Here is a 217,334-nt window from a genome sequence, read left to right as displayed (position 1 = left end):
GATCCTGTTGCCCCTCTGAGGCTCACTGAAAGAAAGCGGTTGGCAGCATGAACCTTCCTAGACTAAAGTCTACTTCCTCAGATGCTTTTGGAAGCAGACATGAGTCCTGCTGCCAACGTCTTTCTCCCAGCGAGTCTCAAAGGGGCAACAGGATCTCACCACACGCCTGCCTGCTTCCTTGCTGCCCCTTCCTTCCCTCAGCCTCTCATTCCGCCATTTTTATTGAGCCTCCTCCCCTTTCCCTCAGAGGCGCTTTGGCCGCCATTTTGTCTCCCCCAAGCAGCCCTTTTATACTGCCCCGCCCCTTCTCCACTCCCATTGGCCACAAGGGCTGTCATTCACATGGTGACAGCCAATCAGGGAAAAAGGCGGGAAGAGAGCCTGCTCTTATTTCTCTCACAGCTGCTTCTAGTTCTAGTCCCTCTTCTTTCAGGTGGAAATAAAAGGCGGGAAGAGGCATGTGCCAGAGTTTAACTCAGAAAAGCCGCCTTTTGTCCAAAGTGTGAAGTAAATAAATACATACATAAATAATGGTGACCAAAGCACATCTTTCTCTCAGTAAACAGCCATCCAGCCTGACCCCAATTCTGCAAAGCCTTATCAAAGATGGCTGCCAGCTGCAAATAATATTCCCAAACCAATAGTCCCTCTGTTGTTGTTGTTTTTTTTTTTTGGGGGGGGGGGAGGAAAGCCATAATGCTCCCAAAAGCGGTCTTTGGTGGATTTTGTTATGTTTGACATCTTTCTGTTTCTCTTTTGCTCCTTCGTTTCCGTTTGGTTCATGGTGCTTTCTCTTTCTCTGTATCGTTTATTTCTCTTTGGTTTGTTTCTCTTTCTATCTTTCCACTCATTTATTATTATTATTACACACATTGCCTCTCTTTCCCTGCCTCTTTCCCATGTTTCCCAGTTTCTGGATGCAATCTCTGTAATGGGGCACCTCTCAAACCCAGGACCCTCTCGAATCCCTCTTTATTTTTTCTCTCTCATCCCCCATAGGGATCCAAAATGCTCCAAAATGGAGTCTCTGTCGCTCGCTGCTGGGAAAGTGGCCCTCCTCTCCGTGGCCAAAATGGCCGCCGTGGCCCTTCCTTCTCCCTGAGGGCATTAAAAGATGGCAGGCCTCATGCCGCTTCTCTGTGGCTTCTTGCAGTGGTTGGGATATATGTAAGAGTGACAGAGTAGGAAAATTAGTATTTTTATCCATTTAACCACCAAAAAAAGCACAAAAGAGACACAAAAACTGGTTACATATTCTTGTTGTGTGCCTCCAAGTCATTGTGGCATCCCTTAGGCGAACCTTTCATAGGGTTTTCTTCATAGATTTCTATTGCCATCCTCTGAGGCTGAGAGAGTGTGACTTGGCCAAGGTTAACCAATGGGTTTTTGTACTCAAAAGGAGAACCGAAACCTGCTCTCCAGAGTCGTGCCGTATCTTGCGGTTCCTCTAACTTGAATCCACTTTTCTGTTTATTTTCTTCATTTCAACAATGACTTAATCAAAATTATAATACATTTGTTCTTATATTGCAAAACAAATATCCGTATATTGTTGCCACACAGACATTTTCAACCTAAATTGAATAGCATGGCACCTTGGTACGAGGTGATTAAGGACCGCCGCCTTTTCACATTTCTACAATAAACTTTGCATTTATTGCCTCATATTTAGTTCTCTTTTAGCTAAACAATTTCCCAACCATGGTTGCATTCAAGAGGACCCTGGGATCTGCAGAGAAGGCCAAAAGACCTTGCAAAGCAACAAATCCTGGGATTATGATAAATGGGATGAGCTAAAACACTTAAAGTGGGGTCGAACTGCATTATTTCCACAGTGTAGATGCACTCTAGGAGACCAGGCGAAAAGCCTTAGAGTTGCTCCTCTGCTTAAAGTTTCACCCCCTAAAGGCACAGCTGCGACAGCTGGTTTGAGTATTTGGCAACCCAGCACATGCCTGGATGGGAGTTCGTGAATGCTGCATCATGTGCTCAACAAGGATTCAAGGGTGCCATCTTCTGGGCATGGAGAGAGTACCAAGCAAGGCTGTCAAAATCCATGCTGGGCATGGTCCATAGAGCAGCCACTGGGTTGATCTGCAGTGTGATGCAGCAGCTAAAAAGGCCAATGCAATTCTAGCCTGCATCAATGGAGCTATAGTGTCTAGATCAAGGGAAGTCATAGCACCACTCTATTCCGCTTTGGTCAGGCCTCCTCAAAAGACGCTGAGCAACTCGAGAGTGTGTCCAAAGGAGGGTGACCAAAATGGCGAAGAGTCCGAACCCTGTGCTTTATGAGGAGAGTTTTAGGGAGACGCAGGGTCTGTTTAGCCTGGAAAAGAGAAGGTTCAGAGGTGACATGATAGCCATGATTAAATATTTGAAGGGGTGTCATATTGAGGAGGGAGCAAGCTTCTTTTCTGCTGCTCCAGAGAATAGGACCCGATGGAGCAACGGATGCAAAGTACAAGAAAAGAAGTTCCAATTAAACATTGGGAAGAGCTTCCTGAGAGAAAGAGCTGTTCGACAGTGGAGTCTCCTTCTCTGCAGGCCTTTAAACAGAGGCTGAGTGTCCATCTGTCCCAGAGAAAGAGAGGGCTTGGGTTGGGAGTTCCTGCATGGTAGGATATTGGACTGGATGGCCCTTGGGATCTCTATATATTCGGTGATTAAGGGCAGCTAACAACAACAACTCCTTTTGCCAAGGCAGCCCTGCCATTCCCCTCTAGGCTTCAATGAAGAAGCCTTTTCCTTTTCCGTGGGATGCCTAGCAAAGCATACCCCACAATGATGGCACCCTGCCGCCTGGAGCGTGGCCCATTTGGGGTCGGCCTCTCTTTGCTGGCAGAGCGACAGGGCCATTGTGCCTCCGTGACAAAAAGGCGCACCCTCTCACAACCCTCCCTCCACCTCCTCTTTGTGCCTTTTCTTTGTGCCATCTGTTTTTCTCTCTGTGTGTGTATGTTTGAATGGCCCACCTTCCGTATCCAGCAAATAAATACAGGACAGATGGGGGGGAAATTATATATATATATATTCCTTTCCACTTGACTCATCCTTGTTTTGTGGCAGGGAACACGCCTCCGCCCCGATCCTCTTGGCACAAATGCTCCCTCCTTGATCATTTGGCAGCAAAATATATAGCCTCGGGGGCTCACACAGCCCTGAGATGGCTCTATATAACTCCCTGGGATGCCTTTTTGTTGGGTGGATTGCCCCTTTTCCAGTGGATCCCATCTCAGTGGGGCAGCAAATCCACGCCAGGCTTTAGTTAGTTTTATAGGAGCTCTTCCAAGGTGCTAAAACCATTGAAGCACTGGGTTCAGTAATTTAAAACCAGGAGTGGATTTATTTCCCCACTGACATGGAAGCCACCAAAAACTCGGGATGCCGGCCATGAAAACCTTTGACTTCACATTATCATCATCATGACCGTAAAGAACACCTTTAAAAATCCTGTAGGACCTCAAAGAATCTATCTGTCTGTCCATCCATCCATCCATCTATCTATCCATTCATCAATCTATGCATCTATCAATGTTGTGTGGCTTCAAGTCGTTTCCGACTTACGGCAGCCCTATAGTGAACTCATAATGGGGGTTTGTGAGGCCGAGAGTATGTGACTGAGAGTTTCCACAGCCAAGCAGGGATTTGAACCCAGGTCTCTGAATGCCCTAATCCAAAACTGAAACTCCTATACTGTTAGTCCGGAGAGGGTTTGCCATTGCTTCCGCTGAGAGACTTAGCCAAGGGCACCCAGGAGGCTTTCATGGCTGAGTGGGAATTTGAACCCAGGTCTCTGAGAATCCTTGTCCAATGCTCAGTCCATGAGTATCTACAGACCTTTAAGAGTTGAACTCTCTATGGCCCACCTTTGCCATCTGTGCCATCCTGCCATGCATCTCCCGTGGGTGCACAACACGCCATCTGTGTTGCCCCCAAAACTCTGACAAAGCCTGACGCAGGCCTATTGTTTTCTCGAACCCGCTTCTCCCAAAGGCTGGTGTGTGTGTGTTGCGGTTTTGTGGGACTGCTTTTGATGTCATTTCATGCTGCGCTGCACACAGGTTGCTATATAATCTTGCTTATTTTTGCCCCTTAATCTAGGGTTTGTACATTAGCAGTAAGCAAACACGGCACTCTCGCACTCACTCCCCGGCAGCCTCTGGCCAACGCAAACAAAGTCTGTTTGGCCAGTGCATCGGTGGTAGCATATATATGTGTATGTGTGGTTGTGTTTGTAAAAGGGTCTCCCTGCCTTTCTGCCCTTCCACCGAAGACAGAAAATAGGACACAAGAGAGGCTGCCATTTTGTTGGCTTCGATGCAAAGTTTTCCTTTCTTAACTGGATTCAGATATCGCCATCCTCTGAGGCTGAGAGAGTGTGACTTGGTCAAGGTGCTCTAAAAATAAAGAGAAAAAATAAGCATATATAATAATAATAATAATAATAATAATAATAATAATTTGTATCCCACTTCTCCAAAGGATCGAAGCGTCTTACACTAGAAATAGCCATAAAATACAATAACCGCATGTTTCCTTCTAACTCAAACTTTTCAGAGGTGCGGCGGCCAAAGTAGTATTCAAGGTTTGGCAACGATTGTCCGACAAATTCAAAGAAGCCGAGACCTTTTCCTCCTTTGGGATCTGCCCATTTCTGTGCCATCCCTTGCCGCATGGGGTTAAATCCCCTTACAAGGCCTTTGGGTACCCACCCACTAAGGAGGCAGAGCCATACCAGGCTATAAATGCAGCTGCCTGGTGCCCAGAGGAGGAGAGAATGCGAAGGAGGAAGGTTGGGCACCTGGTAGACTGTGCCAATAAAGGTGGGGCTGAGTGGCAAGGGCATGGGCATGGAAAGCTAGCCACATCGCAAGGAATCCCACCTGCCATGGCTGCCATCCAACCTGGCATATCTGGCCCTTTCCTGAAACCCCAGATTGTCCCGAGGCAGGACTCTTCTGAGTCCGATTCAGATTCAGACAGCCCGGTTTTTGTTGGTGTCTTGCCCGACGCCAAGTACCCGACCTCTTCCCAAGTGATCCACAGCGGGCACTTCATGGTGTCGTCTCCGCACTGCGACGCTGTGCCCCGTCGGCGTCACCACCAGGTCTACCCAAAGGACCCCCCGAGCATCGACCCCACCTTGACGCGCCTCTTTGAGTGCATGAGTTTGGCCTACAGGTGAGTCTTCTTTTGGGGGTGACCTGCGTGGTTGGCAGGGAGAGGGACAGAGGCAGGATAATGCCAGGGTTAAGATCCCAAGAAATAACGTGGCAATCTTAAAAGGAATTTTCTTAAAAGGACTTGGATGGCACTATGTATCTTCAATTCCAGCATTCTTAACCAAGCATAATTCTCCACTGTCTTCTTTCCCTTTCTGTTGGATTGTGTTGTTTCTTCTCTGTCTGCAGTTTCCTTGCATCTTCCCAAATGCCAACCAAGGGAAAGGTTGAGATGATGCCAAAGGATTCTGCCAGGGATATGCTTCGGACCTCCTGGGCTGCATCCGCACTGCAGTAATAATCCAGTTTGACACCGCTTTAACTGCCATGGCTCAATGTTGTGGAATTTGAAGGTTTGTAGTTGTGGCACCAGAGCTCTCTGACAGAGGAGGCTAAATAAAACTACATTTCTAGAATTCAATAGCATTGAACAATGGCAGATTAAAGCAGTGTCAGACTGGGTTATTAGTGCCATGTGGATGCAGCCAGCTTGAATCGAAAACATCTGGAAGGCCAAGAGTTCCCTTCTTGTCCAGCAGCCTAAAATTGAACGGGCAGAAGATCAGTAGGGGCACATTTTGGGCAACCAAAGGGCTTAGGGTTTCTCAGGATTGCGTGGATGGGACCTCAATGAAGCCCTGTGCAAATGCGCTTCAGGTTTGTCAGGAATGTTTAGAAACGTGGCTGCAAAAAAGGATACAAATAAGAATATGCCAAACATACACACACACAGTCACACACACAACAAAACAACGCAAAAACCCACTAATAGTGTGCTTTTTATTCCACGCTGGACAGACCTGATGAAGCCCAAGAATGGGGGCATAGAAAAAGAGAGCACAGAATGGGAAGGGGTCCCTGAAGGGCATCTAGTCGAAACCTTTGCAAAGGCAAGAATCCAGAGTTGGTGTGTTTGTTACAATTTGTCGGACCTCTGTTTAAAAACCTCCAAATCCGCCACCTTCCAAGCAAGTTGGTTCAGGGGTGTTGCTTTTTGGGGAGGCTGGGAATGAGAGCACTGCTCCTTCGAGTAAGGATCCTGCTGCCTCCCCATGAAATTTCCCTCCGATCTGCAATCTCCCAGCGTTGCAGTAACTTCAGCGGAGGATTTAGAAATGCAATTTTAGGCCTCCAAAGAAAAGAACCAGGGCAAAGGGACCCGGGGAATGCAAACACAGCAAAGTCAAATGAATGTTCTGTTTCCTTGATTTATTTCAATGTATATCTCAACTTTCTCCATGAGACCCATGGTGTTTTCAGTGCTGTGGATAAGTTTGTTGTTGTTGGCATTAGAATTACTTAAGGATGGGATGAGCTAAAGAGATGGTAGGATCTCTTTCTCTTGGCACCCAGGTCCTTGGGTAACCTTGGCCCATGGGGCAGTTGGCGAGATGCCCGGGAGCAGATGCTTCCCTGGACAAGTTGGCGCACCCCACGGTTGGCATTGGGGCAGGCAGTGTTTGCTCTGTGGATGGGCCTCAAAGAGACCCAATTCGTCCAAAGACAGCCCCTTGGGGTGGATGTTGGGTCCTTGCTCCATCTTCCATATCACCTCTTAACCTTCTCTTCCCCAGGCTAAACATCCCCAGTGTCCTAAGATGCCTGGCATGATGGTTTCCAGACATGGTTTATCACACAGGGATGACAAGAGCACTCATAAGCATGTGCAGAGCACCCTTAGCTTGACCAAGGAATGAGACGCAGCGCATCCTTCCCACTTTGCAGAAATGCGTCAGATTTCTGGATGTTGGAAACACTCCACTTATCCTATGTCCATCTTTTATGATCTCTTCTGGGCAGTTTATTTATTGAAACCATTTTGAGGCTGCATCCACACTGCAGAAATAATCCAGTTTGGCGCCACTTTGACTGCCAGGGCTCAATGCTATGGACGGCTGGGGAAATTGTAGTTTATGGTGGCACCAGAGCTCTCACAAAACTCCCGATTCCAGAATTCGCTAGCATTGAGCCCTGGCAGTTAAAGTGGTGTCAAACTGGATTATTTCTGAAGTATGGAAAGGTTTTGGAGCCAGGTGCCCAGGCTGTAGTGGAGGGAGAATAAATCACCAAGTGGAAAGTCTATTTCCGTCTCCACCTGGCCTACTTTGCAATGGCTGTGGTTGTTGTTCTGAGGACAGCCATCGCTTTGCTTGCTGCAGATCCTTGGAGGGAATAGAATAGACAAAGGTGATAAATCAAAGCAGATGACTGTGATAATATATATAGCAATGCAGTGAATAATAAAACCATAATCTCAAATGCTTCCTGGCTGCGACCCTGACTTTTGCACCGGGGACTTTAGAACCTGGTCCTGATCCAGCGTCGTATAGTGGTTTGAGCATTGGAATATGAATCTGGAGATCAAGCTTATTTTCTGCTGCTCCAGAGACTAGGACCCGGAGCAATGGATGCAAGCTACAGGAAAAGAGATTCCACCTCAACATTAGGAGGAATTTCCTGACAGTAAGGGCTGTTCAACAGTGGAACACACTTCCTCGGAGTGTAGTGGAGTCTCCCTCCTTGGAGGTCTTCAAACGGAGGCTGGATGGCCATCTGTCGGTGATGCTTTGATCTGGATTTCCTGCATGGCAGGGGGTTGGACTGGATGGCCCTTGCGGTCTCTTCCAACTCTATGATTCTATGATTCTATGATTCTATGACCAAGATTCGAATCCTGGCTCGGCCATGTAAACTCAATGGGTGACCTTAGGCAAGTCACACTCTCTCAGCCGCAGAGGATGGCAACAGCAAACCCCCTCTGAACAAACCTTGCCAAGAAATCACCAGGACAGGTTTTCCCTTAGAGTCACCCTGGATATGTTATCTCTCACCAAAGGTCTTTTGATCAGTGACAGTCTATATGCTAGAGCTCCACAAATCTTTCTTTTCATTAAAATTAAACATAGAGGGGCCCCCATTGTGCAGTTTCCTCCAGCGCACATGATGCTCCGCCGTTGCCTGGCTGCTGTCTCTTTTGGGATCTTTCCATCCCAGCTGGCCTTTGCTTGTTTTCCCATCCGGAAAGACGACGAGGCACAGCTCTGAGTGCGGGTCCCTCTCACGCTTGGCACACAGATGAAGGGAAATGCGCCCACAAATGTGCGATTAGGCCACATTGCGCGGCAGCAAAGCAAACAGCCCTCCAAGGCTCTCTGGGAACGGGGGGCAATGAGGACGGAGGAGGAGGGTAAAAACACACATAACAGGCTGTTACTGTTTTTCTGGTTTCTTTGGTCAACATTGGCTTATGTTTGGTTTGAAAGAAAAACGAAATGCGCCGGGGAACTCCTTTTATTCAAGTCAGGGAAATGCAAAGCCATCCTAATAAACATGGAAGGAGTCCTGCCTGTTGGGGGGGATCTAGATCCAAATTCTCACATCTGTCATCTAGGCTCACAGAACATAATCCCAGAATCCTAGAGATGGAAGGGTACCCAAGGGCCATCCAATCCAACCCCATTGTGCCATGCAGGAACTCACAGTCGCAGAGCCAACCTCCGTTTAAGCATGGTAACGAAAAAAGTTGGCACCTTGGCTCGCTTATCTCTTCTCTCATATCCTTTGGTTTGATGTTTCAGCGGGAAACTGGTATCCCCCAAATGGAAGAATTTCAAGGGACTCCGTCTGCTTTGCCGGGACAAGATCCGCCTGAACAATGCTATCTGGAGAGCCTGGTACATCCAATGTGAGTCTTGGGGCTGGGAGGATGGTGGGGCTGGATATCCCCCCCCAAAAAAATCACGGAGATCAAATGCAGGAATACAAGTGTGTGTGTGTGTTTGTGTCTTTTTCATTGCAACCGGATCCCATGGGGACTTACCTTGCCTTGTGGACTTTGAATTGCAACTTGGCAGATTGGAGTGTCCCCCCCCCCCCGCCTCCATCCTCAGTTCAAAAACAAAACAAGTCTGCAAAAGTTCACTTTCTGCAATACAGAAAGTTGATTTCACAATCTGGATTTCAACATTTTCTTTTTGAGGGGGGGAGAGAGTGGCGCTTCCACAGGGAGCCAAGAGTGAGGCTTTCACAAAATTTAATCCCAGGTATTCCCCCCCCCCCCAAGATTGGGGGGGAATGTTGCCCTTCTTTTTGGTACTGGAGTTCCCAGCATCCTGCCACCAGCCAGGCCACAGGGATTGGGAAACCTGATTGTTGTTCTTCTCTGCTACAGACGTGGAACGCAGGAGGAGCCCCGTGTGTGGATTTGTCACTCCCTTGGATGGCTCTGAGGCTGATGCCCACCGGAAACCTGAAGTGAGTGTTGTGGGGAACATTTTTTCACATGCGACTGGAAGCCTGATATGGCCCTGGGTTGTGTGCTCTACACAGTCATACACCACAATGCACATAGGTTGGCTTCTGCCATGTGGAGTTGCTTCCTGGCATTAGGTGGAGAGCTTCACGGCGTTGGTCAACCAAAGGTCCCTTGGCCAACTAAAGGTCCCTTGGTTAACCGAAGGTCCCTTGGTCAACTGAAGGTCCCTTGGCCAACCAAAGGTCCGTTGGTCAATCGAAGGTCCCTTGGTCAACTGAAGGTCCCTTAGCCAACCAAAGATCCATTAGCCAGTCCAATGTCCCTTGGCCAACCAAGGTCCCTTGGTCAACTGAAGGTCCCTTGGCCAACCAAAGATCCATTAGCCAATCCAGTGTCCCTTGGCCAACCAAAGGTCCCTTGGTCAAACAAAGGTCCTTTGGCCAACCAAAGGTCCCTTGGTCAACTAAAGGTTTCTTGGCCAACCAAAGATCCATTAGCCACCCAATGTCTCTTGGCCAACCAAAGCTTTCTTGACCAGCCAAAGATTCCATGGTCAACCAAAGGTTCTTTGACCAACCAAAAGTCCCTTGGCCAACCAAAGGTCTTTGGCTTTCCAAAGCAAAGAGGTGGGGTGGGGAGGAGAAGGACAAGGGAACACTGAAATATCTGCCCAACACCCATTTACACACACACACACACACACACACACACACACACACAGAAAACACAGACATTTTTACACTCACTATCTGGCCCCTTATTAAACCAGCCTTCTAATAATGCTGATGGGAACATGTGGTCTTCCTTGTCAGGCTGTTGTGCTGGAAGGCAACTACTGGAAGCGACGGATCGAGGTGGTAATGAAGGAGTATCACAAGTGGCGGATCTACTACAAGAAGAGGGTCAGTGTCCTCTCCACCCACGATTTCCTTTGAGCTTGAGACGTGGAGTCCCGCAAGAGAACCGGCCATAGTTTTTCCTGGGGATGGTTGCCAGCGATAGGTCCCAGTTTTCTGTGTCTGTGTGGGACTATGGCCATTGTAATCGTAAATGTCATGTCTAAAGGGAGTGTGTGACAAAAAGAATCCCAAATGAGTCTCCAAATTTAGTGAAGGGCAGCATCTCCACCTAGTGACAGATGTTGTCCTTGCACCAGCGCCTGCTTTCCTTTTTCCTTTTGCAATCCCCCCCTTTTTGTACAACACCTCACACACTTTTTGGCTTTGGCACTTCTGTATGGGAGGGTTGCTTTAATGGGGCAGCTCTGTTGTTATCCTGCTCCCAGAGATAATAGGCTCCTATGTAGCTTTAGGTAAGCAGCCATTGTCTCTCGGCCTCAGTCAACCCATCTGCAGCCTGGGTGTTATTTCTTTTTAAAGGAAGGTTGTAAATGATTGAAATAAGGTAGGCTCAAAGTGGGGCCGAGAAAGAACCGAAGTGTGCTTCTCATTCAGGTTTCCAGCTACTCTGTTTCACTTACTCTCTTCCAAGGTTTATTTTGGGTCCCAGCCATGGGGAGGATGTGAAACAGTACCAGGGGATGGGGAAGGGTCTGGTTCGGCATGCCCACCTTGAGTGCCCACCCAGATTTGATCCCTGCCAGTGTGGCCTTCATGTTATGTTTCTCTTGCAGCTCCGCAGGTTCAGCCGAGAAGGGGAAGGACCTAGCCCCAAACCGGTGAGTGAGGAACAGGGGATCTGAAGGGCACAGGAGGGCAGGACTGGGTGTCAGGCCTCCTTGGTGGTGACCCCTTTCTTGATGACTCTCAATCAGGGTGATGAGGCGTGGAAACCAACCAACAGTTGGTGCGACCAGCTCTTTTCCAACGTAGTCCCAATGCTGTTGAGGGACAAAGTGGCAGAGGAGGACGCAGAAGGAAGGCCACTCTTTGATCTGGACAGTTTCCTCTCTGACATCTCTGACACCCTCTTCACCATGACCCAGCCTGGATGCCCACCTCAACTGTTGCCCGACGAAGGTACCCTGGGAGACTCTCTTGGATCACACCATTGCTGGGATTTGGCTCATTGGGTTTGTCTTCAGGTTGTAGCAAAGGAGACAAGTGTGCATTCAGCATAATGGGTGAGAAAGAGAATTGTTTGAGCAAACCCACCCTGACTTTTCACTTGGCTTTCCTTTCCCTTTGCAGCCTATATCGGCAATGCGGACATGATCCAGCCGGACCTGGCCCCGCTGCAGCCAAACCTGGATGACTTCATGGAGATCTCTGGTAGGATCAGGCTTGTTCGGAGGTGGTGGGAATGCGTGGAAGGTGTGGGGATTGGCATGGTAGCCATCTTGGTCATGATGGAGCTAAGGAAAGAGGGAGGCAAGGAGAGTGAAAATGTGTACCGTGTGTGTTCAAGTCACCCACCAACTTATGGTGCCCCCATGGATTTTATAGGGTTTTCTTACACAAGGTGGTTTTGCCAGTCTCTTCCACTGAAATGGAGCCTCCAGCACCTGGTATTTATCTATGTTCTCCTACCCAAGGGCTAACCAGGGCTGACTCTGCTTAGCTTCCAGGATCAGATGGGATCTGGTGCCTTTAGAGTATTTAGACCATTTAAATCATTATATGTGTGTGTCATGAAAAGGAGGCAATGCAATGGAGGAGATGAACCAGGACACCGGGCATCTTTTAATTCAAAGTGCAAAAGCCCTTCAAGACGGGTGGAACGCTTTGCCGTTTCCCCACATTGGACAGGTTGGTCCTAAGCGCTCTAAAACAAGTCACAGACAATTGCACAGTGTGTTTTCGGGTCGCGTTGTGTATTGTATGGCACTGTGGAAAGATCGGAACGGGTTACAGCTTGGAAAATACAGCAACATGTTACCGGAAATTTAGCAACTGGGGAAGAGGGACAGATAGGAGAGGTATGTGTGTGTGTGACAGAGAGAGAGTGAGAGAGAGAATAATAGTTAGGATAAGAATAAGTGTTGCATCCAAAGCTTGGAAAAGGTTTTTCCTCCAGTGTTTGTTGTTGTTAAGTCAACTTTGGTCCAATCTTCACTGCAGAATCAATGCAACTTGACACCACTTTAACTGCCATGGCTATGCTATGGAATCCTGGGATGTGTGCTTTGTTGTGGCACCAATGTTCTCTGACAGGCACCAATGTTCTCTGACAGAGCAGGCTAAATGTTCCACCAAACTACAAATCCCAGGATTCCATAGGATGGAGGCACAGTAGTTAAAGCGGCATCAAAACTGCATTACTTCTGCAGTGCAGATTAGAGCTTTGACATATGGCTGCCCTCTGAATCAGAGCCCATAAAGACACCCCCCCCCCCCCCGTTATCACTTTAATCACTTTAACTATTCACTTTAACTACCATTGCTTCATGCTATGAGATCCTGGGATTTGCAATTGAGGGACAAGTTTAGAATCCGCAGCCTAGTCCAACTGCAAATCCCAGGATGCCATGGCAAACCCCATAACATTTCACAGATGAAAACTGGAATTCTTCCAGCAAAGTTGGCCCAAGTGAATGAAAATAAACCCACAAGCTAGGAGAGGCTGGAGTAGTTTGCTTTTGCCTGAGCGTTCAGGGAAGGGCAAGGGTCCCTCCCTCCTTTTCTCCCTGCTGACTTTCACTCAGTTTGCAGCAAAAGGTGGAGGACGGAGGAGGAAAGCAGGAGGCCGAGAAAGAAACCAGGGCATTTCAAAAGCAGCTGACAAAGTAGGATGGCAGAGGAATAATCAGAATTTGTCCTTGCCAAATTGGGGCAGTTGGAGGGTAGGCTGTAGGATGTGGTTTGAAAGCAGAAAAGTCGAAGTGATTGTGGCCCCACAATTGAAGGAGGATGTGGATAAACTGGAACGTGTCCAGAGGAAGGCGGCCAAAATGGCGAAAGGTCTGGAAACCACCAAGCCCTGCGAGGAGCGATTTAAGGAGCTGGATATGTTTGGCCTGGAGAAGAGAAGGTTAAGAGGGGACATGATAAGCCATGTTTAAAATAGTTGAAGGGAAGTCATAGTGAGGATAGACCAAACTTGTGTTCTGTAGCTCCACAGACTAGGACTTGGAGCGATACGTTCACAAATCAGGAAAAGACATTGTACCTGAACATTAGGAAAAAAAGAAAAAAGGCTGCCTCTGAGCATGCGATAAGTGCATTTCCCTCTTCCCCCAAGTCACCCCAACCTGCTCCAATGTGGACTTCAGACGTTCTCCAGCCTTCTCTCTTTCTCTGTCTGAACGCAAAGATTTGCTCCTGTACAATAATATCTCGAACCCTCCATGTATATTGGCCAACCGAAATGCACAGTGCAAGCTTTCAAAGCTCCACTGCCTTCATGTTCCCGAAGGCTGGATGGAGATGGTGGTGATTGGGAGGCTTTTGGCTGCAGGTGAACCAGCCTCCCAGGGTTGGACATGGCCTCCTGGTCATTCCCTTCCAGATCTGTGAGTTGGTTCTTTGCTCCTTGAAAGCCAATGATGGGTCAGCCCCACGGAGACGATGTTGCAACAGGGTTGGGGGTAAGGTCACCACCACCACCACCACACCTCCATCCCTGGCCCTCTCTGCCTGTTGTCAGTCAACGGACGGAGGCTGCTTCGTGAATGAGGAACCAGCTACCACCTCCCACCCACCCACCCTCAGTCTGCCCTGCAAGGCTGGAGGAGAGAAGAGAGACGTCCTTCTCCAGATGGAGAAGCAGGTCCTGATGGCAGGACCAAGGCAGAACCTGGGGTTGGCGACCGACCACGGATGGCCCTATGCTGCAGGTAGGAAGGTGGCGAGGGGACCATGGGCAAAAGGAGGCTCATCTCTTAGGGCAGAGGTTGTTGACCTGTTGGTCACGACCCCAGTTGAATGACCCTTTCATAAGGGTTGCCTAAGACCATCGGAAAATGCATATTTCCAATGGTCTTAGGAACCGAGACACCACAATTTTATGGTTGGCGGTCACCACAATGTGAGGAACTGTATTAAAGGGTCACAGAATTAGGAAGGTTGAGAACCATGGTCCTAGTGCTTGGGCAGCTCCCCAGTAAGAAAGATGAAATAATAATATCATTATCACCATTATCACCATTTTCATTTTGTCGTTGTTGTTGTTGTGTGCCTTCACATTGTTTCCAGCTTACGATACCCTAAGGAGAACCTATTGTTGGGTTTTCTTGGCAAATTGGCTAACCACCACAACAACAATATTATTATTTTTTCAGAGGGGGTTTGCCATTGCCATCCTCTGGGGATGAGAGAGTGTGACTCGCCCAAGGTTACCTATTGGGTTTCCATGACTGAGCAGGGAATCAAACTCAACCGCTAAACCACACTGGTTTAACAACAACAACAACAACAACAACAACAACAACAACAACAACAGTAATATCAGAGCTTCCGAGAAAAGAAAAGAATGGCGTTTCCAGTCTGTTCCAAAGAGATAGGATCACAATAGAGCAATTTTTATAAGCGGTGCCGCTTGGAACATGGCACATTAGCTGAAGATACCTCACAGGTTCCTCTCAGAGTCCTGGACAGAGTTCAAATCCTTGATAGTCTGAAGCTCCAGTCAGGATGTTGTTGATGATGATGATGATGACGATGATGATGACGACGATATTACAGGTTGAGTCTCCCTTATCCAAAATTCTTGGGACCAGAGGCAAGCCCCAGCCAACTTGCTCTATTCTCTATTCTGTGCTGGAACAACAAACAAAATAAACCCTGACTCTTAAACAATATACCCCATCTTGGTTTGGATTTGGATTTTCTTTTTGATTTTGGAATATCTGTATTTGCATATATATATATATATATATATATATATACACACACACACATATACACACACACACACACATACACATAACGAACATATGATCCAAGTAGATACACAAAAATAATTTCTGCTTCATCTGCACCTGATATACATAGCCTAGAGGTCCTTTTATGCAGCATTTCAAATAATTCTGCGCATGGAACAAAGTTTGTGTACGTCGAACCGTCCGAAAGCAAAGGTGTCACTATCTCAGTCACCTATAAAAATGGTGTTGGTTTTTGGAGGTTTCCGGATTTAGGAATCCCAGATAAGAGAGACTCCACCTGTGTCATCTTTAATAATAATATTGTCTACATCTCAAAACTATGGATTCGAGTTGTCTTACAAGTGAAAGCAGCCTTAATGTAGCTGATGCATGCAACTGTTTAATGTTAAATGTCCGTGAAGATGTTAATAATGTTTTTTTAATTAAAAGTGATTAAGATAAAATAAGAAGGGGGAAAGATGCCTGTGCATATCTGCACATGTCCAGGGGTGCTCTCTCTTGTAAAGGGCCAAGTCCTGCCTTCCTCTGAATCCCACAGTTTAGTAATGAAGATAAGGAAATATGCCAAAGAAGAAGGAGAGCTGGTGTCGGTGTCTATGGCTCTCGGTTTGGGTGAATTTGGGTCCAGAATAGCGTTACTCAAAGGTGACCTTTTTGTTGGTGGCCTGCTGCTGCACTCCTGTCCTCCGCTGCTGTTGCGTGGGTATGGGACTCCTCAGTGGAGTTGGTATAGAAATGAGATTCCCAGATGCCCTAAAGGCACCACATCCCTTCCGACCTTGGAAGCTAAGCAGGGTCAGCCTTGCTTAGCGCTTGGATGGGAGACTGAACTGAATCCGAGGCACTGGAGGCTCTATTTCAGAGGAAGGAACTAGCAAAACCACCTCTGAGGACTCCTTGCCTATGAAATTCATGCGGTCGCAATAAGTTGACAGGTGACTTGGATACGTGTACACACATGCGCACACATATGGCACCAGGTCCCATCTGATCTTGGAAGCTAAGCAAGGTCTGCCCTGGTTAGTGACTGCATGGGAGACTGCCAAAGAATCGTGGGTGCTGGAGGCTATATATCAAAACCACCTCGGAGTCTTCCTTGCCTAAGAAAGCCCTATGCAATTCATGGCGGTTGCCATAAGTTGACAGGTGATTTGGATGAATGTACCCAATGGCTCCATCCTATGGAGATTTGCAGTTTGGTGTAGCACCAGAGCTCTCTCTGACACCAAACTCCAAATGCTGGCATTCCAGAGCACTGAACCATGGCAGTTAAAGCGGTGTTGGACCACATTAATTCTGCAGCGTAGGTGCAGCCTCCCAAGTGCCCTCCAAACTTTCCTGGGCTTCTGGAGCTTCTGAATGCCCAGCAGTGGTTGCAGGTTCAACAGCCACATGCTGGCATGCAGCTTTCTGCATACTGGTGTTCAGTTCCTGGTGTGTGTGTGTATTGGTCCCTCTTGATATTTGGAGTTAAAATACAGACGTGTGTCCTGTCCACCCGCCCCAAGCAAAAAGATCTTGGGCAATTGCTGGCAAGGTTTGGCTGATGCAAGAGCTTTAGCGCATGACCTGAATGGAAACTGGGAAAGGCAGCCACTGGCCCCATTTGAAAAAACATTTATATCCTCTAGTGTCTGGTGCAATCTAGACTTGGATGCTGGGGGCCAGGATAGAAATCTCTGCCCTGCACCGAGAAATAGGGAGCGTTTCTCATTTTCATTCAATTTGGGCTGGATTTCTTGGTCGAATCGGATGACCGATGGTGCAGTTAAAGCAGCACATTAAGCAGTTGTTGGGGTGCACCAAGGGCCCCACCATTTTAATCCGGGATTGTGATCATGAGCATCATCTTTTTTATATCCTGCCCTTTCCCTGCGATTTGGACTCGACAACTTGTTGTTGTGCCTTCGAGTCATTCCTGACTTGTGCAAACCCTAAGGGGACCCCATTGTAGGGTTTTCTTCTTCTGAGGCTGAAAGAACGTGACTTGCCCAAGATCATCCAGTGGGTTTCCATGGCCAAGCAAGGGTTTGAACCCTTATAGCCATGTTTAAATATCTGAAGGGAGGTCATATTGAGGAGGGAGCAAGCTTGTTTTCTGCTGCTCCAGAGATGAAGAGCTGGAGCAATGGAATCAAGCTCCAGGGAAAGAGATTCCACCTAAAGCTTAGGAAGAACTTCTTATGGGGGTTGGACTGGATAGCCCTTGGGGTCCCTTCCATGATATTGCAAAGCTGGTTTTCCCCGCCTTCCTTCTTTCCGCACCATTAAAGCTATTATACACATACACATATACACACCAGACACACAGCGAGATGCAAATGAGCAAATGGAGTTTTGCAATGTCAAGGAGAAGTTGCAGCATCAGGAAAATGAGGACCTTTCTATAGACTTTTTTTTGGGGGGGGTGTTCAGTGGGGGAGGAAGCGGCGTGGGTTTGTTTGCATGTAAAAAGGCCTCGCCGTGGTCTATTTGTGTAAGTGCCAGCGGTGGAGGAGGGCTGGGGTTGTGTTTGATGGGTTGCCAAAAGGGGGAAGTGGCAAAGAGAGAGAGAGAGTTGTGTGTCTATGTAGAGCTTTGCGTTGCAGAAGAGAAACAATACAACAAGGGGATTATTTTTGGTGGGGTCAAAGATCCGGCTGCGTCTTGAGGGTGTTGTCGAATTTCTCTGCCAAGGCAGCCAAGAAGGAAGGGATCTGATGGTTGCAGGCATGGAGAGGGTCATCTCCAAATCAGTCTCTTATCTCTGTGCCAAATGCATGGCTGCATCCACACTGCCAAAATGATGCACTTCCACCCCACTTTAACTGCCCTGAATATGTGGATGCATAGGTTTGCCATCGTTCTCTTCTCTAAAACCAGAACAGGATGCCAAACAGTGAAGTTGACGGCTTTCATGGCTGGCATCCATAGTTTTTTGTGGGTTTGGGGGCTATGCGGCCATGTTCTAGAAGAGTTTATTCCTGACGTTTCGCCAGCATCTGTGGCTGGCATCTTCAGAGGATGCTGGCATGGGAGAGAGTGGGGTACATTCTCTGAAATGTCAGGAATAAACTCTTCTAGAACATGCCACATAGCCCGAAAAAACCCAAAAAGTAAGGATTGGGGTGGTTTGTCAAACACAAAACAAAACAAAAAGCTGCCTATAAAAAGCCCATCACATTTTGCCATACAGTCAACCCTAGCCCTATCCATGGATTCAACCAGCCAGGGCTTACCAACCAGGGACATTTTTCAAATCCTTCAATCCAGGATTTTCCTGGTTTTCGGGGACAAATGGTAAGCCTATGGATGCAGAACCTGGGGCTATGAAGGGCCATGCCTAACCTAAAGTTAATGACTAACGTTCATGTTAAATGAAATTACAAGGTTGTAAGGTCCTATCAAAGCCTTGAGAACAGATCCCTCTGAACGTATGGCCGCTGCCTCTCTTGTCGCGGAAACTTCTCCGGCAGTGAGGCTGCGGTTTTCAAAATTTCCATTGAAGACTCAGGGAAGAAAACAAGCTTGCAATGAGTGTGCGTGCCCTATCCGAAAGTGCCAGAGCAGCACTTTGTGCCGCCTGAGCCCGCGGAAGCGAGGGAAGGGTTGCACAGTGAGGGCAGGAAGGGAGAGGAACCCATGGCCGGGTCACGGGGCTTGGCTTCGGGAAGGCCATGGGATGTGGTTAGCCACAGGCCGCACGCAAGGCAAGCGCAAGGGAGGGCAAGGAGTGGGACCCCAAAGGGAAGAAACCATACCAAGGGCTTGGCTCAGCCCCATCCCGCAGCCCATGCGGGCCTCTGGATTTGTGGCGAGGCATAAGTTCAGATGTTCGGTGCTCATAAAACATCATCAATGTTTGGAAATATAGCGGGGCCTTGGTATCCGTTGCGGTTTGGTTCCAGAACCCCCTGTGGATCCCAAATCCATGGATGCTCAAGTCCCATTGGCATAGTAAAAGGGTGTCCCATATATATAATGGCGAAATAAAGGTTTGCTTTTTGGAATGTATATATGTTTGGAATATATCCAAGCTGGGGACACTTGAATCCGTGGATCAAGAATCTGTGGATATGGAGGGCCAGCTGTAGCGCTTTCCTTTTTGAGCCATGGCTTTCAAACCCATCCTGTTCAATATCTGTGAGACTGCTACCTTTTAACATCCACATTAAAATTAATTATAATCATCATCAAGCCGCATTATTTCAAAAGTGCAGATCGGACCTAGGTCAACACATTATGGTGGTTGGCGGTTTGATGTTAGTTCAATGAGTCTTAATCCAATGAGTCTGCTCAGCTTGTGACTCGAAAATGGATTTAGGCAGCCATGCCAGTGGGACGATGAGTCTGCTCCGGGGGTTTAGTCCAGCCCTTAAAGTAAGGGACCTTGGAGAGCTCCTTTAAAGTTCAGACTTAAACCCAGAGCGGGTTCACTGCCAATACCAGGGGCCACACTTTGGCACCTTGGTTTCTTTATTTGAAGAGTTTGGTCCAGCAATGCCACTACCCTGCCCTGTCTGACCTCTCTTCTTCCCTTTATAGATTTCTTCTCCAGTCCTCGTCCGATGCCTGCTCAGACCCCCCTTGCCTACCAGGACCAAAACTGCTTTGGACCCATCCCAGAGCCATTCTGCCTTGGCAGCAATAGCGGAGGCAGCACTGGCACTGCCAACCTCCTTCCCGCCACTAGTCCTGCTGACACTTTGCTCCCGCCATGCCCTGCCAGCTCTCCTCGCCTGTCCAGCCCTCGTCCCCAGGTGTGTATCCATTCAGATGGCCACCTGCTTTTCCCATCCCAGGTGTGTGTGTGTGGGGGGGGGGATGTGTTTGTGCATGCCTGAATCAGGTCTGCATTCCAGTCTGAACTTCGCACATCGCATTGGAATTTAATTTTAGTACTGTTTAATACTCTGTATAGGTATTTTGATGACACCTATTTGTCAGTTTGATTTATACGATGTTGCAGTGGTTTTTGTAATTCCATCTGGATCACCTTTGGAACCAGGATCTCCAGACTCTTTATCCAATGCTCCAACCACTACGCCATGCTGGCTCTTAGGAACCTTCCTTCTCTCCATGGACTCAAGAGCATAAACATCTTTCCTCCCTGGAAGTTTCTACTCCTCAGTGATGTAGGGACGAATCTGCATCATCAGGGGCTGTCTGACCTGTTTTTCCTTTTCTCTCTTCCAGCCTGGAGGGAGCTGCTCAGCTCAGCTTGGCTCATCGGGGCTCTTCCTCAGCCCAGACCTCCAACCGGCCCCTCTGCCCTCGGCGTTGCCCAACAGCCTGGCACCAGGTCTCAAGCTCAAGCCCCCGCTGGCCTACAGCTTGCCCAGCAAGTGGCCATACCTGGATGCCTATACCTCTTACTGCTCTGCCAGCACCCCACTGCCTACCTCCCCTCCACTTTTAGGGCAGGAGCCTGTGTGCCCCCTTCCCTCTGCGCCCCATTCAAAGCTGCACTACCCACCCTCTGCCCTCTTCTCCCGCTCACCTCCTTCCAACCCCTGCTTCCCCCAAAACACACCAGTCTATGAGCTGCCTTCTGGGTACCACCATCCTCCTTTCAGTGCCACCCACTTATACCCAGGGATGCCAAGTGGACCACTTTTGGGGATGGCCAGAGGGCAACCACAGCAGCCTAGCAGAGGCGATGAGAGGTCCAAGATGAAGGGGACAAGTGCCAAGGCCAAGAGATCCGTCAGACCTCCGGCGGGCTCTCCGGCCATTGCTATGCCCAACCCATGCCTAACACAACTGCTGACCACAGGTAGGAAGCCAAAGAAACATTTGTTCAGACTGGAAACCCCAGGATTCCTTAAGAAGGGGCCATGAAAGTGGGATTAAACGGCTATCACTTGTGCAGTGCAGACACACTCTGGGTCTCTGCCTGGAAGCAGGCCCCAAAGCTTTGTAAATCTGCTGATTTCTCACACTTTTCTCTTTTCTAGCAGCTAAGCCAGAGCCCAACCTAGAAGCTCTGCCCACTCCTCCTCCCAGCCAAACCTTGCTCTCAGCGGCACCTGAATCTCTGGTAAGAAATCAGCGATAGAAGGAGAGGGGAGGTTAAACAGTCTTGTTGCAGGACATTCGACAGGTACCTGGGTCACGAAACTGGAGATGCTACGGTGGTAACGTCATGTTTTTCACCTCTCCTTTTTTTGCAGCAAAACATGTTTTGTGACGAACCCGTTGGCTACTTGCCCCAGATGAGCCAGCCAAGTCCTCGACTCTCCCCCACTGCCAGCCCTTCTCCATCGATCCCTGCTATCGCCCCCTCAACTGGCGCCTTGCTGGTCCCGAAGACGGAGCGCCTCTCCCCAACCCCGGTCTGTGGTGAGCATCCCTATCATGACTTACGTTAAGCTGTTGCTGCATTGTCTGGGCACTTGGTGCATGCTGAGAGACCATGAGTAACAACCACGTCTTCTTCATCCCCCTACATCCAGCCACTTCCCGGAGGAGGTCACGACAGGGATCTCCGATCTCCATGGAGGGGCTGGTTTTACCTCCTCAATACTCAAGTGCCCGGAGCAGGACTGAGCCTAACAAGGTAAGGATGGAAAAGAGAGAAGGGTATATTAGTAGGAAGCAGCACATGAGCCAATGTGGTGTAGTGGTTTGTGTGTTGGACTAGGAGACCAGGGTTTGAATCCCGGCTTGGCAATGGAAACCCATTTGACTTGATGGCACACAAGAACAGTGGTTAGAGTACTGGATGAGACTGGAAGGAACTGGGTTCTAATCCTCACATAGACGCTAAGCCCTCTTGGGTCGGTTTCAGCCTGCCTTGTCCTACAGGGGTTTATGCATGTTGCAATTGGAAATAGAAGAGATTGGGCACCTCCAGGTCTGAAATAATCGTTCCTCTTCCATAGACCGAGAGCCGCCGCATCACTCACATCTCCGCTGAGCAGAAGCGCCGGTTCAACATCAAGCTGGGTTTTGACACACTGCACAGTTTGGTGAGCACTCTCAGTGCCCAGCCCAGCCTCAAGGTGAGTAGGGCAGGTGAAAGCAATGGCTCCTCTTCACCTTGGAGAGAAGGGACCCACGGAGTGCCACAGGGTTCTGTCTTTCCATTGGCAAGCCTGCAATGGGATATTCTCATACCTGTAAAGCCACTTTAGGAGCCCCTTTGAAACAGGGAGCTAAAGATTAAATGTTGAATAACGCACTTTCTTGATATCTGCAGGTTAGCAAAGCCACCACGCTGCAGAAGACGGCTGAATACATCTGCAAGCTGCAGCAAGAGCGAGCGGCCTTGCAGGACGAGGCGCAGCGCCTGCGGGATCAGATCGAGGAACTGAACGCCGCCATCAAGTAGGGGAGCCTGAACTTTAGCAAAGTGTCCTTCTTCTGCGGTTCTCCAAGCAGTCTCAACCTCTCTCCCTTTTTCTTCTCCCTCCCACCCTAGTCTGTGCCAACAGCAGTTGCCCGCCACAGGGGTGCCCATCACCCGCCAGCGCTTTGACCAGATGCGGGACATGTTTGACGAATATGTCCGTTCCTGCACCTTGCAGAACTGGAAGTTCTGGGTTGTATCCTTTGTCAGTGGTGGTGATCCTGTCTGTTCTTGGAAGTAGGGTCAACCCTGGTTAGTACTTGGATGGGAGACTTCCAATGAATCCCAGGTGCTGTAGGCTACAATTCAGAGGAAGGAAGTGGCCAAAAGCACCTCTGAGGATTCCTGGCCTAAGCAAACCATAGGAAATTCATGGAGTGATTCTATGATTCTGTGGGTCACCATAAATTGACAGGTTACTTGAACTCATATATACATGCACACATGGCTAAAAGACCCTAAAAGCACCCAATGCTGTCTGATCTTAGAAGCTAAACATAGTCAGCCCTGGTTTGTACTTGGATGGAAGACTACCAAGGAAGGCCAGGTGCTGTAGGCTCTATTTCAGAGGAAGGAACTGGGGAAACCATATCTGAGGATTCCTTAAGAAATCCCTCTGAAATTCATGGGGTCACCATAAGTAACAGGAGAGTTGAAGGTACACACATACACTTCTCTTGTCTACCTTGGAGCGGTAAGCTAGTGAATCCACCTTGGGCTCTAAAGGAACTCTCCAAGGTGCCAATCCCTGTTCCTAAACCACTTCAGCCCCTTTGAAAGCTATCCTTGGAGAAGCGTCCTTGTCCCAATGCCACCACTGCAGCCCCGATCTCAAAACTTACCTAGTTTGGGCTCACAGTTGCCCAGTATTTGCAAGACTTTGGCATTGAGCTGAGCAGAGGGGGTCTGATACACAGGCGGTGCATGACGTTTTTTTCCTTAGCGTCTCTTCCTTTGCTAGTTCAGCATCATCATGCGCCCGCTCTTTGAGTCCTTCAATGGGATGGTGTCCACCACCAGCATCGAGAGCCTGAGTCAGACGTCCCTGGCCTGGCTGGATCAATATTGCTCACTCCCGGCTCTGCGACCCAGTGAGTACCTCTTCTCCTTGACTACTATATAGTGGATTCGCTTTGGCTTTATCCGTCCCCCCCAAAAAAAACAGCACAGAGATCCTGGGAAGACCAGCAAAGCTTGGAAAAGCGACCTCTACATTTGGTTGGACTACAGTTCCCAGAATCCACCAGCCAATGGGAAGATTTGCAGTCCCAAACAAAGAGCTGGCTGGGGAATGTATGGAGGCTAGAGTCCAATGTGTCTTTGGTGAGGTGGTTAGGCAAGACTGGAGGAGCGGGCACTGTGTGCGAAACGTAGGACCAAGTTAAGCCAGAGACGTTTCAACGCTAAACAATGTGGCAGCCAGTGGCAAGGAGTGCTAGGCATTGCAGTCCAGTAAAACCTGGAAGGCTGCCACCTGTGCTTTGAAAGCTTCCGTGTTTCAGTTTGTCCATGTCCATTTCTGAGTAAAGTTTCAAAACCTGGTGCCAGCCAGCGCTACCTTCTGCTCCGGCTCCCTTTTCCTTAACACTTTCCTGGGGTTGCATCTGCACTGCAAAATTAATGCACTTTGACACTGCTTTAACGGCCATGGGTGGGTTTTGTGGTTTAGTGAAAGAGCTAGCGTTTTGTCAGAGAGCCCCAGTGCCACAACAATCTACACTTGTCCCTCCATATTCACTAGGGTTAGGGGCACAAAAAAAGAGGTGTCGAACGGCATTAATGCTTCGGTGCAGATGCGACTAAGATGTTTCTTTACAAATGTCCCCCTCTCTTTTTTTGTCTCTGCAGCCGTCCTGAGTTCCCTCCGCCAGCTCAGCGTCTCCACGTCCATCTTGACCAACCCGGCGGGCATCCCAGAACAGGCTGCCCAAGCAGTCATGGGCACGGCCCCCCAAAATGGCTCTTCCTAGCGAAAAAGGAAGCCCACCTGGCGGGGCAGAAGTGTGCATTGCTTCTCGAAGAGTAATGATGGATTACGCCAAACACCACGGAAGGGGATTCAGAGTTGCCTTTTGGAGAGGCTTCCTCATCTATGCTTTCTCCTGACTAAGCAGCGGGTCTTTTGCACAGCGAACAGATCTTCATTGTACTTTCAAGGCATCGCCATATATATAATGCATTTCAGTTCGCGAAAAGAGACTATCTCAGGGAAGACCTAGCATGCTCTCTTCATCTTGACTCAAACCTGCTGGGCCAAAATAATCGCAGCCGCCAGAATCGGCCGAGGCAACCTCTTTCCTCTTTGCCTCTTCCCCAATAGCCACTGTATATTATTATATTATCCTTTGTATAAGTTATATTATTCTTTGTATTCGGCTGAGGGTCCGGACTGCGGTCCTGTCTCCCTTTGGCCCCAGCTTGCAGCTCAGCTTGGTTTTGGAGGAGGTTTTTGCAAGAGACAGAAAGGAGCCCATTGCGTGTTGCTTCTCCTCCTTTGCTTTTGTTGTACCTTTTAGGTCAGTCATTACATAGCGGTAAAACCGCAAAGTGCAGGCACTCTTTGTGTAGTAGAACGGCCATTAAAAGCGCTGCAGAAAGGCTGGCCTCGGTCCCTGGCGTGGTCTGTCTGCCAGTCTGGACTCATGGCCGGTCCTTCTGGCTTTTCATAACTCTTCCGGTCAAGAATGGTAACCGCTGAAATCCAGGAAAGAGTGGTCACTTGACTGGATCAACCAAAATGCACAAATATATATATAACTATATAACTATAGAGAGATAGATAGAATGTATATTATAAATAATAATAATAATAATAATAATAATAATAATAATAATATGTTTTATTTATAGACCGCTATTCCGCGATGATCATAGCGGTGTACAGTAAAATCATAATACAATACAAAATACAGTTAAAGGAGGGAGAAGTCTCGTCCTTCACGCAGTCCCTGATGTTGCTGGGTCTGCCTGATGGCTCCCTCTGAGGCCGAGATGACAGTTGAGGAGGGAGGGGCCTCTTCCTTCAGGCAGTCCCTGATGTTGCTGGGTCTGCCTGATGGCTCCCTCTGAGGCCGAGATGACAGTTGAGGAGGGAGGGGCCTCTTCCTTCAGGCAGTCCCTGATGTTGCTGGTCTGCCTGATGGCTCCCTCTGAGGCCGAGATGACAGTTGAGGAGGGAGGGGCCTCTTCCTTCAGGCAGTCCCTGATGTTGCTGGGTCTGCCTGATGGCTCCCTCTGAGGCCGAGATGACAGTTGAGGAGGGAGGGGCCTCTTCCTTCAGGCAGTCCAAGATGTTGCTGGGTCTGCCTGATGGCTCCCTCTGAGGCCGAGATGACAGTTGAGGAGGGAGGGGCCTCTTCCTTCAGACAGTCCCTGATGTTGCTGGGTCCGCCTGATGGCTCCCTCTGAGGCCGAGATGACAGTTGAGGAGGGAGGGGCCTCTTCCTTCAGGCAGTCCCTGATGTTGCTGGGTCCGCCTGATGGCTCCCTCTGAGGCCGAGATGACAGTTGAGGAGGGAGGGGCCTCTTCCTTCAGGCAGTCCCTGATGTTGCTGGGTCCGCCTGATGGCTCCCTCTGAGGCCGAGATGACAGTTGAGGAGGGAGGGGCCTCTTCCTTCAGGCAGTCCCTGATGTTGCTGGGTCCGCCTGATGGCTCCCTCTGAGGCCGAGATGACAGTTGAGGAGGGGGGGGCCTCTTCCTTCAGGCAGTCCCTGATGTTGCTGGGTCCGCCTGATGGCTCCCTCTGAGGCCGAGATGACAGTTGAGGAGGGAGGGGCCTCTTCCTTCAGGCAGTCCCTGATGTTGCTGGGTCCGCCTGATGGCTCCCTCTGAGGCCGAGATGACAGTTGAGGAGGCAGGGGCCTCTTCCTTCAGGCAGTCCCTGATGTTGCTGGGTCCGCCTGATGGCTCCCTCTGAGGCCGAGATGACAGTTGAGGAGGCAGGGGCCTCTTCCTTCAGGCAGTCCCTGATGTTGCTGGGTCCGCCTGATGGCTCCCTCTGAGGCCGAGATGACAGTTGAGGAGGCAGGGGCCTCTTCCTTCAGGCAGTCCCTGATGTTGCTGGGTCCGCCTGATGGCTCCCTCTGAGGCCGAGATGACAGTTGAGGAGGCAGGGGCCTCTTCCTTCAGGCAGTCCCTGATGTTGCTGGGTCTGCCTGATGGCTCCCTCTGAGGCCGAGATGACAGTTGAGGAGGCAGGGGCCTCTTCCTTCAGGCAGTCCCTGATGTTGCTGGGTCTGCCTGATGGCTCCCTCTGAGGCCGAGATGACAGTTGAGGAGGCAGGGGCCTCTTCCTTCAGGCAGTCCCTGATGTTGCTGGGTCTGCCTGATGGCTCCCTCTGAGGCCGAGATGACAGTTGAGGAGGCAGGGGCCTCTTCCTTCAGGCAGTCCCTGATGTTGCTGGGTCTGCCTGATGGCTCCCTCTGAGGCCGAGATGACAGTTGAGGAGGCAGGGGCCTCTTCCTTCAGGCAGTCCCTGATGTTGCTGGGTCTGCCTGATGGCTCCCTCTGAGGCCGAGATGACAGTTGAGGAGGCAGGGGCCTCTTCCTTCAGGCAGTCCCCGATGTTGCTGGGTCCGCCTGATGGCTCCCTCTGAGGCCGAGATGACAGTTGAGGAGGCAGGGGCCTCTTCCTTCAGGCAGTCCCCGATGTTGCTGGGTCCGCCTGATGGCTCCCTCTGAGGCCGAGATGACAGTTGAGGAGGCAGGGGCCTCTTCCTTCAGGCAGTCCCCGATGTTGCTGGGTCCGCCTGATGGCTCCCTCTGAGGCCGAGATGACAGTTGAGGAGGCAGGGGCCTCTTCCTTCAGGCAGTCCCCGATGTTGCTGGGTCCGCCTGATGGCTCCCTCTGAGGCCGAGATGACAGTTGAGGAGGCAGGGGCCTCTTCCTTCAGGCAGTCCCCGATGTTGCTGGGTCCGCCTGATGGCTCCCTCTGAGGCCGAGATGACAGTTGAGGAGGCAGGGGCCTCTTCCTTCAGGCAGTCCCCGATGTTGCTGGGTCCGCCTGATGGCTCCCTCTGAGGCCGAGATGACAGTTGAGGAGGCAGGGGCCTCTTCCTTCAGGCAGTCCCCGATGTTGCTGGGTCCGCCTGATGGCTCCCTCTGAGGCCGAGATGACAGTTGAGGAGGCAGGGGCCTCTTCCTTCAGGCAGTCCCTGATGTTGCTGGGTCCGCCTGATGGCTCCCTCTGAGGCCGAGATGACAGTTGAGGAGGCAGGGGCCTCTTCCTTCAGGCAGTCCCTGATGTTGCTGGGTCCGCCTGATGGCTCCCTCTGAGGCCGAGATGACAGTTGAGGAGGCAGGGGCCTCTTCCTTCAGGCAGTCCCTGATGTTGCTGGGTCCGCCTGATGGCTCCCTCTGAGGCCGAGATGACAGTTGAGGAGGCAGGGGCCTCTTCCTTCAGGCAGTCCCTGATGTTGCTGGGTCTGCCTGATGGCTCCCTCTGAGGCCGAGATGACAGTTGAGGAGGCAGGGGCCTCTTCCTTCAGGCAGTCCCTGATGTTGCTGGGTCTGCCTGATGGCTCCCTCTGAGGCCGAGATGACAGTTGAGGAGGCAGGGGCCTCTTCCTTCAGGCAGTCCCTGATGTTGCTGGGTCTGCCTGATGGCTCCCTCTGAGGCCGAGATGACAGTTGAGGAGGCAGGGGCCTCTTCCTTCAGGCAGTCCCCGATGTTGCTGGGTCTGCCTGATGGCTCCCTCTGAGGCCGAGATGACAGTTGAGGAGGCAGGGGCCTCTTCCTTCAGGCAGTCCCCGATGTTGCTGGGTCCGCCTGATGGCTCCCTCTGAGGCCGAGATGACAGTTGAGGAGGCAGGGGCCTCTTCCTTCAGGCAGTCCCCGATGTTGCTGGGTCCGCCTGATGGCTCCCTCTGAGGCCGAGATGACAGTTGAGGAGGCAGGGGCCTCTTCCTTCAGGCAGTCCCCGATGTTGCTGGGTCCGCCTGATGGCTCCCTCTGAGGCCGAGATGACAGTTGAGGAGGCAGGGGCCTCTTCCTTCAGGCAGTCCCCGATGTTGCTGGGTCCGCCTGATGGCTCCCTCTGAGGCCGAGATGACAGTTGAGGAGGCAGGGGCCTCTTCCTTCAGGCAGTCCCCGATGTTGCTGGGTCCGCCTGATGGCTCCCTCTGAGGCCGAGATGACAGTTGAGGAGGCAGGGGCCTCTTCCTTCAGGCAGTCCCCGATGTTGCTGGGTCCGCCTGATGGCTCCCTCTGAGGCCGAGATGACAGTTGAGGAGGCAGGGGCCTCTTCCTTCAGGCAGTCCCCGATGTTGCTGGGTCCGCCTGATGGCTCCCTCTGAGGCCGAGATGACAGTTGAGGAGGCAGGGGCCTCTTCCTTCAGGCAGTCCCCGATGTTGCTGGGTCCGCCTGATGGCTCCCTCTGAGGCCGAGATGACAGTTGAGGAGGCAGGGGCCTCTTCCTTCAGGCAGTCCCCGATGTTGCTGGGTCCGCCTGATGGCTCCCTCTGAGGCCGAGATGACAGTTGAGGAGGCAGGGGCCTCTTCCTTCAGGCAGTCCAAGATGTTGCTGGGTCCGCCTGATGGCTCCCTCTGAGGCCGAGATGACAGTTGAGGAGGGAGGGGCCTCTTCCTTCAGGCAGTCCCTGATGTTGCTGGTCTGCCTGATGGCTCCCTCTGAGGCCGAGATGACAGTTGAGGAGGGAGGGGCCTCTTCCTTCAGGCAGTCCCTGATGTTGCTGGTCTGCCTGATGGCTCCCTCTGAGGCCGAGATGACAGTTGAGGAGGGAGGGGCCTCTTCCTTCAGGCAGTCCAAGATGTTGCTGGGTCTGCCTGATGGCTCCCTCTGAGGCCGAGATGACAGTTGAGGAGGGAGGGGCCTCTTCCTTCAGGCAGTCCCTGATGTTGCTGGGTCTGCCTGATGGCTCCCTCTGAGGCCGAGATGACAGTTGAGGAGGGAGGGGCCTCTTCCTTCAGGCAGTCCAAGATGTTGCTGGGTCTGCCTGATGGCTCCCTCTGAGGCCGAGATGACAGTTGAGGAGGGAGGGGCCTCTTCCTTCAGACAGTCCCTGAAGTTGTATATAATATTTGTGTGTATGTATATGTGTGTGTGTGTGTGTGTGTGTGTGTATATAATGTATATGTGTATATATATATACAGTGGTACCTCGGGATACGAATTACCCAGGTTACGAAATTTTCAGGATACGAAAAAAATTAATTTAAAAAAACTGTTTCGGGTTAAGAAAGTTTTTTCGGGATACGAAAAAACTTTTGGTGCTTTTCGGCGCGATTTCGCACCAAAAAGCGGCTTTTCCCCATTAGCGCCTATGGGGATTCGGCTTGCGAAAGCCTTTCGGATTACGAAATTGACAGCGGAACGAATCAATTTCGTAACCCGAGGCACCACTGTATATATATTATATAAACATCCAAAATCCAGAAGAGTGGTAACTTTATTGGATATACATACATACATACATATATAAATACACACACACACACACACACATATATAATTATATATATATATATATATATATATATATATAATGTGTGTGTATATATATTCTATATTTATATATATAATGTTTATATATATATATATATATTTAAACATTCTATATATAAATATAGAATATATATATATATGTATATATACACATATATACATGTGTGTGTGTGTGTATATATACACACAGTCTTTTTTCTCTGTCAGACAGTTCTTGCATGGAATCATGGGGTTTGTAGTTCTCTCTTTTTAAAAATTCACCAACAACGTCATGGAAGACCCGCCCCTTCACCGTCCACTTTTCTTATTGGTCGAGCTGCCCGTCCATCTTCGCCATGCTCCTCTTCCCCCGCTCACCTCCTCCCCTCCCTCCATCTTCGAGGCGGCGTTTCCCCATTGGCCGCCGGGTCGACGCCGGCTTGTGACGTCATGCCCGCTGCTCCGCCTCGCCTCTCTCTGTGACGCCCCTTGCCGGCTTAGAGGTAAAACCTCTTCCTCTTTCCATTGGCTGAGTTCTACGTCTCTCTAAAGGTGAACCAATAGCGACTCTGATCTCGCCCCTTCCCAACCAGGAAGCGCTTTCCCATTGGTCGTTTCGAGTAAGGGCATAAAGCGGCCGGCCGGCTCCTCCAGGGCGAAACAAAATGGCGGCGGTCAGGAGCCTTGAGGCCCAAGAAGTGGGACTTTGAGGGGTTCTCTATGGCTTTGGCTGGGGCCTTGGGGAGGCCTCCGCTTTCCTATGGGGCCAGAGCGGCCTTGAGAGCCTTGGGCCTCCCTTTAGGCCTGCCTTTGGGCACCAGAGGCCTCTCAGGAGCCAACCAAGGAGGCCCTGGCGGGAGTGGAGGAGCCTGGGGCCGGCCTGCTTCCCCAAGGGGCCTCTATGAGATCCTGGGGGTGACCCCCACAGCCACCCAGGCCCAGATCAAGACGGCCTACTACAAGCAGTCCTTCCTCTATCACCCGGACCGCAACGCCGGCAGCGAGGAGGCGGCCAGGCAGTTCACCCGCGTCAATGAAGCCTACCTGGTCCTGGGCAGCGTCAGCCTGCGCAAGAAGTACGACCGCGGCCTCCTCAGCCGGGAGGACCTCCGCACGGCCGGCAAGCCCTCGGGGAAAGAACGGGGGGCCGGCGACGGCGTCGTAACCCCGCCGCTGAGGAGGACCCAGACCTTCAGCGCCGGCCGGGTGCCTGACAAGCCCGTCTTCGACTTCGACGCGTTCTACCGGGCGCACTACGGGGAGCAGCTGGAGCGGGAGCAGTTCCTGCGGGAGAGGCGGCGGGAGCACCAGCGGCGCAAGGAGGAGGCGCAGAAGAAGTGGCAGCTGCAGAGCTTGAGCGAGTTGGGGCTCGCCTTCCTCTTCGCTGCCGCCATGGTCCTCCTCTTCAACCTCAAGTGAGAGAGGAAGAAGGAGAAGGCAGTAACAGCACCAGATGTTTGGGGGTCGCCGTCCTCTTCGTCGCCGCTATCGCCCTCCTCTTCAACCTCAAGTGAGAGAGGAAGAAGGAGAAAGCGATGGCGGTGCCAGATGTTTGGGGGTCGCCGTCGTCTTCGTTGCCGCCATGGCTGAACCTCAAGTTTGCCGTCACCATGGCCCTCCTCTTGAACCTCAAGTGAGAGGAGAAGAGAAGACGGCATTGCCAGAGGTTTGGGGGTTGCCTTCCTTGTCGCTGCCATGGCCCTCCTCTTGAACCTCAAGTGAGAAAAGAAGAGAAGATGGCATTGCCAGAGGTTTGGGGGTTGTCTTCTTGGCCCTCCTCTTGAACCTCAAGTGAGGAATAAAGAGGAGACGCCTTTACTAGAGGTCTTGCGAGAGTAGAAGCCTTGGACCAGGAACACTCTCTCTCATTCACCTCCACCAGAACCTCTCTCAAAATGGCTGGTGTTCCAAACAGGGGCATATGGGATGGTCTTCATTTACCCCACAGGTATCATCTGCGCTTATCAATCCCCCACAGGACATGATTCACAGTTTATGAACTATTCAGAGGGTTGGCTCCAGTTGAAAGTATCTGGATGTCAGTTCCGATTAAAAGAAAACAAAGCAGAATTCACTTTGCCTTAGTTACCTACCCCAGTCTTGTCATTTGGCCTTGGATTTGGGTTGCCTCATGGGTTTGAGTGGGTTCCTACACCTCATTGCACTTTAATGGAAGCGAGCGAGATTTGTCACCTTTTGGACCAAGAGCGGTGCTTTGGTCAGCCGAGTGCCATACCTAAATCTTGGAAAGCCTCCCTTCCTCGATTTGTGTCTCTTTCTAGGCTGAGAGTGGGGAGGTGGTGATTTCAGGGGTGCTGGTGGGAAACAGTGGCGATCCAGATGATTTTGACCTACAGCTCCCAGCAGCCCTAGCTAGCATAGTTCATGGTGGCGAGGAATGATAGGAGCTGCAGTCCAAAATGACATATTCTCCGAATGCTAATGATGCCTTTCTAGGCAGCTGAAGAGAAGTGACTTCTTGGCTGCTGAGTTTTGGGGGGCAATGTCCAGGAATGCTGCTGCAGGAGTTGCCCTCTCCTCAGACTTCTTTTATTGGGTAAATGACTGCTGATTTTGCCCACACTGATCTTGGGAATGTAATCAAGTGAGTGTGACACTTTAATCTGTATGTGTACAAAGGATTTGAAGAAATTATTTTAATTTATAAAGACACAGGGAATGAGGTTAGACCTGTCTCCTCGTCCTTCGGTGTGGTGATCCTTGGACTCTTAATGGTGTTTACATTGTCATTGGGGACAAGTTCATTTAGAGATAGGGATGGGTTTTTTTCTGACAAAGATAAAAGTCCTCATTTGTGTTAATCTGTAAGGCCCCTCTTTTTTTTACAACACACACTTGTCGCATTTAATCTTACTTTGCTATGACTGCATCCTAAGGCATCTTGGGGTTCGTAATTTCATAAACTGTCTACCGGAGAGCGGTGGTGGCTCACCAAACTACAAATCCAGAGATTTCATAGACAGTCCTGTAGCCACAGTTAAAAAGAGGTGTCAAAGTGCTTTAATTGTGTTGTTTGAATGCCCGAGGCCACTTTCTGCTAGATGCAGAGCCTAATGCCAATCTCATTCTTCTTCCTCTGGCTTTCAGTCCCACCAAGCACACTGTGAACAGATCACTCACACTCTTTTCTCTCCTGTCTTTCACGTCCCTTCTCTGATTCTATCTAGTTTGGGCTTTTCCCCTTCCCTCCCTCCTTCCCTTTATTTCAGTTCACACATTCAGCCTAAAAGCAAGCTAGGAACTTGCACTTGGTGGTCCAGGACACAAACCTGGCATGTTTCTTTCTGCTCAAGCGCTGAGTCTACATCAAGGGTGGGCAGTGAAATGACAGACATCTTTATCTGAAGATACATCACATAAAAGATGGAGTGAACTTGTTTTCTGCTGCTCTGGAGTCTGGAACACAAACCAATGGGTTCAAATTATGAAGAAAAGCAATTCCACCTAAACGTTAGGAACACAGAATCATAAAATAGAATAATAGAATCACAGAGTTGGAATAGAACTCAAGGGCCATTGAGTGGTGACCCTACAGGAGTTATTTAGAAGGCAAAGAGAGGCCAGGGTTGTTTGTTGTTGTTGTGTGCCTTCAAGTAATTTCTGGCTTATGGCAACCCTAAGATGACCCTACCACGGGTTTCTTGGCAAGAGTTAATCAATTTGCTTTTGCCCTCCTCCGAGGCTCAGAGAATATGACTTGCCCAAGCTCACCCAGTGGGTTTCCATGGCGAAGTGGGGATTTGAACCCATGTCCTAGTCCATCGCTAGAACCATTACACCACACTGGCTCTACTGTAGGTGTGAGGCCAGGGTAAGAAAGGGACAAATGTGGGCAAGGGCGACCTCACATACACAATTTGATTTCCACCCAATTAGACTTTGTTAACAAAGGGCTTCCTCTAACTCAGTGGTTCTCAACCTGTGGGTCACAACCCCTTTGGGGTCCCCGAAGACCATCGGAAAACACATATTTCCAATGGTCTTAGGAACCGAGACCATTGGTTGGGGGGCACCGCAACATGAGGAACTGTATTAAAGGGTCGCGGCATTAGGAAGGTTGAGAACCACTGCCCTAACTGGTGAGTCTGTAGGAAGAACTAGAAGGATAGGGAAGAAAGAGACGTGGCTCCTTCCTTCCATCCATCCTTCCTTCCTTCCCATGATTCTTTGAAAAGCTGAAGTCAGAAAAGGGAGAAGGGGGAGAGAAAACGCCCCAAGCTGTGGTTGGTCCAGCGTAGGAACTCCTCCTGTGTTGAAATCTTCCTTTGTTTTCAGGCTCTTCTTGGCTGCTGTTGCCGAATCCCGACGGCAGAGGGACGCCTTGCCCTGTTCTACAGGCAGCTGATGAAATCACCAGTTGGATTTGCAGTCAGGAAGGACACACAGAACGGGGTTGTTTGTTCCAGTACGCTCTTGGCCTACCTGCATTCAGGACAAGAGCCGGGGAACGCCCACTAGCGGTAGGAAAACAAGTGTCTGCTTAGGCGATGGCTGGCACAGAACCACCAGCTGGAAAATGGCAGGGCAGGGCAGAGACTGACAACTCTGGTGGGTTTAGCGCAGGCAGTTTTCTGCTCTGGAACCTTACAAGGACCACGCGGACTGCCAAAATAAATAAAAAGCATGGCAATTAGTCTCAAAGGCACCACTGGATTTCTTTATCTTAGCAGATAAACAGACAAATGCAGGTATTTCCTTGAATACTTTGAACGTTCCTTGCACACCTTGGAGTTTGGCTCACTTATCTGAACCACCTGCAGATAGATGTGGAGAACACCTTGCTTTCAGGCATGACCAGGCATCCATTTTTGGGTCCTCTACTCCCCATCCTTTGATTCCAAACACTCCTTTCTGGAAGCCATAGTTTCTCTGTGTGTGCCTTCAAGTCACTTGTCGACTTATGATGACCTCTTCAATTTTTCAGAGGGTTTTCTTAGGCCAGAAATCCTCAAAGATGGTTTGGCCAGTTCCTTCCTCTGAAACGTTAGCCTACACAGCATTAGTTGTGGCCTCCCATCTCAGTACCATCCAGGAATGACCCTGCTTAGCTTCTCCGGTCAGAGGGAAACTGGTGCCTTTAAGGCAGTGGTTCTCAACCTTCCTTATGCCGCAACCCTTTAATACAGTTCCTCTTGTTGTCGTGATCCCCAAATGATGGTCTTGGTTCCTAAGACCATTAGAAATATGTTCTTAGGTGACCCCTATGAAAGGCTCGTTTGACCCCTCAAAGGGGTCCTGACCCACAGGTTGAGAACCACTGCTTTAGGGTCTTTAGTATTTGTATGTGCCTTCAGGTCTCCTGTTGATGTCTGGTGACCCCATGGATTTCATGGAGTTTTCTTAAGCCAGGAATCCCCAGAGGCCATTTTGCTCATTCCCTCCTCTGAAACGTTGCCTGCAACCCCTGAGATGTGTTGACGGTCTCCCACCTAAGTGCTACCTGGGACTGACCTTGCTTAGTGTCCCAGATCAGATGGGAACTATTGCCTCTGGTGCGGTCCTGAGGAGGGATGGGAAGGAGAGGAACACCTTCCATGCGCTTATGATTAAGTGCATGCTTTGCAATGGAGTTGTGGAGGCCAATGGCTTTGTCTGGCCATGGTGGGACAAGACGTTTGGCCAGCCCCAAAACCCAAATGCGGGGTAACCTTCCTTTGGCAGGCCTTGTGACAGGGTCCGCATCACAGGTCCATTTTTTTGCGCGTATTGCATCCTTTGCAAAAATCCCCACTGATAACCTCGCTTTGTTTTAGGTCTTGCTTTTGGACAGAGCGGCTTTGGATAGGGAAGGCCACAATGCTGGAAGAGCGGTGAGACCCTTCTCTCTCTGTCTGTGTCTCTTTCTCTCTGGCTGCCTCTTTGGTCCTCTCGCCTTTTGCAAGATGCTGAGGATGCTGCTGTTGCCAAGGCAACGGGCGGCCCATCAGCACCACGGCGCGGTGGCTGCCGCCTGGTCCTTTCCGCCAATCGCCGAGCCTGCCTGGCATCCCAGAGACAGCAGCTTCTGCCTTGTAACCAAGGGCTACCCACTGGCAAATGGGAAGTGGATCCTTCTCGCTCTCTCTCCCCCCCTACCCTTCCCGTATTCCACTCTCAACCTCAGCAGCTGTGAGGAAGGGGGGGAAGAGAGAGCGCAGAGGCCTGCTTTCCTTCCACCCCCAACCCATCAGCAATGACTGAACATCCAGTAACACACCAGCCGTCACCAACCTGTCCCTAGGCTCCCCCCCCCCTTGCTTTGCCCGCTCTGGTCCTGAAATGCACACTTGCATTGGGTTTCTGGGCTCGGAGAGAGAGGCGAGGAGGCCTCCTGGTTTTGCTTTCTGAGCCAGAGTTGCAATGCAAGAACCGCAGGAATGGACAAAAGGGTGGCTGGTGTCCAGTTTAGTGCAATGGGCCCTAGTTGCAGGACCCGCTGCAGATACCAGAATCCATTATATACAAAGGCCTGGGTACCAAAACCCATGGAGGCACAAATACCATTATATACAAAGGCCTGGATACCAAAATCCACGGAGGCTCAAGTCTCATTATATACAAAGGCTTGGGTACTAAAACCCTCAAGTCCCATTATATACAAAGGCCTGGATACCAAAATCCATGGAAACTCAAGTCCTGTTATATATGATGGCCTGGTGAAATTATTGCAACTGCTTTGCCTTCGAGTCATTTCTGAACCTAGCATGGTTTCCCCCCCCTTGGCAAGAGTTGTTTGGAAGCGGTTTGCCATTGCCATCCCTTAAAGCCGAGAGTGGCTGACTTGCCTAAGGTCACCCAGTCGTAAAGTCAAAGGCTTTCACAGCCGGCATCCATAATCTTTTGTGGGTTTTTATGTGCCCATGTTCTAGAAGAGTGTATTCCTGACGTTTCGCCAGCATCTGTGGCTGGCATCTTCAGGGAAACCAGTAGGTTTCCATCACTGAGGTAGGTTACCTACCTACCACCCAGTAGGTTTCCATTACTGAGCACGGAATCAAACTACCCTGGTTTGAAGTGGTAATCTACCCATGCCTTTGTGAGGAAGGCACATTTGGAACCCAATGCAAACCCCAGAGAGAAATCTGGTCCTTGGATGCCCTGTGTTTGCCCATCCCAGCCTTAATGCCTTTACACCCTACCAACCTCTTCTTGTCTTTCTCTGCCTGCCAGCCGCCGTTGGTCTGATTCTTGCAGAGCGTTGCCAATATTTTGTCTGGTGCTTCCCACCAAACAGCACCGGCAGCTGCGCCAAGGGAAATCGCTGCCAACAGCGCCCATTATTATCCTTGCACGGCGAGGCCTCCCTTCCGTGCGGATTCCTTCCTGCCGTCGAACAGTCTGTTCCTCTTCTCCCTCTGAGTGCTATGGGCTGCGAGTCCGAAACGTTCCTGTTGAAAGCACTGAACCTGCGCTGAATTAATATGGGAAACCATCGCCTTTAGGCGCCCCACCATCTGGCGACTTGCTCTTTCGATGCCACAGATGAAGGGCCAGTTCCATTCGTCGGATGAAGGGTCTGCACTTATGTCACTTTGTTTAGACTATGGAGGCTGGCTTGGAATTGCTGCTTGCAAAGCTAGCTGAGACTGTGAGACTGTGCAAGTGGCCCCAAACAAGCCATCATAACCCCCTCATGCTCCCTACACAGATTCCTGTTTCCGACAGCCTTGCAGTCCCTAATCCATTGGAAAAGCAGGGACTTTCTGGAGGAGGAGGTTTGCAGCTCCCATGTCAGTGGGACATTGAATCCATTCCAGGGTTTGGTTAGGTTCCAGGTTCTGCCCCAAATTGGCTTGTTCCCATGGATCTGTCTCTAGCTATTTTGTGGGTCTACATGGAAAGTTGCCCCTGATAGGTACAGAAAGTTTTCTTATGTGGACTGGCAACTCTCAGGTGGATAAATGTATAATATTCCACACCTAATTTTTCCACACTGAAGTCTCCAAAAAAAGGTATTCTGGTCCCAAATCCCCTTCACCTGCTGTGGGTTTTTGGCCAACGATGGGCATCTGCCTTCCATGTGGTCCCAGCAAATAATACCCATCTCTCCCTACAGACCAGGTGATGCCACCGCTTCAGGCTGGTGAATAACTTGGTAGGGATTTTTGCAAGCATCGCCTGGGAAATGAGCCAGCCATTGTCGCCAAAAGCCCACTTCGTGTTTGTTCAGCCAGTAACCTTAAAAATGAATGGAAGAGGCCACTTGGCGGTCTCCATTTCCAACTGGCGACCCATAGGTCCGTGGGGCAATGAATCCACCCCAGGTTTTTGAACTGCACTCAACCCTATTTGTAAATTAGGTTCCATGTTTCATTTTATGTTAGCTTTATTTCACCTAGTCTTGTTTTATTATGGTATAATGCAGGTTGCAGCCCAACACATCTGGAGGCCGGCGGGTCGAGGAAAGCATGGTTGACCCTTCAGATTGGGACCTTTTTGAGGGATGTCGTATTCCGCTTTGGTCCCACTGCAACTACCTCTATTGCGTCCGGTTCTGGGCGGCACAATTCGAAAAGGATATCAGCAAACTGGAGGGTCTCCAGAGGAAGGTGACCAAAATAGAGAAAGGTCTGGAAACCAAGAAGCCCTCTGAGGAGCAACCTACGGAGCTGGGTATGTTTAGCCTTGAGAAGAGAAGGTTAAGAGGTGATATGATAACCCTGTTTAAATATTTGAAGGTGTCTTATATTGAGGATGGAGCCTCCTTGGTTTCTGCTGCTCCAGAGGCTGGGACAAGGAGCAATGAATTCAAACTACAAGACTCAGTCCTTTGGTTTGTTCCAACTAGACTAAACCCACTGAAGGTGAATCAGGATATATGCACATTATGCGCATTGGCTCAAAGGGTCAGCTCTACTCATCCCTTCATCAGCCAAATTAATGGATTAAAGACTTCTTCATTTTAGAAACCTAGAAAAATGCAAGAAACTGAAGTGGTGTGAAATCTACTGGAGTGGCGGCAGGTGTTTCCCATGTCGCTCCAAGTTTTGACCCATGCTTTAAAGCAGCTGACCAGTGTCCGGAAGCATATTTGTTTGTCCAGCGACAGGGAGAGATCTTTTAAATCTTGCCAAAACCTGTTGCGGACATGGGAATCACCAGCCACATCTGGTTAGAAATAGTTGCCCTTCCACATTTGCGACTTCGACTTTTGCAGATTGTATTGTTTGCGGATTTGATTAATATGTTCTCTCTAGGAATCTCTAGGTCCTCCAGCGCAACTCTGCCAGAAGCTGACCATAGAGTTATGCTGGAGGAATTCCTAGAGAATCATCTCGGCATTTGTAAAGTCTTCCAGTGCAATTCTATGGTCAGCCTCTGGCAGACGTTGTCCACAGAGTTGTGTCTAGAGATTGTCTAGGCATTTGTCAGCCTGACCATGCAATTCCTTGCCTTTTCCCCTTGTCATGGGGGCCCTGAGCCCCTAACCCCAGCGAATGTGGCGATTCCACTTTAGTTGTCAAAAACTGTGCCCATTCGAACGATGCATACAGGAATAGAAGGGGAAAGGTTTGCATTGCTATCAAGGAGGGAACGCTAGAGAAAACGCCACTGAACAAGAGATTATGGAAGGTCCAAGATGCAAGATTACGATGATCCCCGATATGAAGTCGAAGGCTTTCATGGCTGGCATCCGTTGTGGGCTTTTCGGGTTATGCGGCCATGTTCTAGAAACAATTTATCCCTGATGCCGAAACCTGGTCCAGTTGCAGAACACAAACGTACTCAAGCCACGAAGCTTTGGAAAACGCCACATCCAGAAAAAACAAAATGCATTACTTAAATTTATTCCAAAGAATATTATATATAGGTCGGGTTTTTTTTTATATATATATAATATTCCACACTTAAATGTTTCCACACTGAAAGTTTTCCAAAAAAAGGATTACATGGGCAAGGAGGAAGGATAAAGAGGGGGATAAAGAAACCGTTCACAAAAAAGACAGCATGAGGCCTATCTTGAAGCTGCCGGGACCCTGGGAAAGACCCCCACCGCAACATGCGCACACCCCACACTCGCATACACACTCGGTACGTCTTTGCCATGAGTTGTGGCTTGTGCGTTTTACGAAACCGGTCAGAGGAGAGCGGTGCTGCCTCCGTCTCAAATATCTGAAGGAAGAAAACCGATGGTAGCAAATGCACATTCTGACAGCAACCTCTTGGGAAATGGAGGGCTTTGAAATTTGGGAGGGTTTTTTTTTGGGGGGGGGAAGACAAAAAAAGGGAAAGGTTGCTTCTTTGTATTCGTGGGACGGGGATGGGAAGCGTATCCGGAACGTTTGAAAAATGGTCGGGGAATGTGCTTTCTCGAGCGTCGAGAAGAAAATTTGGGACCGATAATGATCTTTGCCGTTGGAACTCTGCATTTTCAGGTTTCATGCAGAAAGCGGTGTTTTCCTGTGCAATCGGTTCTGCACGGATTCCCTGTTTCTGCGCAGGAAATTTGGCCTTCCTCGCCAAAACGACCAAGCGCCACGTTTTTGCGCGGAACTGCAAATGCTCTTCGAAAAGTGCACCGTTACGGACAATTTCCATGACAAAAATTGCTAAATTACTTCTTCCTTCCTCTGCGGACAAAAACAATACTAGAATTGCTTCCCTACTGTGATAATTTCCACCCCACAAAGAAAAATGAGATGGGCATCTCCCAAGTTTCAAACCAGATTGTTGATATTTGCATCAAGAGAGAGAGAGAAGCAAACTCAGCTTTGAGTTTGGAGAGGGGGAAAGAGTATTATTTCCAGTGGCTTCCATGTCTCCAGGACAGTGAATCTACTCCAGGCTTTAAAGGGAGGTTTAAAGCAGCGATTCCCAAACTTTGATCCTGATTTCCAACTCCCAAAGCCCTACCTAGCTTGGCCAACATTCAGGAATCCTGAGCGATGAAGTCCAAAACATCCGGAGGACCAAAGTTTGGGAACCGATGGTTTAAAGGACTCCAGATAGGTTCATTTCCTTGGACGGTTCTTGGAAATCGAGTCTAAACCTGGAACGGATTCACCGCCCCACGGGCCTGGGAGCCAGAAGACACCGCTGGTTTTTTGCCCAACTAGATAGCAGACTTTTCTTTAGCAATTATACAGGTTGAATGCCCACAGCCTCGGACCTCCAAATTCTACCCCAACAGAGCAATTTTGGAGTTAGGGAGAGTTGTGTCCTCTACCGCCATGGAAATGTTGGCTCTGCAGATCTTCCTCAGGGGTTTAGCTATCAATGGATGGAGATGGGTGCTACCCCTGGGTCAACAGATTCCACAGATGCTCTCTTGCAGCTAGGCCACATCTGGCATCCGGAGTGGACTTGCCACCCCACCGACATGGAGCCTAGCTGGAGTGGACTTGTTGCCCCATTGACAATGTCAGAGGATGGTTTTGCAGCTCTGGATCTGGGGAAGAGACCACCATGCATGCTCTCCTGTACATATTTACTGTCTGAGCAAACAGCGGTCGATGGACCTGCTTTCTGCCTTCCCTCCCCATAATGGGCTCAGTTGAGGAAACGTCATGCCCCACGGAAAAGGGGAGATGTCTCTCACGTGGTGCACTGTCTATAGCCCATGTTCTAGTCCAACAGACTCCTTTTGGAGGAGTAAAGTCAGGGGTGCAAAAGCTCCATTCATTCTCCTTGCACCCCAGAGCCTTGGAAACCTCGTGGCTTTGGATAACGAATGAGATATGATGCTCACCAGGCCTCGCCATGCATTCGGCACACAGACTTGGAAGCGCGTCCTCCTAAACGCATGAGTGGACTGGATAGCCCTTGGGGTCCCTTTCGACTCTTCTATGAATCAGAGTCCCGCTGTATTTGAGGGGGGAGTGAAAATCCCATGCAAGAGCTAGGGAACTGTTGACGTTGGAACGCAACGTTTTTTAAGATCTGGAATTTGGGGCATGACGCGAAATCTCATAATGCGTTGCGGGGGAGGCAGAAGAAGAGAGGAAGGAGGATATTTCCTGGCTTCCAGGGACTGATTCTAAGCTCGTCTCTCTTGCAACCTGTGGATATACCAGGTAAAGAGACTCACCCGTAAACATGGCGAGCCACATCTTACAGGAAAGGATGGCTAATAATAAAAATAATTATTATTATTTCTTTTCACAGGACACAATGGGTGCCTCTGTGGCTGAACCCCACTCCGCTGTTGCTTTTCACGGGCCTTCATCATGGTCAATTGGTCTAGATGGGAACTTCCAAACTGTACAGTATGTAAAACAACTGTAACGTGTGTGTTTGTTTGTTTGTTTGTGATGCATTTCTAGTTCGATTATCCCCTTGATTAAAAAATAGAATAAAAAACTGGGCTAGTGGACTCAAGCTCAAGGAAAGCTTTGAAGACCTGTCCTCCCCTTTCAACCGCACTCCCCCAACCTGGAAACCCTCCAGATGGTTTCCAAGTACAACAGTGGCCATCCCTGGCTTTGGCGATGACTGGTGGCTCCCATGTCAGTGGGGCAGTCAATCCAGGCCAGGTTGGAAGTGCCAAACCAATTTGGGAACAGGTTCCGGCACCTTGGAAAGCTCCATAAAGCCCGGATGAGCCTAGTCGCCAGCTGCCGCTAGAGCCAGCTATGGGAGGGAGCCAAATTTTCTGGGGATTGTAGTCCGAACTTTGGACTGGGAGGGCGTGAGGAAAGGGGTAGTTGTGTCCTCTCCCCCCGTGGATATACCCTGTGGAGACCGTGTCCCTGTGCTGGTACAAACTCCGTTCTGTCGCCTTTGCAGAACGTGAAGCTAAATGCTCTACCCTGTGCTTCGCCACACCAACCCCACCCCGACCCCGACCCCCCCGAAAACAGAGCCCTCCTCCCATCATGGAAGACCTTCACCCCCACCAAAAAAGACCTTCCACTTTCAACAGATACACTGAACAATAGGGAAGTTGGAGGGAAGAAAAGATCAGCCATGAGCCAAGTCCCCCTTCCCTCCGCAGGCGTCTCCTGCCCTGCTGACATGCGCCAATTCCCAACACCACGTCCCTAACACACACCCATACTCAGGCTCACATTCGCACACCCTCTCGGTCACCTTGTGCCAGAGGACAGGCCCAATTCCCATGCCAGTGGGGTAAGGGGAACTACAGACAACAGCGGGAGGTGGTCTTCTTCCTGGACCGAGAAAATCCAGGTAGGCAGCCTGTATGGTTTTCTCTCTCCAGATCAATGTAATGGGCACATGAAGAACGTCAGTTGCCCCCCAAAAGGAGGGCCTGGGGATGTGGAGTGACATAGAGAGCAAAGATGGCACTAAGTAGACTTCCCTTATTTCTAAAAATGGTGGCGAGGGATAGGTAACATCCCCCTTCCGGCTCATCCGCAGTCTCGTCCCCCTATCACTACAATAACTTGGTTTAAATAGCTGCCTCCACCTTAACCCTAGCCGGGTGGGGGAACAATGCGGCAGGAGCAGAGGGGAGTCTAAATCAGAAAAGATTTGGCGCCAAGAGACAGTTGGGAACGGGTTGGCTTTCCGCCCCCCCTTGGCGTCCTTCGTCCTGCCCGCAACTTCCAGCAAGTCTGGGGGAAGCATAGCCATCCGGCGTCTCGCACCTCGGATCCCGCCGCACGCCAGGGTCCGGTCCAAAAAAAGTCTCATCGTCGGGGCCTTCCTCTCCGACGGCTACCGATGGGGCGGCTCTTTCTTCTTCGGCTGGTGGGGCAGGTGGGCTTGCGGCAAGTGGATGTGTCCAATCAGGCTGAGCGGAGAGCTGACAAAGGGCGCCGCCGGGTGCGAGGCGGACAGGGTAGGCAGGCAGCACTTCTGGGAACCGCCAGCCGCCACGGGGATGGGGAGCATGGCCTCCGAGGGGATCAGGAACGCTGGTGCCAAGCGGAGCTGGAAGAGCTTAGGCGGGGGCCCGTTCTGCGCCGGCGCAGCCAGAGCCAAGGTGGTTGGAGCCGGGGGGGCCGGGGAAACGACGGGAGGGTCCTCGACGCCGGGGCTGGGCTTCTCCCCCGGGGTCTTTTCCTTCTCCAGCTTCAGGATCTCCTGGAGTTTCTCCAGCTGGGTGCGGCGGAGGTGGGAGAGCATGCGGGTGTGTTGGAAGGTCTCCACGAAGGATTCGATCGGAAGGTCCCAGCAGAGGAATTGCTCCATCTGTTCCTGGAGGAAGCGGAAAGGTTGGCAAGAGAAGGTGAGCGGCTGGGAATCTGACCCAAGAAGAAATTATCTGACCTCCAGATTCTCCCCATTGCTATAAGAAGGTTGTCAGAAACTTTGTAGTTTTCAAAAGCCACACTGAATAGTAGTAGCAGTAGTAGTAATAATAATAATAATAATAATAATAATAATAATGTATTTTTAGCCCGCCTCTCCCTACGGATCGGTGCCGGTTACAATAAAAGAAATAAGAATACATTGCACAATATAATATTCAATGCATAACCCAACGGAATAAACAATTATAGCGGTTTGATATCACTTTTACTGCCATGGCTCCATCCGATTCAATTCTGGGATTTGATGTTTAGTGAAAGAGTAAGCATCCTTTAGTGCGTTTCCCTAAACAGCGCCATTATAGTTGTGGCACCGGAGCTGTGTGTTGTGGCACCAGAGCTCTCCGCAAAGGCTAAACATCTCACAAAGCTACAAAGTCCAGTATCCCATAGCATTGAGCTGTGGCAGTTAAAGTGGTGCCAAAGTGCATTAATTCCGCAGTGCAGATGCAACCCTTTTTTGGAATTCTAACTTTTAAAAACAGTTTAAGTTGCTTTCAGTTCCATGCCACCCCAAGACTGTCAAGAGCAGGACAGTTTTCACTCGCCGGAGAAGGAGATCACGGAGGAAGCCTAGTTCCCAAGTCTGGGAGCAACCACCAAGAAGGCCCTCTCTTTATCGATTAAAGCTTTACTGATCCCCACCTTTTCGTATCAGTCCGACACTCACCTCGACTTTGGATTCCACGCTGTCCAGTTCAGCTTGCAGTCTGCTCATGGCATTTTCGGGAGTCCATTTGGCCATGCATGCTCCTGCGGGTAGAAACAGAAACGACGGCGTCAGATACCGTTCCCACCCCAGTTTTTGCCCTAGGAAGGGGATGCCAACATGGTACATAACCCCCTAGGTGCTGGCATGGGGCTTCCTAGGTTGCTGCCATGCCAGTGGGATGGTGACTCCGCTCCAGGCTTTAGCCCAAAGGACCTCTCCAAGGTGTTAAATGCCGTTTTGGAAAGCTCCTTCAAAGTTAGCCAAAACTTGGAGTGAGATGGGAGTCACTAGCCACCACCGAAAACCCCGGGTCGGGGGGCATGTGTGTATAAACACACACCCACACTCTCTCTTGCACACCCACAACTTTTGCTCACCCAGGCGTTGTTGTTTGTCTCGGCAGGTCTCCCTCAGCTCCCGCAGCTCCTGGTACTTGATGGCCAGGGAGGCCTTTCCGTTCTCCAGCCGGGGCTGCAGGGCCAGGTTCTGCCTGGCCAAGGTGTAGTTGGAGGCCAGGCGCATCTCCCGCTCCAGCTGCAGGTTCTGGAACTGCAACGACACACAGACAAGGTAGGTCACTTACGGTTGGGCTTTGCAACCCAACGGCGGGAAGAGGAATGCACACAGGTCTAGAGAAAGGCAAAACAAACAGAGAGCAGAGATCTCCCAAAAACCTCTTGTATCTCCACATTACAAGTGCCACCTTCTCGGGATCGAGTGAAAATTTTCACTCTGCAGCTTGACTTACTCACTCAAGATACCCATTTGCTCCCTTTGCGCAGCTCCGTAGCCCCTTGCGTCACTGTAAACTCTCCAGGGCAGGGACTTCTATGGGCTTTTCTGTTTGTAAAAGTTGTAGTTTTTGTTGCCGTGTGCCTTCCCATCTTTTCCGACTTATGGCCACCCTAAAGGCCTTATCATGGGGGGTTCTCATGGCACGTTTCTTCAAAGGGGGTATGACATTGCCATCCTCTGGGGACGAGAGAGTGTGACTTGCCCAAAGCCACCCCGCGGGTTTTCACAGCCGGGCCAAGATTCAAAACCCTGGCGGATTGGCGTTCCAGCATAACTCCACGCGGTTTAATGGTTTGGGAGTCATAAACCAGCTCTCAAACCATAATAATTTCATCTGGGCAACCTTGAATACCTCCTATCCGTAACGCCCTTAAAAATTACAACTTGCTTATGCAACAATATGCAAAAACAGTAACTTTTGGAGTCCTGGGATTTATCACCCACCATCCACTCATCTTTCCACCTTGCAGCCTACCTTGCAAGAAGGCTGTACGCTTGAGAACGTTAGGAGATGATGTTGATCATGATGATGGTGATGATGATGATGATGGCATTTATTTGTATAGCGCCATAGGCTTTGCAGGGGAGAGAAAACAACAATCCAAAACAGAAACAGAAGCCCGCCTATGGCGCACCATCTAAAACCGCAAACAAGACTTCCCATGATGGATGGGGCGAGGATACTGGGCATTGCAGTCCCTCTGCAAAGTGACTTCCCCAAGCTCTGTCTATGTTTTGGGGTGATTTCTCTGCTGAGGTTTGAGGTATTTTTTGGGGGGATTGGAGGACCCCAATAGCGGGACAGGGGTCCTCTGTTGGCAAATCTTTTCTGGGTCGAAATCCAGACTTTGGAAGGAGCTCTCCAAGGTTCGGAGTCTCCTATGTCCCCAAATAGGCTCTGTAAAAGTCGGACTGAAACCCAGAACGGATTCGACGCCAAATGCGAAAGTCACTGGCTACCGTGGAATCCCATCCCAGAGGACCCCCAAATTAGGACCCTCTCTCTCCTTTTCTATCAGCCAAGTTTATAGGAAGAGTGCGTTTTGACACTTAGTGGGTCTGTGCCACCCTTGCAACACAATAAAACAACAACGCAGCGGACCGTTCCCAGTCAAAAGGAAACGTTGCATCGTGCAACCCTCTTTGCAAACCCTCCAATATATTGCATTGTTGGGTCACTTGGGGCCTTGGGTTCGAGTCGTACCCAGAGCGGGCAAGCACTCCTAAGTATGGAAGTGGATTTTGGGGCAATTTGTAAACCCGGTACCCGAGTTCGGACCGGTTTTATTCCAAAGGACGTGGCACCAGATGCCGAACCTATTCTGTATTTTGGTGCTCGAAGGCTGCCATGGCAAGGCCTTTAAGGTTTGGGCTAGAGCCCCGAGCGGATTTGCCAACCTTGCCACCCTACACCAAAACCCAGCCTCGCGGCACTGTGGTTACTATTAAGCCCATGTGCCTTTCCAGATCCTTCCTGGGTACCCCAAAACCTGGCTCCAACCACAGCTCAGTTAACCCAGAATAACAACCGCAACCACAACAACCCAAAGGGGAAAGCGCACAGGGCAGCGCCGTCTTTCTTGTGCTCACGCACACCACGGTTGTGCAAGGAGTGTGCGCGCCGAGATAAACAGACCCCAGCCCAGAGGATGGATGACACAAGCGTGTGACGTGTGCAAAGGGGTGTGTGTGTGTGTGTTTCTGTGTGTGTGTAAGGGACAGGTTTGAGGGGTTTGGAGGAAGATATGGGGGGAAAGAAAGGGGCAGGGAAATATCAAGAGGAGAAACAGAGCTGGATGCAGAAAAATTATCTATCTATCTATCTATCTATCTATCTATCTATCTATCCATCTATCTTGGATATACACACATACACACAATTATAGATAGATAGATCATAGAATCAGATAGATAGATAGAGAGATAGATATCCAATTATGTAGGTATACATATATAGATATATAGTCTGTCTGTCTATCTATCTATCTATCTATCTATCTATCTATACAAAGCTTGCCCCCCCCCACACACACACATTTATCTGTATCTCTATTTATATTATATACATGTTTTCCAGGAGGGTGGAAAGAAAGCTTCAGCTCGGCTGAGAAAGAAATTAAAATTAACTGGATATAGTAATTAATTGGATATTTATATGCCCAGTTAATTAATTGGAGACAGACACACACACACACACACACACGGATATATAAATATATACATATATCCAATTGATTTTAATTTGTTTGCTTTCTCAGCCAAGAAGCTTACTCTCCACCCTCCTGGAATATATATATATATATATATATATGTGTGTGTGTGTGTGTGTGTGTGTGTGTGTATAATCCATTTTTATAATGTTTCTTATTGGAAAGCTTGGCCCGGCACATACACACACACACATATATATGTTTATGAGATACAGGGAGATATATTTGCAGGTGTAGGGCCAAGTTTCCAGTATGAAAAATGGTAGAAATTGCAATTTAGAGCATCTCTAAAGACAGATAATAGATAATAGATAATAGAAATAGGATAGATAACCCTAATAATCCTAATAATAATAGTGGGTGGGTGTCTTTTTTTGGGGGGGGCGGGAGGAATGGGTGGGTGCAATTTTGGATGCACCAGGAGAACAAAAACAAGACTGAGAGAGAAAGAGGGGTGTGTTAGTGTGTGTTTGTGTCTCTGTTGTGTGTGTGTGTGTGCCCAGATTGCCAACTGGTTGTGATGAGGTTGGCATGGAGGAAACAAAAGCCATCAGGAGGCCTTGCCAAGATACAGAGAGGGGGGGCACACACATGATGATGATGATGATGATGATGATGCCCCAAATCTACCCCAAGGGATGGTCACACAACACACAAAGACACACACACACAAAGCAATGGGATGGATGCTTTACAAATACAGATATATAGAGATGGCACACAAAGGAAGGTCTCTTTCAAAACAGGGGAAGTGGGCATTTTTAGGGTGCTCTTGAGTGACAGGTGGATGGGAACACCCCCCCTAGAAGGAATGAATATATACTCTGTGTGTGTGTGTGTGTGTGTGTGTGTGTGTATATATATATATATATGGAGTCATAACAATGGAATAGAGCCAGGATGCCTTGTTTCCTTGGCACCCCTTAATTCACTAAGATACCCCCTATAGCGGGTGTCTTAGTGCATTTAGGAGCTGCCAAAGAAACAATGTGTGTGTGTGTGTGTGGGTAGGTAGGTAGGTAGGTAGATAGATAGATAGATAGATAGATAGATAGATAGATAGATAGATAGATAGATAGATATTAAGGGGGTGTCTTAGTGGATTTAGGGGGTGCCAAGGAAACAATGTGTGTGTGTTTGTTTATGGGGATATCTTAGTGAATTTAGGGGGTGCCATGAAAACAATATGTGTGTGTATAAAGGGGGTGTCTTAGTGAATTTAGGGGGTGCCAAGGAAACAATATGTGTGTGTGAGATATATATATATATATATATATATATATATATATATGGGTGCTTTAGTGAATTATTCAGGGGGTGCCAAGGCAGCAAGGCACCCTGGATCCCTTGCCCCCCCTTTGGCAAGGGCACCTTTGCCAAGGGTTGGGGGGCTCTTTTGCTTTGAGGGGGGGGTAAAAGAAGGGATGGCATAATAGGGACCCACCAGCCCCCCATCTTTTGCAAAAAAGGGGGTGCTGGGCATTGTCTCCAGCAACCCAGGCCCTGGATGGATGGATGGATGGATGGATGGATGGGGGGCCCTGCCTGCCTCTCTGGGGCACCTTCCTCGCCCTCTTACATCCACCCACCAATGATGATGATGATGGATCCTGTTTTTTGGGGGGTGGAGATTGAGAGCTTGGAAGCAAGGTGGGCACCTTTGTCCCTCCTTTTTGAGGTGCTTCCTCGGGGTCCCCCACTTTAAAGGGGGTGGGCAGCAAGGCACACAATGGATGGCATTGCATTGCCTGGCATGGCATTGCACTGTGTTGCATCCATGGCATGGCATGGCATGATGTTGCCTTGCCTTGCCTCCACTGAATTGCACTGTGTTCCATTCATAGGAGCATAGGAGCCATGGCATTGTGTTGCGTTGCATTGCATTGCATTGGGTTATATTGCACTGTGTTGCATTGCATTGCATTGAACCATATTGCATTGTGTTGCATTGCATTGAAAGGAGGATTGGAGGCAGGATGCGACCCTGCTCTTCCTCCTCTTTATCCATCCTTCCACCTCTTCCTCCATCCTTCCTTCCCTCCCAGGGGCCCGATCCTCCCTCCCTGGGCCCGATCCTGAGCTCTGGGGTCCCTTACCTTCCTGCTGAGCTTGACGATCCGCACCAGCCAGGTCTCGTCCCGCATCAGGGCCCTGAGCTGGGCGGTGCTGAGGGCCCCGAAGCCCAGGTCCACGGCCGCCTGGCCGCCCCTGGGGCCCCGCTCGCGCTCCATGGCCCCGCCAGCCAGCCCTCCAGCCGACCCACCTGGATGCCAGGCAGGAAGGCAGAGGCACAGCCCTGCACCGTCCCTCCTCCGCCGCCGCCGCCACCTGCGACACACGCAGCGCCCGCCAGCGCCGGCAGAGGGCAGCAGAGAGACGCGCTTAAAGGGGACGCTGGCGGAGGAAGAGGCAGAGGAGGCTCTGCGATCTCCTGCTGCAACGAGGACGAGGAGCAAGAGGAGGAAGAGGGTTTTCAAGGCACTCCCCTCTCCCCCACTTTCCTTTTTTGCAAATAAGGCAGGCCTCGGACAAAGGAGAGAGCGGCTGCTTGGGGCTGCCCCCCTTCCAGGAGTGGCTGAGCATGCATGGGTTTCTGAGTATGAGGAGCTTCTGGACATGAGTTTCTGAGCATGAGGAGTGTCTGAGTGTGTGCAAAGGAGTTTCTGAGCATGCATGGGTTTCTGAGCATGTGCAAAGGAGTTTCTGAACACGAGGAGTGTCTGAGCATGAGCAAAGGAGTTTCTGAGCATGCATGGGTTTCTGATCATGAGGAACTTCTGAGCATGAGCAAAGAAGTTATTGAATATGAGGAGTGTCTGAGCCTGAGCAAAAGATTGTCTGAGCATGCATGAGTGTCTGAGCATGAGGAGTTTCTGAGCAAGTGCAAAGGACTTTCTGAGCAGGAGGAGTGTCTTAGTACATGCAGAGGGTCCTCCTGACCCATCTTTGCTCCAGTCCTCATGCTCAGAAACTCCTCATGCTCAGACACTTCTTTGCACATGGTGAAGGAGTTTCTGAGCATGAGGAGCTTCTGAGCATGTGCAAAGGAATTTCTGAGCATGCATGAGGAGTTTCTGAGCAAGTGCAAAGGAGTGTCTGAGCCTGAGGAGTTTCTGAGCATGTGCAGAGGGTCCTCCTCACCCATCTTTCCTCCCCATCTCTGAGGCAAGCCTATATATATATATATATATATATATATATGGTCTTAGGGTCTCCATATGTTGGAAATGAAGAAGGCACACACACACATTACACACACACACACACACACACACACACAGAGTTGACCATAGAGTTGCACTGGAGGACCTGGAGATTCCTAGAGAGGTGGGCTCAAAGGTAAAAGGAATAGTGGTTTTTTTATTTGCAGCTTTTCATGGGGGTCCTTTGCCCCAAACTCCGGCGAATGTGGAGGGACCCCTGCATTGGGGACACGCAAAGTGAGCAAGAAGCATGGTCCTAGAGTGAAGGGACCAGATGTCCTTGTGAGCAGTGTGACCATGATGTCACAGTCTCCAGGAGTGAGGTCACGGCTTGACCCTCTTGCCCAGCAAAGGCCAGAGCTCAAGAAATCCCCACGATGAAAACAACCAGGGTCAACTCTGAAAAGAAGAACCGAAACAGCAGGGACAGGAGCGCCATTTTGCGAGAGAGCTTGCAGAAGAACCTCAACCCGTCTTCTGGGCTGGAAGGAGATGTCCCGCGTCATCTCAGCTTGCGACGCTTTCCCAAGAGAGGCATCCCCTCCCCAGGAATGGCTCGCCGGCAGCTATTATCAAACCCGACGGGGGAGCAGCCCTCCGGTGCCGCCCAGTGTGCTGAGGACCACCACCGAGTTCCCCCGGGCGGCCTCCCCCCATAGAGGAAGCGACGCCACCCCCAGATTAAGCAACGTCGGTCAGAGCAGTTCCCCGCGACGGGGGAGTGAGCCTTCCCCAGGGGTCTCCAGCCAGAATGCTTCCCCTTCCCGAGGGACTCGGAGTGAGGCTCCCCGGAGAACTTCCTTGGGAACCTCTTCGCGGAGAGGGAGCGAGTTGTCCCAAAGTGGCGTGTCCCCACCAAGAGGAACCGAAGCCCCTCGAAGGACCTCCGTCCCAAGGGGTGTCCCTCTCCCACCGCCCTCGGCCCCCTCTTCACGGAGAGGGAGCGAGCTTTCTCAGACGTTTGCCGTCCGGCAGCCCAATGACCCTTTGAGGAACGCGTCTCCGCACCGAAGAACCGAGGACTTCCAAAGCCCCTTGCCGCCAAAAGGGTTGGAGTTGATCCCAGGCACCTCGTCCCGCCGAGGGAGCGAGATTTCTCAGGCCTCTTCTTTGCAGCACGGAGGAGGTGCCCTCTGCCAAGACGCGGACACAACTGATTATGGCGGTCCTGCCCGGCAAGGGAGGCCTCCGGCCCGGACCCTTTCACCGCAGGCCTTGGTGGACTTCTGGGGCGGGAGATGCTCCATCCAACCGGGACATTTTACCATGACGGCCAGCCAGATGCTCCTGTCCATGCAGCAGGGGCTGAACTCGCAACGGGAAGAGCTGCTGTGCCAGAGGCCCCGTCCCGCTCTGGAAACGGACCTGAGTTCGGGAAGGTCCCTAACGCCTCCCAGCTGCCTGATGCCAAGCGAATCCACTCAGCCACTGACGAAATATTTGGCGAGGCTCAACATGAGCCTTCGGGACGAAGCCACCCAGACACCACTGCCACGGAGAGACCCTGTGCAGGTGTACCGCGTGGCACCTCATCTGGCAAACGAGTCGGGACCGTGCGATGCCACCCAGTCACCCAAGAAACTCATCCGCAAACACGTCCCCAACCCCAAGGAGGTATGGACTCAAACTGAACCGGCCTACAGGATCTCCGTGTTCCCCAAGAGTGACCTTCCTCAGGTAGAGGTGTGGACGATGGTTCCAGAGACCAGGATGACGACGTCTCCGGTGCCCACGGCTACTGGCACATTCCCTGAACTGGACTCTAGACCGAACCGGAAGCCCATTTGCCACTCAGATTACCTGTGCTCCCTCCATCGGGAGATGGAAGCAGCCCAGAAGCGCATCCTCTCCCTAGGCTCAGAGCTGGCCCTTCGGGAACTTCATCCCGCAGAAACTGAGAGGAGAAAGAGTTCCCTTTCAACCAGGCCCCAACTGCCCCAGATAGTTCAGCCTGTTGTCCATCCGGAAAGCGAATCCGAGTATCGGTGCCAACTCCATCAAGAGTGGGAAGCGGCGGCCCAGAACCGCTTGCCCTCTCCAGAGGTCCATCAGGTCCTTCTTTCTCGGGAGACAAATGAGAGGAAGCATTCCCTCCAAATGGGACCCAGCGAAGATCCCAAACTCCTGGAGACAGAGGTCAACAGGACTCCCTGCAGCCAACCTCAAACGTCTCGCAGAAGCTCCTTACGCAAAGAAGGGGAGCAGAGGAGGACACTCCTGACGGTGCCCGAATTGAGCCACCATGCCACCCTCCGAGCTGAATCGCCCCCAAATCTCTACCATCATTTGGAAAGGCCCATTTTGTACTCTGAGAGTGAGTTGCCATATCGGTGCCTTCTCCACCAGGAGCTGGAGGCGGAACACAGGCATTTGTTCACCCCAGAGACCAAAGACGTCCCTGCCATCTCACCCACGTTACGGGAGCGTAGCCGTAGCCCTTCTTTGACACCCGCCATGAACATGGGGACTCAGACGGAGCCTTGCCGAGATGCCAAGCGGACTCCCAGGGCTACCCCAAGTCCGAAGGCCTTGCCGTACCCAGACACCGCTGTGACTCCCAAGTCTTTGCCGCCAAGAGGCTTGGCCAAGTTTGGGCCTCAGTCATCTTGGTGGCCCTTGCTTCAAGGAGATACCAGTGTTTCATCTCCAGAGGAGTCAGAGAAGTGCAGGACACTCCAGGGACAGGAGTGGATGGAGAGATATGGCAACTTCTTGGCTTCAGAGTGGACAGAGAAGAGCCAGAGCCAACCAAGTCCTGACTGGCAGGAGAGCAGCAGGGATCAACCAGCTTCAGAGTGGACAGAAAAATGCACCAGTTTGCCAGATGCGGACTGGATGGAGAGGAAAGCCGAGCGTCTCACGCCGGATTGGACCGAGAAGCGTCCCACCTTATTGTCCCCGGACTACATGGAGGACACCTTGGCCTCTCTTGTGGAATCGGAGGTAGCCTTGGATGACAAAGATTCCCTCTCAAAGAGCAACCCGTCTGCATCGCCCATGCCGCCTGAGCTTCCGTCTGGCTGCTTGGAAGGGACGAAGGAGCGCAGAGACCATGGGCCAGAATGTGAGGGTCCCAGCCACGAAGCCGAAGATCTCATCAAGCCGCAGAAGATGAAGCTGGCCCACCGGTTTACCGCTTTCTTTGTGGGTACGTTCCTAGAGTCTTAGGCTCTTCTGTTTCGTCACTTGTCCATTGCTTTCTACCATTATTATCGTGCAATGTTGCATTAATGAGAGGTACCTGTCGACATGAACGATTGTGATAGCCATAGTGGCCTATTTCTCTTGCTTCAGTTTAAAATAAAAACCCACTTTTCCTCTGTTCTCCTGGTTCGCTGGGTTGTTCCTATAGCAAGACAAGACCCAGGAGAAACAACCCTGATGGCGTTTGGCTCCCGGCATGAAAGGGGGCAAACCTCAGAGTGGCTTCCAAGTCAGAGATGCGGTGAACGAATTTTACCATAATCATAGGATCCTAGAATTGGAAGGGACCCCAAGGGTCATCAAGTCCAACCCTATTCTGCCTCCAAAGGAGGACACTCCATGACTTTCTGCGGCAGCATCTTCTACCACTGAACAGCTCTTAGGAAGTCCCTCCTAATGTTGAGGTGGAATCTCTTGTCCTATAGTTTGCGTCCATTGCTCCAGGTTCTATTCTCCGGAGTGGCAGGAAGCAAACTCGCTCCATCTTTAGCATGGCACCCCTTTTGATATTTAAACAGGATCACCTCTTGACCTTCTCTTCTCCAGTCTAAACATCCCCAGGTCCTATGTTTGCTCCTCCCAAGTGTTTTCTATGCTGCTGAACACCTTGCAAAGAGGTTCCTCAGCCCCATGGGAAGCTCCTTGGTAGCTGAGGGTAAGATGATGCACAGCTCAGTGCCTCCCAGACTCTGGCCTTCCAGGTGTTTTGGGTTTATCCAAGCTGAAGTCTAAAACAGCTGGAGGACCAGAGTTTGGGAACCACTGCTGGCTGAAGGACTTTGTTTGGAGAGCATGGTGGGTCAAGTTGTTCAATGCATCTCCTCCATTGTTTGCATGGTTCAGATGCGGACAGAGGACTCAGAAGATCCAGAGACCCAACTGCATTCCTTCAGCAAACCCATCCACCGTTGTGGTCTTTTGTCTTTTCCAGCTGTTGCATTGCAGTTTCTCATTGAGTTTTTACTCTCCATCTTTTCCCTTTTCCCAGATGTCTCCGAAAAGATGAGCGCTGACATCCTTTGGTGGCTGAAAGGTGGGTATTTTATTCTTATGATATTTATGATCTTTGCTCCTAAACCCAGCAAATGCAGAGGCCTCGCTGTGTATATGGCTTTCCCCTTTCCGTTTTATAATGAACCAAGGCCCAAATATGTATGGACTCTGCCCTAGTGTGCATCCCAATAGTAAGCGATGCTGGAATGGCATGGAAGCGATCCTGGCACTAGGCGGATCTGATTTGTATATTATCTTAAGGTTTATTTTAACCCATCTTTTCCTAATTTCTGGTGGCTGTTACTCTAACCTGACCTCTTTCTCTTTGCAATTCTTATTATGTCCCTGGCTGGATGATCCTTCTCTTTGGAAATTGGACCCCTCTCTTCTCTTCCTGGCTTCCAGACGATGAGGTAAGTCAAGGGATGCTTCTGTTACATTTTTTAATACTTGGAGTAATTCCGCGTAGTGGTTTTTAATGGTGGACTAAGAGTCGAACCGAAGGTACGTAAAAGGCCCCCCAGTGTGGTGTGTTGGCTAAAAATAAACATTATTATTATTATTATTATTATTATTATTATTAATAGGGTAATATATTTCCAAGTGTGTTGCCTATTTTGGGTAACAGAAGGGGTTGCATTTTCAAAAATGAAAAATGGCTTCAGCGGGGAGGATTTAAGTTTTGTTTCGGGTGGCGCACCTATCTATTGTGCATTAAAAGCAAAGTATGCTCATCCCTCTGTCTTTGTGGTTTTGATATTTGCAGATTTGATTATTCACGGATTTGGTTAATAAGCACTCTCTAGGAATATCTAGCTCATCCAATGCAACTCTATGGTCAGCTTTATCTAAAAGTTGCACCGAAAGACCTAGAGATTCCTAGAGAGGTGTCCTCTCAGGTAAAAACGTGACGTTTTTGTTGTTTGCGGTTTCCCCATATTCACAGGACTCATGTGCCCCTAACCCTAGCAAAGACGGAGGGACAAGCGTGCATTAAAAATGTATGGATCATTATACAGTCGGCCGTCCACGTTGGTGGCTTTGCCTTTTGCGGATCTGATGATTTGTGGTTTTGATCCATACGTTCTCTCTAGGCATCTCTAGTTCCTCCAGCGCAACTCTGCCAAAAGTTGACCATAGAGTTGTCCTAGAGAACTTAGAACATCTTAGAGAAAGCCCTTCTCTAGGCATTGCTAAGTCCTCCAGCATGATTCTGTGGCCAACCATAGATCATAGAGGTGCACTGGAGGACCTGGAGATTCCTAGAGAGGTGCTCTCTCAGGTAAAAAAGAATGGGGTTTTTCTACCTGCGGTTTTTCCACATCTGTGGGGGTCCTTCGCCCTTAACCACTGTATTTATTTGGGACAGTTTTAGTCAGATTTAAGTAACATGGATGGCTTGATCCGCTAGATGGTAGTGTTGAGTTATCAATGAGATATCAGGAAGGGCCAGATGAGGACAAGCCCAACTCAGCTTTTTCCAAGAGCTGCCAGGCGTGTTGGACTACAGATCCCAACATCCCCCAGTAAGCAGGTTGCCTGGGGATGATGGGAGCAGCACCTCTGGAAGGACCCCAAGTGGTCAACTGGGTGAGCTTGGGCAAGCCACACTCTTTCGGCCCCATGAGAGCTTCGCCTTACAGTTGCCATGATGACTTGAAGGCAGACAACAACTGTTCAGCTCCTTTTCATGCAAGAAGAGGCACTTTCTGTGGTCCCTCCAGTTCAAGAGGTCTCTGAGGAGGGACCATTGCGCTCTGTACATGCGCAGGTGTGGCAGAGAGTATTATTGATCCTCAGCACTGTGCCTCTGCTGTCTGGGAGACACTCTTAAGAGGGGTGCACTTTGCACACTCCTAGAAGCCCTCTTTCTCCACCTTCACCACTATCAGGAGGTTTCAGGATTAAGAAAGGTGCACTTTGCACGCTCCCAGAGGCCCTCTCTTTCTCCACCTTCCCTTCATTGGAGATTGCAGGCTTAGGAAGGGTGCATTTTGCACGCCTCCAAATGGGGGGTGTACTATAAAACAAATGACAGTATTTGCCCATGGGATAACCATACTCACCCATAGAGAATCAATTGGAGAATACTTGCCCATAGGGAAACATTGGAGATGTTGCCTATGTTTCCCTATGGGCAATTGATTCCTAATTTTTTCCTATGGGCAAGTCTTCCCCAATGAGTCCCTATGGGCCATTATTCCCCAATGATTCTCTATGGGCAAATAGTCCCCAATGATTCTCTATGGGCAAATAGTCCCCAATGATTCTCTATGGGCAAATAGTCCCCAATGATTCTCTATGGGCAAATAGTCCCCAATGTTTCTCTATGGACAAGTATTCCCCAATGATTCTCTGTGGGCAAGTCTTCCCCAATGATTCCCTATGGACAAGTGTTCCCCAATGATTCCCTATGGGCAGATACTCCCCTATGATTTTCTATGGGCAAGTCATTTGTTTTGGTCCCTCCCCTCGAGAGGCTCTCTCTCGCCTCCTCCATCACCATCAGGAGGTTGCAGGCTTAAGAAGGGTGCACTCTGCACTCTCCCAGAGACCCTCTCTCCACATTTTCCCCCATTGGAGATTGCAGGCTTAAGAGGGGCGCACTTTGCATGCTGCCAGGGGCCCCCTCTCTCCACTTTTGTCACCATTAAGAGGTTGCAGGTTTGGGGAGGGGTGCACTTTGCATGCTCCCAGAGGTCCTCTCTCCACCTTTCCCTCATTGGAGGTTGCAGGCTGAAGAAAGGTGCACTCTGCATGGGCTCAGGAGCTGTCTGTGGGCGCCTAGTGCTGGAGCAGTGGCGCCCTCCCTGCTGGGCTTGTGCTGCTGCTGCTGCTGCTGCAGGTCTTGGTCCCCCCTCCTCCTCCCTTTCCCCGGATCACATGCTCCTCTTGGCTTAATCCGGCGCAGGGAAGGCGAGCAGGAGGCCTCCTTCCTCCTCCTCTTGGGATGGTAAGCCTCTAGGAAGTGGACTCACTCCGCTTCCAATCCCCCCTCCATCCCATTTGCACAGATTGCAACCCCCCTGCCTTCCTCCCTTCCTCTTCTCCTTTGCAAAATTCTCCTCTTCTTCCTCCTTGGATCCGGATTGCAGAAGGGCTGGGGCTGGAGTGGAGCATTTCCAGGGTCTGGGCATGGCAGACAGGGCATACATGGTCTGGGCATGGCATAGAGGGCATACATGCCCCCTTCCAGGGTTTGGGCATGGCAGACAGGGCATACATGGCCTGGATATGACATAGAGGGCATGCATGCCCCCTTCCAGGATCTGGGCATGGCAGAGAGGGCATACATGGTTTGGGCATGGCATAGAGGGCATGCATGCCCCCTTCCAGGGTCTGGGCATGGCAGAGGGCAACCATGGTCCCCTTCCAGGGTCTTAGCATTGCGTAGAGGGCATGCATGGCCACTTCCCTGCCAAGGCTGTCCACACTGCAGAACAGATCCAATTTGAGACCGCTTTAATTGCCCCCGTCCTAGGGGAGTCTGGAAATGTTCCCTTTGGGAGACATTCGTCTGGTGCCCACTTCCCAGGTTCCCTCCCCCCCCCTCCATCTCTGAGTCAAGGCAGTTCAAAAGAGGTGCCAACCTGGATTATATCTGCAGTGCAGATGCAAAGTTTCTTTTCCAGTGTTTTAAAGTAACGGTGCTGCGTCTGCACTGCAGAATGGAGGCAGGTTGGCACCGCTTTAATTGCCATGGCTCAGTGCTATGGAGTTGGCCATTTTGTGGGATATACAGATGATGATGATGATGATGATGATGATGATGATAACAATAATCAGGACAGTGAAGCTATTCCAGCTTTTGGCTTGCTTTAAAGGCGCTGTCCAAGGTGCCGCACCCATTGAAGGCCAGAAGGCCACACAAAGTATAGTCCTGTAACACCCAAACCCCACAAAACAGAGATACCTTTCTTGGGCCTACTGAAATGTACAGTATACAGGATGCAAGCTTTTGAAGCCCAAGAAGTGGTTTGAATGTTGGACTATGTCTCTGGAGACCAAGGTTCGATTCCCAGCTCTGCTATGTAAACCCTTGGGCAAGTCACACTCTCTCGGCCTCAGAGGAGGGCAAAGGCAAACCCCCTCTGGACAAATCTTGCCATGATAGGGTTGCCTTAGGGTCGCTGTACACCAGAAAGGGCTTGAAGACACACAACAACAATAATGACAGTATTATTGCTGTTTTGTGGACATTGCATGTGATAGAAGAGTAGTTTGAAAGTGTTTAAACACAAAGTAGCTTGCCATCTCTAACCAGTTGCTCTAACGCTTTTGGGACTACGGTCCCGTCTCCGCTGGGCGTTAGGGAATTGAATGTCTGCGTCAAATGCCGATACGACTTTGGCCAATAACCCATCAAGTTTTCTAATTAAAAAGCCCCAGGATTTCGATCCCGGGACTGCCGGCGCCACTATATTCTGTGTCGAAGCCACCGCCTTGAGGCAGGTCTGTTGCGTCACTGAGATGTGTGGATGTGGCGACGCATGCCACCGACCGTCCCCTTTCCATTCCCTTTCCTTTGCGAACCCCATAGCAAAATAGTCCATTTGGTTCCTGCATCAGAGTCGAAAATGGCTTCATCCCTCTCTGAGCCGCCGGAGGAAGAGCAAAAGGTACGGTCCGAAAGCATGCGACGGATGGATTTTTGGCCTTTGCCAAAACATCTGGCAGGATTCCTTTTTCTGTTTTTGGTATTTTCAGAGCGAATGAATATTCAGGTTTCAGGTTCAGAAGGAGATCTAGAAAGGGTTGTCTTTCCTATCGCTTCTTGACTTATTGCATGAGATTGCGTGGTCTTCTGTCGGTGGCTGTGTTTGCACTGTCAAATTAATCCAGTTTGACGCCACTTTAACCGCCATGGCTCCATGCAAGGAGATTTTAGGATCTGTTGTTTGGTGAGGTCTTGCGCAGTCTCTGTCAGGCACTACAACTAGCTCCAAATTCCAGAAGCGTTTTGGATTTTGGATTTCGGAATACAGCAAACTCAGGGCAACCTTAACATTGTGGCATTCCTCTTTTCTGGCCGTGTTCCACTTTTCTTAGCATCATCCTCTTTTCAAATGCATCGTCTTGCGACGGGTCAAAGTACAAGGGCCACAGTTCGGATTTTGGGAAGGATTTTGTGCAAATGTTGACTTCTAGGGACAAAATGAGGGCTCCGTTTTGCTCTTGGGCCCATCTATCTTTCCAACAGCCGTGACTATCCTTACAACTCTTCTCCTCGTGTGCTTGATTTGATTTAGCTCTTTACTAGGAAGTTGTGACATGACAACTGTGTGAGCAATGGTTGCGCAATAGTAACTGGTGGAGCGACCGGTGTGCCATGCGCCAATGCACAATGGGGACTGAGGTGTCAGGGTATGGAGTAGGAGGTTTCGGAGAATAATGGGCACATTGGTGCTCAGGGATGCCCAGAGGTTGCTTAGTGCGTGATGTACATTGTGGCTTGAAAAGGGAAGAGTGGCAAAGAGTAAAGGAATGGAGTAAAGAGTAAAGGGAGGTGGAGGCACTTTAATAAGGAGGGCTAGAAACTTGACGAGGGTCTCGAGTTTGTTCAGAGAGAACGAAATGACAGAATCTGGGCGGACGTGGCTGCGTTTGGCCTAAAGCGTTGACCGACCCGGCACACTTCTCCAAGGGCAGAGTCACTTTGAGCATGGCTGAGCGTGGGACCATACCAATTATGTAGATGTAATGAATGGTATTGATTTGGATGGAGAGGCAAAGCCCTACTCCAGATGGTGCAGAATTGCTAGTCTGGGTGGAGGAAGGGAGAGGATCTGCCCATGTTTTGGCCTTCGTTCCCTATCTCCACAACAGCGATAGTGGCCTCGTTCCCCATAAAAAGACTAAGAACAACCACTTTGGGGGTCTGGCGTGGCGGATAGCATGCTAAGACCAGGCTCATGGTCCATGCATTTGGCCCTGGCAAAGATGGGTTATGTCTTCTCTACGCAGGGCGAATAAGTTGTGCACAATTATTGGCCTCTTCTGTATTAAAACAACTCTCATCTAAAATTCATTTCAAATTCACAATTAAAAATTCATCTGGATAAAGCAGTTGCCAGAATGAATGCGCACAGCAACGCACATCTTACACTAAAAACAACACAAATAGAGGGGGCTTGTCATAAATATTTTTGGTGGATTGAGGACATAGGCTTTTGGATCTCAGTGTGAAAACATGTGAGTTTGGGGGTCTCTGCCTTTATGGGTACTTGGTGTGATGGGACTTATGAACTGTGTTTAATGTGTCTTTCTTCTTTGTTTTCTTTGGTTTCCTTCCCCTTCTTTGACTCCATGGTTTTCCCATCGTCCCCTTCTATATTCCCTTATATTCTCCAATTGTGCGACCCACCTAACCATAACCCTAACTCTAACCCTAATCCACCTGCGTCTTGTCCCCTGACTTTTGGACTCAGGCAGCGGAGTTGGAGGGGACCTTGGCACCCCCAGAAGATTTCAGAGAGAGCCCACCTTTGGCTTGTGCCCCGAAAGAGGGTGCCCACCCCAATCATCCAGAAGAGCCCCCTGAAATGCCAAGGGAGCGCACAGTAAGGCTTGTCATATGTGGAAACGCAACACCGACCCCAGGTTTCCCTTCGACTATTCAAACCCCAAATCCCACCCCGGTTTTTGGTGTTGCATAATAAATCTGGGGGAAAGAAGAAGAAAGGGAATATCAGTAAATAATAAAACAATATGTAAATAAGATCTGGAATATTAATAGATGATAAAGGAAAAATAACCGTAATGATAACAGTCCCGTGGGCCCTTGGTATCCGCTGGGGTTTTGTTCCAGGATCACAAAATCTGTGGATGCCCAAGTCCCATTATGTCCAATGTCACAGTAAAATGGTGCCCCTTATATAAAATGGTCAAATCCAGGTTTGCTTATTGGAGCTTATATATTTTGGGGAGTATTTTCAAGCCGCGGATGCTTGAATCCGTGGATAAAAAATACCTGGATATGGATGGCCAACCGTACTATAGATTACAGGACTATAATAAAAGAACAAAACGAGATAAATATACAGTCGGACGAAGCTTAGAAATGCAAAGAGTCAAAGATACGGGGCGGATAGGTGTTGTAAAATGAGATAACAATGACAAAGATACAGGTTAATGTAAGGGTGCGGAAAAAATGTGTAGATACACACATTTTATATTTGCGTTGGAGCAATCGAGGAAGATGATAATAAACCAAGAGTAAGTAGTGAATATAAGAGTGTTGATGTATAAGGAGAAATGGACAGTATGCATTTAAAACCAATGATCCTTTGTCACATTGATCTTCTCCACTGCTTTCGATTCATGTTCCCTTTCTTCTCATGCTCCTCCAATGCGCAGATCAAGCACTTTTTGAAGGAAGATTCGGAAGAGGCAGAGCTGGTCCAGTTCCTGGGGGACTATTCTGCGGAGGACACCTTCCGCCATCTGGATCCCAAGGAGAAAGGCCAAAGTCCCGTCCGGAAGCCCCCCGAGATGTTCGCCGGTGTGACCGGGGCCAGGACCCTTGCGCAGGAGGATGCTGCCATGGAAGAGACGGAGCCCAAAGCCTTCCACCGACCCCGGCCTCTCGACCTGAAGCAACAGCAGCACATGGCCGCCCCAACGCCCCCCAGTCCTTCGCGGCCCAGAAGCCCCTGGGGCAGGCTGGATCCCTACGACTCGGATGAGGTACCACTATCCCCCATTGCCCATCTTCCGTTCCAGGGATGTCACTTGTTGTTGCATGCCTCCGAGTCATTTTACAGCAGTAGCAATAGCATGTACATTTCCGTAACCTTTCGTAGTGAACTCAGCACTCTCTAAGCGGTTTGCAATGTGTGTAAACCAATGGCCCCCAACAAAGCCGGGGGACCCATGTTACCGACCGACGAAAGGATGCAGGGCTGAGTCCACCTCAGAGCCCTTCCTGGGACCGAACTCACAACCTTGTGGCTGCAGGACCGGCATTTGACCACTGCACCGATTGCGGGGTTTCGTGGCAAGATTTTGTCGGAGGAGGTTCACCATGGCCTTCCTCTTCAGCTGAGAGAGTGTGACTTGCGTCCAAGGCTGCGCAGTGGCTCTCGCAAAACTACAATCCCTGGAGTTAGTATATATAGTATTAAGCCAGAGCAGTTAAAGTGGTGGTAACCTGTATAGACTTAACTATAACTCAACATCATGTATAAGTCGAGGGCAAGTTTTGGGGCCAAAATTATGGATTTTGATACGAACCGTGGATAAGTCGAGGGTAAAATTTAGGGGCATATAGTAAGAGATCTAAAGGATCAAGCAAAGCAAAACAATGTCAAAGAACTTATAAAATCCCAGTAGATATAACTCTTTGTGCTTACTCTCAAGACTGGATGGATGAGAGAGTAGAGGGGCTCAGTGCTTCACATATTATACTATTGCTTTACACCAGGAGTTGGTTCCTTCTGTTAAATAAGGGTTAAAATACAGTACTTACAAAGGATTTTGCAATGGATTGTGTGGCAGTTGCAAATCCCATCGCTTGTCGTGCCGACGTTTTCCCTCTTTCTTTCTTCTCTTTCCATCCAGGACGATAAGGAATACGTTGGCTTTGCCACGCTTCCTAACCAGGTCCATCGGAAATCGGTGAAGAGGGGGTTTGACTTCACCCTCATGGTCGCAGGTATCCGAAAGGCGGCAAGATGCGTTTTGGGGGGATATTTACAGCTGGGATTCGAACCTTGGTGTCCCAAAGTTGTAGCTCAGTGTTCAAACCATACTGAGTGTCATAAATATGAATGCAAAAATATGCCTATCCCTTTCTTTCCTTCTTTCAAAAGTGCTTGACTCTAAAGGCCTCCACTGTTGACTGTTTCTCTCCTCCTCTGTTGCTCTTCCCAGGAGAAGCCGGGCTGGGAAAATCGACTTTGGTGAACAGCCTCTTTCTGACGGATCTCTACAAGGACCGGAAACTCTTAAACGCAGAAGGTAAGGTGCGTTTCTGAACCATCTTCTCCCTGCGAGAATTGGTCTGTTGGTTTCCTTTTTTTTCTTGCATGTGATGACACCTGAAAAACAGTTGCACTTGCAAAAATTGCACCCGCGGAAGAATTACACTTGCAAAGCAGCCTTTTCCCCTTTTATCCTTCTCCTTTTCCTTCCCTTTCCTCTTCTTCCTTCCTTCTTTCCTTCCTTCCTTCCTTCCCCCTTTCCTTTTACTTTTCCTCCCTCCCTCCCTCCCTCCCTTCTCATTCCTTCTTCTTCCTTCCTTCCTTCCCTCCCTTTTCCTCCCTTTTCCCTATTCTCTCCTTTTCTTCCTTCCTCCCTTTCCTTTCCTTGACAAATTTTAATTGTAATGTGTTTAATTCTTTTTTTGAAGGTACGGGGATATTATATGTACAATGTATTGTATATTGGGCTGATTTTTAGATGTAAAAATCTTTGATTGTTTGGCAACAGAAAAGCGGGGTATAAATAAAGTTGTTGTTGTTGTTGTTATTATTATTGTTATTAATATTATGTCCCCTTCTACGCCCTTTTATCCCCTTCTCTCCTTTTCCTTCCTTCCTTCTTTCCCCTTCTTTCCCCTTCTCCTCCCTTCTTCCCCTTCTCTTCCTTCCTTCCTTCTTCCCATTCTCTCATCTTCCTTCCTTCCTTCCTTCCTTCCTTCCTTCCTTCCTTCCTTCCTTCCCCTTCTCTTCTTTTCCTTCCTTCTCCTTCTCCTTTCTTCCTTCCCTCCCTCCTTCCTTCCTTCTCTCCTTTTCCTTCCTTCCTTCCTTCTTTCCCTTTCTCCTCCCTTCTTCCCCTTCTTTTCCTTCCTTCTTTCCATTCTCTCATCTTCCTTCCTTCCTTCCTTCCTTCTCCTTCCATCTTCCCCTTCCTTCCTTCCTTCCTTCCTTCGTTCCTTCCTTTCTTCTTTCCTTCCTTCTCTCCTTTCATCCTTCCTTCCCTCCCTCCCTCCTTCCTTCCTTCCTTCTCCTCTCCTTTTCCTTCCTTCCTTCTTCCCCTTCTTTCCTTTTCCTTCCTTCCTTCCTTCCCTTTCTCCTCCCTTCTTCCCCTTCTTTTCTTTCCTTCCTTCCTTTCTCTCATCTTCCTTCCTTCCATCTTCCCCTTCCTTCCTTCCCTCCTTCCTTCCTTCCTTCCTTCCTTCCCCTTCTCTCCTTTTCCTTCCTTCCTTCCTTCCCTCCTCCCTTCTTCCCCTTCTCTTCTTTTCCTTCCTTCCTTCTCCTTCTCTCCTTTCTTCCTTCCTGCCTCCCTCCTTCCTTCTCATTTTCTCCTTTTCCTTCCTTCCTTCCTTCCTTCCTTCCTTCCTTCCTTCCTTCCTCTCAGAACGAATCCTGCAGACGGTGGAGATCACCAAACACGTGGTGGACATTGAGGAGAAAGGGGTGAAGCTCCGCTTGACCATTGTGGACACGCCTGGCTTTGGGGACGCCGTCAACAACACTGAATGGTAGGTATCCAATCCAGAGAGGCCTCCGCAGCCCTGGGAAGGAAGGAAGGAAGGAAGGAAGGAAGGAAGGAAGGAAGGAAGGCAGGAGGAATTAGCCTCGGCAGATTTACTGCGGAGCGACAGGTTGGAGAAACGGCGAGAAGGGAATCCCATTAAGGCCTGCGTCTCTTCTGGCTTGACCTTTGGGTGGGAGCCAGGAGCCAGGATAAAAATAATGGACAACGGCTCCATGGTTCCTGGGAGGCAGCGAAATCTCTTTTTTGCAAAGGGTTTCTTCTCGTTCCCCTTTTTCCAAATTACTTGGAGAAAGAAGAGACTGACCCACCATTGCCTTCCTCCCTTTCCTTGCATTTGTATTATTCCGCTCCTTTCTTATGCCAGCAAAAGTTGCAGAAGAAACCTCAGTCTTAGAACCCAGTAGAAAGATGTTCAGGGTCTTTGAAAAAGCCTTTTTCCCCGTCCGCAGCTGGAAGCCCGTGGCGGACTACATCGACCAGCAGTTTGAGCAATACTTCCGCGACGAGAGCGGCCTCAACCGGAAGAACATCCAGGACAACCGGGTCCATTGCTGCCTCTACTTCATCTCGCCCTTTGGACACGGGTACGAATTCAGCCAGATCTCAAGCCCTTTCCAGTTTACGGTGAACCTGTCATAGGGTTTTCATGGCGACGTAGGGGCATATAGCAAAGGATCTAAAGGGCGAAGCAAAGCAAAACAATGTCAAAGACCCTACAAAATTCCAGCTCAGTCTTATCGCTGGATTGATAAGAGAATAGGGAGGGTTGGTGCTTCCAGGACAGATTATACTCTTGCCTTTCACCAGGGGATGATTCCTCCTTTTAAATAAGAGTTACTGTATTATTTACTCATGTATAAGTCTAGCAATCTAGGTCCAAAAATGGATCCCAAGAACCTGAGTCTACTTATCCACAGGTCAATGCATCTGTATCTTAACACTTATAAGAAGGAACCATCTCGCGGTGAAAAGTAATAGTACAGTTTGTGAAGCACTGACCCTCTCTACTCTCTCATCCATTCAGCCCTAAGACTAATTATGCCTGCAGGAATGAAATTTACGAAGACGGACATTTCTATATATGTATATATATATTTTTTCCAGGTTGCGGCCGCTAGATGTGGAGTTCATGAAGGCGCTCCACCAGCGGGTGAACATTGTCCCCGTCTTGGCTAAAGCGGACACCCTCATGCCCTCGGAGGTGGATCGGATGAAAAACAAGGTGAACGTCATTGAGAAATTCATTTGAGAAAGTCAAAGCAAGCCAGATGCATGGTTCCTGGTTTCCGAGGGTTAATCTGGGGTGGGGAGAATGGGTATTGTTGGCCATAGGTGCCACCACTAAATAGGCCTTGTGCTAGAATACCGAAAGAGGGGACCTTAGGTGCGTTGATCTCTCCAGAGGACCTCAAAACCCAAATAAGACTTGAAAAGCGAAGGCCGTTTCACAAGTAGACTATTTTGCTACGTGGCCGGTTTCTGGTATGTCAACCATGGGACTCCTTTCCCCTTTTCTCTAGATCCGCGATGAGATCGAACAGTTCGGGATCCGGATCTACCAGTTCCCGGACTGCGATTCAGATGAAGACGATGACTTCAAGCTTCAGGACCAGGCCCTTAAGGTGAGCTGGGAAAAGAGGAGGAGGAATTTGGGTTTGGACGGTTTAGGATTGAGATCCCATTGAATGCTGGCTGAGCAGGACTGGGATGAGAGGGTTTTTGGAGCCGGAATGGGCTGCCATGAGACTTCGTGTGGTACCTCAAAACTGGCACCCATCACAGTTTGTTGCTCTGCGTTTTCAAGTCATTTTGGACTTATGATGACTAACCTATCAGCAGAGCAGAAGAGTGCGCCAACCAAAGCAACAGGGTTGAATCCTACTGGTAGTAAATCTCAGGCCTTGGATCTTCCTCTCTGGTCCTTTCAAGGAGAAGGAGGAATCCCAGGGTGAGAGCACTGCCTTGGAAAGAGTGTGTCTGCGTACGCACATTTGACATTTCCTACACTTGGGCATTTGCATTTGAATGGTCTGCCTTGTAGGTCTGCGTTTGATGCCCAACTGTCTCCTTCCTAATGGCTTTGCCAAAGAGTGCCACTGCCAAAGTTGGCATCTACCTCTGGTTCTCTAGATTTTTGAGACTTCAACTCCCAGAATCCCTGAACAATCAGCATCTTGACTGGGACTCCTGGGAATTGAAGTCCAAAACATCTGGCGGCCCAAAGGTTGAGCACTGCTGTCCTACAGCATCCCGACCTCCTCTCTTTTTCCATCCCTTAACCCAGCTCCCATTTATCGGCCAAGGAACCGACTCAGCGCAAGACAGCTTTCTCCTCTCCAAATGTTTGTAAATGTTCCAATATGCGCCAGATTAAGTATAGCTCACAGACACACTTCGGGGCTGGGCAGCAAGCCTAGCGGCAAACAGTGGCAGCTGGCGGCTCCTGCGTCATGTTTCTAGTTTTGGTTCACTTAAAAAGAGCCATCCAGTGTGCCAAACAGTGCACATTGCACATATATACTCCCGAATAAGAGAAGGTGCGATGAAGGCTACCATACAAAATGCCTAAGAAGACCCTTGTTCTCTTTTGCAGGAGAGCATCCCTTTTGCCGTGATCGGCAGCAACACGGTTGTGGAGGCCAAAGGCAGGCGGATCCGGGGTCGGCTCTATCCGTGGGGCGTTGTGGAAGGTTATTATTATTATTATTATTGTTATTATTGACTTGAATGCGCATGAACACATACAAAGGAGCAGTCCACGGTTCTGCAAAACTAGGTCCAGCATCTTGGAAAGCTCCATGAAAAGTAGCCAGAACTTGGAGTGGATTTGCAAAGGGTAGATTTAAATTGGAATTTTACTGTGCCCAAATGGTACTGAAATGTATGGAGGGCAAGGGTTGCCAGGATGATGGACATCAGGTCATGTCAAATCCTTGGCTCGGGAATGCAAGGGCCCTGAAGTGGTTCATGCTTTAAGCTATTATCCAACACAAAAGAATGTAATACAGGACAGTTGGAGACAGTAAAAGAAAGACATATAGATAGTGGTTTGATCGATGGGTATCACGAGGGGCAAAGAAACGTAGGTCAGACGGATGAATGACCATCCAATAAGGGTGAAGTGGTGTACCCTCATCCCTCCATATTTGTGGATTGGATGTTGGCAGATTTGATCATTCACGGATTTGATGACTATGTTCTCTCTAGGAACATCTAGGTCCTCCAATGCAACTCTGTGGTCCACTTGAATGAAAAGTTGCACTGAAAGACCTAGCAATTCCTAGAGAGAATACTCAAACCCTAGCGAATACGGACAAGTATATGTTTAAATTAATGTGTAACCAATGAAATGTGATGTGTAGTTTTCAGATTTTGAGATAGCTCCCTTCCTGGGAGTCGAACGTCCTTTGCCTTTGGTTAAAATCCCACGTTTCTCCCCTTTCCCAGTGGAAAACCCTGCGCACTGCGACTTTGTCAAGCTGCGCACCATGCTGGTGAGGACGCACATGCAGGACCTTAAGGACGTGACTCGGGAGACGCACTACGAAAACTACCGGGCGCAATGCATCCAAAGCATGACTCGGATGGTGGTCAAGGAACGCAACCGGAAGTGAGTTGGGGGAAATGCGACGGTAGGGGGGAGAGAAAGCGCAACGTGTGCATGCATGCGAAAGGTGGAATCGGGGCGGGAAGGAGGAGTTTTTGTAACCGTTTTGTCGCCTCCTCCGAACCGCAGGCATGAGGAGGGAAGGCGGATAAAGTGTTCTTAAGAGACCGTCCGGAGGTGAGGTGGCAGCGCAGAACATCCGAAAGGAAGGTTAGCACAGATCTTTTTAAAAAGAAAGAAATCCAGATATAATGAAGATTTTTATGGCCCTCGTTCCAAAGCGAGACGCTGGAGTTTTATGGTTGCTCCCCAGCAAAGTAAACCTTTTGCGACCAGAATAAATGTATGCAAAGCGGACATTAGCTGTACGTTGGCATGCCTTGGCAAAGGGATCGGGGAAGGAAGGGCACTGTGAAAGGGAGACGGTTTGGGAAATTAAAAGGAGGCGCATGCTGAGTTGTGGCTGCACTCTCTAAAAATACATGTGCAGGTCGAACACAGAGTTGGGACTGGCATTTCTGAAGCAAGATGCTCCTTGGAGGGAACAGTAGATGGATGTTTGGTTAATTTTGGCCAAACGTGCGCAATTCCATCTATCCTTGGTCTTTTAGCCATTTTGTAATTGGCGGTTAAAGCGGTATTGAACGGCACTAAGTCCGCAGTATAGATACTGCCTTTGAGTTCTCCTCTTAGGAGTTTATCACACTAGCGAAATCCCGCTGAGAAACGGGATTTAAACTAGATTTAAGGATAGGGGGATTTTGCCAGCGGGATAAACTGCTTACAGTGAGAGCATTGCACCCAATAGCAGCTGGTGGCTCTCCGTCAGCTGGGTAGCAGCGCATCTACTCTGGGTTTTAGTCCTCACTTTAAAAAGCGCTGTCCAAGGGAAATAGCGTCTGAGCACCTTGCATGGGTGGGCCAAGTTCGGGCTAAAACCCGGAGCAGAGTACCCATCCCTTCTGAAGTGGGATGCACCCACCGCCAGTGGAGAGGTGTGTGTGACATGTTTGGGAATGTCTTGGGGCACGCTTTCTCTTTTTCTCCCATACCCATACCTTGACTTTGGGTACCTGGCGTCAAATCTAAGTTCAGTGTCTCCGTTCCCTTGTTTTGCTCCGCTTGCTGATGCTGCCGCCTCCGCAAATGGTCTTTTGGGGGAGAAGGAGAGACTCCTCGTCCTTAAGGCTCTGCTGCAGCGACTGTTCAATGGAGTGAGTCCTCTTTTCCAAGCAGAGGCCGCTGGGGACCCAAGCGGCGTCCCACCTTTCCCTTCTCCCAAAGCCGCTGCGTCTTGTCAATGGCTTCTGTGCATTTACATATAAAGTGTTTTATTCCCAATAACACCGGTTGTCCTTCTTGGTCCCGTCTTCTTTTTCATTGGTGGGAGAGAGGGGTGCACATAGAGTCGGGTCTCGCATATTTTCAGACATGGGCTCCAGTGCCTTTGATGGTCGTTTGGTGATAAGGAGTTTCAATTGGCGTAGCAAAATTCAAACGCAGTAGGCGGCCATGGGCAAGTCGCACTCTCTCAGCCTCAGGGGAATAATAATAATAATAATAATAATAATAATAATAATAATAATAAATTTTATAAGGTGTATATGAAACATAAGTGAATATTGTGTTTTGACTTGGGTCCCATCTCCAAGATGATGTACATATATGGAAATACTGATATTTGTATAGTCACGTATATGAACATATGTGCAAATACAGGTATTCCAATCCCAAATACCTCTGGCCCCAAGCATTTATACAAGGGAGACTCAACCTGTAATTGGAAAGGTGCTATTGAAGGTAATAATAATATTATAATAATATAGTTTATTTATACCTCCCGCCTCTCCCACGGATCGAGGCAGAATTACAACCATAAAAGACACTTAGTATAATTTACAATCAATACAACAATAAAATACTAACACTGAATTTACCAAGAATTCCTATTAGTTCTCTAAAAATTACAACTCGTCCATTAGCCAACAATCAGAGTCAAGGAAGAGCAGTCGTCGTAACCTTTTAATATGGAATTCAGTTGATAAGCCCGCCGGAAGAGATCCGTTTTGAGTGCCTTCTTAAAGGCCTCTAAAGTAGTAATAAGACGGATCTTTTCCGGTGGGTCATTCCATAATCTTGGGGCCTTATGTGAAGTTGTCATTAGCCTGGTATTATAATATTCTAGTAAGAACTTCACTGATGTTCTGAGAGTGCGGGGCGGATTATGTAGGGAGAAGCGCTCTTGCAAGTAACTCGGTCCCGAGCCATGTAGGGCTTTAAAGGGAATAACCAACACCTTGTATGGCACCCGAAAGCTAATTGGCAGTCAGTGAAGAGATTTCAGTATTGGTGTCATATGGTCAAACCTAGAGGTTCCAGTGACCAATCTGGCTGCTGCATTTTGAACCAATTGAAGCTTCCGAATTTGGTACAAGGGTAGCCCCAAGTAGAGCGCATTGCAGAAATCTAACCGAGAGATTGCCAGTGCAAGTACTACTGCTTCAAGGTCCTTTCGGTCCAAGTAGGGACGCAGTTGGCGTATCAACCAAAGCTGATACCAGGCACTCTTGGCCATCGCATCTATTTGGGATGTCAATTGTAAGGACGGATCCAGGAGTACTCCCAAACTGCGAACCTCGTCCTTTAAGGGGAAGTGTGACCCCATCCAGGACTGGGTGACAAAACTCCATCCCTGGACTACCTATCGCGAGTACCTCCGTTTTCTCTGGATTCAGTCTGAGTTTGGTTTCCCTCATCCAGCCCATTACTGATCCAAGACAGGCATCCAGAGGAGAGATGCCATCCCTAGTCACTGCAATAGTTGGGGACATAGAGAAATAAATTTGGGTGTCATCAGCGTACTGATGACACCGCGCCCCATGTCTCCGGATGATCTCTCCCAGTGGCTTCATGTAAATGTTGAAAAGCATGGGGGACAGAATGGCACCCTGAGGGATGCCAGATGTCAGCTCTCTCTTGGAAGAGCAGCAGGAGTGAATGGAAGTGACTGTTCTTTACTAATTCCATTTATATTGAACCTTTCTACCATTATGTTGCATGCAACCCTCTCTTCAGGTGGTTGCATGGAGGATAAGGTAAAGGCGCATGATCGTGAAACACATCCTGGAAAGAAGTGGCTAGCGGGGCGCCAAAGGGAACATCTTTGCAAATGCCTTGGATTTAGTGCATCTTGTTTGCAAGATTTGCAAGTGGCAGAAAATACTGCAGAGGACAGGACTGGGGTGCAAAACGGCATTAACTGACGGAAAGCTGGGCCCCCCAATGAACTAAATGAGTTTGAGCAAGAGGCAAGGGACTATCTTGAAGCGGAGAAAACGAAACACGCAAATATAGGATGGGAGACAACGCAAAATGTTCCAAAATCAACAAAAGTGATCCCTCTCATTCAACATTTGGGAATGGGGTGGTTGGCGACTGGCCCTCAAATGGGCAATAGAGAGACGTTGCCTTCCCGAAAAACCATTCCCAGGTAGAGATGACAACTGGTGGAAGTGGTTTGCTGGTCCATGAATCGACCCAGCAACCTGACTTCTTTTGACTGTCTTTGTGGGATGCGGAAAGGCTGTGAGGGCTGTTATGGTGAGACGCCACATTTCCATGTCCGTCACTCGATGTGGTAACACCTGCACCCCATTGACTACACACCATACAGAACCCTTTATTATTGGTACTTATAAATTGTAACGCCCATATATGTCACTGAATGTAACGGCAATAGTTGTGACATAAAAAACCTAGCAAAATTAAAATTAGACCTTTAAGTTGCAATATGATGTGCACAGCCTCAATGTCTGTCCAGTACATACTGTATATACTGTACTGTACATACATGTACATACATATATATACTGTATATGACTCATGTCATGGGTTATAGGAGACCGTTCCCTGACGTTTTCCCCAGGATCTTTCGGATTGAACAATGCTGTCAGTCTATCCATTTCTTTCATTTGCAACCTTTTGCCATTTTCCAAGGGTTGGGGTGGCAGAGGTCTTCCGGGGTCCATTTTTCCCGTGGTCCTGAATTGTGGGAGATCCGACCTGGAATGATACCCCAATGTCACAAGCGCTGTAACTGAACGTATGCCTTTCATGGCAGCGGCGGTTGCAAATCTGCTTTGGGTTTTATTCCGAACCAAGAGTGGTGGAGTCTCCTCCTTTGGATGGGGATGCTTTGATTGAGAGTTCCTGCATGGCAGAATGGGGTTGGACTGGATGGCCTTTTTTGGGGTCTACTTCCAACTCTATGGTTCTAGAAGGTTTTGAATCCCATCCCTTTAAGTGGGCCTGGCACCTTGGGTCTTCTCGGTCTAAAACCCAGAGCGGATTCTCTCCAGCTCCGAGGATTCAGGAGCCGCTAGTTGCTTCTGTTCCGGCCGCTCGCTGCTCGGCCTTTGCTCTCTCAGGACGCTCCTTGAGAACATAAGACAACGGCCTGGCTGGATCGAGACCCATAGAAGAGTCAGAGCTTTTCCTCCTGCGCAAGAAATCCCATAGGAAGTCCTCCTTATGTAGGTAAGCACTCCTGGGTTGGGTTTAGATAGTTGAAAGTAGCGCAAGACGCGGCTTCCGCCAGACACGCAAAGCTTCCCTTCGCCTTGCTATCTTTTTCCTTGAGTAGACCCAATCACCTTTGTGTATTTAGAACCAAGACAGTAATCTTGCCAACAAACGACCTTAATGACTCTAAATGCAGCAATCTGGCATTTGGAGCGCATTGATACGCTATGCGTAGAGCTTGAGAAAGTCCCTTGGATTGTATCTCCCAGAATCCGCTATTCATTCTGCGCAAGTAGTTTTTTTGTGGGGTTTTGGGGGCTCTGTGGCCGTGTTTTAGAAGAGTTTATTCCTGGTGTTTCGCCGACATTTGTGGCTTTGGCACCTTCAGAGAATGCTGGCATGGAAGAGAACGGGGGATTACAACTGGGAACAATGGTGGCTTATACTGGTTGCGAGAAGCGCAAGACCGCCATTGAAAATGCAGCGGGATTAAAAACAGCCTCCGAAGTGAAAATGTGTTAAATTCTCGGTGCAATTGAAACGTCTGCCTTCTCTCTCTCTCTCTCTCTCTCTCTTTCATTTGTTTTTCTTTTTGAACATAGCAAACTGACCAGAGAAAGTGGGACAGACTTCCCCATCCCAGCCATCCCTCCGGCGCCAGACGCCGAGACGGAGAAGCTGATCCGAGAAAAGGACGAAGAGGTGAGTTTTAGGTTTTTACAAGGGGGAATTCTAATGGAACCAATGGTGGTTCCCGTATCGGCAGATCAGTTGACCGACTCCAGTTTTGGATAGCTTTAAAAGCGCAGGCCTGGGGTGGATCCAATATCCTACTGAAATGAAAGCAAAGAATGTGAGACAAAGAATCCTGGACATTGAGGCCCCAAAAGATTTAGCCACTCTTAGTAAGGCAGGCAACTTAAAATGGCTGAGCCAATATAAACAGACCTTGCAATGAGCAAACTACCTAAAAATTCAAATGCCAAAACACCCGAGGGAGGCATTTACCCGAGCTAGATTCAATGCTATGGTTAGGTATGGGAGATCTAAGTGCATCCCTTACAATGAGCGAACCTGTATCTGTGGAGTCTATGAAATCGAGGACACAGCTCACATACTATTTAAGTGCAACTTGGATCAGCTGTTCCTTTTCCTTTTCCAGTTGCGACGGATGCAGGAGATGTTGCAGAAAATCCAGCAACAGATGGAAGACGCGCACTAGCCCTCCCTTGCCTTCGTCCCGGCGTCCGTCCTTTTAACCATCCTTTTAACCGCCCTTTTCCCTCCAGAGACGCAAGATGTTTACATTTTTCACCCCAGCCATCCAGCCTCAGCGCTCCAGAACTCGGTTTTGTTCCTGAACCTTAAGCTCCCCTTAGATATTTATATTTAGAGAGAGAGATGTATTATATTCTCACATACATTTGCTGCAACCATTGCCTTACAACCAAAGCTGGCCGCGCTTAACCGAAGAAACGCGATGCTCACCCCGGCGCCAAAGATTTTGACCCGAGACCTTTGTCTTTCCCCACATCTCCAGCCACCAGAAAGCCATTGCTGTGACTTTGGGTCTGCAAAGATGGAGGATCCCTGAAAACACTTGGGGAAAATGTGGCACCAAGATGGCAGATGTGTCTGGCTGTGTTCCTGTGGCCAAGCGCAAAATGATGACGGCGACGGCACCAAGGGATCTAGAGGACCCCAATGGATCTCATCGCGGGTGTCCACCATTTTGTGTCTGGTTATGGGGAGACGCTTCGGTGATCCTGTCTTCTCCCCACAAAGCAGAGGACTTCAGAAACTTTCATGAAGGGAATACCATTATACCAACCTCTTTAGCTTCCAAATGGGCATATGCAACAGTTCCTAAAAGGATGCCAGCTTGTCTCTAACAAGATGCCAGTCGTCTGTCCATGTCCCTCCTTCTGTTTTGTTCCTTGTGCAAATACGCCTGGCTTGGGATGGGTTGGCAAGTGACCATCAAATCCGGACCTGTTGCAAATGGACATCTTCCATGAAACCTGAGCAAACCCTCTTCTGCCTTTCAAGAAGGTTCCTCATCTCATTGCATGACGGTGCACCACACTTAGGGCCCTGATCTTGCTGAAACTTATATCTCCAGCTTCATTGAGTGCGCATGCAGATGACACATAACGCATGGAAAGGATGTCCTGAAGAACATGAATCAAGCTTGTTCCCTGCTATCCCAGAGACTAGGACATGAACCAATGGATTCAAATGAGAAGAGATTCCACCTGAACATCAGGAGGGACATAGCTTTTTGTGGGTTTGGGGGGCTATGCAGCCATATTCTAGAAGAGTTTATTCCTGACGTTTCGCCAACATCTGTGGCTTTGGCATCTTCAGAGGATTTATCCTTCCTATATGCATGCTACATTTCTAGAAGGTGGCATTGCCAATACCATCCCTATGTTCTGCTCCTCTGCCTTTTGAGGCACTTTAATATGTACGTACCTGCAGGTGATGCTTTACTTTCACAGCATGGAGAGGAACATTTGCACTTGGCACAGCGTCCGCAGGTCAAACTGTTGTTAATTAATTAATTTATTATTATTATTATTATTATTATTATTATTATTTTCACAGTGGAGCAGGTGTTACCGACTGGCGTTTGGGTCTGTCGATGATTTCAATGCTTTTGAAGGGTCTAAATAATTGTATGGTAGCATCTGATAATGTGGCACCAAGTGGCGCCAGTGTGTATGTGTGTGTGTGTGTGTGTGTGTGTGTAATGATGTGATTTGCACTAGGACTTTAGAAGATAAGGGTATGAATACCTGCTGCACAGCTGTGGAAACCACTAGGAGATCTTGAGTAAGTTAGACACGCTCAGCCTTAGGAGAAAGCAGTGGCGAACCTCTTCTGAGTAAACCTCTAGGATAGGATGGCTGTTAGTCGGAGTTGGCTTGGAAGACATATAACCAAGTTGCCCCAAGAAGAGAGAGAACTAGTTCTGCTTAATGGAAAGGAAACCCTGAAATGTAGTAGATAGAGTCCATGTCAGTAGGGCAGATAATCCGTTCCAGGATTTAGGTATAGCCTTCAGGGAATCGGAAAGCTCCGTTAAATCCTGGAGCGGATTCGCCGCCTTACTGAAGTGCGCCACCAGCCGCCATTGCGGCGTATTAGAAGCGTTTCGCAAGTTTCTAGTCCTTATGATGGTAAAGGTGGGTCTGAAGAGTATAAGCTGGTAGTTCAGTGAGACTTTCCTGAATTGAATTTGATTCCCAGGGACGGCTAGGAAGGGAGTACGCTTGTCCCTCCATATTCGCTAGGGTTAGGGGCATGAGACCCCCGTGAATGCGGAAATACCACAAATAGCTAAAATGCCATGAGAGGAGACATCTCTAGGTCCTCCAATGCAACTCTGTGGTCAGTGTCCAACAGACACTGACCATAGAGTTGCACTGGAGGAGCTACAAAGGCCTAGTAGAGCATTCTCTCTAGGAATCTCTAGGTCTTTTGGTGCAACTTTTAGTTAAAGTTGACCATAGAGTTGCACTGGAGGACCTAGATATTCCTAGAGAGAACATATTAATCAAATCCATGAATAATCAAAGCCGCAAATATAGAGGGACAAGTGTACTTCAATACTCAAGACGGTGCATTTTCCTATGACCATAACTATACCTTCCATCGTGTTTTAGGGAGCAGCTGTGCAAAGTGCGAGTAGAGTCTCGGTTAGGAACCCCAAAGGAAGGCTTCAGGTTTTATTGTTTCCTCCTTGCAAATCTTTGCTATTTTCGTACCAAATAGATCTTATTTTGCACGGCGAAAAACCAAGACAATAATGTATTTCTTGCCAAGGCTGTCAAAGGAGTATATATGTTTCTACGTCGGGAGGACTCCAGTAGGAAAGAAAATATTTTTTAACCTGCCAATAAAACATTGCTAATTTCAAGGAACGCGTCTGGGTTTCCCGTTTATTGATGCTCATTCCGAAGTCGGGGATTTGAAGTCATGGCTGGCATCCATAGTTTTTTGTGGGTGATTTTTCGGGCGATGCAGCCATGTTCTAGAAGAGTTTATTCCTGATGTTTCACCCGCATCTATGGCTTTGACATCTTTAGAGAACGCTGCCATGGAAGAGAGTCTTCACCAGCCACAGATGCGGGCGAAACGTCAGGAAGAAACTCTTCTAGAACATGGCCGCATCGCCCGAAACCTGGAAAAACCGAGATGAACCAACGCCATTTGGTCGATACGAGTTGCCATTTTGGACCCAACCAACTAAACCCTTGGAAGAAACAACTCCTTACCCAAATTCTCCGCTCTCTCCCGGAGGAATTCCCCCCAAAAGATACACAAGGGAGGCATTGAACAAGGTGTAAGGACTCTTTATTATTTCCATGTGACTTCGTTTTTTACATCACAGCTTTGTTTCCGTACATTCGCCTTCCCAGACAGGGGTCCGTCTGCATCGCCGCGTCTCGCTGGTCCAAAAGTGCGTAAGAGATGCTTCACAGTCGTATTTTGTCTACTAATATTATTATTATTTCCCATTTTCTCTCCCCTTTCCCCACTATTCTTGACTATTCCCCTATAACCAGAACTGAGGACAACAGAAAGTCCCTGACCCCCATGAAAAAATAATACAAACTCTTTCTTTTTGACTATGTTACAGAAGGGAAAAAAGACAACAAACGCATGGATATCTGGGTGCAGAGGATTTGGGGGGATCCCTCAAATGAAGGGGGAGGACCCAAAGAGCCAGTAAATAATTCTGTACATTAGCTTAAAAAAACCACAATGTGCAACTTTCAAGGTGGAACAACAACGACAAATAAAAATCTAAAGTTTTGCAAACAGATGCAAAACAAGGAACTGAAGAAAACAAAAGGTGGGATTTGGAGAACTACAACCAAACCGAGACAGAGTGGTTTCCCCCCATTGCTACTGTTTTTAGACATCTCCAGCTGCGAAATCACATTTTTTGGAATGCCATATCCTTCCGTAGTTGCAAAAATAACGACGCAGACGTATGGCTTCAAGAAAAGGCCTTTTCACACCACACGCTTATGGGACTATGGACAGCATCCTGTTCAGTGTCTTGCAGGTATGTAAATGCAGCTCATGCACCCATCCATTAAGTCACTTTCTGGATGCAGAGTGCTTTTCTCTTGCATTTGTGCTTCATGCAAATCCTCCCACAAACCAGCAACCGATGGGAGGGAAAGGCAAGGCAGTCCAGACCATGAAGATCCAGCTGGTCTGGGCTCCTTGGGGAAGGAAAATTGCATGCACTCCATTTGTGAATGTACCCTCATTTCTTCCCCCTGGAGCCGAGACCAGCGCCATGGACTGCATCAGCTCCCTCCCATTCTTCCCAGTGAGAGATAGCAGAGGGAAATGGGAGGATGTAGAGTTACACAATGCAGAGGAGGCGCACTTGTAGGATCCCAGTCTATGACTCTGCTTTAACTACCAAGGCAACTTCCTATGGAGTCCTGGGATGTGCAATTTGAGGGAAGGGTACTTAGACGTCCGAACCAGTGATTTGGATGTTGGACTCTGGGAGACCAAGGTTCAAATCTTTGTTCAGCCACAGAAAGCCCCGTGATAGGTTTGCGAAGCTTAGGGTTGTCATCAGCTGGAAATGCCTTGAATGCACCCAACCACAATTTGGGACTGTCCATCAAAAGGACTTTATGATCTCTCCAAACTTTATATCCTAGGATTTCACAAGATGTAGCCACGGTAGTTAAAGTAGGGTCATAGCACAATAATTGCGTAGTGTGAAGAAAGCTCTGAATCCCATTCCGCCTTTGGAACACTGCAAGGGGAGAAAGTGGTTTGAAAAGAAAAGCATCTTGGAAAGGGGAAGCAATGGGCAGGGAAAGGGTTCTCCACTTCGACGGATCCCTCCAGATATTGCGACACCCCTCGCAAAGCAGCGGCGACGGCGGCCAGCTTGCGTTGTTCCACCCCACTACAGACCACAAAGAAGGCGAAAAGCTCAGCCGCCCACCTGCGCACGACGCACGGGGAGACACTCAGACAGAGCGACAGACACGCACACGGTTACACACACACGCACACGCACGCGCACACCAACGCACACAGAGGTGTTTTGTGCCTCGACATGGAAAAGGACAACACGGAGCCAGACAAAAGTGTGTGCAAATTCCTGTGAACCCAAGGCACCGCTTTGGAGGACGAGGGTCTATACAGGATGGGGAGGTGTCTGTTGTGTGTGTGTTTCTATGGGCGCGGGAGAGAAGAAATCCTCCCGGCAATGCTGGCTTGCGAGCAGCGGAAGCGGACGTGCTCAGCAAAGCGTGCAAAAGGCTTTTGCAAACCACAATAAGTACCAGAGAGGAGGCGGAGGCATCGAGGGGCACAGGACCAAAGGCCTGGCAGGGTTCTCATGGGAAGGAAGGGGAGAGGGGCATCTATTCACAAAGGAGTATTTACATGAGCTGGGAATGTGTTGCCTCCCCCTGACCCCTTTGCAATTCCTGTGCATGCCAGGCACAGGGCCCTCACCCCCCCCAACATCTACCCACACCCAATGGGAGCAAAGGGACCCACTCCCATGGGTGAGGGAGAATGACACCCTCCCTCACTACCATGCCCTCTTTGGAGCCAGAGACCAGCTCCGGCCGGTGAGCTACGTGCAGCTTTTTGGGAAGGGAAAGGATGCGCCTCAACTCCGTGCAGCAGAGATGCGCATGGTCCCGGTCCCGGGTCTTTGCCCAACCTCCGCAGCTTTCATTCAGACACTTCCGGGTGGACGCTCAGCCCTCCGTCTGACCGCCGGTGGGTCTCCCAGAAGGCTTGGTCCATCTGCTCCAGTTGTGGGCTGAGTGGAAGCTGCATGGCTAGGTGCATCCGAAGGGCTTCCAGCCACTGCTCCAGCCGGCTGAAGGAAGGCCTGGAATGAGAGAAAAGGAGCCTAGGATCCGAGAGTTGGAAGAGGCCCCAAGGGCCATCCAGTCCAATTCTTTTCTGCCATGCAGAAGGACACCATCAAAGCACTCCCTGGGACAGATGGCAATCCAGCCTGAGGACCAAAGAAGATGGTCCCTGTGTCTGGTGGCAATCTAGCCTGAGGACCAAAGATGGTCCCTGTGTCTAATGGCCATCCAGCCTGAGGACCAAAGGAGATGGTCCCTGTGGATGATGGCAATCCAAGGAGATGGCCCAGGTCTTGAAACCCAAGGCAGGGACCTGACACCTGGCGACCCCCCTTTGCTTACCGTTTCTCGTGATCCAAATCGCAGCACCGGACTGCGATCGGGAAGAAGCTGGGGGGACAACTGGGAGGGCAGTAGCGGTCCAGGAAACCTCGGACGTTGAGGCCAAAGTCCAGGGTGCGAGGAAGGTAGTCGGGGTCGGCGCTCACTCGCCCGATGATCTGTGCAAAGAGATGGGTGGGAGAGACCTGTCAGAAACCCACTTTAGGTTTGGCCAAGATATGACACCTTCCACATCAGGGAAGCATGGTGAATGCACTTTAGAAGAACTTTTTTTGTGCCTAAGCAAGGAGTGCAAGAATGACTTGCCTATGGAAGAGTGGGTTTCCATCGCTGAGCAGGGATTTGAAACCTGATGTCCAGCTTCCTGGTTCAAAACTCAAACCACTACACCACCCGCCTCCCTGGCATTAAATTAAACCAGGATCATCTGTTGCCATCCTCCTGCTCTAAAGCAGACGATGGCGAAAGGAGGGAAAAACCAGTCCTTCCAAATTTTTATAGCGCAGAAACCCATCAGGCAAGATGACTCCATCCAGCATCTCTCCTTTCTTCCCTGCTTTCCCCCATATTCTTTAAACTTACCTCGCAGAGGATGATGCCGAAGGAGAAGACATCCACTTTCTCATCGTAGCTCCTGCCTGAAAGAGAGGAAGAAACTCCATCATCCACATAGCAGACTGCAAATGCTATCGGTTGGTTTGCTTTTGGTTGGCAAAATGTGGTCCTGGGATGGCATGTGGCCCCCAAGAGCTGGGATTCTTGACCCTCAACCTCTCCAGATTGTCTGGAAGGGTCTTTCTCTGGCTGAAAGGAAAAATACATAGACCTTCTTCCTTAGAAGCCTAGCCTCTCAGAACATGGCCCCCATCTCACCATTGATCATCTCCGGAGCCATCCAGTAAGGGTTGCCGACCACTGTGTACCGTTTCCTACGGTCCGGTTTCTTCAAGCTCGCCAGCTGGTTCTTCTCATCCACCATGAGTCGGGCGAGGCCAAAATCTGCGACGACTACGCTTTTGTTCTGCGCAACCGAGAGAACAGATCCTCATTACTCCCACGAAGGCATCAACCTCTGACACAGAGGTGGCAGATTCCAGAATCCCCTTTTGGGAACCCCGACTGGAGTCGGCCCATTCAAACATGGTGAGCCAACATGGAGGTCGGCCCTGCTGCTTGAATGGGTCTACTCTAGTTGGGGATAACAGTAGGATGCATGTGTCACTTACAATCGAAGACATCACAGCCACCTACCTCTCGCACAAGGCAGTTGTGAGTGTTGAGATCCCTGTGGATGATGTTCATGGAGTGGAGGTAAGCCTAGAAGTGGGGCGGAAGGAAGGGAAAAGACGGTTAGGCATGATGGCGGGAATCCTATACGGTCTTTATTGATGTCTAACCACCATTGGTGGCCTAGGCTGCAAGCCAATATCCCCACAATGTAGCAGAAATATCCGACTGTGGCGATAACACTATACTGTCCCTATGGAACCGCCATGCAGAATAGCAATGTGGCAGAACATTATGTCAGTTATGGGGATCCTGTTGTGCGATGTGCTATGTACAGTTGCAATATGCAACACTGTTTATATGCACAACTTTGCTGTCGGCAGAAGCACTCTGTAATTTGCCCAGGATGCCAGCCAGAATCTGCCTTTCCTCAACCGCATTGCTATAGGAACCTTGAAAAATGGGCAACAACTAGACAATATAGTGGGCCCTCCACATTCAGTGAGGTTAGGGGCACATAACATAAATTTTAAAAATGCCTTTTTTGTTGGGGAGAACACCTTTCTAGGAATCTCTTGGTCCTCCGATGTAACTCTATGGTCAACCTCTGGAACAGTTACACCGGAGGAGCTAGAGATTCCCAGAAAGAACATTACCCAGAGCTGCAAATGCGGAGGGCCAACTGCATTTTACTATGCCCTACAGTAAGTCAGCAACCAGGTTCTAGTACCTCTTTCTTACTCCGCTTGTGCTGTGGTTTTTGGGCAGACTTACCATCCCTGACGCAATGTCTTTGGCGAAACTGACCCTCTGACTCCAAGGGTACTGGCTGTCCTGCAGGTAGAAATGCTTTCGGTGAGTAACAGAGGCTGAGAAAACCCGAAAACCCATTAGGACACGGATTAGGTTACTGGGTCAAGACTGTCCCAGGTACTGAGGTTTCAGGGACACTATCTGAGACCCTTGAAAGTAACTTCACCCTTCCTTGTAAATATGGTTTTGAAATACGATCCCTTCACACTCCGAAAAGCAACACGTTTCTTCCAAGTCCTAATGTTCTAAGTTGCGTCTCCGCGCTCACCATGTTCTTGATGATCCCCCGGAGCGTGCCGCCCTTGATGTACTCCGTGATGAAGTTCAGCCGCTTGTCCTTGTAGAGGACCCCAATGAACTTCAGCACATTGGGATGCTCCAGGCAACGCATCACTTTCACCTGGGAAAATCAAAAGCGCCACATGCGCATACAGTCAGCACAAAGGTGCACAATGGCCACAAGGGTATGCCGATATTTAGTCAGTGGCTACCCATAGCTGGCAATATACTTATCCCTCCATATTTGTGGATTTGATTAATATGTTCTCTCTAGGAATATCTAGGTCCTCCGGTGCAACTCTCTGGTCAACTTTAACTAAAGGTTGTACTGAAAGACCTAGAGATTCCTAGAGAGAATACTCTACTAGGCCTTTGTAGCTCCTCCAGTGCAGGACCTAGAGATTGCTAAAGAGGAGCAAATGGCGGAAGGATTATTAGGGAGATGACACAGTGATGGAGGGACAGTAGGGTGAAAGTTGTCAAGAGTACAGCTGAAAGAGGCCTACCTCCTTGAGGAACGTTCTTTGGGTTTCCTCATCAAAACGGATAAGCTCCTTCATGACCATCACCTCTCCTGTTTCTCGATGGGTTACCTGAAGAAGGAAGCAAAGGTGACAATTAGGACCAGAGAGATAGAGAGAGAGAGAAAGGAAAAGGAGAGATGGAGGAGATGATGAGTCGAGAAGGAAGAGATGAAGATGAAGGAGGAGGAGGAGATGAGGAGGAGGAAGAAATGGAGGAGGAAGAGATAAAGATGACAGTAAAGCAGAAGCAGCAACAATCAGAGAAACAATTGGGAATACATGAGTGTGAGATGCTGCAATGTGTTTACACAAAGATGCAGTCCAGAACAACAGCAGAGCTACGTTTGCATCCACCGGCTCTATGCCATTGCTAAACAGGGTCTTGTAATCCACCCCAAACAACTTTCCCAATCTCTTCTGGGCACCGCACAGAGATGTACATCCTTTTATCAGGCACATAACTTGCTCCATCCTCCTGCCCTCTCCATTAAGACAAATAATTTCTTAGGTCTTGGAGCAATTCCCAACTGCTGCAATGTCCATCGATAAACCAGTCAGTGAGGAATGATTGAGTAAGAGACCATCCCAGTTCTGCTGGGGTGGTGAACATCAACCAGGAGGTACCTTAATGGCTTGCCCAAAGCATCCCTTGCCCAAGACTTCGCCATGGATGAGGTCAGAAGGGCGGAAGATGCGGTGAGGGCGCGAGACGACGCGGAGCGATTCGGAGCGGCCGATGTCCTTCCGTTGGGAGGCAGGGGAACCCAATGCGCTGGAGCAAGGAGACTTGTCGATGCTGCAACTCCTCCTGGGAGAAGGAGGAAGGAGAGAAGGGAAGGAACATCAGACAAGGATAAAGACAGACATGTAGAGAGTTTGACCCAGACCCAAGGGGAAACGTAACCCTGCAATGTGGATTCGGAAGGGAGAATCTGCGAACGTCTATCTGCGTGGATTCCATATCCAAGGCCTAGCATGGAGAATGTGTTGTATTGCTGAGTTTTGTGGATAGTTGCAAAAGCTGGATAGTGAAACAAATGGCCAAGAAGAGAACCAGCTCCTTTGAAATGCATTGCTAGAGGACTACCTACAGACTACTATAGAGAGAGACCAACGCCTTAGAAAGCAAATCAAGCCTGGACTTCCCCTAGAAACCATCATGACTGAGTCTGTTGTAGTTTGGACATTTCACGAGAAGACATGAAGTCAAAGCCGGAGCTTATATGTTGAGTGGGCTTGTTTCCCTGAAGCCAGCTAATCTTCAGATTGGATACCAACATCACTAATGAACGAATAGTCCATGCATAGATCAATACAGGCCTGGTTGGATTTGGGTTGAATCCCTGCTCAGACATGGAAATCCATTGGGCGAACTTGGAGTAATCACACTCTCTCAGACTTTTGAAGAAGGCCACAGCAACAACTCATGCTCAGAAAACCCATCCAAGCTTGCCTTAAGAGTCTCGCCTTAGAGTCTCCACTGGGTTAGGCGGCGGCACCCTTTGCATCCCACTCAACCCAGCTTCAACCCAGATCCTTACATGATGGAGCGTTGTCGGATGGCGGCCGGTTCTGGGCACGGCGTCCGGCTTGGCGAGCGGAGAGGACTCCGCAGCTCCGACAGCGGGCTGTTCTCCAGCGTTTCGTGCGGATCGTGCTCAATGGTCAGCTGCAGGAGGCGGCTGGTCTCCTGGATCAGAAGGTCGATCTGTTATGGGGATGGAGAGGGCAGGTTAGATCACCCATTCATTCACATTAGGTTCCTCTTTATCTTTCCATTCCTTTGCGAGAACCAGTCTAGTTCCAATGGTTATATAAATGGTTCTGAACCATCCCAAAAGGTAACTTTTCCAAGCTCTGAACGCAACCCTATCGCAGAAGCAGCGGGTGGCTCCCAGGTCAGTGGGGTGGTGAATCCATCCCAGGTTTTCTCTCCAAAGCATTGACTTCTATCTGCTTCAAATAGGTTCAGCACCATGAAACGCTCCTTTTAGATCCCGCAGTCAACCCTGGAATGGATTTCCCCACCGCACTGGCATGGGAGCCACCGAACACCGATGCCCTATCTGGACTTTGGTATGAAAAGACCTAAGAAGCATCACCTCATCTAGGGGGACGTGTCGGATCGGGGTGCCATTGATCTCCAAGATGCGGTCGCCAATGTGGATGGAGTTCTTCAAGTCGGGACTGATGCAGTCTGGGTCCAATCTATGTGCAAGAGGACGGTGAAGGAAGAGAAGAAGGAGGTGATAAAGGTAGGGGTTTATTCCCCTTTGCAAGGGCACCCTACTCCAAGACTTTTTTGGGACCCATCATTGCATGGTCTACAGCACAGGAAAGCTTCACAGCCCCTTTAGCTGACGCGTTCCGGTATCTCCTTGCGCAAAACAACCATGCACGGATTTTGAGTAGAATACATCCTGAACCATCAGTCCAGGACTCTTCTCATCACAAGAAGACTCCATTGCCCAACCCGGTTGTACTTACTCTCGCACGCGCACGGTGTGGGGGTGCTCCGAACCACCGTGTTGGTCAATGGAGATGGAGAAGCCCCGTTTGCCGTCTGAACAAGCCGGGATGGAAACCAGGGTGACGGTGTGGGGGATCCGGGTGCCAGGAGACTCTGGGAGCAACTGGTCCATCACTGGCGTCACAACCATCTGGTAGTAGCAGCGCCCGCTGTGGCAAGGAGGAAGAATGGCACAAGTGAGGGCACTCATCACCAAATCATGGAAGGACATGTTTTTCAAGTGCGGCAAATCGCGAACATTATGTTGCCTGGGATGGATTATTGGGTCACACGGCGATGTAAAAGTTGACTTCCGCTATTGAGACCAATTGCCCAGCCCCCACTTTCTTTTTGCATGTGTGCAAAGTAGAAGTGGCTCTCAATGTCCCTCTGTGGGCCAGTGAGGTCCCCCCAAAACTGTGACAGGTGTTCATCCTAGGTTTATGGGATACGGGACACACTCAACCATCTATCAACAGTCTTGCAATGAAAGCAGCTGCTGCCAACCCTGTAGTGTTTGCCACCCGGGGCCGTTGCCTTGTTCTGCCAGCCCCAACTCCAGCCTTGCTTTTCTTCTCCAACTCACCAGTAAAGCTTGGACCGTTCCACCAGCGCATATGTATCTCCGTCGCCAATGAACACCCGGCAATTGAGACAGCTGAAACATTCGGGGTGGTACTTCTGCTCTCCAGCCACCTAGAACCGAGACAAGGAGAAAGGTTGGAGTGGCACACATGGCCCAGGATAGCGTTCCCCGCTTCCGCATTTCCTGGGGGTCTCCAGATCGCTCCTGTAATACGTAATTAATAATAATAACAATAGTAATAATAGTACCTTCGAGACTGAAAGAAAGAAGTTGGCAGCATGAGCTTTCATATACTCAATGTAAACACATCTGATGAAGTATACTTTCATCTACGAAAACACATGCCGCCAACTTCTTTCTTTCAGTGACTCAAAGGTGCTCTTTGCATACTAGTTTTAACATGGTTATGTCTTTGAATAATAATAATAGTAATATGATGTATACACACACACACACACATATATATACAAAGGTGTGAGCAAACCCATAGCAAAAGTCATTGCTAATGTTAAACTATCCATAGGTTTGCAGCCGTCGGAACAAAATAGCATCTCTCTCTCTCTCTCTCTCTCTGGCCCTGCATTTCTGGATTAAATCCTCCGCTTTGGTTTGGCCAAGAGGCACGGCGCACTAACACACATCTCCTGGCTCTGTCCACTATAATCTGCTAAATGTCTCTGTCCCAGTTTCCTTCTCATTTTCTAGTAAAGCCACCGCTTCCCGTTGGGCTCTTGGCGCAAAAAACCCGGTCTCATTAAGATCTCGGTTTTCCGCCTCCCAGGCACCGCATGCAAACGAAGCGTCGGCTAAAGTGTTGCTTTCCATTCAGAAAAGCTGCTCTATCCTCTCCTTTGGAAATATCCCCAGAGGCTGGTGTCTTCCTTGTCAATGGGGCGGTCAATCCGCTCTGGGTTTTAGTCTGAATTTTAAATTAAGTGTTGAAGAGGCAGAGCCCGTCTCAGAGATGTCGGCTTTAAAGGACTTCCCCCAAGGGAACTCTTTCCAAGAAAGGATTTGACACGTGATATGATAGCCCTGTTTAAATATTTGAAGGGATGTCATGTTGAGGAGGGAGCAAGCTTGTTTTCTGCTGCTCCAGAGAATAGGACCCAATGGAGCAATGGATGCAAAGTTCAAGAAAACTTCCTATCAGTAAGATATCATATTTGCCTCCTGTGTTTTTAGAGATGGTTAAAAGGCAACATGATAGCCCTGTTTAAACATTTGAAGGGATGTTATAGTGAGGATGGAGCTTGCTTTCTGCTGCTCCAGGGAATAGGACACAATGGAGCGATGCATGCAAAGTTCAAGAAAAGAGATCCCACCTCAACATTAGGAGGAATCTCTTAGCAGTAAGATATCATATTTGCCCTCCTGTGTTTTTAGAGATGGTTAAACGGTAACATGATAGCCCTATTTAAATATCTGAAGGGCTGTTATAGTGAGGATGGAGCTTGTTTTCTGCTGCTCCAGAGAAGAGGGCACAATGGAGCGGTGGATGCAAAGTTCAAGGAAAGAGACTCCACCTAAAAATTAGGAAGCTCCTGAGAGTAAGAGCTGCTGAACAGTGGAGTCTCCTTCTCTGGAGGTCTTTAAACAGAGGCTGGATAGCCATCTGTCAGGGATGCTTTGATTGTGAGTTCCTGCATGGCAGAATAGGGTCGGACTGGATGGCCCTTGGGGTCTCTTCCAACTCAAGGTTTCGATGTGGGTATCTCTTGGAGTTTAGTCCAAAGTATGGTCTAAAACCCTATTGCCACCAAACTCCCAGCGCAACTGGGAAATCGAACCGGCGCAGGAGGACGGTCTGCCTTACCATCACAAGTCCCTTGGTGATCTGCTCGGAGCAGCCGTGGCACATCTCCCCAAAATGTGCCCAGTAGTCCTTCTTGCAATAGAGACGCCCATCTTTCTCGTAATACTGGTGGGAGAGCGAAGCCCCACATTCGCTGCACCTGCGGGAGCAAAAGGATCAAAAACAGACTTGAATCTTTGCATGGAAGAACGGCTTCCCTCAATCCCATAACAAATTGTTTATACACGGTTGCATATTGTTTTCCCCCCGTGGTCCTGAACACCTCTCCGGATTGTAGAGTCTGGGCATTTCACCAAACCCATCCTCCACAAATGTGATCTAGAAAAACCCCAAGCCCTATGAGGAAAGTCTTCAGGAGCTGGGAACGTTTACATATTTGAAGGGGTGCCATATTGAGGATGGAGTGAGATTGTTTTCTGCTGCTCCAGAGAATAGGACCCAACGGAGCAATGGATGCAAACTATAGGAAAAGCAGACACATAGCAAGAGACGGGTACACAAAGCAACAGATTCAAATGGTAAGAAAAGCGACTCCGGCAAAACGTTCGGTACAACATCCTCACCATCAGAACAGTTTGGCAACGGAGGGCGGTGGACTCCCCATCTTTTGGACGTCTTTCGGCAGAGGTCAATGGTTATTTCGTGCATGGCAGGGGGTTGTAATAGATGGCCTTTGCAGTCCCTTACGGCTCTTGGGTTTTATGATTCTTTTATTCTTAAACAGGGGCAATCCCCGTCTAAATCCCCACTGACTATGCCTGCAATTCCCTTTTCAGAGGGAGTGGGGGGAAACCACGGGGGTCGGACGTCACATTTGCACAACTCTGGATCTTTTCCCCAAGAGGAACAAGCCGGGTCTTAGCAAACAGAGGAGAAGTGACACGGTCGATTCACTTCCCATCTGGGTCCGGCGGTGGCCTCGTGCGAAGCCACATCGCTTGTTGTCTTCCCACGCATGTCATGCTCTGGATGTGGGGCATGTGGGCCAACCTCAGTTCCCGGTAGCTCTGGGTCAACCCTAAACATTGCAATATCTAGGAGGAGAAAGTTCGAAACCAAGCTCAGGAGGACAGATCTGTCTGCCGTCCAAACGGAGCTCGGTAGCCCCATTCTGCATCCCCAACATATTCGAACCCATGTCAGTGGGGCAAGGAATCCACTCCAGGTTTTGTGTCTGTGCAGCATCAATAACATCACTTTAACCACCATGGCTCAATGTTATGACATTCTGGGAATTTTTTTTTTTGGGGGGGGGTTCTCTGAAAGATGCCAAAGCCACAGATGCGGGCGAAACGTCAGGAATAAATTCTTCTAGAACATGGCCGCACAAAAAACCATGGATGCCGGCCGTGAAAGCCTTTGACTATTTCTTATCTGCTTCTCCCCAAAGTTCAAGGCGGGATACAACATTGTTTAAAACCCATAAAACAATTTAAACACATAGATTAAAACGCATAAATATATGTCATTGGTTGTTATTGTGTGCAAGTCATTTCCAACTTATGGCGACTCTATCATACCCGGAGTCCGACGCTCAAACCACTGCGTCATGCTGGCTCCCATAAACATAAAACACATTGGCATTATCCAACATAACAGGACTTGAACATCTATGGATTTTGGCATCCACAGAACCAAACCCCATCAGAAACCAAGGCTCCGCTCTATATTTTGTTCACTTTCGTTATCATGGGTAAGAAAACCTGAGAACCAGGATGGTCCCGAAAATACAACAGTAGACCCTTAGGACTGGGAATGCCACCACAGAATATCCGCAAACCCTTCGGCGCCGGCTAAAAAAGCATCGCCGGTTATTCTCCAAACCAACCCAGTTCGCTCACTTGTTTCGCCGCATGGCAGCCGAAGCCAAAGACATCTCCAGATTTGTGGGTTTCTTTCCGGATCCAAAGAGGTCCCAATTTTTCCGCCGGGCACGCAGTCCTTTTGCAGTCCTATCGTCGCCAAAGTCTTTTTCTTGCAAGCTCTCCTCTGGTTTGCATTCTCAAGTGTCTGACTCTCTCTCTCTGCCATGGTCCTCTTTTGACAAACCAAGGACCACCAGCAAAGACATCATTTACTATGTCCTTTGCTTTGTCCTGGAGGCTCCATTTCCATTCAGGGTGTCGAATGGCATGCCCAGTGCTTCGAAAGTTTTGCAAGAGGCAAGGTAAAAATAAGGATCCCCCTGATATTGGCAATTTGACTGTTCCAACCACTGCACCGTCCTGCCTCTATGCATGGCTATTCAGAGGTATGTCCCCCTGCGTCTGATGGGATTATTCGCTCGGATGGATCCACCCGATACAACTATATGGGGGAAGACAAAAACCTGCAGGAAATATAGCTATATCTATAGATATATAGATATACAGTGTGGCGTTGGTTTGAGCATTGGATTCTGGAGTGAATGTGACTCTCCGCATAAGCATAAAAACCCAGCAAGTTGCACTCTCTCAGCCCCAGACGACGCAACAGCAAACCTTCTCTGAACACATCTTGCCAAGAAAACCCCTACGATACATTCGCCTTAGGGTCGCCATACGTCAGAGACGACTTGACAGCACACGACAACAACATACAAGCATCCCTCCATATTTGCAGATTTGATATTTGTGGATTTGATTGTTCAAATCCAATATCTCCCCCATTGTATTGGGGTTCGCTACAGGACCAGGGAAGAGGGATATTCCCGTTGTCCGCAGACCCCTCTCTTTGGATTTTCCGGCTGGCCGGCCGAAAAGCGACCCTGGGAATGTGCCAGGCCGCAGGAGGAGGGGAGCATCGCGGAGGCCTCTGTGGCGTGACTCAGCCCTGCGTCTGCTGCAGTGGCTTTTGCGCGACAGGAGGCCATCCAGGGGAAGCGAGCCTTTGCATGACAAAAAGCCTCCCGTGGCCCTTCCCGCCTTTCTCGCCACCTGCCAAGGAAATCCATTTGGAAAGCTCCCCCCGGGGGGCTAGTCCTCAGGTTCCCTTGCCCTGCGCTGCATGCGATTAGGCTGCATGCATGTATAATCTGTTTAATGCACACACATGCGCATACATGGGTAGCATTTGGGCACAGTGCCACAAAGCCCAGGCTTGGAAGAGAGACCAGGGCTAGTGAGACAAAAGGGGGCCTGGCATGCCCAAGAAGTCCTACTGTTCATAGAATCGTAGAGTTGGAAGAGATCACAAGGGCCATCCAGTCCAACCCCTTTATTCTGCCATGCAGGAACTCTCAATCAAAGCATCCCCATTGACAGATGGCCATCCTGCCTCTGTTTAAAAACCTCTGAAGAGGGAGACTCCACCACTCTCCAAGGGAGCCTCTTCCACCTTCAAACACCTCTTACTCTCAGGAAGTTCCTCCTTATGTTGAGGTGGAATCTCTTCCTGCAGCTTGCATCCATTGCTCCATTGGGTCCTATTCTCTGGAGCAGCAGAAAACAAGCTTGCTCCCTCCTCAATATGACATCCCTTCAACTATTTAAACAGGGCTATCATATCATATCATGCACAAGAAAGCCATATTGTTAGGTGATGCACAAGATAGTCATATTGTTTGGTGCATGCATAAGATATTCATATTGTTTGGTGCATGCATACAATAGTCATATTGTTTGGTGCATGCATAAGATAGTCATGTTGTCATGCATGGGCCTCTCCCATGATGCTCAGTTGCATCCGGCTCCCTCTCCCCTTTCTAAAAGGAGGTGGGGGGGAAATGCCAGAGAGGGGTGATGACATCACCAACGCCCCCCCCCTGCGGGGAAGGCCCCCTTCCCATGACATCACCTCTGCGGAACTTCCCTCTCAAAGTGGTTGGGGGGAGAAGACACGGAAAGAAAGGAACCAATAGAGTCCCTCAATCCATTAACCCTTGCAGGGCTGGCACATGGGTGGGCTGCCCCGGATGATGTGAGGCCGGCGCAAGGGATTATCCATGGATCGATTGATTTGATGCATCCGTGCCCCATTGTTTTGCAGGGATGAAAGGCAGCGAGGAGACAGAGCAGCGGGGAGGGAGGGAAAGAAGCACCCTTGTGTTAAAAAGAGACAGACGGACGCCATCGATTGTATTAGAGCATCGATCCATCCAGGGTGGGACAAATGTGGCCTTGGGGCCATATCCGGCCTGTCACAACTGGGTTGTTTTGAGGGACGGCATGACCTTTCCTGACTCCTTAAACTACTCTGTTTTTGGAGAGGAGGAAAGGGTGGCTTGGAAACCACCAGGAGCATCTGTTCGCCATTTAGGAACAGCCCGGTGCAGAAACCCAAAATCTAGCATCTCCGCATCTCCACTGAAGGTGTGTTTGGATAAACCAAGCTTTCTGTCCCGATTAGAACGGTGACGTCGAATCAATGAAAGCTTGGTCCACTTTCAGTGCCATTGATTCAACCGTCCTCCCCCAGTTGGTCTTAGGATCTCCCAGTTGGCACGGCTAATGCCAAATCCTGTACTTAAAGAAAAATGATCCAAACACCACCCACAAGTTCTGGGGGACTATCAGGTTTTTTTGGGGGGACTACCAAGTCTGCATGCTGGAGCTTCTAGTCACCATCATCCCTATGACTTGAAGGCACGCCGCAACGACCACAACGACGACATCCCAGAGAAAAGGGGCTAAGTTGGTTCTCCGACGCCCCAGAGATTTTAAGGGTCTGAAGTTAGAATCATAGGACCCCAGAGTTAGAAGAGACCCCAAGGGTCATCCAGTCCAACCCCATTCTGCCACGGAGGAACTCACAATCAAAGCATCCCTGACCTATTAGATACAGGAAGGTAGATTTCGAGAGAACATTAGAAAGAACTTGACGATAAGACTGGCTCAGGAATGAGACTTACTTGACTCCGGCTGTCAGGAAGCGGCTCCCTTTGAGCACAGCAGCCAGCATGGTTGCGCACTTGGCAACAACGGTGGCCCCGACTTGCGCTGCCTCCCAAGGGGTCCCTGAAACCAATACCCCAATGGTCCCGTTTGCCTCGAAGTGCAGAGGATGGAGGACTAGTAAGCAACGGAGGGACAACTTCAATTGCTTTGGCCTTCCTTCTCCCTCCCTACAGACTGAGCTAAGTCTGCCTCCGCCAGACAGGAAGCCGCTCCGTAATCACAATGGGACAGCACTTCCTCTGTGAACACAAACACACACAAACGCACACACACACACAATGGCGGGGCTGGTGCAATGCTCTCTGGGGATTCCCCACAGCGATATTGCTTTCTGCAAACAGCATCATAGAATCGTATGGTTGGAAGAGACCCCAAGGGCCAGCCAGTCTGACCCCATTTTGCCATGCAGGAATTCACAATCAAAGCACCCCCATTGACAGATGGCCATCCAGCCTCTGTTTAAAAACCTCCAGAGAAGAAGACTCTGAGACCACATCTTCCACTGTTATCAGCTCTTACTGTCAGGATGTTCTTCCTAATGTTGAGGTGGAATCTCTTTTAATATAACTTGCATCCAATGCTCCATTGTGTCCTATTCTCTGGAGCAGCAGAAAACAAGCTCGCTCCCTCCTCAATACGACATCCCTTCAAATATTTAAACAGGGCTATCATCATATCACCCCTTAACCTTCTCTTCTCCAGGCTAAACATCCCCAGCTCCCTAAGTCGTTCCTCAGGTTTCCGCATGGTTTCCAGACCCTTCACCATTTTAGTTGCCCTCCTTTGGACATGGTCCAGTTTCTCAATGTCCTTTTTGAACTGTGGTGCCCAAAACTGGACACAGGATTATTCCAGGTGAGGCCTGACCAAAGCAAAATAGTGGCACCGTCACTTCCCTTGATCTAGACACTATACTGCTATAGACGCAACCTAGACTCACACTGGTCTTTTTAGCTGCCGCATCGCACTGTTGACTCATGTTCGACTTGTGGTCTACTAGGTCTCCGATCCTATAGTGGTGCCTTTCATTTTTACATTCACGCAGACAGCTGTGGAGCAGGCTGGAATATGCACACTGACAGCACCAGCGACGGCACCAATGCATCACCTACATATACCTCTCTCCCAGCCCCACAGCCGTCCCCAGAGAGATCCTACCTGAAGCAGTCGGCATGCCAGTCGGCGTTCAAGGCCTGCAAGTACTGGCCGTCGTAGATGCTGTGGCTGCAGCTGGCACATATGGGCAGGTCACTCCCTGCAGGAAGAGGAAGAAGAAAAGATTAGGATGGGACAGGATCAGTAGCGCAGGGTCGCTATCCATTAGGAGAGCCTCCCTCCAAAAGAGGACCGACCATCTAAGATTGCTCTCCATTGGAAGAGCATTTCTCCTGAAGACCAACCATGCAAGGTTGCTCTCCGTTGGCAGCGTCTCTTTCCAGAAGACCAACCCTAAAAGATTGGTCTCTATTGGAAGAGCCTCTCTCAAGAGGACCAACCATCCAAGGTTGCTCTCCATTGGAGGAGCCTTTCTCCAAAAAGAGACCAACCCTGCAAGGTTGCTCTCCGTTGTCAGAGACTCTCTCCAGAAGAGAACTAAGGATGATCATAACTAAACAGCAAAGAGAGTGCCTTTAAGAACACGCAGAATTGTTTCCCTCCCATCAAACCCATCCTCAATCGATGCGTAATCCTCAGTTTTGTCTGGGTCTCTCTTATTCTGTGTTAACAATATGGGATCCCAGAAACAAAGAGCAATTGATAGCAGCTTTCCTTTGGGTTCTTCCTTCCGGCTGCCATGTCAGTGGGCTGCTGACTCCATACCAGATTTTGCATCAAATGCAATATCTAAGGAGCCAAACACTTCGGAGCGCATCTTTGGAGAACATCTTAAACGTTGTTCAGTTCAGAGTCACAACCAAAACACTAGACACTGCCAGGAACAGCCATTTTCCTCCTCGCAGGGAAAGTTGGAGGAGTCTCCCTCCACTTCCGTGGGACGGAAATGAGAACAGACGTCCACCGGAGGGTGCGGCGCATGCCCAGCCAGTCATGGGTGCCCAGAAGCTAGGATGGCCTCCTGATGGGTGACCATGGGTGTCCTCCACCCTTTTTCCAAGGGCTTCGCGCCATTCATCGATCTTCCGGTTTATATAACAACGGAGCCAGCCCTTAAAACGCATCCCTTGTTCCACTTTGGAGAGCGGAAAGGTAGGGGAAGGAATGGGCACAGCTTTGGTAACCTCTGGTTTCCATCTGACATGTTGGAAGCAAGTGCCAGGGAGCTGGTGTGGCGTAACGTTTTGCGTCTTGGTTCGATTCCCAGCTTGGTCATGAAACCCACGTGAAACCTTGAGCAAGTCACACTCTCTCAGCCTCAGGGGAAGGCAAGGGCAAAGCTCCTAATCTGGGGGAAAGTGGGCCACATGTGGCCCACTAGGTGACTAGGGCAAGGAGACGGATGCCAGGAGGAAAGTAGGACCCTGGACAGCATCCAGCACCAAGGGCCTGGAAAGACAAAAAGAGAGAGTGATAGGACACTCTGCACATGCTCAGACACCACAGACATCCCCATCTTCTCAGGCCAATGACAACTATGCATGCTGATGCGTCCCTTCGAGTCGCATCCGACTTACGGCGACTTGAAGGCAAACCTCTCATGGGGTTTCCTTGCCCAAGTTGAGTTTGCCTTGGCCATCCTCAGAGGCTGAGTGGGTGCGACTTGCTCAGGATGGCCCAGTGGGTTTCCAGGGCCAAGCATGGATTCGAACCCTGGTCTCTCAAGAGTCCAGAGCTCGAAGCACTACAACTCCTTGGCTCTTGCTCAAGGTGTTCTTGTTGTTGTTGTTGCAAGAGCCTTCAAGGCATTCCCAACTTATGGCTGCCATAAGATTTGTTCAGGGGAGACCCAATGGGTTTCATGGCTGAACAGGGCACTGGGCTTTGATGGAGAGTTCCTGCATGGCAGAATGGGTTTGGAGTGGATGGCATTGGGGTCTCTTCCAACCCTATGATGCTATGACCCCCAGTCTCCAGAGTTGTAGTCCCAACACTCAAACCACTACACCATACTGCCCCACTGCCTCACCAAACTCCAAATCCCATGATGCTGCAGGAGGAAACTACAGATCCCAGGCAGGATGGACCTTAGGCTGTTCTGCAGTTTAAATATTTAAACAGGGCTATCCTATCACCTCTAGCAAATAATAAGTAAAATAAATGTTGCACACAACAACTAAGTAAATAATAAATAAAAAACAAATATCCCATCCACCCCTTTCGTAAATAATAATTAAAATAAATGTGGCACACGCCAATTAAATTAACAATAAATAAAATAAAATAATAAATAGAAATTTATGAATTATTATGTAAATAATAAAATAAATGTGGCACACCAACTAAATTAATAGATAAAATAAAATAATAAATAAAACTTTATGAATTAATATGTAAATAATAAGTAAAATAAATGTGGCACACACAAACTAAATCAATAATAATTAAAATAAGATAAAACAATAAATAGAAATTTATGAATTATTATGTAAATAATAATTAAAATAAATGTGGCACAGATCAACTAAATTAATAATAAAAATAAAATAATTATTATGTAAATAATAATTAAAATAAACATGGCACGCACCAACTAAATTAATAATTAATAATAAAATAAAATAATAAATAAACATTTATGAATTATTATGTAAATAATAATTAAACTAAACGTTGCAAGGAAGGGATGATGCGTGTCTCTGTGCTGCACGTGTGAAAATGCAGCCAGAGGGGAGGAGGCCAGGCTTAGAGAGGGGGGTCTGGGAAAAGGGGGGGGTCAGCCTTCAAGGTCAGGGGAGAGGAGGCCTGAGGCCCAAGGCAAGGCTCTCTCTCTCTCTCTCTCTCTCTCCCTTCCTTCTTTTCATTCATTCATTCTTTCTTTCTCTCATTCATCCTTCCCTTTTGCAAACCCTCCCTCCCCATTATTGCACCCACCTTCCTCCTCTCCCATGGACTCGTCGCTCCAGGTGCAGCAGAGGAGCATCAACCGCATGCAGACGCACCCCTTGAACCCCCCCAAAAAAGTGGGGGGACCAGTAAGCCAGGGATGACCGGGGCCTCCGCAGAAAGATGCAACCGCTGGGGATGCGGAGGAGGAGGAGGATGGCCCACTCACTCTCTCTGCAAGGCAGCCCTGGGAAAGAGGGAGGGGGAGGAGGGGCGTGGCCAAGGGAGGGGTGTGGCCAAAGGGAGGGCGTGGCCAAGGGGAGGGGACAGAGAGAGGGACCCCCTCCCCTCCACTCCTCCAGCCTCCCCTCCCAAGCCTTTAGCATCCTTCCTCCTAGCAAGCTTGTTTTCTGCTGCTCCAGAGAATCCTCCTATTCTCTGCAGCAGCAGAAAACAAGCTTGCTCCATCTTCAGCATGACACTCCTTCAAACGCTTAAACATATCCTGTCACCTCTTTAACCATCTCTTTCCATCAGGATGCTCCTGCTAACGTTAAGCTGGGATCTCTTTTCCTGTAGCTTGAATCCAATCTCTGGAGCAGCAGAAAACAAGCTTGCTGCCACCACCTCCAACTCTAATCGACAAGATTAAAATGAAATACACCTGCTAAGTAAATAATAAGTAAAATGATAAATAAAATAAATACTAAAACCTATTAATATTATGTAAATAATAATTAAGATAAATGCCACACACACACACACACACCAAGTAGTAAATAATAAATAAATATTTCACACGAACTAGTAAATAAACAATAAAATAAATATTGCACCCAACAACTCTGTAAATAATAAATAAAATAAAATAAATACTATTTATACAATTAAAATAAATGTTGCTCACAGCAACCAAGTAAATAAAAATTAAAATGAATAAAATAAAATAATAATTAAAAATAATAATTATTAATTATTATTTAAATAATAATTAAAATAAATATTTAACACAAAATAGTAAATAATAAATAAAATAAATATTGCACACAGCAACTAAGTAAATAATAAATAAAATGAAATAAAATGAATACTATTTATATAATTAATAAATGTTGCTCACACCAAGTAAATAAAAGATAAAATAATGAATAAAATAAAATAATAATTAATAAATAACAATTATAAATGTATTTATTTTTATTTTATTTCATATTCATTTTATTTTATCAATTTTTATTTTTATTATTTTATGTTATTTTATGTATTTTTATTTTACATCATTTTTAATTTAATTTTTAATTTCATTTTAGGCTTATTTAATTTTATTAATTTTTATTTTATGTCATTTTAAATTTAATATTTTTTAATTTTTCTTTTTTTACTTTATTTCATTTTTATTTCAGTTTATTGTATTTTCTTAGTTTTAATTTTATGTCATTTTGTATTACATTTTGATATTTATTATATTTATTATTAATTTTATTTATTTTAATTTTATCAATTTTTATTTTTATTTTCATTTAATGAAATAAATTATAAATAAATAAAATTAAATTAAAAATAAAACAAAATAAAAAGATGCCTTCATGTTACCGACTAAAATAAAAAGATGCAATCATGTTACCAACTAAAATAAAAAGGCTGGGTTGGTATACACTTCCCATCATCCTCATCAGGCACAGCAAGCCCTTCAAGACTGGGGTTGGAGGACACTTCCCATCATCCCCATACCATGCAGAGGTTGGGGAGACCTCCCTCCAGTTCCCATCATCCATCAGGCACAGCAAGCCCTTCAAGACTGGGGTTGGAGGACACTTCCCATCATCTCCAGACCATGCAGAGGTTGGGGAGACCTCCCTCCAGTTCCCATCATCCATCAGGCACAGCAAGCCCTTCAAGATTGGGGTTGGAATACACTTCCCATCATCCCCAGACCATTCAGAGGTTGGGGAGACCTCCCTCCAGTTCCCATCATCCATCAGGCACAGCAAGCCCTTCAAGACTGGGGTTGGAGGACACTTCCCATCATCCCCATACCATGCAGAGGTTGGGGAGACCTCCCTCCAGTTCCCATCATCCATCAGGCACAGCAAGCCCTTCAAGACTGGGGTTGGAGGACACTTCCCATCATCTCCAGACCATGCAGAGGTTGGGGAGACCTCCCTCCAGTTCCCATCATCCATCAGGCACAGCAAGCCCTTCAAGATTGGGGTTGGAATACACTTCCCATCATCCCCAGACCATTCAGAGGTTGGGGAGACCTCCCTCCAGTTCCCATCATCCATCAGGCACAGCAAGCCCTTCAAGACTGGGGTTGGAGGACACTTCCCATCATCCACAGACCATGCAGAGGTTGGGGAGACCTCCCTCCAGTTCCCATCATCCATCAGGCACAGCAAGCCCTTCAAGATTGGGGTTGGAATACACTTCCCATCATCCCCAGACCATGCAGAGGTTGGGGAGACCTCCCTCCAGTTCCCATCATCCATCAGGCACAGCAAGCCCTTCAAGATTGGGGTTGGAATACACTTCCCATCATCCCCAGACCATGCAGAGGTTGGGGAGACCTCCCTCCAGTTCCCATCATCCATCAGGCACAGCAAGCCCTTCAAGACTGGGGTTGGAATACACTTCCCATCATCCCCAGACCATGCAGATGTTGCCAAATGGCTGCAAGGCTCCCATTATTCCTGGCTCTCTCTGGTGCCCTCCTGTGGCTAAAAGGACGCACTTCGGCCCTTTGACTAGGCTTTGGCGCAAACGCTATTATTCTTCTCTGCGCTGAAGCGCCCTCTGGCGGCGGAAAGGGGGCGTTGCGGGAAGGAACGCAATTTGCTATACAGCTTTTCCGATGGAGATCTCATTTACGATAGGCCTTTTGCGATCTCTCTCTCGCGCCCTCCTGTGGCTGTTATGGCACACTGCAGCCTCTTCCTTTTTTGCTGGCTCTCTCATTTGCGATCTCCTTCCTGGCGCTCTCTCTCTCTCTTTCTCGCTCTCTCTCTGACGCCCTCCTGTGGCTAAAACGAGGCTTTGTCGCAAACGCTATTATTCTTACCTGCCTTGGAGCGCCCTCTGGTGGCCGAAATGGGGCGTTGCGGGAAGGAACGCAATTTTTTTGGTGCAATCAGTTGGAGGAGGAGGAGGTGGGCGGGGCCTGGGTTAGGCAGCCAATCAGAAGACAAAGAGCGAGAGGCGGGACCTAATTTGAAATTTTGCAAAGAGAGTCTTTGCCAGTCTTGCAAAACCCAGAGGTGAGTCATTTTGCATTTCAATTTGTGTGTGTTAATATTAATAAATAAGGAACTGGACAACAAATCCCATGAAATGCAAGAACTGGGAGTGATGGGTGCTGCAGTCCCACTCCAGATTTTGTTTAATTGTTAATAAATCATATTAATTAATTAATTAGGCTTGGTTTGCATCCAAATGGGCAGGAAACAAAAATGCTCCAACTTTTCAAACGTCTCTGTTTAATTTGTTAGTAATTTGATAGGAATTTATTAATTTATTACAATTAAAATCAAATATATATATATATACATATATATATATATACATATAAAATAAAATAAATGTGTGCAAAATCATATATATATATATATATATATATATATATAAAATCATAAATAATCAATTTAATCGTACTATGTGTCTTCAGTTTTCTAGGATCTATCTCTTCAAATAGTTTTTATTCCATTATTATTATATTATTATTATTTATTTATTCCATTATTACTGTGAGTAGTTGTGTGTATTTGTGTATTTTGAGTGTTGGCGCTTCACAAAGAGAATAAAAACATTTATAACTTGTTCCAGTAACGTAAAAAATACTAAAACGCAGTACAAAAAATACAATGCACAAAAAACACACACACATATATATGTGTATGTATGTATGTATGTATATATATATATATATATATATATATATATATATATACAATGCTAAAATATACAGTGCAAGAAAAGAAAAGCCGCACATCCAAAATCCAAAACATGGAATGAAACCGCATTTACAGTCAGTACAGATAATCAATAATCGTTAATACATAAAAAGCATTAATCCGAAATTCCAAAAGTGTTAGAAATCAAAAACAAGTTTTCTATTTGCAATAATAATAATAATAATAATAAACAGCGAGAGAACAGCTTGCAAATTTACAGGGAGGCAACTCTAATAATAATAATAATTATTGTTATTATTATTATTATTATTATTATTTATTTACTTATTTATTTCTATCCTGCCTCTTCAATAAGATTGAGGCATCTTACATGTTAAAAAAACCCAATTTAACACAATAAAATAATCTCAGTATTATTAGAGACAACTGTAATAATAATAATAATTTATTATTAATAATATTTATTTATTTATTTATTTATTTATTTATTTATTTATATCCTGCCTCTTCTATAAGATCAGGTCAGCTTACATCAATAAAAAAAACCTCATGTAACACATTAAAATAATGCCAGAATTAATAATAACATGGGTTTCAGAGAAACAAGTCATGCCAGACAAATCTAATCTCTTTCTTTGATAAAAGGGAATGCTGTGGATATAGTATATCTTGATTTCAGTAAGGCCTTTGACAAGGTTTCCCATGACATTCTTGCAAACAAGCTTGTAAAATGTGGGCTAGACAAAGGAACTGTTACATGGATTTGTAATTGGTTGACTGGCCGAAGTCAAAGAGTGATCAACAATGGCTCCTTTTCATCCTGGAGAGAAGTGACCAGTGGGGTCCCACAGGGATCTGTCCTGGGCCCAGGGCTATTCAACATCTTTATCAATGACCTGGATGACAGAATTGGGAGCATACTTATCAAATTTGCAGATGACACCAAATTAGGGGGAATAGCTAATACCCCAGAGGACAGGATCAAGATTCAAAATGACCTGAATAGACTAGAAAGCTGGGCCAAAGCTAACAAAATGAAATTCAACACAGAGAAATGTAAGGTATTGCACTTAGGGCGGAAAAATAAAATGCACAGATATAGGATGGGTGACACCTGGCTGAATGAAACTACGTGTGAAAGGGATCTAGGAGTCCAAGTAGACCACAAGTTGAACATGAGTGAACAGTGTGATGCGGCAGCTAAAAAGGCCAATGCTATTTTAGGCTGCATCAATAGAAGTATAGTGTCTAGATCAAGAGAAGTAATAGTGCCACTGTATTCTGCTTTGGTCAGGCCCCACCTAGAATATTGTGTCCAGTTCTGGGCGCCACAATTCAGAAAGGACATTGAGAAACTGGAGCGTGTCCAAAGGAGGGCGACTAAAATGGTGAAGGGTCTGGAAACCATGCCCTATGAGGAACGACTCAGGGAGCTGGGGATGTTTAGCCTGGAGAAGAGAAGGTTAAGAGGTGATATGATAGCCCTGTTTAAATATTTGAAAGGATGTCATATTGAGGAGGGAGCAAGCTTGTTTTCTGCTGCTCCAGAGAACAGGACCCGGAACAATGGATGCAAGCTACAGGAAAAGAGATTCCACCTGAACATTAGGAGGAACTTCCTGAGAGTAAGGGCTGTTCGACAGTGGAATGCACTCCTTCCTCGGAGGGTGATAGAGTCTCCTTCCTTGGAGGTCTTCAAGCAGAGGCTGGATGGCCATCTGTCAGGGATGCTTTGATTTGGATTTCCTGCATGGCGGGGGGTTGGACTGGATGGCCCTAGTAGTCTCTTCCAACTCTAAGATTCTATGATTCTATGATTCTAATAATAATAATAATAATAATAATAATAATAATAATAAATTATTTACATTCTGCCTCTTCAATAAGATCGGGGCAGCTTACATCAATACAAACAAAAACAAAAATATGTAACACAATAAAATAATCCCATTATTATTAGAGGCAACTAGAAATAAATAAATAAATAATTTTATTTATTTGTTTATTCCTATCCTGCCTCTTCATTACAATCGAGGCCGCTTACATCAATTAAAAAAAACACCCCCCCCATATAACACAGTAAAATAAATCCCAGTATCCCCTCCCTCCTTAAAACAAACCCGCAATACAACAAAAACGACAATGAAATAGATATAAAACCCTGGACTAAGGAACGAGAGCAAATCTCGTCTGACGGAGCAGAAACATCTTCACCAAATTTCCCTTTTTGTCCAAAGGCATCGGAGGAATCGCAGACGACGAGGAGCAGAAAGGAGCAAAAGACATGGCGTCTCTGCTCAAGAGCCTGGAGCCGTCGGTCGGTTGGCGTCGCCACGAGATCCTTCCCGACTTGGAGGAAAGTCCCGTCCCGGATCGGTTCCGGAAGAAGCCCTCTTTGGACCTGCAGCGGTCCCTCCGAAAACGGATGCCGCTCCGCAACGTCGAGATAAACCTGGACGAAAACCCGACTTGGGAAAGCCTGGAAGCCAAGGAGAAGCGAAGAAACCTTAAGCGGACGGCCAAAAACATTTTGGGGACGGTGTCGCAGGTAAGGGACGCACGCCACGCAGACGCCTTATCTGCCCTTACAAAACCAATAATCAATAAGCCACCAGAATAGCACTGAAACCTTTGGGGAAATGTTCAATAACCAAACACTTGATGGAGACGCTGTTAGAAAGTCTGCAACCGTCATTTGGAATCGATTACGGCTTTATTTGCAGCGGTCCACTCTAATACTTATCTGCCTTTACAATAATCAATAATCAATATAATCTATTTCAGAAAATCCAGGACAGCTGCCAAGGTCCGGCTCGCTCTTTGGTGGCCTCTCTGGCCAAAATCCCATCCAGTGGCGTGCGGCGTCCGGCCAAAAACCGTGCGCCGGAGCTGCGGACCCCTTGCCGGAGAAGCATCAGGCGCGCCATTGTCTCGACCCCAGCCTCGGGCGCAAAGATGGTGTCCCCATCCGGTGAGGAGACGCGCCGGCATCAGGAAAACCTCCTTCCCCTCCGAAGATCCGCGAGGACCTCTGCCTTGAGAAGCCCATACGGTTCCCCCATTTCCATCAGCCAGAGAAAGTGAGTAGGATCCAGTCCTCCTCGCTTTGCTTTACCCTTTGCTTTAGGATGGCAGTTAAAGCGGTGTCAAACTGCTATAATTCTGCGGTGCGGATACACCCCCAACACTCAAAGCCACCCTAAAACCTTCCCTTTCATTCCCCCCATTAATAACTCCATTAATCCGTCAATACTATTAATTGTACCCCGCGTCGTCTACCTGATTCTTTTGCAGACGGTTTGACCGCGATTCGGAGCGGGTCTCCAGCGGCATCCGCCGGCTCAAGCGCCTCTCCCAAGCCTTCAACGAGATCATCCTCCAAGAGGAGAGGTGAGTTTGGACATTTCGACGGGTCGCTTTTCCGGTTCTTGGGGTCCCCAGGGTGGGTTTTTAATAGGGATCGCCAAACACCTCGGTTCTGATTTTGGGTGTCGTTCCCAAAAGGCGTTGCGGATAACGTTCCCCTTCCAAACCTTATTGCACCGTGACTCCATTTTAGCTGCCGTGGATTTGCAGTTTGGGGAGGCACTGGAGTCGAGGATCGTTTCGGTCATTTTAGGACACTTTTTATTAAAACCGCACAAAACATACATACCGATCCGCCGCCGTTGTCATCGCGCGCCTTCGTGCCGTTTCCGAACCCGGGTTGTTGTAGTCCGATGATATCTGGAAGGCGATGTGATTCTTGTCCTAGATTTAAACAGATCCGGGAGTAAAGGACCGTGAATGGACGAATTAATTAATTTATAATGGCATACAGCCGGCATAAAATAATAAAACGGTGACAAAAATGACCTTAAGTCCAGTTAGAAACGTCGATATTCCAGCATACTATATTCAAATTTTAGCAACTCTGACCTCCCTTAAACCAGAATTTTCCTTTTTATCGACCCGTTTCGACTCTCGTTTTATCGCTTTGTCTCCCAAAACGTTAATCTTCCGACCTTCTTCCTCATCTATCTACCAGCGACATGACCGTTTCGCTCATTCGTAACTGAAGATTAAAATATCGTCCAGGTAACATCCGAATGAAATATATATATTTGCTCGTTTTGATTTAATTTTAGCCGCTTGGAAATACTCCTTAACACACAAACATGTCCTGCATGGCGATAAAACAACCACACCAAACCAGACCCTTTGCTCTGCGCTTGGAAAGGAAGAGTATTCCTTTTTGGGGTTCTTTGAAAGGAAGCTTTCTTAACTTTTCTTAAGGATAAAACTATTTTGCGCACTCCGTTTCCGTTCGCTAACATGCCTGGATTAACAGGGAATTGCGCAGCATGTTTTTGCGCAGACGAAATGGGGGGGATTTTTGACAGCGAAATGGCATCCGGAAATGGAAGGATGAAGAATCCCTCGGCGCCATTATGCCTCTATCCTAGACGTCTTTATTGGTGGGGATTATGGGAATTATAGTCCCAACGCATCCGAATGTTAGGCAAAACCAACGCAATCTAGACGGATTTCTCCTCTATTAACATCCTTTCCTTCTCCGTTGCAGAGACCAGGCGATCTTGAACTACTACCAAGCCATGGCGCAAAACATGCACAACGCGCGACGCCGGTCGCGGGGACTCTCCCGGTTGAATTTACGGAGACCTGCGGCAAAAGTGCGGTGGGTTCGGACCAACCGGGATACGGATCCCTTTCGCCAGTAGCATTAACCCTATTTGTGCGTTTGTGTTTTGTTCTTCTGTCTGCACTGACATTAATGTAATAAGCTTCTCTATGATCAAAACAAAGACACTAATTTTCGCAAAGTCCTGGATTTCAACCTTTTTTTGGGGTCAGGAGGAAAAAGGCGATCCGTTCGGGAAACAACCCTTTGCTTTCTTCTCACCCGTTTTATTATTATTGATCTTTGTCGGAAACGGTTAGCAAAGCAAAGGGCGAAACCGAACGGTGCGAAGTGTCATATTTGCGCAGGTGGCAATCTGGTTTTATGTTTTATGACGGGAGGGAAAATAAAATAAAAGGTTGGATTGCTCAAGCCAGTATGGGAAAGAATAAAATCAAGACATATGGAAGGCTATGAAATGGAAACCTCTAAATATTACTGGCTCCTTTGCGGAGGCGAAGCAATCGCGCACTCCGTAACTGCTACCTAGCCGTGGCGCAAAACGTGCGTGGCACGCAACGCCGATCTCGGAGACTCTCCCCCGGTTGGATTCCCGGTGACGCATGGCAAAAAGAAATATACCAAATCGCACTGATCCGTGTTCTGTTAATTTTGTCAAACTGACAAAATTGGACCCGTAACTTGCGCATGTGAATACACATAAACATGCGTTCACGCATTCACACTCTTGGGTTGGTAGCTCCTGTGTCAGCCTTTAAAGAAGCTATCCAAAAACGCCGAACCTATTTAGGAAGGCTTTGGAGCACTTTAGTAATTCGGATTAAAACCCTGGAACTGGATCTGCCGGCCCACTGACCCGGATCCACTACTTATTTTGGGGAGTTGTAGTCTCAATGAGGGAATGTCCCCAAGATCCCGAAGCGAAAGAGGGATGGAAAAGCCCATCTCTGTCCCTTTAGGATCCGCTGCCCGAAGCCGTTGCTTCATGCCAGGGATGGCTTTGGAGCAACGCAGTTTTGGCTTTTAATGTTTATTTTTTAGAAGCAATGTGCTACTTCTGGTCCGACGGGTTCCCGAAACCAGGTGTGCACTGACCCAGTTCGAAGTCTATGGGGATGTGTCCTTAATAGACGGTTCTTTTCTTTTATTTTGGGTAGCTTTTCTGTCCCCGTTTCCTGATTTATCTCAATGACTCACCTCTTTTGTCTCAAAGGTTCCTCCTATCTAAAAGGAAGCTGGGTTATTTATTGCATTTATTGCAAAATGGGGGGGGGGGGGGGGAATAGAAATATCTAGTTCCTCTTGAGTTGTTCCTCTGCTCCCTGACCTCTGCATTCCCTGATCCAAGGCACAAAGGTCAAAGCCAGGGCCCTGTGTTCGAATCCCGAAGCTCCAAGTGACGGCGTGGATTTTGGACCGAGCGTCAATCGTCTTTCGCTGGAGGGAGAAACATGGCTTTTGGATATTTGGGGTTTAGGGTATTTTGGGGACAATTTCTGGGTGAGATTGCGTTTCGTCGGAAACTCACTGTTTGCAATTAGACTTATGCAACCAAAGCCCTTAATAATAAATCTAATGATTAAGAGTGAAATTAAAACAAGGAAAGTAGACTCAAGTTCAGAATCCTCTGCCGTTTACTTAGGACCCACAATGAATTTCTGAGCGCGTGCAGAGCGCACCATTGCTTTGCCCGCATAACGCTAATTGCACCCGACGATCTCGTGCGCCGCATCGAAATACAGTTCCCAGGATTCCATAGCATTGAGCCATGGCACTTAACTAACCCATGGCTCCACATCCCATCGTCCAGCATTGAATGACTGCAGCATGCAAACCTCTCTCTACGGAAGCTGTTCTAACACTACCTGCTTTCTCTCGGCTTCTTTGCATTTCTGTGTCATCCAGAGACCTCTTGGCAAGGCTAATAATAACTAATCCCTTCTTAAAACCCGCTTGGCGCTTTGCCCTCTCCGCTTGACATCTTCGCCAAAGGTGCCAAAATGCTTCCTCTTGCAAAAAAGTCGCCTTTGGCCTTATTGCTATCCTTCATTTTTGCAGCCCCTTGAACCGCCGCGTTATTGCATGTTGTGTAACATATATTGCTTGAGTAGAGTAAATATAGAGTAACTACTAAGACTGCGATGTTAAAAAGAGGCGAATGCAAACTCTGTTAGAAAACGATAAAGCGCCATCTAAGCCGGGATATTTGGAAAGGTCCGGAAAGGGCACCGAGAGCGAAAATAGAAACTCCGCTTCTATGTACGACTATAACGCAAAGTGACGAAGTTGACAAGTAGAGAAAATGTTAAATATATTAAATATTAAATATATTATAGCTGCGTTGACGTTTTGGATTAAAACCCAGAGCGGATCCGCTGTCCCTTCTCAATGCAAACCAATGCTTGTTGCTGCTTTTGTTCCAATTCCATAAAGAAACACATTAAAAATAGCGTAATGAGCAAATTGCAAAAAATCCCCAAAGTGTTTTTTCCCTTTCCTTGTTCTAATTCCTGGTAACTCTTAACTCAATTTATGATTAAGGGCTTTCATCACTTTATCCTTATCGCAATCGATGGCCAATAATTTATTCTCAAGCTTCCTGAAACGCCTTTATCTACACAGGCTTGACCTATGCGCCAGAAAAGGTCCAACCGTGATAAGTGTGTGATAAGATACCATACTAGAAAATTAAAGCACAGAGGGTCCAAATTCACCCTCTTTCCTTCCGAAATTTCGCGAACGGTGTTGCAAGGGAAGACTCTGGAGACCAGGGTTCGAATCCCATGGAAACCCATTCCAAAATCGGAGACAAACTTGAAGGCACACAGACAACGACAACAACAAGAAGAAATAGACTCATGCATAAATCGAGAAGGTTTAGTCCAAAAAACTGACCCCCCCCCCCCAAAAAAAAAAAAGCTGTGTCAACTTATTTATGGGCCAATTTAGTGCTGTACTTCAACCTTTTTCAAAATGGGAACCGTTCTTTTATTTTGAGTCGAGCAACGAAAGGCGAGAGTCTAGTCCATTCTGGGTGACCCTAAAAGACACATTGCAAAGACACATGGTGCGGATTCACGCAAAGCGGAGTGAGTGCACATTGTATTATCACACTGGTGCACACCATACGGATTCAACAAGTTGAATTAGTATCCTTGCGCATGCTCAGTGGGGATCTGAACGCATCATGAACCTTTGCACTTCTGGGATGAAGAAGGGGCCACTTCCTAGTCTCACTTTCATGTGAATGCTAGTCTCACGTGAATAACAGCTTCAGGTTCTATGGGCTTTAGAGTTCGTTTTGGCACCCAAACTAGCGCTCTTTTTCTGGGAGACATGGTCCCTTTGGGCACCCAAACTAGCACACTTTTCCTGGGAGGCATTGTCCCTTCCGGCACCCAAACTAGCACACTTTTCCTGGGAGGTATTGTCCCTTCCGGCACCCAAACTAGCACACTTTTCCTGGGAGAGAGGGTCCCTTTCGGCACCCAAACTAGCACACTTTTCCTGGGAGGCATTGTCCCTTTCGGCACCCAAACTAGCACTCTTTTCCTGGGAGATATAGTCCCTTTCGGCACTCAAACTAGCACACTTTTCCTGGGAGGCATTGTCCCTTCCGGCACCCAAACTAGCACTCTTTTCCTGGGAGAGAGGGTCCCTTCCGGCACCCAAACTAGCACTCTTTTCCTGGGAGATATAGTCCCTTTCGGCACTCAAACTAGCACACTTTTCCTGGGAGGCATTGTCCCTTCCGGCACCCAAACTAGCACACTTTTCCTGGGAGGTATTGTCCCTTCCGGCACCCAAACTAGCACTCTTTTCCTGGGAGATATAGTCCCTTTCGGCACTCAAACTAGCACACTTTTCCTGGGAGGCATTGTCCCTTCCGGCACCCAAACTAGCACTCTTTTCCTGGGAGAGAGGGTCCCTTTCGGCACCCAAACTAGCACACTTTTCCTGGGAGGCATTGTCCCTTTCGGCACCCAAACTAGCACTCTTTTCCTGGGAGATATAGTCCCTTTCGGCACTCAAACTAGCACACTTTTCCTGGGAGGCATTGTCCCTTCCGGCACCCAAACTAGCACTCTTTTCCTGGGAGAGAGGGTCCCTTCCGGCACCCAAACTAGCACACTTTTCCTGGGAGGTATTGTCCCTTCCGGCACCCAAACTAGCACACTTTTCCTGGGAGGCATTGTCCCTTCCGGCACCCAAACTAGCACACTTTTCCTGGGAGGTATTGTCCCTTCCGGCACCCAAACTAGCACACTTTTCCTGGGAGAGAGGGTCCCTTTCGGCACCCAAACTAGCACACTTTTCCTGGGAGGTATTGTCCCTTTCGGCACCCAAACTAGCACTCTTTTCCTGGGAGATATAGTCCCTTTCGGCACTCAAACTAGCACACTTTTCCTGGGAGGCATTGTCCCTTCCGGCACCCAAACTAGCACTCTTTTCCTGGGAGATATGGCCCCTTTCGGCACTCAAACTAGCACTCTTTTCCTGGGAAGCATTGTCCCTGTCGGCACCCAAACTAGCACTCTTTTCTAAGGAAGCTCAAGCCTCCTTAAAGGCCAGGGAAGAGGGGGCTCTCCCTCTCTTTCCTGGCTTCTAAGGAAGCTCAAGCCTCCTTAAAGGCCAGGGAAGAGGGAGGAGGCCAGCCTCCGCGCCTCTTCCTGGCTTCTAAGGAGGCCTCGGTCTCCTCAGAGGCCAGGAAGGAGGGACGCTTTTTTATGTAGGACACTTTTTTATTAAATGGAGGAAGCCCCGTGCCCCTTCCAGGCCTTTAAGGAGGTCTCGGTCTCCTTAGAGGCCGGGAAGGGGCGTGGGGTGTCCTCCATTTAAAAAAAAAAAAAAGGGGGGGGGGGAGGAGTGTCCTACATTTGAAAATGTTGTCCTACATTTGTCCCGGTCTGGCAGTCCTGATGTATGGCAACCCTACAATTAGCACTCTCTTTCTGGGAGGTATTGTCCCTTTCGGCACCAAAACTAGCACACTTTTCCTGGGAGGTATTGTCCCTTCCGGCACCAAAACTAGCACACTTTTCCTGGGAAGCATGGTTCCTTTTGGCACCCAAACAAGCACTCTCTTTCTGGGAGGTATGGTTCCTTTCGGCACCCAAACTAGCACTCTTTTCCTGGGAGGTATTGTCCCTTCTGGCACCCAAACTAGCACTCTTTTCCTGGGAGATATGGTCCCTTTCGGCACCCAAACTAGCACACTTTTCCTGGGAGGTATTGTCCCTTTCGGCACCCAAACTAGCACACTTTTCCTGGGAGGTAGGGTCCCTTTCGGCACTCAAACTAGCACACTTTTCCTGGGAGGTAGGGTTCCTTTCGGCACCCAAACTAGCACTCTTTTCCTGGGAGATATGGTCCCTTTCAGCACCCAAACTAGCACACTTTTCCTGGGATAGGGTCCCTTTTGGCACCCAAACTAGCACTCTTTTCCTGGGAGGTATTGTCCCTTCCGGCACCCAAACTAGCACACTTTTCCTGGGAGGTAGGGTCCCTTTCGGCACCCAAACTAGCACACTTTTCCTGGGAGATATGGTCCCTTTCGGCACTCAAACTAGCACTCTTTTCCTGGGAGGTAGGGTCCCTTTCGGTACCGAAACTAGCACTCTTTTCCTGGGAAGCATGGTCCCTTTTGGCACCCAAACTAGCACTCTTTTCCTGGGAGGTATTGTCCCTTTCGGCACCCAAACTAGCACACTTTTCCTGGGAGGTAGGCTCCCTTTCGGCACCCAAACTAGCACTCTTTTCCTGGGAGGTAGAGTCCCTTTCGGTACCCAAACTAGCACTCTTTTCCTGGGAAGCATGGTCCCTTTTGGCACCCAAACTAGCACTCTTTTCCTGGGAGGTATTGTCCCTTTCGGCACCCAAACTAGCACACTTTTCCTGGGAGGTAGGGTCCCTTTCGGCACTCAAACTAGCACACTTTTCCTGGGAAGCATGGTCCCTTTTGGCACCCAAACTAGCACTCTTTTTCTGGGAGACATGATCCCTTTTGGTATGTTAGTCTGTAAAAACCAGTATGCAAAGAGATCTTTCAGCACTGACACTTACTGCAAGAATGCAGTTGGTAGCATGGACTTTCACAGATATAAATCAACTTCTTCAGATGCATTTGATGGAAGGGAAAGTCAGGAGACCAGAGTTTGAACCCCAGCTCCTCTTCTGGTTTTGTCTTGCAACAAAGCAAGGGGGTTTCATGAAGGGGCCTTCCTTCCATCAGGTGCAACCTTTCTAGATATAAATGCCGCTTTGTTCGGCGTGTTTCACAAAGTCTGCGTCCCCTGGAAAGTTTGGTTTCCAAGAGCCAAAAAAGTCCTGTCCTTTTTGTGGGCAACCATTCAGGCATTGATGTCCCCACCCTCCGAAAAAATGGAAGCGCAAACCCCGCAGTGACAGACGTGGGAATATAAGATTTTCGCTGGGCAAACTTTGACGGTGTTTGCTTTGGTTTAACCAAACACGAACCTGCCGTTGCTTTCTCTCTTACCTTTGATTTTGTTCCCCCCCTCTCTTTATGTACTTTTGCCTTAGTCACGACAATAAAGGTGAAAGGAATCAAGACGGGAATGTCGTCTTTTATTGATCTGGGGTTTAACGCAAAGAAAAGCTTCCTTATGGCCGGGGTAACGGTCGCCGCAAAGGAAGCACCGCTTCTTGGAAAGGTCTCACGATGGGCGTTCGGAGACACAACTGGGACGCTAAATGCAAAAGTGGAGGCATGTTTCAACTTGCCTTATAGCCTGGGATGCATTGGGGTGCAAAAGCACGATGCCTATGTTCTTATAGAGTCGCCTCTTATTTCTTAAAATCAATACAAAGGTTGCATTGCAGAAATAAATCACTTTGGCACCCCTTCCAACCTGCAGGATGCCGGGATTCGTAGTTCGGTGAGGCACCTGCACTCTTTAGTAAAACTGCCAATCCCAGGATTCCCAAGGATGGAGCCGCAACGGTTAAAGTGGTGCCAATGTGCATCATTTCCACAGCGGGGATGCGCCCCTTAAACCGACATAAAGCAACGGTCACAATCTTATGCCGCAGTCTGTGTTTCGTAGCAGTGTTGCAGAAACGCAACAGAACCGTGATGCTCCATTGCAAAGAAGCACACTGAAATGCTTTGAGGCACATGACAGGGGGTGGACTATGTGACCCTTTGGTATCCCTTCTGACTCTTAAGTTTCCTTGATTCCATGGCACCATTGCCTTTTCATAATATAATCCCCCATTTCCAAAATGCCATGCAAAACCTTGCATGCCTTGGTCCCATCTCTCCTCATGGGCCCTTCGTTTGAGGCAAAACCGCTCCAATCCTTGCAACCTTTTCTCCTCTGGGACTCTTGCCAGCTCCAGTATCTACTACTACTACTACTACTACTACTACTGCATTTTAATCCACCTGCACCGTATCCGTTCTTAGGTGGGTTGGGTCCAAACCGTACACAGCGCTCCAGCGACGGTTATGCCATGGATTTGTTTAAGGGTCGGTTTTGTTTTCAGTCCTATTTTCATACAAAATTTAAATTTTTACCCCACCAGCAGGGTTTCATGGTCAAGTCACACTCTCTCAGCCTCAGGGGAAGGCCACGGCAAACCTCCTCCGGAGCAAATCAATGCCAACTCAATGGCAAATCTTGCCACACAACAACAGGCCGATTGACAGATTTGGGGCACTGCCGTCCCCAAGAAAAGGAAGTTTTCCAAGTCCTTTCCCCCCAAGCAATGGGTTGACTAAGAAAGACGAAACTTTTCCTCCCAGCAGGTTGACAAAAGCAACCTTTCAGCCCCAAGAAACGAGGAAATGGGCATCTTCCATCCCAAGGAGGGAGATGCCAGTAAACAGTTCCTCTTGGCTCATGCCATCTTGAGGTTTGTGCAAACGTGCTTCCTTCTTTTAAGCCTTCTGTCCCATCCAGAGTCTAAGGAATGGCCTGCCCACGATTGACACTCGCCACCGAGGCTATAAAAAGGTGTTTCCATGGGGCAAACTCCACCAAAGCCACCGAAGGGATCAACACAGGAGAAGTTTGCAATGAGCCCTTGGTAGATCCACTCCTCCTGGGTAAGGGAGAATTTAAGTTAAGATGGGAAGAGAGAGATGGATGGCTTGCCTCTGGTTGTATTTAAGGAGGGACTGGGAACCCATACTATGCCATCTTTGGCACAATCTGGGGACCTCAAGCAAATGGTTTGCAGTTTTGTTCCAAACTTCCAACCATGTTTTTTTTATTTCTTCCTTTGAAGAGATGAAGTATATCATTGCGGTGTTGGGTCTCTTGGTGGTTTCTGCGAGCCGGACGGCATCCGAACCTTCCTCCGAAGGTAACCCCATGGATCCAATTTCGCTTTTTGTTATTGTGAATTGCCATCAGGGTCAACTTTGACTTATGGCCATCTTGCGGATGAGATACCTCCAAAACCTTGCCAAGTCAGGGACACCGCAGCTTCTTTGACCGAATCCATATCCCTCCTTTCTACATTTCCAATCTCTGAAGCATTAACCCCCTTTTCCAGTGAGTTCTGTTATCTCATGATAAGTCCATCGTACAACAGCTTCAGCTTGGCTTCGAGGGAAATTTCAGGCTTGATTTGCTCCGGGACCCATTTATTTGTCTTTTTAGCCGTCCAAGGTATAGATTTTTGTGGGTTTTTATTTTTCCTGGCAAAGCCTCTGTGTATAGGGACAGTCTACCTGGGAACATCATTTGCTGGGGAGACATTTCTGGGAAAGAAATGTTCCTTCTCATCTGGGGAATCCACCTGGATTCCCTTGAACTTCCATTTGTTGTTGTCGTTTTGCGCCTACCAGTTGTTTCCAAATTATGGCAACCCTAAAGTGAACCAATTCCATGGCAAGTATCTTCAGAGGGAGGTTGCCATCGCCGTCCTCTGAGGCTGAGAGAGTGTGACTTGCCTAAGGTCCCTCCACGGAATGCACCAAAGCTCTTCCTACATTTATACGTCTCTTTCTTTAGAAGCAGATGCCTCCGAGGAACTCACCGATCCTGAACTTTTGGGCAGCATCAACGAAGCCAAGAAGCTGGTGGATGAGGCATACAAGTTCTCCCGGGAAAGGTGAGTCTTTTTTGGGGGGTGAAGGTGCATCTAAGGACCCTCCTTCTTTCCTCCAGCTATGGCTAATCTGGACTAGATGACCCTTGGCCGCCCCAAAAGGACAAATAGATGGGCATTAAAACCCATCTATTTGTCCTTTTATTCGGTCCCATAAAGGCGTCATTGTATTGAGTGTCTTTAGTTGGTCTCATAAAGGTGTTGTATTGTGTGTCTTTAGTCAGTCCCATAAAGACATCAAAAACACACAATACAATGATGCCTTTATGGGACTGAATAAAGACAAGTTGCCTTTATGGGACCGACTAAAGACACACAGTACAATGATGCCTTATGGGACCGACTAGAAGACACTCAAGACAATGACGCCTTTATGGGACCAACTACAGAGAAGGCGCCTTTATGGGATCGACTAAAAACGCACAAGACAACAACGCCTTATGGGGCCCATCAAAACCCCACGCCTTTATGAGACCACTGAGCTAGTGAATGCCAATGCACATTGGCGGAGCTTGATGCCCATCAGGACCTTCGTGACACTGCCCTGAGATGCATCTTTGCAATTCATAAGGTGGCATATCATCATCATCATCATAGTCTTACCATCCTGCCACTCTCTGTTCTTGTCTTTCTTCCTCCAGATCCAAGGCAAGCTTGAACAAGACCCACGTCAGTCCGTCGGATTTCCTGAAACACTTGAAGGAGCCGGTGGCCGCCACCAGGAGCGCATTACGCGCCGCCAGCTACCTGGACACCTCTTTGGACCTCCTGAAGAAGAAGCTGCAGAAGAAATGGCAGAGGCCTTTCAACATCACAGGTATGGTTCCTCTAGTCCGAACTTTAGTCAAAGCCGGAAAGAGGGTACAACGAAGTTAGGGGCAGCTGGGGTTTCCTATGGTTGTTCCAGAGCTTTGCAGATGATGTCTAAGGGGATGAAAGCAACTGGGAAATACATAACATTTTGCATTTGTTTCTCATTCAGACATCCTCAGCAGCAAGCAGAAGGAAACCATCTCCAAAGTGACCGGCTGCGACTATCTGACCCGTCCCATTCCCTGCCCAGAGGACAGTCCTTACCGGACCATCACCGGAGAATGCAACAACCGGTAGGGATCTCAACCCACAAAAGTGCATGCTAAAATACTAAATCTGTTGCCCTTAAAGATGCCTGCGGAGGGATGATGATAACTCTGGGGCAGCACTGTCCTCAACACTGATCCTAAAAAAGGAGTATAAGATCTATGTACATCTGGCAAAGGAGGGGTTTCAGTAGCAAGTTGGCCATCTTTGGTCCCACTTTCGGCGACTTGCAAACTTCAACCTCTCCAGTCCATCGGATGGAGAAAATGAACAAATCTCTCACAAAAAGAACTACAGTTCTTAGCTGGGGGGAAAAATAAGGGAAACTACTGGACTGGAGATCCCAAATGTATGTCCTTTTCCCCCCGGTTGTAGGAAGCATCCACACTATGGAGCCTCCAACCGTGGCTATGCGCGCTGGCTCCCGGCGGAGTACGAAGATGGCATCTCCCTTCCCAGGGGTCTCATTCAGGGCCAGCTTTATAATGGACATCCCCTTCCGCTGGTAAGTGCTTGAAGGTCCATATCTAAAGCAGCAAATGGCCATTCTGGGCCCCCAGGTTTTGTCCAACTACAGCTCCCAGCAGCCCCAAGCCAGAATAGCCAAGGAGTGAGGAAGGCTATGTTGCAATGCAGCAACATCCGGTGGGCCACAAGTGGCCCGTCTCACTTTCGAGTAGAGCAGTGTTTCTCAACCTTGGGTCCTCCAGGCATTTTGGACTTCAGCTCCCAGAATCCCTGATCATTTGGGTGAGGTGACTGAGACTTCTGGGAGTTGAAGTCCAAAACATTAGGAGAGCCGAAGGTTGAGAACCACTGGAGTAGACGTTGGAATTATATGGCCCACCAGGTGCATCTGGAATACAACTCCCAGTAGTCTAAGCCAAGGATGCTGGGAGGTGCAGTCCAAAACACCTGGAGAGAGTGTCTGGATGGAAGCGGTTGGGTGGATTTGGATGCGTGAGGAAAGTGGGGAGGCCACCAGAGTTTGTCGGGAGGGCATGGCGGGTGAACTGAGCTCCCTGAACGCCTTCCTCGTAGGTGCGGAGCGTTTCCAACCAGATCATTGCCACCTCCAACACAAACGTCACGGAGGACCAGGAGCGCTCACTGGCCTTCATGCACTGGGGGCAATGGGTGGACCACGACTTGGATCTGGCCCCCATGACCGAAACCAGCATTGAGAACAAAGAGGCCCACTGTGACAATACCGAGTGCAACTATGCACCTCCTTGCTTCCCGATTAAGGTAACGGAGGATACCATTTTGGGGGTCCCAGGAAGAAAGGGAGGAAACTGCGGGTATACAGTGGTCCCTCTATATTCGCTGGGGTTTGGTTTGAAGGACCCCTGTGAATGTGGAAAATGTGGAAAAATATCGACCCATGGATAAGTCGACTCAGTTTTTTTGGGTCAATATTTTGACTAAAGTGTCTGGACTTATACAAGAGTATATACAGTAAACCCTTCTAGAACATGGCCTCATAGTTCGAAAAACCCACAAAAAACTACGGATGCCGGCCGTGGAAGCCTCCGACTCCACAATACACATTGGATGTTTGCATTGTATATATGGATGTGGGATAACCACCACCACCCTTTGTGCCCAGTATGGATACAGCATTCAACATACAAACGTAAATGATTTGACATAAAACGATAAAATTACTGGCCATCTGGGATTCCCGTTAGCACCTTTTTAGTAGTTTTGAATGCTCTGATAGGGTTCCCAACTCTAGGGTTGGATGACCAAAAGACTGGTTTTCACCCCTCTCCTAGGTTCCTCCCGGAGACCCCCGGATCAAGAAGTCCGGCGTCTGCATGCCCTTCATCCGGACGGCGCCCGCCTGCAACCCCACGACATACATCCGCGAACAGCTCAATGCCATCACGTCTTACCTTGACGCCAGCATGGTCTACGGGAGCGAAGATACATTGGCCAGGAACCTGCGGAACAACAGCAACTCTCTGGGTCTGATGGCTCTCAACCAGAACTTCACCGACGACGGACTGGGCCTCCTGCCCTTCGAGAACAAATCCAGGAGCCTCTGCCTTTATACAAACAGGACCGCCAACATCCCCTGTTTCAAAGGAGGTACGTCTTCAGGAAAGGTTGCCAAATGTCAGAGCTTGGCTTCTATACCTTTTTGCACTACAACTCCCATAATCCCTGACCGCATCCTTGGCTGGTTGGGACTTTTGGGACTTGAAAGCCAAAACATTTGGAGAAGCTAGTTTCCCTCCGCCATTTTGTAGGTTGGGATGGGAAATTTGTAACCATCTGGCTGTTGTTTGACTGGAGTTCCCAGCAACCCTAAGTGAGCACAGTGAAGAATGCTGGGAGTTGCAGTCCAATCACATCCAGAGGGCTATAAAGTGCTCGTCCCTATTGCAGGTTAAGACATGTATTAGGGCTTTTGTGGACAGATACACAGTCCACTTTGTCGGATGCACGGAAAGCGTCTGTGCGCTACAATCTCTTATTTTTCAGGGGACAAAAGGGCCACTGAAAACCTGGGGCTGACCGCCATCCATACCTTGTTTGTCCGGGAACATAATCGCTTGGCCACCGAACTGAAGAAGCTGAATCCGCACTGGGATGGAGAGAAGCTGTACCAGGAAGCGCGGAAGATTGTTGGCGCCGTGAATCAGGTAGCCGTCCGTCTCTATGGGACAAACGGGCACAAAGAAATGGCTTCACGCTGGTTTGGCGTAAGCCAAGAAGGACGGAGATCCTATAGTGCGCGTCAGCACCTTTCAAGTTCAGACTGAAGCCCAGAGCAGATTCCCTGTTCCACTGATATGGGAATGACTTGTCGCCAGTGAATGAAGGCAAGCATTCGGAAACAGCGTTGTGCTCTCTAGGGTTACCTTCCCTTGCCTCCATTACAGATCATCACTTTCCGGGACTACCTGCCCCTCGTGTTGGGCACTGAGACGAACAAGCAGCTGCCCTTGTACAAGGGTTACAACGAGTCGGAGGACCCAACGGTGGCCAATGTGTTCTCCTTGGCCTTCCGGTTTGGACACGGCTCTGTCCCACCCCTGGTGCCCCGCCTGGATGAGGATTTCAAGCCCTTGGCTCCATACTTCTATGCTCCTCTTCACCTCACCTTTTGCGCCTCGTGGAGAATCGTGATGGAAGGTAAACCAAGTCTCCCTTGCCATGCATTTCCCATTTAGTAGACCCTTGGACGGGGAGACATTCACATTTGTAAGGAACCAAAGGGATGAACGATGGAAGCTGGGTATTAAGAAACCATCGATGGCTAGAAAGCAACCTTTCCCATCCAAAAATTTCAATTCCCAGCATCCCCATCAATATGGTTGTGGGAAAGATCCTTACCTGGAACCTCAGGGAGCAGCTGATACTGGACAGTTATATAAATCCAATGTCCTATGTTCTTGTTTAAGCCGGGTTTTTACATAGAACCATGAGAACTAGACTTTTTGGTCCATGTTCTACATATCGCCTACGTAGTAACATACATGTAACTAAATAGTATCTCCTGACCTGACCCCCTCAAGCCTGCTTTACCAGGGGGCAACTGCTTGGAGAGATGGAAGTCTATTCCGCTGGTGATTTGGGTTCATGAGGATGGCATTTTCATGTGCCTCAACCAGCAAGGATTTGCAGCAAGGGCCCTGCTCCTGATCATTGCAGACTCTCTTGCTGGTGGAAACATCATAATCTTGAACTCAAAATGCCAGGCGAATGGACCTCTGATGTTGTTGCTATGGTAGGTTTGGAAGGGCATCTACTATCATGAGTGTGAGCATGTAGTGGTAAAGAATACAGATCAGTTACGGAATTGTAACTCTAAGGTTGTAAATGCAATACCGAACGCCAGCCGCTCGCATTCGTGGCAGGGTCATAACTTGCTGGCAGAGCAGTTGCATTGCAGGAGAAGCGTTCCATGTTCCAAGTGCAAGTGGGCATTGATGTGAAACCAGGCTCAGGCTCCAGAGAGAGTTTCTCTTCTGGATGACCATTTGTCGGGGATGCTTTGATTGAGATTTCCTGCACGGCAGATGGTGGTTGGACTTGTGGTCCTTTCCAACTCTATGATTCTTTATCTTCCTATTCCGTAGGTGGCATCGACCCGCTTCTCCGCGGCTTCCTGGCGGACCATGCCAAGCTGATGCGGCAGAGCCAGATGATGGTGGAGGAGCTCCAGGAGCGGCTCTTTGAGCAAGTGGAGGTGATCGGCCTCGACCTGGCCTCTCTCAACTTGCAGCGGGGAAGGGACCATGGCTTGCCAGGTGAGCGCGCCCATCGTAATGTTTTGCCGGTGCTATTTCTGCTCTTTCTTTCTCCTATCATCCTCAGAGAGATGGTTATCCTGTGGAACTCACTGTCACCGGCGATGGATCCCATGCCATAACTGAATCCTAGTCTTAGGAATCCTTCCACCTTATCCCAAAAACTGAGAGGCAGCCTGGTGTTTTAGCTAAAGTTCCAGTTTGGAAATTAGGATATAAAAGTTTATAGTTCTTATGTGAAATCGAAGGCTTTCATGGCCGGTATCCATAGTTTTTTGTGGGTTACTGGGGTCATGATCTAGAAGAGTTTATTTCTGATGTTTCACCAGCACCTGTGGCTTTGACATCTTCAGAGAATGCTGGCATGGAAGAAAGTGGGGTACATTCTCTGAAAATGCCAGCCACAAATGCTGGTGAAACGTCAGGAATGGCCACATAGTCTGAAAACCCCACAAAAATCTGTGTATAGTCCTTGTTGAAATTCACTGGATCTAGTGGCCAAAAAGAAAAGCAACGCTCACGGTCTTTCTCTCCACTCCTCATTAGGATACAATGCCTGGAGGCGCTTCTGCGGACTCTCCGAGCCGCGCGACGAAGCCGAGCTCGCCGTCGTCTTGCGCAACCCAAAGCTAGCCAAGAAATTCATAGACCTCTACGAAACGCCCGACAACATCGACATCTGGATCGGGGGCATGGCAGAACCCTTTGTGCCCCATGGGAGGGTCGGCCCTCTCCTGGCGTGTCTCATCGGGACCCAGTTCAGAAAAGTCCGGGACGGAGACAGGTTGGTATTTTAGCCGATGGAGAACTAGGACTCCCAAGGGCTTCTTTGGGGAATGAAAATGGATACCTGTAAGGTGAGCTTTGTTGGTGGTACACTGATGCAGCAGGTAGTTTATAGCAAAGGGAAGCATCCTAGACCTTTAGCTGATGGATTAATAATACTAATACTACTACTAACAACAATGCTAATAACCTTTCTACCAAAGGGCAGAGCATGCTTTTCATACCCAATCTTCAACAATGCAGCAATCTGGCGAACCTGGTTCCAAAGCTAATGTAAACCATGGCTTACGCGTGATGCGCAAACATGGTTGTCGCCTATTGACTTGCTGCGTCTTCCTTGCAGATTCTGGTGGGAGAAAGATGGCATTTTCACCCCGCAGCAGCGCCGGGCTCTGAGCCGCGACTCCTTTTCCCGCATCATTTGCGACAACACGCACATCCGAGAGGTGCCCAGGGACATCCTCAAGAGGAACCACTACCCAAGCGATTTCGTCAACTGCCGCGAAGTCCAAGGGCTCGACTTGTCGGCTTGGAAAGAGTAGTGCGGACAAAGCCAGGGGCGGGTTGGGAATGGGGACGAGGGGTACCTAACGTTGGCCGCGCAGTTCGTAAGTTAAACTGTGGGACTCACTGCCGCAAGACGCTGCGATGGCCGCCAACTTGGACGGCTTGAAACAGGGATTGGGTAAATTTATGGTGCTCGGGGCCATTGAATGGCTAGTAGTCAATATGACTATAGATCACCACGAGTATCATTGGGAATGTGAGATGGGCTTTTCATATGGTTTTATCTTTTGTGTCATTATACAGTATATTGCATGCTTGACTGTTGCACCCTTTGATGTGAAGTTTCTACATACTCAAAAATAAACCAATACAAGGAAATAAAGTTCTGCATTGTGAGCAAAGAAGGTGAAGAGGGGACAAGTTTGACCCAATTCTAGAAATTAAAACGTTGGCCAGAATCCCCTATCGGACACTTAGTTAAATACGTCCGACTAAGTAACCTCTTGTCATCATTTACACAACTGTGGTTAACTTGGTTATACTTAACTAAGGTTTAATCTGCGCTGCAGAAATAATACCATCCAATACCGCTTTTAGTGCCACGACTCAATGCATAATTTATAAGTCTATTATATGATGCAGGATTCAAGGCATAATTCAATAATTAGGCAGTCATATCAATCGCACAGAATAAAGAAAGACACACTTGGCTTCAATAACAGCAGATCTATTTAACCAATTAGGTGGTCCTACCCTTTCCAAAACAAATGCAATTTCACTCTTGCAAAACAGCAAATCTAATGCAGGCTTTAAGGAGATCTCCGATGGGCTGAATCCAATTTCTGAGATGGGTTTAGAGCAGTAAATAGCAAGCCAAAGAAGAAAATGCCAAGCCAGGGTTATTCAGGTAGCAAAAACGCTAACCAAAGATAGCTGACATAACTTTAAAGCAGACATTGAAGGCATTGGAAGAGTTAAAGAGTCAAAATGGAGACTGCAGTCAAGGAATCAGAAGAAGGCTAGGTCTTTATTGAAGGACCTAGGCATTATCCTCTATTGTAAACATATAGCATTGAATGCCAAAGTCAAGAGGGTCCATGCCAATACATTTCCAATTTCTACGCCTGGTTCTGAAAGCTGGACAGTGAAGAAAGCCGATAGGAAGAAGATCAATTCACTGGCAATGCGGTGCTAGAGGAGAGGTCTATGGATACCATGGACTCCCCAAAAGAGAAATAGATGCGCCTTAAAGCAAACCAAGCTTGAACGCTCACTAAAACCAGCTCCGATGCAACAGCATGTTTACAATCTTCGTTGCGTGACTTTTTCAAAGCCGCTAGCAATTTGAATAGGCCTGTTTGCAGAAAAGCCAAAGTAATAAGAAGCAAGGGTTAGCATTGGTGAAAAGAACATTCAGAGCGAGAACGAAGCTCTGGCAGTGGACTTTTTAACCCACAGTTAATGTCTGGAAAGCCTTTGTAGGGATATGGATGGTAGCTGCAGGGGAACAAAATCCATCGCCAGGAGAAAGGTCTGTGTGATCCTTCTGCAGGAAAAAAAAAAGGGAGAAAACGTGGTTAAAGGAAGGAGTTTGAATGAGAAATGTATGTATATATATATATATATATATATATATATATATATATGGCTGTGCCGTGATGGACTTTGTTGTCCATTGGGCTATAGAACATAAAAGAGGTAAGTCTAAAGATTGGGAAGAACCTTCGGATGGTAAGAGCTTTTTGGCAACGGAAGACGCTTCTTCGGAGGGTGGTGAGGCTTTTAAACAGAGGATGGATGGCTAGTTGTCATAAGAAGGACTTCGATTGTGTCTTCCTCCGTGGCAGAAGGGGGTTGAATTGGATAATAGTAATAATAATAATGATAATGATAATGATAATATTTTATTTATATCCCACCTCTCCCTACGGATTGAGGCGGATGACCTTTGGGGTCTCTTCCAACTCCGTTATTCTATGATTCCGTATCTATCGCTCCATCCTTGTGCCATGGAAGCACGCATGTTGCAACTCATGGCAATGCGGACGTTGCAAAATTACCCAGCTAAGTGTCGCACAGATGTTAAGGCCATTTATGTAAGTCCCAAGCAGAACGGCAACCAAGTAATAGGGATATTTTCCAAGCCCTGGAATAATCTCCGGAGGGCCTGGCGGACGCTGGGGTCCATGCCACTCCCCGCCACCCTCAATGCCCAGACTCACACTTTGCTTTCCAAGGGAAGAGGCTCAGCCGGGGAATGGCGTTGCAGTTGACGAAATCCCGGGGGTATTGGTTGGCCCGGAAGACAAAGCGTGGTACCTGGCGCAGGTGCGTGTTGTCACAGATGATGCGGGACAAGGTGACCTGGACAAGGGCGTTGCGCTGCCACTGGGTGAAGACGCCAGGGTTCTGCCACCAGAACCTGGCGGGGGGAAAAAGGGGGGAAACGGACCACGGGGATCCATCAGCCTCCAGGAATTAGTCATCCAGACAAGTACCAAGACGAATAGAGTTATTGGGACTTTTTTGGGGACTCAGGATGGTTTGAATGTTGGACTATGACTCTGGAGACTAAGGTTGTGACTCCTGGTTCGTCCATGTAAACCCATTCGGTGACCTTAGTCAAGCTGCACTGTCTCAGCCTCAGGGGAAGGCAATGGCAAACCTCCTCTGGACAAATCTGGCCAAGAAAACCCCAAAGATAGGCTAAAATCTGCCATGGATTCATCACTTCAACGAATGCAGAACTCACAAATTGCTACTGGATGCTGAAGCTTAAAAGCTTGATCCATTGCCATCTAAACCACCCCAAGCCTTGGATCCTCAGATTAAAAAAACCCCAAAGTCTTGGGGTTTTCCCGCTTTCTCCCCACTCACCTGTCCCCGTCCCGGAGTTTTTGGAACTGGGTGCGAAGGATGCAGGCCAGGAGCGGCCCGACTCGGCCGTTATGGACTGCGGGTTCGGCCACGCCGCCAACCCAGAGGTCGATGTTGTTGGGCGTCCCGTAAAGTTGGATGAACTTCTTGGCCAGACTGGGATTCTGGAGGACTCTGGCCAACTCAGCCTCGTTGCGAGGTTGCGGGAGGCCGCAAAAGCGTCTCCACGCGTTGTAACCTGTTGGAGGAGAGAGAAAAGGGTCAACTGTACTGCATTTTATCATGTTGTTGTCGTTGTGCGCCGTCAGGTTGTTTCCGACTCATGGCAACCCTAAGGTAAAGCTATCGTAGGGGGATTTTTTGGCTAGGTTTCTGCAGAGAGGGTTTGCCTTGACCATCTTCAGTGGCTGAGAGAGTGTGACTTGCCAAAGTGGGTTTCCATGGCCAAGCCAGAACTCGAACCCTGGTTTCCAAAGTCCTAGTCCAATGCTCAAACCACTACGCCATCTGGCTCTTAGACTTTTTTAGTCATCATTATGTACTCAGTCATATTATCCTGACGAACTTAACCTCATTCAAATGCCTTGTTTATCTTGCAATAGAGAACCCTGAGCAAGATAAATGCTTAAAATTGGACTTTGCTGCCAACAGTTCTTTTTCTCCCGATGCATTAGTGACACCTCCCTGTTGTGTTATCATCTGCAAACCTGATAAGGATTTCCTCTAAGTCATTGATATAAATACTGAAGAGGGACGAGACTATTTGGGAATATTCTGTACTTTCCAAGAACAACGTGGGACCCTCTCCCAAATCCCCAAAATGATCCTTTTGGGGGATACAAGAATCCCACAGCTTGCACCTTCCAAACATACCTGGCAAGCCATGGTCCCGGCCCCGCTGCATGTTCAATGCAGGTAAGTCCAGCCCAATCGGCATGACTTGCTCAAAAAGCTTGTCTCGGATGGCTTCCACCACCATCTGGTCTTGCCTTATCAGCTTGGCCGGCTTTGTGATCAGCCCTCGTAAAATGGGATCGATACCTCCTGGAAGGATTGGAAAATGGATATTGCAAGACCTGCACAGCTTCGGCGATGTTTTCCATAACAAGTCCCAGCACTCGATCCGTTACGCCATGCTTTTTCCCAGTGGCTCCCATGTCAGCGGGGCAATTAATCCACTCCAGGTTTTGAATCGTTGTAAAGGAAACCGTGTCTAGGTTCAGCTCCTTTAAAAGTGTCAATTAAAACCTGCAGTGGATTCCTATCCCACCGACATGGGAGCCATCATCCATTACACCTTGGCCTCCGTTCAAGGCTTTTCGACCTCCATGGACCACATTTTCCTGACCAAAGAAGGGGTAAATCATCATCGTCACAATCATCATCATCATCATCACCATCATCTCCTCCTCCTCCTCCTGGGGCATCAATTTGCTCTTTAAAGAGACAACAGGGGTGCCTTAGCATGAAAGTAATTATCTGTTTATCAATATTAGAATGGGATTTCTAGTCATTTTAGGGTTAGGGGGACATTTTGGACAGTGTGTCCCCTTGTGGTTCTCAGGTCGTGGCCACGGCTAGATCCCATGTTAATGGGGCTGGGAATCCATGCCAGGTTTTAACAGAGCTCTCCAAAGTAAGTTGGAGAGCTCCTTAAAACTAACCAGAATCTGGAGTGGATTCACTGCCCCTCTGACATGGAAGGGGATAGAAAACTAGTTCTATCTACCATCCTTGTCTCAGAGCTCCGAAACCCAGAAGCAGACGGACCTTCTTTGATGATTCTCCACGAAGCAAAGAACTCCTGCTGCAGCGGGGTCTGGCTCTGGAGCCGATACTGGCTGTCCAAGCGGAAGACGACGTTGCGCACGATGGCGTGCCCAAAGCGGAAGGCGTTGGTGAAGACGCTGGCGATCCGAGGGTCCACGGATTCGTTGTAGCCCCGGTACCTGTTCCAGGCGTTGCGCCCGGCGTGGGAGATGGAGTTGCCCAGAAGGAGAGGGATGAACTCGGTGTAGGTGATTTTCTGGAAACATAAGAGAGGGGTGAGTTACACAAAAGAACAAAACAACAACATCTGGACGAAAGTGCAGCCTGTAAATGGAATCGGTTCAGTATTCTGCGCCAACTTAACGTATACCTGGATCACGGCGCCTAGGATTTTCCGCGCCTCCTGATAGAGCCAGTCCCCGCTCTTTTGCGGATTCAGCCTCTTCAGCTCGGTGGCCAGGCGGTTGTGTTCGCGGACAAAGAGCGTGTGCAGGACGGCCAACGCTGGCATCTCGTTCGCCCGGTTGTCCCCTATATATATATATATATATATAGAGAGAGAGAGAGAGAGAGAGAGAGAGCGCAAGAGTCAAGAATTATCACCGTTGAAATATCATAACTATTGTTTGGCATACCTTTTGCAAGGACTCTGTGCTTGCATTGATTTCCCCTATTCTGGGCTGTCTGCAAAGGTCCCCATCCTCATCACTAGTGTCAAATCTGCTTTGGCTTGTAGTCCAAACTGTAGAGGAGCTATATCCCAAACCTAGCCTGCATTTGCGCTGCAGAAATAACGCAGTTCGACACAGCATTAACTGCCATGACGACTCAAAGCTATGTCGTTTTGTGAGACCTTAAGCCTTCTCTGTCGGAGAGTTTTGGTGCCACAAGGAACTATAAATCCAAGGTATGGAGCCGTGGCAGTTAAAGCGGTGTCAATCCGCATTAATTCTGCAAACCTAGAGGAGATGTTCTGCCCCAGTGACATGAGAAACATTGGCCATTACAGACATAACTAGGATGGATTTGTTCCTGGAGCAATGACTTAGACTGTTGATAGAGAACTCTTGCTGCTCTAGATCTCTCTGAAATGCAAATGCCATCGTCCCTCATGGCTGCAGATGATGGAAAAGGGAGTTGAACCATCGGTTCCCAAGCACCATGATTCATGGCCATTCCCCTCCAGATGTTAAGGGACTCTCTTATTGCTTTTTCTCCCCAAAATCTACCATTCCGAATGAGGTACCTGCCAAAAAACAAGAGATGTTGAACATGGGGTTGGTCCTTGGGCAAAGGTCCGGGAAGCCTTCCGGGGTGCCGAACGGGAGATATGCCAGCCCTCGATCCGTGAACTTCTGGTTGATGGCCATCAGCCCCAGATTATTGGTGAGGTTCCTCAGCTCCCGGGCCCATTTCACCTCGCTGGCATAAACCATGCTGGCATCGATGAAGGGTGTCAGGGCATTGATCTGGTTTCGGATGGCGTAGCCGCCGTTGCAGGCCGGAGCTGCCCGGGTGAACGGGATGCAGTTGCCCTTCTTTTTCGTGGGGTCGTTGGGAGGGATCTGCCAGGGAAAAGGGGCCAGATATTTGGAATCCAACAAAACCAAGACCCTAAACCTGCCGTTCCAGCCGCCGACATATCCAAGGTCCAGGTCTTCATTGCTCACCAAGGCCAATTGCTCATTCAGGACCAAATCCTGATTCATTTTGAATAGATTCATTGGATTTACTGTTGTTTGGTGACTCAACACATAGGCAAATCCCTAAATCCTAGTTAATCCCAGCACTTTGGTTTGGAAACCACCAAGTCCTATGAGGAGAGACTTAGGGAGCTGGGTATGTTTAGTATGGAGAAGAGATGGTTCAGAGCTGATATGAGAGCCCTGTTTAAGTATTCAAAGAGGAGAGAGCAAGCTTGTTTTCTGCTGCTCCAGAGAACAGGACCCAATGGAGCAATGGATGGAAGCTATAGGAAAACAGATTCCACCTCAACATTAGGAGGAGCTTCATGATGGAAAAGAGAAGGTTAACTTCCCTATAGGTTCTCCCGTTTTTATGGGATTGTGGGAAGAAGCAATGCCACCTACCATGATGGGGAAGCATGGCGGCGCCTTGGTGCAGTCCTTGTCACAATCCACCCCTTTGACGAAGGTGAGGGTGGCCGTGGTGCTGGGCCCAAAGTCCATGTCGTGGTCGAGAAACTGCCCCCATTGCATGAACATGACCGAACGGTGCTTGTCCTCCGTCAGCTTCTCATTGGGGAAGCGGACGATGCCGTTGGAGACCGACCGGACCTGAGGGGGATCCAAAGGAAAGACGTTACTGCACTTGGACCCTGAATGAATGAATGATATAACGGAGGTCCAGAAGTCCACATTGACACCATCAAGCAAACAGACAGACAAACAACCAGCAACCAGCGTCTTACGTTGGGCAGAGGGAATCCAAAATACAGCTTGCTTTCGGACCAGCCGCGCGGGAGAGAGACGCCGTCCTCGTACTCTTGCGGGAGCCACCGGGCGTAAGGGCGGTTCTGAGCCCCCAAAGTCGGGATTCGTCTGCCGCGTCCCCCCAAAAGAGCCAATAAACATTATTATTTCAAGGAGGAAGCAAAAGGACTTTGGAAGTACAGTAGAAGTTTGCTCCGGAAAAACATGTTGCGCAGCCTCTGCTCTCGGGAGCGATCGCGGCAGTGATAAAGTCTTGAACATAAGGAATACACCTTAGATGAACTCTTAACTGGCACTATGTTGTGTGATCCCTGACCTATTATTATTATTATTAGTAGTAGTAGTATTAGTATTAGTAGTAGTAGTATTATACCTGTTATTGCATTCGCCTGTAATGGTCCGATAGGGACTCTTGAAATCACACTGATTCGTCCTGGTTTCTTGCTTGCAACATCCAGTTCCTTTGTAGATGGTTTGCATCTGCACCGGGGTAAGAACATCTGCAGGAAATAAACGGTAGCCCCAAATGAGAAATGGTAGCCCAAAGCAGGTAGATCTTTCCCCCTCCCTTCTGAATTGGTTCACTGCTTTATTTTAAGGACTGCAAGGAATTCAAAAGATGGCCACAGAGAAAACCGGGGAGCGCAGACCCTAAAGCCGTGGTTCCCAAACTTTGGTCCTCCAGACGTTTTGGACCTGAATGCTCAGAATCCCTGGCTGGTGGCTGGGACTTCTGGGAGTTGAAGTCCAAAAGGTTGGGGAATCAATGCGCTAAAGGAACCGGATTGGCGGCGCGCAAAAACATTGAACATTCACAGTGCGCAGCACAGACATAAATAACACCTGCAAGTTTTCTCTTTATGTGCAGCAGGAGAAGTTAATAATACTATTGTATTATTGTGTTGTATTTTATTGTGATTGTATGCTGCCTCGATCCTACAGATATTTTCCATGCACCGGTTAACATCCTTTCCGAAAACGCGTTTTCCGCAACCAAAAGCGGGATCCCAGCCAGGTCTCTTTCCCGGTTTGCTTTTGGACGGTCTCGTTAATTTCAAAGCGCCGGCCCAGGGACCTGCTAGATTCATCCGCCTCTTAGGTAATACTACTAATCTTTACCCATTTTGTAGCTTGTCTCTGACGCCATTTCCTTCTGCCTCCGAATCAGTTGCAAAGGTGCTTTTCCCCTTTTGCAATACAAGAGCTCAGTTGTTGCAAACTTGCAAACTCATGTCCTGGTTTCAACTGTTGTTTTAACCTCAGGTCTTTGGGGTTACCTTTGGACACATTGTACTTACTATTACTACTACTACTACTACTATTATTATATCCCGCCTTTCTCCCATTATAAGAACTCTTTGTTATTGAAGGCGATTTCTCTTTGTTCATTTGGATGTTTGGCAGCAACCACAATGTGGCCAAAATTGGGAGACTAAACATGGGCATTTAATGTCCGAACCTTTGGCCCTCCAGATGATTTGGACTTCATCTCCCATCATTCCTCACTCTTGACCAAGTTGGTTGATGCTTCTGGGAGCTTGAAATCCAAAAGAAACGGAGGACCAAACCAAACCAAACCTTGGGAATGGTGACACAAGCGGTCCCCATTTTCCAGGATGGGGATCAAAACCCTGCAACCTTTCCAGGTTTTTATTTTGGATTGCAACCACCAGCATCCCCAGCATAACCATTGCGCAAGGATACTGGGAATTGCAACCGACGACAGAGGTGACATTGCAAATGTCCCACTCCTGCGCAATGATGGCATCCGAACCCAGAACTTGGAAGTGCAATGTGCCTTTTTAAAGGAGGAAACATAGAGAAAGATTTAGCTTGAGGTAAAGCCTAGAATGGATCCGTGGCCCCATTGCCATAAAGTCACCACCAGTTGATGTCTTGTGACAGTTTCGGATTTGTTCCGCACATGGTTTATGCGTGATTTCCGGCGCACCTGTGATGTTGAAATCTCTTGCCCTGGCTTGCCGCAATTGCTTCTTCAAGAGCTCCAGCGTGACATGCAAATAGTCGGCCGCTTTGACGGCCATCTGCGTTTCTCCCACCGGTTGCTTGAAAGACACCAAGATGTCGGCCGGGGCGACCATCGCCTTCCGCAGCTTCTCCCTCAACCTGGAAGATCAATAATAATAGTTATTTAAAAGAAAAAAAACCCCTTTGTTAAAATTTGCAAATCAAATTCGCAATCCAGAAATGGCCCGTTAAACCCCTCTGAGTACTATCTGTCTTCAGAGAATTGGTGCTAAACTAATCAATCAATCAATCAATTAGTCTATAAATGTACAGTGAGATCCCATTAAGCACTTCCTACCTTCAGAGAATTGGTACTAAATCAATCAATTGATTTAGCACCAATAAATCAATTGGTGCTAAACGAACAAATGAATTGATTCATTGGTGCTAAATGAATGAACGAATCGATCATTTAAAGTGGTATGCAATCACTTAATTTCTGCAGCAGTCTTGCAAATCTAAAGATCTGCCCCAATATAAGGACAGATTTCTATTATTATTATTATTATTATTATTATTATTATTATTATTATTTCTTTTTCATGGTTCGAGACTCAAAATGGTGCACAATAAGTGTAAAAACACACATTTTAATGCCGATATTTGTGCGAAAATAGACCGCTCACCGTTCCTGGGTGCGTTCGTAGGCGGCGTCGACCAGCGCCTTGGCTTCTTCCACTGTCTTCAGAAGACGCGAGGTCCCCAGCTTCTTGGAAAGTGCTAGAAACACAAATAATAATAATAACAACAACAATAATAATATCACTTTCCCCAAAACAAATCCTAGAGTTGCATTGAATTGCATCGAATTGCATCAAACTGCATTATTTCTGCAATGCGGATCATGCACCCAACCCTGTCGCAAACCCATTTTAAAGCCCTTGCGCACATGGCAAGAAATGCGAGAACGTTACCATGCAAAGGAGGGTTTCCAGCTCGGCGCAACTCCACCATGGCTCCCAGGACTCCCAAAAGGGCAAGTAAGTTCAGCTTCGTGGCTAGGAAGAAAACACAAAGTTATTAAAAGAGGGGAAAGGAAGTTATTTCGAATCAAAATCCCAGGTTTGGGGGGTTGGATCCACTCTGAATTTTAGTCTGAGTTTGGAAAGAGGGTCCCCAAAGTGGGCTTGAAAATGGGTCACGAAATACAGTTTTGCAGAGTTCTTTGCAATAATGTAGTTATTTATTTGCTGTAGATACTTATTTGAAATAATTCAAATTAAAAAGCATTTTTAAACATAGGGAAGCATTCATTTAAGAGGAGAAAAAGCCTTGTTTTGCTCACCTGCCATCTTGCAACCACTGACCTCAAGCAACGTGCTGTTGGCCAACCGGCCTTTTCTACCCGGCGACAACTGGAAGGCGGAGTTATCCTTTTTTTGGGGGGGGGAATATCCAATTATTGGAGAGAGAAAAAAGCCACTCCCTCTTCCTTTGCCCCTCCCAACTTTTAAAACTTACCTTTAAACAACAAAACAGTTATTCTTATTTGTTGTCAGAGCGTTTCCAAAGCAATCTGTTGCATTCTCCATTGAAAGAGAACCGGCACGGAGCCCTGGTTTGAGCGTTGGACTTTGGAGACCAGGGTTCAAATCCTTGCTTGGTGATGGAAACCCATTGGATGATCTTGGGCGAGCCACACTCTCTCAGCCTCAGCGGAAGGCAAAGGCAAACCCCCTTTGAACAAACCTGGTCAAGACCCAATTCAATGCAATGCAAAGCAGATGCAGAACCACACTGCGCATTGCAATGCAAAGCATAGGATGGCCAACTACAATGTGCAATTGTCGCAGCCGAGTGCGTTCAAGTTGTTCCCGACTTTTGGTGACCCCCAAGACTTTGGTCCTCCAAGTGTTTGGGACTACAACTCCCAGAAGCCCCCAGCCAACAGTCAGGAATCCTGGGAGCTGAAGTCCAAAACACCTGGAGGAACAAAGTCTTAGGGTCACCACAAGTTGGAAACAACTGCAAAGCACCCAACCGCAACAATTGCACGTTGAGTTTGGCATCATATACTTTGCATTGCAATGGTGTGTCTGACCCTTTGCAGTGCAAGTCAAACATTTCCATCAGGGATGATGGGACCTGGAGTCCACCCAGAACTTCTGGAGGGTGACACATCCTCCATCCTTGCACTACTAGAGATTCTCTCCACATTTGCGCACCTGGTTTTCCTACCTAAACATTAAAAATTCATCTCTGGTTATAGTTTGTTGGGCAGCATCCACAGGGTTACCTTCAACACCGAAGCATGGGCATTGCAACTTCCAACACGTTGCACCAACGTCTCAATGCGTGTTTGGCTTCAGCAGCCATTTCATGACGACCGGGAAAAAAGGTGATTTTTGTAGAAGTAACACCGGCTTGCAAGGCCTTGCAGAAACTTGGGTTGCACAAAAGTTGGTTGGGCAATAAGTGATGTTATCATTTGCGGTTAATCCCAGTAAGTTTAATTTACTTTGATCTGTAAAGGTAGAATAATATATATATATATATCCCCCCCATGCTTATTTTTCTCCCTATAGTTAGTAATGTTCAGGGGAAGAGAGTCAGAGGTCATCTGCGTTTAGTGTTATAGGTTAGTTTTTTAGTTTTAATTTAGATGCATGGATCCATGTATTATTATTATATGTCCTTAGTGCAATGCCATCACTGACCCTATGTGAGGGTCAACTGAGGACTGGACTCAAAGTCGTCACGATTCGGGCTCCTTGCAACACCTTTTCCTCGGAAAAACCACCGTTTGAGAAACAGACGCTTCGGTTAAAAAAAAATGTTGCAATGCAACTTCTGTCAAGGAAGTTTCTGAGCCATTTATTCTCTCCCCTTACACCCAGTATGAACGTATATATATATATATATATGTATGTATGTCTGTGGTAATGCTAATTCCAGGAAGCCTAAGGCTGCAAGAGAAGCCCAGTCATGTACAGTGTAAGAAATGCCCTTGCAAATGCTCTCACCCAGCAGCATATCTAGCATGTCTATAGCGTAGTGTATATATATATATGGTACCTGCAACAGTGTAGTACTTTACATTTCTGCTTTAGTTTTGCTAGTTTGGGCCTGGCTTTTTTAATCTATTAAGGTCCTTTTGAATGTTGATCCTCTCCTCTGGGGTATTACCTGCTCCTCCTAATTTGGTGCCATCTGCAAATTTGATAAGTATGCCCTCTGTTCCGCTTCTATATCAATGGCTTGGGTGAAAAAGATGTTGAATGACAAACTGGGATCAGGACCTGTGGCACCCAAACGGTCACTTCTCTCCAGGATGACGAAGAGGAGCCATTTTGCTGCCTATCCTGCCTTTCTCCCAAAGCGGGACCCAAGGCGGCTAACAACATATAAAACCCGCCTAACAGCCGCCTTGCCTTGCCCGCCTTTTGCTTACTTGTTAGCAAGAATATCATGGGGGACCTTGTCGAAATCAAGATAAACTACATCCACGGCGTTCCTTTTATCTACCAAGCTGGTTATTTTATCCAAGTAAGAACGAGATAAGATTAGTTTGGCTTAACTTCTCTTTTGAGAAACCCATGTGGACTCTTTGTAATTGCGGCACTCCTTTGCAAATGCTTACGGACTCTCTGCAAATGGCCACTCTTTCCAACCCTTCGGGGGGAGCGGAAATAAACATTAGACCGCCCACGCTCGCTTTTTTTGTGAAAATAGACTTTTAATGTAATAAATTAGGTTTGTTTTTTGTTTAAATAAAAACAACGTCCGAATACACCCCCCCTCCCTCCCTCCCCAACATGAATGGCTCGGAGCGAACGGGACACGGAAAATGGCACCCTCTCCATTACAAACATGCAAGGAACATGTCGGCGGCACGAATGGGAGACACACCATAGAGTTCTTATATTGTAAAATAAAAAAAACCCGACAACACACATACACACACACACACACTCACACACAATGGGCCCTCCTTGGCCCAAGGGGTGCACCCCTTTCCCTGGTAAGTGCCATTGCGCCCCTCTTTCCCGCGAAAATATATAAGTGCTTGGCAGCTAGAAAACTCACGTAAGGCAGACCGGAGACCGCGCCGTCGCTGGCGGCGTCCGTGGCAGTCGGACGGGTGAATCCACTCCAGGTTTTTCCTCCCATTGACAGTGCCATCCAATTTCGGACTAGAACCCAGAATGGATTCACCTGCGGAGGAAAGGATTTGACACGGAAGCCGTCAGCCATCTCAGTCTCCGAGGCGAAAGCTTTGCGCTGCCTTGTTTGTTTGGCACGGAAGGAGGGAGGACTGCCAAAGTGTCCTAAGCTCCCCCTGAAGATTTCAAAAACTCGAGTCTCAGTTATCTATCGTCTCTTCCCTCGCTTGAAAATCCTCCGGGGAACGGAAACGCGCCTCGCCGTCTCCATTCGGAGGAGATCTAGTGTCTATTTTGCGTCCACTTCACAGGGTGCGTCAACACCATCGAAATAATACCATTTGACACCGCTTTAAACGCCATGGACCCAACTATCCTCCAGGATCCTGGGATCTATAGTTTGGCGAAGCACCCAAGCATCCTTTGGCAAACTAAAGGCCATGTAAAATTACAAATTTCAGGATTTGATAGGATCGGGCTTCAGCCATTAAAACGGTGTCAAACTGCATTACTTCGACGGTGTAGATGGACCCATTGATTTTAATGGAATTTAAAGGCAAAGGCCTAAAAATCCATCTAACGGAATATATTTCACCATCAACTAACCAATGTCCCAGTGGTTCAGTGACTGGGACTACCAGCTGCATTTAGGTAAACGGCATATATTTTAGTGAATCCATCCCAGGTTTTGACCAGCGTTAAAGGAGCTCTTCCAGGTGCCAAACCAACTTAGGAATGGAGCTCAGTGCCTAGCTGAAAACCCAGAGCGGATCCGCTGCCCAACTGACATGGAAACCATCCTGGCTTGGAGGTGCGGAGGACAGAAAGCACAACCAGATGGATCTAACAAGGTTTCCCTTTTGGGAGACCCTCCAAAACCTCTTGGGTCTAAAAGCCCTGATATCCCACCAGTCCCAAAATTTGGGTGGAAATCTGGAACACCATCGGTGCCCAAGGCAAGCCTTTCTGTAAGCCAGCAAAACTTTTCAAAGACATATAACCACATCCCCAAATATACCACCAACCTTGGTCTTTGGGCATCCTACTAATAGGTGAAGAAGATCTTACCACTCCTAACTGTGGTCTCCAGATTTTGGTATCAGGTGGGGAAGCATGGAATGGGTTGCAAGGAGGAATCCCCCCCTCCAAACATTCACTTCTAGCATGACTTAAATGACCCCAAAAAAACCCACAAGAGGGAAGATGTTATGTTCAATATCCCCAAGGATCCAACTGTGTGCAAATCTGGATGCCGCGTGGAAAGCGTTCCACCCAGTTGTCCAATGATGCTACTTTCATCCCAGTACCACCAACTGGGAACGCCAAGGAATCCCCCAAGAAAAATCCAACTGGAAGAGTCTGGTGGGAAGCAGAACGTTCTGGGATGAATGGAACTTCGAGGACAGGAGATGTTTTCTGGGATCGTGGAAGGTGAAGAAGGTCTACTGAACGACACACGCTGGAGAACCGGTATCTTGAGGGACGTTCTTGAGGGACACGCTTCTGGAGAAACCTATAGCTTCCTTCTCTCCTTGCCGGCTTCACAAAGTGTCCTGCAGTTCCCCAAAAGCCATCATGGTTAAACTTTCCGGACAACAGAATTCCCCTTATTCCCAATATGGTCTGTTTGGCTCAGTGTTGCATGGTCCCTCTGCTTCTCAGACCCAAGTTCTTTGCTCTTTGGAGAGAAGGGTCTTTTCTCCTTTGGCCGAAGGGCGATGGGCATCATGTTTTGGGGCTGAGAAAGATCTCCCTTTCAGACAACGGCCCTCCTCTAGTTTGAAAGAGGAAGAAGCAAAGGGATTTCCCATCTGCCAAGAAGAGCTGGAAGCTGCACCTCATAGTCTTCTGAAAGCTGCTGGACAAAGAACAAGAAAAGGCGAGTAGGAACTAAAAAGATAAAGACATGAGTTCCTCTGAATCCTCTTGGCTATTCTTAAGATCATGCAAACCCACTGCATCAACATATGAGTAATCCCATCGATTCAATGGGTCTATTCCAACTTGTATTTGAGTCACTATATTTTGGAGAGGACATAGTCTTGGACTATGACTTCAGCCATGGAGAGCCACTGGGCAAGTCAAACTCTCTCAACCTCAAGGGAAGGCAAAAGCAAAGGCTCTCTGAACAAATCAGGCCCAGAAGACCTTGGGGATGACCAAGGAGGCAGTTGGAGGTCTCTCACTCAGAGGGTTGCCATAAGTCCAAGCTGACATGGCGGCACATATAATAAGAAAGGGTCCCACCCGCAACTTATATATTCATGGGTAGCCATGTTGGCCATACAGCAAAGGACAACAAAATCAAAACCCCAAAAAGAGCTGGCGCCGATTATTAGCCAGCCAAAATGCAGAAAATACAAAAGCGAATGTATTAGAGCCACATTTTGTCCACATGGCAAAAATCAAGCATCACTTTACTTGCCACGGCTCAATGCTATGGAATTATGGGATCTGCAGTTTTGTATGCCCCAACAAACTACAAGCATTCCATACAAACTCCCATAGCATTGAGCCCTGGAAGTGAAAGTGGTGCCCACCTACTTTATTTCCACAGCGCGGCAACCACCTCAGATTTTTGTTTCTGTTGTCAGTTAAGACAGCCGAGCCCAAATGAATTTCTTTTTAAAGGCAAAATGCCACCCATGTCACTTATGCCATAGGTTCATCTGTCCTTCCTCAGTTCAATACTGAGTTAACTGACCCAGGTTGGAAAGACGTCTAGAAAATCCGGGCGCATGAGACTCACGCGATTTCTCTCTGCCGTTCTGTCTCCCATCTTGGGTCACTGGACTCTTCTCTTTCTCATCTGCTGAGGGATCCACGAGAACGGACAAGAACAAGCAAAGACACGAGAAATCAGACTGCAAAACCTGTCTTTGGAAACTACAGCGGCCCCTTGGCTTCTGCTGGGCTTTGCTCGCAAGACCAAAATCCAAGTTCTATTAAATACAGTAAAGTACCCCTTACACAACATTGCAAAATCAAGGCTTGCTTTTTGGAACAAGATCGGGGAGAGACATTTGGGCAAACGGAAGGCGATTTACATCAGTGTAATGGGAAGCTCAGTCTGGAAAGGCCTGCCAGAAGAGGTATGTCTTGATCCGCCTTTTTAAAGGCGTCAAGAGTGGCAATATGATGGATCTTCTCCAGCTGGCCGTTCCGTAATTTAGGCTCAAACTTGAACACTGCTGCAGCCTAAAGTTAGTGTTCCTCCAGTCCTCTTCCCTGAGTAAAACCAGTGTAACTTCCACAGACCTCTCTGGCCACCATCTTCTCCCAACCAGGCTACCTCAGCTGTGGATATTGGCTGTGGCTGTAGGTAGGTATGGGATGTTCATCCCCTCCAAAATGTCACCCAGCGTGGCCCACACTCCCCGCACCCCCTTCGTAATGCCCATCTTGGCTCTCATCTTCACGGGAGAGGTCCTGACCTAGCTAGCAAGGTGTACCCTTACCTGCTTTCCAAGGCTCATCCCGTCCGGCACTAAGGCTTCCAGAAAGTTTGATGGCACCAGGCCCTTCTGTCCGTGTATCTCCGCCTGCGGAAAGAAGAGGAAAGGATCCTTATAGTGGAGACCTATGGATCGAGGCTTCAAATCCTTCGGGATGCTGCTGGGGCAAAGAAATGTTGGGACGGCCCAATTTGGGGACGGTGGCGGATGAGTGCGTGACACTGGAATCATGAAGGACACAGGAAGAAATTTAGGGGTGCATGTGGTCCCCATTCTCTGGAAACTTTGCCCTCGGAGGAGTTATTCTTAGACCGAGCAAACTCATTGAATCAATTCTGAGCATTGAATCAATCCCATCGATTCAGTGGGTCTACTCCTAAGGGAAGCTGGGTGTGTTTTGCCTGGAGAAGAGATGGTCAAGAGGTGGGCATGTTTAAACACTTGAAGGCACGTCCATATTGAGGAGGACGCAAGCTTGTTTTCTGCAGCTCAGGAGACCAGGACACTAAACAACGGATGCAAAAAGAGATTCCACCTAGTTCAGTTGAGTTTATGGTCATAGACCAGAAGAGATCAAAGATTCCTTCTAAATATTAGGAAGAACTTCCTAGCAGTAAGAGCTGTTCGAAAGTAGAATAATATGGAGCCTTGGAAGATGGAGGCGTCTCCTCCTTTGGAGGATTTTGATCGGATGCTGGAAGACTATCTGTCCCAGGGAGAGCTTGGGTTGTATCCTATGGCCTTGGGGTCTCTTCCAAGCCTATCACTTTATGATTCAATCCTGAGATACATGGCTGCCTGGACAGCATGGACCAGAAGGAAGGTTTGGCACTTACATAATAGAAGCCATCGTCATCCAGAGAGCTGAGGACGGTCACAATGTCCCCTGCGCAGAATCGTAGCTCAGCCTGGAAGGAGACACAAACAACGCGGGTTCAGATTGACAAGAGTCCCGTTCAAAACAGGAGAGAGGGAGGAAAGGGGGTCTTCATGGGTAAGCTAAGAGATACTCTGGTCAATGGCCCTGGGTCAGTGAATCCGCTCCAAGTTTGGACAACTCACCTCTGCATCCGGGTTGGGAGAGTTCTCCTGGGGGTTGTAGTCAAAGATGGCTAGCATGGTCCTTGGAGCGTCCTCCTCTGAGCTCAGATCCTGAATTTCACACGTCCCTAATAGAGAAAAGGAGATGCCTGAGTCCCTCATGGAAAAGAGCTGGTCCCCAGATCAAGGAGGAGGTTGCTGTAGTAAGCATTCAAACAGTCCTGTAATAACTTCATAGCATAGCCCTCTGTGTGTTTATATTAAGGATTTAATTTAGGAACTCAAGGTGGAGTTACTAGGTTCATCACCCCAGACATCTCCTTTAAATGGATCTGGCATTGCTCCTGTGCAATGCCAGATCAATCAACAACAAGACCCACATCCTCCACGACTTGTTGGAGGACCGAAATTGTGATCTGGCTTGCATTACCGAGACCTGGCTGGGGCCTGAAGGGGATGCAGTGTGGGCTCAGGCCCTGCCTGCCGGGTTCTCGGTGAAGGACCAGCCCAGGTTAGGTGGGCGGGGGGGGTGTGTGGCCTTGATACATAGGAACACCGTGTCCCTCACTAGGAACCACATTAGCCAGACGTCCTATATCGAGTGTATTTACCTGACCCTTAAAGCTAGGGACAGTCTAGGGATTCTGTTGGTGTATCGGCCACCCCGTGCGCTAACGGACTCCCTTAACGAGCTGACACAGCTGGTCGCTGAGCTGATGTTGGAGACGCCCAGGCTACTTGTCCTGGGCGACTTCAACATCTCTCTCACGGCCAGCTATGTTCCACCCGGTGCGGCTCGCGAATTCATGGACACCATGGCTGCCATGGGCCTGTCCCAGCTAATCCAGGGTCCTACGCATTGTGCGGGTAATACCCTCGATTTGGTCTTCTGTTCTGATGTGGAAAATCCGTGGGTGGAAATATCTGATATTTCCCCCTTGCCATGGACGGATCACTTCCTGGTTGAGGCAAAAATCAAGGTCTTCACCCAGATCCCTCCCGGGGGTGGTGGACCTATTAGGATGGTCCATCCTCGAAGGCTAATGGAACCTGGTCGGTTCCAGGAAGCCCTAGAGGGATACATGGTTGGAAGCGACGGCGATTCTGTTGATGCCCTGACTGGTATCTGGAATACCGGTCTCTCGAGGGCTATACACAGTATCGCTCCCAAGCGCCCTCTCAGACCCGCTTCCAAACGTAAGCCCTGGTACACGGAAGATCTCCGGGCAAGGAAGCGGGAGCTGCGACGGCTAGAGTACCGTTAGCGGAAACACCTTCGCTTAGACGACAAGACTCTCCTAGCCCAACGGTTAGAGGACTACGGAGAGGCGATACGAGCAGCAAAGAATTCGTTCTATGGTGCTCGTATCGCGTCCGCGGAGTCGCGTCCAGCAGAGTTGTTCAGGGTAGTCAGGGAGCTCACTCAGCTCCCTCCTGCCCTGAACCAGATCCTTGAACCTTCTAAGGCCTGCTGTGACTTATTTAATGACTTCTTCGTGGATAAAACTTCTCGTATAAGCGAAGGTCTTAATGCCGACATTCAGGCAGAACCTAACGTAGAGGCGTCCAGGGCCTCCGTGGACTCAGTTAAGCTGGATCAGTTCGAGTTGGTTAGTACCGAGGATGTGGACAAGATCCTCGGAAGCGTTCGGAAGACAACCTGCTCTCTCGATCCCTGTCCTTCGTGGTTAGCAGCCCAGGGGGGACCGGTTGTAACCTCATTGTTGCACCGGATAATTAATACATCTTTGAGGGAAGGGCAATTTCCATCTGTTCTCAAATTGGCCATGGTAAAACCTTTGTTAAAAAAGCCCTCCCTCGACCCCCTGGTGTATAATAATTATCGGCCTGTTTCACTGCTGCCATTTTTAGGGAAGGTGATCGAGAGGGTGGTTGCAATCCAGCTTCAGGGGGTCTTGGATGAAACGGATTATCTGGACCCATTTCAAACTGGCTTTCGGGCAGGTTATGGGGTTGAGACGGCCATGGTCGCCTTGGTCGATGACCTCCGTCTGGGCATCGACAGGGGAAGCGTGTCCCTGTTGGTGCTCTTGGACATCTCAGCGGCTTTCGATACCATAGACCATGGTATCCTTCTGGGACGCCTGGCAGAGGTGGGGATCGGGGGCACTGCGCTCCAGTGGTTCCGGTCCTACCTCTCCGGGAGGTCCCAGATGGTGCAGCTGGGAGACGTGTGCTCCGATGAGAGGGCCCTTAAAACTGGGGTCCCTCAGGGAGCCATTCTGTCTCCCATGCTATTTAACATTTACATGAAACCGCTGGGAGAGATCATCCGGAGACATGGGGCGCGGGGTTATCAGTACGCTGATGACACCCAGATCATTTTCTCTATGTCTCCGACTGATGCAGTGACCGAGGATGGCGTCTCTCCTCTCGTGGACTGTCTAGAGTCAGTAATGGGCTGGATGAGGGAAAACCGACTAAAGCTGAATCCAGAGAAAACGGAGGTACTCGTGATAGGTTCCCCTGGTCCAGGAATGGCGGTGGTTCCACCTGTCCTGAACGGGGTCACGCTCCCTGTGAAGGACTCCGTGCGCAGTCTGGGGGTGCTTCTTGACTCGTCCCTTCACCTGACTGCTCAGGTGAATGCGACGGTCAAGAGCACCTGTTATCAGCTTCGGCTTCTTCGCCAGCTGCGCCCATACCTGACCCAGAGGGACCTTGAAACTGTGGTACATGCCCTGGTAACCTCGAGATTGGATTTCTGCAATGGACTCTACATGGGACAGCCCTTGTACCTAACCCGGAAGCTTCAATTGGTGCAGAACATGGCTGCAAGGCTGGTCACTGGCACGTCCAGGGCCAGCCATATAACACCGGTTCTAAAAAACCTCCATTGGCTGCCCATTCGCTTCCGGGCGCAATACAAGGTGCTGGTAATGACCTATAAAGTCCTAAATGGCTTGGGCCCAGGTTACCAGGTTACCTGAAGGACCGCCTCTCCCCATACATTCCGCCTCGCACCCTCAGAACATCTGGGCAGCAACTCCTTAGGGTTCCCGGGGCAAGGTTATCCTCCACTTCTAGGAGGTCTTTCTCCATCGCCGCCCCGGCCCTTTGGAACACGCTGCCCATAGAGCTCCGCTCAGTCACCTCCCTGGCCCAATTCAAACGGGAGTTGAAGACCCACCTGTTTGGCATCGCATTCCCCGATTAGTCCTTATAGGCCCCCCCGCCATATAAGGCTGCACAGGCAATGGGTTCCTAACCCGGGGGCATTTGTTGTTGTTTTTCTTTCTGCGCTGTTTTGTATTTTAACATTGTATATTGAAATTTTATGTCATTTTAACTGTTGTGAACCGCCCTGATCTTTGGAAGGGCGGTATACAAATAAACCATTTATTATTATTATTATTAAATGTATTGAAAATGTGAATGGATGCCAGTCTGCGTATCTCTTCACCTTTTAATGAATGCTGGATCTTCTCCTTGGCCCAAAAAACTATGTATTTTTAGTCCAAAGGGATACTCACCAAGACTTGCAACTTCAGCTTCTTGCTTGTTCCTTTCCACTGTGGGGACAAAAGATATTATAAGAGGAGTACGCCGCCTCAATTCTGACAGAGAGGTGGGATATAAATTAATTAATTAATTAATTATTGGAACACTTTTCTTTGTCAGCTCAACACAAGGCCAGCGTCTCCTTAGCAAAGGTGACTTTGCAGAGAGGCTTACACTCATGGAGATGTGCAAAACTGTGCACAAAATGGTGTGTTTTGAGTGGGAAAGAAATGCAAATGCCAACAGTGACCTCGGTTTAATATTTGTAATTTTATACTGTTTTTAGATTATATATATATAGTACTGCAATCTGTTTCTAAAATTGTTATTGTGAACCGCCTTGGGTCCCTTCGGGGAGAAAGATGGGATAGAGATTAAATAATGTACTAACCAAACGGTTCTGTTATAATACAGACCTTTCTTGGAGCGCCGAGGCTTCGGAGGGTGAATCCTTGGCTGCCGGCGAGGCGGAGAAAACCCACCGTTGTCTGCGTGAAAGGAAAATAAGTAAAATTAACAGCATGTTAACATTAGGAAGATAACAAATCCAAGAACAAGGTCTACAAGCCAATGTTTGCATTTGAAAAAATTGTTGGACTCAGTTATTGGATTACTAGAACGCAGTTGCGGGATTCGGGAACGCACCGCTGCGGCTGTGAGACAGTGTGGTGCAGTGGGTTGAGTGTTGGGTTAGGACTTCAGGGATCAAATCCCTGCTCAGCCCTGGAAACCCAATGGGTGACTGTGGACAAGTCACACTCTCTCAGCCTCATCATGGCAAATGGACGAATCTTGAGAGCTAGTGGCTTGAGTGCTGGATAAGACTCCGGGACACAGGTTCAAATCTCCCCTCCATCATGGAATATCCTAGGTGACCATGCACAAGTCACATTCTTTGAGCCTTATCGGAAATCTATCCTCTGAACAAATCTCGCTGAGAAACCCTTGCGACAGCTTTGCCTTGCGATCACCCTAAGTTGGAAATTACTTGAAGGCACACAAGAACAAACAGGAAAGCATGCTTTCCGGTGCATGGACACCTCGAATGCTGTGAATTTGCCTGTTGACTAGCAAGCGATGAGTACCAAGGAAGTGACAAAGGTTCTTTACAGTTTGCTTAGTGGCTTGAAGCCTGTCTTCGGCTGCTGGAAAGTAATATCTGCCAGAAGAATAGAGAAAATCTGAAAGCGAGCCTGATTTGGGAATCTAAGGTGGAGTTCTGGAGTGCTCAAAAGCACCCAAATGCTAGGCCTCCAGCTGTTTCAGACTTTGTTACTATAGAAGCCTCAGCCATTTTGGCCAGTGGTCAAGGATACTGGGAGCTGAAGTCCAAAACAGCTGGAGGATCAACACTGACCAACACTGGTGCACAGTGCTGGTGCGCAGGGAGAGGAAATTCAAGCACATGGAGCACCTAGGCTTTCCGCCAGCATGTCAGTAGAGATGCGGCCTTCTTGCAAGAGCTGCTTCTTGGCTCCCTCGCTCTCCACTTGGACCTCGGAGATCATGTTGCAAGGGATGTACCCCGTTCTGCCGGCGCACTCCCCCTTGTAGAAGCCATCCGCATCCTTGTGGCCATAGACCTGTGGGAGAAAGGGAGAGCCATTGGTGAGCCGCAGTGGCTGGTGGCATCCTCATAGGTGACGCAGCGACTCCGTTCCAGGTTTCGGCGAGTTTTAAAGGAAGCCTCCAAAACGCTGAGCGCATGGCGGTCAACTAGTACCACTGTTAATGCAAAACTGAAAGTGGGCTAGAAATATATAGTATCTCAGGTGGGGAAAGTGTATTAAAGTGTAGCCCATTGCCACATGTATCCCCCACTACCTAGTTTTGCAGCTGAAAAACACCAAATGCCCCAACCTAAACAGCCATAAAAACTTGGTGGCCTGGATCATCTTGCCTTCCTAACTCCTCCAAAGCTGTATTTTGAGGACTGAGGTCATTTGGCACATATATATATACACACACACATATCTGAAACTCCATCCAAGGCTTCATTCTGGGGCACTTGAAACCTTGCTTTGTGACAGTTAATACCCATAAAAATGCCATCCAGCTGAAATTCAGGCCTCTGTTCTTACCTTCAGAATCTGGCCTTCCTGAAAAGGGAGTTCCTCTTCCGCGGCATCGGAGTTCGGAGACATTGAAATGGGGTCGTAGTCAAAGAGGGCCACAAAGAGGCGCACCGAGTCCTCCTCGTCCATGGTTTCTGGAGATGGACTTCTCCAAGCGCCTGCCAGAGATGGAAACATGGGGTATGCTCAGCCCAGAGTGCAACCGAGTCCCTGCCTTTGGTGCAATGCTCAAGTGACTCCCAGAAACCATAACTCACCTGAATTGGTGCGGGGAGGTGCTATTCCTTCCCGGTTTTTCCGCCGGGGCCTCCTGCCTCTTCTGGTTGGAGCCCGCCATGATGTTGAATTCAATGGCTCCGTTTCAATGTCCCTTGTCTCCTGGAAGAGAAACAGCAGCTGAATAACTTGCAAGCTTCCCAGGTCTTTGTTTCCACCAAAGGTTTGGCTACAGCTGTGGCGGCTGGTGGCTCCCATGTCAGTGAGGCAGGGAATCCCCTCCTGGTTTTCATTCAGGCATTAAATAAGCTCTGCATTCTTAAATAGCTTCAGCACCTCGGTTTAAAGCCGGAGAATACCTGGACTGGATTCGCCGCCCCACTGACATGGCAGCTACTAACTGACACTGGGCTGTAGAGCACAGCAAAGGCGGACACAAAAAGCGAAGCACTAGAATGCAGTATTTCTCTTCTTTCTACTAAACTCAGGTCAAAAGCACAGACTCTTTTGGCACAGAGGCAGAAATATCAATGCAGGGAATTCATCCCAATGACCGGACGCTACCATGAAAATGGATTCTACCTTTGGGTTTGGGTTGCATTCTTTGAGTTCAAATTGGCTTTTCTGTGGGCCCTACTCGGATTTTTTTTTTAGGTGGATAATTCTTTTTAAACTTGTAAGTGTCCTTGAGTCCCAATTCTGGCAGGAAGGTGGGATACAAATTAATAATAATAATAATAATAATAATAACAATACTCTTACTACTAATAATATAATGTCAATCGAGAGCTTTAATTTTGCAGGACCTTTCTAAAAAACGTCTTTGGAGAAGAGAAATACTGCATTGGGCATATTCAGCCAGCCAGCCGGCTGTCGATTCTGGAGCCAAACACGAGAGAAGCCAGGGAAGAGCGCCACAAAAATGCACTACAAGCTCTGATCATCATTTCGTTCCCTTTATAGAAACGCACAAGAAAAGTCTCTGTTTTTTTGCCACACACTGGACCACAAGAAGCAGAATGCAAAACAAGCCTGGGAGAAGCGAGAGGGGGAAGCGCAGCCGGGATCATGGCCATGGCCGTAATGGCAGAGAGAGTGTCTCACGGACCCATTTCGGGGGGTCCTCGTGGAAAGGCCGCCCGGGTACGGCTCTCCGGAGAGAGGGGCTCCGCTCTAGGCTCCGACTCCGCTCCTCCGTGGCATCCGCCGCTGACATCCTCTTCCTGCAGGAGACCCTCCGGGGCGAACGTCCAGGAGATCCACTCCACTCCATGCTCTCTTCCTCCCAGCTGCTGCACCGTTTCAATTCCCTCCGTGCGCCGGATCGCACCGACCCGGAGGGGCTGGAGGGCGAGGAGTCGCTCCATCCCTCCTCGCAATCGGTGGGAGACCCCTCGGCCCTGCCGTCTGAGCTCAGCTGGCTCACCGGAGTGGATGTGACGGTCAGGTCCTCTTCCGAGTCGTACTCGACGTCGATCTCCAAACTCTCTGGGCTCAAACACAAGGGGAGTCTGCGGACGGCTGTGCTCCGGGGTTCCTGGGGCATTGTCCTCCTGTGATGAACTTGGCTACTAGGCCTTGGCCTCATCCAGCTGCGCAGTTCGGACTCGTCGTCCGCCCCTAGATTGGTGATCACATCCAAATTCTCCTTTAGGCTCCGTGCCCTGTAAAGGCCGCCTCCTCCAGTCTGGTGAGAATTGCCCATTACAGAGCGACTTCGATCTGGGATAACCGTATCGACTTTCTGCCTCCGTTTCTGCAACTTCTCCTTCCCGCAACCAGGTCTTTTCCACTCCAAGGCAGACCTGATCCGCTCCTCTTGGCAATGCCCTTCCCAGCTGCCAAGGCAAGTTGCGGCTTTGTTCCCACCTTCTCTTCTGAAGCCTCTGTCTGGAAGGTTCTCTTCTGAAATATCCAGGTGCATCTCTGTCTGAGATTTCAGGGGCACCGACAGCATCTCCGTCCACGGAGGCCGCTTTGCGACATCCTCCGTGGCTTTCTTATTTGGAGGGTTTGCAATGGCTCTGCGGGGGACCTGCTCCCAGTCTTCCTCCTCCTCCTCTTCTTCGGTGACCTCCGGGATGCTAAATAGAGCTTTGCTGCAATTTTTCGGCAAGGGCATCTCCAGGATCCGTTCCAAGATTTCTTCGTCGCTATCAACATCGCCAGAGTCGAGCTGTGGGTCCCAGCCCCAAAGACCAAACCGGCAAGGGGAAAACAGAGAAAGAGAAAGAAAGAAAGAGGAAATAGGCATTAAAAGGGGGGAACGGCACCTACCTTACTCCTTTAGAAGGCATTAAAAGTGTTGGATGTCGAGCACCAAAGCTTGCAATAAGTAACCTCAACCAGTAGCAGACAGAAGCCAGGTACACACTCAGGCATCTTCCCTAACCCTCTTGTCTTTCTGAGTAACTATTTATGCTGGTTGCAATTCTTAACCTCTCCTTTCTTTCTGCTTCTTCTTCAGAAGGGCAGACGTCATCTTTTTGTTGGATGAGGCAGCCATGCATCTCCATAATGGTCTCTCCAGCAGCGCATATGCACTCAAATTTGTTTTCTTTTAAATCTGTATTGTATTGTATTTGTATTGTTTGAAAACCGCCATGATCGTGGGAACAGTGGTATAGAAATAAAATTTCAATCAATCAATCAATAAAATCCAGCTCTTAAGGGTATCTGTACACCAAGCCAGCTCTTAGGAGCATCTCCAATGTAAGCCAGCTTTTAGGGGCTTCTGTATACTAAGCCAACTCTTAGGATCCTCTCCACATTAAGCCAGCTCTTAGGGGCTTCTCCAAACTAAGCCAGCTCTTAGGGGCTTCTCCAAATTAAGCCAACTCTTAGGGGCTTCTGTAAACTAACAGGATTCCTCAATGAAAACTGCTATTATAAATGTTCCATGTTCTTCTACAAAACAGAGGAACAAGCAAGTTCATGGAGGAGGCTTGGTACATATCCGTTGCTGCAAAGAGAGAGGTGTGCCGAAGGCCTGAACATTTTGTTTATTCATTATAATATTTCCAATCCCTCCCTACCTCATTTAACCAATTTTGCTCCTCTCTTCAGGTGCAGAAATAAAGCAGTTTGACCCAACTTTAACTGCCACGACTCTCTGGATTTGTAGTTTGTCATGGCACCAGGCCTCTCTGACAGGCCAGGCTGAACCCATCACCAAACTACAAATCCCAGGATAATACAGGATGAAGCCATGACAGTGAAAGCAGCGTCAAACTGCATCATTTCTGCAGTTTGGAAGAGCTGTCGGACTTTCTCCAAGGGCCTGAGCTCTCCCCATTTCAGATGTCAAAATAGCCAAACACTATATTCTTTGAGTCTGCCGCAGTGCCATAAGTGAACTGTTTTCCTATTACTATTTTTGTTCATGTCTGATCGATCGGTTGGCCTTGGCTGTATCTGTTCTGCAATGAATTGATAACTGGCTTCCAAAATATGCAACATAAAAACATAGGTAAACATAACTTCTTTAAAAACAGCAGCAACAACAACACAGAGGTCTGGGCAGGAGAAGCCTTTTGGCCTGAATGTAGGCGAAAGGACCAGAAGAAGAAAAGGCCATTTGCTGAGATGAAGAAAGACCAAAGAGAAGAAATCAGGAGGAGGATAGAGAGACTGAAGGATGGGCAAGACTTCATCCACGAACCTCACTCACGATCTTCTGAATGCAAGCCTTCTACAGAAATTTCTCCAACCTGATTCACTGAGAGATCAATATTATTATTATCATTATTATTTTGCATCCTCTGAACTTCTCTGGAGCGTTGTTTCATTGCATGAGAAAGAAAGGAGCTCTTGGTAGTGAATTGGTTTCTTGCAGGATGGAGAAACTGGGCCAATACGACGAACGTTTGAAACAGAGACACCGTTTCAGATTGTAGGATCCAACCTGGTTATAGGAAAATAATCCTGGACCCGTTTTAGATCCCGGAAAGAACAAAAACAGGACTCGGATCCTGCAGAGAGGGCCTTCCAAGCTGCTTCGCTCCGTGCAAAAGATGCTCGTACTTTCAACAAACTTCATTGCTTCATAAAACATCTTGATATTTAGAAGATGGCCTATAGTCTTCTCGTTTCCCAAAAAGGATATTGCAGCAAAGGGGAATAAGTACCATCCCTACCAGGAATATTTTGAGATTTTGGGGAGGAGGATTTGCTAGGTTAGGAAACAAGATGACAGGTTTAGGATCTCAGGAACGACGCAGACAGATGGTTACCTTCTCCAAACATAAACAGGGTGGAAGTCTTCTCCTTTGGAGTACAACCTCCAGAATCCCCCATATCGGGGCATGCTGGGAGATGCAGTCCAAGGAAGAAACTTTCTCAGTCTCTGAACGTACCTCTGGACATAATGCTTAAGTGAGTTGTGGGATTCAGTACTTGGTGGTGCATGTAGATGGCAGAAATAATGCAGTTTGGTACCACTTTAACTGCCATGGCTCCAACCTATGGTTGGCGGGAAGGCTAAAGGCCTCGCAAAACTACACATCCCATCAGATGGAGCTGTAGCGCTTAAAGTAGTGTCAAAATGCATTACTTCTAAAATCTAGAGTTCCACCCTAGAAGTGACCAATGGCTTCTCCTTCAACCGGACAGTGACTATATACTGGCCTTTAAAGGAGTCGAACCCTGGACTCCAAATCAGGTTCATCATAATCTTGGACAGCTCTTTTTTTTTTACAGTTCGGAGTTAAATCCAGAGACTGACATTGGAACCACTAGCTGCCGTGATGCTGCCAACACATGATGATAGAGACTGGGATGCTAAAAGGAGATTAATTCAAGTGCATCACAGTTCGCAACAGACGTACCTTCTCTCCATTTTCTCGGCTGTGGTATTCGCCCGGTTTCCATTTTGGCGCCGCCGTCTGCCTGCGCGAGCCGCCATGCTCTTCCTCCTCCTCTTCTTCCTCCTCCTCCATAATATCGGAGAGGTCTGAGTTGCGAGTGTGGTCTGTCAGCAGGTTCAGGGGCCGGTTGCCCGGATCGGACCTTTTCTCGCCCTGATAGAGAGAATTCAAAAGGACTGAAGGGTGCTCCGATCCAACCTATGAGTCCGCGTGATCCATAGAGGATCTCTTAGGCCACATTCGCACTGCATAAATAATCCACTTTGACACTGCTTTAACTGCTGTGGCTCAATGATATGGAATACAAGGAATTGTAGTCCATCGTGGTCCGGCAGTGAAGGCTAAACGTCTCACACAAGTAATAGTAAACCACTTTGTGAACGCCACATGATTTTATTATGTGAATGGTTTTCTAGTAAGCAGTTTTTAGAATTTATCAAGGTTTTGAATTATTGATAAAATCTGATATATCATATTACTCTTCCCAGCATCTGATCACTCTCGTCTGAAGGATTTCCTTGTCGTTGTCTTTTTGTATTGATCGCTGACCATTCATACATTGCCAAGAATTCCCTGGCACTGAGCTGTGGCAGTTAAAGTGGTGTCAAGATAGATTACATTTGCAGTGTGGATGCAATCTTACTCCTCCTTAAAGCCACATTTGATGTGAAAACGAGGCTTTCTCAGCAGTTACTCCTCACCTGTGGAACTCCTTGCCACTGGCCCTTTACTCTCCAGCAAATAATATTTAAACAGTTTTAAATTGGCACAGGTGGTTTATCGACTGGTTGATTTAAACAATGATGGGATTTTTTAAAAGCTGTATTTTTGCTGCTTAGCCACCACCGAAATGAAAGGAAGGCTCTTTATCCCTTGAATGCCGAAGACTAACCTCTCGCCTGGTCCTGGGAACCAAAATGGTGGGATCATCTCTAGGGTTTTCTTTCAGTAGCTTGACTCTCCCTGGTGGTCCAGAAGCCATGGGATCCAGGGTTCGCGTCTCATTTTGGGCCGCGTCTCCAGAGCTATTCTCGCCTTGCGCGGAGGGTCCACTGGGGGAGAGCGTTTCCTCCGCTGGGCAGCTTTGAGCATTTTCTCCCCCTCTTTCAGAGGAAGGCTCTTTGGACTCCAGTTCCGCAGAGGAACCCAGATCCATTTCCAAGTCGCCTCGGACGTTCTCTGACTCCGTTTCTCCAATGGCGAGGAGAGGCTCCTAGGGAAGAAAGGGCTGGAGTCAGTGAGAACGAAACCCACGTGACGCTAAGCGTCTAGTTAGCAACTACCGACTTTTTGTTTGTTCGCTTTTAATAATCTAATCTTTCATATCTTATATCTCTCCTTTCCCCCATTTAGAGTTCCCTGTATCAACTCTTCTTTTATGGTCCATGTCTTAGTCCAGTGTTTTTGGATTGGTTCCCATTCTTTTCTTATCTTTTCTTTTGACTTATTATTGATCAATGCTGTTAATATATCAATTTCTCTTAATTCCATAATCTTCCACATTAGATATATAACTATTGACTTGTTTGGAGGTACGGGGTATTCTCCAATATTCTCTTTTGATATCAGTTGCAATTGACGGATTCAGTGTGGACGGATCTCATCTCGGTGCAATAAAGAACCCAGATTCTGGATAGCTTTAATGGCGATAGCCATGATGCTGGACATATTCTTAGCCTTTTGGCTGAAGAGTGAGGTATAAATAAATAAATATTATTACGTTAAAATATATTCTTAGCAGGTTGAGCACCTCTTTTAAAGTCTGGGTTAAAACCTACACGACACTTTTAAAATCTCTTATTATTTGTCCCTTCAATCTTTATATGAAATGACGCATTTATTTTTTTGCCCTCTGGTCCTCCAGGTGTTTTGGACTTCAATTCCCAGAAGTCCAAGCCATCTTGGCCAATGGTCAGGGATTCTGGGGGCTGAAGTCCAAAACATCTGCCTTAAAAGACCCCTCTGCACCCTTTGAGTCTTCTATTTCCCCCCTCCGAAAAGCACTGCAATATCCATCATGCTTACCTGGCTGTCTTCTCCGGAGTCCTTCAGGGCCGCCTCTTGGAGCTCACCTGGTTCTTTGGTCGCCGCACAACCTGGATATGATGGCACAAGGCAATCCCTTTCTCTTTGGGGCAGAGGACTCGTCTCTGGTTGCCATCCGTCGGTCACGGCGGGGACCCTGACCGGAGAGGCTAGCTCTCGGTGGGATGCCTCCCCAAATATTGAAGATGTCCCAGATTTATTACCATTGCTAGGCTGAGAGGTGAATTTGGCAACGGGGTGGTTGGCGGCAGCAGTAGGATCGACCCCACGTAAAGCCCGCCTGTCCCCACGGGAAAGACGAGAGGTGAGGCAGCTCAGTTCTGAGTGTGAAGAGGGAGTGCCGGGGTCTTCTAACAAGGCCAAGGGGATCTGAGCTGGCACTGAATCGGAGGACTCCCCATAAAGAGACACTGTCCTCACAGACACTTCCCGAGAGGCCTGGAGGGTCTGCAGCTGGGAAACGTCTGCCAAAACACTGCCAGCCGTCGGGGAGGTAACTTCCATCACCTGCAAGAGGAAAAACAAATCTGAGTTGCTGGCCAAATTGGTAAAATCAGTGGCAGCTGGTGGCTTCCATGTCAGTAGGACAGTGAATCCATTCCTGGTTTTCCCTAGCTCTCCGAGATGCTGGACCGACGAAAGCGTGATACCTTCTGTCCATTGGCGTACACGGCGTAGCCAGTGACCCGCACCCCGTTGGAGGACCCTTCTGCGTCGATAGTGACCGGCAACCAGCTGATGATTAGGATCCCAGGACTGGGTCCAGGTTCCACCCGGACGTCTAACGGAGCATCCGGAGACCCTGAGAAGGCGGGAGGGGAATGAATTAAGTTGCAAAAACCGTAGCACATGGCGCAATTCATTTGTCAAAGTGGGAGTTATGGAAAAGGCAGCCCAAGATCCTAGAATCCTAGAGTTGAAGACACCTCAAAGACCATCCAATCCAAGCCCTTACAAAGCAAGAAGACACAATCAAAACACTCCTGATGGACGGAGGTTTTTCTGTTCAAAAACCTCCAAAGAAGGAGATCTACCACCCTCCTCTGTAGAACAGCTCTTACCATCAGAAAGGTCTTCCTAATGTTGAGGTGGAATCTATTTTCTGTAATTTGTATCCATTGCTCCATGTCCTATTCTCTGGAGCAGCAGAAAACAAGCTCACTCCATCTCCATATATTAGTCTCTGGAGCAGCAGAAAACAAGCTTGCTCCATCCTTAACATGACATCCCTTCAAAGGGGTTCTCATATCACCCTTTAACCTTCTCTTCCCCGGGTTAAACATCCCCAGCTCCCTAAGACACTCTTCTTAGTCAGGACTAGGAATTAACCCACAGATGTATCTAAGCTAAAGAAAAAGAATGATGAATTACAGGATTTTACAAGAGTGGGAGGTGGTGAAGATTCTCACTCAGGTCTCTAGGGTTGGACTACATGACCCACTCAGTGCTTCCATGACTCCATACTCACCTGCTAGAGCCGTTGTGAAGTGGATTTCAGAGGATAACGGTTGCTCCTGCCGTTCCTGTCCGGATTCCCAGAACGTCCACTGCGGCTGGACTTCCACCTTGGCAGTGTAGGACGTGTTTGGGGTCAAGCAACGGAAAGTGTACCAGTAGACCCCCGGCTTGGTTACGCCATGCTCCTTCCCATTGAGGTACACGGTGTGGAAGAAGTTACTGTTGCTGGGGGTCCAGGAGATCTCGGCGGAGGTGGCCTCCACGGTCCGCACCAGAAGCTGGCCGGGCACTAAGGCAAAGTCCTTTCCAACCAGGAACGTGCACCGAAGGCGATCCGACGTCCCGCTCTCTGAAACGCTTTGGACCGAGACGCGGTAGGCTTTCGTTTTCAAATCCAGCTTCTCCAGGACAGCTTTAGTCTGGAAGCCAGACTTCACGTTTTGACGGAGTTCAGCGTCCACATAGACTTGGTAGCTCTGGACCTCGGGGAAGCCGGCGGGCAGGTAAGGAGGGTCCCACCCCACCACCAAACCGGAGCCAAATTCCCGGATGAGCGTCACCTTCGCGGGGTAAGGCACGGCAGAAATTGGGAGGCCCTCGTCCCTCAGATCCCCTTCCAGCCTCGACGGGATGGTGCTGGCAGTGCTGGGTTCGTTGATGGAAAGGTCACTCCTCTCCCCGCTGCTGAGGCTGGCGCTGAGGAAACTCCGGTCCAGAGGTGAGCTTTGGGAGAGGTCATTCAGCTCGCCAGGCAGGAACGTCACAAGATCATCGTCCGAAACACGCTCCACAAAGTTGGAAGGGACCAAGCCTCTGCGGCCGTCCATCAGCTCCCCTGAAAGCAAGGACATAAAAATATTGAAAGGATGGTAGGCTGTAGCTGACATGTTTGGTCACCTGCAGCAAAGGAAAGAGGTATTTTTTGGACTCAGTTTCGCACAGCGGTGGCTGGGTACCACCATGACAGTGAGGAAGTGAGTCATATACTGTATATAATCATGTATAAGTCTAGAAATGTAGGTCAAAAAATTGATCCAAAAACGTGAGTCTGCTTAGTCGCGGGTCATTGCAAGCACTGTATCTTAACTCTTATTTAAAAGAAGAAACCATCTCCTGGTGAAAAGCAAGAGTATAATCTGTCCTGGAAGCACCAACCTTCTCTGTTCCCTCATCCATTCAGTTTTAAGACTAAGCACAAAGAGTTATGTCTGCTGGAATTTTGTAAGTTCTTTGACATTGTTTTGCTTTGCTTCGTCCTTTAGATCCTTTGCTATACGCCCCTAAATTTTACCCTCAACTTATACACAGGTCATAGCAAAATCCATAATTTTGGCCCTAAAACTTGCCCTCGACTTAAACATGAGGTCAACTTATAGTCAAGAATATACGGTAATCCTAGAGTTGGAAGAGGATAGTTGGAGGGGATGCTGGTCTAGCCCATGATTATAACCTTCCATGGCAATAAAAGGATCCCTTCTCATATTTTGGGGGGGCACCACAATGCTCTTGGCCCATACCTTCGAAGAAGCCATCTTCATCCATTTCTCCGTAGACATAAATATACTCTCCAGCGGTCAAGGGGAGTTCCGCCTCGGGGTTTTCGTTGGGACCGTCAAAAGGGTTGTAGCTGAAACAAGCGCAAGGGGAACGGTTCGGACCTGAGACATCAATGGTGACCCTAAGCTGGCAACAAAGGGCCACTGGAAGCCAGACAAGGAAACACTCCTCTGGAGATGCGCCAGTAACGGCAATGGAGGAGAGAGCTTGGGAAAGTTATTATCTGGGGATTACAACTCCTAGGACCCCCAAATTGGCATGGTTAGAAATTCTGGGCACTGTCATGTGAAATGTAAGTCTGCAAAGGTCTTGACAGTATCTATTAAGAGAGGAGGTGCTCCATTTGTGCCTTTATGGACAACAGTTGCAACTAATCCCGCAATTGCAAAAGGGAAGGGGAAGGTAGGACTCCGAAACCCATGCGCCAGCAGCTGAAAACCATGTTCCACTGACCCTACCTGTATCGAGCGAGGAAGACTTGGAGTTTCCCCAAGCGGTGGTTCTCTGGCTCTGGAACAAGGGAGACGCTGTCGATGTCCAGCTCTTCCATCTCGCTGGCTGTGTCCACCTTAGAAGACAAAAGAAAGGTATTTGGAATCCGCAGCATTGAGAGCAGCTTGATACCACTTTTAACCATTCAGCTTTATTAATGAGAATGATTATTTCCTGCAATTAATGAAGTTGGAAATTACAATTGCAGCTTTCTTAGTGCTGCAAAATAAACCAGGCACTCAACTATGACTGTCAAACAACAAATAAATGTAAGCTCCTTCTGCTCAGTTGCAGAGCATTTGAAGGTGCTGCTTCTCTGAAAGACAAAATCTTGCAATAGCAAGAAATACCTAGTTCCAGTAATGTGTGACTTGACCTTATTCCTCTATATAAGAAGACAAATTTGCTTAACTAGTAGCAATGCATGGGAAATGTTAATTTTGGGGAGGGTGCAATTCTTGCAATACCCACATTTCCCTGGGAGTTGCAGTCTAACACCCAGAACTAACCTCCGGAGTTGGGCAAGACTTTGGGCTGGTGGTTGGTATGGATTCGGATCTGGAAGAGCTGGACTGGGATTCCAGTCTCTTGACTGGTTTCCTGTTGGCAATGGGAGGGATGAGCATGTCTGGACTTCTGGCCGCAGTGGATGCCGCATGATGTTCAGGGAGCCAAAGTCCAGCCAGGAGGGTTTCTTCAACCTCCTCAGGTTGTATTTTCTGGCTGCACCGCAGAGGAGACACTGGGAGTAACTCTCGATCTGAAACCAAACATTGCACATTATGAGTTTGGAAAGCATTACTATGATTATGATTCTGTCTGGAAACCTAAGGCAGCTCAACTCAATGGAGTTGAGAATGGGAAAGTGTTATCCAAATTTACTGAATGCACAGAAAATTGGGAAAGTCTTCTAGCAAAGGTGGTACAAGAGCTCTCCAAATTTACTAAACGCGCGGAAAGCTTGGAAAGTGCGGTGCGTCTTGTAGCAAAGGTGCTACAAGATCTCTCCAAATACTAAATGTACTAAAGACGTGGAATATTTGGAAAGTGCGGTGCATCCAGTTTGACCCAGGCAGCACAGTTTGAGCATCGAACTACGAACCTGAAGACCAGGGTTCAAATCCTCACTCGGCCACGGAAACCCACTGGGTGAGTCACACACTCTCAGCCTCAAAGGCACTCCAATCCGACTCACCGTTCTCCTTAAAGCCATGCTCCAGGCGCTGGGGAGATGGAGATGGAGAGACGGGGCAGGAGGCAAAGGCAACCTCCGACGCCACCATGGCGGCCGACAACGGCGAGGAGGAGTGCGGCGGGGGTCCAGTTTTCGCAGTTTGGAGCCGAAAGCGCTTGAGCTCTTGGGAGAGGAAGTTGAACTGTTCGGTGTGGTTCCGGCACTGGTTCTCCAGCTCTCTCACCCGGGCCTGAAGGCGAAGAAAATATTAATAATATTAATAATAAATAAATAAATAAATAAATAAATAAATAAATAATTTAAGGGAAGCTCAACCTGCTACTTTGAGTCCCAATTCTGGACGGGAAAGCAGACTACTACTACTACTAGATTGCAAATGTCTTTTTGGAAACACTCAGGATTTGGGGTAGGGAGAAGATGGGACTGAATTGGGGTAAAACTGGTAGTATACCTGCATGCAATCCAGGGTCTCCTTCAAGGAACCAAAGGAGGGGGAGAAAAGCAGAGAAAAGATTTGGTCAAGTTGCACCATGCATCCTCTATGTCCCTCTAAGCCAGTAATCTTCAACACTGACTTGTAATCAGGACAAAGCGAATCTCTGAATTGGGATCCTGGACCCAACCCTGGATCCCTGGGATGTCTAGTGTTCTGTGCTTGAGTGTTGGACACTAGGAGACCAGGGTTTAAATCCCCACTCAGCCATGGAAACCCACTGAGAGCCAGTGTTGCATAATGGTTTGAGCGCTGGGCTATGACTCTGGAGACAGGGTTTAGTCATGGCCATGAATTCATGAATAAATGAATTTATTACAGCACATGGCCAGCACCAACATGGCCATGAAACTCACCGAGTCACACTCTCTCAGCCTCAGAGGAAAGCAATGGCAGGCCCCTCTGAACAAACCGTGCCAAGAAAACCCCGTAATAGGCTTGCCTTGGAGTCGCCGTAAGTTGGAAACAACTGGACGGCACATAACAACAACGGCAATCTGGGGTTACTGACTGGAGTTTCTCCTGCCCCCATTACTACAACTATAATGACTATTAGGATTTGAAGTCGATGGCTTAGAAAAGCTAAATCTGATCAATGGTCATCACTCTCATGCAAAAGTCGGAACATACAGCTTACCTCTAAGAGTTGGACGGCTCCTTCGTGCTCCTTCCTTGCTTCGGCCTGGGCCTGCATCCAAAAGGAAAACCAAACGTGAAAAGGATGGAGATGTGGGAGGTCAGGATCTACCCCTGAGAGGGGTCTCATGCGCACCCCACACCTCACTTTTGCGGTCCCTTGTCATCCCTCCAAAGCTATACCTCAATTTAATGTTTCACCCCTGGTGCCATTTGTAGCCCTACTAAATTTAGGCCACCAAAATGAAGAAAGACCATATATATAATATATATAGACCATATATTTAATATGCGTCAAGGGTTGCAGGTTGTGACCCATGCCTTTGTGGGTTGTGGCCCTCAAAGACCGCATGGTGTAGCAGTTCAAGTTTAGGACTAGGGCTTCTGAAGACTAGGGTCCTCATCCTCATTCGGCCACGGAAACCCACTGCAAGGGCCAACCTCCTAAGGATAAATCTGGCCAAACCCCTGCCCTAAACAAAAACATTGACAGGTTCGATTTAGGATCGCCACAAGTCAGAACCGTCTTGGAGGCACACAACAGCAACAATCCACAAAGGCGCATGCTATGTAAAACCTTTGTCGCAAGATGCTTTGTCGTAAACATAACGCGCCCAACCAGAGATGGACATCTTGAGACCATATAGTGTTGTGATTTGATTGTTTTAATAATGGGATGTTATTTGTCATTGTAAGGGAAATTTAACTGTTGCGTTGGTGGGAGAGAAAATGGGTTTATTTATATTGTTGTGTTTTGATGCATGTTGTACACTGCCTCGACCCTGCAGGGCTGGCACTCCATGCAATGGGTTGCAAAAAGCGCACAACGGGTGGCAGTGTTGAGTTGTGTGTATGTGTGAATGACTCCCACGTTCTCCTCTCACCTGCTGGAGCTCCCTGACCTCCTCCTGCTTCTTCTGCAGCGCCTGCAAGGCCTTTTCGTGGTCCTGCTCCAGCTGTTGCCTCCGTCCCGCGACATCTCTCATGTGCTGGGAAAGGAGAAGCACATAGAATCATAGAATTGTAGAGTTGGAAGGGACCACAAGAGCCATCCAGTCCAACCCCATTCTGCCATGCAGGAACTCTCAATCAAAGCATCCCCACTGACAGATGGCCATCCAGCCTCTGCTTAAAGACCTCTAAGGAAGGAGACTCCACTACACTTCTAATTTCGTGTCATCTGCAAATTTGATAAGTATAACCCCAATTGTGTCATCCAAGTCACTGATAAAGATATGTGCTGGGTTGGACAGTGACGCCAAGCCATGGGTCACTCTCTCCCTGCTCTCAGCCTGGCAAGCGTCGCTTGCCATTTTGTTGACCCAGAGCTACAGATCCATTTGAAACTAACCTTCAGCGCTTGCCCAAGGCTCTCCAGCCTGTTTTCGAGTTCTTGGGTTTTCTGGAGAGCCGAATCCCGTTCCTCTGTCACAGCGGACACCTGGAGCCTCAGGTCGGCATTTTCGGATTCAACCTGCACAAAGAAAGAGCCATAAGATAAGAAGCAGAGCAAACTGGTGGCTATTAGGTTCTGCCGCCAATAGTCATCACGAAATAGGGCTCAAAAAACATGGAAGGTGCCATGTGTTTCTTGGCAAGGAAGAACCTGCACTCGATAGTAGAAGGGGGACTTTGTCAGGTATTTGGGAAATGACATGTCCTTTACAGTTTGGACTAAAACCCAGCGTGGACTTGGCTCCTCGCTAACATGGAAATCCCCAAGCACAACCGATGCATTTGTCTTTTATTCAGAATATGTATGTATGTATGTATGTACGTGTATATGTATGTATATGTGTGTGTGTAAATATATACTGTATATGAGGGAACAGCTATTTGGAGTTGTGCATCGAACCTATTCACGCATCCAAATATTATTCCGGTCTCTGTCCTTTTGCGTTGTCCTTCTCTCTGTCTCTTATTTCCCCTTTTGAGCAAATAACAATACACAACACACAACAATGGGATACAGAAACACGTATTAACTACATTACACACACAAACACAAGCATTTACACAATACTGAACACATCACTCTTGCCGCCTTAAAAACAAACACTTGTTGTATACTTGATTTTGATATTCCTCCCAGAAGCTGCGCAAAACCCATGCTCCAGTCCAAACCCATGCTCCAGTCCAAACCCATGCTCCAGTCCAGTCCTGTTATATTACCAGTTTCTTTATAATGTATTAAGTTTTGCTGGAGACATATACCATTGGTGCATCGTCTTAATGAACCAATTACAAATCCATGTAACAGTTACGTTGTCCAGCCCACATTTTACAAGCTTGTTTGCAAGAATGTCATGGGGACCTTACTGAAATCAAGATGTACTATATCCACAGCATTCCCTTCAATTATCAGCTTGTTAGATGGAGGGAATGCTGTGGATATAGTATATCTTGCTTTCAGTAAGACTTTTAACAAAGTTCCCCATGACATCCTTGCAAAGAAGCTTGTAAAATGTGTGCTAGACAAGGTAACTGTTACATGGCTTTGTAATTGGTTGACTGGCCGAAGCCAAAGAGTGCTCAACAATGGCTCTTCTTCATCCTGGAGAGAGGTGACCAGAGGGGTGTCCAGTGGGGCTCTGTCCTGGGCCCAGGGCTATTCAACATCTTTATCATTGATTTGGATGACAGAATTGCATTGACCGATTTCAGGGCAGGGAGGGCAAGGCGGGGTCTTTGGCGATGCTTACCTTCTCTATCCATTCAACTTGACCCTGGAGCTGCGCGTTCTCTTCCAACAGACGGACATTATCGCTTTTCACCGCCTGAAGTTGAGTTTCCTGAATTGGGGCAAAAAGAGAACTGAAGGTTTTCAAGGGAACAAGACCTCCTCCTTCGCCTTTGAGAAAGCAGCGTCTCGCTCTCTCTCATGTCTTCCGGAGAAACACTCACAAGCTCCGCGTTTCTCTTGTGCTTCTTCCTCACTTCGTGCTCAAGGCTCTCGCATTGCTTCCGCTTCTTCCTCAGCTCCGATTCCTGCCGGGAAAACCCGAGGAAAGAAGAAAGGAAAAGTCACATAAATGCTAGGAAAAACCCACAACAAAGTCGCTTTCGTCCCTGTTTGGCAGATGCCATGTCAGTGGGGCAATGGGAATCCGTTCCGGGTTTTGCCTAGCTTTAAAGGCAAGGTATCCGCTGCTCAGGAATAGCCTTCGAAAGCTGGACAAAAATCCCGGGGCTCTATAGTAACATTAGAACATGGAGAAAAACACAAAGATACCACACTATCTAAATAAACTATGAGCATTGGAAATATATAGCATTGATTCTATATATGGCGACATCTGCGCGTATGCTCTTGGCTAAATATTGGAAAGGGATAACCATGCCGTCAATGGAAGAGCGGCTAATAAAACTGCTGGATGTGATTGAATTAGATAAATTGAATTAGATTAAATAATAAGTCAGGAACAGATGTAGAAAAAGCTTGGATACCGGTGATAAAATACCAGGGAAAAGAGTGGCAGGGTTTGATTATGTAGTGTCTTGAAATGAATGGGGAAACGCAAATCGCACCGACGGATCAACTCAACGGGACACAAACTTCCTGTTGGATCAAATAGTGTGTTTGCGTTTTATTTTAACACGGCTGTCGTTCCAAATGGCTGGATTCGCAACTCATGAGACCCACCGCAAATCCCCTATTTACTTGTGGATCCAAGGTCCGGGACCCTGGTTGCGTTGGAGGAGTAAACCTCCTCCAATATACACAACAAAAGGGATGGGATCCAGTTGCAGAGCATGCAACGGACCACATTTATGCTCAGAACAAGCATGAATGTGGGCAAGAAAGGTCTCCAAACTCTTGAAAAAGCCTGGGATGCTCACCAGCCGCTGGATTTGATGCTTGATCTCCGGAGGCGATGCCGCCGTTGCCGCAATCCCTTTCTTTACAAGGATCCGGGGTTCCTCCCCATCATTGCTTGAAGATACGGTCTGCCAAAGAGAGAAATCTCAATTTCAGGAGGAGAATGCAGAACAAAATGGGCAAAACTGAGCCATTTGGCTGCAAGGTATTTTACTTTCGAATACCCTTTGAAAATAAAGTTGGAATGACTTGATTTTCAAAGGGTATTTCAATGTGTGTTTTGCAAATGCAAACAACCCCAGAGACCAGGGGGGCCAGGTATCCTCCTTTTCCAGGACAGGTCCTACATTTCTGCCTTCGGTCCAGGAGGAATCTTTGGCCATGCCTTTCTTGATGCTACAACTCTATTTGTCTTCAAGGTCCTACATTTCACGGTGCCCGATCCTCCTTTGCGGTGAGGGCCACGGAAAGGCCACCCTCTCCATCTCCTAACCTTGGAGCAACTGCTGGCAGGAGGGAAAGGTGAAGGAGGGAGCACTCTGCACATGCTCAGGGGCTGGTATTTCCCAACAGGAGCCTCCAAACCCCAGCATAGAGTTCCATAGGGCCTCCCCAGAGGCAAAGAAATGGGGTCTGGTTCCAAGGGCTTGCAAAGTGGGGTCCCCCCCGTTTCCTGGTGACCCCACCTGACCCCCCCAAAAGCCCTGGAGGGTCCAGGGGCCTAGTGCGCCTGCGCCACTTACCTGCCGCTGTCCACGGCTGGGCTTTCAGCACTAAGGAGAGTTCCAGGAGGGAGGAACCACTGGCCCGCATTGAAGGGGGGAGTTTGATGCTTCCCCCCTCGGCCAGCCAAGTGGATCCTCCCAGTCTTTGCAGGCTCCTCTTTGCAGAGAGACTGGTATGGAGAGGTCCAGCAAAACCTCCTCCAGACTCTAGTTCCCTTTCTTTCCTTCCCCATTCCCAAAATAACCCTTGCCAGCCTCTCCTGATCCATGCGCACAACCTATGTGTGTGTGTGTGTGCATACATGCACATGCTAGTGCACTGCTCAGGGCTGCATAAAAACTGGTCCCTGACGTGCGTCGATACACATACATGCACACAGAGTTGCTAGATCCTTCCTTTTCCCTATTGCCCCCGATGCCATTTGCATTCACACACATTAAAACTATCAAATCATTCCTTAGAACCTTAAACCTTAAAGCTATAGTTGTTCCTTAAAATCGTAGACTAACGCTGAAACCACTCCATTGTAAGAAATAGGTACGAAGAAGGAAAATGAAGCCAGCTTACCTTGTTGGCCGCCTTGGGAGGAGAAAAGCTGTTGGCGCTGGAGGTGGCTCTGGCCGTCCCCAGAGGTCCCCAGGCCTTGGTTGAAGCCGCAAGGGGTTTGGTTCCCCTTGGACCTGTCTGGATGTGAGACGGATCCGACGGCGCCTTGACGTTCTTCAGCGCAATCTGCCTTTGCAGACGCAGCACCTCTTTCTGGGATTCGCGGAGGAGCTGACGGAAGTCCAAGAGGGGCAGCCGAGGGGGTCCTTCCTAAGAGAAGAGAGGCAGAAAGCTCAGGCTTATCCAGGCCTTTGGTTGTTTCGCGGCTTGTTCTGGTTGTGGTGTGCCTTCGAGTCGTTTCTGACTTATGGCAAACCCAACGCAAACCTACCCTGGGGTTTTCTGGGCAAGATTTGTCCAGAGGAGGTTGGCCATTGCAGGCTGAGAGAGTGCGGCTTGCCAAGGGGGCACTCAGTGGGTTTCGTTGCCAAACTGGGACTCGAACCCTGGCATCCAGAGTTGTAGTCTAACACTAAAACCTCTGACTGACTGAGCTTTCGTGGCGTAGCTCAAGACAAATGCTCCACAGAAGGAAAGGGGGAGGTTGAAACGCTTTTCTGCAGCATCCCATGTCAGTGGGGTGATGCGAATCCATTCCAGGTTTTGGCCACCTTTAAAGGAGCTCTGCAAGATGGCGAAACTATTTCGGAGTCCCTTTAAAGCCTGGAATGGATTTATTGCCCCCCTGAGATAGCAGCCACCAGCTTTGGGGACTACAAAGCTGAAACATATCCAGAGAAGTGTGAGAAAGCTAGCAAAAAGGGGAGAAGACCAGGCTCAAATCCTCGCTCCCTGAGATATTGGTTTTCTCGGTGCAGGGATGCTAATTTAGGGGTTTTTTATAGGGTGCCACATCCCTGAATCCTGAAGGAGGAGGACTGAATTAACCTGCCTAAGGTCAGCAATGTGAACATGTGCACCTTTCCAGAGGTGATCTTGGCCTGAAGCTCCTGGCATTCCTGCTGCAAAGCGTTGATCTGCTTGTCTTTCGCCAGGAGGGCACAGGCTTGCTCTCGGAGGTCCGTCGCGCGTTGGCGGACCAGCGCCTTCTTGCAAATCCCAGCGCAGGAGCCCTTCATGGTGACCGCCGGCGCGTTCACCTGCATCAGAGAAAGGAACAACACTGTGGGCATGGCTTAAATAATATCCTCCGGCACAACTCTCTGGTCAACCGCTGCCAGACGTCGGTCGTTGAATTGCACCGGAGGACCTACAAACGGCTAGAGAAGTGGCACGATGGTCTCTCCAGCATCAACTTTCCGCAGCTGTTGACCATAGAATCGCACTGGAGGACTTAGAGATTCTTAGAGGAAACATAGCAAAGAATTAAACCTGCAAATGTTGCAAAGGTGGAGGGCTGGACCAAGTAGTCCAAAAGGGCCTTACCACTTTGAGGTTGGCCTCCTGGAGTTTCCGCGCTCTTTCCTCCAAGCGCTTGGCGATGACTGCCAGCTCCGCATTCTTCCGCTTGAGGTGCCTCACCTTCTCTTGAGTCGCCGGAAAACAGCTCTTGCGCTGAGAAATGGAAGGAGAAAAAGGCTTATTATTATTATTATACTTTATTTATATAGCGCTTTATATTTACACAGCGCTGTTCGTACGGACAATATGTACAGCGCTGTACATTCAGGCTTGAGTGCTTTTGGAGCATCCTCGGGAACGCACCTTTCGCTCAGAACAGATGCACTCTTCCACCACTAAGATACAACAAGCCCTGAGTTAGTAAATTAATGAGTTAGTAAATTAAGGCCAGGTTTTCACGAGGCTTCCAAGGAACTCTCCAAGGTATGGAACCCGATTTCTAACTGAGTTCAATACTTGGGAGAGTGCTTCAAATGGAGCCAAAAGTGGAACAGATTCACTGGCTGGAACGCAGCTTCCATCATCCCTAAGCTTTCTAGTCTATTCAGGTCATTTTGAATTTTGATCCTGTCCTCTGGGGTATTAGCTACTCCTCCTAGTTTGGCGTCATCTGCAAACACTTCCCATGCTTGACATGACAAGGCAACACAAGACAAGACAAGACTTTGGGGGAGCAAGGGAACCCAGAACAGCTTGAAAGGACCCCCCATTCCTTACCAATAAGCTGTTCTCCCTTTTCAGGCTGGCGCATCGCGACTGCAGTTCCTCCAAAGCGGTGAGGAGGACTTGGTTCTGGCGCAGGAGGCAGCGGTAGCTCACGCCATGCTGGAAAACAAGAAACGGGATCGCTGCGTCGATGCCAACAGTATATATAACCTACTTTTTACTTCTGGGATGTCATTCCACCTCCTGACTTTGTGTGTCCACATCCCATCCATGCACCACAAACTCTAGTATAAGCCTCAGACGCTGAGCTTACATTGTCCATGCCGCCTGGCTACTGTAGGGAGTTGTGTGTTTGTGTATGTTGTGAGCCTTGAAGTCATTTCCAGCTCAAGGCAAACCTATTCTGGGGTTTTCTTGGTGAGGTTTGTTCACAGTCTTTGCTTTCCCCTGAGGCTGAGAGTGTGCAACTTTACCGTCCGAAAGCGACATGAAATGGATTTTCCGTCTGCATGTCGAAGAGAACCAGTGGTTTGAGTACTGGACTAGGACTCTGGAAGACCAGGGTTCAAATCCTTGTCGGTCCATGGAAACCCAGTGGCTGACTTTGGGCAAGTCACACTCTCTCAGCCTCAAAGGAAGCCCATGGCAACCCTCCGCTGAACCAATCTTGCCATGAAGACCCTGCAATGTGACCTTAGGCTTGGCGTAAGTCAGATACAACTTGAAGGCGCCCAACCACCGCAACCACCGCAACAAATAGGAGGCAGTGACAGGGAAACACAGCCATCCTTTGCCCTGCAAACGCTCCCACTTTTCTCCCACAGCTGCCAGTTCGAATTCTTTTCAGACTAGCCGAGGATGGGCCTCTTTGGCAAATGAGAAAAGTCTCTTTGCCATTCAAGGACGGACCTCACCGAACATGAACTAATCGGTGGCGGCTTCGGTGACAGCGTGGCCTCTTTTATTCCGGGAAAGAGGTGACACGCCGAAGCCGCCGGGGACGATAAAATGACTCAAAGTGACACCTTCAGACTACAAATCTGGCACAAAACCTTCGTAACAAAGGTAACCTTTTTGCAAAGCGGAGCAGCCGCCTTTCAGGCCTTTCCTCTCTCTCTCTGTCTGTATTTCAGATGCAAAAGGTGCAAAAACGTCTGCATTTCAGATGCAGCAGCCGCCTTTGTATTTCAGATGCAACATTTCAGAGGCAAAAGATGCACAATCTCTGCATTTCAGATGCAAAAGGTGCATCCGAATTTTCCGTCCTCTGACCTGAAATGTGCGGACGGGCAAGACGAGCCAAAGGTGCGCTGGCCAATATGGAACCTGTGGAACTCATTGCTTTGACGGCTTTTTAAAAAAGGGTTGTTAGGAAATGCGTACGGCTGTGATGCCCTTGGAGGGCTTTACATGACAAGTCCTAAAATCTCTAGCCATTGGTCATGCTGACCGGGACCGACGGGTGTCCAGAAGGCCAAAGTTCAGCTACCCCTTTCGGTAGTGGACCAATATAGCCCCAGATATCCGCTCTCATCTCTGGCCCAAGTTCATTCACCGCTCTTCCAGACTGCAGAAACAAAGCACTTTGGCACTGCTTCAATTGCCGTGCCTCCATCCAGTGGAGTCTCTGGGCTTTATTTAATGCTTTGAAGGGGTTGAACAACATCCTCCAAATGCTTCCAGCGCATTGGAGAACTCCAGTCTGACATGGATCTCTCCAGCGTCCTGAACGCTGTTTCTAAACAGCTCCTGCACCAAGAACAGCTCCTCTGAAAGTCGGGGGAAACCAGGAGTGGATTTGTTGCCCCGCTGACATGGGAACCGCCAGCTTGGCACTGGTCCTGGGGTTGCAGCCCTGGCCCCAAGACAGAGAAACATCAGGCTATGTCTGAAAGAGGTTAGGAATCTTCCTAGGTGTCCTACCTGCCCAGCCATACAGGTACCCAAGACCCCAAGAGAGAGGCAAGGCAGGAGGATAAGCAACAGGTCCCTCCGTCTTTGGCGCCCAAGGCCCTAAACCTGCCTTGAAAAATCCTCAGGGCTTCCCCTTGCATTAGACAGGACCCTCTCTGACCCCAGACATTGGGGGCTGTGAAGCCCAGTCAGCCTCCCTTAGACCCTCCTTAGAAGGATTTTTCTACAAGGAAGAAGCAATGCAGCAGCAGCAGATAGAGAGAGAGAGAGAGACGAACTGGAACGCACCAGCCAAGACAGGATTTCTGATGTCACAAGACACAATCCAGTCTTCTCTCTTCCTTCTATGCCTTTTTCCATTCCTCCCTTTTCCTCTCTCCTTCCTTCCTTCCTTCCTTCTTCTCCCTCCCCTTGCCATTCTTTTCTGTTTTTCCTCCCCTTTTCCCTTCTTATTATTTTCCTTCTTCCTTCTTATTCTCCCTCCTTCCCTCCTTCTAAAATTCTTTCCCCTTCATATCGCCCTTTCTACACTCCTCTTTTCCTTCCTTCCCTCCTTCCTTAATTCTTTCCCCTTCATATCTCCCTTTCTACGCTCCTCTTTTCCTTCCTTCCCTCCTTCCTTAATTCTTTCCCCTTCATATCTCCCTTTCTATGCTCCTCTTTTCCTTCCTTCCCTCCTTCTTTAATTCGTTCCCCTTCATATCTCCCTTTCTACACTCCTCATTTCCTTCCCTCCTTCCTACCTACCTCTGAGGCTGAGACAGTGTGACTCGCCCAGTGGCTGAGCAGGAATCAAACCCTGGTCTGCAGAGTCCAACATTCAAAGCATTAATTCACGTTGGCTCTGAGCTATGGCATAACTGGGGTGCAAATAGCCAGAGGGTCAGGCAGACCGAGAAGTGGAAAAAATCCTTGTATAATTTGCAGATCTTCCAAGAATCAGCTATATATCAGCCACTTTCTATGATGGATCACAGAACTGTAGAGTTGGAAGGGTCAGACTGTCCAACCCATAAGAAACCTTCTGCCTTCTCCTTCTTTGGAGGGCTTGGACGGTGTATTCCTGCATGGCAGAATGGGCTTGGACTGGCTGACCTTTGGGGTCTCTTCCAATTGTAGGATTCAATGACCTCTGTTTAAAACTCTTCCACAAAAGAGAGTCCACCATCTTCCGAGGGAGCCTGTCCCAGTGGTCCAACAGCAACTAATCCTAGCATTGGATTAGCATCTCCTTTCTTGTCCTTTGAGTCCCCCAGTTCATGTCCCAGATGAACAGAATACATGTCTGCTCCATCTTCCAAAAGACAACCCTTCAGATATCTGATGGTGCCTCTATGGTATCACCTTTCTCAACCTTTCCTTCTCCAAGCCGAGTATCCCTTACTCCCTTAACTCACAAGACTTGGCTTCCAGACCCTTCGCCATCTTGGTCCCCTTCCTCTGGGCACCGCTCAATGTCCTTCTGAAAGCGGATCATCCAGAACTGGAAAGTGGCGAGGGATTCCCAGGTCGCGGGGGCAGTGAATCCATGCCTGATTTTGAATGAGGCAAAAGGAACTCTCCTAATCCTAAAGAAGAATATCACCTTGGACAGCTCCTGCAAAGCGAATGGAAAGGTGGAATGGATCCACTGCCCAACTGACCTGGGAGACACCAGCCAAAGCTTCAGCAGAAGGGCTGAGCTTGGTTTCTGCTGCTCCAGAGGACCCTGAACCAAGCTTTGGTGCTAAATAGGATTAGCACCACCAGCGTGCTAGGAACTACTATGGGTTGGATCAGACCAGTGGTCTACACAGCCCTGGTCTCTCGCTTTCCTTCTGGGACGGCCAAGACATGGTTTCAAGAAGCCGTGTAGGAAGGCAAACAGCTTCCCAGAAAGACAGATTTGCAGCTAGACATCTCTTCTCTCAGACCAAGCAAACCACATTTTGCCATCACGGCTAGCTCTGGGTTTCTCCTTCTCCAACAAGATGCTAGATCTCTCCTCCACTAAGAGCCAGTTCCTGACTGGGAAATCTCCCTTTAGCTTTTCTCCTTTTTAAAAAACAGCCCTGGCATTGATGCGCCGAGGGAAATGTGGTTCCTCCGTTATGCCTGGTGAGAAAAACGCACCACTCCCGCATCCTCTCTGCTGGGTTTGCTGAGCGACGGATTGCACCCCGGTGAAAAACCACACCATTTCTGGGTTCGATGCATGCCATTCATGCGTATGTGTGCATACATGCAGACAGAGAGAGAGAGAAGGCATAATATTGTTGCCATGGTCCGAAAAACAATTCCCAAATGAATCCGGAAAAGGGAGAGGGATCTAAGAACCAACTGGTTTGGAGCAGACTGGTCCCAGTACCCCCATTTCAACCCATAAGCAACCCTAGAGAAACCCACCACCACTGGCTCCATCCTCTCATTTTAAACATTAGCCAAATTAATGGCGTAGCAGCGAACCTAAGTATACCTTAATAGCTGTTATTACGTATACCTTACAACAGTTATTAAGGTATACTTAGGTTCATGGATACGCCATTAATTCGGCTAATGTTTAAAAACCAAACACCTCGCCGTCGAACCTTAGTGTTGCAGGAGCATCTCTCGGGAGAAGACGGGTTACATAACTGTGATAACAAATGGTGATAGCAAATTGTGATAACAAATGAGGGCACATGGAAGAATGCTAGAAGGCTCCAGCTAGGATGAGACGCAAGGACCCAGATCTCCTAGCCATCTGTTCCCTTCCAGCATATCTAGACAGTTTGCAAGGAGTAAGGGGCCCCATGCAATGTCCACCTTGGCCCATTATCCCAAGACAGAGAGATAAGACTGCTCCTAAACATGGAGGTTCACTAGCCCACAGTGTGACACATCATGCATGCATGGGCTTTGCAGTTACCTGAGAGGAGGATGGGTCCGCCGGTCGCTGCCCGCTGTCGCTTTCCAGCACCGGCTCCGAAGAACATGGCGAGCTTCCTCGAGAAGGGACTTCGTCTTCAAGGGCCGCTTGGAGGATGCCATGCTCCCGTCCTGAGCTGAGCCTGGCACCGGAAACCTGTGCCCTGCCATGTTCAGGGGAGCTGCTTTCTGAACCTGGGGTGGTCTCCCCCGGAGGCTCTGATCCATCTGACTCCTGGCCCTTCATCCCTTCTTGCCAAGGGGCAGCGATGGGGAGATGCCTCTGCGTGCGCCAAAGAGGTGCCAAAGAGGCAATGGTCTCCAGCTGCCACAAGACATCACAGCTGTGCCAACCCAAGAGGCGGTCGCACAGGGAGGCACATGGGGTGCATAATTCTCCTCCTTCACTGCAGACCTGGAAGACAAGAGCTGGCACCAGCCTGCCAAAGCTAATCTGCGCTGCCACCGCCTTGGCAGGAGAAGGAGGCAGAAGCAGCAAGCAAATAAAAACACCCTTTTTTCATTTGGTTTCTTCCCTAGCAGCAGCTCAGTTTTTGCATGTGGCAACAGCACTCTCCTCCTGCTTCACTGCCATGCGCCAACACTATCGCACATATAGACTTGACCCTTTGCAACCCAAAGCATCCAAGCCGGGGCCTGGGCTTTGCAGCTCCTTGGCTATGGGGCAGCTCTCTGGGGCTACTAAGGAGGCATTGCTCAGATGGAGGATTGTTTCATGCTCAGGCGCACAGTTGCTCCCATAGGCAGGCATTTCGGGCCACAGCTGTCATGTTGCACCTTTCCCAGCTCTTGATATTTTTTCGTTGTCAGCCGCTTCCTTGCCTCCTTTGGCTCCAAACCACTGGAGCAAAATGCCTCGGTCTTTTGATGTGGGACTCTCGCCACACGCCGCCTGTGCTCCGCCAATAAGAAGTGGCTCAGGCCGTTGCCATGGAAATGGTTGCAGAATTGGGGGGGCTGCTGTCTGCTTATTGATTCTTGGGGGCAGAGATGACTGCCGCACAGGCCTAGGCTGGCATGAAATGGGCACGGCGGCCGAGCCGGAAAAAGTGCCCTGGAGATGAAGCCATGGCTGTAGAAACCAGGCTCTTAGTAGTGCGTTGGTGCATTGCTGCATTAGCTTTCCAGAAGGCTGGAAAAAATGTGCAAGAGCTCTCCAAGATTTCGCACCCACGCTTTTTTTCCCCTCCTGCTGACACTGCCAGCGCCGTGGCGGTAGAAGCCGGGCTCCTAGTAACACATTTGTACATTGGTGCATTGGTACATTTCCTTTCTCTCTGGAAAAAAAAATCGGCATGAGCCCAATTCTGTAATGTTTTACATGGATACTCATTGGGCATCTTTGAGCAAGTCACACTCTCTCAGCTTTAGGGCAAGCCCCCTCTGAGCAAACCTGGCCACGAAGACCCTGTTTTGGGGTCGCCGTTAAGTCGGAAACACAACAACTGAAAACATCACTTCAGCTTTTAGAAATACCGGGCGCTGCGGAGTTTAGTTATTTATGTGTTATGAATTTTATTGGTGCATCATTGTAGTATTTGTGTGCTGTAACCCGCCTCGACCCGCTGCAGGTGTTGAAAAATGGGGCTCTGGTAGAAGATTTGACTGTTTGGGGTCATTGCACATGATACTTGCTTAGGAATACCGGGAGATCATAGCCCCACTCATTTTGGAAACATTAAAATCCAAGCTGGAAACGGAGCATGCTCTCCTTCGGGAGCGAAGCACAATGGCTTCTTTGACAGATTGGGGTCACGCCTTCACGACGGCAGTTCGCACCCGCTTTGAACGTTTGGCATTGAAGGAGGCATTTTGCCCAGTGGCATCATCTCATTTGCAGGATCAAAGGCTGGTAAAAAGAGCCATGCGCCACCATCCATTAGTGGATCCAACTCTGAGGATGATAGGTATTGCGGTTCAGCAACATCTGGAGGGCAACATGATTCTCACCCGACATGCGGCCCTACAAATGTTGCTGGACTGCAACACCTAGCGTCCCTTACTGATGGATCCTGGGAGTTGCAGTTCCAAGGCATCGGGGAGGGATGCCCCAATTTCCACCCCAGCTATAAATGAAGCTGAATACCTTTTATACAAATGCTTTTGTTCTTCTATTGGTCTGACTGGTCTGGAAGTTTTGGGCTGCGCTCCAAAGAGAGTCATGCGAGGATAAAACCTGTGAGATGTAGGGAAGGCCATGCAAATCCTTCTTTGGCCTCATTGCAGGACTTGCTGAGATTTCCCAGGTAAAGAAATCAGGACGTGGAAATCTCACGGGAGAAAAAGCAACCGTACAGTTAGTGCTCACAAAAAAGACGCACGGATCTCACGCCTCGGTTTCTTTACCCGGGAACCTGTGCATAAAAAAAGGTACGCGGATGCCGTGCACTGACTTTCTTTTTTTTGTCATAGGGAAAATTTGATTATAAACATTGTGCGCAAAAAGGCGTATGGATGCCGTGCGCTCAATCCTTCACTTAGAAATATGCACGCAAAAAGGGCACTTGGGTTCCGTGTGCCGGTTTCTTTACCCAGACACAGAAATGCTTGCAAAGTCAGCATACAAAAAAAGGGCGTGTGGATGCCATGTGCAAGATTCACCTACAAAACTGATGCGCCAAAAGGTGCACGCGTTTCTTCGCTTGGGAAAAACCACGTGCCAAAGAGAGACGCATTAGTCAAGACTGGCAGTTTTGAGCATTTCTGCCTTGGGCCATTTTCCTGAAGACAGACAGTTCGGCCGATGCGTTCTGATCTTCCACGGAAAAGGAGATGATCCTTCGTGGAAGATGAGATGATCCATGTTCTTCTCTCCCCCCCAAATCTACTCTCATCTCATTCATAGACCGGCGCAACCCTATACTCTTACTATCTAAAAACCCCATGGCTGTGTTTCCTTTCTGACTGCAGCAAGGACGAAAAAGCATTTGGCGCATGAGAGTAAGACCTAGAAAGGAAAGCGGTGGAGTCTCCATTAAACAAATGATGGATGGACACTAGTTGGGAGGGCTTTGGGTGTGTTTTCCTGCATGGCCAAAGCGGGTTGGACTGGATGACCCTCGGGGTCTCTTCCAACTCTATGAGAAAATAAACTCTGTGCATGCTCAAGGGAAACCTTTCACTGGCCATTGGATAGAGACTTGGAAGGCAGGAGCTGTGGAGGCAAACCTGCAACAGTTCAACACTGCATTAAAATAGGTCACCGCCGTTGCTCAATGCATGCGCAGAGAAGGTGTGCATTGAAAAGAGGCCGCTTCCTTCGCTCCCTCCTGGCTCCGCAAAGCAGGGAAAAGATGAAGGGAAAAAAGACAGAGGCATTTTAATCCAAAAAGGAGAGTTTCATATATAGAGCAAAAATGGATTGCAGGAGCAGGAAAGCAATAAAGGACTACACTCTCTATTAGTATTAATATTAATATTACTCATAGTATCATCATACTGTGCTTTCCCCAAAACTTTCCAGTATTATTATGTATATTTTTCTATGTATTATGCTATTATATGCAGGTTTATTCCTCCGGCGCAACTCTATGGTCAACATCTGACAGACACTGACCATAGAACTGCGCTGGAGGAGCTACAAAGGCCTAGTAGAGTATCCTCTCTAGGAATCTCTAGGTCCTCCAGGGCAACTTTATGGTCAACATCCGACAGACGCTGACCCTAGAACTGCGCTGGAGGAGCTACAAAGGCCTAGCAGAGTATCCTCTCTAGGAATCTCTAGGCCCTCCAGGGCAACTCTATGGTCAACGTCCGACAGACGCTGACCATAGAACTGCGCTGGAGGAGCTACAAAGGCCTAGCAGAGTATCCTCTCTAGGAATCTCTAGGTCCTCCAGGGCAACTCTATGGTCAACGTCCGACAGACGCTGACCCTAGAACTGTGCTGGAGGAGCTACAAAGGCCTAGCAGAGTATCCTCTCTAGGAATCTCTAGGCCCTCCAGGGCAACTCTATGGTCAACGTCTGACAGAGGCTGACCATAGAACTGCGCTGGAGGAGCTACAAAGGCCTAGTAGAGTGTCCTCTCTCGGAATCTCTAGGTCCTCCAGGGCAACTTTATGGTCAACGTCCGACAGACGCTGACCCTAGAACTGCGCTGGAGGAGCTACAAAGGCCTAGCAGAGTATCCTCTCTAGGAATCTCTAGGTCCTCCAGGGCAACTTTATGGTCAACATCCGACAGACGCTGACCCTAGAACTGTGCTGGAGGAGCTACAAAGGCCTAGCAGAGTATCCTCTCTAGGAATCTCTAGGCCCTCCAGGTCAACTCTGTCGTCAACGTCCGACAGACACTGACCATAGAACTGCGCTGGAGGAGCTACAAAGGCGTAGTAGAGTGTCCTCTCTAGGAATCTCTAGATCCTCCAGGGCAACTTTATGGTCAACGTTTGACAGACACTGACCATAGAACTGCGCTGGAGGAGCTACAAAGGCCTAGCAGAGTATCCTCTCTAGGAATCTCTAGGCCCTCCAGGGCAACTCTATGGTCAACGTCTGACAGACACTGACCATAGAACTGCGCTGGAGGAGCTACAAAGGCCTAGTAGAGTATCCTCTCTAGGAATCTCTAGGTCCTCCAGGGCAACTTTATGGTCAACGTCCGACAGACACTGACCCTAGAACTGCGCTGGAGGAGCTACAAAGGCCTAGCAGAGTATCCTCTCTAGGAATCTCTAGGCCCTCCAGGGCAACTCTATGGTCAACGTCTGACAGACGCTGACCATAGAACTGCGCTGGAGGAGCTACAAAGGCCTAGTAGAGTGTCCTCTCTAGGTCCTCCAGGGCAACTTTATGGTCAACGTCCGACAGACGCTGACCCTAGAACTGTGCTGGAGGAGCTACAAAGGCCTAGCAGAGTATCCTCTCTAGGAATCTCTAGGCCCTCCAGGGCAACTCTATGGTCAACGTCTGACAGACGCTGACCATAGAACTGCGCTGGAGGAGCTACAAAGGCCTAGTAGAGTGTCCTCTCTAGGTCTTTCGGTGCAACTTTTAGTCAAAGTTGACCACAGAGTTGCGCCGGAGGACCTAGATTTTCCTAGAGAGGACATATTAATCAAATGCATGAATAATTAAAGCTGCAAATATGGAGGGATGTGTACCTCTGTGGCTATACCCCTCCCAACTCTCAGGCAGTGCCTTTTCGGTTGAGATATTACAACCCAGAAGGCTGCAAAGAATAAAAATCAGTGCGTAGGGAGAGCGAAATACGAAGACACACACCAGCGGCGCTCAAAGCAGCGCAGCGTGAAAAACACTGGCCTGACAAAGGCCCCGGGGCCCTTCTGGTTTGCAAAGATAAAAAGAGCAGAGCAGGATCGGCCAGGGAGAAGCGAGCCTCCCTTGCGCGCCTGTATTACTATTATTACTGTTACTATTGCTGCTACTAATTCACATCCTGCCTGTTTGCCAACAAGTCTCAAGGCAATGTACACATTATTGAAACCACTACAGATGAAGAAACGTCATATATTTGCTCGTACTAGTGAGGAGTGCGCCATTTTAAAAGTGTATCCTCGGGAGTAAAAAAGGAAGCAAGGCCAGTGGCCATTTTAAAGCTTTTCCTCAGAGATAAAGAGGTGTAAAGCGCACCGGCGAGGCGGGCGCCATTTATTTATTTCCTCAGGAAAATAAAGGGCCTTGCCAAATGCGAAGGCGCGGCAAGCCGCCATTAAAACAGCTTTACCTCAGTTTAAATTCTGAGGTAATTCTGCTCTAGGAAATCACAGCGCAAGCTGTCCTTAAAACAACTTTACCTCAGAAATTTAGATTCATATTTTTGAAGTATGGTTTTAAAATATGAAGAATGATGTCTTTTAAAAAAATGGCCACCAAAACGCAGATTGGTCCTGTCAAAAAGAATTTTAAAAGTCTGACAGGAAAGCAGCGTATAGAAGGAAATCTGACAATAAGGCAGTTGCTACCGCCAAAACGCCGATAATAGCGCTAAGGTTCCGAAGATTACTGCGCAGGCGCAGAATAACCTATTTGTGTGCATTCAGAGACCACAAAGAAGAAATATATGTACACACACCTCTATCTATCTATCTATCTATCTATCTATCTATCTATCTATCCATGCACACCTCTCTCTCTCTCTCTCTCCCTCCCTGTATCCATCCATCCAATTGTTGTTGTTGTGTGCCTTCACGATATTTCTGACTTATGGCATCCCTATCACAAGATTTTCCAGGGCTGAGAGTATGTGACTCAACCAAAGTCACCCAGTGAGCTTCCATGGCCAAGCAGGGATTCGAACCCTGATCTCCAGAGTCACCACCCAATGCTCAAACCACTAAACCATGTTGGTTCTCATTTAAAAAATTTAAAATGATATATCATTTATGCTTTACACACACGCATCCTTCATTTTACTGGAGCCTTGAAACGCTACCGTTTTGAACTCCAAGTCCCAGAACCCATTGCCAGAGCTGGCTAGTGGGGAGCAACCTGGGAGTTGTAGTCCTCGAAGAGTAACTTTCCCAACCTCCTGGGCTGGGAGGCCCTTCCTCATGGACCTTTGCCCTGGCATGGGGTTTTCATGCTGATTTTTCGGAAAGGACATCTAAAGAGACCCCTATTTGGGCAGAGGCAGTGGCTGCCAAGGGAAGAGCCCTCTTGTCCCCTTTAATGCAACCTGGTACAAACCCAGGTCCTTTTAGCAGTAATGGAAGAGATGGGTTTGCATCACAGCATCAACAGACCCACACTGCCTCCAAGCGGCAGAAAAAAGATCCTGTATCTGTGCATTTCGTTTTTTATTCACTAACCGTATCCTACATTTAGTATTATTTCTCCTGCTGACGTTGCTTTGGGCAATTTTGGCCCAACTTTCTGATGGGGCCACGTGAATTTCACAGGCTGAACAGTTGTATTCCAAAGCACACAAAAGGCCCACAGTTCACTGCCTTTGTAACATGCACCGTTTCCCCTTTCTCTTTTGTTTCTCCATATTCAGCCTCTGGTAGAGAGGATGGAGAGGTCCAGAGAGACCCAAAGGGTACCTGGGCTTTTGCAGGACCTTTCCCCATTCTTTCCCAGCCCCCTAACTTTGGCCTTCTTGATGTATTATGACTGCCTGACATGGTCTGCAACAGAAGGACCATTTCTGATGCAGAGATGGGCAACACAGGGGTCTCCGGATGTTGTTGGACCTCAGTTAACATTTAGCAGCGATTCCTCTCTCCTCCGCCTCCGGTGCAGCACCATAAAACCAAGTGTACATTTCTGATCCCACCGACACATTTATTAAAAGAGTATTTACATAAACCCCCAGGAATGGTTGTCGCTCCTCCTTGCGGCTTCTTGAGAAGACTCCTACTGAGCTCAGCTGTCAGGAGGGGGAAAGATGGAGCCATCCATAGGCCAGGCAAAGAGAGCTCTGTGTAAAAGGCGCCCATCTCTGCCAGCGGGAAAGCCGGCCAAGAGACTTAGGTCTTTATGGCCGTGTCCCGGGACTTGTAGGCCACTCCGCGGCTCTTCAGCTCTCGCACGATGCCTTTGGAAAAGGAACACACAAAGGTTCAGAAGCGGGAAGAAACAACGATGAAACAGAAGGGTGAGCTGGCAATGGTTTATCAATAGGAAGACTATTTCTTGTATTGCCCCATATCCAAGTGCAGCCTGTGGGGCGCATCTGGTCCTCCGCAAGGCCTTTTGGGGCCTCACGGGAGTCAGCTTTTAGGGCTGGATGGCCATTCTTGGTATCTCTTCCAACTCTGTGATTTTATGATTCCATGATCCTCCTTGGGTCAACTCTCATACTCTATACCTACTGACTTCCCAGGAGAGAAGGAAGCCCAGATATTCAACTGCAGAGCAGCCAGGGCAGGGGAAAGCTTGAGGTTGCAACCTGATGCTTGTGGGCATGGGAAGGTTTTCAAATCCTCCCCTTCTTTGGAGAAGAAAGAGCCAAGCAGATTACCTTGGGGCAGACGGCCCGTTACGGATACAGCGTACACCCCGGGCTTGAAGTTACCTGTGAGATGAAAACATGTTTAGAGTTACTACTACTCAATAGTAGTTCAGCCTCACAGAAAAGGAGCTAGCCAAAACCTGGTACAGAGTGACTACCCCTCCAACATGGGAGCCACTAGCTGCCACTGCATTCAGTATGAATACTATGAATACTATGAATACTGCCTTGGTAGCTGTCTTCAACCTCTTTTGAGATCTTAGACAACAACAACAACAACAACAACAGGGGGCTATATATTTATTAGTAGTATTATAAGTGTACATCAATTATGGAGGAAACTTATATTCAAGAGGGAAAGCGTGAGCTTAGCTTGGCAACCAAAAGGCAGAAAGAACTGGGACGTAACCCATGGGGGAAGCAGGAGGTAAGGACTTACTAATTCGCTGCCACTTGGAGACCCAGCTGTCTTCCGGGCTCATCATCGCAATAATGCTGCAAGAAAAGAAGGAAGGTCAAGAACAAGAGGAACAAAACTGAATGCCGCCATTTTGGGCACAAATGGTGGGGATGCAAGAGAGGCAAGGCCTTCTTCCTCCAGGTCCAAGCAAGCCTCCATTTGAAGGCAAACAGTTTCGACAACAGGCTTTTCAGAAGTGAAGGTTTGCAAAGGAAGGACTTTGAAGGGGAGCTCCTTTAAGGTAGTCCCCAAACAGTGCCTTTTAAAAGATGTTGGACTTCAGCTCCCAGCTCCTCAGCCATGTTGTTGTTGTATTTAAGGAAGACGCTCACCCGTCGAATGACGAACTGGTGCAGTCGTAGACCATCTCGCGGTTGCCCTTCATCTGCAGATAGGAGTCGCAGTTGTCGCAGCCGTCAAACTCAAACTGGTCAATGGTCTGGAGAAAGGAGAGAGAAGCCCACCATGAAACGGAGACATCAAGCAGAGAAATGCAACGAGGGGACGCAAAAGCATACTGCTGCAACACCTTTGGGACCAAGGTCCAAAACGCCTTGCAGAAACAAATGCAGTTTGAGGCCACTTCAACTGCCCTCAGCGCTAGGGAATCCTGGGAAATGTAGTTTACCTTGGCGCCAGAGCTCTCTCTGACATTTCCCTAGACAACTCGAAGGCACACGACAACCATGGCACCAAAGACCAACCTCTTCCAGTTTTAAACTTTAAACCAGGGGTAGGCAATCTTTTTGAGCCGGGGGCTGGGTTGCTGTCCCTCAGACAACTGGAGGGCCGAAGCCAAAAAATAAATAATTAAATGATTTTTTAAAAAATTAAATATATAAATAAACCAGGACAAATGTAGGACAAAATTTTCAAATGGAAGACGCTTTTTTTAAAAAAATGGAGGACATGCGAAAAAAATTTGCTGATTTTAAAAAAAATGTTAATGTAAATGCATGTTTCTGAGGCTTCTATAGACAATTGCCCCCCAAAGGCCCCGGCGGCAATCAGCGGCAGGACTGGGCTGGGGCCGGTCCCAAGGCCTCGCCGGGCCGCATCCGGCCCGCGGGCCGCAGGTTGCCTACCCCTGCTTTAAACCTATGAAATGGTTGTTCTAATGTGCATAGGTTTTTATTTGTCCTTTTGAACCGACATGCGTTTTATGCTCCTCCGTATGTATATCCTATTTCTTCCTTTAAACCAATGCGTGTGTTTTAACTTGAGGTTGTGTTTTTAAATGACGCACAGTTGTCAGTCTGTTGTTGTTCCTCATGTTAAGGAAAAGATGCCTGGAGGAGGAAAGGAGGGGTTCAAATGTAAATACAGTGGCACTAGGACTTCCCTTGGTCTCTAGGCACTATATATGCTTCTATTGCTGGAGCCTAGAATCACATTGGCCTTTTTAGCTGCCGCATCACACTGTCTGTCGCCTCATAAAACATGCTTGGGTCAGCGTTTTGGCAAACCCAGCCGTGACAAGCTTTATCGGCTGAGTGAAACGCACAATATACTTGTTGCACAGCATTAAACTTATGGTCTACTAGGACTCCGACACCCCTTTCACACATATCATCCATAGATAGATAGATAGATGCTTATGTATAATATGTATATTAATGCAATTATTCGCTTTTTAAAACCATGCAAGGCTGGCTTTATCCGGCCGCCCCAATTGCATTTTGTAGAGAGGCGGGATATAAATGACTTTTATTATTGTTATTATTATTATTATTATCTGGGAATAAGGAGGTTTTTTTGGTTTAGATTATTTAAACAGTGTATATTTTAAGTTTGGCATGTTTTAAAACGTTTTACTGTTTTAAGTGGATTGTTTTAGTTGTTTCTAAAAACCTGTTTTAATATGTTTTTATGGATATATATATATATATACATATATAAACAGGACTTTATCCCACCTTTCTCCCAAGTTGGGACCCAAGGCGGATTACAGAATCGATCTATCTATGTAAATATATGCACAAGCAAATATATATGTGTGTGTATATACATATATATATATATATATACACACACAGACATAGATAGATAGATAGATAGATAGATAGATAGATACTGTAAGCCACCTTGGGTCCCAACTTGTGAGAAAGGCGGAATAATAATAATAATAATAATAATAATAATTATTATTATTATTATTAAACTTTACTAACTATCTAACTAAAGAGGCTTTTCTGGAAGGAGAAGCTCTTACAAAGCCTGCCTCTTAACCAAAGTGTACAAAAGTGAACCAAACGGTGCACTTCCGGTCCTCCAACCGGAAGTGGGGCATCCCTCCTGCTTACCTTGACCAAGGAACACAGCAAACAAGCCCTCAGGTGCCGCAGGTCCTTCGGCACCGTCTCCAGCGCCATGGCTGCCGCTTTAAGGAGGGGAGAGAGAGCGGAAATAAACACGCGAGTGCGCACAGCGTCACTTCCGCCTCACGGGAAAGTGCCGCTCTGGGTCGGGGTTACTCTATGGTTATGCTGCGCGCGCGCGCGCGCGCTTTCCCGCTCGCTCCCTCTAGGCGCATGCGCAGTTTAACCTCCAACCCCCTTTATGGCGGGGGTTAAGGGTTTCAAAGCGCGCATGCGCGGGGAAAAATGGGAACTGAGGTGATTAAAATAAAGGTCCCCAATTCTCTCCTTTTTGTCTTATTTGCCAATGTTTCTCACAAAAAGCATTTCTAAAAATGGTTAAAAAGGAATGAAACTAAGCAGAACACAACGTTTCACCCTCTCTCTCTCTCTCTCTCTCTATATATATATATATATATATATAATCAAATATATGAAAACATAAGTGGTTTCTTTGGTTTGGTTTTATATATATATATACACATATATATGTGTGTGTGTAAAACCAAACCAAAGAAACCCCACACGCACGCACACACACACACACATATATATTCATATGCCAAATATAATTCATATATAATATATAATATATAATATATATATTCATATACTTCATATATATATTTCATATATATAAATGGAAATGTGGTTTCATGTGTGTGTGTGTGTGTGAGAAACCACATTTCCATATATATATATGAATTATATTTCATATATAAATGAATTATATTTGGCATGAATTATATTTCATTATATATATATATGTATATTATATATATATGGAAGTGTGTGTGTGTATGTGTGTGTGTGTATATATATATATATTCCTATATATTACCAAACCTTTTATATATATATATATATATATGGAAGTGTGTGTGTGTATATATATATATATATATATATATATTCCTATATATTACCAAACCATATATATATATATATTACCAAACCAAAGAAACCACATATATTTTCCATTACTCAAAAGTACTACGAAACAGGCTGCATCTACACTCAAGGAATTAATCCATTTTGGCACCGCTTTAACTGCCACGGCTCCATGCTGTGGAATTCTGGGACTGGCACATTTGTGACACGTTTAGGTTGCATCCGATCCGTGCTGCAGGAACAATCTGCTTTAATGACCATGCTGTCGAAGTCTCAAATTTGTAGTTTTGTGACACATATTTGAGTCACCTCTGCACTGCCAGAATAACCCACTTTCACACCACTTTATCCGCCATGCTATGGGGATTCTGGGATTTGCAGTTTTGCCACCCATTTTGGTTGCGTCCGCGCTGCAGAAATAACCCGGCTTGACACCACTTTTAACACAATGCTATGGGATTCTGGGAAGTGTAGTTGTTTGCGACACTGGATAAATCTTGGCTCTTCGTTGAGCACTGCGCAAATGTATAGAAAGGAACGAAGAAGACGAAGCGACCTCTAAAACATGGGCACCCAATGGCTTTATAGTGGAAAAAATAACAACAACAACGACAACAGCCACTGAACAGCTTTACAAGTGGATAAATATATTAGCAAAATAAATAAAACTCACACGTTTTTCCCCGTATTCAAACAATCTCTGTCTCTTTGACATAAATATCTCATTTTTCCGCATACGTATATATATATATATACACATAAACATTGTGTTTTTGTTTTTCCCCTCCGTTTTTTTGGTTCGGTTTTACAAAAGTACCCAAGTGCCTCCAAAATATAATAATAATAACAATAACAATAACAACAACAACAAGTAAGGCTCGGGAAATTGAATTTAAAAATACAAAAATAAACTCCTCGTTCACATTTCAAAGGGTCTGAGGTTGGCGGGAGAAAGGGAACGGAGCAATGGCGATTCAAAGAGAATTGTTTTCTCATCTCGATGCTAATTTCTGTCGCCGTTTTCGAATAAACCACGACCGAACGCAAAAAGGATCTTCAGCCTGGAGTTGTCGATATTCCTCCATCGTGTTTTCCCTCCCTTTCTTCGTATCCTTTCGTCTTTTCATTCCGGCCGGGAAAAGGAACGAAGCGCCGAGGCCTTTTGAAAACTGTTCCTTCGGGGAAGATCTCGCAACGTCTCCGTGGATTTTGCCATTTTGTCTTGTTCACACATTTGCTCTTGGAATAACAGTCCCTTAACATTGAGGCAAACATTACAAGAAAGCAGAGCCAGCTTTTCGACTTTCTTATGGGTGACTCCATAAAGAAACCTCTGCCAAAGCTATTTCGTAATTAAATGATCATTTTGGGGCCATGCTGCTTCCCAAGATAGGATGCTCTCCTCACTTTTAGGATGCTTTTAAGCCCTGGACCAAAAAGGGATGAAGGCATTTCTACTTAAACTAGTACCATACCCTCCAAGATTTCACAGGGGGAAACCGGGATATATGCGGCCAAGCAAAACCAGAGTGTGGCCAAGATGGCAAAAGTTATGAATGAGAAACGGGTTTGGGGAAAGGTACCCTGAACTTCTCCCATACATTATGAGCAAGGACTCTGTCCACACAGAGGGAAAGAAACATTCCCATCACATTCCCTCTCTGACCGGTTCAGAAGATGCATGGGGCCAAAACAGGTAAAGCACAGGTCCAATCCACACCTCAGGGCAATTCTTCGGAGTAAAAAGAGTCTCCGTTTGACCCAAACGAGGTCAGAAACTCCAAAGAACCCCCTGACTGTGTGGACCACACACCGATGTGGGGATGGGAGGAGAAGCATTGGGAAGTGGGCAGACATCCATCCATGCGGACATGGCCAATGACACCTTTCCAATCAAGACAGGACCAGGGGTCTTTGCCAAGGAGGGATATGGTGGCATATTGCTGGGCACTTGGCTTTCACAGACTATATATGCCAAGATGACATGGGCATCCCACCAACTGGGTAGCAAAACAATAACACTGTGCATCTGGCACCGGCTGATCTATCCGCAAGGATATGCCAAATTACCTGATGCATTGCGTCGCGTCTGCTTTGGAAGCTGGGCTTTGGGGGACTCCCTTGAATTTCCAATTGAACGTTTGAGGGTCTCTTCTAAGGAACTGTGGGATTGGCATTGACACAGAAAAAGGACATCTTGGGAAACAGAGGGATATTATTTCCTATCCTGAAAATATGATTCGTTTCCCTTCTCCTGCTCCTCTCACTAATGTTAAAAAAGAGCGACACAGATCCCTTCAAGGAACCATCTTCAAGATGGTCACTGGTAAAACTGGCAGATTACGTTTGGTATGTGAGTTATGGCTTTGGCAGGCAAAAGAGCTGGCTGGCGTTAAGGCAAGAATGTGGAGACAAGTGTCGGGGGGTGACACTGTCTGGACTGGGATGAAAAGTTGGATTGAGAGCTTGTGATCAAGTCCACTCTCACTAGCGTTGGGAAAAGTCAGGTTCAGGTTTCACCAACATGGCAAGCGAGTCCTACTTCCTCTCAAACCGAATGTTCGTACACGTCTGGGACATCTTCGTTCGGTCCTGTAATAAAGAACAAGAATGTGAGTTTATCAGACTAAAGCGCATTTAAAGCATCCCACAAATGAAGCAGAAATGGTGAGCAATGGCACGAATGCTTATCACACACAATTGCGCACATAAAGCGATACTGGAAATGCGTTGACGCTGAAGTCCCCAAAGTTAAAAAGATGTGCGTCAACGCTTCTTTGTGATCATTTTAATGGCGGGTTTTGTGCAACCCCGTGCGAAATTGTTACGCGTGATTACGCGATAATATTCACAGGATAAACACAGCATACACATACCCCAGCAGCAATGCCTTCCATTTAGGGCCTGGCATGGTAGGGTCACCCTACCTTGAAGAGTGAGGCTTATCCTTACCCTGAAGGTGTTGCTGAGTTTGGCAGCTGAGGTAAGTGCTTGTGTCCATCCCTGAATGCTCCACAGATGATATTGTCCCACAGTCCAGGAGCTCTGACCCGTCCAGTTCCTGCGGAAGATCCACAGCAGAGTGCGGCGCTAAGCATGGCAAAACCTGGGGTGAGGCTGCGGGAGGATCTATGGAGGGGCTGTTTGCCAGGAGAGGCTCAACCTCTGGGGGGCGGCAGTTGTTGGGACTGGAAGGATTGGGGAGATTAAAATCTAGGGGCATGTTGGAGTCTTTGTAGGGAGAGGGCTGGGAAGTCTCGAGGGGGCATTTCCATCTCCGCCGACTGGGATGGATTTGCAGGTAGCGTTTCTGAGAAGTCCACGGCCCAACAGCTCCGGCTGGGTCACCGGCTGTTGCGCCAAAGTCAGACCCCTCTGCAAAAGAGAATGCGTGCTGTCCTTGAGGCAAAGATGCGCTTTGGCCAGTTTGGGAGACCTCTGCTTCAAGCAGCTGGATTCTCTCTGCCTTTTTTGGCACCGGGATGCGATGGGTCTTGGACCTGGAATATTTGGCTTTGCGTTGACTGGGCTCTTGACTCGACCTGCCGCTCCGACAGTCCGAAGGCGGCGGGCTGCGTCCGTAATGGTGATGCCTGTGATGGTGGTGGTGAAAATGGACATGGCTACTGGCCTGGTGGGCTCTGCCTGCCATCGCAGAGTCAACCGATCGCGGCCTGGGGTCCTTCCACGAAGGAGCGGTCTCCAACCTGTCTTCCGCAGCCGCCTTCTCTGAACCACAGAAGGCAAACGGATCGTAATCGCTGCTCAGCGAGCTACGGAAAGTAGAGCAGCTTCCATGGATGGCCTGCAAACTGACATCAGTGCAATTCAATATGGAGTCGCTGGAGGAGCCGTGGCAAGGCCCTGAGCTGGAGTCGCTACCGGGTCCGTCAGGGAGGTACCCGCTCGGCTCCGTGACATAGCTCTCCCCCGAGCCACTGCTGTGATGGTGGTGGTAGTGAAGGTGATGATGCCTCCCTTGACGGATTCCCCGATGGAGCGGAGCAGCACGATTTGCCTTGGCAGCAAGGGTCCCCCGGAGACCTTGGCGGCATGAAGGCGGGTGCTGAAGTAGGCAAGCCCTGCCATTACGGGAGGGGAGAGCCTGCCGCTCACATGCCGAAGACTCCTGGGACTGAGGGACCAACCGGCCTCGGGAAAGAGGGGTCTGGTGGTTGCACCAAGGCTCCAGCCCTCTTGGCCTGTAGGGCAGGTAATGCACAGTCCCCAGATCCAGCTGGGAGAGCTCTGGGGAGTGGAAGAATGGGTGGCCATGGGGAAGTGCTGAAGAGCAGTTCCCGGGAGGGAGAGTCCGTGGGAAATGGTACAAGGCGCGCGTTGGGTGCTGCCGGAAAAAACGAGGCCTCTGCCCGGGTCCTGGGCGATGCGGATCCTCGTGGGAATGCACAGGCAAAGCGGAGGCTGCTCCATCTAGGAAAGGGGGGAAAAGAGATGAAGTCAGCGTTGAACAAGTGAGCGGGAGTGGTTTTTCTCCCCATGGAAATCCTTTTTCCTCACTGATCTCTCCACTTTGCAAATTGGTTTGCAATGCCCTCATGTGCCGAGGCGGGAATGGAGCAGAGTCAGGCTCTATCATGTCTCCACTTGTGTTCCTTTATTTTCCTAAGTGGAAGGGCTACTTGGACGACGTAAGCCTTCCCCAGAGGAGAGCTGGTTGCACCTTACTGGGATACCAACCCTCTCCACTTAACGCTTACCAACGATGTTGAACATGCACAGAGGGCAGGTTTGATGCTCTTGAAGCCAAGGGTCCACACAGCAGCGGTGGAACTCATGGAAGCAGGTGATGATCCGCAGTTCCTGCAAAGAAAGACGCAAGTCAGGGAGGAGACAGAAAGGTCCTACTGCAGTACTCTGAGTATTGAAAAGGTATTTGTATCTCCAGGAAAACAATTAAATTTAGAAAAGAGCCAGAGCCTAAATGGGAAGTTGGAGGCTGTAGCATACACATACCCCAGCAGCAGTGCGCATACATCGGAGCTGAAACGTACAGGAGGTTAATATTAAAATGCATTCATTTCAACGCAAATGACTAATGCAATTACTGCCTCAATTTGCGGTTTCGTGCATGCTGCCAAATGCAGGGATATAATGCAACCGATTAACATAGCCAATGCCCTTGCCAGTCACCAGGAAAACAGTCTGCCAGTTACCAGCCAAACAGAAAACCTTGGTTTTGCAAGGATTTCAAAGCCTGCTCCAGTCAATGGGAACCGGAAGCTTTTCATAGGGTTGTAACATGAGAACTCACGCTTCTCTGGAGCAGTGTAAAAGAACCAAATAACATTTTTTTCCGAACGTGTTTTTAACCTACGGGGTGTATTTTTAAAGAAGTCTCTACCTGGGGCTGAGAGAATGTGACTTGCCCAGGGTCCCTCACTGGGTTTCACGGCTGAGCGGAGAATCGAACCCTGGTCTCCAGGCATATACATATTGAGATACCTTGGAGATGAGACCCAAGTCTAAACATGAAATTAATGTGCAATGAAAGTGCTGTACTTGTTTAGAGGACCCCACAAGGGCCAAGCCCCACTCTCACCTGGCCCTCGCTGAACTCCTCCAAGCAGATGGCGCAGATGGGGGCAGAACTGCAAGAGCTGGCGGAGTCTCGGTTTGGGAGCCCTTGGCGTCGGCGGCGGGCCTGGTACCTCCGCGTGGCCAGCTGGTTGATGGCTTGGAGGGTCTCCTCTTGCACGCCAGTCTGCGGGGAAAGGACGAAAGCATTGAGGGATCGGAAACGGAAGCGCACCATGCAAAGGCTAGCAGGTGTCTATCTGCTGGGGTTTGGAGACCATCAATGCAACCCTTTCTTTGCAATTTCAATAAAATCATAGAGTGGAGGCATATGTAGAAAGATCTTGTAGCAGCACCTTTGGGACTCACTGAAAGAAAGAAGATGGCAGCATGAGCTTTCGTAGACTTCAGTCTACTTCCAAATGCATCTCAGGAAATAGACTTTAGTCTATGCAAGCTCCTGCTGCCTACTTCTTTCTTTGCCTGAGTCTCAAAGGTGCTACAAGATCTCTCTACATACTGATTCTACAGACTAACATGGCTATGTCTATGAATAGACTGGAGGAGTCTTACAAGCCGTCTCTTCCAACACACGTGACACTTAGTGCAGAAAAAGCTTTTAAACAGGGCTATCATATCACCTCTTAACCTCCTCTTCTCCAGGCTAAACATACCCAGCTCCCTAAGTCTCTCTTTTAATAGGGCTTTATGGCTCCCAAACCTTCCACCATTTTGGCTGCCCTCCTCTGGACATTCCGGCTGGTCAGCATCTTTCTGAATTACGATGTCCAGAACTGGACACATGAGTTGCCACAATGAGTTGATACCAACCGTTGTGATGCCACTGAGCGGATGGCACACACAGCAGGGAAGCACCCCAGCCCTTTAGTCGATAGGGTCCCTCATCCCATGTATCCATAAAGAGAACAGGGGCTCTAGGGAAACATTTATAGATGGGTGACCCCATAAGGTCCTTACCTGATTCCTCCTTGGCTGGCAGCGAGTGCGGGCGATGAAGATGATGACAATGACCAAGCCAGTGCTGATAACAGTGAGCAGAATCCAAATGTCAAAGTCCGGCTGTTGGGGAAACACAAGAGGTTAATCTTCCATGGCCACTGTTTACACAAAGCCATCACCTTCTCTGTCAACCTGGCCTGCCTCAGAGGATTGTTGTGAGGATAAACCGGCAACAGAGAAGCCATGAGGGCAGGGGAGAAATAAGTCCGCCGCCTCCCAAAGAAGGACGCTGCCTCGCCAAAATGAAAACTCCCTCCGTTCCCTTCAGGACTGCAACCATTTAACATTTTAGTCACGCATTTAGAAATGCAGTTTGGGCATCCAAAGAAAAGGAATAGGTCCCAAAGGGATGCAATGCACCAGAGATATAAGAGGTCCAGGGGTGAAGGATGTTTAGTTCCCCGCTCTTCGCAATGCTGGAAATTTGGAGAATGGAAAAGAGGACCAGGAGCTGAATCCTGAGAGAGAGAGCTACAGAAAACGGAAAGCGTAAAGGACAGAGATCTGGAACATGGTAAGGAACAAGCGTTGAATCAGGGATGGAAACATGAACAAACAAGCCCCAAAAACCGGCAAAGAGGTTCAGTGTGGATGGAACATGATTTGGAAGGAAGCGTGGGGTAAAGAGCTTGTGTTTCTTCACAAAGAGAAGATCGTTGGGAGATACGTTCGTGGCTTGTTTCATCAGAGCGCGAAGGATGAAAGCCGGACAGATAGCGATCTCGAAGAGAATGAGACAAAAGGAAAGTAAAGATCGAGCAAGACCAGATCGCTCCGCTGGAGAACCGGATAGCAAAAAGGAAGGAGGAAAATAGGCCTATAATTAGGCAGCCGGGCAAGATCAAAAAGCCGGAGCCTTTCCTCCCCAGAATTGGTGACACAATTGCCGCTTTGAAGAAGGAAAAACAGCTCGGAGAAAGTGAAAGGTTAAAGGGACAGTAGAGAGGTAGAGAAGCCCGAGGCGGAGAGAAAGGCCTGGTGGAAACTGGACGGAGAGCCCAAGCAAAGACCTTTCTATGTGGCTAAATGCTTCCTCAAATAAAGCGCCTTTGGGCTCATCTGTATTGTAGAAATGATGCTGTTTGACACCACTTGAACTGCCAGGGCTCCATTTGGCGAGGCACCAAAAGCTTGAAGACCTTGCGGAACTACAAAACCCAGGAGTCCTGGAGATGGAGCCATGCGCACCTATGTTGCAGTGGGTTCATATTCGGTAAAGAGTTTGCCAAATATCTTGCACTGGGTTCATACTGAGTTTGCAAAATATTGGCACCACCCAGAAGCGATACGAGGTCCCAGCCGACGTGTCCTTATCCCCGTTATTTGTGTAGCGACATCAGGAGGAAGAGGGACATCTGATGGGGAAGAGGACTCACCCAAGCTGGCATCTCCTTCACCTCAATCTTCACGTGGGCCTCCCGGTTATTGTTGACCACCCCCATCAAGAGTTCGGCGTCGTGGCCCCAGATCAGGACAACTGGGTGGCTGAGTCCTCGAGGCTTCCTCAACTGCGGAAAAAGGAGGAACCTCAGATGCAAAACACAAACACACACACATATGTGGAGTCGAAGGCTTTCACGGCTGGCATCGATAGGGTTTTTTTGTGGGTTTTTCAGGCTATATGGCCGTGTTCTAGAAGAGTTTATTCCTGACGTTTCGCCAGCATCTGTGGCTTTGGCATCTTCAGGGAATGCATCCCACTCTCTTCCATGCCAGCATTCTCTGAAGATGCCAAAGCCACAGAGGCTGGTGAAATGTCAGGAATAAACTCATCCAATCTGGGCAAAATTTGCTCAGAGGGCAAATATTTTCTTAGCAAGATTTGCTCAGAGAGGTTTACCATAGCCTTCCTCAGAGGCTGAGAGAGCGTGATTCGTCCAAGATTGCCCATCGGCTTTCCACGGCCGAGTAGAGATTCAAACCCTGCTCTCTGGAATTCCTAGAATTATTACACTTTGACGCCGCTTTGAGAGGATGCATGGTTTATGGCTTTTTAGAAACCTTTGCACTCCATGGTTGCCGCCACAGTTTGACCCGGCTTGAACTGCCCTGGATCCATGCTATGGGATTCTGGCATTCGTAGTTTGGTGACATATTTGGAGCTCTGGTGCCTCACGAAATGACAAACCCCAGGATTCCCCAGCATTGAGCTGCGGCAGTTCAAAGCGGTGTCAAACTGCTGTAATTCTGCAGTGCAGATGCAGCCTCAGAAAGCCGTACATCCCCACGTCGAACTCCAGCCCAAGTTATTTATTGCCCTAAATCGACTTAATCGCATGCCGCCCTGAGACAGCGGGTAGGATGCAAACATTGAAATACAACTAAGCCTAGCGAGAGGGTCCCTGACTTTCATCCCAGGGAGACGCCAGGCCCACCGTTCGGCAAAGCAAGGTGGCTTGCCTCAGGCAGAAGCATTTGGGAAGAAGAGAAAATTGTTAGGGCTTTGATTTATTATTGCATTCCCCCCCTCCTTCTCTTTGGAGGAACAAAAGGTATGTTTGCCGGAGGCAGGAATTTAGATGCTCGCTGCCTTGGGGGCTGAAACGTTCTGAAGGAGGACTGCGTCTTGTGCAACAATGCAGGCTGGACCACCATCTTCCTGTATCTAAAGGGATCCAAAGATGAATTTTGGCTGCATGTGCACTGCAGACTTAATGCAGTTTGCTTTAAATGTCGTGGCTCCATGCTATGAAACAGAGGCCTCCTTACCTGGTCAGCGGCGCTCTGGTCATCTGTAATGTCGAAGAGGACGGCCCGGGCACCCCTCTCTCCCGCCAGTTTAGCCTGCCCAAAAAGAGAGGAAAGGAAAAGGGATAAATACAATACATTATTATTATTATTATTATTATTATTATTATTAATCAGGAGGATGCTCAAACTGCCTCCGTAGTGCCAGGTCTGGTCCATGGAGAGATGGCATCACGGCCTGAGCCAGGTCTGGTCCATGGAGAGATGGCATCACGGCCTGAGCAACCTCTCTCCATCTTCGGTCCAGTTTAAGCTCTGACTCCAGAGGTTATCGGTTATTTTTATACAAAGGTCTGCCTTTCTTCCTGTATAATGTGCAACGTTTCACAGATAAAACCCAGGAGATGTGTGGCCAAGCAGCATCAGAGCGTGGTCAAAATGGCAAAAGGCCCTAAGGAGGAAGGATGTACAAGCTCTGAAAGGCTGCAGCGGTTTGCTTTTGCCTAAACCTACAAGGAAGGGTAAGACCGTCTCCTCCTTTCATTTGAGTTGATAGAGTCCAAACTTTGTGCTTTGAATTCAGTTTGCAGCAATTGAAGTAAGCTGAGGACAAAGCAAGGAAGATGGAAACCGGGACATTTTAAAAGCAGCTGGAAAAGTGGGATGGCAGAGGATTAATTGGGCTTCACTCTTTGCAGCGCTAGAAATTTAGAGAACGGATGAAAAATGCATTGCGGGAGGGAGCAGAACCCTTATTTCGGGGAACAATGGTTTATTCCCTAAATAAATAAATAAATAAATAAATAACCTATTTCTTTAGTTAAATAATTTCTCTACTTCTTTTGGGAGGAAAGTTACTTCCTTCCCCTCTTTGTCCTCAGCTCACTTTTGTGGCTACAAACTGACTTTGAAGTGCAAAAGGTGTTTGCATTCAACGAACTCAGACGGAGGAGAGCGGAGAGGAGTGAGCAGAACCTTGCCCTTCCCAGTCGGCTCAGGCAAAAGCAAACCGCTGCAGCCTCTTTGAGACTGTGCGCTCTTCCTCATCGCCCCTTTCGCCTCTCCTGCCTCACCACTTTCGCCACGCGTGTCCCAGTTCCCATCTGCGAAAAGTCGGAGGGTGTGCAAAGGTGTGCGCAGCTCTCTGTCGCCTCTTTTTTTGCTCAGGGAGTCAACCAGCCAGCCTTGCAAGTTCAACTCCGCCTTGCCATGTTCCCCTCCTGCCTGGCTTCTTTCCCTGTCTGGATGGAACAAAAGCCTCCTGTGTTCCCTAGAGAGGAGTCGCAGGAGCCTTGCAGGGCTGCTCCCCCTCCGCCCGCAGCCCGGCCACGTCCCTCGGCCTACCTTAAATCCCCCCCTTCCCCACCCTTTCCGCCCGGGCCGGCTATGGCTCACCTGCCTCCCTTCCTTGCCTCCCTCCCCTGGATCCCATTGGCACTGGGTCCCTGCCAAAAACAGGCCTCAAAACCACCCGCTGCTGGCTGGGCTTCAAAGGCCCTGGGACGCAAACCGCGAGCCCAGCCTCCCCACCCAGCCCAAGGCAGGTGGCTGGCTGGGTTGTTGTTCCACACGGCTTGCAACCAGGAGGAGCGCATGGCTCTGGGAACATGCGGGTCACTACTTCTCCTATGGGTCAAGGCAAAGGGGTGGCAGGCTGCACTGCAGGGATCGACTCTGATGTAGCCGAAAGGCTTGACACCTTTTGGAATCTGCTGCGCATGCTCAGAGGCACTTGCTTGGCCGCCTCGTCCCCAACAACCCCAATATATCAGGGATTACTGTATACTAGAGATCGACCTCATGTATAAGTCGAGAGCATGTTTTGGGGCCAAAATTAAGGATTTTGATATAACCTGTGGATTAAGTTGAGGGTCAAACTTAAGGGCATGTAACAAAGGATCTAAAGGATGAAGCAAAGGAAAGCAATGCCAAAGAACTTGCAAAATCGCAGGAGGCATATTGTTTGAAAGATGGATGGATGAAAGAATAGATGGGGGTTAGACAGTGCTTCCAGGAGAGACACTACAACCATCAGGGGATGGTTTCTGTTTTTATGAGGGTTAAAGTACAGTACTTAACACTGACCCTTGGATAAATGGAGGGATATCATATTGAGGGTGAAGCAAGCTTGTTTTCTGCAGAGAACAGGACCCAGAGCAATGGGCGCAAACTACAGGAAAAGAGATTCCACCGAAATATTAGGAAGAACTTCCTGACAGTAAGAGCTGTTCAACAATGGAAGACGCTCCCTCGAAGTCTCCTTCTTTGGAGGCCTTTAAACAGAGGCTGGACAGCTATCCGTCGGGGGGTGCTTCGATTCTGTATTTGCACATGGAAGAAGGGGGTTGGATTGGATGGCCCCTTGGGGGTCTCTTCCAACTCTATGATCCTACGAAATATTTGAACAGATGCCTTATTGGGAATGGAGGAGGCTTATGTCCTGCAGCCCCGGAATGGATGCAGAATGCAAGAATAAAGAAAAACAACAGGATAGTAGGAGCTGTTTGACAGCGGAATAGTTTGCTGCCTCGGAGAGTGTTGGAGTCTCCTTCTTTGGAGGTTTTCAAGCAGGGTTTGGATTGCGATATCTTGCAGGGAGGGCTTGTATTGTGTCTTCTTGCATGGCAGAAGGAGCTTGAATTGGATGGCCCTTTGGGGTCCCTTCCATGGACCCTCGCACCCGGTTCCTCGCCCACCTCTGGCCTGGCAAGCTCATCAGGAGATGAGCAAATGATGGCGGCTGGTTTTTGGCAGAGAAGCGGTTAAGCTGAGTCCCGCCTGGCGCAGAAGGAAGGAAGAGGAGAGGAAGTTTGATGAGCAAAGTGCAGGGTTGGAGCCAGATCTCAGCCTCCCCACCGCCTTTGATCTGGGCGTCCCTGGGGAGCGTGTGTGAGCAGGTATCCACTTCTGCTTCTCCTTCTTCGAGGCAGGTTGGGCTGCGCAATTACAGGGCCCGCCTGGAGCGCCAGGGGTGTGCATCTGGCAGGGAGGGTCAGAGGTCAGGCGCAGCGTTTCCCAGCTGCGCCGATCAAAGGCCAAGCGGCCTCCGACTCTCCGGCTGCTCCAGGGCTACCTTCTGTGGAAGAAAAGTGGACTCCAGGACCAGCTCACCTGGCCTCCGGGGCCTCATTCCCATGACTTTTTAAACCAGGTTGCAAATCGATTTGAACTGGTTTAAATGACCCTGGTTCGCACCTGAACCGATTCAGAGAGGGGGCCCATGCACTAGATCCATTTAACCCACGTCTCAGTGTCGTCTCGGAGAAATTGAAGTGTGAACCAGATGTGGATCGGAATTGATTTACGTTTCCCCTCCGTCCGGCTGGAGCGGGTCCATTTTGAATCGATTCATTTATTTGCCTTGGCCTTCTTCTGACATCTTGTGCCTTGAAGGCACAAAACAACCTCCCAATCATTACAATATGTAGTAGCATCCTCCTCCATTTCACAATGAAAATTCAGCAGCGGACGCAGATCTTTTCGCATCTCCTTGCAAGACCTGAGCTCTCCAGAAACTCTGGCAAACCATCACGGCTCAGGTTCTGCAAGGCCAGATAAGGTCTGAAAGGCAAGCTTGCGGAAAAGAAACGACTCCCTTTTGGAAGAAAGAAGAGTTGCGTAAGTGCGCACACAAGCAGAGGCTGACACAAGGCTCCCATCTCCTGCCTCCGGGATGAAAACCAAAGAGGTTTCCAAGGGAAATGACCATTTAATTTAATTTCACCGAAGACGCTGCTGGTTTTGGGCGAGCAAAGAGAGGGCCAGGTGAGTTGGCTCATAATAAAGTGCAGGGCAAATAGGAATATAATATATATGGAAGGAACTTGGCTACGTTGCAAGACACAGCAGCCGGCTAATTTCACGCCTTCCTTTGATCTACGAAACTCAACCCTCGGAGGAGATGACGCCCTTGCCTTTTACCTTCCCTGCCTCAGGACCTTGGCCCTTGCAAAACATGGGCCTGTCTCTTTTTGCAGCAAAATAAGAGTATATGTTTTTTTAAAGAAGCCGAAATACAATCATCCAAGCCTCAGGTCTGTATCCATGAGCAGATCCACTCGCCATCCAAGAGACCCACCGTCTCCAGTGCAAAGTGCAAAACTGCATTCCTGTTCCAAAGCCTGGCAGTGGGACCCTAAAAATTATTCCTTCCTTCAGATGCCCTCACAGCAAAGAAAGTAAAAATCAGGACACGCAGAGAAGGCGAAGGACCATGTCAAACTACAGATCCCATCAGATGGAGTGACAGCACTGAAAAGTGATGTCGAACTGCATTATTTCTACAGTGTGAAGGCACCCCAGCCTTGCCTGCAGATCCCTTCTGGTCCAGTGGTCTCCAGTCGAGGGACCAAATCTGAAATCAGACTGGGAATGTGAAGTCAAAGGCTTTCACTGCCGGCATCCATTGTATTTGTGAGTTTTTCGGGCAATGTGGCCATGTTCTAGAAGACTTTATTCCCGATGTTTCACCAGCATCTGTGGCTTTAGCATCTTCAGAGAATGTACCCCACTCACTTCCATGCCAGTAGTCTCTGAAGATGCCACCCACAGATGCTGGCGAAACGTCAGGAATAAACTCTTATAGAACATGGCCACGTAGCCTGAAAAACCCACCAAAAATGGGTACGTTTGGGGCCGGGTGGCGAAGGAAGATTCCCAGCCAGTCCAATTGGGTTTTGCACCTGGAATAGGACGGGAAGCCATCTTGGCCTCAAGCAGGACGATATCTTGGGCCAGTCCTGCATTAGCATTGGAGCCAAGGCCAATGACCGCAGCCTCACCTGCTTTGGGTTGTGAGCAAATCCTTTTAAGATCTTTGTCGCTGATCGCAATGTTTTGGGCGGGACGTTCTCCACCAGCACCAAATATATAGAGATTGGCAAAGCCCTTACCTTGTTGGCCAACGAGAGGCAAGGATGGCGATCCAGGTCGGGGCGTTCCAGTTTGACGATGGAGACGAAACCGGGGACGGTGTGCTCGTCCTCGCTGGTGTTGCAGAGAGACAAGGGGTGGAACTGGGGAGAGAAAGGAAAAGGAGTCAAGGCAGAGCCGAGTGCAAGGAAACCGCTTTGGGGGTGAGGCCGCACTGCGACACTTGGCATGCAGTCAAACATCGCAGTGCAAAGGACTTACAATGGAGCTTTCTCACTTTCCGTCACACATCGACTGAGCAGTGGGGTCTTCGCTCGGTAAAATCTTATTAGACACAAGTCTATTCAAAGGGCTAGAATTGCATACTAGATTCACATTAAAGTGGATGGAAAGACATAAAGGAATCTAGTAATGCCTTTGAGACTAACTGGGGAAAACAAATTTGCAGCGTACGCTCTTGTGGACTACACTTGTGACCGGTCAAATGCATAAGGAATAGCCAAAAAGTGGCTGAGGCCCATGGAAATAATGAGTAACGTCAATGTGCTTTGCTAGTGTAAGAAGTAGTGGTTTAGTTATTTGCAAACGTTCCCTTCTAATGGGAGGAGAAGGGGTCCCAGGCCTCCTCTTATCAGTAACAAAAAGTGATGGGAGCCTAACAAGTTACATAGCAAGTTACTTCTTTGCAATGGCAGTGGGTAACTTTTCGAACATTGCTAAGGGGAACAGAGGAACTGCAAAACACATCCAAAATTTTGCATAGAAATACCAGCACAATTCACGCAAAATGTGCAAAACGTCCAGGCTTTGCACGTTCCAAGATTTTGTTGACAGGGAAAGAGATGAGGACCAAAGCCAAGGCACTACTGTCTTCTAGAGAGGGACATTTGGCAGAGAGGGAGGAGACGATCCTCCCAAGGGCCCCCCCAGCACCTGAGTGACCTGAAATCATAGAGGCGTTCTTAACCTTAGCGGCAATAAATCCACTTTATGGCCGCCATAAAGCCTGACAGCAAACAAGAATGAACTTTCTTCCTATTCATGAGATCATCCTTCTGACCGCGGGGGAAATATCCCTTCTCTCCACAACCTGGTGGTCTTTGCAATCTTTGCGGTTCACAGAGGCGCATGGACAATGCACTGGCATGGAAACTGGAGCATCTTTGCTTTGCTTTTTGATCGGTCGTTCTTGCAAGTTTCTCCCAATGACCTCTTTGTTGGGCTCTTTTGCCCCAAGACAACCAAAGGGAGGGAAGAGAAAAGCTTGGTCATGGGTCAACCTTGGCTAGAGAACCAAAGGTGGCTAGTGTGTTTGCATTAAATGTGTTCCTTCTCCGCGCAGAGTGCATTTGTGCCGCGCGGTAAGCCAGCAGAGCTTCAAAAGCTTGCACCGTGTATTTGGTGCATTTTGGTTGGCCCCATAAAGGGACTGGTGTTTTGTGGATTTTGGATGCTATTGTACTTTGGTGTTTGTAGTTGCAACACAGTACTCACTGCTAAGGTGGAGCTGTGCCCTGTGTGCCCATGCTGTGCATAACTGCTCTAGGGCAGCAGTTCTCAATGGTGCTGGACTTCAGCTCCTTGCAATGTGGGTGCACCGTGGTGGGTTGGAAAAGATGCCCTTTGGGGTCCCGTCTGACTCTATTATGCTATTTAGCTTGAAACAGAAGGGGTTAAATGAGCCAGCCCTGGGGGAATTTGGGGAAGGATGCTCCAAAGTCCCCTAGCTGTGGCTCCAAAGTCCTACCCTAATGGTGCCCTAATGGTGCCAATGTCTCCAGTGCGCATGTGGGTCTACGGTGGGCATGCAGGGACGCTAATGGCCCAGCTGACCATTTCGTACCCTGCAGCTGCCGGGGAGATACTTTTGAACGGCCGATAACTGCGAGACAATTAGGTCCTTTCTCGCCTATCTCGAACGGCAAAGAACAAACATCCTCTTGGCTTTGACAAGCGGGCGGAAGGCAGGTGAGAGGGAGAGTCAAGGGACCACGGCCAGAAACAGGCCTCGAATGGAGGAAAGAACAACTGCGTCTGGGTTTCAAGCTGTTTGCACGGCAGAGGTTGCGGGTGCGATTTCCCCTGGTCTCATCATTAAAGGCAAAAGATAGGGCCCACGAACCGTGGCTGGAATATTGGGCAAAGCAAGATACTCAGTTAGGTTCCCTTGCCTTGCCATATACAAAGGCGTGTTGGTTTCAGGTCTTCCCTTGGCATGAAAAGATTTGGGGTGCTCCCAGAGCACCCTGAAATGCTGGCAGGTGTCTCACCTACAGCAGCGGTGCTCTAAATGGTGGCCCCTGGGACGACGTTGGTTGCTGAGCCGTCAGATGCCCATCCGCGGAGAGTTTCCAGGAAAGAAAGCGCTGTAGCAATGGGCACAACTATAGTGCCAGCCCCCGGGTGGAAAGCATTGCCAGTTCCCCACATCAGAGAGGCTATGAAGCAAGGATGTAAAGCTCGGGAAAGCAACTTTGGGGGGTTATCTCTCTCACAAACCCTCAGCCATCATTCTGGGTGCTGTAGTATCAGAGCTGTGGCTGTGTCCCTGGCTTCTGCACAATGAAACATCAGAAGGGTGCAACCAAGAGTTTGTAAAGGTGGCTTTTCCATGCTACAACTCCTAATTGGCATGTTGTGAGTTGCAGTACCAGGATGTTACTATTGCATCTCCGTTTTCCATCATGCAATGTTTGAGGATGTTCCATTCTGAGCTTGGAGAAGTAACTTTTCCAGGCCAAAACATCCCCCCAATATTCTGTATGTTGTACTATCAGGCTATTACCAGTGTACAGTGTACCATGAAATGTTGGAGGATATGTCTTCAAAAGTTTGGAAAAGGAAGTTTTCCATGCAACAATCCCCAGCCAGCATTTTGGGAGCTGTAGCACCAAGATATTACCAGTGTGCCTCTTTTTCCCTGCACAATGCAGCCTTCAAGGATGTGGCATCGTCCGCTTGGAAATGTGACACTAGAGGAGAAATAAGCCACAGAGGTTAGTTTCCCAAGCTCTGGCCATCTGCTCACAAATGGCACAACCGAGGCTCTATCCGCACTACAGACACAATGCCATTTGGCACTGCTTTAACTGCCATGGTTTGGTAGCTTTGTGGGATACGCAGCTTTCCCCATCAGGATGGTCCAGTGCCACAACCAACTACAGACCCCAGAATTTGATTGTATGGAGTTTAAGCAACGTCAAGCTGCATTATTTCTGCAGTGCAGATGCAGCCTTCGCTTTCTCTGTCAGGGAGCTCTGGTGCCATGATAAACTACAGACCCCAGCATGGAGCCATGGCAGCCCTAGACACTCGTGTTGGCAGTGGGTCGGTCTAGACGATCCTTGTGACCCTTGGCAGCTCTCCCATTCCATAGTTCCAAATGGTGGAACTGTGCCCTATGTGCCCATGCTGTGCATAAAAGCAAAAGATGGGCAACCCTGGTCCCCCATGGGCCACTCTTGTTATCCTGTCCTCTCTCCTGTTCTCCCTCCTGTTTATCCTGGACTTGGACCAGGTGCAAAACACAAAAGCCCTCGGGATTTTTGCCCCTCGTTCTGGCACTGCAGCTCTGAAGGTCAGCCCTTGGCAGGCGGGTTCCTTTGTGCCACCCAGAGAGGAAGAAGCCGAGCCAAACCGGGCCGGGCTGGCCTTCCTCTTCCTCCTCCTCCTCCTCCTCCTCTGCCACCCCACGACGCCCTCCCTGCGAGGCCTTTTTGGGTCCGGCCCTGGCAGCACCCGCCAGCGGGACCAAGGAGCAGGGACCCGGAGCGGGCGAGATGAAAAAGCAGCGCCCGCTAATGTAATACCCGATGGCCTCTCCAGTGCCGTTTGAACTGTTTACAGACCGAGTTAACGATTACAGGCGATGTGTACCTTGGCCGCTTGCCCAAATTCTTACCCGCCCATCAGATATTATTAAACAACCCTTTTCCATGCCTGGCTTGGAGGCCGTCCAATGCACCTCAGAGAGAGATGCCGACGCTCAAGGTGGAGCCGCCGGTTGGGTTGGCACACTGGCTCTCTCTGGGAGGAAGAGGCCCAATGTGGCTCTGGAGACACCATCCCCTTCTCCTCTCTCCATTGGAAGGGGACACCATCTGAGCCCCAAGGAGTCAGGATTGAATCCAAAGGGGGAACCCCAGCGGCCGTTCAACATGGCAGACTCAGAGGGGAGAGCATTGCAACCGACATTGCGAATTGGGTCGAGTCACCTTTACTTGGTCATGCAACAACAAGTCATGCAACGGCAACAAAATAATGTCAACCTGTTTTTCAACATACGGCAACCCAAAAACGACCCTGCGTCTGGATGTTGCATGCCTTCAGGTTGTTTCCAACCTAAGGTCAAGCTATCCTGGGGTTTCCTTGGAAAGGTTTGTTCAGAGGAGGGTTGTCACATCCTCCCCTGAGGTTGAGAGAAGATGGCTTCAAGTCATTTCTAACTTATGGCGACCCTATCATGAGGTTTCCTCAGTAAGATTTATTCAGAGGGGATTTGCCATCGCCATCCTCTGAGGCTGAGCGAGTGTGACTTGCTTTCACAAGGTTTGCTTGGCAAGATTGTCTCTGAGGGGTTTTTCCATTGCCATCCTCTGAGAGAGTGGGACGTTCCTAAGATCAAGTGATTCGAAACCCAGGTCTCCAAAGTCCTAGTCCAACTCAAACTAACTGCACCACGCTGGCTCTTGGGTTCTCCCATACCCGCCAACATTTCGTAGGTGAAAACTTGAGCCACATCTCAAAACGGAAATATAATGAATTCATGACGGCGAAGGGAAAATACCCCTTAAGAGCTAAGGAAGCCAACCTTGCCATCTCAACTGCGTCTCTCTTACAAAAACACCAGCAAAGGAGAACTGAAATGGATCTGGCTGTAAACTGGCCCATAAACGCAGGCAGAGGGATGCTGAGGAGCCATGTAGCTTTGCCATCAGGATGAAGGCATGACTGGCAATGGGACAAGAGGGGCCTCACCCGCTATCACTATGTATATTTTTTCTGGGGTGTCAGCGGATGCAACAGTGCGCCTCGAGATTGCTTACGGAAGATGCCACAGCATGGTTTATTTTCTCTTCTCCTTGGCAAGGAGGAAGCGATTCTGGCTCGCCTCTCGGTTTGTTGGCGGACCTGCAATGCCATCCAACTGCCTCGGTTTGCCACATTATTCCTTTGCCTTCCCACTTTCCCAGCTGATTTTAAAAATGTCCCAGTTTCTCTCTCTTCCTCCCACTTTCCCCCTGGCTTGCTTCAAAGTGCAAAAGTAGTTTGCAGTCCATTAAATAGCAACTCAGGCTGCTGCCACGGTGCAGAGCGAAGGCAACGTGACACTGCTTTATATGTCATGGCTCCATCCTAGGGAATCCATCCTAGTGGCAGCGGAGCTCTCCGGCAGGGAAGGTGCAACAGCACACCAAACTGCAAACCCCATTATCCCAACAGCATTGAGCCACGGCAATTAAGGTGATGTTGATTCAGTCTGATGCCGCTTTATCTGCCATGGCTTCATCCTACAGGATCCTGGGATTTGCAGATAGTTGTGGCACCACAGCTCTCTGACAGAGAAAGCTAAACATCGCACAAAACTACGAACTCCAGGAGTCCTTAGGATGGAGTCATGGCAGTGAAAGTGGTGTGAAGTCTAAGGCTTTCATGGCTGACATTCATGGTTTTTTATAGGTTTTTCAGGCTCTGTGGCCATGTTCTAGAAGAGTTCATTCCTGACGTTTCGCCGGCATCTGTGACTGGTGTCTTTGGCGAAAGTGGTGCCAAACGGCATCCATTCGGTAACGTTTCACTTTCGTCATCTGTGTTTCAGCTCTGTCTTTTTAAATGATTGTAACATGCCTTGAATCCCAAGTAAATAAAACTCTGCAGCCGCAGTTCAAGGGAAAGGGCGAATCTTGCCCTTCCCAGTCAGCTCAGGCCAAAGCAAAGCGCTGCGGCATTTCTCAGCTTGTGTGTTTTTCCTCACTGACAACTTTTGCCATCTTGATGTTGCTTGGCCACACATGTCCAATGTTGAGAGATGGTTTTGGTGGGGCTGAGTGTCCACCACTCTGTCCGCATCCAGGGAAGCCATGTCCAGGCAGGCCAGGAAGGTGCTCCTCTTCGGTCCCAGGCAGGTGCCTCCTTGGGCTGCGCCGCCATGCTGCCTCTTCCTGGGAGCCTTCTTCTCCTCCTGCTGTGTCTCCTTGCCTGCCTCGCATGGCTGTGGGCCACAGGCTTGCTCCTCCAGCTTTTCCCCGGCTTGTACCGACAGGCCTGCCCAGCTCAGGAGAGGGAGGAATCTGATTCTCACCCCCAGGGGCTTGCGAAGGAACTCGCCCGCACTTCAAAGGCCCTTCTTTTATTTTGCCTGGGTGATCACACCCTGCAAAAATTTCCCACCGACAAAAGAAAATCGTTTTATAGGCAAACGAAGGGTTGGAATGTGTGTGTGTGCGTCTCTCTTGCTCTCTTTCTCTCCTGCTCAGCCCCTGGAGAAGGAAGGAACAAGGGCCTGTGAAAGTCACACACACCCAGGAGAAGAAGAAGAAGCCGGCGGCGGGGGGAGAAAGAGGCCTCGACGACGTCCCAATCCAGAACTGACACAAGTCCTGGTGGTCCACATGGTGGTTGTTAACTGCTTTAAGGCCCGCTTGGACTTACGGCGACCCCATGGATGAAGACCTCCAAACCGCTCGGTCATCTACAGCTCTTGCAAAACCATGCAAGCTCATACTGTCCCAGTCCAGAACTGGTGGTCCACCAGCTCCACTTCAACTTGTGGCGATCCCTGAATGGAGACCTACATGGTCCAGGCCTGATTCAGGTCCTGGTGGTCCATTTCAACTTATGGAGACCCCATGAGTGGAGACCTACAAATCCCCCTATCATCTTGCAAACTCTTGCAAACTCTCACTGTCTCGGTCCCAAACCAATTCAGGTGGTGCTTTAAAGTCCACTTTGACTTATGGAGACCTTCGAGTCACCCTGTTATCTACAGCTCTTGCAAACTCTCCCTGTCCCTGTCCAGAACCGATTCAGGTCCTGGTGGTCCACAAGGCGGTTGTTAACTGCTTTAAGGTCCACTTTGACTCATGGCGACTCCATAAATGGAGACCTCCAAGTCCCCCTGTCATCCACAGCTCCTGCAAACCCTTGCAAACTCACAGCCATGGCTTCCTAGATTGAGTCTATCCACCTGGAATATGGTTGTCCTCTTCTCCTCCCGCCTTTCCAAGCATCGTCAAAGGAGTTGATTTTTTCCCTATTGACTTTCTCCACTGTCCAGCTTCTGCAACCATGCATAGAAATGGGAACTAGGATGGCATCGACCATCCTAATTTTAGTATTCAATGATGTACAGGTATTTTTACCTATCCAGATCTCGTCCAGCTCCTCCGTTTCTGCTTTTCCAAGTGCTCCATCTTCTTTCTTTGCTGCAGTTTCCGCTCTGATTCATGACTGAGTCCAAGTATGGAAAACCTTGAATTATTTTGATGCCTTCAACATCTGCTTTAGGGTTATGAAAATGATCTGAAGTCATGGTTTTTTTGTTTGCCGTCATGTTCAGCTGTAAACCCGCCTTGGCTTTCTTTGGTAACCGTTCCGAGCCTTTGCTCTCGTCTGCTAGCAGCCTGGTGTCATCTGCATATCTTAAATCGCTGATGTTCCTGCCTCCAGTTTTCACACCTCCTCCCTTGGAATCTAATCCTGCTTTGCGTATGATGTGTTCGGCACATAAATTAAACACGCCGGGTGAAGAAATGCGGCCTTGCCTGACCCCTTTGCCAGTTATGTTCCTCCGTATTTCTGTCCCAATAGTGGCCCCTTGTCTTGAGTTTGGGTGATGAACAAGGAAAGCAAATGCCGCAGGACAACCGTTTCTGTAAGAGCGAGCCATACCTTTTCAAGATCTATACAACCAAGCTGGGTACCTAGTGATCCATTTCTTGTAGTGGCTCTCAAAGCACCCTTTTGCCGTCTGTTTCTCCTCCGGTGTCTGATATCTTGAGGTACGCGGCTCCTGAAGATGGAGGCTCCGTATAAAACCTCTATCTGCAGGAGGATCTCTCTCCCTCCTCTGTATTGATCTAATCCAGCCTCTCAAGCCTTTCAAGCTCGCCGGTAGCTGTAACCACAGTCTGCCAGTCCCAGCCTCCGCCCGGATATACCCTGACCTTAATCCTCAAAGGTGTTCAACCGGCCTGGAGGGAGAGGCACCCTGCGCGCGCTCCAGGCAGCCGACATCCGTAGCGCTCCTTGACATGCGCCAGAGGATGGACTGCCGGGGAGAGCCAAGTCCCAATGCGTTCCTTCATGGCTGGTCAGACTTCTCAGTAGGGGCTTCTAAGTAACACTTCTCAGTAGGATCTCCTAAGTAGACATCTAAATTGGCTCTTCTAAGTGAGACTTCTCAATAGGGTCTTCTAAGTAAGACTTCTAAGTAGGGTCTTCTAAGTAAAACTTTTAAGTAGGGTCTCCTAAGTAAAACTTTTAAGTAGGGTCTCCTAAGTAAAACTTTTAAGTAGGGTCTCCTAAGTAGACTTCTAAGTTGGTTCTTCTAAGTGAGACTTCTCAGTAGGGTCTTCTAAGTAAGACCTCTAAGTAGGGTCTTCTAAGTAAGACTTCCCAGTAGGGTCTTCTAAATAAAACTTTTAAGTAGGGTCTCCTAAGCAAGACTTCTCAGTAGGGTCTCCTAAGTAGACTTCTAAGTTGGTTCTTTTAAGTGAGACTTCTTAGTAGGGTCTTCTAAGTAAGACTTCTCAATAGGATCTCCTAGGTAGACTTCTAAGTTGGCTCTTCTAAGTGAGACTTCTCCGTAGGGTCTTCTAAGTAAGACTTCTAAGTCAGTTCTTCTAAGTGAGACTTCTAAATAAGGTCTCCTAAGTAAGACTTCTCAGTAGGGTCTCCTAAGTAGACTTCTAAGTTGGTTCTTCTAAGTGAGACTTCTCCGTAGGGTCTCCTAAGTAAGACTTCTCAGTAGGGTCTCCTAAGTAGACTTCTAAGTTGGTTCTTTTAAGTGAGACTTCTCAGTAGGGTTTTCTAAGGAAGACTTCTATGTAGGTAGGCCCTGTGTAGGATCTACGTTGAGACAAGCAGAGGCCTCTGACGAACAGAGAGAAGTCAACTGGGGAGACAGTAGGGGAACGAGTCCCATGTTCCCCCACAACTGGTCTCTTTCAACAGACTGGGTTGTGTGGTATCTATTTCCTATCCAGGTGACTGGTGCTGGCCAGCCTAGGAACCCCAAACCTCTGCACATACTGAACAAGAATCTCCCTGGCTCTGCCATGCAGCAGCATTTGTGACGGCGCATGCCTTTCACATCCAAAAAAAGCGTTGTGCGCCTTCAAGTTGTTTCCGACTTATGGCACCCTAAGGCGAACCTATCATGGGGTTTTCTTGGCATGTTCCTTCAGAGGGGTTTGTGCTGTTGCCAAGCAGAGTGCTATATTAAGAATGCATCTGGAGAAAGGAGATGGAGCAATGGATGCAAACTACAGGAAAAGAGATTCCACCTAAAGATTAGAGGAAACGTCTTGACCATAAGAGCGGTTCAACAACGGAAGATGCTCCGGCCTCAAAGAGCGGTGGAGCCTCCTTTTTTGGAGGGCTGGACAGCCATTTTCGGAGGGCTTTAATTCCTTCATGGCAGAAAAGGGCTGGGCTGGATGACCCTTGGGGTCTGTCTTCCAATTCTAGGATTCGCTCTTTCCTGCCATTCCTCCCTCCCTTCCTCCTTCGCTTCGTCCTGCAATCCCAAACATGTTTTGCGCTTGGGACCGGAGGCACCTTTTTGTGGGATACTTCAAAAGGCGAAGGGAGGGAAAGCCAACTTGGAAGGCCCTGTGTGTGTGTGTGGGTTGGTGCTGGTTGTGTGTGTGTGTTTAAAGAAAAGAAGAAATAATTGTTAGGGGGGAGAAGGGAAAAATGTGAGGAATATCAGCGCATGCCCCTGCATGCCCTTGCGGCGGTGCAATCCTTTTGAAAAACGCTCCTTCGCTCAAGGTTTGGGAAGCAGGAGGAGGCTCTAAAGCACCAGGATTTGGAGGTTTGGATCCAGTTTTTAATTCTTTTAGGAACACTTTTTCCTTGTTCTGAAAAATATCTGTGGATTTAACTCGCTTTTCAGACATTGCGTGGCTCTAGCTCTTCTGATGCATTGGTTTATTTATTAGATTTATGCGCTGCTTTGCTCTCCAATGGAGCTTGCAGTATAAGTGAATAGAGGATGTCGAAAACTGCAGCATGAATGCATCTGGACACTGCTTTAACTGCCTTAGTGTAGAAGATGCACTCGAGGGCTCTTGGAGCGGTCTCTTATCCGCAGGTTTACCATTAAACTAAGTTCACTTGGTGGCAAACAGCACCTTAGCCGGTCATGCTTTCAACTCTATTGGTTCAATAGGGCCTACAAAAACAAGTTAAAGCAAACGGTGCTTTTAAAACGCCCCTGAATTAAACCACTGTTTAAAAAGCATACCATTATGTACAAAAGAAAACACACCACCCGCCCATGAAAGGTCCCTTTCACATACCCACTTCATTGCCTAAAGCATACCTTCCCAACTACCATCCCACTTTTCCAGCTGCTTGTAAAGTGTCCCGGTTTCTCCCTCCTCCTCCCACTTCCCTCTTTCATCCTCAGCTTCCTTCAATGGCTGCAAACAGAGTTGAAATTGCAAAAGGACTTAATGGAGCAGAGCGGAAGGGGAGGACTCTGAACCTTCCCAGTTTGGCTCCGGCAAAAGCAAACTGCCGCAGCCTCTCCTGACTTGTTTCCCCTCGTTCCCGACTTTTGCCGTCTTGACCATGCGTGTCCCAGTTTTCCTCTGCGCAATGTCGAAACGTTAAAAGCGCACCTGAGTAAAGAGACGGATTCCGCTTTGGGGGGGATTTTGTATGTTTTAAACCCTCTAAGCTCCCCGTCTTGTAACACAACGGAGGCCCTGACCTTCCCTGGCTCTGAAATTTTCATTGGACCCAATCTTTATTTCATGTCTAAAAATGCAAAAGGCTTCTCATTCATGCGCGCACATCACCCTGGGACCCAGCGCGGCTCATAAAGACTTTCAAAATGGCTATCTTTTAACGTTCCTTCTGCCGCCGAGTGCATTTCCTGACGGCGGGTTTGTGTAATTATTAACCGATCCGTGGGCTTTGAGGCACAAAGTACGACCGGAGGCCTTTGAAATGCCTCTTTCATCCTCGGTCGGGTCTAGAGGCAGATCAGGCAGTCCCTCCAGATGCCCAGGGACTGCGACTCCCATCTTTCCCTAGTTTGGGAGTTGCAATCCAGAGATCTCCAGAAGGCTGGCCGATTGCCGTCACTCAGATATCAAGAGTTAAAGCAGTCAGCAAATGAGAACCTAAACATTGATTCGCTTGTTAAAATATGGACAGCTTGCCTCTGTCCAAAGAGAGAGGAACAGGTAGTGGTTTGAGTGTCGGACTCTGGAGACCAGGGTTCGAATCCCTGCTCAGCCATGGAAACCCGCTGGGCGATCTTGGGTAAATGACACTCTCTCAGCCGCAGACTATGGTGGCAAACCTCCTCTGCCCAAATCTCGCCAAGGAAACCCCGAAATACGTTTGCCTTAGGGTCATCGTAAACTGGAAATGACTTGAAGGCATGGACCGAAAAGGGCGGCATAGAATCAAACGCACACCATCGATTTAAAAACGTAAATTCAAACACACACACACACATGCACATCACACATATTCTTCCTGTTTGGAAACTAAGACAGGTGAAATGAGGAGATCAATATCTGCTCCCTTGAGCCACAAAGAGCATGGAATCGTAGGATCAGAAGGGATCCTCATCCAACCCAACTCTATTCTGCATGAAGGAAAACACAATCCAAGCACTTCCATCCTCTAGAGAAAAGGACTTCTCCACTCTCTGAACGGTTGGGAAGGTCTTACCATCAGAAAGTGCCTCCTGAGATTGAGGTGGGATCTCTTTCCCTGCATTTTGCATCCATTGCTCTGTTGTCTTTGTCTCTGCAGAAAACAAGCTTGCTCCATCCTCACTATTATGACACCCCTTCCAATATCTAAACATGGCGGGCTGAACTCATTTGCTCCATGTCCTAATATCTGGGAGCGTAGTGGAAGGTGAGTCCTGTTGCAACAACGGTTGGGGCGGCCATATTTTAGATCCTTCAGAAAGTCACCTACATATAAGGAGCATGGAGTCTTTCTTGTCAGTAACTTTAAGGGCTTGGGTTGGATGGCCTCTGGGGTCTTTCCCGACGCTACGGTTCTATGGTTCTTTATGGGGTGGATGGCTCTGATCCGTCTAGGCCTCTGTTCCCCTTTGGTTTCCACCATCTGACCGGCTGCTTTTCATGCTCAACCAGTCATGGGGCTGCTGGGACTTGTTAACTGATCCCTTTCAAGAGTGAAGAAACGAAAAGCCAATTATGAGTGATCTTATCAGGCTCCTAGGAATGCCAGCGCTCCTGACATGGAGCATCGAAGGAACTCCTTCCAACAAGGAGAAGGAAGAGGAGGAGGAGGAGTCCTCTAAAGTGAAGGGTGAGCCTTGGCACAACTGGGTGACAGAAGCTAACTAACAGGTGCATCTAGAGTGTAGAAATAATGCAGTTTGATACCACTTTAACTGCCAGGGCTCCTTCCTACAGAATCCTGGGATTTGGAGTTTGGTGAGGCACCAGTGCTCTTGGAGAGGAAAAGCCAAAGACCTTGCAAAACTACTCATTCCAGCATCTACAGCACTTCAAGGGGTGCATTATTTCTACCATGTAGATGCACCCATAATGTAGATCATTTTCATCCTTTTGAACCCCTGCCCCCCGTTCTGCTACCCCCATGCCATCGTGCCGACCTCTGCTCCCAACTGCTGGAAATCTTATTCCTAATATCTCTGCAGACACAGTGACATCTACATCATGATTGCCCTTCGAATAGGAAAGAGGAAAAGAAAGGATTGTCCATGGAAGATGAAGGTGAAGGTGGTAAAGGAGGGAAGAAGAGAAAGGGGGAGGAGAACAGGAAGAAAAGAGAGATGAAGACGAGAAAGAAAGAGAGGAAAGGAAAAGGAGGAGGAGAGTTTGAGAAAGAAGAGGAAGGGAAAGATGAAGAAAGGAAGAAAAAGGGAGAAGAAGAGGAGGGGAGCATAAGGAGGTAGAGGAGAGAAAAGATGCAGACAGAAAAAGGAAGAGGAAGAAGAGGAGAGCATAAGGAAGAAGAAGAGAAAGAAAAGATAAAATAGGAGAGCAGGAGGAGGAGAGGAAGAGGAGGAGGAGGAGGAGGAAAAAGAAGGAGAACCTAAGGAAGGAAAGGAGGAAGGTTGTATAAGGAAGGAGGAGGAGGAAGAGAGGGAAAAGAAGAAGAGGAGGCGGAAGAAAAAGGAGAAAAAGAGAAAGAAACAGATTAAAAAGGGAGGAAATGAAGAGGAGTAGAAGAGGTTGAGAAAGAAGAAGAGAAGAAAGGTAAAGGAAGAGGAGGAGGAGGAGAGCACAAGGAAGCAGAGGGAGGGCAAAGATGAAACAAGAGAGCAAAAGGAGGAGAGGGAAAGTGTAAGGGAGGAAAGGATGCTCTGCAAGGCCAGGTTGCATACCTGTAACCGTAATGGCCACCTGGGAATCTGGAATGGTGTGACTCACAAAGACCACAAAGAAGAAGTTAAGATATGGTGCTTGGAGCTATGACTCTGGAGACCAGGGTTCAAAGCCCACTGGGAGGCCTTGGGCAGGTCACACTCTCTCAGCCTCAGAGAAAGGCCAAGGCAAAGCCCCACTGAACAAATCTTGCCAAGATTTGATAGGGTTGCCTTAGAGCCAAGTTGGAGATGGTGGGAAGGTGCACAAAACCAACCGTGTCACGGCATTGCGCATTCTTTCCCAGTTTCCTCTGGGTTGGATTTCAGGTTGCACACTCCTTGGGGACAGAGGCCTGTCCCTTTGGGCTCTCCAAACGGCGCATGGCACACAGGTGATGCATACCTTCCAACATTTCACCCATGTGGCCAAGCGTCCTCAGAGTGGGGCCAAGATGGCAAGGCAAATAGTAGCTGCCTCCTGAATTCCTTCCTATTTCATCATCAAACCATAAATGATATCAAAACTTGATGAAAGCAAAGAAACCCATTTTTGAAGAAGCTTTCAAGTGGTCTCTACAAGGCACAAACCTTTTTTTGGCTTACCTGACCCGGCTGTTTCATCTCGCGTCTTCGTATTGTTAGTCCTGGATAAAATGTTTCCCGAGAACACGATGAACTGCTTTTCAGTTTTCCAGGAACCGATCCCTACTCTTTCCACGCAATCCCTGCTGCTACTATGCGCAGGAACACATCTAACTTCATTACCTGCACATGCAACGTGCGCATTACACGGGAAGGAAAGTGGGAACGGATGGCTGCGAATGATATTAATCGCTGTCAAAGGGAACATCGGCGGAGAGAGTCGGGTCTGATCTGGGGCAACGTCCCCTGCTCAGGGTCCATCAAAATCGCCAGGAACGAGTGCAAGAAGAGCGGACTTATTCTGACTTTGGATTATCAAAGAAGCACCAAACCCATTTTGCTCATACTGTTTTGTGGACCTGGAAAGAGGAATGGCAGACGTTTGCCTCCAAGTTATCGGAAGAAGAATTTGGACCCACAATCGCAAGTTGCTCTTGTTACAAGGGCTGTAGTGTCTATGCAGTGTGTGTATATGCACCTTCGAGTCATCTGTTGCCTTATGGTAGCCCCATTGATTTCATAGGGCTTTCTTATGGTTTGGTCAGTTCCTTCCTCTGAAATAGGACTGTATTACATTACACTTTTATAGTACTCTTATTCCACTTTAACCGCTATAGCTGCCTCCTGTGGGATTCCGGGGTCTGCAGTTTATTGAAGCCTAAAAGATCTCTGGCTAAGAAGTCTAAATTCCCCTCTTCTGACTACAAATCCCATGATTCCACAAGAGTCAGCCATTGCAGTTCAAGTGGAATAATTGCACTATACCAGTGTAGCTGGTGGTCTCCCATCCAAGTGCGGACTAGAGCTGACCCTGCGTCGCTTCCGAGATCAGATGAGGGAGGCAAAGGCAAAGCCCTTGTGAAACAATCCTGCAGAGAAAGGACCATGATGTGTTTGCCTTAGGGCTGCTGTGAGTCGGAAATGGCCTGAAGGCACACAACAACAACAACCACCATTGCCAAAAATGAAACCAGCAAGGTGTAATGGTTTGAGCATTGGACTAGGACAGACCAGCTCAGCCATGGAAACCCACCGGGTGACCTGGGCCAAGTCACACTCTCTCAGCCTCAAGGGAAGGCAATGGAAAACCCCTTCGAAGAAACGTGCCAAGAAAACCCTGTGATCCCCTTAGGGTCGCCGTAAGTCAGAAATGACTTGGAGGCACACAACAACAACAACAACAACAACAACAACAACAAATCTCAGAAATAAGTCTATTAGGAAGCCTGGAATCTTCTCCTGGATGGTGTCAGAAACGGTCCAAGATGTGCCCCACCACTGAGCCATGGAGCTCTCCCCCCAAAAATGCATGCCTGTTCCTATGAAGCTGCCACCTTCTGCAGGTTCAGGAGCCTTGGCCAAGTAGCCCAGAACATTCTCTCTCTCTAACTGGTTTATGTACTTCATGGATTTCCCTCAGAACTGGGTCCAAGGCATCTACAACTGCCAGATCTTTCATAGATCACCTCTGGGCAGGAGACCAGGGTGCAGATGCTCCAGGGAAGAGGAAAAGGACTAGGTGCAAATCTCCAGCTCAGCTGGAAGAGCAGCAGCATCCAAGCATTCATCCATTGGCTGCTGCATCTTGCAAAGACACTCTGTATGCATTCACTTATAGTTAGGTTACTCTTTCCTTCCCAGTTGTTGTTGGTGCCAGGTTCACCCTCCGTCCTGCTCTGCATCCACTTTCTGGCTAGAAGCAAGGTGAGATTAAACGTTACTCATCCTGGCTCCCCATTCAGGTAAGTGGTTGCAATTGGTACTTAGGGCATCATGACCAGAGGCTGCCTCTAGAACTCACGGTTTGGCTCTGAAAATGCCAAGTCTGGGACGATCCTGACTCACCAACTTGATTGACAGTTTGTCAAAGGGGGTTGTCTCCTCAGCTCACCTGAAGCCCTTTGAACTGGAGATGCGGGAGATTTAATCTGTGACCTTTCACTGGCCTCCCAGGTGCCCTGCCGCTGGCCTCTAACCCCTCTCCCCCCAAAAGGATAAGACCCTCCAAACCCACGCCCTCGGCAGCTTACTTGCCCCCACCGTTCAGATAAAGCGTTCCCAAATATACACGCTTTCTCACATTCATCATCAGTCGTAATCTGTAAGCACCGATTCCTAGATCTCTTGGCCTGACAAGAGTGTATCTGCACTGTACAGCTGGAGTGGTCTGATACCACTTTATCTGCCTTGGCGCCATGCTATGGAACCTGAGATTGTGGAGGCACATAGGCTTTACCCGGATTATAGCCCTCAAGGGTTTCTTGCAGAGAGGCCTAATCTCAGGAAGCCCACAGGACAGAGCTGTGGCACTTAAAAAGCGGTACCAAAGTGCTGCGGTTGTGGATATACCTGGAGACACATGGCCAGGCCTCCATAAAACTGGAAGATTTGCTCATGCTCCCTGTGCCCAAAGTAACTTCTAGGTGCAACCACCTTGATCCAAATTATGCTCTAGCTCAGTGTACCCACGGGTGCTTCCGCCATGCACAATTCTGCCACCCCGCCAGGGTTTTCCAAAGGCGGTTTTGTAAGATATGGCCTGGGTTGGAGCTCCTGCGCTCCCGAACAATGCATCCGAGTCATGTGAGGACCCTGCGAGGTGAGTCACAGGTTGCAAGGCAAGACGGCGCACGAAGGCAGGCCAGCAGCTGTGCTGCTTTCCTCCAAACAGACGCAACTCCACAAAGGAGGGAGGATGCAGAGCATCGCTTCTTCCCCTTTGGACCGGGAGAAGACCCCTGTCCCTCGTGATCCCAGGGAGGGAGAACCTGAGGATGGAGAGTCCAACTCATCCTGGGAATTCAAGATGAGCGGATGCTTAGCCGTCTCTTTGGAAGGTGGCTCTTTGGGAAAAGCAGGGGCAATTGCGCACATTTGGAAGCCTAGAAGTGTTCCTTATCTTGAAAAGGAGTATTGGTGAATGTAATGGGTAGTGGAGGAAGACCACAACAGAAAAGACGGCTGATATGTTTTGCACCTTCATATTTCAGTCATATCAAAGTTAATGTCTTCTTAAGATGCCTTCCGACTCAAATTGGAGGCATACTTAAAAAGAAAGTAACAAATACACACACTCTTAGCAAAGACAACTCCATTCAATGATGACTTTTGTTATGTGACAGAACAGCCATATTTTCAGCCAGTGTCAGGCCCTTTTGGACAGTACAGACAGGAGAGAAGAAGACTCCGCTTACCTGCAGCAGCTTCCCTTCTGCCGGGGTGACCTCTGCGACGCTCGCAAAGACACCCTCCAACATGAGGGGCTCCAGCTTGAGAGGAATCACCCGGATGATGGCCTTCTGAGCCAAAGACCGCTCGGCCTCCATGGCCGCCGCCGCCGCCAGGGCCAGTCCGGAGTAGCCGAGCCGCACCTGCAGCGTAGCCATGAACAGCCAAGGCCAGAGGACTGCCAGCTGTAGCTGGGGGCCAGCACTCATGCTCCCAGCTGCAGCAGTGCACTCTGGCCACACATAGTGCTCAGGAATGTCTCCTCAACCCCACCAGCAGGTTCCGACAGCAGGCAAAATTGTTGAGGATTAGAAGCCCTCAGCGGGGCAAACGCATGCGACAGGCCTGGAGAGCTACTCGCCTCCCCTTCGCTGCCACGGGTTTCTTCATGCCACGTGTGTGGGTCAGGGCCTGGGGCTTCTCAACCCCAAGCGCCCCAAATCAGGTCCTCGTCCTTCTCCAGATGAAGCCAGACGGGGCAAACCAGACCCAGGGTGCATGAACGGCGCAGGGGGCAAAGATGTCTTGGGTCCTCCTAGGAGGAGTGTTGGAGCTGGGCTGAGACCGCTCCCCATGGAAGACAGTCTGGTGCGTCTCCAATCCTTTTAGGCTCTGATATCCTCAGACAGCAAACAGGGCCAAATGACCCGATATCAGGTGGCCACAAAAGCCCTTGTTGACTTCTGACCCATGCGTTGCCCTTTGGATGCACTTCTCCTCTGATAATGTTAACTCCTTTTGTCTACTGGACGCCACGCATTCAAAGGTAAGGCTTCCATTTGTAAAACAAGAACATTGAACCCAGGTTCCCCTCCTCTGGTTAAATTGTCATTGACTTCTTTATTTATCCCTGTGTCTCTCCAGCGCTGACTCCTCATTCACCTGGGCACCGAGTGTTAAAATAAGTCTCCTAGGTTGAAATCTTCATTGATTTCTCCTTCTTGACACAGACGGCATCTTCTCTGCGGCTCCCAAAATTCACGCAAGGAAAAAATCATATACATTTCTCAGATGCTCGGAAGTTTCAAAAGGCCCCAAACAGGAAAAACAACTGCAAACAGACACCTGTGTGTCTGTTTTTTTATCCCATTCCTGTGCAAACCTCGGAATTAATATATCCGCTTTTAGACCTGCGCTAGCGAAAACAGATACAAAGGCATCCAAAACAATAAAAAGAAATATGCTCCGCAGGAAATCTTTGCAACCGTAGACAAGTCATAGGCATCAGTCGGCTCGAGGGAAGGGGAAAAAGGGGGGGAGGAAAGTACGTTTGAAGCCGCACACAAGTTTGGTCTGTAGTCTGGCTTTAGGAATCCTTGGGGAATAAGTAACAGCTGGAAACTTGACAACGAATCCTGGACAGAAAGACTGTCGCCGCAATCGACCCAAAATGTGCGCTGAGTTTCGACTTAAGGGTTGGGAGTCGGAGACTCGCACGCACAAAAAAATATTGTACGCAGGTAAATGCGAAATTCTTCCGTCTGAATGAGAAGGAAAAATTGACTCTGGTCTGAAGGCTTGCGGGCGAGGCGTGGCTGGCACCCAGCTTCCAAAAGCCAACCTAAAAAAGAAAGCCTGCTAGGAAATCCAGGAACCTTTTCTGAAAGCTCCTCCTGAGGTTGTGCAGAACAGCCGGAGCGGATCCAAGTCGGCAAAGCCAAGGCAGGGAGGATGAAAAGAGGTTGCCTGAAACTGGAAGGCTCCAGCAGCAGCAGCAGCGAGTGCCTCAGGGAGAGACGGCACTCCTTCTTCGAAGCAGCAGGGAAGGATCCTGGAGTGGACTCTTTGGTCTCCAAAGAGGGCTGTGTGTTGGGAGAGGTTCCTTTCCACAAAAGACAGCAGGGCTGGATCAGTTCCTTGGAGGGAAAAGAGGGGGAAAGGGAGGGGAAAGAAAACCCTGTGGTTTGCAGCCTGTGCTCTGTGCTCTCTGCCTCCCTCCCCTGGGACTGCCAACACTTTCTACCTGCTGAGTGCTGACACAAAGTGAGGGTGGAGCGGCCCAAGGCAGCAACCCCACCCCCTGAAATGTGGCTCTCTGCGCTCCTAGACTCCCTCTCCTGAGCCACCACTAAACTGCATTCCGCCTTCACACCATCCACAACCAACGTTGCAAGGCCAGGTTCCTTTGAGCCTCCTTTCCAGAGCCAAGGTGGGAAGCCTCCAATCCAGACTCACCGGATCCAGGGACATTTTCAAAGGGAAAGGCTTGGTTCGGCGAAGGTGGGCTTCCGTGGCTTCCTTTGGGGCACTTTTCATGGCACGCTGCCAGCGCAGGGATGGATTCCTGGCTAGACGGATCAGCTTTTCTTCAGCCTTTGCTCATTTCCCTTTGGGAGGTTGTTTTCTCACCGCAAGGATGATCTCAGGTCGCTCTGACGTCAGAGACCTGGCATCTGAGCATTATTCCCCTTTGACATCACTGGGAGGTGAGCAATTCTGTCCAAAGGCGGATGGACAACTTCAAAGGGAGACATTGCAAGTCAAAGGTGTATTTTAGGATGCGGCATGGCATTGAGATTACTAGAAAGTGGAGCATCCTCTGACGTACAAAACCCAGTTGGCTGAATTCAACCGTGCGACAAATTTCAGAGGAGACCCACTTTACCTGAGATAAGGGAAGGAAACTTCAAACCGATCCAAGTTCAGAGTCAGTCAACTTCAGCCCTTGTTTAAGTTTGGCAGCTCTGTCATGGATGTCTTTATTTCAATACCGCAAACTCCTTATACTTCCATTATCTCAGGTCTTGAGAGCCAGTGGAGACCAGGGTTTGAATCCCAAGTCAGCCTGGGCATCCTTGGGCAGGTCACACTCTCTCAGCCCTAGAAGGAGGCAAAGGCAAACCTCACCTGAATCAATCTTGACAAGAAGGTGACCGTCGTATAGGGCCACCATAAGCTGAAAACGACTTGACGGCACGCAACATCCTGAAATGACATCTGATGGAGTTTTTGTTTCCTTTCTTGTTTTAATGTTCAAACTTTGTGAAAATGCAGACCCTCCTTTCCCTTTAGTCGGCTTGCATTCGTAATTCGCTGCCGAACCGAAAACCAAACCCATTTATTTGATCGCTTCTACCAACAAACTAGCCAAAAGAGTAAGCTTATTTGGACTAGTCCATTTATTGTTTACTGACCAAACACATTTGGGCCGAAACTACATCAATAAGGCTGTTTTGGAGAGAGAGAGACCTGAGAGTTTTATTAGCTTCATACAAGACTGTACAGATTTCTTTAGACAGTGCGGACATCCTTTCTCTTACAGATGCTCAAGAGTAAGATAACCAAGCCTAGGAATATGGCAGGAGATCCAGCTCCAGGCCTCTTGTTCTACTAGTCGAAAGACAGGCGGAAAGGCTGTAAAAACTACCATTTCCCAGTCTAATTGAGCCTTAGCAAGGAAGCTTTGATGCTGTCGATCTTCCAGAAAGGACTGGTACAGATATCTCCCTGTAGTCCTGAGCAGGTGGAGCAAAGAAGAAACTCTACCCACAACACTGATATCAGCATTAGTCTGGGGTCAAAAACGTTTCACTAACCTGTTCTGAGTCAGGCACAGGAGCGTCCTGAAATCTCCTTTGGCTACAAGGCTTTGATAGAGCTTGCCTTTGGGACTTTGGTCTCATCCTACCATTCATAGGTCTACTGGGAGACAAGGGATGTAACCGAGGTGTTATCTGTAGATAAGCTACTACTCTTCTCACTGGGTTTCTTTTTTCCCAAGCATCTCCTTTACATATTTTTCACACAGGTAATAAATAGTCTGACTCTAAAAATATGAGCGGATGAGCCTGAAGCACGTTGGCACCATGCTTCATCGTCCATCCACATGTATTCTAGTGCAATTTAAATATATATATCTCTATACTTATAAATATATTAGCAGGAAGA

At 48.5% G+C, this 217,334-nt stretch overlaps 12 protein-coding genes across 23 annotated transcripts; 6 read left to right on the top strand and 6 right to left on the bottom strand.

Moving 5' to 3' along the window:
- Nucleotides 1-4,796: 4,796 nt before the first annotated feature.
- Nucleotides 4,797-25,342, top strand: MLXIPL (MLX interacting protein like). Of its 2 annotated transcripts, none has more exons than XM_089493340.1 (17): nucleotides 4,797-5,184; nucleotides 8,804-8,910; nucleotides 9,397-9,479; nucleotides 10,293-10,382; nucleotides 11,114-11,158; nucleotides 11,255-11,459; nucleotides 11,631-11,711; nucleotides 19,787-20,001; nucleotides 20,438-21,017; nucleotides 21,202-21,281; nucleotides 21,415-21,583; nucleotides 21,697-21,800; nucleotides 22,126-22,245; nucleotides 22,443-22,570; nucleotides 22,665-22,788; nucleotides 23,554-23,683; nucleotides 24,441-25,342. In XM_089493340.1, exons 1-17 carry the CDS (start codon nucleotides 4,892-4,894, stop codon nucleotides 24,560-24,562), a joined length of 2,676 nt encoding a protein of 891 aa, XP_089349466.1. In that variant the 5' UTR covers nucleotides 4,797-4,891; the 3' UTR covers nucleotides 24,563-25,342. The 2 variants fall into 2 exon arrangements, with proteins under 2 accessions (XP_089349466.1, XP_089349465.1); XM_089493339.1 differs by having other exon boundaries at nucleotides 21,199-21,281.
- A 5,323-nt stretch (nucleotides 25,343-30,665) lies between these two features.
- On the top strand, nucleotides 30,666-35,076 carry DNAJC30 (DnaJ heat shock protein family (Hsp40) member C30). The gene is made up of 2 exons (XM_089493392.1): nucleotides 30,666-31,987; nucleotides 34,336-35,076. Exon 1 carries the CDS (start codon nucleotides 30,760-30,762, stop codon nucleotides 31,456-31,458), a length of 699 nt encoding a protein of 232 aa, XP_089349518.1. The 5' UTR covers nucleotides 30,666-30,759; the 3' UTR covers nucleotides 31,459-31,987; nucleotides 34,336-35,076.
- A 4,741-nt stretch (nucleotides 35,077-39,817) lies between these two features.
- Nucleotides 39,818-50,277, bottom strand: VPS37D (VPS37D subunit of ESCRT-I). Of its 2 annotated transcripts, XM_089493391.1 has the most exons (5): nucleotides 50,069-50,124; nucleotides 46,238-46,337; nucleotides 45,345-45,516; nucleotides 44,926-45,008; nucleotides 39,818-44,142 (listed from the first exon to the last, which is right to left on the bottom strand). In XM_089493391.1, the coding sequence occupies exons 3-5, from the start codon at nucleotides 45,487-45,489 to the stop codon at nucleotides 43,660-43,662; spliced, it is 711 nt and encodes a 236-aa protein (XP_089349517.1). In that variant the 5' UTR covers nucleotides 45,490-45,516; nucleotides 46,238-46,337; nucleotides 50,069-50,124; the 3' UTR covers nucleotides 39,818-43,659. The 2 variants fall into 2 exon arrangements, with proteins under 2 accessions (XP_089349517.1, XP_089349516.1); XM_089493390.1 differs by lacking the exon at nucleotides 46,238-46,337 and having other exon boundaries at nucleotides 50,069-50,277.
- A 1,390-nt stretch (nucleotides 50,278-51,667) lies between these two features.
- Nucleotides 51,668-56,144, top strand: LOC149287073 (uncharacterized). The gene is made up of 5 exons (XM_089493513.1): nucleotides 51,668-53,838; nucleotides 53,875-54,323; nucleotides 55,368-55,412; nucleotides 55,778-55,785; nucleotides 56,139-56,144. The coding sequence occupies exons 1-5, from the start codon at nucleotides 51,668-51,670 to the stop codon at nucleotides 56,142-56,144; spliced, it is 2,679 nt and encodes an 892-aa protein (XP_089349639.1).
- Nucleotides 56,145-58,278: 2,134 nt separating this feature from the next.
- Nucleotides 58,279-77,857, top strand: LOC149287072 (septin-4-like). 3 transcript variants are annotated; one of them, XM_089493387.1, is made up of 13 exons: nucleotides 59,949-59,991; nucleotides 61,801-61,932; nucleotides 62,729-63,058; nucleotides 63,932-64,025; nucleotides 64,244-64,330; nucleotides 65,672-65,795; nucleotides 66,262-66,396; nucleotides 66,917-67,034; nucleotides 67,333-67,434; nucleotides 68,406-68,502; nucleotides 69,260-69,422; nucleotides 74,543-74,642; nucleotides 75,103-77,857. In XM_089493387.1, the coding sequence occupies exons 1-13, from the start codon at nucleotides 59,950-59,952 to the stop codon at nucleotides 75,160-75,162; spliced, it is 1,584 nt and encodes a 527-aa protein (XP_089349513.1). In that variant the 5' UTR covers nucleotide 59,949; the 3' UTR covers nucleotides 75,163-77,857. The 3 variants fall into 3 exon arrangements, with proteins under 3 accessions (XP_089349515.1, XP_089349514.1, XP_089349513.1); XM_089493389.1 differs by lacking the exons at nucleotides 59,949-59,991; nucleotides 61,801-61,932 and adding an exon at nucleotides 58,279-58,325; XM_089493388.1 differs by lacking the exon at nucleotides 61,801-61,932 and having other exon boundaries at nucleotides 59,911-59,991.
- A 437-nt stretch (nucleotides 77,858-78,294) lies between these two features.
- Nucleotides 78,295-97,972, bottom strand: LIMK1 (LIM domain kinase 1). 3 transcript variants are annotated; one of them, XM_089493326.1, is made up of 16 exons: nucleotides 97,779-97,972; nucleotides 94,947-95,043; nucleotides 88,915-89,053; nucleotides 87,099-87,208; nucleotides 86,491-86,682; nucleotides 86,106-86,211; nucleotides 85,545-85,711; nucleotides 84,628-84,811; nucleotides 83,986-84,072; nucleotides 83,469-83,600; nucleotides 83,162-83,221; nucleotides 82,412-82,477; nucleotides 82,034-82,181; nucleotides 81,743-81,798; nucleotides 81,161-81,318; nucleotides 78,295-80,835 (listed from the first exon to the last, which is right to left on the bottom strand). In XM_089493326.1, the coding sequence occupies exons 1-16, from the start codon at nucleotides 97,834-97,836 to the stop codon at nucleotides 80,673-80,675; spliced, it is 1,923 nt and encodes a 640-aa protein (XP_089349452.1). In that variant the 5' UTR covers nucleotides 97,837-97,972; the 3' UTR covers nucleotides 78,295-80,672. The 3 variants fall into 3 exon arrangements, with proteins under 3 accessions (XP_089349452.1, XP_089349453.1, XP_089349454.1); XM_089493327.1 differs by lacking the exons at nucleotides 94,947-95,043; nucleotides 97,779-97,972 and adding an exon at nucleotides 93,743-93,807; XM_089493328.1 differs by lacking the exons at nucleotides 94,947-95,043; nucleotides 97,779-97,972 and adding an exon at nucleotides 90,756-91,667.
- A 2,959-nt stretch (nucleotides 97,973-100,931) lies between these two features.
- Nucleotides 100,932-106,418, top strand: LOC149287070 (protein PIMREG-like). The gene is made up of 5 exons (XM_089493526.1): nucleotides 100,932-100,984; nucleotides 103,876-104,186; nucleotides 104,423-104,718; nucleotides 104,933-105,028; nucleotides 106,203-106,418. Exons 2-5 carry the CDS (start codon nucleotides 103,923-103,925, stop codon nucleotides 106,357-106,359), a joined length of 813 nt encoding a protein of 270 aa, XP_089349652.1. The 5' UTR covers nucleotides 100,932-100,984; nucleotides 103,876-103,922; the 3' UTR covers nucleotides 106,360-106,418.
- Nucleotides 106,419-114,535: 8,117 nt separating this feature from the next.
- Nucleotides 114,536-122,031, top strand: LOC149287069 (myeloperoxidase-like). Its single transcript, XM_089493378.1, has 12 exons — nucleotides 114,536-114,611; nucleotides 115,265-115,364; nucleotides 116,003-116,178; nucleotides 116,344-116,467; nucleotides 116,817-116,946; nucleotides 117,483-117,689; nucleotides 118,220-118,535; nucleotides 118,932-119,092; nucleotides 119,333-119,585; nucleotides 120,533-120,703; nucleotides 121,250-121,487; nucleotides 121,833-122,031. The coding sequence occupies exons 1-12, from the start codon at nucleotides 114,536-114,538 to the stop codon at nucleotides 122,029-122,031; spliced, it is 2,151 nt and encodes a 716-aa protein (XP_089349504.1).
- A 676-nt stretch (nucleotides 122,032-122,707) lies between these two features.
- Nucleotides 122,708-136,268, bottom strand: LOC149287068 (eosinophil peroxidase-like). Its single transcript, XM_089493512.1, has 15 exons — nucleotides 136,253-136,268; nucleotides 135,151-135,279; nucleotides 132,039-132,122; nucleotides 131,751-131,844; nucleotides 131,048-131,223; nucleotides 129,470-129,596; nucleotides 129,075-129,204; nucleotides 128,734-128,940; nucleotides 127,890-128,208; nucleotides 127,014-127,174; nucleotides 126,644-126,899; nucleotides 125,747-125,917; nucleotides 124,874-125,111; nucleotides 124,219-124,418; nucleotides 122,708-123,542 (listed from the first exon to the last, which is right to left on the bottom strand). Coding segments are annotated over exons 1-15 (2,310 nt in total). The 3' UTR covers nucleotides 122,708-123,540.
- On the bottom strand, nucleotides 134,880-171,099 carry TSPOAP1 (TSPO associated protein 1). Of its 6 annotated transcripts, none has more exons than XM_089493249.1 (32): nucleotides 170,260-171,099; nucleotides 165,510-165,617; nucleotides 164,817-164,945; nucleotides 164,351-164,530; nucleotides 163,392-163,640; nucleotides 162,119-162,226; nucleotides 161,183-161,266; nucleotides 160,981-161,070; nucleotides 159,630-159,752; nucleotides 159,163-159,267; nucleotides 158,280-158,330; nucleotides 157,601-157,621; nucleotides 157,150-157,378; nucleotides 156,464-156,714; nucleotides 155,921-156,030; nucleotides 155,423-155,532; nucleotides 153,916-154,740; nucleotides 153,098-153,249; nucleotides 152,427-152,954; nucleotides 151,294-151,614; nucleotides 150,363-150,554; nucleotides 146,645-147,712; nucleotides 145,578-145,698; nucleotides 145,327-145,478; nucleotides 144,660-144,828; nucleotides 143,662-143,733; nucleotides 143,218-143,256; nucleotides 139,745-139,851; nucleotides 139,519-139,590; nucleotides 138,686-138,769; nucleotides 137,977-138,039; nucleotides 134,880-137,085 (listed from the first exon to the last, which is right to left on the bottom strand). In XM_089493249.1, the coding sequence occupies exons 1-31, from the start codon at nucleotides 170,503-170,505 to the stop codon at nucleotides 138,013-138,015; spliced, it is 6,123 nt and encodes a 2,040-aa protein (XP_089349375.1). In that variant the 5' UTR covers nucleotides 170,506-171,099; the 3' UTR covers nucleotides 134,880-137,085; nucleotides 137,977-138,012. The 6 variants fall into 6 exon arrangements, with proteins under 6 accessions (XP_089349375.1, XP_089349376.1, XP_089349377.1 ...); XM_089493250.1 differs by having other exon boundaries at nucleotides 134,880-137,082; XM_089493251.1 differs by having other exon boundaries at nucleotides 137,977-138,036.
- A 6,405-nt stretch (nucleotides 171,100-177,504) lies between these two features.
- LOC149287066 (transcription elongation factor SPT4-A) lies at nucleotides 177,505-181,067 on the bottom strand. Its single transcript, XM_089493375.1, has 5 exons — nucleotides 180,959-181,067; nucleotides 178,988-179,094; nucleotides 178,635-178,690; nucleotides 178,205-178,258; nucleotides 177,505-177,778 (listed from the first exon to the last, which is right to left on the bottom strand). Exons 1-5 carry the CDS (start codon nucleotides 181,025-181,027, stop codon nucleotides 177,711-177,713), a joined length of 354 nt encoding a protein of 117 aa, XP_089349501.1. The 5' UTR covers nucleotides 181,028-181,067; the 3' UTR covers nucleotides 177,505-177,710.
- A 1,395-nt stretch (nucleotides 181,068-182,462) lies between these two features.
- On the bottom strand, nucleotides 182,463-213,655 carry RNF43 (ring finger protein 43). The gene is made up of 9 exons (XM_089493450.1): nucleotides 213,413-213,655; nucleotides 196,039-196,161; nucleotides 191,168-191,242; nucleotides 189,835-189,966; nucleotides 188,417-188,518; nucleotides 187,464-187,625; nucleotides 186,622-186,724; nucleotides 184,856-186,334; nucleotides 182,463-184,495 (listed from the first exon to the last, which is right to left on the bottom strand). The coding sequence occupies exons 1-9, from the start codon at nucleotides 213,653-213,655 to the stop codon at nucleotides 184,452-184,454; spliced, it is 2,463 nt and encodes an 820-aa protein (XP_089349576.1). The 3' UTR covers nucleotides 182,463-184,451.
- Nucleotides 213,656-217,334: the final 3,679 nt, after the last annotated feature.

Source organism: Sceloporus occidentalis, unplaced genomic scaffold (assembly GCF_023333645.1).
Source record: "Sceloporus occidentalis isolate IW3139 unplaced genomic scaffold, rSceOcc1.0.p SCAF_64, whole genome shotgun sequence".
Taxonomy (NCBI): Eukaryota; Metazoa; Chordata; class Lepidosauria; order Squamata; family Phrynosomatidae; genus Sceloporus; species Sceloporus occidentalis.
This window is presented reverse-complemented; position numbering and strand designations above follow the sequence as displayed.

Coding starts and splice junctions, on each gene's coding strand:
- MLXIPL (XM_089493339.1), top strand. CDS start 4,892: ATGGCTGCCATCCAACCTGGCATATCTGGCCCTTTCCTGAAACCCCAG. Junction 8,911..9,396: donor GAGAGCCTGGTACATCCAAT/GTGAGTCTTGGG, acceptor TCTCTGCTACAG/ACGTGGAACGCAGGAGGAGC. Junction 21,018..21,198: donor AACACAACTGCTGACCACAG/GTAGGAAGCCAA, acceptor TCTCTTTTCTAG/CAGCTAAGCCAGAGCCCAAC.
- DNAJC30 (XM_089493392.1), top strand. CDS start 30,760: ATGGCTTTGGCTGGGGCCTTGGGGAGGCCTCCGCTTTCCTATGGGGCC.
- VPS37D (XM_089493390.1), bottom strand. CDS start 50,203: ATGGAGCGCGAGCGGGGCCCCAGGGGCGGCCAGGCGGCCGTGGACCTG. Junction 45,517..50,068: donor TCGTCAAGCTCAGCAGGAAG/GTAAGGGACCCC, acceptor GTGTCGTTGCAG/TTCCAGAACCTGCAGCTGGA. Junction 44,143..44,925: donor GCGTGGAATCCAAAGTCGAG/GTGAGTGTCGGA, acceptor CGCTTCCTCCAG/GAACAGATGGAGCAATTCCT.
- LOC149287073 (XM_089493513.1), top strand. CDS start 51,668: ATGTCCCGCGTCATCTCAGCTTGCGACGCTTTCCCAAGAGAGGCATCC. Junction 53,839..53,874: donor TCTCCAGAGGAGTCAGAGAA/GTGCAGGACACT, acceptor GTGGATGGAGAG/ATATGGCAACTTCTTGGCTT. Junction 54,324..55,367: donor GTTTACCGCTTTCTTTGTGG/GTACGTTCCTAG, acceptor CCCTTTTCCCAG/ATGTCTCCGAAAAGATGAGC.
- LOC149287072 (XM_089493387.1), top strand. CDS start 59,950: ATGGCTTCATCCCTCTCTGAGCCGCCGGAGGAAGAGCAAAAG. Junction 63,059..63,931: donor ATCCCTACGACTCGGATGAG/GTACCACTATCC, acceptor CTTTCCATCCAG/GACGATAAGGAATACGTTGG. Junction 68,503..69,259: donor TCCGTGGGGCGTTGTGGAAG/GTTATTATTATT, acceptor CCCCTTTCCCAG/TGGAAAACCCTGCGCACTGC.
- LIMK1 (XM_089493326.1), bottom strand. CDS start 97,836: ATGCGGTTGATGCTCCTCTGCTGCACCTGGAGCGACGAGTCCATGGGA. Junction 95,044..97,778: donor GTCCATGGGAGAGGAGGAAG/GTGGGTGCAATA, acceptor CTCTTCCTGCAG/GGAGTGACCTGCCCATATGT. Junction 86,212..86,490: donor CACACCGTGCGCGTGCGAGA/GTAAGTACAACC, acceptor TCTTGCACATAG/ATTGGACCCAGACTGCATCA.
- LOC149287070 (XM_089493526.1), top strand. CDS start 103,923: ATGGCGTCTCTGCTCAAGAGCCTGGAGCCGTCGGTCGGTTGGCGTCGC. Junction 104,187..104,422: donor TTTTGGGGACGGTGTCGCAG/GTAAGGGACGCA, acceptor AATCTATTTCAG/AAAATCCAGGACAGCTGCCA. Junction 105,029..106,202: donor ATCATCCTCCAAGAGGAGAG/GTGAGTTTGGAC, acceptor TCTCCGTTGCAG/AGACCAGGCGATCTTGAACT.
- LOC149287069 (XM_089493378.1), top strand. CDS start 114,536: ATGAAGTATATCATTGCGGTGTTGGGTCTCTTGGTGGTTTCTGCGAGC. Junction 118,536..118,931: donor CATCCCCTGTTTCAAAGGAG/GTACGTCTTCAG, acceptor CTTATTTTTCAG/GGGACAAAAGGGCCACTGAA. Junction 121,488..121,832: donor AAAGTCCGGGACGGAGACAG/GTTGGTATTTTA, acceptor TCTTCCTTGCAG/ATTCTGGTGGGAGAAAGATG.
- LOC149287068 (XM_089493512.1), bottom strand. Junction 131,224..131,750: donor TACGAACGCACCCAGGAACG/GTGAGCGGTCTA, acceptor TTGATCTTCCAG/GTTGAGGGAGAAGCTGCGGA. Junction 129,597..131,047: donor AAGAGATTTCAACATCACAG/GTGCGCCGGAAA, acceptor TATTTCCTGCAG/ATGTTCTTACCCCGGTGCAG.
- TSPOAP1 (XM_089493249.1), bottom strand. CDS start 170,505: ATGAAGGGCCAGGAGTCAGATGGATCAGAGCCTCCGGGGGAGACCACC. Junction 157,622..158,279: donor GAGCCGTCCAACTCTTAGAG/GTAAGCTGTATG, acceptor GGTTCCTTGAAG/GAGACCCTGGATTGCATGCA. Junction 157,379..157,600: donor AGACCCTGGATTGCATGCAG/GTATACTACCAG, acceptor CTTCGCCTTCAG/GCCCGGGTGAGAGAGCTGGA.
- LOC149287066 (XM_089493375.1), bottom strand. CDS start 181,027: ATGGCGCTGGAGACGGTGCCGAAGGACCTGCGGCACCTGAGGGCTTGT. Junction 178,691..178,987: donor ACCAGTTCGTCATTCGACGG/GTGAGCGTCTTC, acceptor CTTTTCTTGCAG/CATTATTGCGATGATGAGCC. Junction 178,259..178,634: donor CTCCAAGTGGCAGCGAATTA/GTAAGTCCTTAC, acceptor TTCATCTCACAG/GTAACTTCAAGCCCGGGGTG.
- RNF43 (XM_089493450.1), bottom strand. CDS start 213,655: ATGAGTGCTGGCCCCCAGCTACAGCTGGCAGTCCTCTGGCCTTGGCTG. Junction 189,967..191,167: donor ACCAGAGCGCCGCTGACCAG/GTAAGGAGGCCT, acceptor CTTTTTCCGCAG/TTGAGGAAGCCTCGAGGACT. Junction 186,335..186,621: donor GTGCATGTTCAACATCGTTG/GTAAGCGTTAAG, acceptor CCCCTTTCCTAG/ATGGAGCAGCCTCCGCTTTG.